This window comes from Harpia harpyja, chromosome Z, assembly GCF_026419915.1.
Source record: "Harpia harpyja isolate bHarHar1 chromosome Z, bHarHar1 primary haplotype, whole genome shotgun sequence".
Taxonomy (NCBI): domain Eukaryota; kingdom Metazoa; phylum Chordata; class Aves; order Accipitriformes; family Accipitridae; genus Harpia; species Harpia harpyja.
In genome coordinates this window covers 86928225-87216582 of record NC_068969.1, presented here as the reverse complement: position 1 = coordinate 87216582, position 288358 = coordinate 86928225, and the positions used below count along the sequence as shown (strand labels likewise).

The following is a 288358-nucleotide window of genomic DNA, read 5'->3' as shown; positions in this document are numbered from 1 at the left end:
TGAGAAACAAATTCCTCTGAAAGGTGGAGCTCATATGTCCAGTCATTAAGAGAAATTAAGTTTCAGTAATATTAGGGTGGAAAATAACTTGTCAAAGGCACTTGAAGGAAAATAGTCATTCATGACCATGTGGTCAGTTTGTTGCTCAAGAGCTCACCTGGAGAGGTCTGAGAAACCAGATTTAAGGTAAAAGAAGCAGTTTTAAAGCCTGTATTTCCTTCTACTGCTTTATTGTATACTTATGCACATGAGACTAACACCCCATTGAGGCTTATAGGTGCAGAAGTCAGTGTTAGACTCTACCTAGTGCTGTCTGTAGCCTGCTCTTTGTTAAAAATTCTCTCTTGTTGGTTTTGTTGTAACTTGAACATTAGAAGAGCTTTAGTTACCTTTTGTTGTATTTGTTTTCTGCTGAAAAAGCTGGCAAACCAGGTATTTTTAATGTGTCATTTAATTTGAAACTTTTAAAACCATTCAGTAAACTAAACTGTAAAGCCCTCACTCATTTCTTTTCATTAAATTCCATTTAATTTGAGTTTATCAAGCTCTGCTTTCCTGGCAAACGGGGTATCCTGCATATTGTATTTGAACAGCAAAATAGAAATACAGTATATGAAAACACATATGCTACTGATACATTTTAAAAACTTGTTTCAGGGTCTCTAGTCTAAAAAGGGAAGAGCATAAAAAAATTTAACAAGCTCAAACACTACAGAAAAATAAAAGTAGCTATAAATATCCATATTACTTTACCTCATACCACTTCTATCTGAATTGCATAGATGGCATACAAAAACACTATTCTGGCTTTAGTCAGTCTTCAAACAATGTTCCTATCATTTTATTAATAAAAAAATAGCTAAAACATTTCAGGATTGGGTGTTGTACTCTGGAACTAAAAGGAATACATCAGCATGTCCTCGAACACTCATTCCCATAGTACCTAACTGCACTGAGAGGGGGGTAGTTTTTATTTTTTCACCTGAACATCCTCTACCACAAATGATTCTAACTAGAAATAGACAAAACTGGGCATTTAACTTCACCCTGAAATGTAAATGGAAAAAAGCTTCCCTGTAAGTTTATAAAAATTTGGTAACGTGATTCTGTGTAACCCGATTTTTTAATTTTTTTTTTTTTAATTTTGACTAAGAACAACAGTACCACAAAGAGGGTGGCCCAGTGCACTTCTGTTCAGCCCAATATAAAATAATGATGGTAACAGTAAAAAAATATTATGGATTAAATTTTTACTGTTATCTCTAGGTAGAACACAACCAACAAAGCCTATTTCCAAACTGTGAGCTGCTGAAACTTTGTTTCACCTTTGGGTGACATTCACCTTTGTCAACAGATGGAATGACCTTGTAGCATCCACTAGTTTCAAGCACACATGAAAAGGTCTGAACAGTCTTCTTTCACGTATTAGATAGAAGAAATCTAGAAAGGAAAAACCTCTGTTAAGAGTTGAAATTGTAAGTTTATTTAGCTTTTCATTTCTCTTTAGAAGGAATCAGTTTTCATCAGATTGCCTATTAACAATGCTGAAAAAGATGCAAAACCATTGTCAGCTAGTGCCTGTACAGAGTTTAAATTCTTTACTAGGGATAAACCTTGGTGTATAGTCATGTAGCTGTATAACCATACAAACACACACACTTTTGGGAATAATTGATTATTCAATAAGTGAAAGAATATCTGTTTTCAGACATCCTTCTACAAAGGGCAGATGAAATTTAAAAAGCACACAACACAACATTTTTTTGCCAGGACACAGAGTTTAACAATAACTGATGAAATAAATATTTTTCCTGTAAGTAGGATACTTTCCATATTAAGAAACACTCACATGCTTACCCTTCTTTCTCCTTCCTTTATTTATCTTTCCTCTGGTTGTTCTTGCTGCTTGTTAAAGAAATGCATGTTTAAATGAATTTTCAAATCTCAATGCTTCCTTCAGAGTTGAATTTGTGACATCTTTCATTTCAGTGGCAAGAGAATATGATACCAAGATGAGTACACAACTGCGAATTCATTGCAACAATAAACCTATCAAAAAGCTCAGCTTAAACTGAACTGTAAGGCTGAATAACCTCGGTCAGAGGAAGAAGAAGAGAAGGAAGGCCTCAAGGTTGGTAATTTCTATATAAACCCAGAACCTGTGGCTCAAACACATCTTTGGAAAAGCAGCTGGGTGGCAAGAAAGAAATAGCAGATTTGAATAGCAGTGAGGACATATCTTTTCCCATGTTTTCTCTCTCAGAGCTATGTGTCAATGTGGAAATGCAGCTTTCAATAAAGCCTCATTTTCATCATTCTCTATTGCTGTAAATTTTCTATACTTAGATAAGGAAGAGAGCTCATGGGGTTTTTTCCCCCCTCTCTCATTTAAATAGGTCATTGTCTACAAACCTGGCTGGGACTATTCTTACTTGAGGATACAGGTGGCACCATCTGTCCCTAGGAACTATGTGCCAGACGGTTCTGGCTTTACTTTGTATGTGAATTTTTTTCCTGCATAAAATTGCCATATGCAGACCATGTGAAACTGGCTCTGCCCAAAACACAGTCGGAAATGCACAAAGTATACAAAATAACAAAGACTTCAAGGATTTCTTTTATTTCAACAGCACATAAAATGTAAATTTCTATTTGATGTTTTCCCTTGAGGTACCTCAATCAGAGTTAAAAATTACATCCTAAATCCCTAAGGCAGTATGTTGGCTGTTTTAAAGGGGGTTTGTTTTCCTGAAGAACACACACATTGCCTACCTTGTATCTCTTTCTAGGCAGCCTGAGAATAAAACCTCTCTCCTGTGGCCACAGGGCTGGTGAGACACAACAACATGGAGTTCACCTTCTGTACCTGCGCCGCCAGGTCTCAGGGATGAGCCTTCTACTCACCCCAGGCATCCAGACCAGGGCCATTCCAGAGCAGAAGGCTTATGCTCCAATAATAAACCAGCTTGGTTTGGGTGCTGAACATAGTGAACCTACTGTCCCACAGAGAGCCAATCTGACCACTGCCTCGGAGAGGTAAAATGATTTACTGTTAAAGGTGTTTACCAATAAAAAGAGCGGGTCTGATCTCAGTTACGTCCTGTGACTCTACTGAAGTCCACTGAACTTAGTCACTGGGCAACACAACAGAGCTGCACTGGGATTAAACTCTCAGTTACATGCATGCAACCCCAGTGGATTCAGTGGAGATGCAAAGACATATATGATGGCAAAACTTGGCTTGCTGCTATATATCAAGAGGCAGGTGGCACCATATGCAATGGGTTTCCAGTCACTTGGCAGATGTTCACAGCTGTCTGAGAGCAGAGAAAAAAACTCACATAGTTAGTTCACATTTGGGCAGCGGTCTGTTTGAGAAAAAATTACATTTGTTTGCTTTTTCAGTTTGCTGATGTTACTTGTCACTTTGAAGTTTGCTGCTATTGCTGGAGAGCAAAAAGGGGGGAAAAAAACCCCTACATGATTCATGTAGTTATGGATTCTAGAACAAAAATGAAGGGACAGATATTTACCCAAATTTTATACAGTATATACAAGCATCTTCAATGTACAGGTTGGCTAAATGTTACTTACTGTCTGTTTTTCCACTCAACAGCATTGTTTTTGTTCCAAGAGCCCTTTAATCTAATCTATTTATCTATGCAGGTTTAAAAGCTTGCACTCAGCATGTATTTTGGAACGTCAGAAATGTATATCATTGTTTCAGAGGAAACCTAAATAAGTTTGTTGTGATAAAGGACATGGGAGAGAGAAGTGCTTAAATGTAAACAATTGTGATTTTATCATTTGGAAAATCCGAGGGAAGCTATGTTTATTGACAGCAAAGTTTATTACATGAGCAATTTTCTGATGTCCACTCAGTTGCTCAGTTGCTTTTCTTTTTTCCCTCCCTTGCCCTGTCTTTTCCCACCAGGCATGTGTTCAGGCAGCTGTAGAAAATAAAATGGCCACCATCTCCACAACATATTCCTATTTGAAGCGTGGCTTTTTCAACTATATTGCCGCAGTTTGACATCGCAGATTTGAATGAGTTTTTCAGCAGATCATGCTCATTCTGACCAGCCTACAGACTCTTCCCAGCCATACGCATTATGTTACAGCATTTGCAGAGAGGACTGGAAAGCACAGCCCGCTCTCCGCTAAGCAGCTCCCAGACAGCCGAATCTGAGCACCTCAAGCAGAGCTTCAGGAAGAACGGGGGGCTGTTCCGCAGTTGCCCGCAGACACCACCAAGGCTCAGAGGAAATTTTGGTGTTTCCCTCCTGCAAACAGTGAAGGCTCACTGCCACCTGTGGGCAGCGACCAGCATCAGCACGTAGTGCGAGCCTGCAGAAAGTCCGAGCCAGGAGAGGGTCACTGGCTGCGTCTCCGCTGATTAAACACCCTCCGCCGCTAAAGGAGAGCCACCGATCTGCAAATACCAGTGGGCTGCAGTGCCTGACCTCCAGATCACTGTCTGCAAACCAAACCACCGGGAGCTGCTTCCCGGCTTCCTGGGGTCTGGATTGTGCTGATCTCCTGGGGGCCGGATTGTGCTAAGGCTGGGCAAGAGCTCTGATCCATGGTCTCTTTTGGTGGAGGAAGCCTTTGTGATGGCTCTGTCCATTTTGAGTCCTCTAACACCCCATAAAGGATCACCACAGTTGTCCCTTCTCTCTGCCTGGATGCTGTTTTCTCGGGACTTGGAAAAACTCGGTGATACTGGAGACTTCATCTTCTCTGGTAGACTGGATTGAAATTGTTAATGGTTGAAACATTATCAGCGGTGAACAGGATGGACAAATAGAAACAGACCACAGCTCTAGTCTCACAAGCCCTGTTTTCTTAAGAAACCTGGGCTAAAACTTGGAGTTTACAATTTAAAGATATCCCTAAAGCCACTCCTCTGGATTCTGTCCAGAACTTGATTGATAGACAACAAATTTTCTTTTGAATCATATGTTTCTGGAATGGCAATTCTGTTGATCTAGTTTCCTATGATGTTTTGTAGGGGAAAAATCAGTCCATATAATTTTCATAGAATCACAGAATATCTCAAGTTGGAAAAGACCCATAAGGATCACCAAGTCCAACCCCCTGCTCCTTGCAGGACTACCTAAAACTAAATCATATTACTGAATGCTCTAAGGAAGCAATTCAGCTGAATTACAAATTACTGGCTTGACCCTAACTAATTTTTAATGTAAAGTGCCATCAGGGAAATCCAAACAAAATTAAAACTATTTAAAAAGAAAGCATGCAGGTAAGGCATAGCCTGCATTTTTGAAATTCGTAAAATTTTTCTAACATAAGAAGTAGGTAAAGTAAACAACAGTAAACATATATACCTGAGTTTAGACTGGTTCTGTAGGTACTACTTTATAACTATATCCTGTGAGATACTTCATGCATTTCTTTGCAATCAGGAACTCACCTGTAAATTTCTCTACCCCTGAACCGCTGAAGACAGAGCAGAGTATCTGAGCGGTATCCAACCACACACAAACAGACACGCTGCAGTCTGTATGTGCACAACGGAATGTAATTCTCTCCTCTCTGCCTCCACCAAATGACAATTGGCCTAGAAGAAGACTCTTTACACTTAAGATACTCGTCAGTAGCGCACTGCATTAGGGGCTTAATCGTTTTCCTTTTGTTCAATCCTGTTTCATACCACTGCTCGGCAGCAGCCCGGCAGGATCATTGCAGTTGGGAACTGCACCTTTAGAAAGCCCTTGAGTGAGCCATGCTGTGTGGAGTGGCACATTGCGCAATGCTGATCAGTTAAGAGCTTAGGCACGGACTGCAACGGAGTTCAGCCAGACTTCTTGGCTCTGAGTGAGTTGCCAAACACCACAATAGGTATGTGATCATATCTTCTTAATAGTGTGTAAAAACCTTAGCACAATTTGGACACAGTATAAATATTGTTGAGAGTGTTCTTTAACAAAATTTTTCATAGCAGCTTAGCTCCAGCTGCACAGCTCCTGCTGTGTCTCTTTCTTAATAATACTGCTATAATAAATATTTACAATGCAGTACCTGTTTTCCCAAAAGGTACAAAGATTTGTTTATGAATTCTACTTTCAAAAAAGTAGCATTTTTTTGTGTATTTCCAAACTTATCATAATTTATTATGGTTTTGGCAATATCTGAGATGGCTGTACATAAAAGGATTTAGGACATCTGTTAATCTAGGATATGTAATTAAATATTGCTATATAAACGTAACGGCTTACCAAATATTTACATGTTGAGTAATGTGGAAATACGAAATTTCATTTTATACCTATTCTTGTGAAGACTGATATTTTCACCAGTGTTCATGAAACTGAGCCAGAGTAAAATACATTTCAGCTTTTCCAACAGCAAATACAGGATGAGCCATAAAATTAGCAGACTCCTCTAGTCTAGAGAAAAGTACACATGTGTATGCTTGTCTGCCATATGCACGCCTGTTTAAAAGGAGTTCAATAAGTTAATGGAAGAAGACTTATCAAGGATTATCTAGCATGAAGATGCTACCTCAGGCTCAGAAGCCTGTGAGCTGCAGATATCTGGAAGCTGGAAGATCATGCTGGATGTTATCACTGTATGACTGTTTTTTCCTTTTTACTCTTTCCTAGGCCTACAATGCTGATCTCCATGAGACAGAAAACATGGCTAAATTGACCTTTCTCCTGCCATACTACAACTATTCTTATCTTAAGCTTGTAGGAGAGAGTGTGATATGACCTGAGACAAATTTATTCTTCTTACGGGTCAAGAGTTTCCTCTGGCTTCCTATCTCTGCCACTTTCCAGGTTGTGAAGGGGCTTGGGCAGCAGTGACACTATGGACAGGCACAAAGTTCTGAAGCAGAAAAAAGCTCGTAGGGTGAATCCTTGGAAGTAGAGCAGATGGACCACAGCACTGTATTGTTCTGCTCATACAGTCCCAGCCTGATATCACCTAATCTTATAGCTGTTTCTTTGTTGGTGTAACTGTTATATACATATGTCTTTCAGCAACTGATGGAGAGAGCCATCTGTAGGAAAGCAAGCTGTATCCCTTCTGCCGGTCCCAACCCAGCCTCCACTTGCTGTCTGCTGCCTAGAGATCCAGCTGCCTGCTTTTCCTTGCAGCTGGAAAAAGTGTTTTTCCTCATTAGAATATGGTGCTTAATGAGAAGTCTTAAGAAGTGGGTTCTGCATTCAAAGCTTGCCGCACAGTCGTTCCCAGTACAACAGCAATATTTCTGTTCTGTCTACATGGCTTTTGCACACCACTGAATACTGAATTATGTGAAGGGAAGCTGTGTCACACCACTTATGTCATAGGAAGAGCACAGTGAGGGAAGCAAAAGAAAGAAGAGGAGTCCCTAGAGCGGACCTCTGAAGAGAAATTTCCTCTGGCCTGTTGTCAGTTCCCAAACAAATACAGAAGTTGTGCAGCTGCATTTCATACCATTTCCATTGCACGCCAATTTTCATTACTCCTCCTCCCTGAATATTTAATGAACACATATCTGCATTTATATATTTGCCTTTCCTCTAGTACTGTTGTGTATGGGGCCTGGGAATTTAACAAATGCAAATATAAGGCTCATAACAGCCACTTCCTCTTCATACACCCGCAAACAGGGACAAGCACCACCCCATTTTGAGAATGCAAGGTCCTCCCACTGCTTCTGCTGGAAGCAAAGGGATATTCCAGTATCACCATCATTTCATTTAACTTTAGACTTCAGGGCTTTTAGAGACACATCACTGTGTGGGTACAGAATAGCTCTGCTTATACGCCTGGTAAGTTTCCTTTGCCTTCTTCATTTTGGAGTAATTGTGCTCTGAAATGGCCAGAGTGGTTTTTTGCCCTCCTGGAAAGCAATGTAGAAAATACATTCAGGACCTGGAATCTAAGTTTAATAACTGGTGGATACCAAAGATCATGGGCCAAAATGAGACAATGGTATACATTTTCTACAGCCATGATGTATTATCTAATTTAGGCCTGAAGTTGAAGGTATAAAGCAGGTAATGAGAGATATAAAGAAGAGAGCTAGGGGGAAACAGGAAGTCTTTTATCTACCTTTTATGCTTTCTTTTATGATTAAAGCCATCAAAAGGAGTATTTTATCTAATGCCTGTGCTGAGAAACACAGACAAAGAAAGAGTGGCCCTGATACTAAGACAGCTGATGAGGAGCTCCGTTGCTCTGCTTTACAGTAGGTTGAGACGTGGTGATGGTGAGGGTGGACAGCTCAGGCAGTGGGAAAAAACATCTCACTACAAGTGGTTTGCACAGGAAAAATCATCTTTACTGTGCCTCTGGAGGTAGTTTCTGTAAGAGGTTAATGTAGACTGCATGTAATGTATTTCAAAATGAATGAATTTGTGTCCCAGAAATTGTCAGTCACAGGTTCCCCGGCCTTGGCTCAACTCAGTGAAAGCATGTGTACTTTTCCTACTCATGTTGCTCCTCAACAGGAAGGAAAATTCTCATGGCCATAAACACGTGCTGACTACTACCAAGTTGCCTCAGGAAAACATTCTGCCCATGACAGTTATCCATCTCTGAGAGATAAAGCAGCCTCACATAATGCACCTTCCAACTGGAACAATGAAGTCCCTGGGTTACCTATAGATCCAAACTTCTTTTGCTCTTAGTCAGCCTAGGATGCTCCTCCTGTCACCAATGTAAGCTGGTCTCCTCTGTTCTTTAGGTTTCTATTTTTCTGCCAGGAAAATGTAATAAAACATAGAAAATATAAGAAAAAGTCACATAAATACATGAGGATTCCCTTACACTTTCCATTCTATATTACTCACTTCTGCATTTTTGATTTATCTTACTCTTTCTTTTACTGAACTTTAATGTTTTCTTTCTTTTCTGTCTCCTTCTCTGTCAAAAACTGATTGCACTTTTGCATTCAAAAAAAGAATAAAATTTTGGATGTCCTGGCAGTAATTTAGCTTCAAGTGATCACATAGCAGCATTCTAAATTAACTGAGAAGTCTGTAAACTCCACAAATATTGAAATTTAAATGATCAGATTGATCAACTACTTCAGCTACCAAACAGCAAAAGTGGAAAAAAAATCAAACCAACCCATAGAAAAGTCTCCTTCACTAACTTGCATTTGGAACTTCTTTCCAAAATTGAGTTGTAGTTGCTCTCCAGTGCTCTCCAGCAATCCTCATGATCAGTCCCTGCTGTCCTGCTGCCCACATCACAGTGTGGACTTGATCTCTTTCAAACCTCCTAGCCCTGTCTTCCCTATATTGCTGCTTTGCTATAGGTAGAAGCCTATTCTGATATTCCCTTTTGCTACATTTTGGCCTCAAGGTCTAATTCTTACCTGTATTTTAATGGGAGTGTGGCAACACATGCAAGATACTCTGGTGCCAAGCAGTGCAGGGATGTCATCCAGTTCTGTGATGTTTTGAGCCTTCCAGTCTAGGGTCAGACTTGCTGTAGAAGTATCTCTACTTCTATCTTTTTTTTCTTAAAAACAAAATGCATTTTATAACATGCTAAACATTTCTACCTGGGTTCACATTCACTGTATGTGTGATTTATTCAATCATCTTTTGCCTTGTTTATTTCCACTTTTTTTTTTTTTTTTTAACTTTTGCATGAGCATGTGTGGTGGAGGAAAGACATTGCAGGAAAGTGTGTGTGGTGGGTCTTTTGCAGTGTTTACTCTGGCCATGAAATTGCAGACATGAACCTGGCCAAGATTTGTCAGACATGGTGAGTAGTTTTATTTTGCTGTTTTTTTTCAGGAGATGACAGGAATTGTGGGGGAGCCTGACCTGAAGGACCCTAAAAAGGGACTTGATTTTCAGAGAGTAACAGTAATTTTTCCCTTTGAAAATAGATGTCTTGTCTAGGTGGACATCCAGTTGTCCCCGCTACTGCTGTCCAGAGGTATATGGGCAAAGCCAGGCAAGCACCAAGAGGACAGAAGGTCACTGAGAGGGTAGCTGCTTTTTCTTGTCCTCCTGGTCCCCTTTGCTCCCACAGAATGACCCAGCATCCAGAAACATTGGTATCATCAGAGACAATAAAGTTGTTCCTCCTGGAAATGCTGGGGTCAGAGGTCTCCACTGATGGGAATAGTCTACTACCTCAGAGCTAGGGAGATACAGACATCTGGAAGGACAGAGGTATAGCTTGATCCTGAGATATGGGCTGCAGCAGTGAGACGGCAAGGTATTACAATTTCCAGTTAAAGAGGACAGACTGACCCCAGAGGTGATGAGGAGTAGGCCTCTATCATGCTAAAGATGTGAGTTACTGGGAAACTTCCCCATGTTTTCATTTAACAATGCTGTAAGTATGCACGTTTGCTGTCATTGCTCATGCTTGGTCCCTGTGCCTGGGGAAGACCTATTCCTGATTGGAATAACTACTCCTGGTGGCAGGAGAAGTACAACTCAGAGCATTCAGCTGCACCCCGGAATCAGCTCTGCTTTTTTTCTTGTGATGCGTGAGTTGGTTTTTTCCCATTTCTAGCTTTTGCAAGGGAGTTTAGAGTGAATGTCTGCTCCTGTCTTTAAGTACTTTGTTGAGGACTGGGACCTAAAAGACATCTAAAGTGTTTTGCTGCAGAAAGACAAGTACAGAAAGAGTTTGCGTGGATTGAATCCCAGTCTGTTACTGGAAGGGAAGCTTAACAGTCAGCTTATACTGTCAATTTCCCTTCAGTGCAGGTATTGCCAATGTTATCCTGAGAGTTCCTGTGGTTCCATGCAAAACCTACTGCCCATCCATCAGCATAATACAGGCCTTTTAATTTAGCCATGGTGATATATGTGTAACTGAGCCCAAAAAAAACCAGAAGGAAAAATGCAGTTCCCCACTCCCAACCTCCTCCCCAGCCCCCCGACCTCCCTCCTTCACTCTGCAGTTGGAAAGTGAAAACAGAACTTTAGCTCTGTTTTCTCTCTCCTGGTAATCCTCTGTCAAGAGGCCGTCTGTCACTCTTTCCACCTCAATGAAAACATCATCAGCTTTTTCATTTTAAGTGTTGACTTGAGAGACAAACCAGCCCTCATTTGTACCTTAATGTTCATCTAGAAAGTGTTTTAAGATTTCAGGTTACACTCAGCAAGCCAATGCCCAGTGGGTGTAAGGGCTTAGATGGAGCTGGCCTCTCAGCTAGGAATTTATTGATTTGATACAGTTTCTTTTGTTACTTCTGAAACACAATGCATGGGAAGGGGAAGGGGGGAAGACCTTGATTAATAAAACCATGAAATAAAATGCATGTGTAAAGGGAGGTAAACAACAGTCCAGGAACAGAAAACATGTAGACATTGAGTTTGCAAAGAAAACAGTGTCTCGTGTTGTTTGAAAGTAAAGATTTAAAAAAAAAAAAAAAAAAAAATTCAAGGTTTTCATTCCATGCTTGTTATGGTCCCAAGCAGGGCTGTGTGTGCCAATACTTCTCAGAAGGTCTGTCCTATGCTGCAGCTGTGGCTTGATCAGGATAGTCTACAGGTCTCACTCTTTTGGTTTACTACCCTGCACTGGAGTTTACTACACAATGAGGAGTAACGGTTTACAAATTTAAATTGAAGGGAAAATTGATGGAGTTAGTTAAACTAGTTTACCACAGGCTATATACAAGTCATCATTTACCAGCTGCTGTCCTTTAGTGGTGTCTGACACACAGTGTGTAGGAGAATGGGTGGTGTTTTTGATAATACTGGGTGGATAGCTGCTGGTTAGTGCCGACTATTTTACACAGGCTGGGTTCATGGCAATCTTTCATTTCTGTCTCAATTTTTTTACTCCTGAAACACAAACAGCAGGAACCATTTGCCCTCCATACTTAGAGACTTAGTGGCTAATAAATGGAGGAGGCCAGAGATGCTGTATATGCTGGTATGTTGTAAAAGGTACCAGGGTACACCCTTTGCGAGCCTGTAAGACCAGGCAAGGTGGCAGACAGTTTGCTTTAAACCACAGACTAAGCACATCCCCATGGGGTGATTATGGTGGTAATTATTATCTTCAGTAGAACAACTCACACCCCCATGAACAGAACCAGGCTGAAGAGGGGGCTTAAAAGGTTATTTAGAAGAAAGTCTGACCCTATAGACATTTTCTATGCTGTTGTGTCACACCACCTGTACCTTTATTGACTTATTCTGGATTTGCACCAGAGTAGACAAGGGTAGGATCACTTTCATGGTCTAATACATTGGTTACTAAATGACACTAAGCACCAAAAAATGCTTCTGAAAAAATCAGGATTTATGAAAATGATAGAAAAACAGAGGACGAGAACAAAAAGCTGAGTGCTGAATAGCTTACAAAGCTGGAGTAATCATTCTCATGGGACTACATAAAAGCTGTAAAAAGTTGGAAGTGTTTAAGTAACAGTTGTTGAATTGGAGCAGCACTGCTGAAAAAGGCTGACATTAAAAGTAATAATTGGATACAAAGGCTGCTTTTCCTACCACATTATTTATTAGTTTCATTAATGTTATATCCCTGGGGGAGTTGAATAATTTGAGGTTTAGGATTTTGTATTTTTATACCTACTTTATTTTTGCTCTGTATCAATTTTTAAGGAGAATGATATAACAAACTCACTTTAGTACTTTTGTGGGAAAAAGACTGCAAAGAGTCTAATCCACAGACATAAGGGAGTTTAGTCTTTCTCAGAGTAAGAGAAGAGGGGTTTAAAAATGTGTAATTTCCATCACATGAATTCTTTTGTATCAACAAAATGAAGCTTCTTAAAGGAAAGAGTAATGCTTCCCCTCAAATTAGTTTGTAACAGTGAAATGATAGGCTTGATTCACCGTTCCGCTTTTCCCATGAATGAAACCTCATGGAAAGTATATTCACTTTTTTTACTAAGGGTACATTTATAAATTAGTTTAACATATGATTGATATTTTAATCCATGGTTAATCTACTTCTCTAGATCCTTAAAGAGTCCAGCAACTCAATAGATAGTTTATAACCATCTAGAATACATTAATCTCTGTAACATGGCTATAACATCTGTTAATCATTTGTTACCCACTTGTACACCATTTATAAATGCAACCTTTACATAAAGTTTGAGTGAAATATTTTGTGTTTGTACAACACGTTCCTTTCAAGGAATGCAAAGCACTTTGTAAGCATCATTTAGTTGAGGCTTATTACTCCCACATGTTATAGGTAAGCTGTATCCTCACTTTACCACTAGACAGACTAAGAAATAGGGTTACATCCATACTGCAAGAAGAAAGCGGCGCTTGTGAGCTACATCAAATCAGCAGACTCCTGTATCCCACAGACTTCCTTTATGAATTCCTGCCTGTAACTAGTACCACACAGTGTCCATATTGTGTTTCTGAAGCCTCATGTCCAGGCATGGGACTTAGGCTATTGCAATCCCTTCCTAAATTGACTATGAATAGATACAAGCCTTCCAAGGAATGGTCAGCAATCCCTCAGAAAGATCTGCTTGAAACCCAAGTCTGCATAGGCTTGCGTCTCCCTGTACCTAATGCTCTCAGCCTGCAGGCAGAGGTGAAACTGGCTTTGCTCATGGACATTCTTTAAAGTATGGGTGAGCTCTGAAGCTTGATTTAAAGCCTTGTCTCAGCAGGAATTTGTATGTTTAAGCATGGATATTTACACATGTGGTGGATGGTGGGTTGTCCCTCGTCCTTGGAGTAGGCTTGGATGCATGCTCAGCTTTCATTTCTGCAGCACCCCAAGTCTCACTGGTTTCATGACACAGCGGAGGAAGGTGTGGTATGACCAAAAACAGAGGTCAGGCCTTCTTGCTCCATCTCAATCACATATCAGTCCTCTGCCCCTGAACAGCCATCAGGTTGTACAAATCGGGTTATGCCTTGTCTTCCTGCACTCCTGTTTCTTCAGAGCTAAAGCCATGCCTGTGTCATTTTCTGGGCTGAGTGAGGCAGTGCTATCTTTGTAAGTCCTCCTTGCTATTGCCATTAACAAGGACCTCCTCTCTGCAAGCCACCATTTGGTGAGTCTGTTCCATCCATCGCCCTTCATCTTCCCCCCTCCTGGACACCATGCATTTCTACACTTCTCGTTGACCCTACAGTCTTTGATAACCACAAAAACCCCCACTTGTGGACATCTGTTTGCTCCTGAGCAAGGCCAGTCAGCAAGCCAGTGGCAGTAGATGTGTTAAAGTTAAAAACACAGAACAAGAGCTGAGCTATTCAGGAGGTGAGGAATTCAAATATGAGTGATTGTACTGATTGCCAAGCTGTACTCAGCTCATTTCCAGTTCCTTGGGTGTATTCATATATCTGCTTTCTCACTTGTGACAGGATATTTTACTGGCTGTCTTACACATAAGCCTCCTATTCTTCTGAAACCAGGACATTTTTTCATACCCTTTTCTGCCTAAAAAAAATAATAACCAATGCTTTCTTTGGATCTCTTTTTTGTATTTAGAATGAGTCGAAAAGCTATACCAGAATAAATTTAGAGAGAGCAAATTTGATAAATACACCTGGCCTGAAAGGCTCCCCCAGCCATGGAAACAGTTGCAGCAACATGAAGCCTGCTCCAAAGTATCATGAGTATCTTGTGGTCGTTACTTTACCTCGGTGACCCCTTAACGAGGCAGGATTTGCAATTTGTGGAGTTGGAAGGAGAAGCTCTTCGAGCGGGACATCCAGGGAACACACAGCCTTCCTCTGTGACATCCTCCACCACAGCCTCAGAGCAAATAGCCCTGTAGGTACCTATTAGCACTTGGCCAGGCCCGCAGCAGCCCAGCTCTTTGCTCCCTGACACAAAGCTACCTGTAGCAGCTGCTGCTCGGGCAGGCTCGCCTCCAGGGAGAGTAACAAATACCTGTCTCACCCATCATAGCCCTGCACACTTATCCACAGCACAGTATTGCTCCCTGACCCAAGTCCAATGGGACTGTGTCAGGTGGCCCAAAGTTTGCTCACTGAAATGAACCTGTGATGTATCTGCCTTGCAGACTGCTGTGTGTTATGGGCAGATCTGGGTGAGCTGTAACCGAGGCTGGATGGAATCCTGAAAACAATCTAGCTGTGATAGCACAGTACTTAGCAACACTCTGAATTAGAGGCTAACTCATGCTGGTTTTTAACACAGCCTTAAGCCTTTTCCCCATTTTTTCTTACCTGTTGGGGCAAGCATTTGCTCATGGCTTCCCTCATACTCTGGTACCTGATATATCATACTGCTACTCCGTCATACAGTGATGGCCCCTCAGACTGTGATGCACCTTACCCATGACAACTCTCCCAGCTGTCTGACTCTGTGATGCCAAGTTTCCACCTTAGTTCAGCAGCATGATCTCTTTCTGCAGAAAAGAGACACAGGCCTCCACTTGACCTTATTTACTATTTCTTTTCCTATCAGACCAAAGCATTACTTTTGTTGACCTTTCATATCAACTCAGAGACTACCCACTTTATCATCAAAATCCTTTGGACACCAAGGGCTACCCAAATGGCGGTGTGAGTAAATATTATTTCCCAAGTAAGTGGTTGAACAAGCACTGATGAACATGTGCCTGACTGAAAAAAAAAAAAAAAAAAAGTATTTGTTGTCTGCCTTCTCTCCTAGCATTTCTCCTTTAATGCGAAATGTAATATTTGTTCATCTCCTCTGGTTCTTCTAATGTAACTACCATGGCTACAGCAGGATAACATGTATCTCTCCCTTGTTGTTTCTCTGTAGGAAAGCCAGAAATCTCCTAAGGCAGTAAACAGTATGACAGTTGGACCTCTTCACCACAGGTCTATACCCCATTGAGAGCTATGTTCTCTTCTGCCCAGTTATTAGGGTCCTCTTCTCCATGGAGACTCCATGAATTAACAACTTGTAAATATAATTGTGGGTACTTTGTTCCTGTACTACAACAAATGCCACAGTCTCGCAGTTGTTGTTAACAGGGATATCCAGTTCAGACACTCTGTAAATGACAAACACACCACTGTAGAGCCCAGAATTTCCTGGTTACCTTACCTGGTTACAGACACCATGTCTGTAACTTGTTTCAGAGCAACCATCAGTGTTTCTGGTGCCTATAGACTTGCCTACCAGTGCCTGAGTTTAACTTAATAAATGCCTTGTCGTATTTCAGGCTGACAGTCTATTCTTTCCCTGTGCAATGTTCCATTTCTCCAGTGAGAAAGTCCCCTGGGAGAATGGTGCTCCTACACAGTCCTAGAAGACAGCTTTGCAAGGGATCAAAAAGCCATCTACTCCACCCTTCTGCCATGGGGAGGGTTAACTGCATTAGGCCATTGCTGAGTTGTCTTCATTGATCACTGGCATTGGCAAACTCTTGCAAAGACCTGTGATCCACTGAAGTTTGTGAACCTTTCTCCTACTGCTGGTTTTGTTGGATATTGCCAGTGTGAGTGTAGCTCTAGGGATGCTTTCTGAGGACTTTGTGTTCTGCCTACCTGGATAAACCTGCAGTCCAGCCTGAGCAGCTTTCCCCATGCTTTTTCTTTGTCAGTGGCTGGTTCTGGGCCTTGCATTAATTTCTTCATGACCATACTACCCCACATCCGTGTCACCCTCTGGTTCTCTTCTCAGGAGCTCTCCAAAATGAAAGTGTTGACTTTTCAGCCCTGAATTGATCATATGTATTTCACCTTTCTGCTCCTTTCTGAACTCCTTGCCTGAAGACAGATTATCGCATTTTGCTGCGGAATGTAGCTGTCTCCAAATGTCTATACTACCATATTATATTTAACATCCTTTGTCCAGGTCACTTGAAACCATTTAAAACATGAAGTTCCTTAGGGATGGCTGTTGTCAGAAAGCAAGCTTCCATCAGGTGTTGTCTTTTTTGCTTGTAGATATATACAGGACAATCTGCTGCATAAACCTTTTCCACTTTCCCTCCACACTTCTGTCTACACTCAGGTGTGGTGATGACATTCATTGCTCCATGCTGCTACAGGGGATATTTTTTAGTCCCTTCAACTCTTGGTACTCCAGGTTGCCAGAGAGTCTGGCAGAGATGCCCTTCCAACAGTATTGGAGGCTCTGTTGGACAGCAGCACGTAACGTGGGTCCTGGAATAACATAAGCTGTTCCAAATGTGCCTCACAAGGTACATTTAAAAGTCACAGTTCCCCACATTATCCTGTTTGAGAGATGAAAATCACTTGTCCCTTTATGACTGGGTGAGAATTACTTAAATCTCTGTGCTTCAGGTATGTGGCCCTACCTGAAATCTGACCAGGCTGTAGAGAATACCAGGATAACAACGGGACAGTCAACCCCTCCCTTGCTTTGATACCCATGTTGTCACAGACTGGACATTCAGCTTTGCATTGCAGCTGACACAGCTGAGGGGAGCAAGGGGAAAGGCACCCTGTGCTTGCTGGTGCACAGAAAGGTCTCTGACTGTCTTGAAGAGACCAAGGAGTTGCATGGAGACAGTAGGTTACCAGATTCCTCACCTGAGAGAAATATTAGGTTGTTTCCCTGTTGTAACTGTCCAGCTGCCTTGTAATTCCTCCTTTCATGTGTGGCTTTCTCAACAAAGCCCACCTGGTCAGCTTGGCAAGCTCCTTGTCCACCTGGCAGAGCCCAGGATCCTAAACCTGCCCAGTGTAGAGCACTGCATGGACAGCACTCCCTCAGGGGAGGTAGGGTAGCTCAGCAGCTTGAAGGTTTTTTTGTCTCTAAAGGAGATCTGCATAACTCAAAGGGGGAAACTCGTCCCAGGGAATATGTAAAAGCATCTTATTCTGAAAGCCCTTTCTGAATGACGTGCAAAATACTGAACAGATGCAGCATGCACTTGGCCTTCTTGCAATGCCTATTATTACCAATTATTCCTGAACAAAACCAGGGAAAGACCTCTGGAGGGCAGCCATACATTTTCAGCTTGTTCTTGAAGGTCTTGCAGTATTTTGGCTCCTTTTTGGTCTTTACGGAGCCCGGAAGAGCCAAGTGTGCAGAAGTTATGTATTCAATATGAACATGAACTGTAGGCTTTATAAAGAACACCACAAATTCTTACTTTCGGAAAGAGGTCTTTGCCCTCAGTCTCCTTGACTTTTTAAAAACACCTTTTTTGTGCATTTTGTTCTGTTTTGCCCTTCTTGTGGTCCATCTCACACTGAAGTCAGTATGTAATAAATGCTGGCGGATCCCACTGTGGACAAACTGAAGACCCAGTTGCATGTACCTCCTGTAGGTTCTTAACCTCCCTTAATTTACTGCATATGCCTCTGACGGCTCCTTTCTTTCAGTTAAAATCACTTGAAAAATTGTTTAATAAAAAATATTAATAACATCAACCCTAACAGCTTCTGAAGTTATGCTGGCCACAGGGTATCTTTTTATAATGTGTGTCAGGCACATCTTTTTCTTACAATGAACTTTGTGTTGCTCATACCTGTACGTACCAGTGGTAGCAGAGTCTTGAGTTCTTGGAGCTAGCTTTCCAGCAGAGGAGAAATCAGTGCCAGAACTGAAGTAAGGGAGAGTTCAATGCTCAGAACCCATGGTGTACACCTCCGGTAGGACAAATAGTGTTTCACAAGACAAAATTGTCTTCAGTGCTAGGACAAAGTACATGGAAGACATTGCATTAGGTATGTCATTAACATGCTTGAGGAACATACAAGATAGCAAGAAGACTTCTAGTTGCTGTTCAAAGTAATGCCCAGCATCAAGCGACAGTCAGATGGCTTTAGAGAGAAAAGAGATGGCTGAAGATATGTCAGTGAAATGTAATTAAACCCTTTCTCTAAAATGATTAGTTTTCCAGTCACTGCAGGCCACATCTTCCCACACTTGCCTCACTGCGGAGATCAAACTACCTCTGTTATTTGGTACTCAAATGCATGGTAGCCTGTCCTACAGCTCTGCGCAGACAAGCTGCCAGTAGAAGGGCTTCAGGAAAGAACTCTTTGGAAAATCAAAGACTAGATTCAATTTAGGGAGCTGATTTTGTTAAATGCAAAAGTAAACTGAAGTCTCTGATTTGCATATATAATATATATATTTTGCATAATAGGAACAGCAACAGCATCTGGAAACCAGCTACAAATTAAAACGTTCTATAAAATCTTTTAGAAAAATACAAATATTAACCAAGTTATTGGCTCTTATTCAGGATTCTGTGAATGTCACATCACTAGGATCTCATGCACTATATATCTAGCTAAAGCATACAGAAAACTGTCTAGAGCATCACTGCTGATAGGATTCTCCCACCTTATACCTTCCCGATAATTACACAAACGGTGATCCGTCTTTAAAATATACTTCATGGGATACACAAATAACGAAGTCACCTGACTGGCAACTTCCTATGGTACTTTATGACATAAAGCAAACGTTAAGACCGTGGTGAAGTTTCATGCTTGCAGTTTGATTTCCAGTGGGGCACATTCCACCTTGAGTTAGTTTTCAACCACTTGCCAAAAAAGAAAAATAAGCTGCTGCATTTGGATATGAAGTGTGAAATCACCCGGATGGGAGTAATGTGAGTGCACATAATTGTACACCTGTTAGTTATTTCTGAGAAGCTAACCTGTTCATGCTACAATTAGGTACAGTGTAAATCACGAAGACAGAAAACACATTCAATCAGTTGGACATGGTGGCGGAAAAAAAAAATCAGATTTCATGGCTTGATAGAAAAATCACATTAGGGTCTAAATGAATTATTTCTACGACTCAAATAAATTATCATCCAGGCTTACACTGGTATTAACAAGACGAACATTTTGGGGAGAGAGACTTACATACTCCAGGGGAAGGTGGGTGTAAATCACTGCAGTCAAGGGTACAGGGCTTTAGCTAGGGTATGCACTGAGAGTGCTCCTAGGGGGGAGGCCAGTGAGAAATTTCCTTGATGTGAATGGTACCATATCCAGACATAAGCCCACAAAACTTCCATCTGCAGTGTCAAAAGATGATTTGCTCGCATCACATCAGCAACCCTGTGCTTTGAAGATAAATGTAAGCCAAGGCTGTGGCAGCAGCCTTCAACACCATGTCAATAACACAGAGGGAGTTTGCACTGCAGTGTTTTGGTGCAACAGAGAAATGAGTGAGCTTTATACACTGTCTTGGAGTTTAAAACTTGACCATTCATTACTGGCAACACCAAATACCAGTGGCTTGATGCCACTCTGATGCTGGCAGCTTGACATGGTGCCATTCCCTTTCTCTGTGGCTGCTGTCTCACAGAATTCACTGGTGTGCTGATGTGTGATGAATTTTGTGTCAGGGCAAAGCACCTGCGTGCATCCATTTCCAAAATATACAGTACCTCTACAAGAAGTTGTCTCACTCATTCAACACTTTTGCTCAAATAAGAATACATATAGTATGGCATAAGCAACTGTTTTTGCAGGTTTCTGCAGCCTTGAAAAAAATAATAATCACATTTTACCCACTTACTTTTAAAATTCTAACAAAAAGAAATCCCCTATGAAGCCTCAAAATTTTTGCATGAGAGTAGTAAAAAAGCGCATATGTGTGCATACATAGCTGCTAGAATGAAATACTCATTCTGTATTGTTGCGTGTCCTGAAATAATGACCTGCATCAACAACAAGTGTTACAATAAACATTGCTAAATAACATCTTTACATACAACCTTTAACTCAGCAAGCCCCGGGCTTTATTTTGACCACACAGACCTTTATTCAAAGCCCCCGGAAGGCAGCAGGAGTCCTTCATTGTCTGCAATAGGCCTTGGATGGAGCACATAACTTTCTGAGCATGCTTATGATCTCCTTTCTGTAATAGTTAGTCAAATGCAAGGCCAATGAAGTGCATGGTAGCGCAGCTATGCAGAATGAGTAGGAGATGAGTACAGGAGCAAGGACATGCAGTGGCACTCATGAAATCATCAATCATTTAATTCGTTCTAACATATTTAAATTTACTTTGATTTGGAACTGTTCCAAGCCAAAAGATGATGGAGCATAGCCAACAACTTAAATATCTCTTAAGGCCGTATGATCCTCAGTCTTTGCATATATCCTCTGTTAGTGTCAATTCCACTTAGGCATGCCTTCTGAAGAAGCAGTAGATGGTCCAGATAAATATTCCCTATTACATCTTTAAACTTATTTTGACTCCTGTGGAAAGAGTTCTTTCTTTGATACAATAGGTGTGTGTTTATGTATCAGCAAGGGTCAGCTTTAGTGCTTATAAATCTTGCATAAACACTTCCTGATCCGGGCAGTATTGGGTGGCATCTTTGTCATGATAAATAAGAATAAACTAGTGAATGCAAAAGAGATTATCAGTGCAGAACTGGTGGCTGGGTGACTTTGGAGTTTTATTATGTCATGCTTACTAAGCAGTTCTAAATATTCAAGGTATGAAGCAAGTTAGATTTAATTATGCTTCATCAGAATATTAAAAATTAACTTATTTATTAAATTAAGGCTTTTAAAATCACATCTTAATGTGCTGTAAGTAAGACAGAAGATGGTCAGCATTAATTCTACTATAGCTAAGAAGGGAAGGTAAGGGAGAGTCAGATTAGACCATCTCTGGAGCATGTGCTGCTAGTCTTCCAACAAGAGGAATTGTCTCTCTTCAGAAGGAAAAAAGGGGCATGGTGCATTAGCATGACTGAACTGGAGTTTATTATAGAGTTTATCTAGAATAAAACCTAACAAGGTAAGTGACTCCACTTAAAAAGAGAACGTGTACACCCTGTGTGCACTGGGACTACGTTTGTAGTGCCAGTCTCTCTCTATCAGTGGAGTATGTCCAAGCATTGGCCACCCTTGATCTGAGGGGCAGCAGGATGCTGGTCACCTCAGTGCATGCAGCTGGGGCTGTGCCTTTTTCTGTGTCTCTAAAGTAACTACCGTGCTTTAAGCAGTCTGCTACAATAATAAACACTGAGGTGGATGGTGGAAGTGGTGAAGCAATCAGCTGCACTTTCTGCTAAGTTCATTTTGGGACGCACTGCAGACTGAATATTTTTGATTTTGTCTTAATGCTCAAACCACAACTCCAGCAAAGTCAAGCTGGGAATTGTGAGCCAGATGAAATAAGTGTTAATTTGGTAAATTTTTGTACAAGATCCTCTTTCATGATTAGTAACTGAGGTGTGGACACCGGGCCTGCTTGAAGAGGTGCGTCTGTCACCATCAACAAGATTAGAGCACACATGCTTTGAAACAGAGGAAAGCTGATCTCCTAGTGTGGCTTGATGCCTTCAACACAATTTCCAGGGAATCAGCACATCTGTAAGCAAAATAGAGCAAGGACATGCCAGCTGAAACAGTGTGCAGAAGAGTGGGAGAACAGACAAGGCTCAAAGCATCTTTCCACCCTGCAGCAATGATCCCCTGGCTAGCAGGGAGAAGCAGAGCAGAGGGAAGGATGGGCAGATGAAGCTTTCCCACAGGGAAAAAAATCCTTATGCCCTACAGGAAGACAAGCAGCCCAGAGCCTTGAAGAGAAAAGAAGGACTTCATTACAATTTTTGCCTTTGGAACCTGCAATGGTCATTGCACAATCTGTTGGACAAAACTGCACAGCTCAGGTAATGGTGTAAGGTGCAGTGCTCACACTTTCCCCTTTGTTCCCAGCAAAGAGATAGAACAGGAAAGTGCATGCTGGAAAAAAAGGTTCCTAGTAACAGAAACTAGCAATAAATTCAGCTCCAAAATATTAAAAAAAAATCGTAGTTATTCCCCAGAAAATCTGAAGGAAACATGGTTGCATTTCACCTTCTATGGGAGAGACTGCTGTGCAGCTTAGCAAACCCAGGTGGAGACATAGGTGCAGCTCTTGTTGCCAGAGGCAGCAGAGACAGCGAAGGAGATGTTTTGGTACTGAGAGCCTGCGGAGACCGTTTTGGCTATGCCTGGTTTGGGTGTGGGCAGCCACTTCTGAACTGGGAGTTTGCAAGTTGTTCTTACATAGTTAGTGTCTATGGTAAATATAAGATGCCAAAAGCAAAAAAAAAAAAAAGAAAAAAGAAAGAAAAAAGAGAGTCTCTTAAAGCTTTTCATTTAAAATATATTTCAACTTGAGTTAAACAGTACATAGTGGAGGCAGAAAAGACGGAATGCAAGAGGATGAAAAGCGGACACCTATGAGATGTCCTGAATGATTCAGTCCTGAAAGAGCAAAGTGATTTATAATGCTTACTCCTTTTTTTTTTTTAAATGCTTTTCTCTCCAGATCTATTTATTGTCCAAGTCCAGCAGGTTCTCAGTGTCAGACTGACATAATGATAGCTTTACTCTGTCAAGAGAGAGAAAACAGTTTGCTACATGCTTGCCTGACACTCCTCATTATCATCTGTGCAAAACGAGCACTGAAAGAGAAGAAGAAATAAGAAAAACTAACTCCCTCTTCCTGGAGTCATTCATCAAGAGCTTTAGTAGCAAATGTTCCCAAACTTGCAACACAACCTCTTGAAACAAGAGCTGACTTCTTGCTAAATTCCAATATTAGTCACAGTTCTGCGGTCACAGCTCTTTGTTTTTAAATAGAAACCTTTCTCATGGCTGTGACAAGTTACTTTGTGGAGGTAAGAAAGGAAGGTAGGCGAGCTTAGGCTGCTGTTTGCTGTCCTGTCTCAGGTGACCACAGAGGGCAGGGCTGCAGGGGGAGGGACAGAGCAAGCTCTCCAGAGGCGGACAGACACAGGGCTTTCTGGAGGGTGAACAATGCGGGCAGTGTTACCCGCAAATGAGACCTTTCAACACCCTTGGAAAGAGAAATCTTTAAAAATTAAACACTCTACAGCGGGTTGCTAGTGGCTTACACTCACCGCCAGCTATAGCCAAACAAGCCTGCTTGTATAAACTTGTTAATGGGGAGAAATACATCTGATCAGTATGGCATTTGAAGATGATTAATGAGAGGGCTTCTGACAGGATAAACTTTCTTTCCTTTTATGTGTCCTTGGCTTTAGGCAGCACCTGCTCACTTGCAGCGACGCGCTATCTGGAGATCTGTCACTGGAGCTGGCCGCGTGCGTCAGCAGGACTTAAAGGGTTCCCACATCAGGCAATACAGAACGATGCATTACTGTCCATAATGGTAGCAGAAAGAGTTTGGGGTGCTGGGGCTTAGGACAAAAGTCCCACCAGAAGTGCACCCTGGCTTCCTGTGACCACGTGGAATAGTCATATAAGGTCTCACGTGAAATTCTCCATCTTAGCCCTGCTCCTGGTGGTCTGTACTCACATCCACCCACCTCCTCCGATCACAGCAGCAAGGCTGCTGACTCCTAGGGGCTGGAGATCAAGCTGCTCTGTCAGTTAATCCATACCGGCATCCCCTGGGGAGGAGGGAGATCTCTTCTGCCGCTCCTAGTGCCTCTGCCACCCCTGGTGTCAAGTACCTGCAAGCCCTCAACATTTTGACCCTGGTATCTATTGTGCCCCTGATGACCCACCCACCCACCCACGAGTGAATTTCTCTCCCTCCCCATGGGGGAGGAGGAGACAGGACTCAGTCACATACAGGGATACCGGGGTCTAAAAGGGCTCTTCTGTCTCATGACAAGCCAGGGAAACATGGGACCAGGAGAAGCGTAGCCATATAACAGGCTGCGATCTAAATCCAAACTTCCAGAAATTTTTGGTCAGAGCTCAACAAGTCTGATATCAGTTATTGAATGTTACACCCAGAGCTATGCAAAAATCTCTGTCAGCCGTGCAACATAAACATCCCTTCTGAGCAAATGTGGCCAACATTGCAGCCAGGAGAATACATGTCCTGGACTCCTTTGCTCAGAACCCAGGGGATGGTGCTTTCCCCTTTGCCTGCTCATCAACAGGAGAAACCAAAGACCTCATGTCATCCCCACCTCCCTCCTGGAGGGAATGACATCTTCTCAGACCTCCTCAGCACCAGGACTCCTCTCACAGTGCCCTTCCAGGAGCTCTGGCTGCTGCTGGATGAGTTACGCTGGCAACAACCTGCCAGCTACTAGCATGGCCTTTCACTCTAGCACGAACACTGCCACCACCTTGGACCACACCAGCACTGTTCTCTTCTTGAAGCACTTCCATAATGTAAGAGAAAATAGGAGGAAAGACAACTCAGTAAAAACTGAGTATTTCCAGGCTCAAATGTCTTGTCTTTTTTACCCCTAGTAGCTTTCCACAAGGAACTTCAGTAGGTAGCACAATCCCTGGTTTTATTGTCCTTTTCCACCTTGCCCACACTGCTAGGAGAACTGTATATGAACAGAGCTACCAGTGTGTCACAGTGCTGAAGTGAGAGCCCAGGGTCTGAGGCAACAGGGGCACCATCAACTCAGGCATTACCAGTTTCAGTCTATGGGAATCCACTGCTCCATTTTAAAAACAAGTGGTTGGTATCTCACTATGTTATTCTAATTGTTCCCAGAATGTGTAAGCATTTTAATGTACATCCCCTAAAAGCTGAGCCAAACTTGAATGAAGAATGATGAATACTGCTTGATTCAAACAGACAGGACTGAAACTTTCATGAAGGAAAACAGAGGCAAATAACCACAAACATACTTTATTAGAAGCCAAATCTTTGTTTATCTACAGTAGGACAATTAGCAGTGATATGTATACTTAACCTCAAGGCTCTACAGTTAACTACTCTGCAGTCAAGTCATGAAGAACAAAAAGTGGTTTGTAATTTAAAAACTGAAAACAAGAAGTGACTGAAAGAGACAGTCAGATCATGGCACAAGGATTTTCAAACACAATTGGTGGCTTTGCAAAAAGAAAGCTGACAGAAGTAGCACATACCTGTAAAATAACTGCACAAGTACAACAGTGTGAAGACATCTTAACCTGGGAACCATCAGTTCTGAATCTATAGCACTCTATACTTCAACCACTGGTATATCTGGACTTTGGGATATAGTCTGTGAGCTAATTAAAGACTGTGAAGAAGCCTCTGAACATTATGGATAATGCAGTTTCATGGTGCGATGAGGCAAATTCAAGAAAATTTAGAAAGATAGTTGTCTTCATGCTCCAGAAAATCTGTCAAGGGTAGCCTTTCTCTTAGAGAGGCTAGGTAGATCTGGAGAAAGCCACAGATGAGGATGGTGGGCATAATGTGATGTGAACCAGTTTTCCAATTTCACAAGTTGGCCAAAAGATTACTGCTCTAAGACTACTCACAGAGGAACTCCACCATAACTTCTCAACTTGAGGAGGATTGTCTTTGAAGCTCTGCTAGTTGACAGATCATGTGACCTTTCTTGTTGTACAGAGTCTGTGATTCATGGTGTGCTTGCCTGATGCTGCTATAAGTAGCAGAAGCAGCAGCAATTCTGTATGTGTTTTCAAGTTTTAAGCAATAGCATATTTAAGCTTGTATAAATATAATTTAGACTAACTTTCATTTGAAGTCATGCTAAATTCCTTAAAAACCTTTTTAAATTTTAAGAATATCTTTGCCTTGTACATGTAACACTTGAAATTTATGGTAGTACAGCTATTGAATATGCAACATTTGTTTACTATGTTAAAAGTGAAAGCAAAGTTTTAGGTAAAAGGAGTATTTGGAGAGCCTGCTGTACTAATTTTTGTTTTGTTTTAGACAAGTCTACCATTCGGCAGTAATGGAATTATCACTACATTTGTCTTTGAATGATGATTTTAGAACTGAAAAAATGGGGTTTTTTTGTTTATAAGCATAGGAGAAAACCAAACAGAAAAACTGAGGGAATGGATGTCAGGAATACTTTCTGTCACATGCTACTGCTTGCTTCCAAGGGGATGTGGACAAAGATAGGTGTTATGGGAATTTAAATTGGGTCTTTCCACAAGACTAAAATGACTATGTTGACTCTGTAAATTTCACTACAGTTAGGTCTTGGAGGCAAAGAATGTTTCTGTAACATATTCACAACTACTTATCAGCATATTTAATTTCTACTTAATTATGATATGCTAATAAGGATAATTAATAACATTATCCTGCCAGCAAGAACAGGCTAGACCTTGCCCTACTTTGTGTGTAATTTGTTCACGATGACATATTGGTAAAAAACCCTCAACTATGCATGCATGCAATGTCTATTTCCAGCATAAAGACAGCAGTGACCAGCCAGAGTGAACAGCTGGCTTTCTGTATGAGAGATGACAAGACACCCCAGCTAGGAGGAACAGAAACAGTGAAACAGGAATATATTCTAAATGCTGCTTCAAGCACACCACTTGGTCAAGCAACATCTGAAAGGCTGGCAACATACCTAAGAGATCACTTCCAAAAGAAAGAAGTAGCTAGGCTATCGCTTTGAGGCAGAGGGACTTCTGAAGAGAGTTTCCACGGTTTGCTGAAATGGTGCAACTCCCCCAGGCTCAGTCAGGATGAGCACACTGCCCAGAGGGTAACAGTTGGGACTGCTTTCAAAAGAACTGAGGACAATTAAAAAATAATAGAGTTCAACAGAGGGTGTATGGTGGAAATTTTTAACCTGCCATTTCAGCTTTTCATTTTTTCTCATTTGAAGAGAAGGGAGTTGATTATTATCATCCAAAAGTTAATGATCACACCCCCAGGATACAGCAGCATGAATCCTTCTTTGGAGTTTCTGGAAAGATGAGAGAGACCATGAGGGGTGCAGCACAGATTAACTTCTCTTCAGCTGGGCCATGTTAGTGGCAGTGGCCTCCCTGGCACACAGGCTGGGTACACGGCCGGCCGGCATCACACTCCCCAATGCCTGCTGGGTGGGCCTGCCAGTCTTTGTGTCCTTCCAAATGGGAAAATGGGTGGACTGGGCGCAACAAAGCTGGCAAGGAGTGTGTGTTTGAGAAAGACAGCTCTTCACACCACTCTTCTCTCCATGACTAGATTGGTGCTCTGCCTGAATTTACATATTCAAGAATAAAACTGTAAATAGCTACACATTATAGGGAAGGCAGGGAGCACAAGTGATGAGGTTTTCCTAGATGTGAGCTTGCTCTACACATGGTCAGTCTGGGCTTTTTTGTTATGCTCCAGTGATTGAACTTTGAAAAGCCAGCTGCAGTGAGGAGGCTGTGTCAAAAGACAGTTGTAGCCCTGAGACTGGGGGATAAGAAGCGAGAGCTGAAATATTGAGATTAATTTTTAAAAAATCCAAGAAACCTCTATACTCTGTAATGTATCTTCTCTGCCTCAACATCTCACTTGTGCTGGTAGTTGCTGGAGTATTATAAAATCATACTCTGATCATTGAGCTGAAGCAATGGGTTTTCCTTGTCCAGGAGGAGTTCCAATAGTTGTAGGTGCAAAGGATTAAGTATAAAGGATCAGGCTTAACATATGGCCATGCAACAACCTGGTTCAAAGAAGAAAATCTGTTACGGACAATGGAAAGTTAGAAAGAATCATTTCCAGACACAGTATTTGTACAATAGTCCTTGTTCCTCAATTAGAGTTCTGCAGCTTTCACATGGCAACACAGACACGCAGTTAATGCAAAGCTCTGGACCCCCCCCCCCCCCCCGCCCCGTCTCCCCTGAATAGTTCTTTAGAAGTTACATAGATATGTACATTACCCCAGTTATCGCTGAAACATACTTATAACAAAAAGATCTATAAGTTGTCAATGCCTGATAACAGTATTTTCTTCTAGGTGAGAGTGAGAGAGCACTTTAAGTTTCACAGGCTGTGAATGGATAACCTATGGCATTGTTACAATAGTAAAGTGCAAAGATCAGGGAAACAGTTGAGGAAATGCCTGTTTGAAAGAGGAACTGAATAACTGTTGGGTGTGAGAACCTTACAATTTTTCTGGCATAAAATGAAGTAAATAAAACCTTTGTAAAGCAGCTCTAGGAGTTCTCTATGCCCCTTCTTCATGTTAATTTCTGCCTTCTACCAAGCCAGCTTGCAGAATAAAGACCTCCACGAAATGTAGTACCTTCATTCTTATCACTGTGTAACTTTCAGTTCTAGACTTTTAAAGTTTCTAAAGCCAACTCCAAGCAAGCAAAAAGCCATTTTTTCAAGTAAACAATAAACCTAGAAAAAACTCCCTATATTTGCTTTATGTACTAAGTAACATACACAAAACAATTCCGCACCACCAAAGATAAAAGCTGTAGCAAAATGAAGTGAGCAAAATATTTAGGAAAAAAAGAGTCTATTAGACCCATTTTTAACAAACATTAGGACCTTAACTTAGGACAAACCAACCTGAAGAAATCCTACGCACTTTCAAACCCACTTGTTAATAAAGAAGTGCTGATTACATCAGTGTGGACTCTGTGATTCCTCGTGTTCTTTGAAGTGTTTAGCATTTAATAATGCAATTTTACTCATGAAAGAAACTTTACATTTTAGACCTCTGTGATGAGGTGCTAGTATGTTTCCACTCCATTTCACTGTAAAAGTTTGTGTGGCATATCATAAAGGATATAGTAGTAGTTAACTTGAAAAGCGCTAATGCTGCCAGCAAGAGGTCTTTTACGCAAAGGCAACCATGGGCTTTCTTAAACACCACCCACCTGCCTTCAAGGTACAACAGAAGGAGCAAAGTAGAAAAAAACCCAGCCCTTGAGACAGCTGGAGAATGAGCCACACAGGAGACTGGAGCTAAATGCTGTGAATGAAGCCATCTCCCTGGGTGCACATGTGAGGACATAGGATGCTGAGCCCATCACTGTTGCGTGGGCTTTCTGCAGACTCCTGACTCAGGCTGCTATGCCCATGGCAGGGACTGCTTAGCTGGGTGTGGGTCACCTGGGAAGAATTTTACAGGCAGACTGATCGAAGTAGGCAGATTTCTTGCCTAGTTTACAGCCAATGCTTTAACTGCCCACAAGAGGCATGCCAGCATATGAAATCAGCCTAAGCAGAGTACGCTAGCAAAAACTGAAAACCAAGCCATACTTTTTACCTTGATCATCCTCTTCATTCCTGGCTCCACCTTCAGCATCTGTGAAGGAGATCCAGACACAATTTCTGTTAGCACAGCATAGTCTCTGGTGTACTGATAAACATCAAAAAATGTGAGAGGATTACAAGGAGATCAGAACAGAGTGTCAAAGGTCTATTGTCCCAAGACTGCAAAGACTTTCTTTATTCTCAGATGACAGGAAACTTTTGGGGGTTTTCTATATATTTGCTTAAAATGAAGACACCAACTGTACTTTATGTGTCCACGTAACAAAAGCAAACCCACACTGTTAGTCAAGAGAATTAAGATCTTCCATACTCAAAGAATAAAACCAAACATAGCTCTTCTCAAATCTGACGAGAACTTTGCTAAAGTGTAATTCCTCTGCAGCAGCAATGACATCATGCTCTGAAAGCCTGAGATTTCTGTCAGAAAGACCCCCACCAGTCTAACAAAGAAAATGAAAGGTAGGATCTGATTTCTGTATCTAAGCCCTTTCTCCTGTAACTAGAGCTGGGACGTTGCTGTGAGCTTCCTGGAAATGATTGAAAATGTGTGAAATGGAACTAGACCAGTCTAGTTTCCTTGAGTGATCAGAAATGTCCATCTGTGTCAGCTGCACACAGGCATCACATTGCAAATGAACTAAGAAGCAGTGGCTCTGTGGTGACAGCCTAGTTTTAGTGTGGAAAGATCTAGTCATCCTATGGATTATCATGAGGGACTGCAGAAGTCCCTTGTGTTCCTTTTGGGGATAAAGCTTGAAATTTGGTGATTTATGGACTCATGACATCAGTTCAATAGGAGACATTTTACAGAAGCCTCCAAATCCATGAACCTGAAGTGTATTTGATTCTTACCTTAGAAACAAATTGCAGGCTATCAAGTTAGAGCAAAAGATCCAACCAGGTGGCAATGACAAACTGTGTCAGTTTTCTGTTGATACCCAATGCATGAAGACTCATAGCTGTCCTAACTCCTGTGCATGTGCAACTGGACAGATACACAGGAATAGCAATCTCTGATCAAATCAAAATATCCAGCTATCACAGCATCTGACAGTGACCAAATGCAGATTCTGGGAAAGGAATGAGTTACAAGAACAAGCATGTAGTGATAGTTCCCCAGAATAATTATTCAGCCTCCATTGAATTTTCCAGGTAACTTCTGAGTCAGAGGTGGTACCTTTGTATTTTCCATACTTTGATGGATTTCTCATCTGCATGTTTGTCCAGTTGTTTTTTGAACTTCTTCAAATTTTTAGCACCCATACTGTTCCATTGCAACCTGTTTCACAGAGTACTCCTAGTCTGCATGGAAACCAACTTCTTTTTTGTTTGGAACCTGCCATATGTTAGTTTGATTTGATACCCATAGCTCTGGTGTACAGACAGTATTATTTCATGCCTATCAGAAAGTTATGAAAGAAAACTGCTTTACACTTAACAGCAAATACCTCTAACTACTTGAAGGTGACATTAGAATATGTTGGGGTTTTTTTTTTTTTTGAGCTGTCAATTTAGCACTTTTCTGAGCTATTATTGCTGAATTATATTCTCCACATAACAGCAATGAAGAAGAAAGGGTAACAAAAGGAATGCATACTATGTTTTAAACACTGAAGGTGCAAGAGACCACATCTTAAAAAATAATCCATTAACAGAACTCCAGTTCTGCAGAAGCAAAGGTATTAGTTTCTTCTTGCCCTATTCCAGAAGATGGCATCCTGTGAAATTAATGGGGAGCAAGATGAAGACACAGGGAAGGCAGAAACATTACTGTACATAGCAGATTATCAGGCTGTGAACTTCACCATTCCATGAAAGCGAGAAGGTAGCTTGTTTTTATGGGGTGGATAACTTCATGAGCAAAATAGCACATACTGCAATAGTAACCATGACAGCAAAATTCTGAGAAGATTGAGACTGCTCCAAGGACCAGAAGGGAAAACTCTCTTGTACATCACAGTTATCATTATCCTGTTCTCTATTTCCCTGTATGTCTTTGAATAATCATGAGAAAATGGTAACTTCTGTGAAGTTGTTTTTGGGATCAGAATGTCCATGCTGAAACCATGAAAACCATTGCAAATCAGGAAAACAAGATTCTCACAGAAATCACTGGAAACATGCCAGAGAGAGAAGCACAAGGTGCTAGTTAAAGGGGAACATAAGTTATTCTTAAACACTCATATATTGCTCACACTTTATGAGCATCAGTGAGGCAAAAGCACTCAAACCCAACTGGACAGGTATTAAAACCTTCTGGAAGCTAATGGTAATTAAGAAATGCATACTTTCTATATTGATCAGCTAGGGCAGACTGCTTTGAATGTCACCATTACTGGCACAGTCTGAATACTGAGATCATGCTTTTTAAAGCGCCAAAACTGAACAGCAAGCTCTTGGACCAAAAGGTTTCTTCCTTACAGGTTGCCTGTGATTTACTGGCACACATACTCCCCAGACTCCTTAAAACCAGGTCTTACCTAAGCCCCCATGCAGCAGAAATCTCTCTTCCATACACTCAACATGCATCAAAGCTCTGAAATAGTTAAACAGGCCAAGTGACACATGGGTATTTGCCTCTGTTTTGAAGTTTAAAGGAAGGAAAAAAACCTCCATCACTTGCAAATCCTATGCAAGTTCCTGCAGGCACAGCATAAGGGTGAAAAAGCCTTTCCACATCTGTGTTTATTATGACAAATACCATTTAATCTCCCAGCGTGCCTTGCAACTGCTGGTTATTTTTAACAATATGACAACAAAGGGGGTAAAATGGAAGGTGTGTCCCACCCTCCACCCCTATGCCATTATCTAAAGAGCTACTTTGAGCAAATTACTATTCTGGGTTATCTGTCAGCTCTCCACTGTCAATGTCAAACTAAAAAGACAGACGGGAGACTAGCCCTGTGTTCTTTACATCTGAATAAGTAAATGCTTTCCTAGCAATGTCAGCACAGGCATGAGAGAAGTCACCTGTTAATGGACAAAGCCACTCATAGAGACAGAACAAAGTAACAAGCAGGTTAAGTTAAGACTTAATTAAGTGATTCTACCTGTTGAATTTCCTCACCTCAGAAATATAGAACAGGAGAGAAAACTCAAGTGGAAAAGGAGACTCAAAAATTCTCCACTTTTCTCTGAGTCCTCCTGCATCAGCTATAGGTACAACAAAAAGGTAGCTGTAGCCAAAAGAATCAGGTGGCATAGGCAGACACTGTATAACCTTTGCATAGTGGGAACAGCTGTATACTGGGTTGGTTTAAGTGGAAATTTGGACAAAAAGAATTGCTGTGTGAAAACCTTTTGTTTCCACGGTATATTGCACTGTATTATTTCAATAGAATCTGCTATGCATGGACCGGGTACTTTTCTCCATCCCATTCTAGAATACTGGAATAACTGTTGCTTATCACTACAAGTCTGCACTGCTGCCTATTCCATAGGTGTCTGCTCCAGTCGACCTCCAAAGACTCACTCTAAGACAAATATTGTTGTCCCTAAGACAAGGACACCAACGGGATATGCCTGCACCTCCTGATGCTTGGACTGAACAGGCTTCAGCACAGACCTGGCATACTAGATATTGGTCACTGGCTGATCCAGAAGCCTTGCAAAGCTATGTTTTTTAATATTTAAAATGTCTTTTTATTTTTCTTTTCTTCTTTTTATTTTTCTTTTTTCTTTTTCTTTTTTCTTTTTCTTTTTCTTTTTCTGTTTTCTGTTTTCTTTTTCTTCTTTTTTTTCTTTTTTCTTTTCTCCCTTTTCTTTTCCTTTTCTTTTCTCCCTTTTCCTTTTCTTTTCTCCCTTTTCCTTTTCCTTTTCTTTTCTCCCTTTTCCTTTTCCTTTTTATTTTCCTTTTAATTTTCCTTTTCCTTCTCCTTCTCCTTCTCCTGTTCCTTTTTCTTTTCCTTTTTTTCCCCCCAGTCTTATGATTCAATTGTATTTGCTGCATTAAGTAAAAAAGCAAGGCTATTCTAAGATAACACAGAGGAAATACTTCACCAAAAGTGGTAGAAACAGTCTTCAAGCATGAAGTAAGCTGGAGTTCTAAATGTTCAGACTGACACAGGTGTAGAGCAAAGCATGACCAGCAAGCAGAGTGAAGCAGTAAAAGGTCACGGGGCAGAGCAGATGGTAGAACTGAGAAGTGTTTTGAGCTCTTAGAGGGAGCTGGGCTTTTTGCTTTTTATAACACCTTCACAAAAGCCTTCTCTGAAAGTGGAATATCTTCACTTTAAGTGGTGTGGGTTCTTGTGCTAATGTGGTTTACAAAGGTAAAACTATTTGATCCATAAAATGATTAATATGACCAGCCTATATTAGCCTGAGCATGGCTGAATGGCTGTCTAGACCACTAAATCAAGTGCCTGACTGTGATAAAATTACTAGAACAAGTCTCACTGACTTCATCAAGGCTCGTACTTTATCAACAGGTTTTTGGTTTAAAGGTTTTGCCAGATCAAAAGGCAGAAAAGTGATAGTAACCTTTGGGAAATCCTGATGAATACCCTATGCCTTCTAGTGATGTACAAGTGTCACTAACAAGCAAATCTTTAAGAAAAAGAAAATGTAAGGCATTTTTTCCTGGACCTGGTTATGTGCCTCTGGCTTATGTGAATATCAATGTATAAAAGTACCTAAATACCATTACAGGCATATATGGTGGAGGGAAACACTCTGAAGGCTACTTTCTGAGTCAGTATATTGAGAGGACACTGGGATAATCCTCCTCCGGTGGAGTTCCTGCCAAACATATTTGCTTACACAGAGAAGCAAACTACTGAAGAGGAGCTTTGCTGACTAGCCACTTTAACTGTTGCATTTTTCTATTGGAGTATTTCACTGTTAAAACCCAGTTAAAGGAGTGTTGCAGACATTGTAAGCCAGTGGGACTCTCCCTAAATGCACACAGACATACCTGAAGGCCTGCTCAGTTGAGAATTAATGAACTTTCGCCAGAGTTTTTGTTTTGTTAAAGAAACACTGTTTAGACAATGTTAGCTGTTGGTATGAAGCTAATTAAAGCTCTTGCTGTGACAATATTTTCTACTGCTGTAGCTGAGTTCTAGACTTCAAAATGTGGAAAGCTACTTCCGTGTGTAATAATACTGCAACATGGGCTCTTGGGCAAGTGAATGATATCAGTGTCCTTGCTCCCATTTGGAAGAGTACTTCAACTCTTCTCTACCGCTTCTCCCTGACTTCCTCTTCTGCAGCACTATTAAACCCTCCAGAACAAGACAATGATGAGGTTTATTTTAAGCCATGTGGGCTCTGGGAGAGAAGAATTGTGCACGCTGAGTGTTTTGCTAAGCCCTTGAGAGAACAACAATGAAACAGGGATCTTGTAAAGGATTTATGATGCCTGGGATTAAGGAAATGTGTGAATGCTCTTGCTTAACTAGTCTAAGGTAAGAGAAACATGTGGAACATTTCAGTGCAGCATTACTAATGTTTCAGTGCAGGTGCTAAATAAAACAAATACTTTTATCAAAGCTCTTGTTCCAGACATCAAATAAACAAACAGAGTGAAACATGTAGTTCAGAAGTGAACTTAGGAAACTATTCCAGTGACTATAAACACAATGGCACTTCCTAGGCTGTTATGGGGATATAAGCTACATTCCCATTCATGACTGTACCTGGCTTCGCTTGCAGTCACAAGAATCCCATCCCACCAGTCTTTGGGCTGCAGTTTTCATCAAAGGATGAAGGACTGGAGGTATCTATCACTGAACAACTAACCAGACGATGGATTCCACTGTTAAACTCCTAGCTCTGAACCTGTTATGTTTAAATTCTTCCTATATCTTAAGCTTTCTGGAGGACCTTGTAAAGGTTATTTTGTGTTTATGCCCTGTCTCCCAAGCCATAAAATGACCATAATAACACTCCATGGAGTAGTATTTTTTTGAGTAGGAAGGCACCAACAGACCATTTGGCTTGATATCAGGAATGACAAGAACCACAGAAAGTTTCCCTGTGCCTCTTGCACCATCTCACCATTGAAGCAATATTTTTGGACTATACATAAAATTGTCCTCTTAATTGCAGAGATCTAGAGAATTGACAGTATGGAAATGTTTATGGCACTTGTAAAGCTATTTGCTCTATCAGAGACAACAGCAGCACCTCCTTGCTCACCCTCAGGTCTGCAGTCGTCAGCCAGAACTTGCAGGTTTGTGTTATGAGATTCTTATTACTTTGTCTTCTGCAGGTGCTGAACTGTAATAACAGCTTTGCCACTGCTGTCTCAGTCTCTGTCCATTATTAGCAATTACTTATTTCTGATGTTATTGCTTTGCACCCTTGTTTTTTAGCCAAAAGATACACCTCTCTGCTGAAGGTATGGCAGAGATAAATCAGTGCCTACAGCCAGGTCACAACTGCTGGAAACATCACTGTTCTTGAGTGTGATTAAAAAACAGCTAAGACATCTGTAAGTGGAATTTACAAATGCAAAACTCTGCTGACAAAGATGAGGGCATTTCAACAGCCTGAGGTTACACAGCTTCCTGCACCTCCACTCTTGCTCCTTCTTAGCCACCATCTCACTCTAAGCTGTCTCCCTCCCATACACAAATGCTGTGCTGCACCACTTCTAATTGATGGAGGTATGAACCTTTGTAGGCCTGAAATAAATGATGCGGCTGAGCTGATAAAAAGCTGGCCTGATGCGTCTTTATCAGGCAACAGAATTAGTGGTAGTTTCAGAAGCTGTTGTTTCTAAACTACTGGACAATACATGTGTTGCATATTATAGTATCCTTGCCACGATCAGTGTCTCTAATAGGCTGTACATGATGCAATACATGTACAGGCCTTTTCAGAATAAATCAATTTACACAGTTAATTATGAAATTGTCTTTCTAAGTAAAGTTAAAAAAAGACCCTTTTGAAGGAGGGGATGTATGGGGTAATGTAAGAGGTACCATCTGCTCAGGTTCTGTCCTGAAAAACAGACGTGATAGTCCTGATCAAAATGCTACTCATAAACCTTTCCACCATCTGGCTGTAGTAACTGTTGTCGAACACAAGTGGTCTACAGAGCCATGAACAGCTTGCTTGATAAAAGCAACAGGATGTCACAAAAGCAATAAACCTGACATTTCTGCAAATGCAGCTGCACTAAGATGGGGCACATACCTGAGAAAGAAACAGCTAAACTTCCTTCACGTTCCTAGTCCTTGAAGTTAGAAAATGTGTTATTATCTTGTGACAGAAAGAAGTGTTATAGCAGACCCCTCTTTTCAGTCCTTACAGTGATTTTATGGCATTGAAGGAACTAGATAGTATTTGATTTTTTTTTATACCATGGGAGCCCATCCCTTTGAAAGCTAATCACCTAGTTTTATTTAGTGGGTGTAGAATAATGGCTTTCTGGGCAAAACTGACAAGTTTTGTTTCTGGCTGTTCATTTGATACTCCCCCCTTTTAAACTGAAAAGTGATATGTGATTTCAACTTGCTAACAATGGCTCCTGCAATAATGATGTGATGTGTCTGACACAGTGTCTGATGCATAACATTTTGGGATTTGTTTTGTAAGGCAGTATCCTGAATCAAAAAATACCTTGTAGTCTTTCAAGATTTTTACAAGTAATTTGTACTCAATAGACAGTACTTTACTTGCCTTGCCCCCATCTTCCTTGCATGCTTATTAAATGTTATTACCAAAAAAGAGGCATGAAAAGTATCAGAGAAGCTGTGTTCCAAGTGAACTCTGAGAAAATATCAAACAGAACTATAAAATAAAGTCTCAATTTGAGATGGATACACTGTGTTGTGGCTCTGGCTGGGAGGCCTGGAAAAAGAACTATTTGCTGTGCTAGGCTCAGGGAGATTTAGAGCTGCTTCTCCCAAGGAATAAAATACCTATCGTTACAAAGCCTTCTTAGCTGTTATTGTAAATAATTCCTGGCTGCACTATGGTACCACACAGAAATGCCAGACAAAGATCTGGGCTCTGGACAGACATTGTCTGATCTCCCTCTTGCCTTGCATACAGTGTCATTTTTAGAAAGCCATTTAACCTTTTTTGTCATGGCAAATGTTTAAAGCATCAGATTTTGCTGGTTTTACTCCTTTCTGGGTACTGGAGCTTCTGATGTTGCAGTTGCAATGGGCTGGGGGAGGGGGACTGTCTCTTTCTGTTCCCCCGAAAGCAGACCCTGTTAATTAAGTGTGAAGGCTGCTTTCAACCTAGACTCCCCTCTTTCTGGTCTCCTGTTTCCTCTCTCTTATGTCCCTGTCTTTTGTCCCTCGCATTCTTTTGAATGCCTGCTACTCTCACCTGTCCTTTCTGGGCAAGCGGCCCATTTCCCAAAGCCTTTGGATCCCCAATGTTAATGTGCATCTCCTTTGTTCCTGCTGCCGAACAGGGGTTGTTTTATATATATGTATATATCTTTTTACATAAACATAAATATCTAAATATATAATAGGGCATAGTTAGACAGCTAGTCCCAAGTGATGAGGAACAAAGAGACAGAGGTGGGAAGAGAAGTTTAGATGTCTTCAATTTTTCACATGTTTTGCAGGCTCTCCCACCACTCATTTTCACTCAAGTGGCACTGAGTTTTTGAATAGACACTGTCTTTGAAATGAAGAATCTTCTACTGTTCCCTTCCCATCAAAGGAAATGGATTAAACTGTCTTCAGTCACAAACTTCAACTGCAAAATCAACAGTTAAGTCTTAGGTAGGATATTGATGCCAGTGGGTCTACTGGGACTAATGACTGCTACTGTTTGGAAGAAGGCATACAGACAGTGGTCTCTGAGAGACAATGAAGAAGAAAAATGCCATACAGAAATAAAGTACAGAGGGAACTCCTTGAGACTAGTCTGGAGATATTCTCTATGTTGAGAATGAAGACTATAGGACTGGATCTAAAACAGGACACAGTACCAGTACCACAAAATGGTAAGTTCTCTGCCATTCAGGCACGTCCAGCCAACATTTCCTCCCTCCCTAAATTCGGACATGCCAGGTTCCCTACATAGGTAATAGTCTGCTTCCAGCAGTGCCTTCAACAGTGTCAACCAGCTAAGAAGTTACTACAAACCCTGCTCCACCCCAAAATTACAAACTGACGCAAGGAGGGATTTGAAGTCAAGCTTCTTGTAGCCAGTGAGATTGCACTAACTAGTACATAAAAACGGGTGCCATCAAGTTCTCCCATCACCTCTGGAATAAAGTGTGCACTCAGGTGGGCACGACTTTGCCCACTAGAGCTGGCACATCTTTGGCTTTGGCCTCTGGATCTGCCACATCCTGCTTCTGGAAGGTGAAAATTGATGTGGTCCTGACCCAAGTGAAGGGTTTGGCATGTTTAGAACAATAATGTTGTCTTGTATTGTTTCTCCAGCATTGAAAGATTATATTCTCACTGCAGAGAAGGGGACTTATTTACTGAAAAGGTCAGGTCTAGGCCACAGTAGACTAAAAACCAGATGACTCTACCTTCACTTGTCATTCTCATAGCATCTTTGGGAAACAAATTTTCCTTGTTTGACTTTCCCAGACTGCTTTCCTGACAGGCAGTACTCTAATTGTACAATAACCTTCTAAATTAGAAGCTGTGTGAGCTGATGAAGCAACTTTGCATCTGACAGTTTCATTTGGGCTCCTAAACATTGTATTTTTTCCCATAAAGCACACATGACTACTGTACTGAAGAGCTATTTTTTTGTCTTGATCTTTTTATTAACCTGTCCGATGTATTTCCTGAGGAAGTATTTATGTCAAAAGAGATTTGAATTGTTTCTCTCCTCAAATGCTTTAAGGAGATTTCTTTTCTTAATCACTCTGCTTTAATGAAAGATAAATTGTAATCCCAATTAACTACAAGAGTGAAAGTGACCCTGACAAAACATGTTCTTAAATACTTGGCTGAACTGGGGCCAAATAATCAATAGTTTCTGCCAGGAATCTCTCAAAAATGAAGCATTCTGTTCCCAGATCATTTATGTTAATTAATTTGTATTGAAAGTTTCATAGGTAATGTCTAGATTATGGCAATACAACATACTACAGAAACGATTGTTTGTACTTATCCGTATGAATAAAAAAAAATGAAGACATATAAGCAGGCTCAATCCTCAGATTTCAATAATCACTAAAAGTAGAGAGGGGAAAAAAAACCAGCACTAAAAGAAAGCAACAAAAAACTACTCCCAGTAAACAAACTTTACTTGTGCCTACAGCTGTCATATACCGAAGAATCAGGTGAAACATACAGTTATCTGCCCACAGGAACAGGTTCAGAATACAGTATGCTTAAAATCTTTTTAGGAGCAAAAGGGATTAATCTGAATTTGATGTATGCCTCTGCTCTTTATTACCTGTGACCAATGCACATGTTTTTTTCAAAAGTAATTCCATTTTTTTTTTTGTGATAAAAGTATCGACTTTCTGTTGTGCAGCTTTTGTATGGTGTATCAGGTGGTTGCCAAAGACCAAAAACTGTTCAGTGAGCAAGCATTAGTTTTGCTTTTTGCTAAAGGAAAGTTCTCATCCTTTCCCTGTCATACATAACCCTCAAAATGTAAATGAATCATCTGAGCACTGCCAAATGATACAGGCATTTTTTCCACCCGAAGTCCAGCAAGAATGAATGTGAACTTCTCAGGCCAGCTAAGAGTGTTATTTGAGTCCCTGTGGCTCAAGGAGGACTCTAAATTCCTTTCTGAAAACATTATTGGGTTGATGATCCTGCTTGAATGGGGTTTGGCATTTCTCTGATCTTTCTCCATGTGGTATATCTGCAGTCTTACTAATTTAATTCCTTTAGTAGGCCAAAGATCTGTACTGTGAGACTTTCTCATGCATTAAGTACTTTTCTAAGACAAATCTAGAAATAATTTTACCAGATCCAATACATTTGGTAAGAGAATATTTGTCCTGCATGGGAACAGAGCTCTGGTGAGTCATCTATTAGCATAGTATGTCATAAGGCATTTCTTAGGATAATACAATTATAGATTTGTATCAATAACAATTTCATTATCATTTATTGTTTCTTCTCTGAAGGAGAACATCTTATTAGTAATTTCTGTTTGATGTGCTCTCAAAATGTATTAATAAAGAAAAGATATTACTTTTGGTGCAGACTGTATTGCCTCTAAACACTATTAATTTGGATTACTCTTTAATTTCACTAGTAGTTTGTGCTGAATTTATCCTTTTTAATCACCAGTTTGGAAAGATATCAAACAGAAGTAGCAACAGTAACAAATAAAAGTACATCAAGATCTATGCAGATCATCTTTATGCTAGGTTATGAAGGTGAAAGAAGAATGTCTTTTTCTATTAGCTTTACATATAGCAGTTGCTACCAAGTGGAGAAAAATCAGAGCTCCTACACTGGACAGATGGCTCCCAGAAGTATGCAGGGCCTGTGGAAAAGACTAGTCTTAGGAATGGCTCATGCACCAAATACTTGTACACTTGGCTTCCTTTCATTCTGTATTCCCAGAACACCTGTTGGTCTAAAAAGCCACCCCCTTTTTCCTCCTGCTGAGGTTACTTTGTAGTGGAATTCATCACCGCGAGTTAAATTCAGAGTGTGCAAAAAAGGTACTTCCTTGATTAGCTTGAGAAAGGGAGAAAAAAGGTAAGTCATTGGATCAAACCATTGGTCAGATGGACAAAGCTCCTTTTCACTTCAAGAAGCAGGAGGTTTGTCAACTTGAATGGTACCTACCCATGCACAACAGAGCAGGAGTGGGAACAGTCCTTAGCAAGAGCACTGGGCCACTGTGTCAGTGGGACTGCACGCATTGCTCCGGGCTGATTGGCTGGGACTGGCTGGAGTAAAAAGCTTCAAGACAGCTCAGTACATCTGTGTGACTGCAATTATAGCAGTGATTTCAGTAGAGGACATAACCCATAAACTGCTGCTGCATCCAGGTGCTTAGGTTCCCAAGTAGCTCTAAGGTGCTTCTGTGTGGGAACAGGTGATAAGAGTATGTCTGTGCAGGTCGAGAAAGTGATACGAACTACCTTCCTCCTCAAGTTGCTTTGCTTCTTTTTTTATAGCTGTAGGGAAAAAAGGAAAAAGTGTCGGATTTAAGACACAGATTTTACTTTGTGGCACTTTTAAGTTTGAACCACATCATCTGTAATGAAAATGGAGCAAGAATTTTCAACAATAGTGACAAAAAAAAAGTAAAAAAGTTCCCAGCTCTGCCAGAGACATGGTCTGAAGCTGTGCCAAAGATTTCAGGCTGGCAAATCAGCAAAGGAGTCAGATAAATCAGAATGAGTGTAACAGATCTCATCTACTTCAGCACAGCTTAGCCTCTTTACTATGTCGTTGTCATCAATACCCCAAAATACTTAGTGGCAGGAATAAAAGTGTCTGGCTAATGAAGCAGAACCATTAAGAAAAAAAAAAAAAAAAAGTAAGTGAGAAGTGTGGCCATAACTGTGTAATAATAATATGACTGAATTATTTAGAGGAAAGGAAAAATGTTTTGTGTATTGAAAGCAGAAAAAAGATTTGTTCCTATTGTATAAAATAATTCAGTTTCCTGGTTTTGATTTACATTTACTGGTAACAGCTGCTTACAGGTCAGGTAACATTAGCATTCAAAAAGCAGCCCTAATGAAAGCAATTGTGCAGCTAATATTGGTGTTAATTCTATTTCATGCTCTTGCACTCAGCTGCATACGGAATTGTTTAAAATGGAAATGCCTTGAAAACACATTCCGCAAAATGCACAAATACCCACAATCTGCCATCAAAACAAAACCCTGAAATATATTTCTTATCACAAAAAATGTACAGTATGTACAGTATATAAATCTCCATTAAAGGCAAGCCTAGTCCTTACTGCTGCAGAAAGTCTGGGGACAGCTGAGACCAGCATTGTGGGAAACGTGCCATACAGAGCACCCTTGTGCAGAGTCTGTGAACATCTGCCAATTCCTCTGTGCAGGGCAAGAGCCGGGTGACTCAGGGGAAATGATGCAGACTGAGACTATGGTCAAGAAGCCTGCATATCACTTGGCCCACACACTGTGCAGAGAGGGTAACAGCCTTTTATTCCTCCTCTGCAGTCTGTTGCTCAACATATGATTGTGCACCCTACAGAGCAGGGCTATGAGTCCTGCTTTTACCCTTCATCCAAATGTGTGCATGTGTCTCCTCATCCCAACCTGTGTACTCTTCAATATCAAAAGAAAAAGTTTTTAAAAAAACACCCTCTGCAAATAGACCTGTTTGGTGTAATATGTGTGGAAATCAAGAGCATATGTGATTTCAGAAAGTGATTGAACAAATTAATGGGAGACAACACTAAGGGAGGGCTGGAATAAAAAAATATGACCTGGGGTTAGGATGGCATAGGGGTCTAATGAGTACAGACTGGAAAAATATTATATTATGTTCTTGCCTTGCTCTTACACTATTCCTTGGGCATCTACTGGTGGACACTGCCAGAGACAGACTACAGTGTTAGGCTGACCTTTTGGCTGGCCCACAACAGGCAGTTCCTCCTCTTACGTTCACCCATTGATCTTCAAAGATGTGTATCAAGGCCAGAAGCACCTTTTACAGGCTATGACATAATATTTTAAGCAGCTTTCTGATAACACACCCATTTTGTTAATAAACCCCTGTGATCACAGAGTAACGTCTCACCAGTCTGTCCTATATAGCAGTTACTATATCCTTTAATCCTGTATCCAGGCTGTGGATTGCCAATGACACTATCTGCTGGAAGGTTGTTGGCTAGTTTCTCAGAAGAACAACATCATTTTGTGCATGGGTGAAAGGCACTGGGCCCAGTGGGGAGGCAAACCTCTTGAGGGGTTTGTAAGACTTGTTCTGACAGCTTGGATGTGCAAGGCTGCCCCTTAATCCCAGCACCACACTGTCCTGTAAAGAGTAGCTTGGTTCCCATGCTACATGAGCTTCCAGTGCCCTGGCTTCTCTATCACAGCTGGGCAAACTGGGCAGGCAACAGCAGGAGACAAAAATGGACAATGAAAAATCAACATCAAGGGAATGAAACTCAGTTCAGTTAAATATCCATCAGGATGTTCTTGTGTTCAAGCAAAGAGCATGCACTAGTTGCCATAGTAATGTGAACAAGCTAATGAGGGGAATGAAATTAAATTAAGATGTGGTCAACACCATCAAAAACTGAAACCCCAACTAGTTAATGTAAATTCCTCCCAAGTAAGGATTATTTTTCTATAGGTAAACACTGTCAATAAGTCAGTGCTGCACTTTTTTTAACAAGATACACTTCCCAAAACACCAGCTGTTTTGACAGATGACTGTATCACTGGACAGTGTTCAGAAAATAAATATTATTTCCCTTGCTTTTACCTAATTCAGTAGTGGCTGCCTATAGAGTGCAGAGTCTTTGCAGCTACAGTGGAGCCAGTAAACATTAAATTGGCTTAAACTATGTTTACACAGATAGTGTATACTTTAGCAGTAGTTTTCCAGTTGGTGTAGTTATATCACCTCTCTGGATTACACCAGTTAAGCTAACAGTGTCCCCCCTGCTCAGAGTAGCTAGGTCTGCCCAAGGGTGTGTGCCAGGCTAGAGTGTGAGTTTTCACATGCATCTCTTCCCCTTCATCTCCCCAAAAATGTGAACAAGCAACCAATCTACAAGCTGAAACAAGGTACCCTCCCAGAAACTTAGTTGAAAGCTTCTGAGACACTCGGAAAACAAGGTAACTGAAACCCCCAAGTAACTGAGGGCTTGTGTCCGTTGCACATTAGAGCATGATGCCAGCAGCAACTATGCAATACAGATCAGGTCCAGGAGCTGGAAGCCCAGGAGACCTGGACCAAGAAGCAATGTAGCTGCTGCAGTGTGGTGATCCAGCCACCTTTTGAACTGGTGGACTGGGCTTTGATCTTTCTGTTAAAAATTCTCCATTTGGCTTTGAAGAAGGAAGTCTAATCTGAACTGAACTCTCTGTGGCCATAAAAGGGATATTTCAGTAAGGAAGGACATTAATGGAGTTTAAGATTACTTCATTAGCAGTTTCCCAGTAAAGATGGACACAAATCATTATAGTACATAGTAAGGTATGTGTAACGAATAACACTGTCTTCCAAAACGAAGATTATTGTTCTAAGAAGACTACTGGTGATCAGGAAGCTAAATAGGTTTGGTGGGGCACTTAACAAAGAGAAAACCTTCAAATCCTGGTAGAAATTAATGCATATGTGTAATATTTGAGACCTCTATTTTCCTGCTGTGAGGTTAAACGAATTTACATTGATTTTAACTGCATTCTTACAGTTGGAAGTGGGGCCTGAGGCCCCATCTAGCTCTGACAGAGATGATAACTCAAGTGCTTCACTAGAAGGTGTGGCCTTTCAAGCATTTTTCTTTGTGTGACAGTGCTAGAGTTTAACTAATGGCTTTACATAACAGAAAAGTCATTGCAATGCAGCAAATTCAGGCCCTTTTTTGTTATTCTTGGCATCCAGTGAGACTGCACTTCCAAAGTGAGGATGCTTATTTTTTACCTGAGTTCATCAATATCTTAAAAATCCTTTCATGACTGTCTTGCAAGACAGACCATCTGGAGTTCAGTTTTGATCGAACACCAAGTTTGCACTAACACAATCACAGTGACACTGGCAGAATTAAACCTGCTTTACACCTACAGAGATGAAAGGAGAGTTAGGGCCTCACTCTCCTTTGCTAATGGAATGGGAAGATGACAGGATAATTTCTAAGTAGAAGAGCGCACTTGTTCATATGAAGTCCCTTTGCCTTTTTCTGTCTCAGTTATTTTCAGCTTATGAACTGCAACCTGTGGTAGGAGTCCATGGACTTCTTCCCGGAGGACTGCAGAGGTAGAAGAAGCAAGCCCATTGGCAGTGGACTTGTATCTGCTGACATAAGTTCACTGGATAACGTTAAAACTGATAAAAGAAAGATGGTCTATATGCTCTCCTTGTAGCAACGTCCTGTATCTTACTGGACTCGGGGAGAAAAATAGACTGAACCCCAATTTCCTGTCCTAAATCACAACAGCAGAGGTGGCGTTATGACACCCAGCTGGAGAGCACGTATATGTGCAATTAATAAAGTAGCAAATATTTGTAGCGGAAAAAAATCCCAAACAACCCCAAACCGTCTCTGGTAGCCTCAGCTGCGGCTGTTAGGAGGTACAGAAAGTATCGCAGTGCGCATTGCCATCTTGTGGCTCCGGGGGAGATCGTCCCGGGCCGCCCAGGAAAGGTCATCTATCCCTGCACAAAACCACACACCTGCCCTAGGGGACTGCGCTCTGCTGCCTCTTGTTCCCTGCTCCTACGTTATGTCGCTTTGGCAGCACAAGCTATTCTTGTTGTATGTCTCAGAAAAGGCGTCCAGCATCACCAGGCAGCGAGGAACATTTTGGACAAAATGCTCAGCAAATTTGGAATACCTGCAGGCTAAATTAAACTCTGCAGACACTTATGGAGTTTTTTGGTGGTGAAACCTTCTTCTTATGTTATTTTGTGGGTTTGCAAGTTGAACTGTTTCTGCAAAAGCTTGGTGGTGTTGCTAGTGACTACAAAAGCAAGGGCCAGAATAGGAGGTGTTGAGCATAAAGTTTTTCAAACTATCTTCCAGGTGAAACCAGATCTAGTATTTGAAAGATAATTGGTTTATGAAGGAAAACTTGCATGAGAAAATATATGCTTTTACATTCACAAATGCCCTGCTTTCTGAATCCCCATTATCATCTTGTTCATATTAAAAATAAAACATTCATGACATCTCAGTCAGAAAAGAGCATATTAGTTTGAACAGAACAATAAAAGGCTCAAACCTGCACCCACCTTTGAATTTGACATTTTCTGAGGCTTCATAAGGTTTAAATATTTTGGTGCTGGCATTTATGGTCACCTCCCTTTTCTCTGGTGTCATGCAAACCAAAAGAATTGACATGGCTAAAAAAAAAATTCTTTGATACTTCCACATAGTCCACATGAAGTAGACTAGAATCTCCTATTAAAACTCTGTGCTTTAATGCTTCTGATTTGCTGCTTCAAACAACAGCAAGCTTATTAGTTTTGCTTGGTGTACTTTGCAGTTTGTTGTACAAGTATGGACTACCATTTGCAGGAACAGAACTCACATTAACCCTTGAGCCTGAATCCAAGTGTGATTGGTACCTTCACAATGCAACTGCTAAACAAGTACCCATGTCAATAAGTCAATTTTTATAAAATGCTGGAAGTCAGGCTTCTGATTTTTTCTTTTCACTAAGTAGACTGGGAAAGAAATCTTCAAGACTGGCAAGTTGGGTGCCCAAGGATATGAAGTAGAACTCTCTAGTGGAGCTTAGAGGTTAACCTTATTCTCCTGAATTGAGTTGCATGAGAACAGGCTTGTAGATAATTAAATGTGTGAATGTATAAGTCGCACATTTCAAGGACACACTTTCTTCAAAGTACTGGAGAGGGCAGCAAGTTTCTTTACCCTGGAGCTTATCTGAAGTCACCTTGATATTCTTCTGTCTATTTTCCAGGAACACAGAAGTAGTGAAGTACTTTTGAATAAAAACAGAAAGTTATCCCTTCAGTACCAGTGAAGCATTTGGAGTAGACTTGTTTTCTATTTTTTTTAATCTTTTCAGACTGCACTCAGTTTGTTGTTTATCAGTCCAACAGCTTGTTACACATTTTTAAAAAAATTCAGAACAGCAAGCCTTGCATCAGGGATTCAAGCCAAGTACAGCTTAGAAAGTATCACTCCCAAGTACAGTCCGCTTCTCTTGTTTCAATTATCTAGAAATCAGAGCCATGCAACAAAGAACAGGAAAAGAAACCTTTTATCTGTGAGAGAGACCCAAGTGACACACAAGTCCGAATTAATAGAGAACACAGGTTCACAGACAATTTGCTAGAACCATGCAGTGAGCTGATTTGAAACATATTTTTGCTTTCTTTACATTCAAAGTATTTGTCCTGGGAATAGACATAAATATTGAGCTTGGTCTTTGCAGCAGTAACTTCATCATTCTGGTTTAATTCTTCAAAGACATTAAGAATCATTGCACTAGAAAGTGGGTGTTAAACTGTGGGTAACTTCCCCCTCTCCTTTGTCTATAAATGTTGGGATTTGTCATAACTACCAACTGATCATGCTATTAGCTTTCTTTTATTGGTTTTATCAGAGAGTAAATTTAGCAAACTTTTCTATTAGGGTGTTATGAAGACATAAAATGCCATATGAAGCCTAGACATTTCATAACCAGTGGGAGACTGGGTTGTTCATCCATGTCTCTGTATAATCTCAGTGCTTGGTGTTCATTACTAGAGACTATTTGATCTGGGAATTACAGTGTGTGTTGCCTGAACTGTGCTGCCTGGAAGGAAAAAGGCTCAGGCTGTGAAACTGTGCACATAGTACCCCTCTGTGACATGTAGGAGGTAGGTGCTGAAATATGGCTGAGGATCTGGGTCTAACTTACGACAGCTGCAACCTCAGTTACCATTGCAGGGCTGAATACTGAGACATGGATCCAGTTACTGAAGTGACTTTGTCATGTGATTTTCAGTGTATTTCAATGTGACATAAAAGATTAGTTGGAAATTCATAAAACATCATTCATAATCCTAAAGTTTTCACCTGTAATCTACCTATGTAGATGGAAAAGATTTTAAAAACCTTCTTTGAAGTGTTCAAAAGCTATTTAGATCCATTAACATCAGAAATATTCTTAAAGTAGGCAGACTTTTATAAAAGTACACGTTATGATTCAGACAGTAATTTCTTGAAAGACATTTTCCAGAACATTCTAACAGCTTAATCATGACCAGTTATAATATGATCACAAAACATATCTGTTTTTTTAAGTAATCAGATTTGCCTCTCTCGCACTGTTGCATATAGGATAGGTGGATGGAGTTGCTCTTGCTGCTCTGTAACATACTACCAAGCAGAACATTTTGCTGCTTCTTTATTTCTGTAGCATGTTATATATACAATGTTACTACTACTGCATGTAATATGCCTATATGTCTTTTTTTATATATGCACTTAAAACTAACATTGTCAATTTATGAACACACCAAATATTTCAAAATTGTGTGTGCTTGTATGTTTGTATGTATACAGATAAAAATTTTGGGTATTTAATTGTCTTATAAACTTTGTAGAGTGTATGACTTTTAGAGGGATACATCATTATTTATTTAGTTAGGATTCTTTAATTAAAACTAATTGTTGCTCCAAGGTCAAAACCTCGTTAGTGAACATTGGACACTAAGTTAGATGTGCTGCACAGTAAACATATCTCCACACCTGAGAACAAGGAAACAAGTGGGGGTGGATTCTTTTCAGAAAAAAAAAAGGAAGAATGGTATCTGAATTCCAGCATCTCTCTTCAGAAAAACTAAAACTATCATCCAACAGGAATGAGAGTTGAAAGACCCTTTGGACATTTGCCCTGTTGATACCTGCTGCCAGTTGCTGACCTTGTAGGAAGGGCTCAGGAGCCTTTTACCTCCCTTGACACAAGGAGTTCATTATTCAAGAGACAGCTGGGTAGCCCAAACTCAGTAAACTCCCAGATGTTCAGAAATGGATTCATTTCTGCATCGGTGTCTGGACCAGAACAAATACAATATGGGGGAGGCTTGGCAGTTGCCCATCATAGGCTGCTTGGGATTTTTGGCTCTATGTCCATTTGCTCAACCTACCAAAGGAGTTGGCACGGCAGGACTCACCTGTGCAAATTCTGACACCTCTACCACGTTACCTTCCAGCTCTGATACACTTTCCTCCCCTCCTCACCATCTCCAGTCTCCGTCAGTAAACACTTTCAATATGAATGTGTTTCATACTACCTTTCACTAGCAAATACTTTCTTTTTACTTGGTAAGTCTTATGAGTTGTACATAGGATCCTCCCCATGATGCTCAGGACAGGCCCACTGACTTCAGTAATTGAGGCAGTGATTCTGGGAGCTTTCCATCTAAAGTCTCCATCGACTGCCTGTTTTAGTTGAGAAGTGATGAGATGACTGCAGCCTTTCTGTTTCCATGACATGCTGAGCTGAAGAGCAGGTGGCCTGCTGCCTGAGACTGGTGATTTTCTGAAAAACAGTGCTGCACAGCACTGCCTTCTAGCAGCCAACACGTAGACAGTCTGAACCATCACTGTAGGATCAGCTCATCCCTACACCTAGTTCAGCCACAGTCTTCTATCCAGGGCATGTTCCTAGAAGGCAGCTGAAGAATCTGCTGCCTCATGTATCTGGTTTGCCAGCACCAAACACTACCCCTCCAGAAATCAAAATTTGGCCCTATACTTGGGAAGTCAGTTTTCTAGGGCAGTCAATGACCATTCTGAGTTTCTACATCACATTCACACCTATGGCAGATCTTAATGCTGCTTGAGCACCTTTGTGGCAAAATGAGCATGACAGAGCTAAATGAAGAAGCAGCTTATTCCTTCCAGTTGTGGGAATGGGATAGGATAGCTGGAGATAAGGAATCACAGTGGTGAAGTCATTGTCCTCTCCTTTTGCGGTTGCCCAGTATCTCCTTATTTGCAAAACCCCATGGCCTTCTTCACAGGGAGCTTTATAAGGAAGTTGGAAAGAAATAGTCCCTGGAAAGTATCCAGGAGGGTCTTATGGATGATGGGAAGTAGGAGGAAAAAGGTTAGTATCAGAGATATGAATATTGTCTGAAAGATGTAAGAGGAATCCACGTAACCATTCAGGTCACTACACTGCCAGGAACATTTGGCGTAGGTAGCAATGGGTGTTTCCTGGACGCTCTTCCACTCTACGAAATCTGTGCAAGTGGTCTGGAAGTCCTGTGAGAATGAGCTAATGTGAGACGCATAGTCTGTTACAGTCTGGACAGGAAATGTTCTTGCAGTGTTTTGGCTTCATTCATTGTACCCAGATGACATGCAGGAATGTGTGAAAATGAAAAATGATGGTGCAGAGGTGGGGATAAACATGTTAATGAATGACAGTATTTTTTATCTTAGAAGGTTTTTGTATCTTAAAAGGAACCTTTGCTCAGGTTCAGATGGAGAAACATGAAAAAAACATCTTGAATTGTTCCCACATTGTTGGCTTGTGTTCACCTGCCCCTGCTAGGCTGGAGCTGTGAGCAAAAGTCTCTGAGAAGAAAGAACCCTTTAAAAATGTGAAGGCCCTCTGAAAGTAGACCAACATGTGAAGGAAGGAAATGTGCTGCAAAACAAGCAATGTCCTGAAGAGTTACTCTTGTGGTCAGCCTGCACTTTCAGCTACCTTTCAACATAAATTCCTCATTGCAAACTTCATCAGTTTGATCAAATAAGCTTTCAGAAATGAGAAAGCTTGCTATTTAAGGTAGCATACTGTGCCTTTGCAGCATGGAAAAGATATGAGAAATACTGAGGGAATAAGCTTTCTCTTCCCTCTTGGACCCCTATGCAAAGATTTCAAGCTTAAGGTAATCTTCCCAGCATTAGTCACTGGGAATTAGCATGTCCTCCCCAGTTGTTCCTTCTAGATGCTGGGCCAGACTGTAAAAACTAAATAGACTTCAGTGGAATGCCTAAAATTCATTTTCTCACTCAGATGCTTTCATCTCACTCATTTCATTGTGTTTACTGGCTGGCAGGTTTCCTGAGGGCAGTCATGATTTAGATTTACAGTTCCCTGGCCAGTCTGATTCTGAAGAAAAGTTATAACACCTGTAATGTAATACTGTTTCCAAAAAAGAGTAAAAAATGTCGTGGTCTGAAAGGGAAGCCTCTAAACTCCAATAATCATAGTATATCACATATCACTGCACCCCACTGCAGCAGCCGAGGCTGCTATTACTTCAAAACAGTTTCAATTCCTTTTCCTCTGTCTCCACCCACTAGTTTTAAAGAAATCGAACCCGTGTCATCACGCTGGAGACTTGGCTTTAAAAATATTTCTGGGATTTCTCCTTTCTCCTGTCCAGGTCAGCCTGGGGAAACTTTGGGATCTTTGGGAGGGAAAGAAAACAACTGTGTGATGGTGTAGTGCCTCTTCCTGGCTACTTAAAAGAGCTGGACATCCTTGCCATGTCCTGCCAAGCACTGGACAGCCAGGTTTTCACTCCTCAACATTTACGGGCTCCCATATATGTGCTGAGGGACATCAAAGTGCGGTATAAACTTCACTGAGAATGATGCAAAATTTAAACTGCAAGCTGCGAAGAGCAGGTGGTCAGAAAAAACACCAAAGGGTCACTTTTACAGATAACATCAAGAGGACAGAAGAAGTGTCAAAGAAAGGAAGGGCAAGTCAGGAACAAGCCAAACACTCCCACTTTCCTCTCAGCAGCTTGTTATTCTTACAGTATCTTTTCTTTTATCATGATATTTAGAAACTGTTCACTGAAATGACTACTGTTATTGTCCCCCCCAAAGATTAGCCCCCTCATGATTAGTTTGAATAAGATCGCTTCAAGAACATGAGCTTTTACATTTACTGCAGCTTTTTAGCTCCCTCCTTTTCAGTTTTCCACATGCCACTGTAGGTCTTGTTACTAGATCATTTGAAAGCAGGAAGTTCTCAGTATTTCTTGGAAAATGCTTTTGTTGCAAGATTGGCCACTGAAATGGAAAGACTCTGTGTTGCATATCTCTCTTGGGTGAATTGGAGGTGTAAATAAACTTATAATGGTAAGTAAGAAAAAAGAAACAGGCCCAAGAATACTGAATAACCATCTGGAATTTCAGATGTTGATATAAATCTTTTTATTTAGGGATAATCTATCTTCATCAATGGCAAAGCGCTTTTCAGCCTTCTAAGAAGGTATTCGGTAACAATAATTCAACCCCCGGAGGATAGAAATAGTAATTAATATATTGTAGAGATACTTTGAAATTCACATATGATGTTATTCCAGATCTGGCTATTCTCACCACTTACTGTACCCTCACTGGGTGCTTAAGAATCACAGACAACTGTGTGATGTTTCTTAACAAAATGCCACTTAACTTTTATTGGACAAAAGAGGTGCTTCCAAAAAACCCAAGTCGAAATATTACTTTGATTGTCCACCCACCCTGAAACTAGCTTTCCATGCCAAGCTTTAAGCTTATTTAGATTAGCTTCAGATCTGAAACTATGCTGAGAAGTGGCCTATCATGTATCATAGCCCTTCAGACTGAGGAGAAAAGAGGACAGCCAGGTCACAAGTGACTTCACCCACTGCAGTGCACTGGGACCTTGGGCCAAGCCAAGATCTGATCTTCTTCTTCATGGGTGGTTCTTCTTGGCAGCTGCAGCTGATGCCTAGAGAATGTGTGGGCAGATCTCACCTGTAAGCTGGTAATCTCTGCCACTTGCATCTGTTTCTAACATAGGGCAAATAAGTTTAATCACTGCCTCCATCCTCTGTGGAGTATGTCAGTTGAACACCAGCTTTGGTGTCCTGCATGCTTTAAGAAAATGTAGACCTGCTTTGAGCAGGAGGTTGAACCAGATGACCTCCTGAGGTCCCTTCCAGCCTGTCACTTCTAAGTCTTGGCCATTTTGTGGTGCAGGAAGCCAAGGCCAGTCAGGAAAACACCTGGATTCATTACTTGGCTCTCTGCCTGTGTGAACGTGGATCTATGCAGGAGACACTGAAAAAATCACATTATTTGCTCTTTGTGTCTGCTGTAAAATACTGGCCAAAACTTTTGGGGAATGAGGGCTGTAACATACAAGATTCCAAGACACAAAATTGCCATGGCACTGCAGATGCTCTGTGCCTCCTCTGTCCTGTGGCACATGCAGCCGTGGTGTGACTTCGCTCCCTCTGTGCCCCCAACAGCAGTGGGATGAGCACCCCATATAAGGTAAAGATCAGGAGCTCATGAAGGCTTAGCCCTGCCAGTGTTCACCAAATATTCAACCCATACATAGTTTCTAAAGTGTCCTAACCCTGTTTCAGGAGCAGAAAGCTCAGGGAGATCTGAGAAAGAGCAGAAGTGACAGTGTAAATGAAGGTAGCACATACTTCACAAATTTAAGCTTCAAAGAGAATCACAAATATGCAAATCTGATTTGCTTCTGTATTTATGGGTTTGGGATCTACTCCAAGAAAGAATCAGCAAGATGCGACCCCAGTTCACAGAATTTACTCTCTCAGATATCAGGCCGGTCTGCCTTTGTCTTACTTCATTTAGAGCACGCTTGCACATGCAGAACATTTGTGCCTGACAATACAGTTCTCTTTTTCTCCCTTAGGAATCCACAACACCTGAAATAACCTCTCCGAGGATATAAAAGAAAGAGATGGATAAGATGTTTCAGCCTTCAGTGAAATATAATCCTTATTATTCCTACAGTAAAGAGAATAACCCTGTAACTCAAATACAGAAGGCTTGGAAGAGGCAATGATTTTTCAGCTGACCTTTTATTTCAATAACTTATTTTATTTTGTATATCAACACAACTGCAATGTTTGAAAAGTTCATGCTATTGGAAGTGATTAACAAGCACTTGTGACTTAGTATTATGTAAACATAATAAAAGTTGGAGTAAAAGCAATACCTGCTTTAATCTGTGCTGTTTAACAAGTGCCTCTAAAGAGCTCATCCCAAACAACGCTATTTTCACAATGGGACTGTTTGAGAGTGGGGAGAGCAGAGTCTGGGAGCCTGCACTGAGATGCAGCATTTGTCCCTTATGTTACTTTGTTTTCAGGTATCTTGTGCTTACATGATATCAAATGGAATTGCTAGCAAGTGCTGGTAGGCAGTCACTCTACAACCTGTATGAAGTTTTTCCCTGCAGACAGGAGACCTGCAGTAGGGTTAAAGAGAGGAGGAGACCCCTGAATACAGAAAAAGGCCAGGTATGAAGAATCTTGTTGTGGTTATATAGCTGCCAATAAAGCCAAAGCACAGCAAAGTTGGCCATGTATAATTTCACTTCCCAGGTCATAGTTCCAGCTGCCATCACCTACAGGCACCCCAGGTAGTGTGTGGAGAATAAGCAGCTATAGACATAACTGGGACATTCATAAATCCTTCTGGGCACTGGTTGCTCTTAAATATCACAGAATCACAGAATGGCTGAGGTTGGTAGGGATCTCTGGAAGTCATCTGGTCCAACCCACCTGCTCATGCAGAGCCACTTAGAGCTTGTTGCCCAGGACCATGTCCAGATGGCTTTTTAATATCTCCAAGGATGGAAACTCCACAAGCTCCCTGGGCAACCTGTGCCAGTGCTCAGTCACTGTCACAGTAAAAAAGCGTTTCCTAATGTTCAAAGGGAACCTTCCATGTTTCAGTTTGTGCCCATTGTCTCTCCTCCTGTCACTGGGCACCACTGAAAAGAGTGTGCCCTTCTCTTGTTTGCTATTGCTGAGTGCCCAAGGTAGCCTTGGCTGGGGAGAAAGATGTATGCTCCCACCAGCCTCCATCTGGGTGATGGCTGTCTTCAGGAAGTTAACCTGCTTAGGCTTTACTACCAGAAAAAAAATTTTTTAAAAATGGTGTATCTGTGCCAGTTCACTACATAGCTTGAAGAGAAGTTATCCAAACTTCTTAACAGCTCTATCCACATTTCGGATAGAATCAGGATTAGCCACAGCTATTACTTTGTTGTTCTAAGTGGGCTGTAGGAACATAGGTGATGTTTACAAGCTCTGTGTATTTTACTGGTTAAAGAGATGGATACTTTGTTTAGAGGTCGGAGGTGACAGGGACCCCCCAGTTCACTTGTTGGCTACAGAGTGGACCTGACCTGGAGCTGGAGTCCAGACGTGGGACAAGTTGTGATGGTCGTCTTAGCACCTCCTTGTGACTTGATTCTTCTCTTTCCAGGAGTCAGACAGCCAACATACCTATGCCAAAATAGCGCCCTGCTATCATCTGCTATAAGCTTTATGTGGAATCCTGCGGTGGGCTGACCTCAGCGGCCAAGCCCTCATCCAGTTGCTTGCTCATTTCCTTCCAGCAGGTGGGGGAGAGAATTAGAAGGACAAAGCAAGAAAAACTCATAATGGATTGAAATAAATACAGTTTAATAAGTGAAGAAAAAAACCAAAACAATGCCAACTAATGCAAAGGCAATCACTCACCACCTCCCACCAGCACACTGATGCTCAGCCAGTTTCCAGGCAGCAGCTATTTTGGAAAAACTCCCCACCCCAGTTTTGCTGCTGAGCACGATGTTATATGGCATGAAATATCTCTTTGGTCAATTCAGGTCAGCTGTCCTGGCTACATCCCCTCCAAACCACTTGCCCACCCCTAGCCTATTCACTGAGGGGGCAGAGAAAGACACAGAGAAAGCCTTCACACTGTGCAAGTGCTGCTCAGCAATACCTAAAACATCACTGTGTTATCATCATTATTTTGGTCACAAATCCAAAACACATCACCTTACCAGCTGCTGTGAAGAAAGTGAACTCCACCCCAGCCAGACCCAGTACAGAGCCATACAAGCTGCCTAAGGCACTGGAACCAGGGTTTGTCTCTGTGTGTCTTCAAGAGCTCAGTAGCATGGCATCAACAACACCCTAAGACAGGAATCACATGTGTGCATGTCTGCAGAGAATCAGTCTGATTTTTTATTAAATTCCTAGGCTGTGCGGAGGTAATGCCACTGCAGGTAATTTTCTGTGTATTTGAAGTGACTATCTTCAATGCAACTGTAAATAATATTCCTGAAAACAGTGTGTCCTGAAGTATAATCACAAAAAGGCACCCACTCCTACTTCCAGTTCATTGCATAATGTTCCCTTCAGGCAAACATGCTGCATTACCCTTGGTTTTGCTAGACTTCCGACATCTTCACCAGCACCGACTATTGCTGTCTGGAGTTATCAGACAGTCAGCACCACAACAGTGAAAAAAAAAATTAAAAATGAGAAGAATATTAGAGAACTTACCATTTCCTTTCAGAGAAAGTTAGCAGAAATTGTAATGTCAAATATGGCCAGTGATGTTCAGTATACTGTTTGTAAAATGCCATCTGTAAGATCCCGAGTTTTACCTTTGACAAGCTTAAGCCAATTGTTAACCCACCATGCTGCTGCAGGAATGAGCTGCGCCTCAGTGCCAAAAACAGGCAGCTTGACACTGGGAAAAATGCTGCAGAAGGCAAAATAAATATAAACTATCTGACTAAATCATAATCTTGCTGGCTAGTGAAACATAAAAAAAAAAAAAAGAAACAACAACAAAAAGCCAGACCAGAAAATGATCAGTAATCCATGCTTAAGAGATGAATAGTTGGGGAATTAAGGCATTTCTTAATTTCTTTAACTTCACAAAGTCTAAGATCAGAGAAGTTTATTTCATCTGACCACCTCCACTCCATACACTGAGGCCAGTATAAAACAGTTGTTTTACTGCAGGGTGTCTTCTAGGAAGGCATCTTGTGGGTGGAGAACCCAACGCTTCCTTTAATAGTTTTCTTCAGCAGCTAAAAATCACAAAAACCTCTGAGTCTTCTTTCTCATTTTAACATTTCTGGCTTTATCCTTTAACCAGAGACTGGTTCATTCTGTGTCCTTCTCTGCTGAATTAAAGCGCTTTTGTATACCCAGTGTTTTATGTCCATGGAGGTATTTGTACACTGTAATTAAGCTATATCTCAATTTTTGTTTTTCCCTGTAACTTAAAATGATTAAAGACTTTAAGAAGGGGTCTCTAAATCCTTGCTGTAAGACATTCCTCCACCCCATCAGATCATTTTACGGCTCTTTCCTGTGCCCTTTCCATGTCTGGTGTTTGTGTGCGTGTGTGTGTGTGCGCATGTCTGAGTGTTGAGTGTGTGAACATCAAAACAGTACAGGTGCCCAGTATCCAGCCATCAATGTCACACTCAGAAAGAAGATCATACTTTTGGCTTCTACCAACTTTTGTTCTTTATTCATCCAAGAACTGTAATAATGTACTTTGCCTCTTCATTGACAGATGAACTCCTGTTGAGCTGAGTCTCCTACTGTCATCCACATTGCAGCCCATGCATTTGTGGGCATGACTTGCAGGCCTTTCTTTTACGACCATGACCATGTACTAAATGGTCACATTAAAGCATATTTTGCATAAGTAGTTCCAATTTTCCAAGCAATCCAGGTTGCATGAACAAACATGCAGACATATTTGTGTGTGTGTTTACATATACCTCATATATATATATGTATTATGAATTTATGTATTCTACAGATACTATGTGTTATATATTTTATATATATGCATTACTATACCCACTGAATCCTCATGGATATTTGCCACCTTGTCAATCTCTGTCATCCACAACTATTATGAGCTCCTGTGCTTACAGATCTCTGACAGAGCTACAGCCTGATCATCTGTCAGAGGCAGCTCTCCAAAGTGGTTAAGGACCGACTGGAAGACCCAGGCTGTCATAACAGAGAGCAGATAGATGAAGTGGCAGGAGGTGCAAGAGTCCTTATTTTTAGTAAAAATGGAATTTTATTGTAGTGTAGCTCTCAGAATTTGTCAAACATGCAGACTTAGCTATTTTAAAGTCAAAAAGCTTAGCAGAAGTAGCACACATTGAGGCTCTTGCACATTGTCTCCTTCATCATTTGTCTAGGCTGCAGTTCTAAAGGATGTAACTGAACATATTGTAAATGTTTAATTCCCCACAGCCTGTTCAAAGCAACACTGTGAAAGCTATCTCCCTACCAATGTGCTGCTCTGCCTGACTTATTTTGCTCACTCACTTTCCAGTCTTCACATCCAGCATTAGGTTTTCATTTTCACCTTCTGGAGGTTGCAAAAATCTGCTATGGCCTTCGTTTTAACTACTGCCCCCTACCTTTTGCCAGGTGCGATTGGAACTCGTACCTGCAGCCCTGCAGATATTTTTGCTTGAACAGCTCTATTAGCTCAGATCCACGTACACACCTCTATACATGGTCCAGCCACTAGAGGGGACAGAGCCTTATGCTGGTGTAAACGCACCTCAGATGAGATTTTGTAAAATGCCTGTTTCTGAAACGGGTCTTGTTCTATGGGAGAAGAGCAGGTCAGAGAGGTGACTGGATGTCATAGTTTAACCGCAACCAGCAACTAAGCACCACGCAGCTGCTCACTCACTCCAGCCCCCACCCAGTGGGATAGGGGAGAGAATCGGAAAAAAAGTAAAAGTCTTGGGTTGAGATAAAGACAGTTCAACAGGACAGAAAGGAATAAAGTAGTAGTAGTAGTAGTAGTAATAATATGAAAATAATAAAAAATAATTGGAATATACAAAACAAGTGATGCACAATGCAATTGCTCACCACTTGCAGACCAATGCCCAGTTAGCATCCAAGCAGCAATCTGTGCCCCCTAGCCAAGTCCCCCCAGTTTATATACTGGACATGATGTCACAGGGTATGGAATAGCCCTTTGGCCAGTTTGGGTCAGCTGCCCTGGCTGTGTCCCCTCCCAACTTCTTGCGCCCCTCCAGCCTTCTCGCTGGCTGGGCATCAGAAGCTGAAAAATGCTTGACTTGGTGTATAACACTACTTGGCAACAACTGAAAACATCAGTGTGTTATCAACATTATTCTCATATTAAACCCAAACCCATAACACTATACCAGCTGTTAGAAAGAAAATTAACTCTATCCCAGCTGAAACCAGGACACTGGAAAACAAAATCTTTTGTTTTGAGACTTTCAGGTTGATGGCACAACAGCTTGTCAAGAGAGGCAGGCTTGTGTGCCAGGGTGTTATCCCCCTTTAGTCAAAGAGTGATGTCTCCCTTGATGTACTCTGCTAGGAATGGAAATAATTATGCTCACTCTGGTGAAGTAGTTTGAGATCCTGAGTGTCACACAGCAAGAGCTGGTATTAACACTCAGCACTCACTCACTGCACTCCCTGTCTTTTGAAGGTTTGCAGTTCCTCACCGTGCTGCAATAGCCAACCCCCTTCCTGGTTCTTTAGCTCAGTTTGGTTTGCTTTCTCTCTCACACAAACTCATGAGCTTTGTACACAACCAATGTATTATATAAAAAAAAAAAATTAATGAACCTAGTGAGAACTTCTCATGGATGTAAAATAATTAATGCCTCCTGGACTGTGTCTCTTACTGCTGGTTGGTTGCCCACACTCTGTGTGCTTTGGTTGTCCTACTCTATAACCTTCCTGGCTTAATTTGGCTGGAACAAAACAAGCATATTCTGTCATTTATGAACTGGCTAGAGGGCATCTGGGAGTTTTGTAACTGAGTAAAATAAATCTTAAACTGGAAAACTTGAACAGCTTAGCCTGTAGTTTGAAGGAATTAAATGGGAACTCCAGGGGATGCACCAGCTTCTGTAACGGCTGTTGAAATGTTGCTTTGGGGGAATACGTCAGGTCATGCAGACAGTTGCACTTTAGTTGAAAATGGTGAAAACTAGTAGTACAGCATTTAAACTAATTAATATATGGCAGTATTGGTGTGACTATGCTCCTGTGGGGATCTGAACTACAGGGAGGTAAAGAAGCTTTAACCAATCAGGATAATTCACTTTCCAGTTTTGTCATTCATTTAGATCAAGAGATCACGGTGACACTTTCTATGATGCTGAGAGATTGTGATTAGACTTTCTGTGGTGCTTAGAGTGAACTGATTTCCAGGTTGGTAAAACATATGATTATCATCTGGTTAATAACTTCTCGAATATATGACTTGTAAAGCTGTACCGCTGTGTCTTAGAAGACTTGGTAAGTTGAAAATACTGTTTAAGGCTGAAGCTAGCAATGCTCTAATTCAGTTATGCAATAGAAATATTAATTAAGAGACCTTAATGGAAAGAGGATAAAAAATGACCCAAGCTCCATTTTAGCACGTAACACCCCTACAGGTGGTCTTTGGAGGTAAGGGGCTGTTAAACCAGAAGATAGTGGGGGGAAAGGAGGTGGTATTTCTACATACACTTGGGGAAAAAAACCAAATTGCCCAAAGAAATTGTCAGAGGTGGCTCCTGTAGTCATCATTAGCCATAAAAGCAGAAAAGACACAGATATAGAACTCTCCAGGACATGCCAGCCTTGAAGGACACTACAGGGACTGATTAGTCAGAATCACAGGCAACTGGCAACACAGCAGTAGCCAAGGAAAATCTTCATCATTAAATATAATCTTAACAATGCATTTGCTATTTGATCTTTTAGTAAATTTCTTCCATTATTGTGAATCTACAGCTTTTAAGTGTTCTCTTATTTGCAAAACTTAAATAGTGTTAGGGCTGAAAGAACGATCAAACACAAAGGCATGCCATTCCCAGGGGGGTGGATGTCTTACAAACCCCAGTTGGAGACCATTGTCATAGTGACCAGTATATTCTAGCTATCCAAAGGCCAAAGGATGCATCTAGTTGGAGGTGAGAATAGCAGGGTGTCGTGGTTTAACCCCAGCCAGCAACTAAACACCACGCAGCCGCTCACTCACTCCCCCCCACCCAGTGGGATGGGGGAGAAAATCGAGAAAAGAAGCAAAACCCGTGGGTTGAGATAAGAACGGTTTAATAGAACAGAAAAGAAGAAACTAATAATGATAATGATAACACTAATAAAATGACAACAGCAATAATGAAAGGATTGGAATGTACAAATGATACGCAGTGCAATTGCTCACCACCCGCCGACCGACCCCCAGCCAATCCCCCGAGCGGTGAATCCCTGCCCCCCCACTTCCCTGTTTCTGTACTGGATGGGACGTCACATGGTATGGAATACACCGTTGGCCAGTTTGGGTCAGGTGCCCTGGCTGTGTCCTGTGCCAACTTCTTGTGCCCCTCCAGCTTTCTCACTGGCTGGGCATGAGAAGCTGAAAAATCATTGACATTAGTCTAAACACTACTGAGCAACAACTGAAAACATCAGTGTTATCAACATTCTTCGCTCTGAACTCAAAACATAGCACTGTACCAGCTACTAGGAAGACAGTTAACTCTATCCCAGCTGAAACCAGGACACAGGGTTTTTGCATAATGTGCTTCTTATGCCGATCACTAGAAGATGATGTGATTCAGGATCATGGATTAAATGTCAGAGCCTCAGGAACCAGACTGTGACAGCTGAAACACCAAAGGTCACAATCACATAATCCATAATCTGCTCACATGAACAATCACACTGCATTCAGCAGTACTATGCAGAGAAGGCATTGATAAGCATAGATACATATGCTGAGGAATGCCCCATGTTCTTAAGACAGAAATCACCTTTTTATTTTCTCCTTCCCTTGAGGAAGTCCTTGCAGAGGACTACAGCCTGTGCGGCAATACCGTGTTCAGTTGCTCAGGTGCTATAAGCTTCTATTAAATTTTCTGCTCTTTACCCTTCTCATAACCTCAGACTTCAGTTGAGTTGCTGGGCAGTAAATCAGTGCACAGCCTAACATAAAGCAGTTAAGAGTGTCTAATGTCTGAGGCTAAATGATTTCCAGCAAGATATGGAATAGATTGGTAAGTGTGACAGTGCCATAGAGGGCCCTGCACTCCCCTCTCTGTTACCTTTCCCCCCTCCAGGGCTTGGCTGCTCATGCTTCAAGGATTTGAGACTCAGTTCTGCTCCCACGTGGCTGTATAACCTCGGCTCAAACTGCTGGCGAAGCTGCTGACTTGTGACAAAGAACCGTGCAAATGTCTGTAGAAAATAAGAAATAAGGAAAACAAAGGTAAAATTACAGGCAGGGGATCAACGTAGCTCAAGAATTTGAGAGGAAAGATACTGACATAAGGAGGAATAAACGTCTGATGGAAAGGAACGGGGAGCTGGTTCCTGGGTTATTGGATGTCAACGGCACTGATGGAGCTGGTGGAAGATGTTGGATTTGTAATGCCAAGGGTTTGCTCTAGGAAGACACAGTGGTGGGTGCTCTCCCCCGGACGTTGCCCATTGGGCCAAAAAGTCTCCTTGGATGTCTTACGAGAGGTGTTGAACGTAGCTCTGTCTTGTAGCTCATAAAGTCATAGCTATCTTTTGTGTGTGCCGGTCAGTAAATACTTGCTGTGTACTTGTACAGCTGTGCATATCCTCTTTGCAGAGGCCCTTTGCACCTGACTACAGACACCTGAACAAATGGACCCAAAAGAGGGGTGACAGCAGGACCTTCTCCACAAAACGTCACCACTGAGCCATTTCAGCACTGGCAGTACGTATACTGTATGTGAAGCCACCAGTATACATGGAGGAGGTTCTCACACAGGCCTTGGGGTTTACCTAGCACAGAAAGCCCAGAGTCCCCACCTGGGGGACTTACCTAAGAGCTTTAACTTTTACACCAGGTATTCTGTGCCTTGCTTGTTCTGATTCATTAACAATATATAAGATCATCCAATATTTGGCCACTGCCTTTAAATCATAGGATTTTCCATTCTAAATGACAACCTTTGCATTTTATTAGTGTGGCTTAGTCTTTAATAAGCCTTTACTATGTTAATATATCTTACCAACACTCTAAGAACAAACTTTTGCACCTATTATAAATTACCTTGGCAGTGGCATGACCACATCCACCGGCATATTATGATGCTGCTGCCCTGGGTCTCAGTAAGCAGACACAGAGGAGGAAGCATTTGTGTTGCAGTCGCACCAAGAGGGGAAGGTGTGGGCTAGCAACACGGGTGCAGCAGTGACGAAGCCTCCTGAATTCAACAGCCTCTGTTGAGACTGAATCTCTGTAAGCCATGTGAAGGTGTTTAGCTCTTCTTTCTCAATTTCCTCATTCCTGGAAGGGATGTTTTAGTTCTTCCTTCCCTGGAGACACACAAGAACTGATTGATTAATGTCTGTAAAACACCAAAGAGAGAAGCACTGTGTAAATGCCACGGTTGATTATTGCTACTCAGCCTTTCAAAGGAGCATCAAACTATGTCTAGCCTTTGAGCTCAGCTGGATCTTTGGGGTGAAACAGAGAACTGTATCTTGAGACCTCGGGAGCTACTGCTTGACAGCCTCCATAAGCACAGCAGGCTAGCATTTACTGTGTGCCCTGAGCTGCATTTGCCTTACTCCCAATTCTTTTTGCTTTAGCTGGGAATACATTATTACATGTTAGTATTATTATCAAGAGTTAAAGTGGCTGGTTGGTATTACCAATTTGTTGCTAATTTCTATGGATTCCTCCTTGTTCTCCCTTAAATCAAATATCAGATGTTTGAATACTATTTTTGAAGCCACCGGGAGCAATGCATTACAAGTGCAAACTCCCGGAAGACACCCGTTTGCAGAATTCCCTGCCAGGACCGTGTCCAAACAAGACTGGCTGTTTGGCCCATCTGAGCAAGGATTGGGGAAGGAGATGTTGCTATCCAAGGAAAGGACAAGAAATCATGAATGTGTATTGAGCAAATTCCAGCAGTGATGCTGTGTCATCCAGCAGTGATGCAGAGACAAAAGGCAGCAGATATCTTCATCTACCCACACGACATTAAGACCATTTCTGGTAGCTTATTACACTAATTATTTCTTCTGCCTATGTTGTACAATGTTACATCATGAAGCAAATCTCTCATCTTCAGGCTTCAGACCCTGGATGTACAGGAGAGTGTTGTTCTGCATTTTGTGGGTCTGGACCGCCTGTGATGTGGATAATCTCACCTAAGACTTGGTCCACTGGAACAATCCTAGCTGTCAAGGTCCAGGGAGTGGGTAGCTTGAGATAAAATAAAATGTGAGTTTTTTCTCTCCCTAATAATTGTTTCCTTTTGCAATTAAATGTGCCTAGAAAGTTATTAACAGAGAATGAATTGCTCATCCTGCTAGCTGAATGGCACCACCAGGATTCTCAAATCATGAATGTTGTGACCCAAAGGGTCCCGAAGAACCTTTGTGGGAAGAACAAGTCATTACTTAACTGTGGTTGGTGCCAGTACTACTAATGGGCTCCTTCACAGAAGGAGGGAATGGAAAAGTTGAATAGGACTGCATGGTCTCAAGGTCATCTCATTTCATGCAACACTCCACAAGGTTTCTAAGTAGCAGGAGAAGCAAGTACATGTCCATGGAAACCTGCAGGAATCCAAAGCCTCCAGGAAAACCCAGAGGATGTCCATGGACAGAAATGCAAAGGCTGATGCCATCTGCAATTCTACAGCCTTCAATCCTGCAATAACTGCAATCCTGCACAGACTCTTCATGTTCCCTTGGACTGTGCTTACACAGGGGAAGGGCTAAGACTTTTTGCCTCCTTGCCAAAAGCTCAATCTAATGTCTCCGGCCATAGGAGGAACATGTGGTTCAATAAGAGCCAATGCAACAGGCTCAGCTCCTTGCATCACCACAGACGGTGCTGCCAAGGTGGAGGGACCTCTCTCAGACACACATCAGAAGAGGTTCTTGACAACTTGGAGCGTGCCTCCCTGCTCCAGCGGCAGTCCATAGCCTCAGGCTCCCCACCTTCAGCCAGCTGTGCCTCTGTCTCCTGTTCTGCTCTCTCTGACCCTAAAAGTCTGTAGGGGGGGGTGCCACTCCTGCATGCCCCAGTTCAGGATTTCATTTCCAAAGCAATTACAGCAGAGACTTGATTAGTAACAGACGCAAGTGTATACCGCACATCTTGCGGCTTTCTCTTCCTCTGCCAACCCTGACAGCAGTGTGAAGGTTCATCATTTATTTTCTTCCCTGAGCTGATTGTCTTCTCCTGCAGTGCTGTCTGCCCCAAACCTGGCAGCACAGCCAGAGTTAAACACCTCTGTGGGTTAAGTCCTTTCAGTTCTCTGGGAAAGGAAAGGATTTATGGCACTGAACAAACTGTCTCCTGGTCAGGAGCCATCCTTGTGGCACTTGACTTCATCCCAACTGCTTTAAGCACCTGCATTACAAAAAGCAGGGATGTAGCCACTCAGTACACACTGTATAAAGGAAGGCCCCTGGAAGGTTTCTAGCTCTCAGCTGAGCTGCTTGTCTGTGGAGGTACTTGTCTTATGCCTGTTACTGGAGGCTGCAAAACATACAGCAGGGGCCATAGGTGCCTGAAGTTAAGTGACAATTCCAGGTCTTTTGTGGCACAATGCTCTGCATTGCATCAAAAGATATGGCCGCAGCATGCCTACGAAAGGGACTACCTTGATTGAGGCTGGTTTTATAGAGTTCCATAGCCCATGGCTTGTCTGTAAAATTAGCAAATAGACATATTTCTTCTGGAAAATCTTATTCTAGAAGCAGGTGATTTCACAGCAAATGAAGATGTGGTGTTGCAGTGTTCTCTTCAGCTGAAACCACATGTGGAAGAAGTTTCCTAAAACTCAGTATTGAACATCAGTGAGTTTACATAAAAACCGTCAGGTAAAAACTGCATGGTTAATGCTAGCAAAACAACTAGTAGAGGAGTAGTTTGCATCATAATCTTTATGTGGGGCTAAGTGAAAATGTCTAGGCTAGTATCTGCCACCTGAATTTTTTAAACTTGGCTGTAAAAATTGCCTAATTCTGTATTTATACATATACTTGATTAAGAAGTCTGAATGCCAGAAATGATCAGAATTATATCTCTGATGTTGTTTCATAAGACAGTGTACTACCCTAGAGGTTCACCAACAAATTACTTTATTTGGACTTCAGTTTTTGGTCTTTTTCAGCATCAGTCTGGATACTTTGCTGTAAAGAGTCAAAAAAACTGGCCACTTTGTACCATTATCAGTGTAACTAACAGTAAAATCCACCATTCATGGTTCACCTTTAATTTATTAGCAAACATAGCACTAATTTTGAATTTGGCTAATTTCCAAGTCAAATAAAAATGCTTCATACACACATGTGTTCAATGTCCACTGATTTGATACCAAACTAGTGCTACTTCAAAAAATTTCTGGGTTTGTGCTGTTTTTTTTTACTTTAGACAGTCATCTACTTTTTGTCTACTTTGGAAATTTAATGGGGATCTCCTGTTTCGTTGTTAATACATTATCTGGCACTGTACTGCACCATCTGCTCTCTGAGGCAAAAAAGCCCTCTTGTTTACATTTCTAGAAGTGTTTTCAACTTTGTATGTGTTATCAGATGACCTCCCTGACCTTTTCTAGCGCTCTAAATAATTTGTCAGTATAATGAAAGAATACATTTTCTCTATGATTTATTACTTGCTGTACTGGTTTAATTGATGAAGCAGAGTAGATCTCTGCATCTAGATTGAATTTTTGCAGCCTTTACTGATTTAAAACATAATGTAGATAATGTGGGACAATGCCATGTTTTAAGTGATTTGCCAGATGGCTACATGGACTGGGATATAATTTAGACGAGTCCTCTGCTATTATGTTCCTCCATGTATGTGTTTTATGAAAGATCTTTAGTACATTATCAGTGGTTAAAACAATTAGGAAACTTTCAGTCAGATCAGTATTTAGTATTGTCACAGATTGATCCTTTTTTTTCTTTTGCTCCATCAGTTAATGATTTTATAATCCTGCCAGTTAAATACCAAATCACCGCTCAGCGACAAGCCAGCTTAGTTTGCTTATGCAAATGTATTCAAACCTCCTTAGGTCTGGAAACAAGCTCTGAGATCTCAGATGAGTGAGGTCTTTGGTTCATTTTTCCAGACGTAATCCAGAAGGTGCACAGATAAGCAAGGCTGGAAAAAAGAACATTTGAAGAGCAAGATAATTTCCATTTCAGGCAGAGGTTCGGGTCAGAGCCCATTCCACCCAAAGTGTTTCACCCTGTCTTCATCTCCACGTAGCCTGAATACAAAGAGGCAGGGTTTTGCTTTGGAGAAAGATTATTGCCCTTCTCATGGAGGATGTGTGCCGGGGGGGAAAGAAACCCAGGTATACGTCACTGATGAGACTTACAGCTTGTTTCGAGTGGTATCACTGCTTGTTCTGTGCGCGAGTAACAGGATTTTGTTATACAGCAGTACTTGCTTGTTCTCTTATTCTGAGAGAAACCCAACAGCCCCTTAGCCTGCTGGCTGCAGTGGGTTCAGCCGCTTGCAGCCATCTCAGCAGGCAAGATCTTGGCCAGGAAGGAGCAAGCTGCACCCTGCGCTGCCCAGCCTAAACTGGGAGGGAGGTGCCGCTGCACTCTTAGCCCGCCTTCTCGGCTCCTTGCCCCAGCAGCACACCACTGCCTGGTGCCACCGGCCTCGGGACCCGCGGGGTAATCCACGCTGCCCCCCCCCCCCCCCCCCAGCCTCTGCCTGGGGTGAAACCTAACACATTTCCAGCCTTTCAGCTCTGCATGCTGTTGTCCCTCTACAGTCCAGGGCTAATTTTGCACCCCTGCTAGAACCTAATACTGACCGAAACTTGATGCTGGCTCAAGAACAAGTTTATGTACATTTTTACCTCTATCTACCATATTCTAGCATCTCCTTGAGCACAGAATTAGTCCTGAAAGGATCTGTTTTATTGCTGGCAGAATTGCATATCTACTTTTTTCTGTAGGACTAGGGATACATGAAGCTGCAGCTTTGTGCCTCAGTTTCCCAAAGCATATTTATCCGTTGAGGTTTGTTCAGAGTACAAGTTCCTCATAGCAGAATAAGTCTCTTACAATATTATTGAATACAGTCACAGACAATAAAACACTAGTCTTATTTAAAGGGCTGCTATAGTAGCTCTAATACCAATAATAATACTTTCCATCTTCTGACATGGAAATATTAGCGATGAGGGCCTTAGGACAGCCTTTCCCTTATGGCCCCAAAAGGGGTAGTGACAGTAATGGATAGGAAAGGTAGGTTAGCCCACGCTGTGCAAAAGCAAGCAGATGAAAAACATCTGAGTGCTTCCCTACCCCCAGGAAGGATGCAACCTGAGACAGGACCATATGTGTGCCCATTTAGAATAACATTTCCTTCCTATGTTAGTCTCTATGAAAATGCAAACAGGTGTTAGAAAGCTAGCGTTACATTCTGACAAAATCTATTTAAACAACAGGCCGGGGGTTTACCCAGCTCAGGGATGGTGGAAGGAGCCAGGAGAGATGGAAAATAATAAGCAAGCTCCTCCTAGAGGCACTCTGCAGCTCACCCAGGTTTTCGGGATCACTTTCTTTCCTTGATTTGCTCCTCTCCCCTCCACCCCCTGGATAACACTGCATGTCAGCAGCAGTGACAGGGAAAGGAAAGAGACTTTGGGCTGTGTCAAGAGCTGGAAGCGTGCCCACTGCTGAAGCAGAGGCAGCAGGATCCTGCTGGGGCTGTCACCCTTCCCCTGCTGAAAGGGTGCCAGGGAATAATCCCCTCGGGTAGGTTTGCCTGCCCCGGGGGCTGACTCCTGGCTCGAGTGATGTGTCTGAGCAGGAGAGCTGGGGAGCGCGTTTCATACCCCTCTTGCATTAGCTGTGGGCAGGAGCCAGGAGCAGGGAGCAGAGGCGAAGCGGCTCTTTGGGCTCGCCCCTGTGTGCACACAGCAGGCAAGGAGCAAACGAGGAGAGGCAGTAGCTCAGCAGATGTTTGGGCTGGCAGCCTGTCGTTGCCTAGCATCAGTGTGGTACCTCCATGCTCATTGGGGAACAGAGGCGTGTGGCTTCAGACATGTCGGGTGTATGTGTTCGTCAGGAGCACGTGCTGGGAAAAAAACAAATAGGACGCACCTGCCTGCTTTCCTTAGCCTTATCTAGGTAATACAACAATATACAGGCCCACACATATGATAAATGGCCAAAATCTAGCCTGTAATTCTAATTTTGAATTTTTTTGCCTTCTTTTGCAAGGTAGCTCGCAGAGCCACAGCAAGGGGATAGGAATTCAGGCTGCAGGCTTCTGGTCTTGATCCACACAAAACCTATGTGGACCTAGCACCACAAGCCTTTCCACACATCACATAGAATTATTCAACCCAATAACTGCCTGCATCCCTGAGTTCCACCGGTGGGGGTTAACTGTTGGTAAAATGGGGAAAATATGTTGCCTTGTGCACAAGAGCTGCAGCCCATCGCTTAGCAATTCTACACCTAGACCTCTTGCAGCATTCAGTCTTGCTTACAAATATCAGCTTCTGAAAAGTGCCTTTTTCCCCTTGCAAATTTGTATTGAGGTATTTTGGGAAAGAAAGGAATAGCATTACTTCCCTAGATCTATGAGTGTAAAAGGACCAAAGAGAGGTTCCCAGTACTGAAACTGGTAAACATCATATCTGCTAATGGACTTAATACAGCTCCACATCTACATAATTTAACCAAGAACAGAATTTAGCCTTGTTGTTTTATTATATAAAAACTAACTGAAGTCCTGGATGAATGTCTGAACACTCAAGCCAATTTTCCTCTAATTATTGGGGGGGGGGGGGGGGGGAGTCAAAAGGATAGTGCTCTAATAATTTGATTTTTTTACTCTAATTGAAACTTTTTTCCTTGTGAGTGGAGAGATAACAGATGCCTAATTAGAGAGCATGATAATTCTCACACAGATACAATTAAGCAGGAAGATCAATGAAAATCTCTCCTTGCTGGACTGCTGCCATTTTGGGGGTAGATGTCTAAGTATACATAAATAAATCCTTTCCCTGGGGAGTACATGATAGTGTTGTTTTGGGAAAAAGATTTTACTTGATTTGTGTTTGCAGTGGCCTTGTTACTCATGAAGAGTGCTGGCCAGCATTTTAGAAGAAAAAGAGTTTTGCTGTTACTGAAAAATTGTGTGAGTGTATACAGGAGTTTTTATCTAAAAGTAAATTCTGTAGGAAATTGTTGGCCTTTCCAAGATCTCCTGGAACTTTTTTTAAAGTGTTTTACAGAAATTTTATTTTCAATATATTCATGGAGCAACTAGATTATACCTTAAATGGGTCAGAGTGTTTGTGTTTGGTCCTGTCCTGAGCAGAGGCTGGCTGTCCAGTGAATCTGACCATGCTGGATGTGCATAAGTAGTGCAAAGGAGAGGTACAGAATATCATCCTTCAGTGAAAAACTAAAAAAAAAAGAGAGAAGAGCACATTGCAGTGTGACTTACTGTGCTGGACACCTCACTTGGAGGGCACAGCTAACAGGAAAAGATGACACAGATAACCTCTCAAGGCAGCAGACTGGTTACATGTCCTTCCTTTTCAGTATACTCTGCATGGATCCTTCACTTTTGTACCCTCAGGCAATGCTGTAGTGAAAAGAAAGCTCAGTGAAGAAAGCATAGTGAAAGCAAGTGTAATGAAAGAAAATACTTGATCATGGGATTAACTTTACATTGAGCCACACCCTCAGAGGTAAAGGTACTTGTTTTGCCAGTCAAGTTTGGTGCTCTACCTACAGCAGTGTATCCCATGTGTGTCTTGGATTACATAAACCTAAGTAAAAGGTTCACCAGCTGCCAAGTCCCTCCGTTCCTAATATATCTTCTGAAAGTATCTTCTTGGGAAAGTGCTATAGTACTTCTGGTAATGGCACTATAGTGTCTGAAAATGCACTTTACCATAATGATCCAGGTAATGAAGCCTGAATTACAGTGAAAATCCTGGAGAAGTGCTATGACATCCTCTACTCATGGCAAATGTGTTCTTCCTGATTAATGCTTTTATAATAAAACGCCAGGACAATTAGGCCATTAATTTAAAAAGTCCTAAAGTAAAAACCCAGCTGACTGACTGATGCTCTGTGGCGTCATTTGTTAAAGTCTTTTCTTCACTGAAAAGACAACCACAGAAATGGCAGCAGATCTCTTAAACTGAAAAGCTACTATTTCATTAATAAAAGAGAACATAATGTTGTACATCAGATCCAATAGTACATTACTACTGAAATTACTTTCTGCTATAAATAAGCTTGGCATTGAATACAGTGCTAGTATATTAAACATTCTTAAATACCTCATCAAATAATTCTTATTAACTGCTGTCCATATCTTTTTTGCTTACTGCTGATAATCTATTAGCAAGGAATGTAGGAAGAATGAATTTGTAAAATCTGAGATTTGTATTAAAAAGGATATACACAAACACTGTGAACGACATCTCCCAATTTTGTTTCAGCTTGATTCCCTCCTGTTTTACACATATTTAAGGAGAGTAGTAAATAAGCAGTCTCAAAGGCCCGGCCACTTTGTCTACAAACTTTGTGGTAGTGGAGTATCTTTAAATATGTTATAGACACTCGTGACAAATTGGCGGAGCCAATTTGTATTAAATGACAAGATTGAATTTATTAGCAAGCGATAAGAGAGCAAAACAGTGCTGGGCGGCCGGGGAGACAGTGCTCCGCCAAAGGCTCGCGCCGAAAATGGGGAAGAGTCCCTTTATTTATACAGTTTCTAGTTTCTGTCTACGTGACGGCTGGTATCTTCTGTATCCTGTGTGCGTTTGTGCCGTCAGTTGCTAGGTGGTCGTAATCTGCCTTCAGGTGGCGGCTGGTATCTTCTGCATTGTGTGTGCGTTTGCGCCGTCATTTGTTTGTTAGGTGGAACGTCTTTCGTTAATCATCGGTACTGAACTGGATACTGTGGTTTTAGATAAGCGAGGAATGTCTCTACCCCCACATGCGATTTCATGAACAAAGTTAACCAGTTCATTACAAAATATAAAGGTATTTTGTTATTATCCTTACAGATTGCTCATGAATTTACTTTTCCAGCCTTTGCTGGAAAATCAACTTGCTTATCCTTTACAGTTTGTCTAGAAAACCCAAGGAACTAGCAGGATCTTTAAAATGTTTCTGAGGTGGTTGAAGATCTGATAGAAAAATAGAAGTCAGTACTTTTTTTCCTATATCATTTCTATCCTCTGTGGGAGAAAGGCTCCTCTCTGGCTATTGTTCCTTCTATTGTTCCTGTCTTCTCCCATTAGCACATCCACTGAGCAGAGAAGCACATGTATTAAAATGACTAAAATTCACCTCTCTAATAGTCCAGGCTAGGCACTGAGCAGTGAATAAACTCTATATTGTCCTAATGAAAAGGAGGCAAACACCTTTCACCCATGTTTGTCTTCAGCTGCATTACTGCTCAGGTGAAGGCTATGAAAATTTTACAGAGGAGGTAATTACCTTCTGCATCTTTCTCAGGCCAAGCAGGTTGAGTTACCTCTGATGCCACAAGCAACCCCATAAGGAACAGAGAAAGAAAAAGAAAGACGACTCTGTTAGTCTACGCTTAAAGACAAACGAAAGTCATGTTCTGCTGCTCCTCTTTTTAACGCTTCACCAAAATCCCTAAGGGGTATGCTGCTGGCCCTTTTGATGTTTGCTTGCAGATCACAGCAACCAGAAAATGTGTGCATAATGAGAGTGATCAAGGCTCATCTGAACATTAAGGCTGTTGTTGCTGGTGAGTAACTGTGTAATACCACCTTTTGGCTGTGACTACAAGTGTCTCATGAATACTTGAAGAACTGGGTTGCATTGTCAGCACAGGAAAAAATAGTGCCTGCATTTGGTCCTTTCTGCTTTTTTTTTTTTACTTACTGTTGGTAACTATTTGACTGAAAAATGAGGAACATGTGGAGAAGGAAATGTGAAGGAGTTAATGTGTAGGTAACAACGACTGCGAGGCAGTCCTTAGCACTGATCATACTGTAGTTTTCTCAGCCAGGCTAGAGACTGTGGAATAATATGTTTTAATGTTGTTGGGTGGTGGTTTTTTTCAAGTTGGATCAGAAGCTGTTGAAATGATTCACTTTGACAAGAGTATAAAAACTTGCTTGTTGTCTTTGCACTGATGCCAATTGTTTTGTGAGTTCAGCTGGAGTCCTGTAGAGTAAAGCAAGGGAAATATGCTTTGTTTTTTCCTGATGAATCCTATATGACCATTCGAGTCCCTATTTAAAGCGCTTGTGTGTTTTGAGAAAGGAGGTAGTTTGCTTCCTCTTTTTATTTTTTTCTACCACCACTTGTTAGAACATAATGAAAACGAGCTTCTCTTGAGGGGAAGTCTAAAAAATGAAAACACAATAGAGATTCAGGCAGAGTGTTTCAGCTGTAGGCCTGAGGAAGCAGCATTTAGAAACTGCAGAGATGAATCCTAATCAAGAAAGAGGGTTTCTGTCCATCTATTTGCAGTTTAACTTTTGAGAATTAACCTCTCAAAGTAAAGGAGAATTTGGGAATTAAAGGGCAGGACTAAAAGGACATCTTTTTGTGCCTAATGGTATCTATTTTTATCTCAGTAAAGATTTTTCAGATTTGCAGTTTTATAATCTTCCACATGCATAGAAAATGTGATGTATCTTCATGAACAAGGGCCCAGAGGGGCTGGGGTCCTGCTCTGACCAGTGGCTTGCTTGCTCTGTATAGTGCAACTTCATTGACTGTGAGCCCAAGGATGGATTACCTGGTCTCCTGAGGACAGTCAGTTCAGTCCCTCATTTCTCCCACACAGGTAACTGGATTTCCACTTATGATTCTCACTTTTCTGGACAGAGCTCCCTAGAAGTCGCGGTTACCCTCATGGTGAATGTGGTCACTCCCAGGACTGTGGCAGCTGGTATGAATCGGAAAATCCCTTTGAACCCTGCCTAAAGGACAGGGAACAGGCACAGAAAAATGACCTTCCACTGCTGCCTCCTCCTAAGAATGAAGGAGAGAAAACAAGGCCACATGGTTCAGAGCTGAAGATGTGAAGTTACTGTAACTTATATTTCTCCTCTGCTACAACCACAGTGTCCCCTTCCACAGCCCACAGCAACTGGTTTGTGTCTGCAGTCTTTCTGCAGCTGACCACCTTGATGACTACTAGTCTTCAACCCTCTCATCCAACTTTTTCTTCAGCAATGTCATCCTCAGGTAACCTTGCTGTTTCCAGGAGGAAGTATAGTGTAATGCATTTTTTAATTTGTTTGGACGGGTACAGGAGAAATGTGTAGTTAATGAACCCCGAGTGTCCAAAAGAGTAGGTGATTTGGATCAAAGTTGATCATTGGTAAGTTGATGAGCTTGTAGGGAGACTTGCAGTCAAAACACTGTGGGGGTGTTAGATAAAACAGAATTTAAGGAAGGGAAACTGGAATTTGACCTTTCAGTCATATTTTCTTAGACCTCTTCATACAGGTGGATGCATGTCAGAGCACTGTTTAATGTCATTTTGCTGGGTTGTCACCTGTGTCCACACAGAGCTCTGTCACAGTCAGGGAAGCTGACAGTGGCCTCTAGAAACGTTTGAAGAGTTAAGTTCAAATGGATGCTTCTTGAGATAAAAAAGAGATAAAAACATGCTGACAACAATGAGAACAAGGCCAGTACTTCATCGCCTTATTTCCTGCCCTGCCCACGTGAAATACAAATGGAAGAATCAGTAAGCAGAAAGCAAGACCAACACTAGAAGGTATGTTCAGCAGGGCTGTCATATTTTATTTGCAGAATGATTACTAAAACCATTTGGAAATATTCCTTCTTGGAAAACAGCAGACCAGGAAAGCATCTTATCAGATAAAAGAAACTGTGAACTCTTGGGTGCAGGCACCCGAATGCACAACTTGCACTTATACCCAGGCTTAACCATTTAGGTTGCTTCTCCTTTGCCAGAGAAGTTAACAAGCTACTAGCGTAAGCAGCCAGCCTCAGCTGATAATCTGTTTAAAAGGCTAGCCATGAATAGCATAAAAGTTAACATCATGATGTAGGGGGCTCTTTCAACCCAGTCGCCAAAATACCGTAAATTACCAGGACCATTTCACTGCAGTTGCAGAATCACTAATGGCACACTTTGGTAAGGTAATAACTGGTGTTTTACTGATAAAAAGCAGTATTTAAATCAATAAATGTACTTATATACACTGGCTACCATACATAGCTATTAAAAATATTGACTACATTCACAATATGATGCTTTGAAAACAAAACGTAAGCTGACTGAACTATTTCACTCCACAAAAATCAGATGAATGAAAATGATTAGCTCTGGCTTCTGAAGGAGCAGGAGCTTAAATGAGCACTTTTTCAGTCACCTGAACTCTGGTAACTTTGAGAATGGACTCAAGAAAATTTGACAGGGAGATTTTTCAAAAATAACTGAGTCTATTGAAGTCTTGGGGGAAATTGAAAGTTGGCTGTAGGAGACATTTTCAACTGGTTTCTCCACTAACAGCAGAGAAAAAGTGAAGTTCAGCCACTACCTGGTTCAACCACTACACTAGCTGGCCATCAGCTGTCATCATGTAAGTAACCTGGAACCATGTTGTCTCATTTTGATAGTACAGGGGGTGAAGGAGGTGTTCCAGGAATGCAGAGGGAATCTGAAAGCAGTGCTGGACAAAGGGTAGAAGGAAGGAAAGCTAATTCTTTTAGAGATGTGACTGCAGAGGTATAGGACAAAAGCCCATACAAAATAAGGCTTTTTTCCTTGTTCTATGGAACTTCTTTTAAAAGCAAAATAATAGGTATTAGAAGCAAAATAACAATGCGTCAGATGGTGCTCCTGTTTTAAGGCACTATATATATATATATATTTAACTTGGAAGCTCTGTAGTTTTTAGACTTTACTAGCACAGGTTTTTCTCGCATTGTTATGCGTGAGCAGAAGTTGCATTACTATTTCGTGATGTTATACTGCCAAGTGGTAACCTTTCTGAGACTAGGAAATGCGATTTTGGGGAAGACAAAATACTACTGAAAGCTGGTCATGTGCCTTTAAGAAAAAAAATCATACGCATTTCATTACACTTACCCAGCTGAAGAGCATAGTTAACCTTGAATATAGGTGATTAAAGGCAGGCTATCTCTTGTGGCAATGGTGTTCTGCTTTCCTCAGAGGAGTGGGAGCTGGAAATCCAGCCTCCCAGATCTTTGGAGAAAGGACCCTGCTGCAGCCAGTAGTCACTGCTGACTGCCCTGGCTCTCAGGGAAGACCGGCAGCCTGACCAGCCTTCTGAAACAGTGTGAACAGCCTGTTACATGAATAATTGAGGAGGGAATCTTGGAGACTTAAGCTCCTGATTCTCCCCAAAATTTCACATGCTCTGCCTCTTTCTTGTGAAGGGACTGATGCTTTATTGCCAAGAATTCTGCACAAAATTTGAACATCCTAGCACTCTTTTCTGTTAATTTTACAGGATTTTAAAATGGCTTGACCACTTCCAACACACAGACAAGTTTCCCTATGTGTAAGCAGGCTACTTTGCTTGTGTACCAGAGCTGTGGCTAACACTTAATACTCCTGGCAGGGGAACCTGGCAACAAAGAGCTGCTCAGATTTATATGTTTTTCATTTTTCTAAGTTTTATTATGCTCTTGTCAGGGAATATGCAATTGCTTTTACTCATGCTTGTAAGATTTTTCTTTCAGCTACATCTTGCCTGGGCTGAGATAGGTGGTCTAGCACATGGATTTGGATTTGAAGGACGCTTGGATTTGAGTTTTGAGGCTAACCCTAAGCTGTGTCCTAAGGGTGACTAGACACAAGTGGGAAGTGGTGTTCAGATATAGTGAAATTTACCAAAGCTACACAAATACATTTCCTCCTTTATCTCTGGATTAAATAACAATGGTTTTCATAATTTTTAAGGAGATGGCTTCCAGAATAGAAATGGTAATGTCAGTGCTCAGCTGAGATGTGAGGAAACTCAGGACTAAGTCTGGTGTTCAAACCAGGCCTTTGAAAATGCTGTTGTGAGCTGTAATCTGAAAGTGTGTCCATACAGTATATTCACCTGTCTTCGGTGATTATTCCAGCCTTTTATATTCACTTCCATAGTGTGATTCACAAAACTGAGCTCTCAGTCTTCAGTGTTCCTACAACAGAAAACTGAGTCTGTCCTACTGATTTTAGAAAGTGCTGTCCCATCAGGTTCTTCAGCCAGAATATCTGAAGCACTCAAATTCCCTATGTCTCTTTGTTGTAAATCCCACCCACTCACCAGCTCTGCCATGCGAAGTCAGGCACATAAAGCACTTACAAAATGAAACATATGAAATAACTTTGCCTAACTTCACTCTTTCTTTCTTTCTTTCTAGGCAGTCAACACCTGGGACTTTAAGACATTGTGTCACTAAAAAAAAAAAATGTAAGAAATGTTTTGTCCCAGAAGGCTAGCTCTGCTTGGCAGCACTTACTGATGGACAGCAAAAAACCCCTCGTTTCTCACCCTTGTTTTCTTAACCTTGTGCATGCTTTGTATTCTTAGAAAACGCAGTATCTCCTGATCCTTTAAATAACAAATGACCTTATTCCTTTTAATGAGGTCATTAAGAATGCTAACGTTCCAGGTATAAATTCCTGCTACTACTGTGCACCTTAATTTACTATTTATATGTGAATCCCTTTGGGTTCTCAATTACTCTCCAGCAACAGCAATTGGCTCTTGAAATTATTCCCACAGGACTGACTTTGTAAAGGACACTGCAGTTTACATCTTAGTTCCCTAATTAAAGACACAACGCTCAATAAACCTTGAACAACTAGTAATTGGAAGCTAAGAGTCAGTCTCACCAAATTCCTGTTGACACGAGTTTTGTTGCCCGATAACTGACCACAAGTGGGTCATGTGAGGAGTGCAGAATGAATATTGAGGTCACATGCTAGTGAAACTGAACCAGTGGGAATCAACTGAAAAACGTCCCTGGTGTAGCTGGTGCCTTAACATACACAGTTTGTTGCAACTCAGTGCCCAACATCTGAAACGCCACAGGTGCTGCAATTCCAGCTACCGGCTGGGGCATGAAATAGCAGGTGAGATTGATGGGGGAAGGAGGGATGGGTTTCAAAGAACTTGCCATCCTGCTCAGTGTGCTGTTCTCTTCTCTGCAAGTGCAACTTAGCCATAAAACAGCTCATGCCAATTTAATCAAAGTCTTGGCCTTGATGGTATTTCAAGAGCAGAAAGTTCCTGTTGCCTTTTTTTTTTTTGTCTTCAGATTCAAGACCTTTAAAGCAACTAAGAGCATAAGCGGGTTTATCATTTATTTGACTGTAGCAATATTCTTTTTCAGCAAGTGAAAAGCAAAACATTTTTATCTTGACAACCTTCACTCTGCTCTGTATTTAATACTGTTCCCCCATCAAAGTACAAGTGCAGCTCTCTGGAAAAAAAGACACATAACTTCACAGATGTCCAACTAATGATATAAATACTGTAAGATTACTAGCAAGAATGACTGCAGGTGAAAAGCACTATTGAGCAAGGGTCTGAGTTAAGGTTATTGTGCTTTGATGAAATGTGCTTTTTGTTATGCCAAGTAGGAAAAAGTTTACATGGAATTATATCAGAACTGCTATCCTACTTTTACTACTCTCTTTGAGCAGGAGCTTTCATAAGTTAATTAACATTCAAGTGTCAAGTGAAAACAATAGTAAATTTAAGTAATCCATAATTTCAGTACTCCAACTATTTTGCATCAATCCCTTTATCTCCTGCCATTAGGTTTGTCATGATAAAACGACAACATAAGAAGGGCTGTGCTGTCTCAAAAGGAGGGTGCATCGAGCCCAGCTGCCCATCTCCAGCATTTGCCATTAGCAGATGTCCAGGAAAGCATAAGAACAATACCAGCATATCCCCCTGCCATGTCCCCAGGACTCTCCCATCCTCCACCTATTTTCTGCATAGGCATTCTCCTGAGCCTGATGTGATTTGCTGAGCAACCTACTGTCTTCTAAATATTAATCTCATCTTCCTCTGATGGGATACAAACATTTTGTATCCACAGCTTCATTGGGGAAGGAGCTTCGCAGATCTACTGCATGCTGAGCAATAAAACACCTCCTTTCGTTTGCTTTAAACCTGATTCCTTTGATAGTCTGTAGTTTCCATACTGAAATAATGTTGTTCTTAGTTCTGAGGGAGTTTAGTAATGTGTTTTGCAAGGGTCTGACACGACATTTCCTGGCTCTTGTACAAGATCATGTATCCCTTTTACATAGACATTCACACCCATAGCGTATGTCCTAGCTGGTGGCCTATTACACATGCAGGGCTCTGCTACGCCTAGTACAAAATCTTACACCACTGTGGCAGAAAGTAAGGCAAACCCAAAAACTACTTGTGACACTTGCTCCATCTAGCATTCCACCAGTTCCAGCTACTGACAGGTTTCAGATGTAGGGCATGGCTTATCTGTTTGTTCCCCTGGGTCCAGGACCTTTCACAAGCGGGACTGCACTGCACTTGCATCATCCTCCCCTGACATGGAAAGCAGTGCACATCCACCAGGTAGGGGGCTGCCCTTAGGTGGATTAGCTTGCTTGGTTCAATCTTAAACACTCTCATGAGATGCCAGAGCTGACTTTTGTTTCAGCAGCTAATTGCTATGGAGAGGAGTACAGCATTACAGTAAGTAAAAACACTAAAATGCTTTTATTCCTTAAACCCCAGAACAAGGCTTTTTAATGAAATGCAAAGGTAGAATGACAAACAGAAATGAAAATACTACATCTCCAGATGGCAGTAAAGCTCATTCAATTTGAGGACCTGCGGTACAAAATGAAAAAGCAAAGATGGATGCATCAAAGGATCGCTGCAATTCTCTCTTTGCCTCAGAGAGGCTGTTCATTAAAAACAGCAAAATAGTCACAAGCATGACATGAGCCAAGCGAGGAGTAAATGGAAGAGAAGTGTGCCAAAAGATCTGCTTTACTTTGTGTCTAACTTGCAGCATGATTAATTGAAAGAAGAGTCACAGGAACGTTGCAGCAAATCCTTGGCTGTGTTAGGTGACAGCGGCCACTGACGTCGGCATATCTGCTGCCTTTTTGCCCCTTACATTTTCCCTATCTACTTGGTAGATTGAAAGCGTGTTTTACCTGTAGTGCAGGAGTGCAGAGCTGGCTTCCTCCACTGTGCCAGGGGCTGTGTACACAGGCATGTGCCGTCCCACCTCCGTGGAGCTTCAGCTACAAACACCAGAGAAGACAGTAGAAACAGGGACAGCAAACAAAGACAAGGTCAGTAGGTAGCATGTGAAATACGTAAGGACTTTTTCCCTGTTTCTCCCAGGCAGTGAGCTGTTTGACAGGAGCGCCAAGTACTGCTAACTATTCATATGAACAGAAAATTATTGTGTGGTACTGGAAAAAGGTGAGGAGAAAACTTCTTGTAGGTTGTAACCAACCTAGGTCTTGGGTCCAGGTCTAGGAAGGTCTGGAAAGCCCTGTCTTGTGTGGTGGAGTTCCATTACTGGACAACTTCGAGTCTGCTCTGACCAGCTGATAGAGGGGCAGCTTCCCAGACAGAAAACGTCAGGGAAAAACACAATTCTTCTTCTGGGCCCAGTGTGGATGCAGCTTCTCATGTGTCTGCATGGTCCAGCTGAACAAGCATGTCAGGATGCTGGTAGGGACTGAGGTTGTCCTGATGTCCTCAGAGGAACTGCTCCCCTTGCACACGCGAGCCACCTCTCTCGAGCTGGGCTCCAGGAGCGCTGAAGGCATGCCAGCAGGACATGTCATCTGGTGCTGTGTGTCGGTGAAACACCATGATTGTGCTCACAGGGCGCTACCCAGCTGCAGCCTGTCTGCTGGCAGTGCCACTGCCAGCTCGGAGAGCCTCGCTCCTCAAAGAGCTCAAATTCCGGGCTATGCTGTGCCTTGGTGCTATGGGTCCTCTACCTGACTTGGTCCAGACCCTCAGCCAGGGGGGAAAGGCTACTTTGCACAGATCTAAGTGACCACTCATGGTGCCCCATTACGGCCTGGGGTCAGCAGGACAGAGCTGCTGGCACTGCAGAGCTCCTCTTCTTCTCTTCGGCAGGAGAAGGGGAACTCCAGTCACTGCACACAGAAATAGGCTTTTATCCTTGTTGAAAAGGCCAAACACAAACATAATTTTCTGCTCCTAGGGCCCGACAAGGAGTCACCTGTCTGCTGGCCACCCAATACAGCAAATGATGCTGCTTTTTCTTTTAAAAACAGAACAAATCTATTGTCTGGGGTGTCCTGCCAAATGAGCACTTTGGATTTGACTGACTGGAGCAAAGTTGGCTGTGCACGCTACTTTGCTGAGGGGCTGTGCAGTCTGAATAGTCTGCTGTGTTATGCAGAGTCAAGGACATAGCTGCACATGGTTTGACAACTAATCAGCAGTTCATCCTATCACTGCTCTTCTGCAGCAGCTGAACACACATCCCAGACAAGAGTTTGCTAACTGCCCACCAGCAATTGTTGAGTGATAACACATGCAGTTCCCCATAGGTTTATGCAGATACTCAGATTTATCTGACAGTTTTATACCCAGAATCATGATACACAGTAATTAAAATTAAAAATGTTTTGACAGCCAAAACAAATGGCTATATAAATTAGAAAGCTGTAAAAAGCAACAGTTTCCAAAAATAAAGATCTATAGATAAATCAGAGTGTTGCAACAGAGAACATTTTAATACAAGCATGTTAATGTAAAAGAGCTCTTAAATATAGGCTCAAGTTCTGACTGGGAGAAGAGTAATTTTCAGAACTATGGCCAAGGGAAGCTGTGAGAGACTAAAGGGAGAAAAATCTTCTTGCTAAACCTGGAGTGAAGGGGAAAGAAGGGACAGACCCTTCCAGTTGCAGGTAAAACTCCCAGAGATGTGATGGGGTGGAGAGATATGCCACTGTTCAGAGTTTTCTCCCCAGTGTCTTGTCAAGAGGGGTGGGGCGAGTACTGCAGCATCAGGAGAGGGCTGGAGGGTGCCTCAGCCCTGCATCTTCTGCAGAGGGGAATAAGGACTAGTTAGGTCCCACCCTCTCCTGCTATGCTCCTGTAGCCCTGTACTGCCCTGTCTTGTGCCCCCCAAAAGCCAGGAACCATCCTGACTCTGGTTCTTACTTGTGCAGTTTTGCACCAGAGGGCAGGTGAGGGCAGTCTCCATCTACAAAAAACCCCCGCAATGACTAAGCTGCAAATCTCTGAGATAAATCCCTTCCCCCTTACTTCTCTCAAGACTTTGCAGCTACTTGCCTCACTGAGTGAGCAAGGGCCTGACCCTGAGCCCTTTAAGCAGATCCTGTGGCTCAGCAATAGCTCCAGAGCAGGTCTCCTCTGCTGCTAGTTTACAGCCGACATCTGTCATACTGCTTGGAGTCCTCTCAGTGCAATGGCCCCTCTGGCCTCTGATGTCAGCCTGGGAGCAATGATCTCTTCAAGGCAGAGAAGCGTCTTGGTAAAGAAGTTTGCAAAGCTGAAAGCAGCATTAACAGCTGTTTGAAAGAGTAGTTTCTCCAACAGTAATACCTGCACTTTTTTCTGTTTCTGCCTCAACCATGGGACTGTGAGGGCTTGGGGTGATGAGTGGGTTCTGGAGTGGCAGCCTAGCAGGTGACTTACTGTCACTCCCTGCTTTAGTGGGATTGCACACTGGGACAGTGACTTCCCACAAATGCAGATTTCTCTTCCCAAGATGCTTTCTGTGTTCTCAAAAATGCTGTCACTCAACAAGCTCATGTCACCCCTACAAGTCCTGTTTGACTTATCTGGGGCTTTGGGTGCACAGTTCTGTCCAATAGCAATGGTAAGGAGAAGGAAGATAAAATAAAAAACCTGAGCGTGCTCAGATTAGGGAGGAAGGTAGCTTTCTGTGGCAATCAAAACATTATTATCTGAGACATACCCACTATGCTTGCACCCAGCTGTATGAAACCCATCCCTGTCCCTTCCTCAAACTGGCTGAATTCACTAGGATAACCATGGTCTGTCTCTGGTTTCCCAACGTTGGCATAGCTCCAGGTAGTTTCAGCAGGATGACTGGATTTACTCTAGCCACTAGTGAAAATAACACCCACTGCAGGCTACAGAGCTCGGAGCTGTTTGTGCTGAGCAGCAATCTGACAGAATAAACAACAGAGTGCAAAATCTGACTTTCCTGGTTTAGTCTCTCTAGTCAGGTAGTTCTTGGAAAAGCGCAGCTTTTGCGAGCGAGGCAGGAGTGCTGTGTGGCTGTTCCTGGAGAGGTACACTTGTGCAATGCTTGTGAGGGCTTCTGTTTAAGGAATAACATGTATCTGCACCAGATTTACCAGGAGGGAGGGCAGGGCATGTTTGTCCCTTTTGGGAATGGCCAATACAGAATGCACTCCTTCCTTTCCAGGCCACGCAAACAAATGAGTCATGCTTTTTTAAAAAATCAGATTCAGGCTGTATGGTGCTGGTTCTTCCTCTCCTAGGAAATGAACCTTCAAGGCCACAGAATCTCTTAAAACCATACTGATGACTTGGAAGTGTAAACTGTGTTTGTCTCTGCATGCTATCAAACACCAGGGGACTGACTGACCACTGCGTTAAGTCTGTTGGCATTAAGCTCCAAGTCCATAGCATTGAAGGGAGCTTCGCAGGTGTAACTCTGCAGGACTGCAATGAATATTTGGATCCTCTGAGCCATGTTAAAGTGACTTTTTTCTTGTGCTAGTAGAAGCTATGTTTATTTTTTGCCTTGTACCCACAAAAACTTGAGGTTGCAAAACAAACATGTATCACCTTCTCTGCTTCTGAGGTGACATGACAGTAGTTGCATATGGCAAGCTTTGTTTCCTTGATAGCAACGTGACCTAGTATCTGCTCACTGTTACGCTGAGATCCATCCAGGAGCAGCATTTCATTGTTCATTCAGATGGGTTGCGGTGATTGCCTTTGGTTCACTATCCTGTCTTGTACATGAGGCTTCCCTACAGCTGCAGCATTTTGACTGTTCATGATAGGCAACAGGCGGGGGACTTTTAAAATGAAATTAGTCAACAAAACGGGTCACAGTCTGTAGCTAAATTGTCCTGGAGAGTAAATGCTAAGCGAGGTCTTCAAAAGATTCATGTGCAGGGGCATGCAGTTCTGCGGTATGTCTGTGCAGGCACAATGTGAAGGACAAGAAGCCCTTGTAGCACCTGCCATGAGGTGTCCTGGGGTCCATCCTTCCACAGGAGTGAGCTCCTGTGCTGACAAGGGAGATGGTGAGACAGCACCTCTTTGTGTCCTTAGGTAACCACTCAGAAATACAGCACTAAACCCCTCATGCCAGTCTGTTTTACCCACTTCCCACCCAGAAATGCATGTGGGAGACAAATGCCAGTCCAACAAAAACCCAGAGCAGGAAACCGAAGTGCATAGCAAAGCTTGGTGGGGAACCTGACTTGGCACCTATCATGATCAGACTGCAGGGAAAAACAGGGGGAAATGTTTTGACAACACTGGGATTGTTTTCATTCTTTCCTCCAAATGGTCCATGTCTTCTTCATGCATTTGGGCCCCCCAGTCTCTGAGGATCGTTTAGAAAGGAGCTCAGCTGAAACTTCAGGGTGTTGGCTGTAATAAAAGAGGAAATGATTCACAGTGTTGGAGGGAGCAGAATTCAATTGCAGTCAACCTTCTCAGAGGATGTTCTGATTTTTAGGGTACTGATGAACACATCCAGCATGCTTCTGCCCTCCTAATCCTTAACCCATCTCCTTGGGAATCATCTCTCTGTGTGGTTCTTCTACCAGCTAGGGTCTATACACACAGTTATGTTTGATGAGGCTTACATGGGTACATATTGGGGGAGGAAACCTGCCTTCTTGGTCTTTGACCTAGAGATGACTTGTCCCACCTGATCCTGTATCCTGTTACACAATGCCACTGATCAAATGGTAGAGACCATGCCTAAAGGCATCAGAGTGAAGAGGATGATGCCACTTAATTTTACTTTGCCTTTCTCCAAGAAAAATCAAGTAATTTCTGATAGCTTTTGTGATTCCTAAGAAGGAAAACTGCATGGCAATCCTAGATTGTGCCATGTGGTGTTTTCTTTGGTACTGCCTCATGATGATGAAGAGATGATATTCAGTGGTAATGACTACTGTGGGATACTTTTTAATTACTAAGGGTATGGACAATGCATATAGACAGACCTCACAATTCTTCCTTGCACTCTGAAGGATAAAAATATTTCTGCTTTGCTCCCCAGCAAGGCATCTCTCTAAATGCCAGATGTGCAACTGAAACATCTGCCAGGTTTACATGTGGGCTTAGAACTGCCATTGGTTTTGTATACTGAAATACTATGAAGTGGCTAAGATGAGGGGAAAATCCTAGAGGAGAATGCAAGAAAGCCTCTTAAAGACTTGATTTTGAAATGAAGACTTATGACCTATATATGCAAGCCTGTTCTTACAGGTTCTTACCTGTCTGAAGAGGATTGACCATTGCTGGTCACCATATCTGTGAAAACACACATACCACTGTGGTATTTTTAAAAAGTCCATCAAATACCTGCTGTCTTAAATTTCAAAGGAAAATCACATAAAGTGCATGTGGTACAACAACATTAAAATGCATGATCCCCACCTGCATAATGTTCTTCCAGAAATTACTCTTCCCATATACAAAGCACTTCTATTTAGCAAAAGTGAAAAAAAATAAAAGCTAGTTTTTAATTTTCTAGACAGGGATTGCTGAATGTGCACACATCCCAGAAAGTGAGAGACTGGCATTTCAGTCTGGGTAAAGTTAATAATGGGCTGCTGATTCACTTGGCATTAACAAATGTTTATTTATAAGGAACCAAAATGACTGAAAATAAAAAAGTGTTGAGTAGTAAAGTATGTGAAATAGACATATTGATAAATGAAATGAAATTAAACCTGCTACAATGGAAAAATAAATCAGGGCTTTTTGTTAATGGATGGGTGATTGCTTTTATGTTGCCATGAAGATTTTCCTTTAACCTGGCAAGATAAAAGGAAAAAGAATTCCATGAATCTGCCATCTGACTTCTTTTTTTTTTTTTTTAAATTGTATTTTGCTAAAGCATTTTAAATACATTTAAGAGTTGGACTTAAAGCATGAAGAAATTTCCAGAATAGATTCTGCAAAATCGTGTTAGAAGGAGTAACCATTTGCATGACAGTAACCAGCACAGAGGCTAAAATAACAATAACCTTGAAGACAGGTTATTGTCTGTTGAAAGACATATTTGCCAAAGAATTCACTTGCAGGTATCTGATGCCACAGTTGTCTGAGTAAGAGTAACATGATTTTCAAAAGTCGGGAGCATCTGCAAATCTCATGGGAACTGACAAAAAATGTGGGTGTTTAGTATTTCAGAAAATTGAGTCATTTCTACTTAACCATAACCACAACCACTGTGGAAGCTTTATCCTTAGCTCCTACAGGCCATGTTAAACCCTGAAACTCATGCCTATTGCAGACTGACCAACTTGTTCATGTCACATAAATTTTATTACATCTGTGTGAAACAGAATTGCATCTTGTAACTTTAGAGTTCAAAATCACTTCCTTTGAACCCATACAAACAGAGTAACTGCTTGGACCAGCCGTGGCCTACTGAGAAATGCAGGTTATGCCATTTATGCCTTTGACCTGATACTATCCTAGAGGCTGGAAGTGATCACAACTAGAGTGTTAAATTAGACCCAAGAGTTCCTTGTGGGGAACATTTTCCTCCTGGGTAACAAATGGAAAACAGAGGTTTCTGCCATAGCTAGAATCTTTTCTTTTTCCTCTCCCCTCCCCTTCCCTCCTCTCCTTTTCCTCCTTTTCCTCCTTTTCCTCCTTTTCCTTTTCCTTTTCCATTTCCATTTCCATTTTTTCTTTCTTTGCCTTCTCTGCTGCCACTGTGTTTTGGGGTTTTTTTGCAAGCATCACACGTACCACCCCTGAGTCTACTGTTAGGGTAGATAGGTGCCTGCATCTCAGATGCAGAAACCATGTGCAGCAGAAAACAGTGACTGGACTTCTGATAGCTCCGTTGACTTAGCAGGGAAGGGTAAGTGCTGATGCTGGCTCAGGAAAAGGGACCTTCAAAGGGTCAAGAGTAAGCTTCATGACCAGCGAGCTGCCAAAGAGTCTTATTTATTGTTTTTTTATTTTCTCCTTGGAAATGAAGAGGAAAGGTTTCAGGAAAAGGATTAACTACCTGTGCAACTTCCTGCACTAGTTGAGTCCCACTAAGCAACATGAGTCTCTCCCCGAGGCAGCCTGCGCAGCTGGGTCTGACAAGATGTAGCAATGTAATGCCTTTGGATGGTCCTGGTAAGAAGTGGTGTGTCTAACTGCAGCTGTCACACTAGCAGAAAAGGGTGACTGAGCAAAGGGCAGGGCAATCACCAGCAACGCACCAGCCAACAGGCACCAAAGCCTCCCTATAGACAAAGGGCTCTGAAGCCCTTTGAAGGGGGACACCACATAGCCCAAAGTTTGACTGAGGTCCATTTCAGTGTCACATTGCTCAGCCTCACCTGTGGAGCCAGGCACCTTTGCCTAACGTGAGCCAGTGTTCTTCAGCTCCTGAGCCACCTCTAGCCCTAAGTGTGCAAACATTTGGGGGGGAAAGTTTTCAAAATGCACTCTACAGTTGCCATACGCTATTGAAAGAACTGAAATTGAGGTGGCATGGGGGGGGGGGGAGTTAATTAAATTGTTAGTAAATAGCTACTAATGTTTGCATTATAGTCATTTAAACTCAGTATGTTATCTCTCTTTCCCATCTCCTGCATCTGTTCTGATTTTCTGTTTCATTGTAAATGTATACAACACTCTAAGATAAGGCAACTTGTTCATCTTTGACAGGGAGAAATTAAAAAGATGGTATTTTGAGGTGTGGTTTGCTGTATAGAGTTTTCAGGTCTTGCAGGTGCTGCAGTAAGGATTCTGCATATGCGATATTGGACCTTTTCAAGTGTGGTCCATTTCACAATCAGTAGTCAGGGACCACATTTTTGTCAGATTTGGGATGGAGGGCTGTATTGTAATGGCACCTGGAAGCTTCACTTTGCAACAATGCTGTTATGCCAGATATTGCTGAAAATAAGAGAGAAAAAAAAAGACAGTCTTTGTTGCAGAGAACTTAAAATGTATCAGGCAGGGGTGACAGGAAGACAGACAGTCAAGAGCAATGAAATATGATGAGACTGCCTGAAGGAGCAGTGTCAGGGAACCTGGCAACTTATTCCAGACTTTTAAAATGTGTTTTCTAGAACACAGTTGTTCTAGTTTTGCTCAAAAAAAAATTACTCCAAATGATGCTGCAAAGAACTTAATTCAGAACTCTGCATGCAAGTTAGTCAGGAGAAATCAGCCTTTGCCTTTTAATGAAGAATTAAAACAAAGCAAGGGAGTCTGAAGGCATTTTTCAGTCCACCATAAAATGAAGACAAGGGGAAGAGGAGACTAAGATACTACTGAATAGTTGCTCTTCAAATCATGAAACCCTTGAAATAAGCCCCTCACTTTCCACTCTGGAAACCCTCAAATAGAATTTGGCCAAAGATAATGTGTTAGGGCTAGCAAGGAGGACCCGAGCAGGTGCTTCATGACACCTGACTCAAAGGTGTGAAAGGGTAATTAGGGAGTAGCAAGGAATGAGGCCTTCACCTCTCTGCGGTGCTGAGTGGAGAGAGAAAATAGGACATAACTCACAGCATCCCATTGTCCATGCTCTGGATTATGCTGGTAGTGACCCACAGAAGGTCTTAGAGGGTGGCATGGAATCAATCGCACTCATGCATCTCCCAGGGGGCTTCCAGTGGGCTCCCTGCTACTGCAGCTTCGAGGTAGTCAGACCCATTATCTGCACTTCTACTGGTCTGGGGGTTATGGATTTGGACCAAATGACTAGTGATTACACTAATTTTGGGATATTCAGCTCAAGATATTTTATAATGACCTGAGTGCTCATCTTCAGAAATCATGCCTCTGGGGACATTTCAGACAAAGCAAGCCTGAAATACAAGCCACTTCAGAATCACTGCAAAAATCCTGGTCAGACACTTCAGAATGCTAACTGTTCATCCTCATTTGTAAATTTCCCTTGAAATCAGACTTCTTGAGGATTTTCACTTTTTGCTAGTTAAAAGCAGTGCGATAGGAAGACTTTTTGGTGCATGTTTAGAAGCCATGTGAGATTTTACACCTGCATGCAAAACAAAATAAATATATGTTGTTACTACTTTGAACCATATAGCCACTTTTATTAAAAGCTGCATGCAAATAGCTATCTTCAGTGTGCCATAGATTAGTCATATTTGTTTTCCAAGGAAGATTATAAATAGTGTTTAGAGGGAAAACAGAGTATTTTGCAAATGAGGCCAGATGGAAAAATAACAGATGGCCTAGTACTGTATTTTGTATGCTCAGCCCTACTATAAATTAAAAATTTTCATAATTAAGGTGAAGGTCTGTAACAACGCTAGCTACTTTTCCTGTGGCAGCATCATATCTCATGTATCACAGGTATGAACTGCAGACTTTTCATAAAATAGTGGTAAAATATATACAAATTTAGCTACTTAGTTAAAACAAAGGGAGGGAATAAAATGCAATTCATGGAAATTAAAGAAAGGAGAAAATAAAAACCTTTTATACAAACATACATCATATAATAAAGATGTGTATCACCATCTGGCCTTTCTCCCTTGCACATCGAATGACCCACCACATCACTTGGAAGGGGAAGGAGAAGAAGGATCACATTTGTTATGTGCTTTCAGCCAAGAACCGAAAGGCCAGTAGGATTTTCCTCTTGCATTACCTGAATGAAATGGGGTTCTTGAATTTTAATAATTAGAAGATCAGGAGAAGATGGCTGATAGACTGTGGCCGTACACACACATTATATTCTAAGAACTGAATCAAGAGCAGTGATTTACATGCTAATATTTTCCTCCCATAAAGTGGCATGTATATCCATGTAGGTGTTACTGCCAAAGACTCGGTTGCTAAAGCAAGGGCAGTACCCTGCACACAGTCTGACAGGTCAGGGGATACAGCAGGCAGGGCAGGGGTTCTTTTCTCAGCATGCAATGCCAACCTGTGCGCTCTACCACCCACAGCATTGATGTGGCATGGGAGAGATGCAACACCTGCACTCACACCCAACAGCCTCTCTACACCTCCAACATTCATTTTATGTCATCTGTGAGAGGAGGGAAGAGGTCCTCCTTTTACAGCAGTCTATAAGCAGGCTGCATTGAGAGGAAGAATAAAAATGGCTTCAAAGTGTTTCTGTCTTCCTGCTGCGCTCCCTGAGGTATTTTCCTCAGTTGTCCCAAGTCAGAAGCTAACCATCCAGGCATAAACTTGTGGCAAGAGAGACTGCCTCTGTACAAGGCACAAACGCCACCCAAATCTACCTGCCAGGCATTCTTGACTATCAGCAGTGTTCAATAAAAATGACACTACCAGGAGACCCTAGGCTGCAAGTCAGCAACTTACTGGGCTTACAAATCAGTTCACAGTGGTAGAAAACATGTGCTTTGTTATCAGATAGCTTCTTCTATTGCTCTCACAGTCATAACATTTAAGTGCCTTACCACAGCACATTAACTAGTGTGACTCAGAACTATCATCTGGCTCATTTTCCAGCTCAGCCTGTCCCCACGGAGGGCATTTGATGTACAGCAGAGTGTCTTGTTTTGCTAGGGTAAATACTATTTTTTCACATATTGCCGTGTATACATTAGCAAAGGAAAGCCTGAAGCTGTATGTCTTGCTTTGGAGCAGAGCAGGGGATGCTTGTGACACGTGTCGTCCCACATGCACAGGCCAGCTCCCACGATGGCAGAGACAAGCTTGCCCTTTTTGATAACAAAAATAGCTTGAAAAATATGGGCAAAACCACCAAATCTATAAACTTACTATTCTTGATTAACCAATCTGACAGCAGAGCATTCTTAGGCGTTCATGTTACTATTTGCAAAACCAAGAGGCTGTTTCCTTCCTAGGGAGTGCTGCTGCAATGCTGTCAGTCTCTGACTGCTCTTCCAGAATTTTCTGTGTAGGTTTGACATTTCTGGAAGTAAATGTTTAAGAGAAATGCCCAGTCATTAAATTCTCCCTCCCTGCTTCTCCTCCTGTGTGTATTGCTGATCAGGTGGCTGCAGAGACATCTGCTGGTTGTTACACATTTTGAGTATTAATTAATTATAAGGAAGACAGAAAATTCCTCAAATCACATTTAGATTCTTTCATATCTTTCTCTGTTTCCTGAAATTTGTTGAAATCAGATTTGGCTGATTGATGCAAGGGAGGAATAAAGAATTGAACTAGTCTGTTTCTGTGATGACATTTAGTAAACTTTTTGAGTTGCCAGACATCTAGTTTGAGCTATAGCTCTGATTTTAGTGATTGAGCTCTTGACATTAGCAATAGCAGAGTTGGGTTTGTTTAGAAGTTTATGATGACTTCCACATCCTACATAACATTTCCTAATATCTTATGCATATCCCAAATAGTCTTTTGTCTTTACTTCTGCATTGCAAGTGCAAATTCTTCAAAGTAAAGAATATTCTTTATCTGTTGGTGCACTATTTGGAAAAGCCACACTGCCATGAAGGTAGCCACTACCTTCTACTTCGATAGTTTAAATGGCTTGCATTTCTGTATGTTTGTGTTTGGGAAGAGGTGCTTTCAGTTCTTACAATAAGCCACTACTACCCCTACCCTGTCCTGTCTCCCCCATTAAAGTTTAAACCAGTTCCACCTTAAATGGTTGACTCCACAGTTATCAGCTAATTTATACCATTCTGCAGACCTGGTAATCCAAGGCACTGAAACACCAGTTTGATAATCCAGCAACATGCAATCTAATCTGTGTTTTTAAGGCAGGAGAATTTGACTGTAAGTCAGTTCTACACACAGGTTTGTCTTTTCTGTTCTTAATTACACCTGTGCAAATCTTCATTTGTTTATCATTGCCAAATATATTGTATGGGCTATTTGCATTCCCAGAAGGCACATTTCCATATTGAACACTTCTCTGAGAATGAAAATATCTCTAGTCATTAATTCAAATGTGACACGCAAAATAGTTAATATTCCCTTGGTTGGTATTACCTGAATTTTCAGCTCATAGCTCTAAAACAACCTGTCTGGCTATAAAAGTAGCAGACTTAAAAATTCAACTGCTTATTAAGGATGAAGGAAAATTTGAATGTTTTCACTTGAGTTTGCTTTGTAAATTTTTACTGGTTTTTGTTATTTTTTTCAGTTCCAGAAATCTTTAAGACCCTGCTATACACATTAGCCACTGATTCTATCCTCACAAGGAGGAGATGATGGGATGCTTCCTCATGAACATTTCCTCAACTGGGAAAGGACACACAACAAGCACACGTGCTCAATAGGTCTTTAAAACAAGCTTTCTTGTCTGTGTCACATTTCATGGAAAGCTTGTAAATAAAAGGACGGAGTTCAATGCTATAACTCTTCTGCATGTGGAAGAGCTCCAGAACTAGTCCGAGGGCTCCACTGGTGGTGGGGTAACACCCATGGCTGCAGGGAGGCACAAGGGAGGCATGGTAGAACAGAGTCCGGCTGCCCAAGCCATGCACAGCCCTGCTCTCCCCCTCCACAGCATGTTGCACAGTGAGGAACCCAGCTGGCATGTGGGTTTGGTGCTGCAATAATATTTCTCAGAGGTACAATCTTTGGAAAATATTCAAGGGATTGAATGTCAGGGCAAATTGCTGAAGGCCACCGACATGTCACGAAATCGTAGGTTGCGGAGAAAGAAGAAAAGAAATGTCAAAATTTCCTAGTAGTAAGGCATATAAAGGAATTCATGATGGGATTTTCACTTAGCTCACATTAAACTGAAGAAGACAGTATAAGCTCAAGATCTCCCAACAATTCTACAGAGTTAGTGTACCAGACCATTGCCCAAGTGACCTGCCCAGGAGATAAGTTATTTCTTTCAGGTAAAAGCAACAGATTTATCTTTTTCCCTGTCCCATTTTTTGTGTAAGTATATCCTCTTCATGACTGCAGGAGGGTGGCCTTTCTGTGTCTGCCATTGTGAATAAAATGACTCGACACTTTTAATAGGGCCCCAGTTAAAAGGAAGCTGAGTGGTCATCACTGCTAAGATCTGAACCTCAGGGATGTCAGTCCCCTTGGCTGACACTTCTGTAACTTGTACGGTAGTGGACTGGCTCTCCCAAAGCAGGCTGAAGCAGAGGTTAATAGCCGCAGGGGTATCCTTGCTGCGGGAATTTGTGCGCCTCAGTCTCGAGAAGACACTCCCCTCACAGAGCTTTTTCTCAAGGGCTGCTCAGACCAGGAGTTTGATTTAGACAGTCACCATGTTAGATGCAAAACAGTGTTTTGGGAAATGTGTTCTGGGGCATTGTATGGGTAGTCCCCATCACTGGTTAACAGAGAGGAGGAATTACCAGTTAGTGTCTTTTCCCCAGCTAGATTCAGAAATGGCTATTTTAGGGCAGGTGTTCAAAAACTGGCTCTCACAAAGAGTCTCCTGCTGCCAGTGGACCCATCAGGTGGAAAACTGTCAGTGTGACAAATGAATATGTGAGGGGAAGGTTGAGGACAGCTGCAGATTTTAGAGCAGTGACCCCAAGACAATTGCACAGATGGAAGCGGTCATGGAGAGGCGGAGAGACTAGCTGTTGCTGTGAGCACAAGTTTAATCATGGGAAAGACGTAAGGCTTGACAGCAGGTGAAGAGTCTCAGGGAAGGACCACTTCCTTCATTTTAACCTTGGGATGTCCTTTCTCAAAGCATTCCCCAGCTGCTTCAATTCACAAGTAATGAAATGGTCATTGTCAAGCACATCCTTTTTCCTGGAGTTCTTCACAGGAGAAAAATCTCAGTGGCAACTAAAATGGGAGTCCTGACCTTCATCTGGGAAAAGGAGGAAAATGAGGATGAAAGTTGTTTCATGACTTGAAGCAAACAGCAGAGCTCTGAAGCATCTGCCTCACTCCTTTTCCCTTAAACTCGCATGTCCTGGTCAAGCCTCGTTGTCCATTTAAGAATGTAAATCTGTGATAATGATCATTATGTTTCCTTGAGAGGAGAATTTTGTTTACACATGGCACCTGCATGCTGGTAAAACTTTCTCTTCCCTAAAGAGATTGCTTTGTTTTGTCTTGTCTTGAGCAGGTTTGGAAGCATCTTTAATTATCAGATCTTGAATGTGTGGTTCAAGACCTTATTACAAACACTTTAACTACTGACAGATACGGAGTAAAATCCATAAATGGATTGTTTCACAGTACGACATGAGAAACAAATGCTAGGGGAACCATGGAGCTACTGCTTTGTGTTAGTACATCTAAGAAAAAGAGGGTTTATTTCCAACATCTGTTCTCTGTTTACTGTGATGTCCTTCAGCTAATGCAGAAGTTTCTGCTGCTTGCAGAAAACAGAACAAGTTTTTAAATTTTTTTTTTTAAATTCCTTTCAAGTATGGCTTTATCTGATCCATTTTGCTTCAGGAACTGAACTCAACAGCCTGTCTCCAGTGGGAATGTACATGAGAATACATGACCGTGAGCATTTGTCAAGGTTAGCTAAGGTGAGGTGAAGGCTTCCTATCCTGGCCTGAGGGGAAGGTTGTACTTTTGCAGTGGGCAGGACTGCCTGCAATCTTGCAGCTGATCTAAAATTCACTAAGGCTCAACCCTGTTCTTGTGCTGCAGCCGACTCTAGTTCAATACGCTGGTAGGACTGGTGCACCGCTTGGTGTTGGAGGCACAGCCCACTGTCACAGGCAGGTCTGATAAGGATTCCCTCTCCTGGTGCATCGTTTTGGGAGCCTACAAATACGAGGTGAGATCAAGGTAGAGGGAAAGACGTGCTTGGAAACAGGAGGCTGTGTGACTGATGGGCGAGTGGGTGACTTGTACTCCTAAGGTTTGCTTGTGGTTGCAGAGCCCTGGAAAAGAGGACTGGAGTCTGTTCATAGGGCTTATGACCAGTGCAGGGATTCAAGCAGAACTTGATGCATAGGCCCATCCTCTTCAGAAAGGTGAATGTTGCTCAGTGGGAGACTTTATGCCTCAAGCTGTTCTGCTCTGTTATACAGAGCTCACACAGACACTGTGGGTATTGCTCACAAGGAAAATTCAGTGTCATATCTTGAACAAGCAAGGCACCGAGACTGAAACTGCCACAGCAGTGAGGATAAATGCTAGCTAACTGCAGCATTTCTAAATGCTCTAGAAATAATGTAGCATGCAAAATTAAGCACAGGAAGATTTATGCATCAAGCATTCCCCCCTGTTTAACAAGGATGCAGTGAAAATCAAAGACACTGCAGTTAGGATTATATGACCTGTTATGATACAAATGGAGCAAACTTCAGCAGAGGAACTGAGAGCCGTTTTGTTTCCTGAAGCTGAACAACAGATCAGTGGAAATCTAACAGGCCTACTGTGGCCAGGAAATGAGGGTTGCAGAGGAAACTTCTGTGGACGTGCTTTACAAATCTTTTTCAAACTCCTGGAGCAGAAAGAAACTTACTGTCTCCTGTTGTTATGGGCAAAAATAAATTCCTTGAGTTAGATCCTGAAGTCCTTTTTGTTTACTGTTTGGGAATCTGCCTGAGGAAAGGCTAGGTAAAAAACGGGTATTAGGACAGTAGGATTTTACCCAAGTTTCAGTAAAGCAGTGTTGAGGATTATCATAACACTGAAAAAACTCTTGCCTATCTTGGTCTGGGACAGGCAGCTAAACGAATGGCACTGGCACCAGAATTTATGTCCTTTTTTCAAGGTCCTTGGGGAACGTGTACATACGCTCTTACACATTTCCTGAAAAAGTGCATTCCTGGGCTGTTGACTAATGGCTCCAGAAAGAGCACCCAGGTCTCCACAAAACTCACCTGACATGACTCAGGCAGCCCACCTGGCTTAGGCTGCTATCGCCTCCTCTGCCTGCAGTGCTGTGCTCCCACAGCCTGACCTGCCAGTGTAGGCTCAGAGGGCATATCCATGTTGTTCTATGCTAGCCCTACCCAGCTTCTCTTATTTTATTCTGGGTTGGCTATTTGGCAAGGGCAGTTAAGCAAGGTGGTACTTCTGCGAAATAACACTGCTCTAAAGATACCATATTTTACTCTTGCTTCTAGCCACATTTTTGATATTGTCCTTGATGCACACAGTTCCACCACTATGCCTGAAGGAACCTGTGTCCTGACACCCTTTCTAGTGCAAGGCTGTGGGGAATAGACATGTAGCATGCTGCATACAGTTCCTTAAGGCTAACACATTGGTACGGTTACTGGACTTCCCAGTCTTCTGCAGTTAAAGAAACGCAAAATCTTGCAGGGGTTTTTTGTATTTTTTGGCTCCACTTCTGCAATAGATGTGTAATTGAATTGTATTCCCAGTGTGTTGGATAACTCCAGCTCTCTGCCATAAAGATGTCTTAAGGTTTTCTAAGTAACTGAGATAGACATCTTAGATGATCTTTCCATAGATAGCTCTTAAATCAGTCCTGTAGAAATAGTTTTTTAAGTCCTGTGTCATAGCAGGATACTGGAGTTTATCATAGGTACAGACTAAAGAGACAGGAGCAAGCTGTTTCCTTGTCTTTGTTAGGATATTTTCAAACAGCTGGGATGCTGGCTTTTCAAAAGCTGTCATTTTTCGTTCTTTGAATTGACCTTTCAGCCCGCAGTAAGGAAAATGAAGATGGTCCTTATTCCTGCCTTGGGCAGCACCGCCTCTCTCCGGGGCTGGTGCTGCTAGAGGGAAAGCCGGGCACCAGCTCTGCATCCCTGAATTTTCCCTTGTTCCCACACAGAGTGTTAGAGAGGAACACAGCTGCCTGCAAAGTGCTATTATTACAATGCTGCAATCAACAAGGTGCTTTGAAGCTGGGAAAAAGTAGTCCCATTGTTCCTCAGGCCTTGTGCTTTGCCCAACAGGTTACTTCATGATTTTGCACTGTTTCTTGACAAAATGTACTAAACACCTTAATAAGGAGCAGACAGACCATCTCTTTCTGAAGGGCTTCTATTCCTACTTTTTTAGCGGCAGCACAGTTATCAAAGTGAAGTTCTTGCTGCTGTCTCTGACAATGCACTGCAGCATCATTACAATGTGGTCTGTATTTTAGGGTAGGAGATACTGACAGAGCATCAGCTGCAGGGGAAACAGTGAAAGGACAATATCCTGTTCAAAATTAGGTTTGTTTTTACAATGCAGGGAAAAACCCCATTAAAAAAATAATAAGCACAGCTGTTGCTAAACCATTCTGATGTGCATTTTTCTCTCTTTCTTGTGGAAACTGCTCTTTTTAGTGAGACGCAGTGCAGTCACACTCTGCGCTGCTATGCTCTTCTCCTTGTGCAGATGCACACGTACATCAAGCCCTTACTGCTGCCGTGCAGAACAGAGGCAGCGCTGACCTCTTCTCTTCCTTCTGTCTTGCTGCAGCACTTTGGCTTCCCTTGTTTTCAAGACTTTTGCCCTCTTCCTTTTTCCTCTTTTCATGCTTCCAACACTGCACCCTGTTTCAGGATCTCCTTGGTTTGTGCTCCTCAGCTGATTGTTCCTTTCAACATTATCTTCTTTGCAGAAAGGGTTGAATTCTGTTCATCTGGTTTTCAAGACTGCCACCATTCCCTCTTGTCCCAAGGATCACATCTCCCTTCTCTGCTCATCCTTCCCCCTTTATTGTCTTTCAGCATCTTTTCATCAAAGAGGCGCGGCTCTGGCCTCCTCTCCATTTCTCAGTCCCACCACTTTTATTTTCCTCCTGGCATCGCGTTTAAAACATACCTACTAAAGCAAGTGCCTTGTTTTTTAAAATCTGCCCATCTATGCAGAGAAATCCAACAAATAAATACAATCATCCTGGTTGTTTCCTCCTCATGCTATTTTCCCTGGGGCAGGTAAAAAACTATTTATATAACTTTGTGCCACAATGGAACCTGGCTTTTTTTTCTGAAGGGGGAAAAGCCTGTGCCACAGGCTGAGCCTGGAGATATGGGAGACAATCAAGTCCCTAAGGACCTAAACCTTTGAGCCAATTGGATTGTAGCTTTTGATTTCTGGGCCTTTTCTTTTTTTTTTTTTTTTTTTAAATTGTCTGCAGGTGTTTTATCCTTATTCCTAAGTGGTAAAGAAATGTTGAAAATCTATCTATCTTTATAGGGAAACAAAAATGCTGATAGATCACATCTACCCTAGCTCTCAAAAGCAAAGTAGCAATAGTGGAAGAAGATTATTTTTGAACCCCATCTTTCTGCTACATTTATAAATCAGAGCAATATTACTGCTTCTGCAGCTAGAGAAAGGCATTACAAGATTGTTTTCCTCTCTGCTTTATCACACACTTCAGTGCTGAACAAATTGTAATGAGCAAACTACCCAGTGAAAGCAGTCTTTTATTCAGTTTGCAAATGATGTATGCACTGGCTTACATTCTGAAAGATTGTTTTGTTCATAAGAGTTTGAAATACGCTTTGTAGACATATATGAGTTCATGATTTGCCTGCAAACAGTTTTCTTCAACTGTCTGTAGTTTGATCATCCTTTACTAGTGGGTCAGCAGCAAAAAGTGCAGACAAATAATTTGTTTTCTTACTTAGAAAGCAGGAAAGAATAGCAAACCATGCACGGCACTGCTTAAATATCCAGGTATTCATGAATACTGCTATGAAAGACCACTTCCAAAAAAACATAAGCTGTGTAGGAAAGTGAATGTTGCAGAATCATTGGGTAATTCAAGAGTTAAGAAAATGCTCATGAATAATTATGCCTTATCTTCTTTTTCACCCTGCTTTAGTGTACATGACACTATCTTTCCTGTGATCTGCTGCCCACCTCTGCTGGACCTCCCTGGTTTATTATAAAGTAAACCCTGCAGGATGGTGTTCTTGGATGGAGCACAGAAAAAGCCTTCTTTGTGTAATAAAAACAATGTGAGGGAGTCATTTATTGGATTGGCATGTTGTTGTTTTGCTGCTTGAATGGCAGATTTACAGGCCTTTGCTGTGTAGGTATTTATTGCTGAGATGCGGGAGGAAACCGAATCATACACATCTTGGTGACTTTGAATAAAGGCTAAAGAAGTGCTGAGGTCATTCTAGCAGCTTGTGTTTGCAGAGTGCAACAGAAGGTGTTCAGCAGAAGACAAATACATGCCTCGGCCAGCTACACTAGAAATCTGCTCAATTCATGTTATTAGCTATTTTTTGTTTCTATGGATGAGGTACAAAAAAACAGGCTATTCACCTGCAATTTACTTTTCTTAGAAAGATCCTTGTGATTACAATATTGAAAAAATGTAGCGGCAAAAGTGTAATTGAGACCTCGTCCCGCTACCCAGCCAAAAATGTTATTTTGTATAATTAAGTCTCATTTTCAGAGGCATAAAAATCCCAACATTAAGTTTCTTACCTGCTCCAAATACTAGTGTAGGAGGTGAGATTAGGACAGGAATGAAAGGAAGCCCATCAAAGTCAGAAGCTGCTCTACACCTCAGGCTTGTCTGTGCCTTCATGGGGCACTCTCCTCACCCACCAAGATGTGTCTCCCAAGAGACCCTTGGCTGCACAAAAAGCAGAGCACAGACCTTTCTTCAGCAGGCTGAATGAGGGGGTTGGGGAAAAGGCTAAGCATTTTGATGGGGCATTAGCCCTACATAAAATAGAAACAGCTGCTTAGAAAATGTTTCAAAATCTACAAGTAGCTAATACATCTAACTGTAGGAAACTAGGTATTTTGCCAGAAAACATAAACACCTCCAAATATTCCTCTATGTTTCTACCAGGAAGATGACAAAGTTCAGGTCTACATGTTATATTTGGACTCTCAAAGCCTTCATAGCAGAACTTATTATTATCTTATGACAGCAAATATTATTACCAGATAAAAAAAAAATTATAAGAATGTTCATTTTTGCTTAATTTTTTTTAATTGTGATGTCCCCACATACATGAATCTCAACTAGTTTTAGTAAGTGCATTAAAACAAATACTCACACAAATACTGACAAATACAGCGATGTGTGCCCATCACTGAACCGTGTTTTATACACTAACAATAGCCCTCTCTACAAACATAAGTCAGAAAGATCCTTTGGGTAACTTTAGAAATTACTCAAGCTTGTATTTATCTATTCAGAAGTCAGTGTACAGTATGCTCATTTCATATTTACTGTCTGACCAATGTTCACCTTTAGCCCTTCTTCCTCCTGATGTAATCCTGATATAATCCTATGTAAGGATAATAAATTCTGTACATTCAGTAGCTTTGCTTTCCCGTAGCTCCACTACAATAGTGATAACTTATTCTATTTTGCAGAACACCAAAATCTGGTGTATAAAGTCCATTCCTTCAGAACCTAGACTTCCACTGGTTTTGTTTGAAAGTTCTGTATCCCAGCACTTCCCACACTTGTACTGATAGAGGAGAGCAAATACACCTTTCAAATACAGTATTTTTTTGTGGCTACGCTGAAACTCTATTTCTACCTTTGTCCCATTCCACTCTCATGTTGCAAAAATAACCTTTTCATGCCGACTTCACCAGACCATGGCAGCCGTGTGTCCCCATCACATCATAACAGTAAGACTCACACGCCAGAAGCCAAGATTCCACAAAGGTGGTATCTTAGGGTTCCCACACCTGATTTCAACTCACCTTAAAATCCAGTGCCTATGCAGCCTTGACTACTAGTGAACTAATTCATGACAATTGATTTGTGAAGCTCTCATCCTCTCTTGGTGGCTGAGACCTGATGTGTATGAACTGCCACCTCAGCCAACTTGTTCTATCAGATTGAAGTATCTTTGCAATAGCCCTGCTTTGAGCAGGGTTTGGACCAGATGACTTCCAAAGGCGCCTTCCAGTCTAGAATTTGCATAGCATTCCAAGTGAAATACCAAGTTCTTGTGATATGCAGGATAACAGTACCACACTACACTTCTCCCATCTGTGTGTCACCATAGTAGCCTAAACTGACACAGCTACCCTGAAACCAGTAGCAGTAGGGAGTTTAAACCGTGTAACTTAAGTACCCTCTGTTCACTCTAGGAAAGAACTAATGTATTTAATTCAGTCTTCCTTCCAAGCAGCACCCCATTCTGGGGGTGGGGAAGCCATAGCTTATTGATCAGCAATGGCATCTACGGCCTCTCTGAAACCAGTATATCGTTAAGGGACAGACTTGTCAAGATTTGCAGGAATTGCCTGTTGCGTGTGATATGTAATCTGCATTTGCCATAATGACTTTGAGGAAGCCTGTTCAGCAGCTGTTGTTTGACAATCATGTAAGACAAGAGAAAAAGAAAGCAAGGAGAGGATTTTCCCCATTGCTCCCACCTCAAATCAGCCCTCTGAAATCCCCAACTGTCTAGAACAAGAAAGTGTCAACCTGAGTTGCTTTCAGAGCCCTGGGGATCTGAGTTTGCCTGCTGGAGAGATAATTTGTTTTCCTCCAGGCAGAATGTATCACTCACACTTCCCAGTACAAGTGTTTTTATAATCTCTTTTTAAGGGAAAAATATACCAATTAGCTCAGTTTGTTGTTCGCCAGGTCTTAATCCATGAGCGGAGACAGGTAGCTCAATGCCTGTAAAAGATGATTTGTTACATAAAAAGCTGGATGCTGGACTCAGAATCATGTGTCAAGGTTCTTGGGCTCTATCCACAGGTCTGCTACCATGTCCCAGGAGAAATCTCTTGTCCCTACCTCTGACATAAAAATAATGCCAGTACTGACTCCTGAAGTGTTGTCGAGACTTGAGGAGTGAATTTCTATAAAAGTGCCTCTCTTGGCCATAAAGCTTGGTGTGCTCAAACCAAGCTCCTGAAAGCTGAAGGCTGGTGCAGCAACCACAGCGAGAAGCACAAGTGCATCATTACTACATCACATGTCCAGCAGGATTGCCCCCAGGACCAGACAGGTGCTCACACCACCATGAATGTGTGTGTCCTGAGCTAAAGCCAGCCTACCACTCCTACACCACACCAGCTGCATCCTGGCACATAGTGATGAGTCATGGTGGTGTGCTGCTGCACCAGGCTCAGGGGTTGAATCTCTCTGGATTTGTGCCCATGGGGCTTCTGCCCATGGGGCTCCCACTCCCCACTACAAGTCCAGCCAACCCAAACTGAGCATGTCTGAGGAATCGATATGCTGTTTCCCCTTTTGCTTTCATAGAGTCTGACCTGTCTTACTCAACGCTGGCTTGGTGTCCTGCCTCTCAGGTCCATGGAAAGCATTAGGTTTCCTGGCACCAACCCTGCAAGACTCCGGCCCCTCTTCAGAAGGACGCTCCTGACAATCTGAAGTTTTGCAGGGCAATTCTACCTGGAAATAACTGAGGTGACACTTGGTCATTCTCAGACTCCAAAAAAGCCTGACAACAGGCAAGTACCAACCCAGGCATTCTTGTTCTGATATTTCTTAGCCCACAGCAAGTGGAAGCTCACTCTCATCCAGCCTTTCCCTCTTCTCCAGCACATACAGAGCAGCTGCCAGCCGTACAAATGTGGAACTCCTACATGGAAACTTCTCCCATGGGGACTCATCTGCACAGAAACCCACTGTGCAAGTGCAGGTACCCCCACTGCTACTTCTGCAATGTTGGTCGTCTTTAAAAAAAGAAAAAAAAAAAAAAAGAGGAGGAAAAGAGGACCACCCAGGGGAGCTGTTCAAGCTCTACTGAAAGGATTTGTAGGGTTTGTGTCATTCTCTTTGGATGGCAGACAGTTACATGGTGGTGAAGTCCCTGCAAATATTTTGTGTTTTGAAGGCCATGGCCTTTAGCTAGAATACAGAAGACCACATTCAATTCCTCCATCTACTGAAATTGACTTGAAAGAGGTTGGTACGGAGAATGTAGGTGTATGCTCTAGCTAAAGATTGCCCTTTGCGAACAGATCTCTCCATTGAGACAGAGTAGATAGAAAAAGGTATGAAAATCATGAACTTCTGACTTAATGTCAAGGAAAACTAAATGAGGAGTCACGGGCAGCTGATTAAGACTGATGAACAAAGCTATGTCTGATATGTACATCCATAGCTATTTTGAAGGGTGCGATCAAAGTTATTCAGCGGTCTGTTTATTCAGGAGCATTGCTCCACCTCAGCTACTGCCCATTTGCAGCTGCAGATCCAGATATACCATGGGAACAACCTATGCCACGTCTGCTCCAAACCACTAACCCAGAGCACCCAGGGGCAACTGCAGAAAGGCAGAATGAGGAAGGCACTGGTATATGACCACTTGTTGCACGCTATAGCGTGGCACAGTGGGTCACACAGGCAGGGCTGGCTGGCACGCTGGCCAGCCACCTGCTGCCCATTGATCTGGTGTCCTTCAAATGCCCTCTAGTGGCTGTGGCTCTGCCCGGGGCCATGTCCCCACGGCACAGCTGGAGCAAATGAAGCACTTTGCATGAACATGCAAAGCATCACCTGAAAGCACATATGTGGAAAACGCCCAGTGCTTGATGAAAGCCCCCAGCTCCCCCACTTCTGGTGGTGCTGTACACGAGGTAGAGTCCAACAGTTCTGCTTCGCCGAGCAGAGAGCCAGCTTGGGAGGGAACTGGCATGCCAATGGTGGTGGACACTGAGCAGGCCCTCCTTGTCTTTGCACAAGATGCAGTGTTATTTTAAAGAACACTGTCTGAGGGGAAATTTTGTCTTCTGAACCTCAGCTTAAATGGAGATGTAGCACTCCAGGCAGCAGGGAAGGATATGAGACTCCATGTCAGCCCCTGAGACAGCACAGTCAGAGGCCGATGAGTGAAAGATCCTAACACAAACATCTGTGCGGTCCGCCACAGACTCAGAAGAGTCTTTGGACAGTGAGGGTCCACTGCTGAAGGTCCTAAAGGGTAACTGGGGGATCTTGTGCAAGAGGTGCAAGCTGGTGAAGGAATTCAAGGTGCATTGGGAGCTGCAGATTTATTCAAGGGAATGAAAAGGGAATAACAACCCGCCTTCCCTGTCACCATGGATCACAGTGCTGGTTTCTGAGGTCTCCAACACGGCTGTGCAGTCTCCACCTTCAGGCAGGGGCTCCGTCTGACCTGCATCTGAAGGTTTTAAAGGAGAAGAACATCTTGGCTTGGCTTCCACTGCAGAAGATCATGAGAAGTCAAATTGCTGTGACAGTGAGAGTCAAAACAATCAACAGAGAAGCCAGTTGGAAATAACTCTCACATTCTTTCTTGTTTGTTTTTTTTTTAAGGCTTTTCTCCTCTTATTATTACAGAGCTGCTATTTTTATCTTGCAGACCAGTATTCACTGCTTGCTCCTTGATTGCCTCCTGCTTAGATAACGTTTGGGAGCAGCACAGCTCTTGCTTCGGTGGGTCTGTGACTGCAAAGTGGTTTTGTAACACTGGGTTTAGTATTGCTAGCTTCTCACATCTGCTGCAGACCTTCATAAATCATTTTAGTCAAGTCATTTCAAACAGTTGCACTGCCTGTGTGTGAAGTGGCAGAGTCAAAGAAATACTGTCTTCCATCCCAGTTCTCTGCAGCTGTATTGAGAGTGTAAGATATCTGGGGCAGGGATCACCTTTTAGGGCATTTGTGCAGCACCTAGCACAATGAGGTCCAGAAGACCTAATGTTTTCCTGCCCAGAAAAGCAGAGAAGAAGAAAATAAGGCACTGCATCCTTATGTAAAGACTGGCCTGATCTATGCTGTGTGTGGATGTGTAAATTACAACAGATGATGCACTTAGCAATTATGTTCTTTGCATACACAAGCAGGAACAACAGCTCCCAAACTGCCAATATCTCTCTCGATTCTCACTGAATGGCTGTGTGTCACACGGTCACACAGCAAGGGGGCTCAAGGAAATTAGAGGAAGGAATGACAGCGGAGGAAGCTTCAAATGGGGAGATACATCCCTCTCCAACAGGAAAATGAACAACAGCATCTTTTTTTAAAGAGACTGGAATTCACCTGAATTTCAAGACTTCTCTTGTTTCAGGGAGTTTGGTTTGAGCAGGAGCCATTTTAAACTAGCTTTGAAAGCCGAAAAGTGTCTTCCGCTAACCGTGCCTCAGTGTGCGTAGCCTGAGGCTGTCTCTGTGGTGGGCTGCCTTTTTGATCAACTCTGTTTTCTGCCCTTCCCTGTGTGTCTCCTAGATCTTCACTTAGAAGAAAAGCAAAAAACAACACCCCCCCCCCCAACAACAACAACCAAAACCACCCAAACAGGAGGGAACAACTCTGCTTTTTCTTTTCTTCTAGTAGACCACTCCACTTCTGAGAATTTCTGTGCTTTATTCCCTATACTGAATTGCACCTCTCTGCTTATGCAAGAGCCATGCAAGACAGTAAGCACTAGTGCAGAAGATGTTACCCTTCCCATACATACTGGCTGTCTGTCAAGCTCTTCCTACAAGCTTCCAGAAAGTTGTAAAGTACAGGAGCTGTGTGTGGCTTAGGACTCCCAGGCTGGCTTCTCCTAGCAAAGGGTTACTCCAACCCTTGAAAAGCTTCACACTGACAAGCTGATGAAGGAAGACTGCAGTTTCTAGGAATGTGTTGATACCCAGATAATGTTTTACATCACCTGACACACAGCCTTCCCTGAATCATGGCGTCTGCTGTCTTTTCAGCTTTCCTGCAGTCTTCAGAAGAAAGAAGCTCTTAGCTTCATCTGCATGTGAAAATAGGTTGAGACCTCCAAACTCAGACATTTGGAAGATGACATAATTTGACATGAGTCTGCATGATTGGCAGGTCAAAGCATAATGCTGGTTCTTGCAGCTCAAAAATGCATGGTAAATTGGCAGAGCTGCGAAGCTCATCGTGTCTCAGTTCATGCGGTACATCTCTTGATATTCCCTCTCTACATACACCCAGAAAAGTTATTTGATAGTTTATATTATTCAGACCACATCAGAGCTCAGAAAGGGAGCAAGAAGACAGAAATGGAGGTGACCTGAGCCTCTGACAGGTAGCCAGTGAAGCAATGACCCCAGATGCCATGTCACTTAGGGCAAGCTTTTGAAATGACACAGCTTGTTGGGTGGTGCTAAGCTCTGTTTAAAAACTGGGCCAGAATTATTGCAATGGAAACAGCTGGATACTCAGTGATTTTAAAAATCTGGCTCTTGTTTAGCTGCCTCCATGGGAACTGAGCTAAATTGAAAACCTGGCCCTGACTGGGCACGCTGAGCATTTAAAAATTCTGCTCTTTGGAAATTTCAGCCGATGTTATGTTCTGCCAGTAGCTGAGATTCCTTGTTTTCAACGGGAAACTTTCTGAAGTATTACTGTTCTTTGTTCTACATTTTTGTTGCTGCTTTCTTTTTCAGCTGACACAAACATCAGTGTCTGTCAATTTCAGAGTCTGTTCCAGGCTCTGTATGCCAGTGTGGTTACAGCCTGCTAATTCCTTTGCTTACATACCAAAAGGCAGAAGTAGCTATCTGTCACCTTGCTATTTGTTGCCTTTGAATCCTAGCCTGAATGAGTGTGTGCATCTTTCAGCCTGAGTCCAGAATAACACTAAAATTCAAGCCTTATCTGCAGGAGGAACTCTCTCCACCAAAAGCCCCAGCCAAGTTTGGGGCCCTGTTGTACTCACTGTTGTGCAAATAAAGCCTGTATGTTCTCTACAGAGTAAATAGACAATACTGACATGGAGCAGTAGGAGAAACAGAAGGTATGAAGTGTTGAAATAACTTAGATAATGGTGCACAAAGCATGGACAGCCAAGATGAGAACAATACTTAGATCAAATTGATATCCTTGTGTTTCACGAACACAGCTGGACGAGTGTGTTTGCTGCATACGATCAGCTTTCAGCAAACAGTGAAGGGTTATTAACAATTAGCGACAAAAACAAGATGGGGGATTTCAAATGTAGGCAGAGGAGCATGTAGGGCTGCACCCAGTTATTTAGCACAGATGGCTGCCAGTTGACAAGTGAGCTCTTTTGACATCATTCTGTGATGCTCTTGTGGGAATGGGAGAGGTGTCAGGACAGAATACCTCTATCACCCGTGTCAGCTGCACACTGCTGGGAAATGGTGATCGGTGCTGTGTAGTACATTAGTGCATTTGGATGCCATTGCCTCCAGCACAGGGATATGAAGCTACCAGCAGTGCTGGCTAGATGATTACGATGTGACTTTGGGGCATATTATAAAATCCATGGAAACAAGCTGTGGAGTGTTTTCAGGAGTCTGAATCCAAAGGGCCAAGGCAATGCAGCAGGCAATGGGCTAAATCTGTCTTCCTATGAAGCCCTGGTCTTTGTATGGGCAAGGAGTCATTTACTGTTTCTCTGAAGCTGAGGAGTGATGGTAAATAGAGACCCAATGCCAGCTGGAGAGTACACAGATGTTTCTGCTTTCATATAAAAGGTACAAGGCTGGTCTGAACCACTTGACTGTCTGGGTAGAGGCCAAATCTCCCTGCTGCTAACTCCCTGTTGGCTTCCTGAATCTGAAAATGTCTCCTACTGGGCAGTAAAGTCAAAGCTAAGAGTTTGGCAAAAGCAGAAGTGATACTCCTCCTGCTCTCCCTTAATGAGTGAAACTCACTGCACCACTCAGGTCTGTTCAGAAGAGAGCAGCCAGCTTCTCCTCGCCCCATACCTTAACAGACTTCATTCCTGTGGTAACACTGTCTTCATATTTGCATGCAAAGTATGATTTGCACTGCACTGAACACTATTTAGAGTGGCTATTATGTGATAAAATCATTCCAGTGGGGTGGGGGGCAGGGGAGGGAAATCCCATCTTGTTGTTTCGCTTCTGCTGTCTGAGTCCTGAATGGGTTTCTGAAAAAAAATCTTGACAGAAAGAGGAGAGGGAGGACCAGCATTGATTGCTGCTAGGGAAAAGAGCCTTTTGTTGGATAAACTTCATCATGAGCTACACAATCTTCTTCCCATATTAAAGACCATACTGCCTTTTGATCTTGTGCCTGTGACCACAAACTCGGGTGCAGGAGAGGATGTCTCTTCTCCTTTGCAAGAGAGACACGACGCAGGCTCTGTTCTTTCTCCTCTCTCTGGGTGGTAGCAAGGACAGGCTGCACCCTCCACAGCGCAGACAGTGTCTGAGTGTCTTTTGGGGATCTGTACTGTGCCCACAGTCGGGAGTCAAGCCTAATACTTTAAATATGCAGCACTTCCTCTACGAGACACTAAATTCACTGTCTCCTTGATATTATAGTCTCGCTACATGTCTTGTTTGTGAGTGAATCCTGTGAGTGAAAGCCTGGCATAGATTAGAAGCTGGGCTCCTATACTGGGCGTTGCTAACAGCCCCCTTCTGATGAACGTTTTGCTGTGGGTGGCTTGGTTCCAGTTTGAAGATTTCCCCTTCTGTTTCTTCAGTATCTCCAGGGCAGGGGGGGGAATGCGCTCCCTGAGGTGCATTGTTTCCCACTGCTATTTCTGGCTGTACACAGTCCACTGCTTCACAGTGACTGAACCAGGGTGTTTAGTTAGTGCATAGTCTGTTATGGGAGATTAAACAGATTTCCCTACAGTGAAAGAACAATAATCTTGTGATCATTCAGCAGCTGGTTGTTTTGGGGCTTTTTTGTTTTGTCCTGAGCAGTTACATGCTACTAGTTACATGTATCTTAAGCAAACAGAGATCCATAAAGTTCAAAACATGCTTCTGGTTTTGTGCAACTTTCTGTTACAGCAAGAGGGCCACTTTTCAAGACAGAAATACAGAGATTTGCTGCATATACTGTGGAGAAACATGGCAATGTGACATGAAACCCAGCATCCAAGCTAGGAGAGGAAATCTCCCAGGCACAGACATTGGCCTCATGCTTCATCTTCATTTCTTCCTGTACTTAGGTGGTAGCCATTAGATATTTACATAAGGGACCTGAGAGCCCACCCTATAGATTTTGTTAGGATAGATGCAAGAATGGGCCTTGGGAGACCGAGAGGTAGCAAACCTCCACCAGAAATTATAGGAAGCCATGAAACAAAAGATGGAAAAATTAATCCCTTCATCTTGAAAAGATTTACCACTCCCACCCTTGTGGTGGCTGACAATGAAATTTTGTTTGTCCCCCTCATTTTGCTTTTCCACCTACAGTTTTGTGCATGTGAAAAAAATGGCCATCTGAAAACCCTCAGAAACACAGTTATTTCCACCGATCCACATTCAGCACTGCCTCCGCAGTGTACCCTCCCACCAATGCACTGAATAAGGTGACTTCTGCTTCCAAAGGACCACTCCTGGGACAAGAAAGTTGGCCGAGCCTGCATGCCTTTTCAGCCTGTGTTGAGCATGCTGTTGAACACCACATGAGCAGTGTGAGGTGAAGGCCTATCCAGCAGAATCCCCAGAAGCTCCTTTCATGCCCCGCTCCCTGAGCTGTGCTTGTGCACAAACACACTGCTGCTGTTCCATCTGAGATTAAACAGGCACTGGTGCTATAAAGCCAGGCTCAAACTGGACCTGGCAGTATCCAACAGTCAGTGAGGAGGATGACTCATGGGTGATGGCAGGTCTGCAACTTAAAAGCTTCATTTAAAAAGTAGTTGTTAAGACAGTTCTTAATCAGCTGCAAAAGCATGCTCAGACTGTGGCAATTAGGAATTAACCTTTGTTTGAAACAGGAAAATATTTTCCACCAATGCATCAAAACCTGAATGTAAACTAGGAGAGATTTTAATGACCCCTCTATTCCTGTTTGCTCTTCTCAGGATACTGCTAGCACCAAAGAAAATCATGAACCCATGAATCAGCCAAGTCACTGCTATTACAGAAATTAAAATCTCCCATCCCTACTGTACAAACAAATTAGGGGGTGAAGTGCACAATCTAGGGTCTTCACCCCAAATTGTATGAGGGTATTAGAAATGATATTGCCAAATCATTGGCATCTGGAGACACACAAGAGCAGTCACCACAGTAGATCTCACAGATTAATAATCTTTCTGTACCTAACTGAAATGCAGTATAACAGCAAGAACATAGCTTCATGGATAAATAAAAAGGTAACAAATATGTCCATGCGATGAAGTAACAGGGAAAATAAGGTTTGCGCATATGCAGTAAAGTAGGCGTACATTGCAAATTTATCTCTCTACGCTCTGTTACTGCCCAGAGAAATGTACTTATAGTTAATCCACCTCTGGTGCACATGACAGGAATTCTGCACCTGTCAGTGGTGTTATGCACTGCAAACTCCATACATCCATTGTAAAACTGTGCTCATTATGAGAAGTAAAATACAGTACCTGAATCTTAACTGAAGTTTTAGTAATGAAAATGGATTACATGCATCCTGTTTGCTGAGCAATTATTCTAGGGAAGGGATTGATTTTAGCTTTTGCCTCACTAACTGAATGGCAGAACAGGTATTTGCATTCAGTGTCTCTGACCTGGAGAAAATGTCAGAAACTTTATAAGCTTTAAGGAGAAATGCAAGGGTTTTTTGGTTTTTTTTTGCTTTAGCTATGTGCAAATAAAACTTTATTATCTGTGTTATTTCTTAGAAAAAAGACGCTCTGAATAATTTAATGTAATATAACTTATTTAATCAGGAGCCTGCATAATCATAAAATTCTCTACACTGGAACGTGATCCATTTTCAAATGTGTATCACTGAGGCTTTGTTGACAGGGCTGTTTGTTAATGAGCCCTGATTCTGTGTAATGGGCACACATTTAGATGATGCAGTAGTGTTTAATTTTATTGCAAGCTTCAGCTGTAGGCTGCTTCAACCACTTAAAAAAGCTCTTAGCTCCTGCTTAGCTGCACTATGTGCAGAAAACATATGAAACACTTCACTCTTACCTGTGTGCGATTCTGGGCCTCTATGTCCCAGCCATTGGCACTGTGCACAGGACAAGCTCTGTGCACATCCCAGTGCAGGCAGCCTGATTTGAGGAGCCCTCTTGCCTAGACAGGAACATTGAAATAGTGTGGTCTCCTACCTGGGAATCATGCTGAATCGGGACAAAGAGTTCTTTAGTATACATGTATCTTTAGTATACATGTATCTTTAGTATACAGTTTCAACAGGAACGTACCCTGAAGCCTTGAAAGTTACCCCTTCGAAAGAAACTAGCCTGCTTTAAAGAGCAGGAAAAATATAAAAGCCAAAAACTGTCATGACAATAGCTGATTGCAAGAATCTTCTATTGCTCCCCAAGAAAGCCAGAATCTACTCAATTTCATTGGTGACATTTCTTGTTGTGGAAGGTGTTTTGGATTTTTTCTAAAGTTACCCCCAAGTTCATTCAAATCAGAATCATTTCACCCAGGGTCAGGAAAAGCGTGAGGACATTCCTTCAGTTTTGCACTTTCACAGTCTGAAGCCACAACTGCAGAGAAGTTGCATGCTCCTTGTAAAGGACCATTCGCACCTGAAGGAGCACAACCTTTGAAAGCAGGAGGGAGAAGGGCCTTTCCAGCGCTCACTGCCTCCCGAGCAAGCAGGACGGGTCTGGCAGCGGAGGGTGGGAAGGTCCCTCCTGCGGTCAATGCCTCCGAGCAGGCTGCCGTATCCATGGCAATGGGCAGTTCAGCCACTAACTTTTCAATGCGTAAAAAAGGGAATTACATTATTTCATACTTGATGTAATGACTGTCTGGTTGGACACTTACAGCCAATAAATAATAAGCCTGGGGTCAGGTATTTCTTGGCAGCTAATGGCCACCTGTGCTAAAAGCTGTCGGCTCCTGCAGTAATTCATTAAGTGATTGGAAATGGCCTTTACGTTAGTCATTATGGCACCAACAGAAAAGTTTTGTTTCAAATGTAATCAGCTTTACGACCCTAACCCCACTTCTAAGTGAAAATGGGAGTGGCCTAATACGTGGACAAATGCAGTGGACACACAGCCAAACCTGCATTCTTGCCGGGAGGAGACCCAGCTTGCATGAAGTGTGTTAATGTGCTAGTGCCAAAAGCAGATGTTTGAAAGGGAGAATTGGTGTTATCTTTCTAGATAGAAAGCACTGCACGTCCTTTAAAACTTATACTTTTTCTGGGGAGACAGGGCAAGAGGGAAACACAGGACCCTGCTCCAACACTTACCATGTTATTCCACTTTTATGAAACTATGGATAAAGTATATTTCCTATTGGGATGTGAGAAGCTGTAAAAAAGCGAAAGTCTTTCCCACAGCCAGTGCATGATGCTGATAAGAACACATGTATGAAGTTCTAGTCAAAAACATTAAAATGACAAAGGTCATATAAGTTTTCACATTTGCCTGAACCACATTTTTCTGGGTGCACCATTTGTAGTGATAATATCCCCTAAGAGACCCAAACCTGGTACATGTTAAAAGCAATCTATTTTCAAATTTTAGTACATGCCTTATCTTTGCTCTCATATGCAAGCTATAAACAGCAATTGATTTGCAAGCAGATGAGAATTTTTAATAAAGAAGGGCAGGAAGATGGTCATCCTCTCTCTTCTTTCTTCTCCAAAACCCTTTCTTATGTCTTGATGAGGGAAACACTGCGCTTAAATGGAGCTGTAGACTAAACGTAGGCACCATGTGGTGCAACTCTCAGGCCCAGGCTAGCTAGAAGGTCAGACAAGAGGATCGTAACAGCCTCTCCAGCAACTTTAAAAATCTGTGTGTTGGCTGTTGGTGTTGAATTCAGAAGATGCTCATCCCTCAAAACCCATGCAATGTGGACCAGATACCAGGGGGCAGAGCCATTCATGCCACCTCTATAGCTGTTTGAAAGCACAGCTGACAGAAAAGCTAATGGGAGTCATCGGGTCTGGCATGTCTGGATGTTACATGAACTGAGTGCTGGAGGAGTCCCTCCCGGACTAGAGCTGCCAGTGTTTTCCAGCTGCAGCTTCCAAAGGGACACTGCTTGCCAGAAACGTCCAGGCTCCCACAGGCTTATGTGGACCTGCATCCCCAGGGACTGTCAGCAGCAAAGCAGGGCACAACTGGGCAGATGTGCTATACAAAGGAAATAGAAAGACAATTCACTCATTTCTCATTTGTCTCTTTCTGCTCCCACCCAAAAAAGCCCACGGAGGTACTTTTCCACAAATAGAAATAGCGCTGATTATTTATGTTAACAAGTAGCCAGTGTCTTCAGGAAACAACTGAAGGACATGGAGTTGAATGGGAATTTTATCCCTAATACCAGCAGCATAGGATGCTACCAGTGGGCCCCACCTGCGTAGCATAACATTTATCATTGATGTGCACATGTGAAAGGAAGAAGGAGGTCCAGCAAGGATAAGAGTCATAAATGACCAAGAAGACAATCACGTCTACACTATTACTTGACCTCAGGCTTCTTTCTCTAGTTCTATTACCATTTTTACCATTTGAATCAATGGAAAATATTTCACCTTTGTTGCCAAAGGTGAAATAGCAGGCAAAACTCTCACTCCCTGAAAGTTTTGCAGCAGCGAAGGAGAGATCTTTACTTTTACACACAGAATAGCAGGATTGAAAAATAGAAGGAAGATCATGGGAGAAAGAAAAGCAGCAGAATAATGAGGTAGTCACACTGGCAAATGGAAAAGACCAGGTAATTTGAAAAGAATTACATTACAGAGGGCAAATTAAAAGATTGAACTTGCAAATATAAGCCAATGGAATGACAGTTGTCGTGGTTTAACCCCAGCCAGCAACTAAACACCACGCAGCCGCTCACTCACTCCCCCCCCACCCAGTGGGATGGGGGAGAAAATTGGGAAAAGAAGCAAAACCCGTGGGTTGAGATAAGAACGGTTTAATAGAACAGAAAAGAAGAAACTAATAATGATAATGATAACACTAATAAAATGACAACAGCAATAATGAAAGGATTGGAATGTACAAATGATACGCAGTGCAATTGCTCACCACCCGCCGACCGACACCCAGCCAGTCCCCCGAGCGGCGAATCCCTGCCCCCCACTTCCCCGTTTCTGTACTGGATGGGACGTCACATGGTATGGAATACACCGTTGGCCAGTTTGGGTCAGGTGCCCTGGCTGTGTCCTGTGCCAACTTCTTGTGCCCCTCCAGCTTTCTCACTGGCTGGGCATGAGAAGCTGAAAAATCCTTGACATTAGTCTAAACACTACTGAGCAACAACTGAAAACATCAGTGTTATCAACATTCTTCGCTCTGAACTCAAAACATAGCACTGTACCAGCTACTAGGAAGACAGTTAACTCTATCCCAGCTGAAACCAGGACAACAGTGTAGAAAGAATTGCAGAAAAATTAAAAGACAGAGGTGGAAGGTGGTAGAATATTGCTTTCATCTCCTACTGCAAAACATGTATTAATGTGTCGATAAAGGGACAAAGGGTGGAAGCATTACATCATAACTTTAAATGAATCAGGGAGCTCTTGCAGCAAATTAATATATATTTTGTGTGTGTGTGTGTATGTAACAAATGCCTGTAAATTCACCTCCATTGCAGAAATTCCTGTCAGATTTACCCACTTCTGCAGAATTGTTTCAAAGTCTGTCTTGTCTTTACTAACAATGTCTCTAGTGCTCATGGTTTCTGAGATGAAAATGTAAAGGTGAACAGTATGAGACTCGCAACATCTTTCAAAGTTTGCTGACAGCCTGAGGAAACACTGAAAAGGTGTGAACTTCCTGAATTCTGAAATCTGAAGTTAATAGTCTGCATCTTATTAAAAATAAGGACAATATAAAATTAAATATAATACCCCATTATTATGAGATTTACTGAATGCATAATTGCTTTACTGAAGCATTTCTTTATCTTCCACAGTGTTTTGCAAACTCCAGAAGATCCTCTGTGAAGACAGAACTGCTTGCAAGTGGAGCATATTGAGACCTGGCTGTTTAGCAGACAAAGGTCAGTGATTTTTGTCATTGTGCAATGTAGTGCCTTGGTGTAGTTACACTCACTGAAAACTGTGACCTTGAGAAGATACAGTCACATATATCTGCAAACTCAGGGTCCTTGTCTCCTTCAAGATGATGCGCCAGATAGATACCTTTGCAGGGAGACTTTAAAATACAGGGAAAACCTACTCAGACTTGACATTTGGTTTTGTTTCCTTCACAAAAAAAGGGACTTAAAAGGTCATCTAATAGAGGCAGATGTCATCCTACCAACAAAGAAAATGACTGAAGCAAATTTTAATGGTTATTAAGAAAGTATGAGGTCAAGAAGCACCAATGCTGTGGAAATGACTTATGCGTGAGTCATTCAAAGGGAAATTTTGACAGAAAAAGGAACTATGGAAGGAACATAAAATGTCAGGTTTTTGAAACTCTTAAGACCTATTTATTTTTAAGCACAGATTAGGATTAATATTTTATAAATGCAAGAAGTAATACACAGTTTTCCTCTGCAATTTTTGTTCAAGGAAAACCACTGAAAAATAAGGTAGCCATTGATTTTAAAGCAAAATAATGCTCCACACAAACTCAGCATATGGAGTCATATCTTTTTCTAAGTGCTTAGTGGTAACTGGGCTTTATCCACCTTTGAAACAGACAAAGCTCAGCCCATGCAAAAGTCCTTCTCATGAGCATCCTACAAATGAACATATCCAAGGAAAGAAAATTAGTGTATCTGCAAAAAGTAATTCTTGCAGATGAGGCATTTGGGTTAATTCTGTGTGAAGACAAAGGTGGTGGGGTCATCTGTACTATACAAATAAAAATTATTCCTAAAGCCAATGAATCCTCCAACACCTTTAAAAAAGGAAGTATTTTTTCATGTTTTGGAGACCAAAACAGGGCTCAAGCTGTATTACCTAATGGGCATTACACACTACCTAATAGGCAAAAATGCGAATAAGTCTGAAATCCCACTACCTAATAGGCAAAAATGCGAATAAGTCTGAAATCCCCCAAGTCACTGTGCATTGTTTTTAGAGGCAAGAACATCCTCCCTCTCTCATATCACTGATAGCAACAATTTCACAAAGAAAAGTAAGTAACTAGTCATTTTGAACAGCAGGTAATGACAGTATTGGTCTTTATTCTCACTTGTGCCAAAACCCCTTTTACACCAACTTGGGAGACAAGAGAGCCCTAAAAGCAGCATTTTACCAGGTGTTGAGCAACCTTAATTAACATGAAAATCAAACCTGTTACTTGAGAGAGGGTATGATAAAGTGCCTGGATACCAATAACCCCCACACAGGTGCCTCACTCACTAGGAGACAGAGAAAGAAACACATCAAAGTAACTAGGAAGGGAAATTTTTCCATTAGCTGCAGAAGTCGGGGAAAACTACTTCCAAGTAAAGTGGCACTGTGTCCTTGGAAGGAGGGAGATCCTCTCTCCCACTCCACAGTTGGTTTTGCAGACAGTAAAAGGTGGTGAGAAAAAAAAAAAAAAGGAAAGAAGAGGTGTTTCAAAAGCTTGAACACTGGTCATCTGAAGGATCTACTAACTCTGCAAGATAGTGCACTGAGCAGACAGACACAGCTAAAGATGCCTGGAGAGACGGGAAAGGAGAAGAGAAAACAGGAAAAGAGAAGACAAAAGCTGAGAAAATATTACTAGAGGAAACTTAGAGGGGGGAAAGAATCAAAAGCAAAAGGGAGAAAAACAAAAAGAAAAAAAAACCCAAACTACCAAACAAATAACCCTCCAAACTCAAACCAGATGTCTCTAACAGAGACATGTCTGGGCTGCCAATACAGTACAAGACTGAGCCTAAGAGAAAACACAAAACAAGACACAAGGGGGTGATTTTCTTCCAATTTGTCCTTGTTTGTTACATGTCCTGATTTTACTTCTAAAAACGGAAACTCTCTGCCTGAGAAAAAGCCTCACCCTTTCTCTGCTGTTGCCACTTACTTTCTCATCTCCCACCCCCGTTACCGGAGTTTTTTCACTTTGACTATTGGCGTTTTCTCTATCAACAAGCAGCTGTATCCAGAGTGCATCACCTGGGTACCGTGGGATTTGGGGGATGGCACTGGGGAGAAAAGGATGGTAGTGACACTCAAAACCCACAGTGGTCTCAGAGGGATATTTCCCATGAGAAAGGGATGCCGGCATCATGTACCTGCATAGACACCACCAAAGAACAGGAGTAGAAGAGGTGCTGATTTCAATTGCACTGAAACATTTTGTGGATGTGCCTTACACCCAGGGCAGAGAGGCAGTAACTTCGGGTAACTTTAATGATGCTTTAGCATCCCGGTGCAGCACAGCACCCCTGAAGCTCTGCTGTTCTCTGCAGCCTCCGTGGCACCCAGCCTGGCCCCGGTGGTGCTTCAACACTCCGCTCCACTGCTCTGCTGTGCCTACAGAGGGCAAGGGGATTTCGGCCCTGCAGGGTCCTCTAGGTTGCGTGTCCCCAGCCACTGTCACTGGAAACCCCCCGAGTCTGACCTTGGAAAATGTGCAGCACTATTCTCCTCTGCAGGTTTCCTAGCTGTGGGGGTGGCCTGAGGCCGTGGTTTTTACTGTGTGAGTGATATTCCCCACACCTGTAAAGGACAAGCATTTAATGGACCATCTGTCTATGGTCTTCTCATGGTCTACTGTGTTCCTGGCAAAACTGTGGCTCCCATTACGTTTTTACCTCCCTTTCCCTCAGATTCATTAAAGCACTGGGTGTGTGATGTCAAAATCTTGATGCAATAGGATGGGATAGAAATGGCTGCGAACTGGAGGGGAATTACAGATATTTCTGAAATGGTAGCAGCTATCGCTTTGCATAATGCCTACCCAACCCCAAACTGATGTGGCAGATGGAGGAAGGGAAAACAGGTTACATGCCTGCAGTGTTAGTGTACTGACAGGCTTTGCCCTGCCAACTAGCTCGATGACTTGCCATGCCTCTGTTAGAGTGGTTTCTAAGAGGATGTGAAATTGCAGTTTAGATTGTAATTTGCGAGTGCTTTTCATGTCAGAAGAGTGTGTTGAAGCACAGGTTTAGCTGCAGGTATCAGCTCTTGGGTTATAGAAGAATTATTTTGTAAAAGGCAAAATATTTATCATTTTCATATGGAGAGCAAACAGTAAGCCTCGATCTGAATCTCCTAATAAGAAGTGTCTTGAAAAATCCCATTATTTGCTATAATCATGTCATTTGTCACTCTGTGACTTTAAAACAAAGAAAATTCAAATAAAAATTGCTCGCTTTTATTTGCCTCCAAATTGATATAGCTGTTTGCTATTTTATGACTTCATATGCTGTTCCATTGCGAGCTTTTGTACCAGCACGCTATCTTAATTTTGCTAACTACATACTTAAAATCAGATCTAGGAACTTAGGAAGCTAGGTGTGGAGTTCCTCCGAATACATGCCCCTTAAAGACTGTCCTGGGAGCACTGAATCATTTACTCTGAACATTCAGCAGTCAACACTGTCTTCAGTCCTACTATGAATACTGGGCTGGATTTGAAGAAACATTTAAGACCTGCACAGTTTACTACCAAAGCCAGACTTTTGTGTAACCTATGCATGATCCATGGATCTGTACCTATGTTTCACTGCAGGCTGCACATAAAAATAATTTCTACCATATTTTAAAGAGAAATCATATTTCCCTTTACACAGCAATAATTACTTCAGCAGACTTTTTCATTTCAAAGGCAGGTATGAGATAAGATGACTGAGGGCTGAAGCTGTGTGAAACAGGCTGAGGTTCAGAGTTTACAGAATATTGGCCTAATGTATGTTGGTTTATACCCAACAGAGTCTGTAGCTAAGCGTGTACAACTAACAGAATTTAAAGGTGCGAAGCTCTGACGAGCCAGGAGCCAAGCTGTTTTAAAATTGTCTTGCTGAACGCATTTTCTAAAAAAAGCCCCACCTGTATTCAAACCTAGACAAATCTATGTACAGATAATTTAGGCGAGAAGAAGAAAATGCTTTTGTCCCACCTTGAATTTCTGCTTCCCAAGAATCAGTTTCTTTCCAGTGTCCTTGACTGTAACCATACCTACCCTCTCCATCCCCGGGCGGTGAAGCCTGTCCTTGCTGATGACCGCAATGCAGTATCAGGCAGGGGGTGCCATGTCCCCATGAAAGTGGTGGGAACTCAGGCACGGGGATGCAGCTGCAGGGCCTGGGAAAGCTTTTGAGACCCTAGATGCATGTCCTGGTGAAGTGCCTATTTCTTGGGGAACATTGTCATCCCATACCACTGTGGTTTTCACAGAAGAGAAACAGAGATGAGAGGAAATAGTCTGTTCAGACCTGGACAATGAAGGATCAGGCCTTCAAGGCTCTTTGAGGTATGTATCCAGTACTGACAATCCAATGTAGCTGTGCCCAGAGATGCTGACACAAGCTCACTCCACATCATAGTGCAGAAGTGCTCACATTACCTGCAACTACTGTTGCCACACCTGCCTGTTACAGCCCATAACAAGGACTTGCAAGCTCCATGATGAACATGATGTGGCTTCTTGTCTGAGTTAATAAGATTTTTCCTGCTTCTGATGGTGAAAGCAGCATAATAGGTAAAGGGGCTCCACATCCCATCCCAGGATGTGACATCAGCATGTTCACACAGGAACTGTGGGATGGAGCAAGGACCTGAAGGTTGGTTCAACTTGCCCCAATAAGTTGCAGTGTTCTGGTGCATTTTGGATGTAGCAGAACTGCTCGTATGTCTTTGACCTGTACCTGAAGTAATCTGCAATTATTTAAATGATACAGTCCTTTTGTGAGATGATTTGAACCAGCATTACAAAGACACCTGTGCTTGCATGGGGTCTAAATCACTGGCTAGTACTGCAATGGGTTTTTGGCAGGTACCACTGCCTGCCTCATGGCTGTATGCCCACAATAGCCTCCCCACAGCAACATGACTCAAGGACTCAGTGCTTTTCTGCCTGCTTGCCCTGGTCACAAACCCACAATCACCATTTCCTTCTCCTCCAGCATTCCTAGATCTCTGCTGCTGCTCCACACAGCCTGACAGCAAAGATGACAAACTGTCTCTGCGGGACCAAGGTTCAGGCATTTCATCCAGGGTAGTAATATACTGTGGCCTCTTCCCAGTCTCCGGTATTTCCCTCTCATTACTGTTCCCTTCATTGATCATTCCATGTCTGCCCTTTCATCTGCGTCATTGTCAGCCTTCGGTGACACGGTACCAGCTGCAGCCCCTTGCAAAGCGAATGCACCAGCTGACTCTAACCTTTCTTCTCCTGATGTATTCTTTGTCCTTGTCAGGGGTTTTAAATTCAAATTAAATATACTTCACCAGCTTTCCCACCTTTGAGGAGATACTAGCAAGTGCTGTGGCACCAGCCGGGGGGGTGGGTAGGTAGGCAACTCTGGGGAACCAATTCATCCTACATCTGATCCCTTGGAAACACTGCTTCTTTTTGCACTGTGTGTCACGTTTAGTTCCTCTGTGTGTGTTTTGAAGATTTTCCCCTAAATTAAAAAAATAAACCCTCTGGGATTAAAGCATCCTGCTTTTGCAGACCTCCAGCTGCTGTACTGCCACTGCAAATCAGTAGGTCACACTTCTTTATTCCCACACATCAACTCAGCAGCAACAGTGGAGCCAAATGAAGCTTTTCTACTCATTTCATTTCTGTGGTCTAATACCTGCCAAGTGTTTGACCACAGCTCTTTGGCTTGTGTCTAGTGCCTCCAGGATCCTGAGCTGGCTTGCATCCAGCTACTAGCTGAGCCTGCAACAGCTTAGCTGCCGTGGGCAGCACAGGCAGTGTGCATTTGGTTCACCGAGGCCATAGGCACATTACGTTCAGGTTTGATGTCCAGCTCTCAACAGGTCTTGGGAGAAAAGGGAATCCATTTGGGGATTGGGGTTTTTTTGCAGAAATACATAACAGCTCTTTTTTCATTTCTATTGCCTTTCCCACATAATGATGATTTCATTTAGGGACATTTATAAAAACACTGGCATACTTGAAGCTGCTTTTGGAAACCAGGACACCTAGCAGAGACAGTTTAAAAGGCACACCAATGCACCTAATGTATTGAACTGTGAAAGAATAAAATTTTTTAAACTGATTTTAAATAGTTTCCAAGTCAGTGGAGCACGCTGCAAACAGAAATATGAAAAAGCAACAGGGCAAGAATGGACTTTTTGTGTTGCAGAGACCAGTGGGTTTTTGGCTGCATCCACATCAGCCCTTTAGTTTGGAACATAAGTGTGCAGTTCTCCATCAACCCAACTTTGGTTTGTATCACAGAGTATGGATCAGACTCCCCTTGGATGAAGCCAAACTGGAAGTTGCTCACCAAGAGTGCACCTAATGCACTACTGCCCCACATGTATGTTCAGTCTGGGGGATCATAGTAGAGCAAGTCCAAAGCAAAAAACCCCCACCACCCTGAAATGTGCATATTGTGTATGTGGGTCCTTGGCACCAGCTGTTTCACATTGTAGAATCTCTCCTAGAGCAGTAGAAGCAGTCCACACTACTTTATAATGCAAATATTGCCTATTACAACCTCTTTGGTTAAACTGGAAAGCTGAGAGTATAAACTGAGCCGTGTAGGAGTAACGCTTAGCATCTGGTATCTGTGTGGAAGATACAGCTAGCTTCCCACTGGCATTCCAATATTACTACTACCATGTATTAGAGTAGACCTAGAGGCCCTTGACAGGGATTAGGCCACTATTATAGGCACTGCTTGGATTTAATAGAGTAGTCCCTACTGCAAACAACATGAAGAGAAAAAATACACTGAGCTACAGCCTATTTGTAAAGGGAACAAGACAGAGAGGTTACAGTGTAGCTATATACTTCTCCAGACTAGGCATAAATGGGGTTACAAGTGAAAAATTACTTTGGTCTCATCCTCACCCAGATTCGAGCTCACCACTGAACTCCAAATAATCTGGCACAATTAGTCAGCCCGTCTCAGCTGAGGCCAGCCCTGAGAATGCAGAAATGCTGGAGGTCAGGAGCAAGGTAGGACGAACAAACTGGGCAGGGAAACTTGCAGCCACTCTCTGCCAGCTGCTGGCTCTGAAAGCCTCTGCTGGGAGACCTGTGCTTTCCTAAGCACTAAATCCACCCCTGACAGCAACTGAATGTCTTTGATTTGTGTGAATAAATTTCAAAATGTCCTATGATTACAGCTTCGTAATATTCTGGAAGCAGATGGCAGGCACAGATGACAGTGACAGTAGTTGTAAGTGCAAATAGGAGGTGGCAGAGAGGAGGGGAGAGATACAGAGTTGGCTTAGGAAAACACTGTAAGAAAAGGAGCTCTTATTTTGAAGACACAACCAAATGATGAAAGCAGGTAGGGAGGATTCAATTGCCACTGGGCGAAAAACATCCAGTTCTGCTTCTTAAGCATAGTACAGCATGTGCTTAAATGTCTTACTAAACAGACAAGAGAGGGACAGAGAGAGTGAGAGAAAGACATTAATACATTCAACTGCACTTGACCCTAAGGAGTGCCACTCTGCTCTCCTAGGAAATAAACAGCAGTAGGAATTTCAAAAACTAACACTCCGCGACTCGATAAACACACACGATAAATCGCAGCTCCCTCAGGACATCTCCTTACTTCTGGGCCAGGTGATAAAGTTCACTAGTCTGAGATAAAGCTCTTGCTTTTCTAAATCATGTCAGGAAACAAAGTATCTGGCATTTATCGGCTGCTCCTACCAATGCTTTAAAAATCATTACATCCTCACTGCAATCCTTGAGGTGATGCTTACTTCATTAAGATGCAAGAGAGAATGTGAAAGCATCCATGGTGCTAAATGAATTTCTTACAATGTCTCTTCAGAATACTTCCATTCTCATTCCAGGCATCAAGGAGAGATTATTTCCTTCTGTCTATCATCTAAAGAGTTAAGCAACAGAGAGGAAATCTCAAGGAAGACACTCAGTGCATCTTTCCTCCCCCCTCCCCCCCCCCCCCCCCCGGCTTTTTTTAAACATAGCACACATCAAAGTAAAAACTGACATGCGGTGCCCTGAAACTCTCTGCAGCATGCTTTTAGGTTTTGGAAATTTCATTTTCTACCTTGCGATGATTACATGAGAGAGGATGAAATGCTTGCTTTGAGGTTCATCTTAGACAGAGATGTAATGAATGTTGTGGCTTCCCACTGCAATGGAACAAATTCTTTTGTAGATGGGCAGGGGGGGAGTATGTGGCTTAGTTTATATTTGAGCACTTTGATAGGGGTGGAGACGCCATATGGGGAGTATTTAGAAAAGCAGAAAGGGGGAGAAAGAGAAGAAAAAGAGGGATTGGTGGCTTAGCCAGTGAAGTACTCACTTTTGCTCTAAATGCACTCCACCCTAGTTGAAAATTAGTTTCTCAGTCCCCACTGAACTGCAGCTGTCCATACGCATACACACACGTATACAAATAAAATCTCAACCCTATAATAAATAATTCATCATATTTTACCATTTCTTCTCAGCTAAGTTGCAAGAGTGAGACAGCATACAGACTGAATTACATCTGCCTTGTAACAAAAAGTTTGTTCCTCCAGGTACACAAGACAAGATGGAGATCATTTCAATCATGCCATGCTGTGCTGGATTACTTGTTTGCTTTTTGTCTTTGTGGGCTGCTGTTGTTCAGAAGGGACCACACTGAGGCTGATAAATTCACCTTACTTCCAGCTGCTAAGCAGGAAAAAATAGCTTTGTGTTGCCCTGATGTACCTTTCATGAAGTTTATAAAAATTTCTAAGTGCATCCATACCTAAAAAAAAGAAGGCCGTCTGGTCAAAACCTCCGACTTAGACACATTTTCACACTGATCCCTGAGTGAAAGATCCCGCTCAGGTTTATCTATCAACAACATCCAGTACTTTGGCTCTCCTTTAAACATGTCTTTTAAATGACCTTGGTGTCTTGACATGTAGGTCCACACTCAGTGCATAAATAGTCTTCTTTTGCCCCATCAGAGTGGGGAGGTATTGATCCCAGAGATGCTGGGGCAGAGCCTGCCCAAGAGCCCAGTGAGGTCTGGGATGGGGCTGGGACCAGGACACTCCTTGCCTGGGCAGTGCCACTCATTACCCTCCATCATGCTCCTCACTTGTTCTGGCTTACCCAGTTAGCTCAGTTAGCTAACAAAAATGTCCCTAGACCACTGACAGTGCAGAAAGCAGACATCTGGAGTACAGTTCCTCTGTGCCCCAAATGTGCTGAAGATCAGAGCAGATCAACCACTGAGAGCAGTGGGTAAAGTGAGGGAGAGGGTAGAGCAAGGCTAGTCAGGGCAAGCCTGCCTAGATGGGGTTGACATGGAAAAGTAAACTTGTCAAGTTCTCTTTCAAGGCCATAAGCAGTAGGATTCATGACAGGCTCGGACTGAGTACCAAGAGCTGGCATAGATGCTGAGCTCAAAAGTGAGCGCTCAGCTAGATCCACTCACTGCACCTAGGTCTGATGGGCATCTGTGTGGACATTATCTAGGTATCATGGTGACAGTTATGTGTTAGCTCCCCACCTTTTCCATTTCACATGACCCATGATCTTTGGGGGATTTAGTGATACTGCTTGAGAGTCTTTGTAGTAGACATGTGGCACTTAGAATCATGGAATGGTTTGGGTTGGAAGGCTCCTTAAAGATCACCTAGTTCCAATCCCCCAGCCATGGGCAGGGACACCTTCCACTAGGCCAGGTTGCTCAAAGCCCCATCAACCTGACCTTGAACACTTCCAGGGATGGGGCATCCACAACCTCTCTGGGCAACCTGTTCCAGTGCCTCACCACCCTCACAGTAAAGAATTTCTTCCTAATGTCTAATCTAAATCTACCCTCTTTCAGTTTAAAGCCATTACGCCTTGTCCTGTCACCACATGCTCTTGTAAAAAGTCCCTCTTTGGCTTTCTTGTAGGCCCCCTTTAGGTACTGGAAGGCTGCTATAAGGTCTCCTTGGAGCCTTCTCTTCTCCAGGCTGAACAACCCCAACTCTCTCAGCCTTTCTTCATAGGAGAAGTGCTCCAGCCCTCTGATCATCTTTGTGGTCCTCCTCTGGACTTGCTCTAACAGGTCCGTGTTCTTACATTGAGGCCCCCAGAGCTGAATGCAGTACTCCAGGTGGGGTCTCACAAGAGCAGAGTAGAGGGGGAGAATCACCTCCTTCTACCTGCTGATCACACTTCTTTTGATGCAGCCCAAGATATAGCTGGCTTTCTGGGCTGCAAATGCACATTGCTGGGTCATGCTGCGCTTCTCATCAACCAACACCTCCAAGTTCTTCTCCTCAGGGCTGCTCTCAATCCATTCTCTTCCCAGCCTGTATTTGTGCTTAGGATTGCCCCAACACATGTGCAGGACCTTGCACTTGGCCTTGTTGAACTTCATGAAGTTCACATGAATCCACCCCTCAAGTCTGTCAAGGCCCCTCTGGATGGCATCCCTTCCCTCCAGTGTGTCAACCGCACTACACAGCCTGGTGTCACTGGCAAATTTGCAGAGGGTGACCTCAATCCCACTGTCCATGTGGCCGACAAAGATGTTAAATAGCACCGGTCCCAATACCGACCCCTGAGGGACCCCACTCGTCACTGGTCTCCACTTGGACATTGAGCTGTTGACTGCAACTCTTTGAGTGTGACCATCCAGCCAATTCTTTATCCACTGAGTGATCCATCCATCAAATACACATCTCTTCAATTTAGAGACAAGGATATCGTGTGGGACAGTGTCAAATGCTTGGCACAAGTCCAAGTAGATGACGTCAGTCGTTCTTCCCTTATCCACCAACACTGTAACCCCATCATAAAAGGCCATCAAATTTGTCAGGCACAACACTTCCATTATGTAGACTGGTTGGTCTGCAAGACTGGAGCCCCTAAATGTGTTGTTTAGTTTGGCTAATGGCCACTGCAACCTATGCTCTGGTGCTATGGGCAACCTATCTTGGCATTTTGCCTGTCTCTGTGCAGGATTTGGGTTATGGTGGATTGATTCTATTTTTTGCAGTTTATACCCCAGCTTTGACCTTTGGCTGTTGGCAGATTGATCCCTTCCCAACAGCTCTGTTCATCCAGCATTTAGACCTACATCCTGGCAGTAAACCTTAGGGACCTTTTCTTTCAGCTACTCCTACAAATAAATAGCAGTATCATAAGGAAGGAAGAGCACACTGAAAAAACTTGAATGAACCCTGAATGCAGCCAAGCCTTTGACACATCGAGGCCTACTTCCACCAGAGCTGAAGACAGCCTTACCCAGTGAAAAGCCTCTTCATTTCACCTCCAATTCTCCAGCTTCTCTAGCATACTCAGTCACACCTTAGCAGTGGGGGGGATAAAGAGATAAAGCCCATTTCAAAATGGATGTATTTGTATGATTTTAGCAGCTACAGAGCTGGCAAATTTGAGGAATATTCACATGTGGCCCTGCTATAATGTTGGGAAAACATTGTCAAGCACCAGACTGTCAGAGTCAAGGGGTTATTTGAATGTGAATTGTCCCCTTTATCAGTTCTCCTGGGGACTGCAGTATCACCTTGTGAACAATTGGCAATGTCACCTACACTGATGATACCGGACAGTTGAAGCTGGCGTTTCTGCTTGAACAGTTGTACTGAAACAGAGAAAAAGGGATTGCTTCTGGATATCAGGACATCACTAGGCTTTAACCTGTGACCCAGGAGCTGTTTGACACATATTAGGGAAAGTATTGAGCGTACCATACCTTTGCCACATGGAGACTTAATCTACTTCTGAAACACCGTATGTCAGTTCAGTTTTTCTTGTAAATAAAAGATGGTGAAGTAGTTAGCATTTTAACTCAAAATAATGAGACTGTAACTGCTAGTGATTCAGGAGCTGTTTCACACACAGCCAAGCTGTCCATGAGGAAACAATGGGATGGCTAGCTGAAGAAGGTAATCTTATCTGCCCTCCCATCAATAAATTCTCCTTACAGAAGTCATCCTTAGCCCATACACATTTTGCTTTTCAATGTCCTTGTTTTCAGTTAGGACTATGATTTTCCTACAAAACCAGTTTGGTCAGTACAACTGCTATGTGAATATCTTTTCCATAGCATATGGCCTGATAACTACTTGGGCTGAAGCAGCTCAATAAACTAAGTTTTAAGTATAAGCACTGCCTTTTTGAGGCCTGACAAAGCCTTATGAATAGAAAGATTCTCCAAGGGCAAGTGTGGCCGTGGTCCAGGCAGTCCTGAGAAGTGGTGTCAGCCTAATGCTTTAGGGAATCCAGACCTCAGTCTAGTTACCATTTTAAAAATGTGTACTCCATTTCCTGCTACACTGACTTCTGCATCTCTTTACAGATGTGAAAAGGCTTTCAAGAGTTTATTAATTCAGCCAACATGAATGCTGTAATGTTCTCAACTGCCTATTTCTTTGCTTTCAATGACAACTTCATCTGTGAACTCTAAAGCTCTTTCTTTGCTTTTCAGAATTGCATGTGCTCTTTTCCTAGGATTTTATTTGAGGCATATTATGAGTAAATGTGGGGAGAAGAAGAGAAATCAACCATGGAAGTTAATCCTCTGGCTTTTCCACCCTGCCTTAATGCCTGTCTCCTCTACCTGGACACAGCAGCCTGGATTTCTCCTGGTTTATTTCAGGTATGTAGGGTGGCCTTCTATTCATGTGCAAATCAACTTAGTTTATGTAGCATTAGAACATATATGCCTGGTTTATCAGGAGAGTTTACTTCTAAAAGCTTAAATGTTACAAAAGCAGTAAATCTTTGATATTAAAATCCCACAGTATACTGCCTAGTTAGAAAGGCACAATCTTACGCAAGTTACTGTGAGTGTCCATGAATAACAGCCATATTCCCTTTACTTTGACACCTTGTTAGAGTTATAATGGGAATTGACAAAATAAACAGGCTCTTCCTCTCCATTTTCTCTGTTTGCAACAGCAGAACAGCAGTATCAATGTCTTTTTTCATGTAGTCCCTATGCATTGTATAAGGCAATGGTAGACTAACAGGAAGGAAATAATGACTAATCATTTCATGGAAGCTCTTATCTGAAATTTTATCTGTCAGGAATAAATGAATAAACAAGAAAACTTTTGCATAAGCAGAAGATGGGCACCTTCAACACCAAGAGAAATGTGAGGTGGTTCACTGTACAAATATTTTACTGCCTATCAAAAATGAATCCAGAGTCTTTATTCAAAGTTATAAAGTATTAGGGCTCTAAGATATCAGCTGATGTCTTTGCTTGTCAGCAAGGTGAGTCCTCCAAGGTATCCTTCCTACTCTCAACCACATTATATGGTCCCATATGCATATGAGTACAAACCCATGTGTACTTTGGACTGCCTGGTTTAGATTAATTTCTTAATGTTCTAATTGTTAACAGAAGAGCCAGCTTAGTCTATTTTTTCACATTTTCTAGTGACACCATGTGTCATATAATGTCCTTATGTTGAAAGGGGTTCTTACGCATAATAATGGGCTTATGAGGTTTTCTGCTGTCCTTCCTGTGTGGTAGTCCTGTGTCTAACAGTTGGAATTTAATCACAAGGTTTTACATCAAGATAAGAAAACTCGGCTAAGCCAAGTAGAGTCAAGCTCAACCAACACAGACCTTGTGAAAAAAGGCAATGTTCTCAGCTTTCTCATTGGAAAGTGAGCTGTAGCTCTGGAGAACAGAAGAAGTAGCAGTTCATTTCAGATGTCTGTCTGTGGAAAGCAATTTAGTATTAGGGCCTCAAAAACATCTGACTCAGGCCATGTATAAATTGGTCCTGAAGAAAAAGTGACAGTAATATCAAAAAAAGGTCAGGAATGTCATTTTCTTGTTCCTTTCGTGATAGGAATTTCCATGCCTTTTTATTTCAAATTCAGAAGGAAACACATCTTGGGCTGCAGGTTATTCCCTCTGCCACATTCCTCTCAAAACAGTGTGGGCTCGCAGGGACTCCACGCTCCTTTGCAGATATTTTCAAAACACCTTCACCTTTAACACCTAGGCAAGGTGGCCTGAGTGGCTTCATCCACACATTGTTCCCACACCAAGCAAATAATCACCAATGCATTCATTGCTAAAGTGCTCTTTATGAATCAAGTCCTTATCTGTCATTGTGAGTGTGCATGCTCTTTCCAGTGATGAAAGAGATACAAGCCCTTACCCCAAACATTTTTACTGTCTGACTCTCATCTACCTGCAACGTTACAAAATCTTGATAGTTCACTTGGGTAGCTGGGATAGGCAAGGGTGCTTAGCATACTCATTGCTATGCAAAGCATACTGAACAGCAATGGTCATCACCAGTTTGGTAATTATTCCTCCATTTTGTCATTTCAATATGCCTCTGATGTTGCATGGAAAGCTCTGCTTCTCAACTGTATTTATGGGTATTCTCAGCTGTTTGCAGTTATTGTGTAGCTCTGATTAATACTTCCTCCTCTCTGACACAGAAGGAGCTGCATTCTAATACCGTCTTTATTATTTTCCATCAGATTCCATACTTCTGCATTAAAAAAAAAAAAAAAATTGTAAATCAAGGAAGTAGTGTTGGAGGTCCATAAAATGTGAGACCATGAAAATGTCATCACTGTACATTTTATTTTCCTGTCTACTCTGAATCTCCCAAATGTTGTTAGCTTATTTATGGCTGCATTGTTCATTTGGGATACTTTATTCTTAAGAGGTAGTCTGGTCCAGACCTCCAGTTCCATTTTCATGGTTTAGGTTGTATTTGGAATGGTTATTTCAGCTTCACTCTTCATGTGTGTGCTGGTTTTGGCTGGGGTAGAGTTAACTCTCTTCATAGTAGCTAGTATGGGGCCAAGTTTTGGATTTGTGCTGAAAACAGTGTTGATAATTCAGGGATGGTTTATTTATTGCTGAGCAGTGCTTACCCAGAGTCAAGGCCTTTTCTGCTTCTCACCCCACCCCACCAGCGAGCAGGCTGGGGGGGGGGGCACAAGAAGTTGGGAGAGGACACAGCTGGGGCAGCTGACCCCAACTGACCAAAGGGATATTCCATACCATATGACATCACGCTCAGCATATATGGCTGGGGGAAGAAGAAGGAAGCAGGGGGACATTCAGAGTGATGACACTTTTCTTCCCAAGTTACCATTACACATGATGGAGCCCTGCTTTCCTGGAGATGGCTGAACACCTGCCTGTCGATTGGAAGTAGTGAATGAATTCCTTGTTTTCTTTGCTTGCACGCGCAGCTTTTGTTTTACCTATTAAACCATCTTTATCTCAACCCACCAGTTTTCTTACTTTTACCCTGCTGATTGTCTCGCCCATCCCACCAGGGAGGAGCAAGTGAGTGGCTGTGTGGTGCTCAGTTGCTGGCTGGGGTTAAACCAAAGCAAGATGCAAGCTTATGTTCCTCTGTCAGTCCCTGTGGTAAGCTTAGAGCATGCATTGAGTATTGTTAATTGCATTTTTCTCAAGTCTAACAAAATCATTATACCTTGGTCACACTACTTCTACATATTTTAATTTTCTTCAGTGACCTATGCTGTTTTTCCTTTGACCGGAGCAGGCAGTAACAAGGCTTCACAGAAGACCTTCGCCATGAAAATCACATTGTACAATTGAAAGACTTGTATGAATCAGCTTGCCTTGCAAAAAGATGGAGCAGCTATCACCCGAGTCTTTATTTTCCTTTATAATACAATTTGTATCAATTAATGGCCAGAGAATTTTAGTGTCCCCTTAATGTGAAGTTACAGCCTAGTTCTACATTGGCCTTCTCCTCTTGAATCACAGAGTGCAGTCAATACAAGCATAACCCTTGGTCCAGTCTGCAAAAAATAATGGCAATTATATCTGTGCATTTCAGCAATGAAATAATTGCTTTTTATTTTATTTGATGGTCCTCAGCTTAATAACAGCCTGTAAGACTTACAATTTCTGGCTGCGAGTCCTTTACAGGCTGAAGGAGATAATCCGGATCAATTTCACCAGTTCTGTAATGCCTCCATGACTAAAATGCTGCTTTCAATATTATATTAAGACAAAATTTTTTCAGATGTATGCTGTTGTGTACTTCAAGGTAGTAACTTACCTTCTTTAACAGGAGTTGCCACAGATACATCACAATTTATCTAAAGAGAGGAAACTGTTCTTTGTCCAGCAGCTGAGGAGTGCTCTGTGTGTGTGTGTATGTAAAACATGTCTTTTTCTACATTTCTGTAACAACTGTTGATGGAAGGGAGAATGAAGGGAACAATTAAATCGAACAGAAGGTAGTTCCATCAGGTTGCTCTTCAAGAGGTGGACAGAGCCATTGCCAAAGCATTCTGAGTGACTCTTCCAAACCCATTTATTGTGATAGCCAAGACAAATATCACAGCTTATATCTAACAACTGAAATGTCAGGCCAAAGAAAATGATGGATTAGTAAGGCCGTGGACACAACAGTAGAGAGAAACTGAAATATAATGATGCCAGAGCCAATCCAGGTTGCAGAAAATGAAGCTGGAATGGAAATAGCAAGAAAGCTTATCACAGATTCTCCAAATGGGGAAAAAAGATTCATCCTGCTGTTTAACATAAGTATTAGCATTTCATCAGTTCTTTGCTGGTGAATGCAGGGATACCTAGAGTGTTATTTTCAGACAATTTGAGCTTTCATTTGTTATCTGTACCGTAACTTGTATTTTGGGAATAACCCATGAAACAACAAACAATGTACTATACACCACTATAACTACTGGTAATAATATTCAGCATGCATATATTTTCCTTCCTCGTGGATATGATAAAGTTAATCCAGTACTTTCTGTATGAACAGTTGTAACACTCAAAGCAAAATTACAAAACATTCTCAAGCATAAGTGTGCTGATAGAAAATCTGGCATTACAGAGTTCATTTATCAGAGTATGTTACCTGGTGGGTGGTGCAAATACAGAAGGAATTGTGACAAAGGCACTTGTCACACTGTCAGAGTCATGTCTAATCTAACACACTACATTTTGAAATGCAAAGAGTATACAGTAACGACAAGTCACCCTGTGTAATGTGTAATAGAAAAGATATAACCAGAAAAAATTTATATTATTACCATAAAAAATAAAAAGTGTCATTTGCACTGTGTCTTCGAATCCTATCTTGACATTTTACAATGCATGATGCAATAATGACTAAGGAGGAAGAAGCAGCTATTAAAACGAAAATCACAAAGCAGCGTCCAGGTAATGTTCAGATGAGGAGGATGTGCAGAGGGAGAGAATGGGAGGGGGCATGCCCATAAGCCAGCCCCCACACTTCGCCCACCCTCGAAGCACAGGCTGGACAGCAGACATGAGCAGGCTGGCTGCCAGCACCTGTTCTCTTTCCAGGAACAATGCTGTTGGTCAGCCTGGCAAAAAACTCAGGAGTCCACGACACCCACGCTGTTGCCTGAAAGATTAAAGCTTTGTACAGCCGTATGTGGACTGCCTGTGGTATGAACATGTTCAGTCCTTCCAGATCATGTAAAAGAAACAGCTCACCTAGGCTAATGCATGGTACAGGCTCGCACTTTTTCCTTCAAGTATTGTGGTGGTTAGTCTAAATCGGCATCTTAGCACTGCCTTATAAATGAAATGCATTTGCTGAGCGTGCCTGGGCAAAAAGCACAATGAAGTCTATGCTTACTTCATAGCATGGATGTACCTTAGCTCAAAGTGCATGGTCTTACACCCTTTTCAGTGCCAGCTTTCAGTGCCTGAAGCCAGTTATTCTTCAGCTACACCTGAAGTAATGATGAGAGTGTATTTCATCTTGTTCTTTCAGTAATTCTAACCTTGCATGGAGGAGGAAGCACTTTCTTTGTGGTGGTGCAATGGTCACAAGTACACAATGTTGCTTGGAAGCCCTGGAGAAATCTGACAGACATTGATCACCTTTCCTGGTGATTCAAATTCCTCCCTTGGTCTCTGTTATACCCTTACCAGACCTGCCAACAGGCTAACCTTGTCCATAAACATCTACTGAAATACCCCCAAAACATGGAAAACATTTATATTGCGATTCTCCGCATCTCTTTCATGTACCCTAACAATAAACAAACAAATAAATAAATAGCCTGGAAAGGCAAGTTCTTTTCTGTCATGGCATTTACAAGCACAGCAAGGGGCAGAATACCTATTTTTTAAGATGACATCCTTAAAGCTATTGCGATCTCAGCTTCTATTGCATCATCAGTTTAGCAGATTTCTTCACAGTTAGAATTAGCGATAGAGGCCTCAGCTGAAATGAGCACAAGCTTTAAGTCTCACTGAGTGCTGGGGGATTTAAGAACGTACTTACAGTTAAACACATGCTTATGTCTTTTCACAGTGCCACATCCATCACTTCTGTAAGCAGGTATGTCTTCATTAGAAAAAAATAGATTTGCTTTCAAAAGAGCGGATTTGAAGCTGCTCTTCTGAGTTTTTATACCAGCATTGATTTCTAGCTCAAGCTGTTTTATCAGGAGTGACTGGTAAAAGCATCATATGTCACAACTGAGTGGGAGGGGACAGAAAAAGTAAGCAAGTAATCAGGAAAAGATGATTTTATAGATTTACAGGCCGCTGTGACAGGGAAATGAGACCAAAGTTGAAAACTCTCTGACAGCATCTCCACCTCCTACAAAGTGGAGCAGATTGAATTTAAGTTTGTCAGCCAAGCTCAGCTGACACAGGAAGGCACAGAAGGAGATGCATCTTTCCAGTGAGAGACCATGGATCATTTTTATCTTGGTAAGTCAAGACATAAAACTCTAACTTCATCCCAAGTTCATAACCAAGTTCAATTCTGAACCCCTGATTAAAACCAGCGCAGGATCTGCTGAACAACATCCAGCTTGGTCCTGGTTGCTTTTGCATATTCTGATCTTGAATGCAATCACAAAACCCATGCAGCATCACTGGTTTATGCTATAATTCATTTACCTGTCATTTAATTGTACTATTGTCCCAAGATTATGTCTAATACTGTCTGATAAGCAGCAGCCATGTCCAAGTAACCCTAATTCACCATATGAAAGTAATCACTGATATTAACAGATCTGTGTCTGCCGCTCCATTGAGGTATTTCCCATGCTTAGTATCGGTAGTCTTTGGTAAACTATTCATATCCTATCTCTTCTTGATAGTATTAAAATATTTATTCACTTACATATATATGCCAGTTTATCTGCATTCAAATGCCAGCTTGACAGAATGTTGGCTAGAGCATGTTAATTCAAGCAGAATAAGGGTAAGGTGGTATCTCAGCTTTCCCAAGTAGGAAATATTTACATTTTAGTATTTTCTGTGACAGTGCACGCAAGGTAAGCTATTAGTGGCTGTGTAACACACTAATGTAAGCAGTTACTGGGAAATGCTTCTTATACAGTGCTATACTATGGCAGTATTGCACTGTTGATATTGCTGGCTTCTCTACAGAACTGGAAAAATGCAGTTAAATTCCAGTATTTGCTCAAGTTCAGCATTTAAGTTTCCTAATAAATTATAAGGAAAATCTTTTATTTAAAGCCAAGTTAGTTTTGTCCATTGTTGTTGATACATGGTTCTCCTGTCCAGGAGGAAGAAAATATTAAAACCCATTAACAATGTAGATGTCTCGGTGCCTTTTAAGATTATCAGTCCTTTAGACATACCATTATTAAAAATGCTGTCATCATAGAGATAGTGCTCACAACTCAATAGACAAGGTTTCAAATAAGACTCTTTTCTGGGGAGAAAAGAGTGAAATCAGTACTGATGACTACATGAAAATTGGATCAGAAAGCATCTGTATAAAAGTAGTTCTATAGATATACAAACTAAGATTTGCCAGTTGTCACGAAATTGTTTTGGCTGAATATTATAGGACTCCTCCGTGCCACCTTCCCTCTCAGAAGGCTCAATGCCGCTTTTCTGTTTTGGGGCCTTACTCAACAAACACTTGCCATTAGTAACTTCATGTGTGTGAGTGAAAATCAGCTCATGTGTGAGTTCTGTCTGGCAGGTACCACAGATTACTAATACTTTAGGCAGGATATATGTTGTGGGTTAACCCTGGTCAGCAGCTCAGCTCCACACAGCCACTTGATCATTCCCCCCACCACAGTGGGACAGGGGAGAGAAGAGGAAGCACAAAAGCAAGAAAACTCAGGGGCTGAGATGAAAATAATTTAATAAGTGAAGGAAAGAGGAAGAAGAAAGAAAACAACAAAACAAACAAAACCCCAAGTGATGCAAAGGCCATCACTCACCTCCCACAAGCAGACTGATACACAGCTAGGCTCCAATCAAAGGCTGCCTTCAAAAAAACCCAACCTCCCCTCCATTTTTATTGCTGATCATGACGTTATATGGCATGGGATATGCCTTTGGTCAGTTTGGGTCACCTGTCCTGGCTACATCCTCTCCCAACTTCTCATGCTCCCTCAACCTACTTGCTGGGCAGGCAGAGTTGGGAAAAGAGAAGGCCCCGACACCATGCAAACACTACTCAGCAATAGCCACAAGGCTGGTGTGTCATCACCACTGCTTTAGTCACAAATGCAAAACACAGCACCATCTGGAAGAAAATTAACTCCATCCCAGCCAGGCCCAGTATAATATGTTTACCTTAGTATCTGTACTTCCCATATTTAATCTTTAGCTAGTATGAGACTTGGCCCTGCAGTCAGATCATGCAGAGCAGAGCTGCACTGCCTTCAAGGGAAGCGCACAAGAGCAGCTTCTTATTGCACCATCAGATCCTTGGGCTGTGAACATCATATAAATAACATTTCCTATTTCCTTAACCAGCTTTTTATGGGCGTGGCATTTCCCTATGAAAATGATTTTTTCCCCAGCTAAACAGAGTAAATATTTTGAGTATTTGATATTCAAAATGATAGTTATTAGTTTTCCCCACATTTCCAGCTTTCTCTCACAAAGGAATGTGACTCTTCCATGAAACGTGAAACCCACAGATGTGCAGTAAAACTTTTTTTTAGGTAGGAAAGAACACAGTGGGTTTGAAACAAGCAAGCAAAGTGCTATTAGCAGGCCTCCTCCCTCTTGACAGATATCTTGTCAAGGTGGTTGCAGTTTAAAGGCTGTCTTGTCAGTCACCACTGCTGACTAATGAAAGACAAGGAAGGCAAGCCAAAGACTGGAGGGATTCAGTGGTGCTGCCTCACTCCACACTGTGCTCTCCAGACAAACTGGGGAATATCTCTGCCTGTTCAATGCTCCCCACTTCCATGGGTTTTATAGCATAAAACTCTGAACCACAAAAAGCTTCGGTTCCATTAGTTCATGGGTTTTAAACATACACCTAAAGCGCTGTCCTGAAAACTGGTATTTACATGAGTTACACTAAACCACTGTTGTGGGTTAACCCCAGTAGGCATATAAGCACCACACAGCCACTTGCTCACTTCCCCACCACCACCACCAGCAGTATGGGGAAAGATAAAAGGAAAGAGTAAAAGCAAGAAGACTCATGGGTCAAGATAAAAGTAGTTTAACAGGTGAAGGAGAAGTGGAAGAAATAAAGAAAACAAAACAAAGCAAGGGATACAAAGACTATCACTACCCACCTCCCATGCTAGACTGATACCCCACCAGTTCCCAAGCAAAAGATAGCTAACATACCCACTCCCCCCTCCCCTCTGTTTTATTGCTGAACCTTAACACTGTATGGCCTGGAAAATCTCTTTGGTAATTTGGGTCATCTGCCTGGTTGTGTCCCCTCCCAAACTCTCGTGCACCCCAATCTGTTCACTGGGGGGCAGAGTGAGCAGAGAAGACTTTGACGCTGTGCGAACGCTGTTCAGCAGTACCTAAAATGTTGGTGTGTTTTCAGCACCACAGGAGCTGCTATGCAGAAAATCATCTCCACCCCAGCCAGACCCAGTACAAATACTTTAAATCAGTAACTGCCCACTAGCAGATGATCCTAACTCTGGCCTACCTGGCAAATGCACAAGCCCTTTCAGTCTGCTCTTTGGCAGTCCCATGCTTTCCACTGCTATCATATGTTAATTTTCAAAACAAAGGCAAATGCCTCTTTTCTCTCCATGCAGTGACTGTAAGACAAATCGCTTTGCAATGAACAGATGTGGATTGCTTGAAATTAATTTTTCTAATATGGCCTGGTCCTGCTTTCCTGGACAGGATCTTCTGTTTCTAATGGAAGATCTCTATAGGGATTTACCTGTAGTGGAGCCATTTCCAACTTTCACATCTTAATAAAACAGTAAAATTAGATTGATTTCCTGTCTTCAGTTCACTTATCATCGCTATGACAAATAGGTTTAACTTGTCCAGTTAAGTTCTACCTAAAAGCTTCTAAGTAATTTGCACTTGATGGGAATTATTTCACTGACACTTAAAAATAGTAACTTCAGTGAGGGTGAGAGTGGGACAAACTCCTTTGAAGTCACTGGAGTTGCAGTTGGTCACACCAGGCTTAGTGAAACCTCTAATGTTTACTGAAACCTGCAAAGCTTCAGTAGCTCTGGGCAACGGGATGGCTCAGGGTCTTGGGTTGCTATCTGTCTATTTATAAAGTGACAGTTGCCATGGTATCTGAGCACCACTGGAAAGGCAGCTTGTTGCTGCAGGCCTACAAACAGCATCTAGCCTAGCTGAGCTCTTAAAAGTACTATCATGCCAGGGCTGTTCAACAGCATGTATGCACTGGCCTGAAAATAAAATGAGTTAATTTGAACTTGGGTTCTCTGGAAGCATTGATTTTGAACTTCTGAAATTGTCAAAAACCAAGAAGCCCAGTTCCTTGTTTGCTGGGCAAGTCCTGTTGCAAAAAAAAGATGGATATTGCCTGGACTGCCAGCCATTTTTTAAGAATGAAAATGACCACAGCCACTCTCTTTTGGGATGATTCATTGACAGCAGTATACATTCAGGTGCATATGAATACAGTCACAGCACTGGATCCCTTTGGAGTTGTAGGCCCAGCATCACTTAACGAAGAACCTCTGAACAGGCTCAGGCGTGACCTGGAAGGCAGAGTGCTCAGACCTGCCAAGCCAGCTGCACCCTAGGCATGGACAGGTACCTCGAATACCTTATGACAAGAACTCTGGTGCCTATGCGCTTGGATAAATCTATGTACAAACTGGACATACACGAGTCCATCACACAGGGGGGCCACACACAAGAGGCTGAACAGCTGGAGAGCAGCTCATTAGAAAATGTGCTGGAGGTCCTGGTGGACAACGAATTAACCATGAGTCAGCAATGTGCCCTTGTGGGAAAAAAAGGCCAATGGTATCCTGGGTTGCATTACGAAGACATTGCCAACAGGTCAAGGGAGATGAACCTTCTTTTCTGCTCAGCACTGGTAACACACATGCAGATGCTGGGTCCAGGCCTAGGCCACTACGAACATCCTGGAGTGAGTCCAATGACAGGCCACAAATGTGATGAAGGGACTGGAGTACCTCTCATAGAAAGACAGGCTGAGAAAGCTAGGACCTTCTACCTTGAGAAGAGAAGGCTCAGCGGAGATTTATAAATGTGCATAAACACCCAATGGGAGAGAATAAAGATGGAGTCACACTCTTCTCAGTAATATCCAGTGAAGGGAGAAGAGGAAGTGGGTGTAAACCAAAATAAGAAGACATTCCTTGTAACCATGAGAAAAAAACAAATTTTACTGTGAGTGTGATCAAGTACTGGAACAGGTTGTCCAGAGATGATGCGTAGTCTCCATTCTTGGAGATATTAAAAACCAACCAGACACAGCCCTGAGCAATCTTCTGAATCTGCCTCTGCTAGAAGTGTCCACCAGCCTCAGCAACTGTGATTCTGTTACACTCATGGATTGCATGCTTTCGTTTAGTTTCTAGGTGCCTAAACTCTTCCACGTTAAGAAACTAAGCTATTCTGTCCTGACTGCCTACCTGCAAAACAAGGGCAATACTTGTTTATTTCATAAAAATTAAAGGGAAAGGACAAGAATGCTAGTTAATATCATATTTATCTCAATCTGTGAGTGAAATTTTATTACAGAACAAAATTAATATTATGGTTGAACATTTGCAAAAGTTAATGAAATACCTGCTGAGCATACAAAACAAGGTGTACCTGTATTGGTTTTGTGTGGCAAGGTTTTGGTAGCGGGTGGGGTTACAGGGGTGGCTTCTGTAAGAAGCTGCTGGAAGCTTCCCCTGTGTTCGACAGAGCCCATACCAGCCGGCTCTAAGACAGACCCGCCGCCGGCCAAGGCCGAGCCAATCAGCGATAGTGGTAACGCCTCTGTGATAACATTTTTAAGAAGGAAAAAAAGTTGGGACGGCGGTATTCGGCAGCCGGAGAGAGGAGTGAGAACATGTAAGAGAAACAACCCTGCGGACACCAAGGTCAGTGAAGAAGGAGGGGGAGGAGATGCTCCAGGCGCCGGAGCAGAGATTCCCCTGCAGCCCGTGGTGAAGACCATGGTGAGGCAGGCTGTCCCCCTGCAGTCCATGGAGGTCCACGGTGGAGCAGATATCCACCTGCAGCCCGTGGAGGACCCCACGCCGGAGCAGGTGGGTTCCCGAAGGAGGCTGTGACCCCGTGGGAACCCCGCGCTGGAGCAGGCTCCTGGCAGGACCTGCGGATCTGTGGAGAGAGGAGCCCACGGAGCAGGTTTTCTGGCAGGACTTGTGACCCCGTGGGGGGCTCACGCTGGAGCAGTCTGTGCCTGAAGGACTGCACACCGTGGAAAGGACCCATGCTGGAGCAGTTCGTGAAGAACTGCAGCCCGTGGGAAGGACCCACGTTGGAGAAGTTCGTGGAGGACTGTCTCCCGTGGGTGGGACCCCACGCTGGAGCAGGGGAAGAGTGTGATGAGTCCTCCCCCTGAGGAGGATGAAGCGGCAGAAAATAACGTGTGATGAACTGACTGTAAACCCCATCCCCGTCCCCCTGTGCCGCTGGGGGGGTGGTAGAGAATCCGGGAGTGAAGTTGTGCCCGGGAAGAAGGGAGGGGTGGAGGGAAGGTGTTCTGAGATTTGGTTTTATTTCTCATTACCCTACTCCGGTTGATTTGTAATAAATCAAGTTAATTTTTCCCCAAACTGAGTCTGTTTTGCCCGTGACGGTAATTGGTGAGTGATCTCTCCTATCCTTATCTCAACCCACAAGCTCTTTGTTATATTTTCTCTCCCCTGTCCAGTTGAGAAGGAGGGGGAGTGATAGAACAGCTCTGGTGGGCACCTGGCATCCAGCCAGGGTTAACCCATCACAGTACCACACAGAGTTATACTATGTCACATGATCAGAGAGACATTTTAAGTTGGATATACTTTCTATAAGCAAAGTTTGCAACAGAAAAAGTTGAACAGTACATGAAGCAAATTCTCACTTTTCAACATTACAAGAAAAAGAGCCTCTTGTAAATCTGTGGAAAAAATCATCCCAGCAGTGGTGAAGTACTTCCAGGAAGGAGAAATGGGTGGGTTTCAGCTAAGACATTTCAATTAACCCAACCTAACAAACATATTTTCCCTATTGAAAGTGCATATTAGCACATTTTATATAATTTTCACTGAGTACAGGCTAATCTGTAGAGAAAGCGTAACAAGTCCGGCACCTGTATCACTTCTTTCAAAAACATTAGACATCTTGTGTAACATCTCTGAGATGAGCATCTACAAGGATTGTTTTTTTCTGTTGAGGAAGCACTTCAGCATGATGCATGCCCAATTTTTAGCACTTGCAGACTTGCCAGTATTTTACCTTAGAGCTTGTTCATACATGCACTTTCCTCCAAGCACCACCCAATCTGTCATAAACAATGTAAATAAGATTAAAGTCTGCCTGTTTTCATCTACACAGTTTGCCAGCTCAATTTAAATCACTCTGTGGGAGGGAAACCTTAAACAATCAGTGAAAATAGGAACATCTGGGTTCTGGTCAGCTTTGAATTTGCTTCCAGAGCTTCTCAAGAAACTGTGCTTTTAAGGCCAAGTAACTCCCTGGTGGCTGAAGAAGGTGAAATGAGCCATTTGAAAGATTTGTCAGCATCTATGAATGGATCACTTATGGAAACAATACAAACAATGTAACTGGAGCTGTAAAAATCCCGGTTAGCCAAGCAGCTGCAAGTAAGCCTGAGGATTACTACCACTGGTAAGTAGTGGCATATGTACCCCATTTTCAAAAGTAGTTTTTGCCTCATTAAGTTGCTTCTTGGGAAATGAGAAATTTGCTTTAACTACATCGTTTTGAATTGCTGGGGGAAGAGTCTATCAACAACAAGGTGCCCTACTGCTGACCTCAGCCAAAAACCTGTTAATAACTCCAGCGGATGTTTCTGCTTTTTAGGCAACAGGACTCCCTTTCTCCTACTGCTCCCTTTTTCAAAAGCAGACACCAATATGACTGAACTCCAGCATCCTCCACAGCTACTGCTGAAGCAAAATCCAATGTTAGCCAGTCAGCGGTGATAAAACTTCCGTGCACAAAGTCAGTGTGAGAGCAAAATTTGGTCTCAGTACATTTACTCTCATGAGCACTGTTAGTGCAGCAAAGAAAAGTTTCCTTGTGAGAAAGACTATAAGATTAGGCCCCATACTTCCATGACTAACAGTTTGCACTTTAAAAACATCAACCTTGACTATCATTATTAAGAAGCTGGCCTTACTTATTTAGGCATTGTCTACTGTTCAGCACATGGTCACTCATTCAGCAACTTTCTCACAAAAGAGAATAGGCCCTATTAGATTCTCAGCACAATATTGCTTCCTTCCTTTTATTTCCAGATGGTTTTTCATGCTCTGACCGTCGGAGTTCTGCAGTATTGAGAATATATTTTATAAACACTACAACATCTCTGTGCTGTACTTAAGCAAGCCTTGGCACTGAAGCACTCAGACACTTCTTGTCAGCATCTTCGTATTGTTGTGAACCTGAAATCTTAAACTAAATGTCTGTTCTATGCTTTTTCTAATAAGAAGGAAAAATGATGAAGGAAAGATCTCTTTGTTTCCTTCTTCTTGGAGTACAGAGCTTAATACACCTTCCTAAAGCAAGATGTAGTGGCCAAGGAAATACAGGTGTCAACATATTAATGGAAAAAATATATTGCATACTTCATATTTATAAACAAGGAAGCAATGTCTGGATGTTTCAAGAAGGGCAAAATTAAAGACGGATTCCTGACTCAGTATGCATTCTGTTGTTATTTAATTTAAAAATAACAATAGTCTGGACTCAGTAGCACATCATCATTCACCAACTGTACTACTTGGACACAAAAGTGCTCATTTTATAATATCCTGTCAGAGGTAAGAATTGTTAGGGTTTTATGGATTCTCTTTCATAGTCATTTTCACACCTATGACTGCCAAACCAAGTAAGGTCCATGAATCTGTCAGAAAAGGTACTAACACACAGAGGAGTACTTCTGGTAGTTGAAACTGTGGGAGTAGTAGTCTCAGTCTTATAAAATGACTTTGTCGTCTTTTTTCAGAGATTTCTGCTGAGCAACTTGTATTCAGGTGGTGCTCAATGTCATTAATACTCAAAGTCTCATGCAAATCAGTGTTCTTTGCTGTAGTCATACCAGGTTACATTTCCAATCATAAAGCTTAAAAAGGAAAAAAAAAAATTGCACAGGAAAAGAAAGTTTTTATAGCTGTGCACATGGCAGGTGTATCAGAAAAAGCTAAATGACACAGTGGATCAAAACCTATTGTTTTAGGCGTATTCAGTTCTCCCCTTCATTCGCAATGCTTAGGAAAATGTAATGGGGAAAAATGCTAAGAAATGACTGAGATTAGGGAAAAATAGCATAGATCACATTCTGATTATATCTGGAGATGTAGTTATATCCAGAAGCTGAAAAATCTTTTTTTCTAAAAAGATCTTCAAACTTTGAGAAACACACAGCACAACATCTTATAATTTCTTCTACAAGAGTACAAATCCAGCTTGAAGAAAATGAAATTACAGTTTCTGGACAAAATGTGAACCTGTTACAGGCAAACAACTTACACCATGCTGTGAAGCATTACAGTTATTTACATTAAAGAACTACTTCCAAGGCATTATGGGAAAACAGCAGCAGCCTTATTTTATCAGTACACTACCTTACACCACTTCAATGATACACAGAATATCCTGGACCACTAAAACTCTAAAGCAGTCTGAAGGGAAAACTTCTGCCTGCAACTAAACCTGTCATAAGGTGAAGAAACCAGAAATACAAAAGGGTTCGTAGCTCAGGTATGAATATTTAATATATAAATCCAGTTCCTGGAGAGTTCAAAAAGCTATAGGAGCACCTGCTATATATTGGAAGCATGTTTTGACTTTCTGCTTGCATTTAAAGCATGCGTTGCTGGTTTTCTTATTTCAAACCATGGTGAAGATCAAAACAGGGATTTCAGCACTTCTTTTAAACTCCAAATATTTCCAGTATTTGCAGCACATTACCTAGGGATGTCTGAACTACAGGAAATTACAGGAATGGCTAAGTGACTGGATTGAAGAACTACCAATGAATCAAATAATGTTAACATGCCAGAAAGAATAAATTACATTTAGAATTTATTATTTTATGCTAATATTGTTAATAATATTATATCAAAACTGGCATCAGTTCCTACATCATGTTACATAAGTGCAGTTCCTCAGATTGTATAGCATCTAGGCAACTTAAAAGAATACTGTGCTTTGATTCAAGCTATATAGAGACTGCTTTTTACATCAACCTGATTTACAAAAGAATGAGAAACAAGCAGCTCTTCCATAATTTTACCAAGAAATCATGGGAATTTTCCCAAGCAATTTCCCATGCATTGTCTGACTAGTTTGTAAGCTAGCACAAAAAACGTTCTTGCTTGGGGAGAGGATCATGTCTTCCCTGTCATTTCTACGAGCTAGAAAGGTGGGTCTGAAGTATCAATTTCTTTACTGTGATTCTTAGAGAAATTGTGAGACAATAATGTACAAGCAGATGAGTGAAAGGAGAATACTATGAACAACTATACTACCCTTTTGGAGAACAGCAGGCATTGCTGGCAGAAAGATATCTGTTTGGATGGTGCTAAATTCCATTTTTTCTAACAGGTCAAACACAATTTTAGCCTCAGAGAAAAATGTTTTTGATGCATTTCTGGTATATATGCTTCACATTCATCAGGTATCATTCTTCATTGCAGAATGCAGAGCAGAAACATTTTTGTTAGGGATTTCAGGGTCTCTTCTCTTTACTACGTATGATGCAAGGAACTTATCTGCACGTATTCTGTAATGTACAATAAATCAATCCACCACAGATTACAGCAACCCCACCACTATGATGTCAGTGGTACCATGATCCCTGCTCTCATTCATGTCAAAGGTGTCATCTCATTTCCTAACAGCTCCTTATACATCCTTGTTATTCCTGGCTGCAATCTACCTATCAGGGGAATCTTCTCAAACCAGCAGCATATAAAATACATGTTAATAAGAGACTGAAGAGTATTTCTCAAAGCACTTGCCTGAAAACAGACCATTTGAGAATTATGGCCCTATGTCATTAATACACATCTTCTTAAGCATTCCTTTGTACTAACAAATGCTGGCAATTCATGGCTGAAATTGTAGACTCAACTTTGAAAGATGATTATTTTTATTTGGAATCAGCTGAAGAGGAATCTGGTTTGGGCAGCTCAGGCTTCACCTCTAAGCTAGCAGCTGTGAGGAGTGCAAGACAGGAGAGGATTAACTGCTGAAAGGGAAGCAAGGAGGTGTGCTGCATATGATCATCCCGTGACACATTCTCCCAGTAAAATGGAGAATGCTCTCTTGACAATGAAGAGACTTCTTGTTTAAGACATGATAATTAAAAGCTCATCAAAGCTTGAAGGGAAGGAACCTTTATAATCATATCCTGGGTTTCACTCCTATTACCTAGTGAGCATACAACAAGGAGCAGATCTCTCTTCCAAGGAGGATGGCTGTGGAGAGATCCTTCATCAGTGGACCATTAGAAAAGCTGTCTTGGTAAGAAGCTAACTGGCTGCATGTATGGCACACTGGAGTTTATACTAGCAGCTTAGTGCAAATTTCTGTCCCTAATTGTCCTGGTTTCAGCTGTACTTGGAGAAGTTCTTAGACAAGTTATACCAGGAAGACATGGACCGTAACTCAGCTCCAGCTGCTGTAAAGGGAAACAAAATCTATTTCTACTGAAGAAACCAAGTACAGTAGTGAAAAGCAAAGCAAAATTATATTTCTTTTTCCAAAATAATAGCATTAAGATGCTTTGTAAACTTACTACAGCAAGACATCTCACATTCTAAAATTTCTTCAACTTTGGTGAATTGCAGAACTCTACAGATATTTTTCTAAACTTATCCATAAATACTTGCTGAATAACATGATTTCACTTCCTTTACTAAGAATCATACAACCCTGTTGACTCCCTTAGTGACTTTTCTTAATAGGTATCTATCCCTACTGAAACTTCATCCAATTTAGAAGGAGAGAATGACCTCCTCCAGCAGTATTAAAAACTGGGGTCTGTACAGTATATGGTGAGTTACATACTACATATTCAAATGAGTTTTTTAAAAGCTCAGTCAGCTGAGTTAATTCTATAATCATACACCTGCTTCATTTTGGCTCCAAGCTAGAAATCTGTAAATGTGACAAGTGTTACATACTGCAAGCAATCCTACTGAAATCACAAGGACTGTCCTGCGGGAGCAGCAGTTCTACATGGGCTCAAGTCTGAGGTCATAAAACTGCTTCCACTTGCAAATTTGGGTGGTTGGTGTAGTCGAGGATAAAAGAATTCAAACTGCAACAGAAATATCTGGAAATGAGAATTTCAAGTATCTTTTAAATGTAAGCTGTTGACTTCAGAAGACAGTTTTGTTTCTCGGGGCAGGAGTAGGTCCATGATTTTAATATGCAGTACCTGTTTTAGTTATGTCCAAGACTGTCACTAACTGGAAGCAGAATTTTCTTAGCTTTTTTTTTTGTGGGAGGTTATTTTTTAATCTTCACAAGTTTGTCAGCTTCAAAACAAAGACAAGCTCCTTTACATTCACACTTGCAAAAAAATTCCAGCAAAAACTACTGCACTTTCTAATGCAATGGTCAGAAAAACAACATAGCACATCTTGTTGCTAGATCAGGCCTCCGAGTACCTGCACAACAGGAATAGGAGACAATGCCTCCTTTCCCTCAGTTCAGTAGGACTTCTCAGACACAGCACATCTGAAAATCAAACTGCCATTCAAATAATGGACAAAGAATTCCAAAGCCTTGTTTTAGAGAATGATGTCCTCTCTAGTGAAAGGCAGTAACTGAAATCACATTAGCCCTAGCTGTATCTAGACACATGAAACTAGCTGTTGGCTCTGCCTTACTTTTATGGCTACAGGTCAACCTACCCAAATAATTTTGCTCAGGTAAATGTTTGTAAAATGAAAGAAATTGGAATGGAGTCATTATAAGCAAATAATTCATTAAAAATAACTTTTTTAGCTTGAAGGATATTTGGAAGCAGATGAGGGGTCCTTTGTGCATACTTTTTGTACTACTTTCAGAACAAATGGTCCAGTGAAATAACTAAGAAAATCCTTGCACCAAAGATAACATTTATTTTCACCTATTTTGACTCACCAATAGAGTTCCAACACATGAGCATTTTCAAAACAAATTATTTCAGGAAGGTCATTTTTTGTGGGTTTGTTGGATTTTTTTTGAGGAGAATGTGTTCTAAAGTGTAGTTGAAGCTTTGAAAAATTAAAAAAAACCAACGTTGTTGGTATTCATCTAGCTTTAGAGTACCAGCAAATTAAGCAACCTTGGAAATGCGTAGAACATTACAAGAAAGTAGATCATAAGTATAAGGAAATTTGTTACTATAGGATTTAACCTGAAACATGAGGAGATTTAAACCTTTTCCTCTTCATTAGATCTGTGCATGTTGCTCTTCAGATGGATCTGCAGAATGAGTGTGCCACCAGTAAAAATCACTGCTGGACCTGCTATGACAGACAAAGCAGTCTCTTGGAAAGATTTTATTAATTTTGTGCTCTTGGCTGAGTAAGAGGCATTACAAATGTTAATGCAGAGTAGTCATTAAGATTACAGTTGAGACATGATTAATTATCCCCTCTCTGTCACCTCTGCTTGTCTGTCACCCTTCTCTCTGACCTGTTTCTTTTCTTCTTTCCCCAGCACTCTGTGGACCACATTCTCATTGGTGACATCAGTGATGCTGAGATCAGAAATTGGCTCCTTGCCTCTATTTTTCCCTTGCTTTCCCTCTAATTTGCCTTTCCCTGTGCTTCTCTTCAAAGACCCTTCACTACAGCTCCCAGTGCTTTGCAGGTATCCTTGACTACAGCTCACATTCCCCAATCTCTGGCCAGCTGGAGCAGCTCGCTGGTATGATATAAGCCAGATCAAAGGCAGGTGGCCAATCAGCAAATGAGCTACTTGTTGGCACACAACAGAAGTGACTCAGCCGCTATTTGGTCCCCTCTTTTCAGTCTTAAATTTGGCCAAAAAGTAGTTGTGGGTGGTGGATCTTGAAGACAGTGGATTGCGAGTCATTGTGAGCTGTACCAATTAAAAAGAAAAAACGACTCTTCTGGAACTGGATGTAGTCACAGACTTACCCAATCAGCAACCCAGCTGCAAGACAAAACCAGCACAGCCCAATACAGCAGCAGATTTGTAATGTGCTTTTTGGAGGTAGCACCAAAATAACTTTGTAATGCAAAAATCTATGATCAGATGGATAGCAGAATTCCTATGGGATTGGAAAGAAAATTGTAAAGTATCTTAACAAACCTTTAAAGATGTTAATTGCATAATACTGTAACTGTAGCATGAGGTTTCTACTCAATTTATATATAACCCATCTGGAGTAGGTTCTAGGCACAAAGTCGCTATGTGCACAGTGATTTGAACATGTTTACGAAGTCCTGCTTGTATTTGAAATCAAAGTACATCCTCCTACAAACATTTCCACCCCATGAAGTTACTCAGTAAATTGTTACAAGGATATGATAAGTCACTATTTATTTTCACTATCTATTCTTGGAAGGCTTGTTTTTTCAAGAATTTTTTACTAAATGGAAAGCAAATTTAAAACCACGAATTTTTAAACCTACCTGTCGTAATTCTTGTTGACAGTGGTTGTTTCACAGAATGCCTTCAAAGTATTCCTTTTCTTCCCATCAGGTAATTAATGCAATTTATTGAGCTGCAACAGGAAATTCACCATGTCAGCAAAGATTCAACATTTCTACCAGTTAGATCATTGGACAAAAAGTTGGCCTCTGTGTGCTGTCCATATCTCTGTGACTATTTTACTCTTTCTTTCAGGGAAATTGCATGCTGCCTTTGTGCTTTCAGAATGGGGATTGTCTATCTTGCAAGAATTTAGGTGCTTGGCCAATCTACATTTGGAACACGAGAATATTATTCTCCACAGTATACTTGCAGACATAAGGAAACACTGGGGGAGAAAATTCACCACCATGGCATGCTAAGCCAGAAATTCTACCATCATGTGTCAACATGGCTCCATATCCCAGGAGTACATAATAAGAAGGACAGTGTTAGGGATCTGAACAGGAGTGTTGGTGGTACACTTTACTAACTCAGTTTAGCATCCAATGCAAATTAATGCTGTTTTCTTTAACCCAAGAAATGGGTCTTTTAACAAAAGAAAAGAAGAAATGAAAGCAGTATTTCTCAGGAAGATAAAAATGTGGTAACTATGTGCAGTATAGCTCCAGAACGCTTTGGCAGCAATTCACTTGCTGTTGTTTAAATTAAAAGTGAAAGAATTCCCAAAGAGGGACAAACCCAGATCACACATGTATACTTCCAAAAACAAAGTAGGAAAGGTTCCACCCATGACATTTCAAGTCCCATCTGCACTAACATCTTTGCCAACTCTTGAAATCAGTGCTTTGCTATTCCAGAAGGTCTCTGTCAAAGCCTGGTCATTAGACACAAACCCCAATATAGCTGCAGACCTCCATTCCTGACTGTTTGATTTGTGGGTGGTACTGGTCCCTCGCAGGGCTTGTGGTAACTATCAGTCCTTTTCACAACAAATTTTCTACCCATCAGTACCTGCTAATAGCCAGGATGTTTCCCAAGTAAAATTACCCAACAATGTAAAAGAAACCACCCACCTACATGTTGAATAACCCTGCCTGGAAAATGGCACTTTCCTAATGACTGAAACTTGAGATCTTTTCTGAAGGCTGACTTTCTTACTCCTCAGTTCAGCAGTAACTTCTCCACAATAGCAGCAGTGTTAAGGTACTTGTTCCTTAAATTAGTTATCATCACTTTAAGTGTAACAGAAAATAGCAAAATGTATGTGAGCCAAGATAGCATGTTAAGAGGGTTACTTGTTTACAATCTCTACACAGCCTACTCTACCCCAATATCATCCTCTAACCAACTACAATCATAACAGCTTCCATATAAAGTTGCTTATGCAGGATGTTCCAAAAACACCTATCAGATCAAACAACGCGTAGAAATTAGTTTTGAAGTTATACAACAGCTACCAGCAAAAGCTGTAGTAGCCATGAGGCGGCAAAACAACCGGCTCAGTCAAATATGCTTCCCACTAGCTGCAAGGAACCTCTGTTCCACATTCCTTGGCCCGAATTTCTTCCCATCGATCACTTTTAACTCTGCTTGTTTCTCATTCCCATTATGGCCTTGCTCTCATTCTTACATCCTCTTGTGCTTCCTCTGATCCTCACTGTCTTTCTTCTGCTCCTCCCCCAAATAAAAGAAAGTCCTTTTTTCTTCCAGACAGACCATGCATACCAGCTAGGAAGACAGAAGTAAGCTAACAGGTTTCATGTACATCTGCACATTTACAAAAAAAAAAAAAAAAAAAAAAGGGAAGAGAATGGGTATTTAGAAGGAGCAACATTCTCCATTGAGATCCTTCATTCTTCAGAATGGCCAAAATTTTGCTTGTTTGGTAGGTGACAGGACAGGGAGAGGTGAATAGCTATGGATATATTAATGATGCTGATAATGGAGCCTGACCTCTAGATCTGGCAGAGTAATACAGTACCACACCCTGTGAATGTTATTCTCTGTGGGTGCTGACTACATAGCAGTGAGACCCACTGTCTCCAGAGTATTTGGGTTGTTCCTCAACAGTCTTACGAGTTTTTAATACCAACTTTACTGTCAAGTTGCCCATGGACTGAAATAAGACCTTGCTGCTATTGCCCTTACTCATGCATATGATCCGATCCCTTTCTTCCAGAATTCTTCATGTGGTGACCAACAGAGGTTTACAGGCCTGCTGTGCAGGCCAACTTTCCAGGCAACATGAATAGCTAGAAGTCTGTCCAACCAGCTATTTGGTTTTTCAAGTTGGCAATTTCTATTTAACTTCTGGGATGGTTTCAGAATCTAACATGCTGCTGGTACATTTAGAGTTAACCTTCCAGTTTGGATCTGTCCCATGTAAGGATTTGTGCTGCACCTTTGCTCTTAGTGGCTGTTTGGGAAAGTCCTCAGTGTAGCAGCTTCAGAGGCAGCCATGGTTGTACATTTTCTATTCTGGTTACTCTGAATTTAGCCCTTTCCTAGGTTCTAAAATGCAGCCTGTTCAGAGTCTTGCAAGCAAAAAAGGACTAGCTTTCAGCACAGGCAAAATAGGCAGCAACTAAGAACAGCAGACAACCTGCTTTGCCTGGGCTACGACAGCAATCATCAGTTGCTTCAGCAGCCTATACAACCTGAAGAGTCAGTTTTACTTCCTACTTGCATAACCTTGGCTTCTGAGGAAAAAGTTGAGGTATGCAAGGCAGCAGCAGAAACAAACACGAGCAACGAAAGTAGCAAGCCCTTTTCTTCTCTGGGCAGCACTAGGCAAGGACAAAAGTAGCAAGCTTAGTCCCTTCTCAGCAGCCTACTAGGCAGGCCAGTTGCTGGCTGTAGTGGGGGGGGTGGGAAGAAGCACTAAAAGAGGGAGGAGACACATACCTCTAATAATTACTTCAAATCAATTTTTCCTGTTGCAAGAACCTTTATCGCTCCCCCCAAAGAAAAGGTTATGATCATAAATCCCAATTTATTAACAATTATGTAACACTCTTTTCTAAGTGCAAAGAAAATAGCTGTTTGTTTTACTGTGGTGCAGGATAATGCTTTACAATAGATTTCCAGAGATTTCCATGTCTTTCGTACCTGTCTCAGGCCTTACACAACTGCATCTCCAATTACACTGTTGGTAGCTTGCTTTATTTTGTCATTACATCCCTTATAAGTAGGGCTATATTAGCATATTTTTCATAACTGATTATATTTGTTCCCTTGCTCTTGGGCCTCTTACACAACAGTCCAGTACTGGTTTCCAGTTATCTTTTAAACATGACCTGATTTCATTACTATGGGAATGGTTGTTTTATTACTCTTCTATCTCAGACAGTTTGCATCTACCCACTCACAAATTTGTTTTCTTCCTTGCTAATTATTCTTAATGCATCCAGTCTTAGCGGAGGTTCGGAAGTTCACCAGCAAACTGCAGGTTCTCTGTGCTTTTTGAAAGGCTTCTGAGCAAGTTTAATACAATCACACATCTGTGCTGTTTACCAGTCTGTATACCACACATAGTAACATACAGCATTAAATGCCGCTAACACACGTGAACTGAAACTTCAGCATACACTTATACCCAGGCATAATTTTTCATAAAATTCTTAGTGGCTTCCACATGCACCCAAACTGCAGGCTTCCTCTGCTTGATGATTTGTTCACAGCACTGGGTACAGTGAGATGGCAGTCAGGGGCAAAAGGTGTACAGCCATAGTCCTTAATGTTATCATGAGCACATATCAGAATGGATGGAGACAATACTGAGGCAGGGCATTGTAACCCTGCCATCCTGAGGAAAATCCAGTTGTCCTGCTAAATAGGCCAATAAATAATACAGAAAACAATTAACAAAATTATGGGCATTATTGACAAAATAATGATGACATACCTACCCAGTTTCATCCTCCAAGATATTAATATCAGGCTCTCTGTAACTAAGGAGTGTAAGTTTAACTAGCTCATTGCCTTCCCTGGAGTGGAATCACTCTGCTTTCAAAAGTTTCTAACCAGAGATGATCCATTTAAATTCATCACTTTATAATTACTGAAATTAGCTAGTGCACTAGAGTTAAATCCCTGCTAGACAAATACCTCTCCAGTACAAACCCACAGTCACCTGATAGTCTATTTTCCTTGATACTTTCATCTTTTATAATGAACAAATGAATTCTGAGGTTTTAAACTTACCCACTTTCTCCCAGATACTAGTATGTTAGGATTCTGTGGCATCTTTCTCCTCAATATCTTATAGTAATACTTTTCAAGTACTTTCAGGTCATTTAAGACTCTTTATGACCCCAACAACTACCTCAAATAACAAATGATAATTGACTTTTCCTCAGATTTCCCCACCCTGCCCCAGGGAATGACCTGACATCTAAGGTTCTTTGTTTTATTTTGCTATTGCCCTTAGCAGGTCATTCTACACACATTTTATAGAGGAAAAAGTCATCATTAAAGTAATTTCACTGAGAAGTCCTAGGTATTTTTAGGAAGTGTTAAATCATCAGAAATTAAGGGGGGGGTTGGTTAACTGCATATGTTTTATACAGTCTAGAGGAAGTGAAAGAAAAAATAATTTCTGTTTCTTGACAGTTGCTAAAGGAAGTATTTGAAAACCATTGATATCAGCCTGTTACACAGAACTTAACTCCTCTATCTTCTTATCAGAAATGGGTTATTTTCTTGTTGTTCAATACCAGTATCCAATTCTGCTCCTTTAGCCACAAAAAGCATAAAAATAATCAAGTTTGTAACCCTATTAACAGTTTTTTCATTATAGTTTTGATTATTCTTAGGAAAAAAAAAAAGTATGAGGCTAGATACATCCATGTTTGAGACACAGTTAGAGGCTTTCAGACTGATAAGAGCTTTTAAAAGTCCTAAAAATCAAACAGGTGGACCAGAACACAATGTTTTGAATGCAGTAATGGTCTCTCACATATATTACATTCCACCTGAGCATTAAAGAGTGCTTGGAAAGACTCATAAGCATTGCAGCTAACTGCTGCAGCAGTTAAAAGACATTACTAACACACAGACTGTTCTGCCTTCCGCCAGCCAGGACAATGGATTGCCCCAGCCACTGTGGTGTAAAGCTTCTTCAGCAGACTTTATTTTCAGTTCAACCAAAGAGCAGGGGGACTTTGTGAGGGCAGTAAGAGAATGTCTTTTCTTTGGTTCAGGCACCACTACCCTTTAGTGTTCTCTTAGAGGAATAATTTTGCCTTTGAAGCTTGCATGTTTACTAATTTGCCTTTTTAAGCTTTCAGCATATACATCCAGTTCCATCCTACCCCTTCTCAACTGGAAAGCTATTTAACTCCAAGGAAGTCAGATCCCCAACTGATCCTTAGAACAAGCTGCTCTTCCACATCTTGGCAAGGGCACTGCATCCTGTTCCACATCCCTACACATCCACAAAGCCCCATGGCAAAAATCACCGCTTTATGGTTTTGGCTCAAAAGCAGTGCCACATCCACACCTCAGCTATATCAGGTTACACTGGAATAGCACAGTCAAACCTCTGCCAGTAGTTTATATCTCCAAACATTTAAGAACTTAGTAGGCCAATTCTAGGAACATGCTCTTTTCTCCTGGCCCTACATCAAGGGTTGGTAATGTGGCTGATGGGAGAGGAAGCCTACCCATGGGGTAGTGTCCTATTAAAATGTTTTGTGTGAATCTATTATAATTTGTGTCAGAGCTGTAATAAGGGGAGCACTATTTGAGCCTAGTGGAACCTAGAAGAGCTTAGTAATTTCTCATAGGAGGCCTCCGGCAAAGCTGGGGAGAACAGTCTTCATCGCTGAGTCCCACAATTCCATCTACTGCCAGTTTTTTGCTGCATTTGTACCCAAGTTTCTGAAATTAATAAACACTAGATTTTCCAAGGTATGAAGACAGTATGTAGCAACAGCTGTTCTGAGAACTTTCTTTGCCTGAGGCTAACTGCCCTTAGCTATCTCAGCTATCTAACAATATTTCTTGCACAAGACAAACTGAACAGTAAGTATCATTATCACTATCCCACCCTGAAGCTTTCAAGCACACCATCATGACTTACACAAGTGCATGACTCAGATTAAAACATCTTGTATTAGAACAACTTCCTAAGTATTTTTATGTTTAACATGTACAGGTCACTGAACAAGATGGTAAAAGGTAAAAAGGCTCTAATTCTCAGACAGACAGCAGGCAAAGTCAGTGCAACAATGAACACAAAACCCATGCAAGCTAAGGTAGAAGAACTTGCACGATACAGGCTGTATACATGTATAAAGGCTGAACAACTCATTAGGGTTTCTGAAAGCAACACACAGATCTTTTTAACATACAAATGTCCCCAACCTAACTAGAATATGTGAATTTAAAATTATTTAACTGAATTATTAATCCCTTGTATGAATTCCTATTTATGGATGGATGTCCCTTTCTGGATTCAGCTGCTTTGTTGGATTAAATGTTGCCTTCACCCATCACCACATTTCTTCTGAGGACTGAAGTTCTCTAATATGTTGAAAACACAGCCTGTAGCAGCTTTACTTTGGCAAAATCTGATGGGTTGGCTCACAGCATTTCCCTTAACAGTCAAAATTAACCTGATTTATCTGAATTTCTCATATTAGAGAGCAGTCATATGAATTGCTGTGTTGGCAGATCACTGCAAGCAGTGACTTGTAAAGCAGTGGCAGACAGCTGATATCTACTTCTTCCATTAGCACAGCTGAGTCTAGGGGTGTCCAGTACACTGTCCCATGGTGAATGATTTGACTTCAAGATCAATTGACTAAAGCTAAACGGAAGCAAACTATTCTTATACCATAACCAGGGTGTGAACACTAAACTAGGCAAAGTCTGTATGTTGACAAGGCCAGTATATTCTAGCCGAAATCAAAATTCCACACCTTAAATAACATACCTTCCCTATCAAGCAGCCATATTTTATGTTCATACATCTGATTTTGTGAGGAACAAGTATAAGTTTAAAATAAAAGTATCTCCAGACTCCTACTTACCCATAACTGTTAAAAATGAGCCCATAAGTGAGCATTAACAGAACAACTTTAAGGCTTTATCTTGCCATTGTTCTACAAGTTGAACAGCAGCAGAGATGGCCCCAATTTATCCAGGTGTTTGATAGCCTCTGGAGAAGCGTACACATCCCAGGTCTGATATTTGCCTTTGGCCTTTCTGATCAAATTGTGTAAGTGAGCAGATAGCTGTCACTTACCTGAGGAAATTGTGTTACAGCACACGACAAAACTGCCCTTGCACGCTGACAATGTATTTAACAAAATACTGAAAGAATTTGCTCTTAATGGACCATTCCCCTCCCCGTTTGACTGTTTTGTTCTCCCTTATCATTCCGAGTTGATTTTTGATAAAATACATTTCTGAGATACGAAGGCTAATGAGAAGTTCTTGGACTTGTCTCAAAAGTTCTGCCTTTAGGTAGGAGGGAATCTCAACATATCCGGCTTCTTGATACAAAATAGGCTTCTGTTTGGTTGATTTAGAACATACTGGTAAGTTTTATAATTTTATTTGATAGCTGCTATTGTATTAGCCAAAAAAAAAAAAGATGCCATGATTGAGAAACTGCAAATACATTCCACTGCTCAAGGAAAAAAAAAATAATTATATTGATATAATCTGTGTTTTGCTTGTGCATTCACAACTTTGTAGTCTCAAACCTGAGCACACATGAAACAGGCAATAGTATCCCAAAATAATACTGTGAAAACAGGAAAAAAATCTCTACTTTTTCTCTTCAGGGAGTGAGACTCAGAGTTATGATTTTGTCTGTGGTATTTTATTTTTTTTTCCTGGTTTGCAGCACAAAGCTATCCCATCTTTCATGCTATGAAGTTAAGTATGAAAGAAAAATGCATATTTAGGAAGAATGTAAGTCATGTTAGCAGCAGTTAGAAAATTTAGGCCAAATTCAGTCTTATTTTGATCCCATTGTCTGAAACATGCTTATATCTGAGCAAAATGAACTCTGTATTTCAAGAAGTAGAGACAGTACTCGTAAGTGGTTCTCAAATTTTGTATAAATGATGAACAGTAGCTTATTTAAATGCATATTTCTTAGCTAGTATAATTCCACCTTATAGTCACTATGCATAACACTGGCATAAACAGCATTGATGAAGGAACAAATATACTGGATGTGATTGTGTCTTTGTGACCACCATGCTTGATATACAGAACAGTCGTAAGATTTCCCTGGTACATAACTATGACTTACCCAGAATTCAAGCCTAAGTCATGCTTTCTAAAGGCCTCAGTATTTATTACCTAACCAGATTTCCTTTCTAACACAACTTCATACTGCAAACTAGAACTGATCCTGTAATATATGCCATTCTTTGAGTAGTAGCCTGGCTTGAGCTGAGTGTTTTCAGAAGAAAACAACACGGTCATCTACACTTGTTTTTCCACTTTGACTAAATTGAACCACCATAGTCTTCATAATCACACAACAAAGAATTTATTTTTCCCAGTGTAGTATATTCACAACCCTTGCTGCTTATAGGACCAAAATTCTACAGCAGTAGTCTTCCTTATGTATTCCCCCACTGCCCTGCAATTAGCACAATTCTAATATCAGGAGCACTAGAATAAGCAAATCACCATAGATTTTACTTCTGCTTCTTGTACTCAGAGGAAAACTCAGAGACTGTTTAAAGATCGGTAAATTCACATTTGCAGTAGGAACACTATTAACTGCAAGAACAGCAGCAAAAGGGACTCTGCAAGAACTACTTGCACCAGTTCAGAATTCTGGGTTTGCCCCAATGAGCAAAAGTTGTTTGACCACTTCCAGCAGGCAGTTTAACAGGCCAGGAATAGCCAAAACTAGGAAACAGATTATCTTACCAAAACCATAAAAAAGATAACTAGCTGCCAGAACCAGAACAGGTTAGCACCCAGGAATGAATGCTTAATAACTGAGTGCACCTCAGAGTCCCAGAGAAATCTATTCTGGGCATGGTTCTATTCAATATTCTTTTTAATTGCTTCAGTGATGACTTTGTTTATAAAATCTGCAGCTGACACAAAGCTAGTGGGATTTGGTGAGCACCTTAGGAGAGAGGATTAAAATTGAGAAATTGCAGAGAAGCTCAAAAACCATGAAGATAAAATCCAATAGAATCAAGTATAAAGTTGCAAAACTACAAAGACAAAACTGGGACCACCAGGTTAGGAAGCGAAACAGCAGCCCGAAAGAAACAAGGAGAGAGAGAGATCAACAGTGCAGTGTGCTTCTCCTCTCCCTTAAAACATGACATCAAACCAAACTCTGGAATTTTGTGGACTACAAAATCAATAGGAACACTAACACATTATCACTGCGAGCCAACCCACCTTTCTCACACAGAGACTTCCTTTTGGAACATATTCAGAACAGCTCTTTAGACAAAGGACATAATTATTCCCCTCTACTTAGCCTTGAGAAGATCTCAGCTGAATATTGTCTTTTTGACATCACACTCACAAACACTTTGAGAGTTTAAAGCAAATGAAGCTACTTTGAAAGAGGCTCTATCTTTTAAACCTATGAAGACAGCAAGGTGATCATGTATGCCTCCAGAAAAACAAGGCTGAGGGGAAAAGTGCACAAGTACCAAGCACATTCATGAAAGTTGTATTAGAACAGAAATTATTGGTAGGTAAAGAGTACCCTTCCCTCTAGGATTCACGTACTTCAGGTAGAATACTGTTCCTAATATACAATGGGTAGGTCATGAGAAGACTTTTGTGGGGAGTACCAGCAAAACAGACACTTTGCAGGGTTTCTTATCTCTGATCTACTACTTCATCACAGGGTTTGCCTTCACTGCTTAACGAAAAAAAAAAAAAAGCCTGCTTTTTCTGTTAGTTACCCAAGACACATGAACTGTCTTGGTGTAAAAGGCAAGACACTTCCACCTTACTGCAGCAAACTCACACAGGCCAGTCTTATTCCCCCATCTGATGATGATCTCAATAAACATACCTCACTGTAAAGCTGAAGTGCCTTGCCTTCACCCCATTTTCACCTTTGAAGGCTTTGATTAAAGTTCAAACAAGTATGCTTTTTCTCTCTTTTTGGGGCAAACACTATCCACCAAAGCAGCAGACATAAGGAAAAATGTTACACATTTCCATCTTAAGTTTCACTTGTGACCTCCCTGGACACTTAAAAAAAATATTTTTGTTCTGTTTTGTTATTTATACAGAAACCTGAGCATGAAGCCATCTTCATTAAGTGTTCTAGCTTAAACCCATTTTCACTGGCCACCTAACCCAAGCAGCTGAACTTTGCTACTAAAAAAAAAAAACAAAACCAACTCCTTTCCGCCATTTCTGCTGCAGTGGCTGCAACCTCTGGCAGAGAGTTGGTAGCAAACAGTTACACAAACTGTTAACAGCAGGGGTTTCCAGGTGGTAATGGTGAGGCTGCTGTAAACATCTGCAAATCCCTGACAGTAATTACCTTCTTTTGGTGTTAAGAGTGTGCCTGCAAGGGTTCTGCTGATGTATCAGTTTCTAAACAGTTTTAATTATATTGGTATCATTCCTCACATCAACAAACTTTAGTTCCACAACAACACAGCTAGCTAGTTAAAATGGTACCTCTTTTCATCATGGTACTTAATCTAGTTTGAAAATATTATGTGCAATTTTACTGTTGTCGGCAGCATCCAAAGCATTAATTCAGTTAAGGGCCCTCATCTTTTTTTCCTTTTGCTAAGATAGACAAATCAACTGGGAGAAAATAATTGTATCCTTTAGCACGTGATTATTCACCATATCTGCATATTCACTATACATGAAGCTTCAGCCATCCAAGTCTCATAGTGAGCCCTTACTGATCCTACCAATCTCTGTAAAGATTTTCACGTCAGTTGAACACGCCTGCCTTGACAAAAAACATGTTTTCCAACCCCTCAGCATAGGTTACAATGAGATTAAATGATACTTCATCAAAATACAAAAAGAAAAAGCCTTCAGACTGACATTAGCTACATGCCCATTCAACTGGAGTTCTTCTTGCCCCAAAATGAAATTGGCTGCTCCAGCCTTCCCAAAATAAATGTAATTGTTAACTAAAGACAGGTGTATCTATCCCAAAGTCAAGTGAACATTTTTTTCTTTTGTCTGAAAGATTAATTTTACATTCCTTTTTTCTTCCCTGTATTCTTTCTACCAAAAAGAACAGCTTGACCCGGTTTAGAATGGTTTGAGTGCTCCTGAGTCCAACAAGCAGTTGAGCTGTCTTGCAAGGAAGCTTCCCCTCCATTATTTAAGGCTTGTTTTCTGGAGAGAGAAAAGGCAAAGGGCCCTCAGATTTACTCTGGGGAATGGAGGAGGGGGAAAAAAAACCCAGACTGCCTAATGAGTTACAGTAGGGTATGAAGGAAAAAAAAGGAAATAAAAAAGGAAGAATTCCTTCACCTCTTTCGTTGCCATTACCATAATTTTCCAAGAATGTTAACTACATTCTTTTATCTCAGACACCGGGTTGCAACTCATGGTTTAAGTCAAAGCTAAAACCAAAATTATAAATTACTCGTGGATCAGAAGTTTTACACAATGATATTGGCTATTTTGTATACACAGATTTGAATGTTTCAATTTCTTTGATTTTGTTCTCAAGTAAATGTTTTTCACAGACAATGCTGAACTGAAAATACAGCCCTTTATTTATCTGTTGGATATTTAGTACTGTCCAGTTAGCATTAATTCTTACACATTTATCTTTCAGCATTTCCGTAGTCACTTTACACAACAGACAAGATGAAGCTAACCCTTAAGTAACAACACCTTGGAAAACGACTGCAACAGTAGTAATATACTGTATAGCCGGCATTGTAACTTGGCACTTACTGCTCCTTTTCAAGCAATAAAAAAAAAGCCCCAAACTAAACACCACGTAAACAATAGCTGTCACTTAATGACCACAAGGTGCGTTTGGTGCTCCCAGCATTGCTTCAGGTCCTTCACTACTCCACCTGGCCACAGCAGAGGAACTTCATGTTAAATCCTGTCACCTGAGCATCTGCAGTAGCTACTGTTTTTAATACTGAATTTCCCCTGAACGTTTTTACTCCTTAGCACAAAGTGAAATCCACAGTAAGAGAGTTACACTAGCTTCAGAATTGCAAATACCTCCCACATGACAGGATAAAAAAAGATAATTACATATAACACCACGTATGGCAGTTTGGCTCTATTTTTTTTTTTAAAGTAGACTCTACAACTAGTGTTCAAAACAACCCCTCAGACTGGCTGGCCCATTACTTTAATGAAGTACTTAGTCGTTTGTTACATAAACAGGTGTAGGTAGCTTCTGCAAACAACATGAGAGCTCTGCAGCGCTTGGCTGCGGATCAGGTAAACGATCTACAGCATAAAAAAAAAATACAGCACCATCACGCGGAGTTGAAAAGCGTACTTCCAAACCAACAGTTAAAAAGCTAAAAGCACGGAAGCACGCGAGACGGAAGAAACATAATTGCGCTATTTACCCTTCCTATCCCCAAGAAACAACACAGCCTTATTGTACCCGGCCACCACTTCAACAGCCGCCTCCAGACCCGCGACAGGCAGCAGCCAGGTCTTCCGAGAGGGTACGTGGTAAATAACCGCCCGACAGCCCCGGCGATGCCTCCTCGCCGGCGGCCGTTGGGAGCGGGAGCCCGCCTGACTGACAGGCCGGCTCAGCTGGAATGTTCTCAGCAGCCTCTTCTCGCCCACGACGGCCCCCTCTCCCATCGGAAGACGGGGACGGGGTGTAAGTTTCGGGACGAACAACAACGCCCTTCCACGCCTTTCCCCCCCTCTTTTTTTTTTTTAAAAGGCAGGGAGACACCCGCCCCGCCCCACCTCGCCGACCGCCAGGTACCGGAGACCCCAACGCCCGTCAGGCCGCCTCCTCCCCGCCCCCCACCGGCGGCGGGCTCGCCCCGGCAAGCTGGGGCAGCGGCACGGCGGAGTTCCAGCACCTTCTTCACCTCTGCCAAACTACTCCCGCGAGTACCGCCACCGCCGCCGCCGCCGCCCCCCGCACGGAGGGCGCTCCCGCTCCTCTGTCCCCTGAGCACACGCGAGCCGGGGAGGGGGTGAAGGCGCGCGGAGGAACCTCGGGCGGCAGCCCAGACTGCCCCGCCGTTGCACTGCAAGCACAGCAGCGGGGCCCCGGGCGTGCTCCCGCACGCTCACACAACACTCCCCGCCCGCCACGCTCCTGCACGCCTCCTCCCACCCCCAACCTCTCGGTTGAGCGACAGTCAGCCGACGCCAATGGGAACGCCCTTTCGGCGCAGGGGGTGGGCACTCCCCCCGCAGGCGGGCCAATGGGGACGCCGCTTCCTGAGCGGTGGCGTCGGTGAGGGGAGGCGGTGGGAGGGAAGGCGGTGGGAGGGGCAGGAGTTTAGGAAGGGGAGGGAATGGCTGTCATCAATGAAGTCATGTTCATAATCTAGTCCCTCGCTCCGGTTCCGGACTCGGGTGACTCACCGAGGGGGAGAGGAGCGACATCCAGCACGGCGCTCCTCCCGGGCGGTAGGTAAATACAACTTACAACTCGGTCCGCCCCCCCGCCCCGCTCCCCGTCCCTGGCACGGCGGTGCCTGCGCCGTCCTTTATTGTTAGTGATCGCGCCGGCACGCACTGTGCCCACCTTCCCTCCCCTTCCCCCAGCACGTCCCCGCTGGCCCCGGGCGCCGTCGTGCCACCTGCTTCCTCTCCCCACCTTCTCCGGCGCCCGGCCCTCCCGAATATTTATATCCCCCAGTGGGTGGAGAGAAGAAAGTTTTGAGCCGGTATTTCTGGAATAATCACGATGCAAATCTTCGGGGGGGGGGGGGGAGGGAAAAAACCCCGCGCGGCGCCGCTGGTGGCTGACTTGTGAGTCAGCGGCACCCGCGGGAGGGACGGGGGAGCGGCGCGGCGCCGCGCCCGCGCGTCTCCAGCCGCCGTGCCGCGGTGTGCGGCGGGTCGGCTGGCGTTTCCCACCGGAGCGGCCGGCGGGCTGGCACGGCGGCGACCACCAACCGGCTCGTGGCACCCCTTGGTCTTGTCGCCAAGCGAGCGTGTCACAGGCTGCGGGCGACGCGAGCGGCAGAGAAATGGATGCGGGGGCGCGGCGGCCCGCACCCCGGCCCCCCCGGGCGGCTCGGCGGGCCGGCGGCGGCCTCGCCTGCCGCCCCACCTGGTGTGGGCCGCCTGGTGGGGCTGTGTTTCGGCGGCTGCCGAGGGTCGCGGGGTGAAGTTCACGGTGTCCGGCGGCGGGAGAGTGTGTTGCGGTCGGGCTGTTTCTCCGCTGTGGCACAGGCTCGCCAGTGGAGCCGGCCGAGGAAGGGGACGAGGGGAGGCGTGAGGAGGGAGGAAGATGGTGCGAGGGGGAGCGGTCTTGCCTGGGAGAGTAGCGGCGTTACCCGGCAGAGCCAGGGAGACCGTGATCCGGATAATCTCCCTCCCTGCCTGCCTGTCACAAGCACTACACATACCGGGGAGGGGGGAGAAGGTGGGGGCTGGGACTTCGCCCGACAGGCTGCGGCTCCTGTTGCTTTCCAGTCTCTGGTTTTAACTGTGCGGTCAGTGACTCCTGCTGTAAAGGTGTCGCGATTTACTTTCCCGAATAGCTTGTCTTCCCTCCCCCTCCCCGGTCTCCCTGCAGAAATCATGCCTCCCCTCCCCCCGCGCCTTGCAGCAGTCGGCGAAGCGGAGTAGCACAAAACATGCGCTTGCAATTTTGTAATCGCCTTCCAAGCAAAAAAGCATTTTATTTCCGGTGTGCGCGGAAATTTTTTTTTTTTTCTTCTGACTGGGTCGGGCGGGAGCGAGGATGCGTACACACGCGGATGCTCAGGTAGACGCGGCTCGTCTGCCCCGTCGGGAGAGGGGGACGGCGGTGGTCGGCCCCTGGAAAAGTTCTCTCCCCTGCCGGAGGCGGGGGCCGGCAGCGGGCCGCCGCTGCGGCTAGCTCTCGGGCGGGGCAGGAGGGCAGCGGGGCCCGTCCCCGGGCCTCCAGGCGGGAGGAGAGGGAGGCGGTGGGAAGCGGCGGTGGCGGCGGGGGGTGGCCTTTCCCGTCCCTCTGCCTGTGCGAGCGGCGGCGGCGGGCGGTCTGGAAGTCACCGCCGCCGGCGCAGACAAGCGCACGGACATGTTTGGTCGGCGTGACATGGTGGCGGAGGGAAGGAGCGGCGGGGAGACGGGCCCAGGCCGACCCTGAGGCATGCCCCGGCTGCTCGCCCGCCTGCCGCCGCCGAGGCCCCCCCCCCCCGCTCCCCTCGCCGTCGAGGTACGGGGCCCCGCGCGGCCCGCCGCCGGGAGCGGCGCAGCCATTGCTTGGTGGAGGGGAGGGTAGAAGGGGGCAGCGGGGCTGGATCTCCAGGCGAGGACGGCTCAGAGCCTGTCGGCCGGGGCGAAAACTTTCCACAAAGGCCGGAGAGGGGGAGAATAGGGCCCTGTGGGTCGTGCGCGCCCGCCCCGGCGCCTTTGCGGGGGGAGGCGGCGGGCGGTGCAGCGCCGAGGCCTACGCGCCGCCCGGCGGGGCCGGAAGACCCGCGCGGTGCGGCCGAGGAGGGGGGGCGGGTGGCCCGCGGCCGCGGCCGAGCCTCCGCCGGTGCGGCTTGGCGTGGGGCTGTCTGTGTGCCCGCGCGAACACACGGTGCCGTGTGTCCCCCACGACCACGTTTGATTATGTCCGTGGTGCTGGGAGAAACAACCCCACCCCAACTTTATGACGGCGGAACCACAAACTGCACATGGCTGGAAAAGTTGCAGCTCTTCTGAAGTCGAACTGAAGTTATGGTTAACCGATTGGTTTTTGGGTTGTTTTTTTTTTTTTTTTTTTGTTTTCCCCGAAGAGTGCATTATGGTCATGTAAAGAGTGCTTAAGTGTCAGCATGACTACATAGATCACACCGAAGTTTTTCCTTGGTATCTGCTGCTTATGTTTGATATTCAGACTTTCCAAACTTTAGGTTAACGCTGTTGCTTTTTAAGATGTCTTTTGATGAATGTTTTAGATAGGTAAGTAAATAACCAACTGAAGAATTGAATCTGTAAGTGTTGTGTGTGTTTGGGTTTTTGTTTTAACCATTTTAAGTATTTTGCATACTTCCCATAAAAAAATTTATATGGGATTTATGACACGGCACTGTTCCGCTTCCATTCTTTTCTGATTTGCTTTAGATTTCTTCGATGTTAACTTGGTTTTAACCACAGTCTCTGAGACCCGTACAATAAACATTGTACCGGAATTTAATTCCTTTAGTAGTATACCAGTTACACGTTCTGTAACACGGTGGGGTGGGGCAGTCTCTTCTGTGTAAATTAGTATTGTTGTGCAAATAAAGGCACACTTTCTCTTTGGGAACCTAATTGCCCTGTTACTGTCTTTGACTTTGTTTCTTTTATCTGTTTGTTACGCTAGGGAAAAAAAAGCAATGTACCAGAAGGATGGGATTGGAGGCAGATTTTTATGCCCATATGTATCAGTAATAGCAAAAAGATTGTATGGATAGTTGTATGGATAATAATTTAAAAATAAATCTGGAGTGTATCATACAGCATATCTGGACTTGACAGAGGTGAGGGTAAAGCTTCATTAAATGCAGGATTTCTCTCACGAGTTATGTCTCAGTTTTAGGACTGGTATTTCTGTGGTGTTTCATAGAACATGCACCAGAAGAGTGTGTTCAAAGCAGTCTTAGATCCTTCCTTTTGTTAATTTTTGAAGTGGTCTGTGAGCGTTTCTCGTAAAGTTTGAAAAATGCTTTCACTGACACCTGAGGCTTGAAAATTGACAAGAGAAAAAGTGCCCCAGCTAGCATTCTTATATTAAATATATTCTTGATGAAGATCTATATGAAATTAGTATCTACAGATAAATTTTCTCTATTTTTGTTGGACTTTTGAAGTTAAGGTCAGAATGTGCACGGTGGCAACTTTAAAAAATGTCTGCACTTTACCTCCAATTTTCATGGTCCTGATTAGTAATATTGCTGTGAACTAGTCATCCTTTTCAGGAGACTTTTCATTCTTCATATGAATTTTTTTTGTGTTTTCTGCTGCAGTTGAAGTTCTCTATGTATAAAGAGTGTTTCCTAGACCTCCACCTCTTTTGAACTTTATCCGTTTATTTTTTTATTTTTCTGATCCTCTAGCGGAGTAGTAAACACAACTTACGACATAAAGATAGCTTGTCATGAAAATAGCAACAGAGAAAAAACTTATGCCTTACTTGCAAGATAAAATAAGGAAGAATGAATAAGGGAAGGAAGTAAGGCTTACTTAAACACAGCTTTGGTAGTTTGCAAATATAGCAGAATAAGAAGACTAATACTTAAAATTGTTTTATTTGTTTTTGACACATGTAAAGTCATCACTTCTTGGGCGTAAACATTTTCCTGTTTGTGTCCACTTTATAGAGAATATTTCCTCTGTATCACTGCAGGGTTTGAGCACCCAGGTGGATCATTTAGAGCTGGGACCTTTGGGAAAAATTGAAAATAAGTTTGTTGTTACAGAAACAATACCTTTTTCATACCTTCACTGATATTTTACCATAAGTAACTTGTATTTAAAACAATCTTCTCCCTTCTTCCTCCTCTTCTTCCCCATTTAAGTAAAGACAAGGCCTGTCAGTAGTATGGCGAGTTTGTTTCCTTCTGCCTGCCTCTCATTATGGCTTTTGTTTTTCAGAGTCTAATGTGAAGATGATGTTCAATAACTGTGATTAATACCTATAGTAAAGGTCACGGTATGGAAACTTAGTCGGCAACCAGTCAGTGCTGTCATGAGTCAGTTTTCTGTGCCCAAAATATATAGTGGAATCTACATATGTAGCAAACACGGACTTCATCTTGGGCATTGTCTGCTGTGACTGTGGGGTTAAAAGGCAGTTAAACTTCTGAATGCAGCTATGTGCCCCCCTCTTTTCCTGAAGGCTATTGCCTTCTGCAGCAAAGCCATCAGAAAGGATCATATGTCTGTGCTGTAGCCTCTTCATTGAAAAATCTGGTGGCATAGCTTAGCCTAGCTTGTGTGAACTCTACTTGTGATGATGCCTTTTGACTGACTGTAGTACATTCAACCCCCAGCCGGTCATTTCTTGGTGCTGATTTTAGTTTTTCATAAGAGGGTAGGCTGTAAGTTAGAGTAGCTGAGAAGTTGCTTTATGAGAAACTGAAACAGCTACACAGTGGGAATAAGAATTTCTACAAGAATATTTGTAAGGCATTGGAGGCAGGGAGTATTAGGACTATCATCCTAAAGTAAACTAACTGTCTCTGCATGTGAAAAGGAAAGACCCTTATGCTACATGACTCCACAGTGAAGATTCTGGCGTAAGTACATCACCCATTCTAGCTCTGCTGGGGTGCATGCAGATGGTCTTTGGTAGACAGCTAGACAAGCAGCTAAAGCAGTGTCCAGAGGTTTTTGTCTCTGGCCTAAGTGTCTGCATAAGCAATAAAGGTGCAGCATTTCTGATTCTGTGGTTTGTAGTTCAGACTGCAGATTCCCTTCCAGAAGGTTTTGAAGTTACAGTGAAGTTAGATATGTGAGTATGCAAAGGTAGAATCTCTCAGCTGTTACTGGTTTTGGCTTCTCTTATGTGAACTGAATAACTCTGGTTTATGTTAGTTGAAGATTTGACTCTTTACTGATTTTTTGTTGTCTCATGTAAACCTGTTTATTGGCTGAATCATTGTTTGATGAAATGACAGTAGTTAAATTCTGATAAATGTTAATGCAGAGTGTCCTGTGGGGTTGTACAATACAAAACACTGATTTGCTTCCAAGTATTGCAAGTTATTTGTTTTAATTATGATGAGCTGGTGTCATTATTAATCAGTTCTTAAACTTTGAACATCTTCATTTGATTATGTTTAGCAGATTAAGCAAATACTATGAATCACTGACAGTATCATTCCATGTTTTCTGTGGTAGTGTAGTAAAGATAACTCCTTTAGCATGTGATATATCACAATTTCACAGTATATCTTTTCAAAGCCACCTGTGAATCATGACTTCAGTTGGAGATGTGTGGGGAGAAGTAGACTAATTATTTTTCTGTGAAGGCAAAGTTACAGTTTGCTTTGCAGTGTGTATGAGGCTGTCGCGTGGGTCCACATTTCCTTTTCATCGGATATAAGTGGTGCAGTTCCCTTACTTTCCACTACCTATTCAAGGCAGGGGATCTGGCCAAAACATCCTGGCTGAAGTTCAATTTAGGTTGACTCAGTCATGGAAAGGCAGAAGTTATATTGGATGGTGAAGGGAAACAGCTAGGAGAATTATAAATACTTAGTGTTCCATCTGTTCTTAGACTTTGTGTGCCCTGTGTCAAAGCAGTCTACGATCTCTGGATCTTTTTGGGTGTCCAGCTAGTCTTGAATTCTAAATTAATGCAAGTGGTTTGTTACCTGCTGTGTTTTAGTTTTGGATCTACTAATATTGCATACCTTCTTCATGCGAAGGAAATTTTGGTTTGACTTTAATGAGACTTTTATAAGGGCCTACAAGAATTGGGTATCTAGCTCTTCCTGAATTTTAATAAGAAATTTAATTTAATTTTAATAAGCCTGATTTCTGTGGGTTTTTATACAGCCTCAGTCTTAGTAAATATAAACTAATCTATTTTTGAAACATGTTAAATCAAAAGCTTTTTAGCAGTTGTGTTCTGTGATCCTTAGTTGGGAGGACCATTTATAATGTGTTCTTGTTTATGGCAGTGGCTGTTTTTTAAATTTTGTGGACTACTATTGCCACAGAAAATTGCTTTGTCTCTTTATGTCCATGGGTGTCTTTGGACAGGATTTATTACTTGCATTCAGTTAGTATTTTCCAGTATTTTATGTTCCCCTGATAGAGATATTATAAATTACTTGTTTCTTTTTTTTTTTTCATAGAAGTATGTTCTTTGACATACAGAAATCTCTGTATACAAATCTATTTAAGACAATCCACAATTACGTAAGATTGGGTGAGTTTATCTGCTCTTAAAGAAAGGTAATGAAAGAACTTCGTCTGATCTAAGGGGTGCAACATTCCCCTCTGGTAGTTCTTGTTTTTCACAGGATGGGCACTTGCTAGCCCATTAAAAAGAATTTTAAATTTTCCAAATTTGCGTACAGGACATGTTTAACGTATATGTAAAAGACACTGTAACTAGTGGAGCTGAGACTGGAGCCAGTTAATTTTTGAGAACTGCAGGTTGAATTTGAAATAGAGGTGAATAGAGGGGTAGATTTTGATAACCATTTTAATGCATAGGTGTAGGTAGAAGTCTTTTGTGAAATAGGATATTTTGGCATACTTTATACTGATAGTAGTTTTGTAATTTATTGTGTTGTGGTTCTGTATAAATTGTTCTGGGTTGTGGTGGTGGTGGTGCTGGGTTCTGTCTTGTTAAAGGGCTGAATTTGGCTTATAACATGCAGAGAGAGTCAGCTGTAAGAGTGTCAGTCTTATATTTTGCAATGTAATGACTCACTCATGTAAAAACTCTTTGTTGTGTGGAAACTTCTATTGTCCCTCATACAGCCAATCTGTAGGCCCCTTGTAGGAAGCTATGGCAGTGGGTGCAGTTGTGAACATTTAATAATGTGATTCCTTTTGTGGTAATGTTGTGGGGTTGTAGGGGACTAATTAGTGACTATGGGGTTTGTTTTGAGCAGAGAAGCTTCATAGGCATCTCCCTGTTTTACCCTGCAAGGAATAGGATCCCAAGGTAGCTTATTTCAGGTGAGTGTATTTTATTTTAGGTGAGTTAAGCATTGTTGTAATTTGTTGCCTTTAATCAGAAGAGAGTAGTAGCTATTAAAACATAACAAAAGGGAATTTATAAGCAAAAGCTATTAAGCTGTTTTGGATCCTGCCAGAATGATTAGGTAATTGGGGGTAAATAAGTGAAAATGGTCTTGATGTAGTAGCATTTTATCTTCTGTGTGGGTGCTGATAAGTAAAGACTCGTGCTCATAAAAGAAGAGGATCAGTTCTGTAAGCTTTGAATGCCCTGATTGCTACCAGTAAACACCAGTCTACTTTTTTCTGACATGTCTTGCAGATGGGCCTCCTTTCTGTTTTGTTGGGAAACTTGGGAGGGTACTTTTTCTTGAGTGTCTGTTTCTTAATTTGACTACAAGCCAGGGTAAAGAGTGTTACAGTGTGGCTTTATATAAGCAGTGTCATAACAGGGTTACACCACTTACTCATGTTAGAAAGTAATTACTACTAACTATGGATAGTGATAAACCTGGATGTGGAAGGTGGAACACTCTTCTGTGATAAATTCTGTAAGGAGAGAGGCTGGGACAGAGAGTTGTCTTAGACCTTGTAATGTGCTATTACATTGTAATTACCTTGTAATGTACCAAATTAGAATGCTTTTTAATAAGACTCATTTATTATTGTATTGTTTTTTTTATTATGGGACAAGCAATCAGGGGCAGTAACCTTACTATAAAACTACACCCAAAGAAAATGAAGGCAACAGGCTAAGCCCCTCTAATGGTCAGCTGCTGCTGAAAGTGGTGATCCTACTTGCTTCCTTGTGCTGGCGCTGGCACTGGCATTTATCTGTCCTTTCAGAAAGTCAGTTCAGTAACCTGAATCACTTAAATGGTTCTGTAGTTTTTTTTGTGTTTTTTTTTTTTTTTAAATATAGGCTTGCTTTGCTGGTGGCTTAACTACTCAGATAATGAGATCGCTGTGTGATCAAACACATGAAAATGGTGCTGTTGGGAGTGGGGAATACCAAGAAACATGGCTTATCTCGTTGGCAGCAACTGACCACCAGTTTTGTAAAAATACGGTAGCTGTGTCACTGCGTTACAATAGTCTGACATTGGTAAACAAAAAGTTCCCAATGTTAGACATTGATAGAAGTTCTCAGAAAACTGAAGAAGAATGATGAAAGTTCTCAGAAAACTGAAGAATGTTTCGAGCCTGTAGCCTGCATCAGTTTCTTCTACTAGGAACACAGGAATAAATAATAATTGGTTTTCCAGCCTGTAAAAGCCTATTGTTTGTTCTCAGGGCGCTTACTGTTCTATAAGCCACTTGAGCTGCACTCTTCTGGTTTGCGACATTGGCAGAACCGCTCAAGTGAATTATAACTATTCAGTCCAAAGTAATTGTCTTTTCTGTTGTCTGTTTTGTTTGATATTATGATTGCATACAGAGATAATCAAAGAGGTCCTACATTAATATCTAACTTTAAAAAAAAAAGTCAGAAAATAGCCTTAATAATCCTTTTAATGCTCGTTTTGCTGCATTACCATTTTATAAGTACGAATTTCAGTGCAGTCATGTCTGTTAAGGGAGAGATTTTTGAACACACATTACAGAGGTGCCCAGCTATCTTCCCTGCCTTTAGTAGTATTGTGCTTGACCCCATGTGATGCACCTGATGATAGCAATTCAGTGAACTACCATTGTCTCTGGTAGGTGTTTCTCCTAGCGTACCAGTTGCTTTGTTCTGTGAGTAATATAAACATCCAGGAATTGACTGAACTATCAGGATCCTTATCCTTCTAGTGGGCTTAGAAGGATGGTCAAACTAGTGTGCAACATTAAGGATAATTTAAGCGTTTTCTGCTGATGACAGCTTGCATGTGTATGTGCGTGTGTGTGTAATGATTGCCAGTAGATTTTACTACATTTTTTTCAATACCCCTAATGTCACATAGAAATTCTGTTTTTGTTTTTGTTTTGTTTTGTTTTTGTTATTAGAGCTATTCTGCTAATTGAAAAGGAGACAGAAAATAGATGTCCACGCCTACAGACCCTGGCACCATGCCTCATCCTGGTCCTTCCCCTGGACCAGGACCTTCACCTGGACCGATTCTAGGACCTAGCCCAGGACCAGGACCATCTCCTGGCTCAGTTCACAGCATGATGGGGCCAAGTCCTGGTCCGCCCAGTGTCCCGCATCCAATGCCGACAATGGGGCCTACTGATTATCCACAGGAAGGCATGCACCAAATGCATAAGGTAATAGTTTATTACAAGTGAACCTTTTTTTCCTAGAGTTCTCTCCACTGATTAAAAAAGCTACATTTAGACCTGCATAACTGTTATTACACATCATATATCACCTGCAAAACTGCAGCTACACTCCTATTCTGTCTTTATTACTAAAGATGATCCATATATCAGATTAAACACAATTTCCTGGTTCTTAGTAGACTACTTTGAACTCTGAGTTAGTAGCTTGCAAATCTTCATTTGTAAACAGTACTTTTCAGTAAGGTGGACATTACTAGGGAAAAAAAACTTGAATTATAGTGTTAAAACCTTATGGTAGACCTTTCTAACCACCTTCTTTTTTTCTTTTTTTTTTCTTCTTGTCTGTTTGGTTGTATCTTGTGTTTTTCAGGGGTGGTTTTCAGTTTTGCATGAACTTTTTTTTTTTAATTAATATTTTTAACTCTTGAAGGGCTTGTGCTTACAAATTTGTTTACTCTTCCATGTTGATGAAAAAACTGGTTTCCAAGTTATTTTATAAAGGCTCCATCTTACTAAGAAATTTAAAACTATGTAGGGCATAACATGTGAATAATTGGACTTCAGTGGTTGTTGTCATACACTTAAAATTACATGTGTGCTTAGACTATCATTAATGTCTTTTGCTTTGAGGAAATACTTGCTTGTGTGGAATATCCTTTGTGAGAACAGTCTCTTTATGTATTGTCATTTTTATTTGGTTGCGTACCAGACATTTAGAGCTTAGGATAATTTCAATTTCACTGATGTTCTGCTCTCAGAAATATGCAGTAACAGCTTACAGAGCCAAGATATTGAAAATGTTTTGGTAACTACTGTTGATTCCACTTGGAATTGTTATATGCACATAGGAAAAAATCGAATTTACAATAAAAAATTAGTCTTGAAGTAATATAAACATATTTTAATTTTTCTCCTGAATCGGCAACTTCTTGATGGATCAGTTTCATTCATTAAAATACTTAAAATAGTGTCAAGTCAGTAGGGACATGATGCTACCATCATTTGCATGAAGAACTGTATCATTAAAATTTCTAATAGCACAAAGGCAACTGAAGTGAAGGAGGCCATGATCCAGCTGCCTGTTTGTACTGAACTGTTGTAATTTCTGAGAGGTCAGTACATTCAATAACTTAAACTTCTGCATTTGAATCTTGAAGCATGTAATTTAGCTATTAGCCAGATTAGACATTTGCAATTGGCATTTCCTCATTTGTGGGGTCAGTTACAGCCTCCAGCTTCCAGTACTCTGGTGAATGCCCCAAACTTCATAGACGGCCAGGTTTTTTACATCCCTCAGTTCTCTCATTTCTGTTTTTAAGAGATTCTGTACCTGCAGAAGAGGGTGGCACCAGGAATTTTCCATTAGAACAGTTGAATGCTCCACACATTGTGTTTTTAACTGCTATATCCTGTTTGACTTTGTGTGTTCTTCAGACATTTAATGCTATGTTAGCATTAGAAGCAAACCAACAAGTGTCATCCCACAAAGTTCTTTCAGAGACTTTACAAGCATCTCAGAAGTTCTGTGAGCCAGAGTAGAAATTCTCCCATTGAGGTGTCATTGAAATGTTTTGAAAAATGCACCATCAATGTGAAGAGTCTGGATAGCTAATTCAAAGATGACCAGTCAGTATAGTTACAGTAAAATTACTCTCCCTTTTCTGTACCTTGATTCTGATAATGGAACAAAGGCTGTAATTTCACAAGTCTTTAGTAGCAACAGCTTTGCTGTCCTCTAGTTTGCCACTTCACAAGTTCCAGCATGCCTTCATGTGTGTATGGTTAAGCTAGAAAATGGGTCTGTTGAACTGATGCAGGTGAAAAAAAAAAAAAATTCTTTGTTAATTTTTCAGTCTAGATGAGTTTTCTGGTCTGTTTTCCTGTGCAATCCCAGAAATAGTGTATTGTGACAAATGAGGGAAGGGTCTGGCTAAGAAATGCTGTGGAAGGGTGGTTCTAGACTATTTTGCAAGTATTACTTGAGTGTTGTTCTATGTAATAAAAAAACCGGTCAGCCACGTGTAGTTTGACCAAGTAAATGTTTTCTTTCTGCTTAGTGTTATGGAAAGTGACTTTCAAGTCATGATGTAACATTTTTTTTCCTAATGAAAGGCAGTAAAAGTGAGAGATTGCACAGAAAGTGTCCTGGTTATGCTATTACTTGTAGTATACCCATCCCATGTATGCAATGGGATGTGGTTCGTTCTTTTAAAGTTCACAAATGTAAGTAGTGAAACACCTTCATTCTATGTTAGATGTTTGACTAGCTTACAAAGAATAATGTAATGCATAAAAAAAAATAAATCCGAAGTATCCAACAATAAACACTGATTGATACAAATTGATATTAATAATTCATAATTACTAAAGTGTGTTTACTTAACAACAGTTAATACGAAAATTAAAGGTGGTATATTCACATGGTAACCAGAAAACCCTTCCACAGGAAAATTTACTATTTATTTACATAATGCACTTTTGACAGAAACAATCAATTAGCTATCTTTCTTGCTATTTTCTTAAGTAATCTTTAGACTGTCAATCAAATTGCCAGAGAAATACTTAGAGTTCCAAATTTTACTGAAGTATATACCTTGGATGCAAGACAGCTACATGTAAGGAGAAATACTTGGAAGTTTGTTGCGGGGGACTGCTAAATGGAGAAACCATAATAGGCTCAGAGAGTCTCATGAGGTGAAAATACTTGGAAGCGTGGAAGATATTAAAGGAAAGCATTGTTACATGGTTGCCCTAAGCTTTTTTCCCCTCAGCATCCACATAGGAGCCCCTCTGGATGCAGAACATAGGGTTGGGTGGGTTTAGTCTGAACTGATGCAGCCTTTTGTATGCTCTTGTGCACCAGCTGGGCCACATGATTTTAACTGCTTAACTCTTAGTTATGACAACAGTATATCTATTTAATTTATGTAGTTCTCACTTGAGGGATGGGAAGAGTACTGTGACCTCTTAGTTTATTTTCTCTTCCATTTAATCGTAACCTGATGCATAATCACTTCTTTTGTGAATTTGTAATGGGGTGTACTGTAAATGATTACTGGCTCTGGAAAAATTATGATGATGTCATGGGCAATATTACTGGTTTTGGTGGGTGAGAGAAAAAGTGAGTGACAGAAAAGATTCTTTTCCTACAACAATGGTATTTTTTACCAAATATATTATTTATTCACTCAGATGTTCCATTAAAACAGAAGGCAAATGGTTTCCCATTTCAAATATTGTTGGCTAACAGATCTGTGCACGTTAGACATTCTGAGAATCTTAGAATTGTGTCATGGTCCTGGAAGTAACACCTTTTTATTCAGCAGGCATGTTCCCTGCATTATTTCTGTTGTATGTGTTTACATTAGTGAAAAAAGAAAGTGGTGTTGTCAACCTTAAAAAATCACCAGAGACCTCATGTAAAATGGTGGTTTAGTGATTTATAAGAGATTAACAGAATTGTTGGCCAAGTCTATACTGCAGTGACAACCACAGTCAGTCTGGTTGTCCATCAGTGATGCATTCAGTTATGCTGTGCAGTTATGTGACAACATATTGCTGTTTCATCTGTGTAATTTTTGTTGGTATAGAGGATGCATGGTCTAGAAGAAATCTAGTTTGATACTCGTTCTCAGTCTCCGATTTCAAGGCCGGTGTTTTGTTTGTTTGTTTGTTTTAAGAAGGGGGAAAGAAACAAAAAAAGACACCATAATCTGACAGTTTACCTGGAAATAGGTCAAACTGTGATGCAATGCTGTCTGTGAGAAGACCTTAGTTACTAAATTCAGAGTAAAAGCAATGTAGGCAAAATGTCCCTTATGCGTTAGGCATTATGTAAAGTCTGTAAGTCTGCCAAGTCTGTAGGTGTGGGCTTGCATACAGTTGAAGTTCATCCCTCATTATGTTTTTTGGAAGCACTGTTTATATCTGGCCTGTTCTGTGCTTGTTCTTACTTATGGGGACCAATGAAAATAGTAATGTGTACTCAAAGTTGAATATGTCTCCCTTCCTGTTTCCCTTCTGTTCTGTCATACTAAAAGAATAAAAAAAAAAGTACCCCAACGTGGTACTAGTGCTTCATTGCTAGTATAAGGTACATTTCTCATGCCAACAATGTAATTGTGGAAGATATCTTTAATAATTTATACAGGACTGAAGAATTTACAGAAATTGCATTGTGTGTAAGATCCTTTCTGTAATTTTTAACCTGTTACATAGATTAAAGTTATCATCTATGTAACTATACAGTGATTCAAAGAAGTTATGAAAAATAACTATTTTTTAGTTCTTGTAGTCCTCTGCTGAATTGTCTCCCATATTTTATAGGGTTTTTACATAGACAGTAGAGGTGCTTCTAGACAAAAAAATTTCTTGGAAACACAAGTCTCTTTGCATAAATTAGTAGTGCTGTGATCATTAAAACTAATTTTGTCTTCAAAGAAGTTTATGCCATCTTCATCTTTTGTAGCTTTGCTAGTAAAAAACTGATTAATGAGTTCTACCTTTCCTAATCTGTTTCTAATGAATTTCACTTCCATTTTTTCACAGCATAATTTCTGCAAACACACAGAAGCAAACCCTTTCTTGCTATATTTAGGCTCCCTTCCATTAGACTTGAAGCATTTCAGTTTGCTACAGGTTTTGTTGTTTTGGTTTTTTTAATACTTATCTTACAGAAACCTTTTTGGTCTTTTGACCAATTTTTTCCATAGAAACATTCCTTCAGTTGATTTTTTTCTTTTACGGTCATGTCTTTACCTTTCTGTTCCTGTTTGATTTTTTTAGAATTCTCTTTTTGAAAGGCCACATATTTGTCTTCCTCTTCACTGCTGCTCTTTGTTAATGCCAGCTCCTTTCCCCACCTTCTGTATGCTGGTACTTCTGATGCACTAGGTATGCACGCAGTGTCCTGTCTTAGCCACACAGAGCCGCCTGCATTCACAGCAGTTTCACAGTTGCCACCCATTAGTGCAGTGACATCCATCCCTGCAGTCAGACCACAGATGTGTACAGCTAGAGTCCTCTGTTCTGGAAATCGGATCCAATTTGCTGCACAGTCTCCTCCTCCTCTTGGCGGCCCTAAAGATTTAGTCCTTGATACATACCATGATAAAATAGGAATGAATCTGGCTTTCCAGGTGTTTCGGATTCTGTAGTATTCAGCTTCTGCGGGCAGAATGTGAACTGAGCATTCTCTTTCGCATTGGTTATATTTGTAAGTAGGGGCAAAGGGAGAGGGAGTGATCTTAATGTCTCAGAAAAGGGTGTTGGGATTTTCTTGGTTAGCACAGTGGAACTATTTTTAATGTGTCATTCATCTATCTCTACATTTATACTCCACATCCTAAGTTCTTGTAATCAAAAATAGCTTCTCGAGTAACGAGTATTTTTCTGATGCAAGTTCTTTTCACAAATGTTTTTATACTGTCATGGCAACTAAATGGTTTGATGAAACATAAAATATCCATTTTACTTGTCCTTTTCTATAACTTTTCTCCTTTTAACCCATAGTTTCTGGTAAGGAAAAATGATAGTGAAATTCTTCAATAATGCTGATAAACAAAAAAACCCACATGTGTTTAAAGATACTTTCAGTCAAATCTGATTATTGCAATGGAAAGTGGAAAATTTATTTGAAGGGTTTACAAAGAAAAATTTAGAATTATTTTTTCCTTTGTAGAAAGGATGACCTATGTTTAGTTCTGCTTAAATTGATCCATGTGTAACAAATTGCTCAAAAAGAAGAAATGTGACAGTGTCTTTTTTTCTGTGACTTGGTGTAGCTTCTTGCACACTCTTTTTGTTAACTGCCTGTATTTTCTACTGGAGTAAGTTTTCTTAACTCTCTTTTTAAAAAGAATTCTCAATAAATAGGTGTGCATTTAAATAAAACAGACTGCAAGGTCTCCATTCACAGCAGGGTTTGCAACAACAGTATTTAGTGTTCGTGCATGCATGTGTTACAGAGAGGGGCAGAGCTGCGTATTTCTGTAGATAGAAGATAAGTGAGTGATGCCAACCTGTTCCTTTCTAATACAAAGCTCTAATACAAGCACTTTTAAGTTAGAAGTTAATAAGCATAATCTCTTCCCTAATTAGGGACCTGATGTAATTTTTGCTTTCAGGTAAAACTTTTTGGTTTTCTTAGGACATCCTTCTTCTGATGTTACTTTTCCCCTGTTTTCACTTTCAGAGTCCCTCAGTTTCTATTACAGAGCCTTTTCCAGTGCCCTGCATGCCTTCAGCATGTTTTTCTAACTCCAGGCTGTCTTCTCTTCACTCTCTGAAGAAGGCACTTGGCCCTGTTTTGCATTTCAAGTACCATGGGAACTGTAGTTTTTGAGGAGTGAATGAGATGGCAGGAACTGTAGGGAGCACAAGTATTTGAGTAGAACTGTGTCTTCTCTTCCTTGACTGCCTGTCCCTGTTTTTACCTGTGAAGAAGAGGTTACCTCCTGCAATGTCATCTTTGTTTTTGAAGAGAAGCAGTGTTTGGGGCATTCCAGTAGAGCAGTGACTGAAAGGGCAAAGTTTGGGCTAAAAATAACTCAAGCCAAGCCACAGGCTGTACTTTCATAAGTTGGTGTGTGTTACACTGCTTTGTAATGTGAGGCCGATACCGTTCATGTGTTTGTATTTGGACAGTTTGCCTCCTTGGCATTGCCAAACAGTTCATGAGAAAAAAAAAGCAAAAAGGAAGCAGAGGGGACAAGCAGTCTAATGGTGCTCTGTGCTTTCCCAAATGTCTGATTCCAAGGGTAAAGATTACCATTATATTTATTTTGAATGACTGCTAAGAAAAGTTTGTATTCTTTACGTATTTGTTCAGATTTTAAGTCCTTTGGATTTTTATAATGGATTTATATACTATCTCTATATAAATACTTACTTTGTTTTCACAGTCCATTGATGGCTTGCACGAAAAAGGAATGGTTGAAGATGTTCATTGTGGCTCCATGAAGAGTATGCGACCTCCTCACCCTGGAATGGGCCCACCTCAGAGTCCAATGGACCAGCATAGCCAAGGTTTATACATACTGTGCATGCTGTATGATTTTGGGGCCCCTTTGTTCCACAAAGAGTCAGTAGTTCAATGTAACAGATTTCTAATTACTTCCTTTCATCTTTGTTTGGAAAGGCTGAACTAGTATCACAGGGCAAGGTGAATAACTGAATCCCCTTGCTTTCTGGAGTGTCTATCCGTCATGTATTGGAAAAAAGCTACGGTTCAGGTCTGTGGTTGGGGCAAGTAATTGGTCTAAGTCTATTACAGATTTCAGTTCACATCTCTGAAAAAACCCCACCAGCTTCTTTCCTATCTTATGTGGCTATTGTAAATGTAAATGCATTGGAATATGATTTGTTTTAATCCTGTGGTGAAGGAATGATAAAGGAGAAGAACCCAAGCAAACTTGGAGAAACCTTTAATACCTGTAATGTTTGGTCAAGGGCTGATCAAAGTTCTTCCCAAAATTTTTTATGCCAGAAGATAGAAACTCTTTTTACCACATTGCTACATGCCTTCTTCGTGTCTTTTAGTTTGCAATGTAAGATGACGTGCGTTTTGTAAGCAGCTCAGTATGTTGGAGATGTAACTGGTAACACCTGCTAGTATTAATTAGTTCAGCAGATAATGCTTTGTATATTGCATAATTAATTAGATTACAGCAACACCTGAAGAATCCCAAGTGAAATTAGGGTCCTGGTTTGACACACTCTGCAAATCTATTAAGAGATGGTCCCTGTTTGATGTATTTACATGTTTATTACATAGGATAAGAGAAATGCTGGAAGGAGAAAACAGGTACAGATCAGCAAAACGACTCAGCCTGAACTGCTTTGTGACTTTACAGTGGGCTGTGACTGAAACCTTAGTCTGTAATTGTCAGCTGAATCCCTGTCTGGGGGACGTTAGAACGTTAGAAAGGACTGTTTTTCTATTACACCTTTGACATTAGTTAAGGAAAATAGAACTGACTTTGCTGGGACAAGTTCTCCATCAGCTAAAACTTTTCTACTGATTTCAATGAGATGCAAGCATGATTATCTGAGAGCAAAATTTTACCTGACTTTGCGTTCACTCACTTTTGCTTGTAAGGAACGTGTTCCTTAAAACGAACAGAGCGTTTAGTCTGAAAATGAAGATGGGTCCAATTCAAACATAATGTGCTCAAAATACAAGAACATAAGTTGCAAATGCTTCAAATACAAGTAGCTCTGAGTTGTTTTCTTCTTTCCTGTGCTGGCTGAGATCAGACTTCCAGGTCCTGTTGCTCTGCAAAAAGATGATTGTATTAGTAGCAGCTGTGGCAGGCTAAAGGCTACAGATCCCTGCTCTCTTTTTGGTGTATGTCCACAACTGTTGCAAGCTAAACAGAAAATACTGGCATTCTAATGTAAGCAGGCTTTTTAAAGAAATGGGTAAAAAAAATCCCCACATGTTCTAATATTTTAAACACTCTTCTTGACATCGAGGAGTATTTTAGTTTTCTTTGCCTCTATGTCTCCTTTTTGTCTTCTTACACAATTATCTTTTCACAAAAAATGGTGGTGGCATTTGGGGCTATTCTGATACGTGTTGGGGAAAGTCCCATCTGCTGACATCCTTTCTCCCCATTAGTGTACAGATCCAAGATAGAACACCGGGTTTCTTAATAGCCTTTAAACCTATTGGCTACTTTCAGTCTGATTTACCGTGGGATTAGAGTCCTGTAAGACAGTTGTGTTTCCACAAGTTTTGTGGAAATAGGCAATGTGGTAAAAGAGTGTGAGCTTACCCATGCCTATACTTATGGGGAGAGGACAGTATGAGTTCTCTGACAATGCATTGAAAGATGCATGGTAAATATTCTGATCCTAACAAAATCTTCAGTTTGCATTTGGTACATTGTTAGAAACCAAGACTTACCATAAGGTTCACTTCCTTGTAGATTCTTGGATGTCTGATAGTTGAGCTTACGTTGCAGTTGTGTACGATTTTTAACAATGTGCAAGTCAAATAGAAATTGCTCCTCATTAGTTCTAGGTCTGTTTTTTTCATGGCTTATTGTTTATAGGCCTCAAATTGTAGTAGATAAATATATGCACTAATTAATGTTATTATTTTCAGACGTTTGGTGGAAAGTAGCTGAAGAAGTTGAAAACCCCAAGGAATGGATGACCCTAAGCTTCTGCCATTAGTTTGAAAGCATAAGCAGAATGGCCATGTATCAGTTAAATGTCATTTAGTCTAGCACTGGTTCTAGGTAAAATCAAAGAACATTCTCTGTCTTTTAATTCCATATGATTTTGTCTATAATTCAGGCCACTGAGAATAGTTTTACGGAAGAATCATAGAATCACAGTATGGTTTGGGTTGGAAGGGACCTTTGCAGGTCATCTAGTCCAACTACCCTGCAATGAACAGGGACATGTTCAGCTAGATCAGGTTGCTCAGAGCCCTGTGCAGCCTCACCTTGAATGTCTCCAGGGGTGGGATGTCTACAACCTCTCTGGGCAACCTGTTCCAGTGTTTCACCAACCTTATTGTAAAAAAAGTCTTCCTTATATCTAGTCTGAATATCTTTTTTTTTTTTTAAAACCATTACCCCTTGTCCTATCACTACAGGCCCTAAAAAGTCTGTCCTCATCTGTCTTATAAGCCCCCTTTAAGTATTGAAAGGCTGCGATAAGGTCTCCACGGAGCCTTCTCTTCTCCAGGCTGAACCAGCCCAACTCTCCCAGCCTTTCCTCACAGGAGAGGTGTTCCAGCCCTCTGATCATTTTTGTGGCCCTCCTCTGGACCTGCTCCAACAGGTCCTTGTCTTTCCTGTGCTGAGGACTCCAGAGCTGGATGCAGTACTGCAGGTAGTGTCTGACCAGAGTGCAGTGGAGGGGCGGAATCACTTCCCTCGACCTGCTGGCCACACTTCTTTATATGGAGCCTGTGATACGGCTGGCTTTCTGGGCTGCAAGTGCACATTGCCAGCTCATGTCCAGCTTTTCATCCGCCAGTACCCCCAAGTCCTTCTCTGCAGGGCTGCTCTCAATCCCTTCATCCCCCAGCCTGTGTTGGTACCAGGGGTTGCCCCAACCCTGGTGCAGGACCTTGCACTTGGCCTTGTTGAACCTCATGAGGTTCACATGGGCCTACTTCTTGAGCTTGTCCAGGTCCTTCTGGATGGCATAAAGTCAGCCTTGTCAAGCAAATTTACTGGTTTTTTTGTGGAGATTGTCAGCAAAATTGATTTATTAAAATATAGACAGGTGTGGTACAGTACTTAGTGCAGTACAGTATTTGTACAGTCGTCAGGAAAATGAATCCTGCCTCATGTATGGGGTTTCTCTGTGCATCACTTTACAACCTATTTACGGTTAGTTTTATAACTTGTCATTTAACTAGCTTAATATATTTAATATAGGTTATATTGATTTTACTTAGTGCTATCTTTCTCCTAAATCAGAATGTCATACACTATCAATCCAAGCACCTTTTCTAACTCTTATTAGGCAAAGTTGTGTCTATCATTACTACTGCTGGCTTTAATGATCACAGAATCTTAGAATCATTTAGGTTGGAAAAGACCTTCAAGATCATCGAGTCCAACCATCAACCGTGCCCATTAAACCATGTCCTCAAGTGCCTTGTCTACACGCTTTTTGAATACTTCCAGGGATGGTGACTCAACCAGTTCCCTGGGCAGCCTGTTCTAATACCTGACAACCCTCTCAGTAAAGAAGTTTTTCCTAATATCCAATCTAATCCCCCCCCTGCCGCAACTTGAGGCCATTTCCTCTCATCCTGTCTCCAGCCACCTGACAGAAGAGACCAGCACCCACCTCACTACAACCCCCCTTCAGGGAGTTGTAAAGAAAGAGAAGGTCTCCTCTCAGCCTCCTCTTCTCCAGACTAAACAGCCCCAGTTCCCTCAGCCGCTCCTCATAAGACTTGTGCTCCAGGCCCCTCACCAGCTTGGTTGCCCTTCTCTGGACACGCTCCAGCACCTCAATGTCTTTCCTGTAATGAAGGGCCCAAAACTGAACACAGTACTTGAGGTGCCGCCTCACCAGTGCCCAGTACAGGGGGACGATCACCTCCCTGCTCCTGCTGGCCACACTATTTCTGATACAGGCCAGGATGCCGTTGGCCTTCTTGTCCACCTGGGCACACTGCCGGCTCCTATTCAGCCGGCTGTCAACCAGCATCCCCAGGTCTTTCTCTGCCGGGCAGCTTTCCAGCACTCTTCTTTCCCAAGCCCGTAGCGCTGCATGGGGTTGCTGTGACCCAAGTGTAGGATCTGGCAGTTGGCCTTGTTGAACCTCTCCACACAACTTTGCCTGATAGAGTTAGAAAAGGTGCTTGGATTGATGCTGTATGACGTTCTGATTTAGGAGAAAGATAGCACTAAGTAAAATCAATATAAGCTATATTAAATATATTAAGCTAGTTAAATGACAAGTTATAAAACTAACTGTAAATAGAAGATGATCATCCAATTGTGGATTTTTCTAGGTAGTCTTGTAGGACTATTTTGTGCTGTTCAATGTATTTGTCAGTGATCTGGAAAAAAGTGTAAAGTCAGTGCTGATAGAATTTGCAGAGAGCACAGAGGTTTAACGGTAAATAATGAACCAATTGGTTACAAAGGCTGATCAGGATGCTCAGTAGAATGTGCTTCTTTCTCTAGCATGGATTTTAGCCCAGCCAACAGCATTGTATGTCTAGGAGCAAAGTAGTATATTGTGTAGGTGGTATGAGACCATATCATACCAAGCAGAAAGGCTGAAAAGAGTTTTGGTTATTCTGGCAGACTTAAGTGTGTGTTACCATATACAGTGTTTGCAACCATGAGATGGAATGTACTACCTGCATACAGAAGCAGGGGCATATTAATTGAGAAGTTGTATCACCTTTTCTAATGAATTAGCTGAAGGCTGTATCATAGTATTGTATTCCATTCTAGTAACTACAGTTCAGAAAGATGTTGAGAAAAGTTTACGGTGGCATCAAATGTTTGAAGCATCTTTTGTATGAGGAGAGGCTGAGTGAGCTGAAACTGCGTAGCCTGAAAAAGGAGAAGACTTGGAAATACGTTATGGGACAGAGTGATGAAGGCGGAGCCAGACTCTTTGCAGTGATTATCAGTGACAGAAGATCTGACAATTGGCACAAACTGAAACACATGAAATTCCATCAGAACTTAAGAAAACATGCTTTTAGTGTAAACGTGGCTTAACAATACAGTAGATTGCCCAGAGAGGTTTGTCTAGTTGCCATCCATGGAGACAGTCAAAACCTGACAGGACATGTTGCAGGCAGCCTGCTGTAGCTTACCCTCTTTGAGCAGGGGGTTGGGCTAGATGTTATTGAGAAATCCCTTCCAACCTTAACGATTCTGTGATTCTGTGAAATTGTGCCTTATTTAGAAGACAAATAAAGGAATGATTTGAAACTTGGAAGACTTGGTTTTTTGCCTGGAGAATGTTAAACTCCATTTTTTATTCTCTCTGAGACAATTAGAAGATGTCTTGATCAGTCTGCACATTCCCAGGTGGTAGAAAGGCTTGTAATAGATGGATCCTTCGTCTTTTTTTTTTTTTTTAAAAAGTGCACTGAATTTTGGTACCTGCAAATTGAAATTGGGTGAATTCACACTGTATTTAATATCTGCATCTTACTTAATGAAGATAATTAACCCTTAGGACAATGATTACGCAAGTATTTGTGGTAGATTTTGTGTCACATGAAATTTAAGTCAACACTGGATGTCTTTCTCATTTGTTCCACAGACCAAAGGGAGGAGATTGTTTAGAGGCAAAAAGTCTTTGCTCTGTTTTAGACAAGTTAGCTAGACTGTTGTAGCTGTAACGGTCCCTTATTGCCAGGAATCTGTGAGCCTGTAAACAGGCTCCAGGATTCTGAGAAGAACTGGTAAGCTAGAGGAGGAAACAACGGTTTTAATTCTTTGAGAATGGGAAGATGGATAGTCTTCATAAAATGCTGCTGTTCTTGGAGCTCTGAGTAGAACAGTTGTGATAAACACATAGGCAGTAGTCCTTCTGTATGCAGTTTACAGTTGGAACTGATCACAAAATGAGATTTCATTTAAATGTCAAATGTTTCAATAGCAGTCTCTTTAGTAATTTTTTTTAAAGAAGGTCTTGCAAAAGAGTGTCTCTAAGTACAAAAGCAGGAGTTTTTATAAAATACATGCCTACGAACGTGAGTGATAAATTCAGTTGTAGATATAATTTATGTAAATCAAATGTGCAGTTGTGAATGAACAGTCTTGAAATAAAGACCACTGAATTTACAAAGGACAAGTCAATACAGAATTTTGGATGTAATGATTCTTACAGTCTGTATTGAGAAATAATTAACTGACCCTTTTTGAGGTGAGATTACTTTGATGACCAAATCAGAAACATCTGTAAGCTCAATCTGCAAGAACTTTGTCATTTTGCTCATAAATGCCTATTTGAATGGCAATTACTGTTCTGAGATTTTTGCATTTTTTTAAACAATAATTACTAAAATAAGGTATGCAACTTTATTATTAAGATTCTGGATTTTTTTTTTCTTGGTGCTCAGTGAGATGCTGGTCATGCAGGAAGAATCTGTTACTAGCTCAGACAGATTGTCATATTTTTATTGCAGTCATACTGCGATAGGATGGTTTTCAGAAGTCTGATATTAATTTATGGGGAAAAATATTCTGAATTGGTATCTCTCTCCTCAACAGTACCTCCTTTCCAGTCTTGCTGCCAGATTGGGGAAAGGGTAATGTTCCTGACTTTCTGGTGACCAGTTTTCTTTTCTTGAACTTATGCACAATGATGTCCCTGTTTACTCTTAATACCTTTCTTTTAATGCTAATAGGTTAAATGAAAGGACAATCCATTGCTCCAACTTGATATTTAGCATTTTAATAGTAATCTCACTACACTTAACTGAATTTGAATTATGTTAGAAACTGCCTTCAGCCTTTGTGAATGAACTGTGCTGGAAAACCCAGTATTGATATTAGGAGTATGAAATTTACTGTAAATTGTTAAACTGCTAAACAGAGTTATCCAGAAGATGAAAATTACGTTTAGATTTGACTTTGTAAGAGGAATGGCGAGAAACTGCAAAGACAAGGCAAATATTTATTTAAAATAAAATATTTTTGTTAGAAAGAATTCATAAGAAGATATAAATGGACTGAAACAAACAATTTCTGTGTTTTTCTGGAATTCGGAACAAAATAAATGCAGTTACTGTGATACAGCAGTGAAACACAGACCAATTTGAACAGTTCGGGTGTCTTTGCTTGCTATTTGTAACTGGAAACATAAGCGCTGCAGGGATTTATGGTTCTGGAACTTGATCTGTATATATTTTTAATTACCACGCAGTATTTGTTGAACTTCTTATAAAGATACACCAGTTAAGTTTAGCTTACAGCACTAAGTTACTGCTACTTCAGAAACAACATTCATTGTCCCTACTGTTCTTAAATTAGCTGCACTTCCTTTTCTGATTTTTTTCAGCCTTTTAAAGATGAGAAAAGATCTGTCACCTTATCCATCTGCGTGCCAGCTTAAGACCTCTCAACAGTTTATTTCTACAGTCCTAGTTTTAAGTGACTTGCACACATATGGCCTCCCTTTCTCTACGTTGAGAGTTTCACACAATTGGTGTTTACCCTGGTCACACTACTGACAGGGAAATATTATATTTAGCTTACCTTAAGAAAGTTTGTAGCCTCGGTCCAACGTGAATGTATTTTCCACTGTGTATTGTGGGCATGTACTTGATGCCTTATTTTTTTTTAAAACTAACTTTAATTGATGGTTGAAGTGATAGTTACACAACTAAATTTCTTCAATCCTATCTATATCTTCCTAATGCAATTGTCTTAGAGTCACGTTTTTGAGTAAAAATATACCCTTGCTATCAATTTTAGCAGAAAGATTTGACATATGATCCTCAGACACTTTCATCATTTAAGTCGTCTTAATTTTTAGTGGTGAGTCAAGACCTCTGTTGAATATTCCAGTGTTTGGACTGGTAAAACCTTGTCTCTTTCTAATATTCATTACAAGGGTTCAGAATTCATATGTGTTCTCTATTTAATTATAGCATTAGAAGTGGAGAAAAAAGATCTCTCAACTTTTAGCTCTCTGGTTCTTCAGCTTTAAAACAGATGAGGAAGATGTTCTTTGCTTCCATTAACTGAAGTGAAATTAAAAGCAATTAGAGCAGAAACTTTATTTATAGAGTCTGCCCTCCAAAAATACTTGCGTTTGGTAAAGTGTTAGAACTAGGATTTCTTCCGGTGTCAATACTGTAAAGCATATACATTGTTTATGACATGTTGCAGTGATTTCTGTTGAACAAGTTGATAACGAAGTGGGATGAGAAGTGTGTTGCTATAATTATGCATACAGTTAAGAAAGCAGTGCTTTTTAACTGCTGAAAACTTGAGAAAGATTTGTAATGTAGCTTCTTCTAGAACCCACTGAAAGATTATGGGTGAAGACAGAACCTGACTCTCAGAGGTGCATAGCAAAAGCACAAAAAGTAATGGTCACAAGTTATGTAAGTGAAATTCTGATGGGACTTAAGAGAAAGAAGATGCACCATGAGAGTGATTAAGAATCACTATCACTGGAGATTTTCAGAACTTACCTAGATAAGACCTGGAGAAACCTGATAAAGCTTTGGAGTTACCACAGCTTTAAATGGTGGGTTGGTCTATTTGGCCTCCCTTTCCTGGTGTTCGGTGTCTTCTACTCTGTATATTTTTGAGAACTAAAGGTTATCAGTTGTCCTTTGCCAGCAATAGGACTCTTTTGTTGCAAGTGTTCTGCAACCTTATCATTCAGTGCTTTTGCCATCTTCCAGTCTGAAGGTTAAACTAAACAGAATGGTTTATACAGAATAGAAAACAAAATTTTCTGTGGAAAATCTAGAGGAAGGGGTACTTGGCAGTTCAGCAGGTAACAATTAATGAACTAGGTATTTAAAAATCTGCTGAATACTTATTGTGGAAATTCATGTGTGCTAGGGAAAAATGCATTTGAAGTGCATAATAGCAGATGAAAGTGTGTTTGCAAAGTTCAAAAAGGTTTCTGTCTTTGCCTGTATATTGAACATTCCTATGGACTGTGTCTTTAATTTTTTTTTTGTTTTATGACATATGGTGGTTAAACTCAATCTTTGTGAGTCTTCGTATGTCCTTATTCAGAGCCTGTGTGTGCATGCCCACCTGTATTAGAATATGTGTAATAAGACAGGAAATAAGATAGGAAAAAAGCAAGTGTTGTAGAGATTTTATTAAGACAAGCTTGTGACTGCATGTATTGTCACACTGCTAAATCTTCTGAAAGTTCTCAAATTTAAAAAGGAAAATTTCCGTACAGCATCACAAAATTAAGGTTCTGTAAATGCCACATGTTAGTGCCTTTACAAGAAGTTTGGAAGGCTTTTGTTCTTTCCTGAGATTTTTTTTAAAATTTTGTTTTCATTCTTACTTTTGTCAAGCCTAGTTTCCTATTGCCAAGAATCCTAATGCATAGGAGTTTGAGGGAGGGAGTAAGTGTAAGTAAAAGCTCAAAAAATGCCTGCTTCTAAAAACTCCTCTCTGTAAAACATAGTCACAGACTTGCAGCTGAAACTGTCAGGACTGAAAACAAGTGCTCAATATCTTACACCACAGTTTTAGATTTTTATAGTCCGGATGGATTTCAAGATCGTGGGTCTGAAATCTGTCAGTGATAAAGGAATATGTTACTTGGACAATATACTTGAGAGGGGGAAAGAAACCTTTCTTTGAAAGGCAGTTTTGAAAACAATGTAATTCAAAGTTGGTGCTATTTAAAGTAAGTTCTGAGATTTAGAAACGTAATAGTAAAGGATAATCATTGCAATAAATCCTATTATATAGTATAAAACAATAATGCAGTTGTATATTTTGTTTTTTGTTGTGACATAGTGGGTGTTCTTTTAAAGCAGTGTGGTCAGCAAGAGGGATTTGTAGCTTCCCCTCTTTTCTTTAAAAAGAAAAAAAAATTGAGGCAAAAATAAGTTAGTAGGAGGAGATGAATAAGTGGAGTAAACTTACGGTTATTTATCATTGTTTTTATCACCACTAATGGATGTATAAACAATTTTTATATTGACCTAGTAAATAACTTCAGTAATTTTAACGTTTTAAGGTCTTTTTCTCCCTTTTCCTTGGAAATCCTTACCTCACTTCCCTATTTTTCTTTCAAGCTGCTTAATTTTTCTTATTCTCACTAGAGTTTTCTTCCTTTCCTGTCATCATCATCTTTAGTTACAAGATTGAATTCAGCCTATTTCTGTCTTGCCTCACCTGGTCTTTTCCCATCACAAGACCATTTTTTCCCTACTCTACCTCTACCTCATTTTCCTTTTTTAGAAGAGCTGAAATCCTCTCTTCTTTGTCCTTTTTCTCAGACATTTACAACCTTTACTTTATGGTAGAATATTTTCATCCCTAGACATCAGCATTGATGGACTTTAAATTCTTTAGCACTCTCATCTATCCACTTGTATAAGTTCTAGTGACTTAACAGCTGCTGTCATCTCAGAAAAGTTGAGACTACTTTGAGATTTTGCCTACGTTGCCCTCACTGAAGGGCCAGTAAGAACAGTGAAGCTAAAGAGAGGGCAAAATTACTTGCTTCTGTGATCTGGACTATGTATGGATGAAATTGATGTAGTTAAAGTGTCAGGAAGACTGGAGGAAGAGTAGATTGGTGTCACAGAAACATCAAATGTGGCATGAACTTTGGAGTTCAGTGATCCATGGCTTGCTAAAGAATATGGAAGTGAGCTAGAAGATTTCATGATTTTTTATTTTAAAGTTTTTTCAGGCTTTTCAAATTGGTAAGAGCATTATTTGTGGTCTATAATACCAGAGTGAAGTGAGCAAATATTGTTACCTCTTTTTCACTCTTGGTGGACATCTTTAAAATGTAGCTGTCTGTTGTGCACAGCCTGAGGGATTGCTTTTCATATTTTTTCTCTGACATGCTACACTTTCGTGGAAATTTCACCAAAAATCTATGCCATCTCTTTTCATGGATGCGTTGTGAAGCTCAAAGAAATATGTATTAAATGTGATTAAAATTCAGACTTAAAACCACTGCATTCTCAAGTGCTATAATAAGATACAGGCACTGTTCACTTCAGAACTGTGCTTGCTCTCTTGGAACTTTATAGAGTAACATAGTCTTCAGCAGCTTCTTCAGAAGGTGATTTTTGTGCTTGCAGTTAATGTTCCAAGTTCTTGAACACCCAGATGGTAAAAGGTACTGAACATTCTTTGGCTCAAACCTTTAATCTGTATAAATTAAAGAGCAATTGTATAGAAATTTAATACCATCTGTTTCTATTTCTGTATTGTGGTGAGTTTTGGCAAAGAGGGCATGTATCATCGAATGGGTATTCCTTGATGTGTGTGCCTCATAATAAACTTATAATATTAAACTGTGAAATAGGCAGACTTCACTGCATGTGTTCCACAATGAAATATTTGTCCAACATTCTAGTGAAACCGCACTGCATCCTGATGCTTCTGTATTGTATTTCATGTTTTAGTTTGTCTTACTCCGAATGTGAGGGTGATTGTTATTTTTAGGAATTATTGGACTGTATAATCATAGCTCTTCTGAAAGAATAGCTCATGAGGCTATCTTGATATCCTAGGGAACTTCAGATTGCACTTTTGTTCTTGCAGAAAGTAATACAGCTATCCTGACTTGCGAGAGACACTTTTATACTCTTATGTACTGTTAAAGACATTTGAATTTAGATTTGACTCACCAGAGAGGTAAGTCTGTGATCCTCTTACCTGTTCTAGGTTATATGTCTCCACACCCATCTCCACTAGGAGCACCAGAGCATGTGTCCAGTCCAATGTCTGGAGGAGGACCAACTCCACCCCAGATGACTCCCAGCCAGCCAGGACCGATTATACCAGGAGACCCACAAGTTATGAATCAACCTAACAGAGGTCCTTCCCCTTTCAGCCCTGTACAGCTGCATCAGCTGCGGGCTCAGATTCTAGCATACAAAATGTTAGCTAGAGGTCAGCCTTTACCAGAAAATCTCCAGCTTGCTGTTCAGGGCAAGAGGACCCTGCCTGGCATTCAACAGCAGCAGCCTCCCAGTGCCTTCAACAGACAGTCTGGTAAGTGAATCTAGGCCTTGTGTCATTGTGCAGGTAATTCTTGAAGTTCTACCTGTGGAAAATTAAGAAACGGGTCATGTGCAGGGATATAATTTGGGACTGTGTTCTGGCATCTAACTGAACAGCAGCCTTTGGTTTTAAGCTTTTTAAGCTTGAGCAAGTGCATAAAACACATCTATTATTAATAGGATATTGTCAAAACTGAAAGAAAAGTTTTTTCACTGCACAATACTATGTCCATCCTGATTATGCTTGACATTTTTTGAATGTTAATCATACTTTACTGATTGCAATTTTACTGTTTTTCTTGGAGTGAATTTTCAATCTCCTGTCTCTATGCAGAAAAGTAGATAAAAACATCTGGAGCAAGCTGACTGATTAGTTTCGTTGCTGAAAGTAAAACAAACCATGTATAGTATGCTGTCAGGTGAAAAATGTAAGGAAAAGAAAATGTTCTTATTTTTTTCTCCTAATGATAATAGATGTTACAGTGCAGTAAGCAAGCACATTTTGGTCCTAAGAAAGCTGTGTTACGTTAAATGCCCTGCACCTGTTAGTTTCTGAACACTTCCATTACTGAGTTTACATTAGAAATTGAGGGTTAAGATGATACTATTTTCTTTTTAGTAATGATTTTAATAATTTCACCAGTCACTTCATTTTGGTGGATATGGCTTTGCTACCGAGTAAGGTTTTTTTACGAGGCATGATTTTATTATGCTTCATTACATACATTTTTTCACAATAAAATCTACTTAAATCTATATTTAATGAAGAAAAATACTACTTACCTGAATAGGCTAGCATGCTAGAAAGCAGAACAATTTTTGAATACTTGGAAATGCTTTGTATCGTAATAAGTTTCTTTCCTCTGTCAAATTGCAGGTATTGGGTTACATACCATGAGCGGTGCTGCAACTGGACCAGGGCCTGCTCCAGGGATGCCTGGACATACAGCTGCCATTACACCTAAAACTTGGACTGAAGGTATAGCAGAGTATAATCCTAATTTTATGTCATGTACAAAATAATGGTTAAACAGTGTGGGTAGAGTTTGTGGAAAAGATGCAGGGGAAAAAAAAAAAGGGAAGGTAAAAAGGCATGCAGAAAAAGAGCGTAACATTTACGGTGCCTAGGACTTGAATCAAGGAGGGTCTAACCATTTATTCATCCATGAGTGACTTGACCACATCAAATTACTGTAGTTGTTAGGCAGCCTGAACATGAGGCACCTTTGTACAATCAGAATGAAATATGTAAGCTGCCTGAGGGATACCCATAAAATCTACTTAATAAGTTATGTTCTGAGTATGCTTAATTGCAACAAGCTTGTCTTTCAACTGTAGTCTTTGCTACTGTAAACAAAAGTTTTCAAATCGTCGTAGAATTAGGCTGCTTTTTTTTTTTTTGAATTGGATTGCTTTGAAAGTTCAGTGTAGTCTTTGAGATCTAACGAACAGTGTAACTGTTTTTCCCCTATGTGATAATCAGGTTTTGAAGCAAATCATTCAGATTTAGGTTTGCAGGCTAATTTTATTGTTTGAAAGTAGAGTGGAAAAAGTACTGTATTGAAATGAATTAGAAATCCCTAGTAATATATATTGTTTGAAGTTTTGGGGGTTTTTTTAGAGATTTGAAAATAAATACAATATTGCAGGCTTGTGAATAGCACACACTTTTCTCATACTGTAGAAAAGTTATGCTGTGTTGTTGCTTGTGGGTAAATCTGGGGGCAGGGATGACTCTGTGATTGTTGATGTCATAAAAAATTATCTGTCATTAGTCAGCTACTTAGGGCAACATAGAAAGAAAATGAAACACTAGTATGTAATCAGATGTAGAATTGCCTTTCTTGGAATACTCCCAGCAAATACTTAAAATTTGAGTAGGATAATAAAGAGGGGGAAAAGTGTTTCTTGACAGGTTGTATGAATGAGTTTACCAGGCACAGTGCCTTCTATCTCAAATGCTGCTACTAAAAAATGCTGGCAGGTATACAGAATTGCTAGATGAATAGTTTTATCTAAATAATCCAGTATGTCATAATAATATATGTGTCCTGTTTAACTATAACCTGCTCACTGTTTGTCTTTTTTCGTTGCTGTTTTTTCTAGAAGAAAAAATTTGTCCTTGCTGTATCTGTTTGGAGGTTTTATTTGATGTATTTTTAAAGATTGTGCTTATTTCTTCAAATTTATTTTTCATTCATTATGCAGTCATTTGTGGTAGTGTTTGTTTTGCAGTTCAATTTGCATGATTCCCTGAAAACTGAGACTACACAGAGGCTTTTGGTGGGCTTGCTTTCTTTCCTTGTTTTTTATAAGCTGAAATGCAGCATTGCTAAATACAGAATCTACAGCTTGTACTCAAGTTCCTTTTCTGGACTTTGATGCAGATGTGTTAATGACAAATTCCTATGAAGGAATCTCTTTATCTAGATTTCAGGATGTTGGGTTTGAATTAAGGTTGATTACAAGATTGCAGGTGTACTTCGTAGTTGTTTTTCCTAGCATTAAATTACTATGACTCCTCAGACAATGAAGTGGCATCTTTATTGTTGCAGTGTTTGTTGTCAGTGACAATTTGTGAACATCTGAATGCATGGGTGACTTGTCATAATGGCATACTGAAATCTGTGACCCTTAGTGTCTATAAATGGCAGGTACTATTTTCATGTTAACTGAGGTGTTAATTTTCAAGACGATTAGAATGCTGTAAGATAAAAGAGTAATCGAATTCCTGGTATTTGAAATACTTAAATACAATTAGTAGGAGATTGTAACGAAACGAAGGCTGTTTATATATGACAGGTACTTCTAAGTACAGCTGTAGAAATTTTAATATTTAGTTCTGATATGGTTATCAGACTATGGCTGTTTAGTTCTGATAGAGCTCTAAAAGCAGACCTACTTATGCTTGTTGTCAGGTTGTGATCATAGATGCGTTCTTCTAAGTGGTGCAAAGATAGTGAACAAGAGGCAGAATTAGGTCCTACACTTGAACGAAAGCAGTTCTACAGCTGTTTTACTTCTTCTAATGCTAGAATTAAGTCAGCAGGAATGGGAAAAGAAATGGCATTCATCATAAAGTTTCAGGTCTTTTGTTTTTCTTTGGACCACTTCCTGCAACGTATAGTATACTTGCATTTTAGTATGTTTTTTCAAATATGGAGTGTAGTCTATCCCAGTGTGCTTTTTCTGGTGATTTTGAATCTTTACCTTAGCTTCATGTTCTGTCTTCAGAAACCATGTTGGATTTTCTTCCTGTGTTCCATATTTCATGTTATGAATAAGTGCTTTTTATGATTCAGGCCAAGCCCCAGATATGAGTGTCTCCAACGCGCAACAAAAGCTTCCCGCGCCACCTCCTAGTGGGAGGCCTTCTCCTGCCCCCCCCGCCACCCAGCCTGCTGCCGCCATGCCTGGGCCTTCTGTACCACAGCCACCACCTGGACAGCCTTCACCCATTGTTCAGCTGCAGCAGAAGCAGAATCGCATCAGCCCTATCCAGAAGCCACAAGGACTGGATCCTGTTGAAATACTCCAAGAACGTGAATATAGGTAAAAGCAAATAACAAGATTCAAATGCATATGCAGATTGTTGTTTTCCACTTTCTCAACTGAAACTCCTTGCAGTCAACTACTGTAGTGACAGTAGCATAAACCGAATTTCCAGAGAGAGACTGTGTCAAAGAGAAGTATGGAAACATCAAGCCAAACAATGATTTATTTCTACCCCAAGTATGAACTAGTAAAGCATACTGGCAGTATCATTGGAAACCAGGTAAGTTTAAAACAGGCTCAAGGACTCTGCTGGGTTAGTGTATTACTTGGATGCTGCAAACACTGAAAATTAGGAAATCAAAATCCTGCTGGTCTACAGAGAAACCAATTCAGTGCAGAAGGTTTTCAGAATTATAACAAAAGGGAAGTTAGAAGAGAACAGTGGAGGTCAAAAGGTTGATGAGTTAGTGGCCACAGCAAAACCAAATTTTATTAGTGATGACAGGGTTGGCTGGACTACCAAAGAGTAGAGGGAATATTAAGGAGGTCACAGGCAAGATCAAAAAAAAGGTTACCACGAATCAGGATCTTTAAAAGTTGCTTCCTGAGTGCCCTAATTAGATGGTGAATTATATTTATTACAAAATATAGAGGATGACATTTCTTGTGGAGTTAGAAGGAAACTTCTTCCCTCTTCCCATCAACAAGGCTCTTAAACAATTGACCTTGAGAATCTGCCATGCAGAAGGATCTTGGCCTGCACCTAAAATATGTTCCTGATCATTATCAGTCAGAGCAAAGAAGCTGCACTTAGCATATTTGCTTATTTTGGACTGAGGATGCATCTGCCAGTTACTATAACAATGAGTTTGTAGGGGAACGTGATCTCACTGAAGACAGGTTTAATGACTTTAATGACTTTCGCTTTATGAAGGTAAAACACCATGAAGTGTTTTAGGATGTGGTGCCACATCCAGAATCCAGGCCTTGATCCCAGAAAAGCTCTTTACTTTTTGCATGAGATAATGCTTAAGTAATTTATTGGCATGTTGTTGTGGTCACTCTGTTAGTCTTAACCTTTTTACCTTAGGACTGAATGGCCATAGCTGTTTCAGCATGAGCAATCACTTACTTTCTAACATCTTTTTCATAAAGCTTGTAGAACACACCATTATATGGTTTCACAGTTGCTCTGAGTGAAGAATGGTAGCACTAACCTGAGCCAAGAATCATGTGGCCAGTATAACGTAGCCTTTTCTGCATCAGTTAACCTGAAATTGTTACTCCTTCTGTCTCTCTAGCCCTGCTCCATTGCAGTCTTGGTGCCAGACTATTATGTCTTAGTATGCATAAATGGAGGAAAGTGAGGAGTGACAGAAAATAGCAGTATTGCATTTACTAATGTGGAGAACCGGTTGCAGATACAGCATATGCATTTGGTTCTAAATACCCTGATCTTCTTGGCAGAGTAAGTGTGGTGGAAGTTTGATAGGCATTCTGTAGCAGAAGGTTTTATTTTTTATGGTAGCACGTAGATAATGATCCAAGCTTTTTTAATGTTGAACACTGCTGGAATTTGGTTTTGCTTTGCATACCAGAATGCTTAGGACTTCTGGAAGTCTTTTTATTATTTAAAACTGTATGAGTAACATCAGACAAAAGCTTTGAAAAAAGCAGTTTAACAGCTTTTGTGCTTTGGACGGGGCTAGACTTAGCTTTAGAATAGGCAAGTTTAATACAGAAACATGATGTATTCACACTTTCTTCATAAAAAGGGAGTAGAAAAAAGCCAATATAAACATTTGTATCCTGGAACCAGTGAAGTTAGCGGAAGCTTTATGAAACAGTTGTCTCCTGCAATCTTCCAGTAGTTGACTTTTTTAATAAAGGGGCATTATACTTTGAAATACTTAGAAAACTGTTTGAATTACTCATATTCATGAAAAGACAGAATTATCATATAGGTATTTTAGGAATTCATATTTTAAACATATGGATAAACCCAAAAGGTATACTGCCATATTATGGGAAAGTGTAAGCTTTGAATCTGATTAAGTTAGGAATTCTTGAAAATTGCAGGTAAGGTTTCCTCAGTGACTGTACGGGTTTTGTCTGTGATAGAGTTAAATTTCTTCATAGTAGCTTGTATGGGGCTGTGTTTTGGATTTGTGCTGAAAACAGTGTTGATACCAACACTGGTGTTTTCGTTACTGCTGAGCAGTGCTTACACAGAGTCAAGGCCTTTTCTGCTTCTCACCCCACCCCACCAGCGAGCAGGCTGGGGGGGGGGCACAAGAAGTTGGGAGGAGACACAGCTGGGACAGCTGACCCAAACTGACCAAAGGGATTTTCCATACTGTAAGACATCATCACGCTCAGCAGTAAAACTGCCAGGGAGGTTGGTGAGGGCCTGCTCCTCGGGGACTGGCTGGGCATCAGTCAATTGGTGGTAAGCAATTGTTTTCATTTGCATCGCTTGTCTTTCTTGGGTTTTATATTCCTCTCTGTCTGCTATTTTTCTCTCTCTTTTCCTTACAATTTTTTAAAAAATATGATTTCTTTCTAATTATGAAACTGTTTTTATCTTGGCCCATGAGTGAGTTTCTCACTTTTACCCTTCCGATTCTCCCCCCATCCCACTGGGGACGGAGTGGGGGTGGCAGGAGTGAGCAAGCAGCTGTGCGGTGCTTAGTTGCTGGCCAGGGTTAAACCACGACAGTGACCTTGAACATGGCGGGGTTTGGACTAAAGGTACAAAGTGTGCTTCTGGAGAGACAGTAATTTAGTGCTAATTCATGAACTAAATGATAAAAAGTTAATTGCTGAGATGTTTGGCCGTTTCTTTTGTATACGTACCTCGAGTGCACAACGGCAGACTTTCGGGCATGCAGAATACATGCTATTGCATACACGTTTCCATTTCTTAATGGATCGTGTACATGATTTATGTGTTAGAGCATGTCTTAAACAGAGAACAATATTGTAAATGTGAAATAATTCAGTTTTTTGCCGTTACAAAATTACATCTAATTATTTTTTTTTCAGTGATAGCAATTCTTTTTTCCTTTCCATGTTACTAGGAAGTTATGTAGTTTGTTTCATCAAACAATTCATCAAACAGGCACTTAGAAGTACAGTATAGCATTCCTATTTGTTAACCATATGCTGAATAGACCAGTGAAGATGGAGAAGCAGTGATGCACCTATTAACATATTGCGGGATATGAAAAAGCTTTTAATCTAATGAAACAGCAGCAGACTGCTTTTTCTCCCTGAAAAGCCTTGATCTGATTATAAAAAAGGCTCCAGTGTATATTAACAACGAGAAGGAAAATGGAGAGTTAATGTTGCTGTGAAATTTACATCGTTGTGCCGAGAAGCTGTTTGCAGCTTATGTTGATTTGAGATGAGATTATACAATAATTGTGAACCTCTGTGTGACTGAAGGTGGATAAAAAGAAACTTAGATATTAAAATTCTTACCAATATAAGAAGTTTAAAATACTCATATGTGGAGACCTGTTAAACTTTTTCTGTTCCTTGAAATCTGTCCAGAATGTAAACTTCATACAGCGCTTTTCTAAAACTCTCCTTAACACTTTCTTCAAAATAAGGCACTGCTTTTTAATCTCTTAAAGCTAATAATCTGTGTAATTTAAAGTTGTTCTCTTATGCGGAAGGGCTCTTTTCCATCTTCTCATTGATAGTTAAAAAAAATACACTTGCTAGTGTCCTGTAGATTGTCTGTGGTTTCTTTCTGTTACCTGCAAAGCCTCTTATGTATCTTCATGGCTTACTGCATGGCATCCGTGCCAGACAGGTTTGAATGTGCAAGCATAACCTCTGCTATTGACCCCAGTTAATGAAGAAGAGGTGTGCATCACTTGTTTTGCAAAGAGATGTCTGTGTAGATGCACTAGCCAATTTCTACATGGATGAAGATAAATTGCTGAACTGCAAAGATTAATTAAATATATCCTTTAAATGGTGAGATTATATCCTTCAAGTGCTTAGCCTCTTGTATAGTACAAGAAGGAACACTCAATGCTAACAAAATAGAAAAATTGAAAATATGTTCAGTATTCAGTATATTCATTCTGCCTTACTAAGTTCACAGCTCAAAAGAGAAGTTTGGAAAGGTTCTGACTGCTCCCCTAAAGTTTCATTGAAGTCAGCGAAACTGGGATTTGGGTATAACTGTTTTGTAGGTGGTGGTTTCAGGAGAAGTATTGCAGCTATTTGGGGAGTGAAATAGAGTAATAAATCATAGTTGTGATGCATGATTACATCCATGTGTGAATAAGCAACAGGCAGAGCACCCATCAGTGATTTAGAACAGTATCCTCTTTGTACATCTCTGCTGCTTTTTTGTGTGGATGTACAATAGTACTGCTAATCTCCAAGAAAACCACTTAATTCTCAAGATTTTGCGTCCTTAGGTGCACTAAAATCTCTTCTTAATAACTGGAATGCTCAGTGACAGGTGAAGTTGTACAAAATGTGGACTTTTTTTAGTGTAGTACATACACTTGAAAGAACAAAATAAGCCAGTGTAATTTTCTGAGTGAATACTTTTCCTGTGGGAATCATGAACTTCTCTTGGCCTGGACAAATATCTGTAGCTTTTAATGGAACTTTCTCTTATTAGGAAGTAACCCTTCTTGATTTACGTTTCAGTCTGTATGAAAAACTTAACTAACCTAATTCTGCTTCAATTTTTTGCTCTCTTCAGGTCACTAAGTTAGTCTTCTGCAGTAATGGAGCATTACCTCCTTTTTGTTGTTCCAGGAACTTCAGAAGTCTTTTGGTAATACAAAAAATTACATAGTTTTAGGAAGCTTAGGAGTTTTAGGAAGGAGTACTGTTACCGAAGAGATGCTATCTGCAACTGTACAGGTGATTTCAGTTGCTTTTCAGATTATACATAAGTCATGATGCGTGCAGTTACTGTGAGATCCTAGTATTTTGATTTGTTCTGACTCCATGTATCAGGTGCAGCCATTTTGCCTGATGTGGGATGTACTTTCCAGCTGCGAGGCTGACATGTTCAGTGTACGAGAGTTTATGTCACAGTGCTAATACTGTGGAGCAATGAGAGGGTGAAAGGGCAGGGGAAGAATGATCACTATATGCAAAGAAGCCGTATAGAAAGTGTTTTCTTTCTCCCTTCGTGGCAGTTCCAGAGTCCTCAGCACAGGAAAAAAGCAGCAGACACCTTTTCCTAACGTGATCTGATGTTTTGTGCTTTGCAAAAGTTAAAAAGAAATCTTGTGAGTCCTGTGCAATGTAGGGAGATGAGATACCTTCCTGTTCCTGTGCCTTTAGGTTTTTGATTTCAGGAGAGAGGGGACTCTCTGGTTTTGGGGGGAGTGTGTATGTGTGGTTTTGGTTGGGGGAGGTGTGTGTTGTGTTTTGGGGGTTTCTTTTTTTGTTTTTTTTTTCCTAAAGCATGTGGGAAATGGAGGGCACTGATTCAGCTGAACTTAGATGCAATTTTTGTATAACTTAAAGTTTTGGGGTCTGTTATTTTAGTGCCTTGGCAAAATTTGCAGTTCACAGAAGTACTTGTAAATAAAACCCCCAAAACTATGCTAACTGTTAGTTCTGTGATCCTGGTTTCAGTGTAAAAAATAGAAAAAAAACAAGTTCTGTCTGGCTTGTCCATTATTCTCTCTCTCTCTCTCATCTGCAAATGAATGCAAAAAGAGCTTGTAAAGGAGAGGGAAATATAATCTGATTTACAGTGTAACAGCTATGTAAGTGTGAATACTTTACTAAAGAACTTTTCATTTGTCAATAAAATAAGTAAGTAGAATTCCAGATATTAAGGAAAGTTCTGTCTCTGTCATCACTGTATAAAACAATACCCATTGAAGAAGCTTGAAATTAGAATCCTGTATAGTATGAGTAAAATAAAATTCTCAATTTCTTTTCACACATACACTTTTAGTAAAAATTAAAAGAAGGGCCAAGGGGTATTTTCATTATTTGACAATTTATTTTCAAAGTGGAAAAGGATACCTGTCATCTCTGCAAAAGCCTGCTAGTTCAGAAACAATTAGTAAAAGCCAAATAAATGCCTGAGATAAATTGCCTATTTTTACTGTATAATTTTGATAACCACTTACAGATTTCTCCTGGTGTCTTACCCAGTTTTCTATTTACTTAGGCTTCAGGCTCGAATTGCTCACAGAATCCAGGAACTGGAGAACTTGCCTGGTTCTCTGCCCCCTGATCTGCGAACCAAAGCTACAGTGGAGTTGAAGGCACTTAGGTTATTGAATTTCCAGCGCCAGGTAATGCCTTTTGCTTCATGAAAATTCTCACAGAGGTTGCAGCCAAATGTGTTGATGTAGCAAAGAGTAAACTGGCAAGAGATTTTGCAGCAGCATTGAGCCTAAGCAGAAGAATTTGCATGAGAACAAACTGACCGATAAGCAAGTCACAGGAATTTTTAACTTAGATTTTATTTTGTTTTGTTAATAAAAATGTGCAAGTGTTCTTTTCACTTTCTGCTTTGTCTTCCAGTCTAAAGTGTAAGCATAGAAGTTTGTCTTTCAGAACGAACATGGCATTGACACAAAGGCAAAACAAGAGCTGGAGAGGCTGCAAGCTGATTTTCAACACAAATCCCAATAGACAACTCTTTCTGGACATACGTCATGTTTGTCGTGGGTCCCCTTGTTTTACAAAGAGTTGTATGTTGGTATTCTGTGTGGTATTTCTCTATGATCTGTTTTCAGGATTTCCACTGTGGCACACAGACTTTGAAAATTAAGCATAACAAGATCATACCTAAGATATAAGTTGGATGTTGAGTGCATGTATCAGCAAATTAATTTCAGAAAAAGAATCACACTGCCAGACTTTTATGGGCCTCTTGCCATTGGCTTTTCCAGCTAGTTTGGAAGAACAAACATGTGATTTGGCAGGTCAAGCAAAAATATTTCCTGACAGAAGCCTTGGCAGTAGTTTTACTGTGATGTCCAAGTCTTCTTTCCCTCTACCTTTGGCACTCCTTTGTAAAGAAGTTTTGTCAGAGGTCAGATGAAAAGCAGCAGGCTGTCCCTGCTGTACTGCTGGGACTGTGGCAATACTGTTCCAAGCCCTTAACATTTACCTCTCCCTACTGTCTTCTGTGCAGCTGGCAATGAAATGATTGTCAGCTATGTTCAGGTCCAGCTCTAGAAAGTATGTTACGTATGGTGCTCATTTGTGTTTTACTTCGATGGTGTAGCATCTTGGCTAGCACCTTTCATTGCAGCAGGACAGTCATTTGCAGCATCTTGTAAAGATGGAACAAATGATGATTAAGAGTGATTAACACTTTTGGCCATCCTGTGGAGACTTAAGATTTGTTTAGAAAGACAGGCATAGCTGCTGCAACTGTATAGATGCTGGGTCTTTTCAGAACTGTAATAGAAAGGGAAGAGGAGGCTGGGACATCTTCTGGACTGTTACTGTTTTACTCTGGCATACCAGTGTTGGAAGTTGTTCCTCCATAAATAAAAATTATTTTTTTTTTTTAAGTGTTTCTTTTTTCCTACTGGTAGCTAAGACAAGAGGTAGTAGCCTGCATGCGTCGTGATACAACACTGGAGACAGCACTGAACTCCAAAGCCTACAAACGAAGCAAGCGCCAGACTTTGAGGGAGGCCCGTATGACAGAAAAGCTTGAGAAACAGCAGAAGATAGAACAGGAGAGGAAGCGTAGGCAGAAGCATCAGGTATTTTAACTTACTAGCTGTTTGCCCCATGTCAGAAATGCACCTTGCTTTGCTGTGTGGATCTTCTCTTACAAATTTTATTTATCCTTGTAGTTTCTAAGATTAAAAAAACTTCAAATCATGTGGTAAGCAATTGGAAAACATTAGGGTTAGAACTTCTGTATTACCAATTTCAAATCCTGTTATTTGTCCAAGTGCCTGCACTAACTTGTTTCTCTTTCTAGGAATACCTGAATAGCATATTGCAGCACGCTAAAGATTTCAAGGAGTACCACCGGTCAGTCGCTGGGAAAATTCAGAAACTTTCTAAAGCTGTAGCAACTTGGCACGCCAATACTGAGCGTGAGCAGAAAAAAGAAACTGAGAGAATTGAGAAAGAAAGAATGAGGAGACTGATGGTAAGGAGTAGAGGAAGGAATGTGGTTGTTTTAGCTAAAATTACATACTCTATCCTTTTAATATTTCATATGCAGTCTCAGCCACACCCATGTATTTCCTTTGCAGAATAAAGCCTCTCTAACACAAAAAGTATAGATCTAAAACTTCTGCAGTTTGATTATGTGTATTTCTGATGATGGTAGTGAATGTGACACTGTTCATTTTAATCTATAGCTACTTCTTTTTTTAAGTTTTTTGATAAGAATAGTTTTTTCTACCAGCATGAAAACTTAGCACAGAAACATCACTGAAAACATCACTTTATCTTATTAATTTCAAATACTAACACTGTTATATAATTGCAGGGGTATCGGTGCATTATATAAACACTGGACTATGTTTTATTTCTAGGTTTATTGTTTTGAAGATTCCGTATGATTAACTTGTTTATGGCATTACTCCACAACTTTTACATAAAGCTGATTTCACATGTGAAAATACATAACAAATAGCAGTAATGCATGTATCTTGAGAATTAATAGCAGTCAGTTCTACCCATTAACGCTCCAGGGCCATACTCCTTCTTGCTATTTCATAGTTTTGCCTTCCTTGCACTTGCATAATATCAGTCGTATCATTCTTAGGACAGAGTAGAATGGGTTTGTGTATAACGTCTTTTCAGAACGCTGTGGAACCAATCAGTGGGCTGCCTACGTTTCAGCAGTTAAAATAATTCTGGAATTTAAAGTGTAGACAGATTAATGTGTATGTAGAAGTACGTTAGCAACTGGGGCTGGAAAAATTTCTTCAAGACATTGGTTAGCTCTTGTTTAATACTTTACCAACATAGAATTGAATGGGAATTGACATGCTTACTTTGAAACATGCTGGTAAAAACCAATACATATCTAATACAGATGTAACGCAAAACTCTAGTCCCTGTCCAGAATCTATTGCCACCAGGAATAAGGACTGAACAGTTTGGTTTTAAAAACTCACAAAGTGAAATGTAGAAAAATATAAAAATGATAAAAAACTTAGAAGTAAAGTGTGTGTAAAATATAAATTAAGAATTTGCATATGAGAATAACAAATGTTTAGGCCATAGACCATTTCTTAAAATTACATAATAATCGGCATTATAGAGCTTTTTTATAATTAGAGTTAATTGCCAGAAGTCTATCCAGCGAAGCTCATAAAAATGTTAATTATTAGTGAAAAAAGAGCTGATTAAAAAAAAGATAATCTTGATATTTTAGAAATATTTTTGTACATCGTTAGGTTGAGCTTATGTCAGTCTAACATGTAGTATGATAAATAATAAAGATGTCCACTTGTCGTGGTTTAACCCCAGCCAGCAACTAAGCACCATGCAGCTGCTCACTCACTTCCACCCCTACCCAGTGGGATGGGGGAGAGAACCGGGAAAGGAAGTAAAACTTGTGGGTTGAGATAAGAATGGTTTAATAGAACAGAAAAGAAGAACTAATAGTGCTAATGATAACACTAATAAAATGACAACAGTAATAACAAAAGGATTGGAATATACAAGTGATGCACAATGCAATTGTTCACCACCTGGTGACTGATGCTCAGTTAGTTCCCAAGCAGTGATCCACGCCAGGCCAATTCCCCCCAGTTTATATACTGGATGTGATGTCACATGGTAGAGGATACCCCGTTGGCCAGTTTGGGTCAGCTGCCCTGGCTGTGTCCCCTCCCAACTTCTTGTGCCCCTCCAGCCTTCTTGCTGGCTGGGCATGAGAAGCTGAAAAATCCTTGACTTCCTCGAAGCGTTACTTAGCAACAACTGAAAACATCGGTGTTATCAACATTCTTCTCATACTGAACTCAAAACATATCACTGTACCAGCTACTAGGAAGACAATTAACTCTATCCCAGCTGAAACCAGGACACCACTACTGAAAAATATGAAGTAGAATTGAATGTCCAGAAGTGGCACAGGATACCAGTGCTTCCAGAATATCAGTGCTTTCTCGTAAGACTCCTTCACCAAGGCTGTGATTAAGCTCTTGCCACAGATACAGCACTTCATAGGCATTTTCAGTTTTGGGCTTTACACTCAGAAGTATTTGCCCCTACTGCTCAGTTAAACCCTTCTGCAAAAGCAAACTGTGTGTTATGTTAGTGGGGTTATTTTGCCTGTTTAGTTTTAGTCCAGTTGTGATCACTTTTGAATTTGCATATATGTGCTAGGTGTTTCTACAAACATGTTCTCTTCTCAGACGCTTGGTGTGGTCTAGGAAAATGTGCTGTGTCTAAAACTCTTCACATACCTTTTCAGGAATGTTGAATTCATTCCTTAGATTGTCCTTCATTGACTACGATTAGAAATGGTGATTGTGTCACAGCTCATTAATACTAGTTTATATCACATGCAGGAATGGGCATTGGTATGATTTAAAAAGATACTGTCAAGACAAGCTTGAATGTATAAAGAAAGTACCATGGCTAGATTACAATGTCTATTCAGTAATAGTAATAATAATGATAATAATAATGATTGATGATGATGATGATAATAATAATAATAATAAATCTAAAAGCTTAGGTTTTGAGTGTTGTGGTTCTCATGGCTTAAGCATTACAACTGAATTTTACAAGCAATTTTACAAGCTCAGTTTGAATATCACAGCTGTTCTTGCCAACCTTCTGCAGTTCTGGTGTCTCTCCAGAAAGGCAGGAGATTTTTTTTTATCTCCCAGAGTGCTGTGTTTTAAAGTGGTCATCTTTAAAATATTTCTTACTTGTATTTGGTTTCTATAAGGCATTGTATACTTCCTTCATTTGTTGTTTTAGCCAAAATTGACAAAGGCATCTCTGCTGCTTTCTGTGTATTTTTCTGACATGCTCAAATGCTGCACTACATCTTCACAGCATATGAAAATAATATTTCCTGGTATGTCTTACCCCTAATAACACACTTAAGCAGTGCTATAAGGGTGCAGAAGTTGCCAGAATGACTCAGAGATACGGCTTATCTGGTGAATCCTGTCTCTGATAGTGACCTGTATGAAAGATGAAATAACACCAGAGTAGAAAGGTGATAGATAATCTGCCCAGAAGAAAATTTTCTTCTAACACGTAAAAGAAAAAGATTTGCATTCATACTGGAAAAAAGGACTAAACGCAAGTTCAGATCCAGCTCCCATGTTCTTCCTCTGGGTATGGGCTACCTGCACTTCATGTCTTTGAAAAATCATCTCTGTAGGAGACTTAGCAAGCATCTCTGTTGCAGGACATTGTAATCTGTTTGATGTGGTGTTAATTGATTCCTCCCACCCCTGTCATAACTGCTGTAGATTTTCCAGTCATTAGTCTGTGAGAGTAGGAGATACTTAGAATCATAGAATCCCAGAGTCACTCAGGCTGACAGGGAGCTCTCTAGTCCAACCACCTCCACAAATGACAACATTGAGTTCAAAGCAGCTTGCTCAAGGCTTTTTTCAGTCCTGTCTTGAAAACCTCTAGGGTCAGAAATGGCACAACTTCTCTGCCTGTTCAGGTCCTTCTTAAGTGTAGCCCAGCCCTCAAGCATATTGACTGGTATCCCCCATTTTCATGTAATCTGCAAACTTGACTAGAGTGCCCTCCATCCCTTCCTCTGGGTCACTGATAGAGATGTTAAACACAACATGCCCCAGGATAACACAACATGTCCCAGGATAGATCCCTGTGGTATCCCTCTTCTTACTGTCTCCAGATAGAGTGTGACCCTCTGCAGCCCTGCGGAGAAGGACTTGGGGGTACTGGTGGATGAAAAGCTGGACACGAGCAGGCAGTGTGTGCTCGCAGCCCAGAAAGCCAGTTGCTTCCTGTGCTGCATCAAAACAAGCGTGGCCAGCAGGCTGGGGGAGGTGATTGTCCCCCTCTGCTCTGCTCTTGTGAGACCCTACCCAGGGTACTGTGTTCAGCTCTGGGGCCTCCAGCATAAGAAAGACATGGACGTGTTGGAGCAGGTCCCCAGGAGGGCCATGCAGATGATCGGAGGGCTGGAGCACCTCCCCTATGAGGACAGGCTGCGAGAGTTGAGGTTGTTCAGTCTGGAGAACAGAAGGCTCCAGGGAGACCTTATTGAGGCCTTTCAGTACTTAAAGGGGGCCTACGGGAAAGATGGGAAGGGACTCTTTAATAGGGAATGTAGTGATAGGACGAGGGGTAACAGCTTTGAACTGGAACGGGATAGATTTAGATTAGATATTAAGAACAAATTCTTTGCTGTGAGGATGGTAAGAAATTCTTTACTGTGAGGGTGGTGAGGCACAGAAACAGGTTGCCAAGTGAAGTTGTGGATGCTCCATCCCTGGAAGTGTTCAAGGCCAGGTTGGATGAGGCTTTGAGCGACCTGATCTACTGGAAGGTGTCCCTGCCTATGGCAGAGGGGTTGGAACTAGATGATGTTTAAGGCCTCTTACAGCCTGAACCATTCTGTGATTCTGTGACCCATTAACACAAATGTATGACTCTCTGGGCCTGATCGTCCAATGAGTTCTTTACCCATCTAGTTGTCCCCCCTATGCAGATCATAATGACCTGACTAAGATAACACATGCTTATTGACATAGGAATTGGTTGGTTTTTCTTTGGAAGCATTTCTTTCAGGGCTGATGTCTATTTTCTGTTGCTAGGCTGAAGATGAAGAAGGCTACCGTAAGCTGATTGACCAAAAGAAAGATAGACGCCTGGCCTACCTGTTGCAGCAGACAGATGAGTATGTGGCTAACTTGACTAACCTGGTATGGGAGCATAAACAAGCACAAGCAGCCAAAGAGAAGAAGAAGAGAAGGAGAAGAAAGAAGGCAAGTAGTTACAGCTGGTATTTTTAGGCCATCTTTTCTTCAAATCCAATTTTAATATTGATAAATATAGTGATACCCAATTGTCATACACATACCAGAGTATCTAAAATCATCTACACTGCCAGATTCTTAACACTGAGGGAACTCATCTCTCCACTGAAATGTGTAAGAAATTTGCTATCATTAGTACCAAAGAAGGTGAGAAGGAAGCAGGATTAGAAAATTGTGGGCTGTTAACATTGATTTGCTGATAAACTTGTCTACAGACAAAATTGGGCCAGACATGTAAGTTAGGATTAAAGTACCGCAAAAGGATCCAATAGATCCAAAATACATTGTATGAAGAAGATGGAAAAAGTCTGGTTTGTAGCTGTTTCATACAGGGTAACTTTTTAGACCTCTGCATTCTACAGTTGGCTCAGTCCTTTTTGTAGGACCATTGGAAATGACTAGAGAGAAAGAACTTGCGTAGGTTTAGAGTAAATGGGTATTCTGCTCATAGTATTGTTCATTGTGCATTCTTAACATTTAATTGAAGCTTTTAAAAATTACCTTTCTTTGTATGAAGTACTTTACCCTGTGAGAGAGACTTGTTGTGGAAACTGAAGAGTGCTATTTTTGAAAAAATAATTCTGTGCGTGAAGTAATCATTAAGTAATGATTTGTTGGTTTTGTGACCTCTGAGTAACTTTCATCTCTTGCAGGATGGATAAGAAGATTTTTATAATCCGTTTCCACGCCTGGTTTGCTACTAATTACTGATACAAATATAAACATTATATTTACATGGTTTACAAGCAGCTCTCTAAATATGCTAATAAATACCAGCATATAAAAAATCCTAATTTTGGAGATTAATGGCCTAAAAAATGCTCCATGTTTTCTCCTGTCCATCTCCAAAACCTCTGTACTTTTTGTTGAGGGTGTGTTCTTAACATAGGAATGATCCCCCACCTACAGTGTTAAGGTGTAACTAAACAGGGCACTTGACCTCTATTACCAGTGAGAACAGACCTGATCTAATGTACGGAATTCACAGAGATAATCCTTAATGAGATAGTGTGTGGAGTAAATGCACTGCTCTAATGAAAATATTAATTCCTTCAACAATTCACATCTGTGATACGGTTCTATTTCTGTGTCAGTGTAGCTGATGTATGAGGAACAGAGTGTCTTCTGGCCATGTCAATAAATACATAATTTTCTGTCACTGAAGTGAAAAGGAAATATGCCCCATAAATAATCAGTGCTTATAAGTATCCCAGCCTAAAACCTAAAGAAAGATTAGCAGAAAAAAATCTAAACTCTGTCTTGATCATCTGCAGCTTTTTGTTTGTAATTAAGTTCTTTCCACCAAGCTTTTGCTCATCTGTCAAGGGTACAGGAGTGCACACAAATATTACCCTTTGTTTTAATTTATAAAGCAATGAATTCGTTGTTGTATGGCTGTAGCACTCACTGAAGTTAGTGGGCACTGTGTCATTTTCCAAGTCATACACTTTTAATACTTACTCTCTTATGTTTTGTAATCCATGTAAAACAGTTCATTCTACTAACACCTGTAGTTAAATGTTTTGTACTTACAGAGATATGAGAGAAGAGAGTTCTTAGGATTTTCTCCTAGAAATGGCAGTGAGGAAATAGATGGTGAAGAAGTACTTCTCTTTGCCAGGCTCACATTATATAATAGCGAAGTAAACCCTATATTCTTACAAGAATAAAATTTCAGATTAGTCCATTTTTTCTCTGGGATACAGTTTGGGCAATCTTAATGGTAGATTTTCCCTCTTTGCGTTTTTCACATTCCTTTATTTGCATCTTCTGTCTCCAGCCTCCTGTTCAGCTAGTGTCCCACATCCTCACTGCAATCATGGATTAAAAACCAAAAAAATTCCAGATACAGTTTTCATCTGATAGGCCAGTTTAACTTGCTATGCAACCTTTCACCTTTATGCATATGAGTTTTTCCTGTCATTGTATGGAGAATGAAGAAAATGTAGCTTCCTACTTTTATAAAATTGGTATTACCTTGTCAAGGATTAAATTGTCAAGATTAAAGACACCTTTGCATAGCCCAAGATACAAGTGTGAGATAGCTGTCATTATTTACATTTCTTTCCTTTGTAACATACATTTCGGCTTTCCAAAATAATTTTTAACTATAGGTGGTAAATGTTTCTGTTCTCACAGCAGGATCTGATCTTTGCACAGTGAACATCACTGATGTTTACTACTTATTTGTGGTGGTATGTTTGAGTTGTAAGGTTTCTTTCCATTGACTGTAGCTAAGCTATAATAATCTTCATATATTAGAGAGTAGTCTCACACGCAAAAGAATGGACCCCTCCCCTTGTTGTTCATCCAAGTAAAAAAATACCCTCAGTCAATGTAGCTTGTTCAACTGAGGCCAGATATGTGCTACTGTAACTTACCATGCCCTTCCGTTTGTTTAAACTCTTCAATTCTGGTGCAGTTCCTTTCTTTGTCAGCAGACATACTGGCTGCCGAGAAATGCTGTGGCAAGCAGCCTTCAAGCTCATATTGATGTTGTCCTTACTGACCATCAGCTATTGTTGCATTGAGCAGGACCAATGACATTTGTTGAAGTATTTATAAGCCTCTCCTTCAGGTTATTTTTTGTATATTAAAGAATATTATACTTCATAAATATTTTAAATATTCTAAATTTACAATTAACCTTAGCCAGATTTCCATTTTTGTTAATACTAGTGAAAGGGTAGTTGACAAAAGTAACTAGGCATGTGTCCTGAATATGAAGGCTATGTAAAAGAAATAAGAACAAACTTTTTTAAAATTTAGAATTGACATGTCTGCTGCTGCATTTTCATTTAAAGTTCATGCCTTGGAAAATGGACTTTAATGGCAAAGACAAAGGCTCAAGGCTTGATCTGAAGTAGGTATTGGGGATCATCTCAATATCGGGAAGTGCAACTATTCCTTAAGTATACTTCTTAAAAAAAAGAAACTACTGGATTATCTAAATTTAGCACACACATCAGTGATACTTGGAAGTTGTTTATCTATAAAACAAAATTTAAGAGATCTGTTCTTGTTGTTAGTCTAATCTGTTTACATTGGTAACCAAATTAAAACTGTGCTGTAGTACTACAAACCCAGCACTGTAACAGAAGCAGAAGCTGTGTTCTATCCTTTCTTGCTTATTGTCAGAATTTAGGAAAAGTTCCAATTCAGAAGCAAACTATGTCTTCCATTTTCTCACACTATACTGACATTTTTAAATGAGGTAAATGAGGACAGGCTTTGAGAAAGATACTGCTTATTTCTCAGAGTGGTGTCTGGGGAGAAAAAATATCTAGCTTACTCCAGCTAAGAACTCCAGGGTTCTTTTTGTTTGTAATTTGAGTAATTGTGGTCTAGACTAAATTGAGATATAGTGCAAAGAAGTCCTAAAATACCCCCTCTAGTTAGTTATCAGACCAAAAAAAGTTGTGTACTGTCGTGGTTTAACCCCAGCCAGCAGCTAAGCACCACGCAGCTGCTCACTCAGTCCCCCTCTGCCCAGTGGGATGGGGGAGAAAATCGGGAAAAGAAGTAAAACTCGTGGGTTGAGGTAAGAACAGTTTAATAGAACAGAAAAGAAGAAACTAATAATGATAATGATGACACTCATGAAATGACAACAGCAATAATAGAAAGATTGGAATGTACAAATGATGCGCAGTGCAATTGTTCACCACCCACTGATCGACTCCCAGTTAGTCCCCGAGCGGCGATCCCCCTGCCCCCACTCCCCCCAGTTTATATACTAGATGTGATGTCACATGGTATGGAATACCCCTTTGGCCAGATTGGGTCAGCTGCCCTGGTTGTGTGCCCTCCCAACTTCTTGTGTCCCTCCGTCTTTCTTGCTGGCTGGGCATGAGAAGCTGAAAAATCCTTGACTTTAGTCTAAACACTACTGAGCAACAACTGAAAACATCAGTGTTATCAACATTCTTCTCATACTGAACTCAAAACATATCACTGTACCAGCTACTAGGAAGACAATTAACTCTATCCCAGCTGAAATCAAGACAGTATCCACCGCTTGTTCTATACCATTGACGCCATGCTCAGTTCCCATACCTTCAGTTACATCCCAGTCAATCATCATCACCTTTTCTGTCCCTTTGAGACACATAAACAATGATACATATATATATGTATACACACACAGATATCATTCCTTTAGTTTATGGGTCGTGTTCATAAAATGTTTGTTGAGTTCATTTAGTTCCCGACTCTGGGCTTCATCTGTCATACCGATCTTTCTGGGCAGGAGGGACGGTGCAAAGTCCTCTCAGTCGGTAGAGCGGGATTGGACTTCAGTGCAGTGTGACAAGCAGGTGACATTGGGCACAGCAGGAGGATGGATTGTGCAGTTCTGGTTCCATCACTACTGTGCTTCGCTCAATTTTATTACAGTTCATTCTTGCTTGATCTAAGCGATTTTTACTGTAGTACTATGGATGTAGCATATAACAATTATAGTAATGATAATATACATTAGTAGGGTTATATAGCAACTAATATCATACAGTTTAATTCTGGCTATTCTCACCTAAAATCAAATCCCCTTGAGGCACACATCGGACTTCCCCATCTTTTCGCATCACCCACCAAGTGCACCCAGGTCCTTGAGCAAAAGCAATCCCATGAATGGGTTTAGCTTTGCCTGAGGCAGGAGTAACCCAGACTGTCTTCCCTAACATATTTTTTATGTGCTCTACAGGGACTTTATCCCCTTCTACAGTATGTAAAAGTTCTCACTGGGCAGGGCCACTCCGATTGGCAGGTCCTGTCATGTTGACTAACGCAGTGGCTTTTGCTAAATGTGTATCCCTATGTTTGAAGCTTGCACCCTACATTGCTCTCAATGTAGTCTTTAACAGTCCATTGTGCCGTTCGATCTTCCCGGAGGCTGGTGCATGATAGGGGATACGATACACCCACTCAATGCCATGCTCTTTGGCCCAGGTGTCTATGAGGTTGTTTTGGAAATGAGTCCCGTTGCCTGACTCAGTTCTTTCTGGGGTGCCATGTTGCCTCAAGACCTGCTTTTCAAGGCCCAGGATAGTGTTCTGGGCGGTGGCATGGGGCACGGGATATGTTTCCAGCCACCCGGTGGTTGCTTCCACCATTGTAAGCACATAGCGCTTGCCTTGGCGAGTTTGTGGGAATGTAATATAGTCAATCTGCCAGGCTTCCCCATATTTGTATTTCAGCCATCGCCCTCCATACCACAGGGGCTTTAGCCACTTGGCTTGCTTAATTGCAGCACGTTTCACATTCATGAATAACCTGTGCGATAGTGTCCATGGTCAAGTCCACCCCTCGATCACGAGCCCATCTATATGTTGCATCTCTTCCCTGATGGCCTGAGGTGTCATGGGCCCACTGAGCCATAAATAGCTCACGCTTATGTTGCCAGTCCAGGTCCACCTGAGACACTTCAATCTTGGCAGCCTGATCCACCTGCCGATTATTTTGATGTTCTTCAGTGGCCTGACCCTTGGGTACACAAGCATCTACATGACGTACTTTTACAACCAGATTCTCTAGCCGGGATGCAATATCTTGCCACAGTGCAGCAGCCCAAATGGGTTTACCTCTGCGCTGCCAGTTGCTCTGCTTCCATTGCTGTAACCAACCATACAGGGCATTTGCCACCACCCATGAGTCAGTATAGAGATAGAGCACTGGCCACTTCTCTCTTTCAGCAATGTCTAACACTAGCTGGATGGCTTTCACCTCTGCAAACTGACTCGATTCACTTTCTCCTTCAGCAGTTTCTGTGACTTGTAATATAGGACTCCATACAGCAGCCTTCCACCTCCGATGCTTTCCCACAATGCAACAGGATCCATCAGTGAACAGGGAATATTGCCTCTCATTTTCTGGCAGTTTATTGTACGGTGGGGCTTCTTCAGCACGTGTCACCTCCGCTGGCAACATTCCAAAATCTTTGCCTTCTGGCCAGTCTGTGATCAATTCTAAAATTCCTGGGCGACTGGGGTTTCCTATGTGAGCCCATTGCGTGATCAGAGTGACCCACTTACTCCATGTGGCATCAGTTGCATGATGTGTACAGGACACCCTCCCTTTGAACATCCAGCCCAGCACTGGCAGTCGGGGTGCTAAGAGGAGCTGTGCTTCAGTACCAATCAATTCTGAGGCAGCTCAAACTCCTTCGTATGCTGCCAATATCTCTTTTTCAGTTGGAGTATAGCGGGCCTCGGATCCTTGATATCCTCGACTCCAAAACCCCAGGGGTCGGCCTTGGGTCTCCCCAGGTGCTTTCTGCCAGAGGCTCCAGGTCGGGCCATTCTCCCCAGCTGCAGTATAGAGCACATTTTTAACATCTTGTCCTGCTTGGACTGGTCCAAGGGCTACTGCATGAACAGTCTCCCGTTATTTGTTCAAAGGCTTGTTGTTGCTCAGGACCCCATTTAAAATCATTCTTCTTCCGGGTCACTTGATAGAGAGGGCTTACAATCAGACTGTAATTTGGAATATGAGTTCTCCAAAAACCCACGACACCTAAGAAGGCCTGTGTTTCCTTTTTATTAGTCGGTGGAGACATAGCTGCTATTTTGTTGGTCACATCCATGGGAATCAGACAACGCCCATCTTGCCATTTTATTCCTAAGAACTGGATCTCCTGTGCAGGTCCCTTGACCTTACTTTCTTTTATGGCAAAACTGGCTTTCAGAAGGATTTTGATTATTTTCTTCTCCTTCTCAAAGACTTCTTCTGCCGTGTTACCCCATATGATGATGTCATCGATTATTGCAGGTGTTCCAGAGCTTCACCTTTTTCCAGTGCAGTCTGGATTAGTCCATGGCAAATGGTGGGGCTGTGTTTCCACCCCTGGGGCAATCGATTCCAAGTGTACTGGACGCCCCTCCAAGTAAAAGGAAATTGTGGACAGCACTCTGCTGCCAAAGGGATTGAGAAAAATGCGTTAGCAATGTCAGTTGTGGCATACCACTTGGCTGCTTTTGACTCTAGTTCGTATTGAAGTTCTAGCATATCTGGAACGGCAGCACTGAGCAGTGGTGTAACTTCATTCAGGCCACGATAGTCAACTGTTAGTCTCCACTCCCCGTTAGACTTTTGCACTGGCCATATGGGACTGTTAAAAGGTGAGCGAGTTTTGCTGATCATTCCTTGGCTCTCCAGTTGATGAATCAACTTATGGATGGGAATCAGAGAGTCTCGGTTGGTGCGATATTGCCGCTGGTACACCGTTGTGGTAGCAATTGGCACTCGTTGTTCTTCAACCCTCAGCAACCCCACAATCGAAGGGTCTTGAGAGAGACCAGGCAGGGTAGACAGCTGTTCAATTTTCTCCATCTCCAAGGCAGCTATACCGAAAGCCCATTGATACCCCTTTGGGTCCTTAAAATACCCTCTCCTGAGATAGTCTATGCCAAGGATACACAAAGACTCTGGACCAGTCACATTGGGGTGTTTCTGCCATTCATTCCCAGTTAGACTTACTTCAACTTCCAATACAGTTAACTCTTGGGATCCCCCTGTCACACCAGAAATACAGATGGGTTCTTCCCCTTTATAACTTGATGGTATTAGAGTACACTGTGCGCTGGTGTCTACTAAAACCTTATACTCCTGTGGGTCTAACGTGCCAGGCCATCAAATCCCCACAGTCCAATAGACCCGGTTATCCCTTTCCTCCACCTGGCTGGAGGCAGGGCCCTTCTAATTCTGGTCAGAGTATCCAGTACTCACTTCTCGTAAAATTGGCTCAGAAATCCCTTCAAGAGGATCAGAAATAAGATCAGCTCTTCTACTCTGGAAACTGGAGGAGCATTTTTCCTGGTGGAATCCCCTTTTGTGGTGGTTTTTCCTCGCAACTCATGTACCTGTGCATTTAGCACCGAGGTAGGTTTTCCATCCCATTTTCTCATGTCCTCTCCGTGATCACATAGGTAAAACCACAGGGCATCTCGTGGTGTGTACCTCCTATATTCTGTCTCTTGGGCAGAAGAACGCTTACTCCTAATAGCTGAGACATTGGTCCTTACAAGTGGGGAGTAGGACATACCCTCTTCGATTTGCTGGACATCCTGGGACAGCTTCTCCACAGCTGAAATGCAGGCTTGTAGGGAGGAGGAGACATTTTCTTCGTATTGCTGGAGTTGGCGAGCCACTTCATCCACTGTCAGCGCCTCTTCGTCTTTCCAGGTCATTATCGCCAGCGAGTTGGCATAGGACGATGGTGCGCTCCATACAAACTTCTGCCACATGGGTCGTGTGCATGGGAATTCATCTGGATCTTTGGGTAATTGTGGGTTGTCTGGGTCATAATGAATTGTCTCTAGCACGACTAATTCTCTCAGATATTGGATACCTCTCTCCATGGTGGTCCACTTGCTTGACTGACATATAACATCTTCTTTAAAGGGGTACCTTTCCTTCATGCTTGACAGGAGTCCCCTCCAGAGGCTGATGGCTTGTGTCCCTTTTCCAATTGCCTTGTCAATGCCACTTTCCCTGGCAAGCAATCCCAACTGCTTGGCTTCCCTACCTTCTAATTCCAAGCTATTAGCCCCATCGTCTGAGCATCAGAGGAGCAAGGTGATAATATGCTTACCTATATGGCAGCCGAAATCTTTTCACATATCCCGCAGCTCACTCAAGGCTTCGGATCGGGTGGTTACTTCTAGTTCTGCCTCTTCCTCCTGTTCCTGTAATGACCCTGGTTCATCTTCATCCTTTGCTAAATGAACTGATTTTATTGTGTATTTCTTCTTCTGTGCAAGGGCAACTGATAGTGGTGTGGGTTGGTCCACTGGTTCAGTTGCAGTACCGCTTGCTGAGGTTTGGGTAGCCGCAGTGCTCATCGCTGGGGCTGGAGGAACCGCAGTGCCTGTCGCCAAGGTTTGGGTAGCTGCAGTGCTCATCGCTGGGGATGGAGGAACTGCAGTGCCCGTTGCCAAGGTTTGGGTAGCTGCAGTGCTCATCGCTGGGGCTGGAGGAACCACAGTGCCCGTTGCTGAGGTTTGTGTAGCTGCAGTGCTTGTCTCCGGGGCTGGTGGGACTGCAGTGCCCATCGCTGAGGTTTGGGTAGCCGCAGTGCCTGTCGTCTTGTTGTTAGATCCAGAGACCTTCTCTTCCCCTTGAGGGTACTGAGTAGTGTTGAACAGGGCTCGATAGGCATAGGCCAGGCCCCAGCACATTGCAGTAATTTGTATCTCTCTGGAGTTGCCAGGGCAACAGCATACCTTTTCCAAATATTTTACTAGTTCTTCTGGATTCTGCACTTGTTCAGCGGTGAATTTCCAAAACATTGGAGGTGTCCACTATTCTAGGTACTTGCTCATACTACCCCACACACCCTGCCACTCATAATTATCCAGCCTCGGGGCAGATCTCTGGGTGATCTTCCTAATAGTTGTTTAACCTTAAACAAGAGCTGAACCACAGTCAGGAGCCTGCTAGTTCATAGCAGTAGGGCTAGGACCATGCTGGTCTCAACATCCCAAGGTTATTCAAATTTTTCAAAGTTCCCAAATGCCATTGTAACTGGACTGAAGGAGAAGGGAAAGGGGAAGAAAGGGACCCAAACCCATAGACTGGCTCTCCGAGGAGGAAAGGTAAATGGTGTAATTAGTAACAGTTTCCCAGAGATGGCTCCCGAAGTATAGAGGTGACAATGCTGAGTGCAAGTACTGGATTAATCCCACAACCGATAACTTTATCATACCATAAACCAATGTTACACAATACATCAAAGCGAAAACCTTAATCCACCTCCCACGGATGATAAGCAGCAGAACAGGGACTACATACAGCAAGCGAGGTGATACATAACAGAACTTTAAAAACGAGAGCCACAACTCTAAGAACACATAAAACAACATAGTGACCAGCAACTATTAGACCAATATAATGAATACTTGTAACAGATTTGTTTTAACAAGCTCTGGTCAGGTTTGTGTTCTCTGAACCCTTTGTGCTCCACATTGGGCGCCAAAAAAGGACTGTCGTGGTTTAACCCCAGCCAGCAACTAAGCACCACGCAGCCACTCACTCACTCCCCCCCCCACCCAGTGGGACTGGGGAGAAAATCGGGAAAAGAAGTAAAACTCATGGGTTGAGATAAGAACAGTTTAATAGAACAGAAAAGAAGAACCTAATAATGATAATGATAACACTAATAAAATGACAACAGTAATAATAGAAAGATTGGAATGTACAAATGATGCGCAGTGCAATTGCTTACCACCTGCTGATCGACACCCAGTTAGTCCCTGAGCGGCGATTCCCTCCGCCCCCACTCCCCCCAGTTTATATACTAGATGTGATGTCACATGGTATGGAATACCCCTTTGGCCAGATTGGGTCAGCTGCCCTGGTTGTGTGCCCTCCCAACTTCTTGTGTCCCTCCGTCTTTCTTGCTGGCTGGGCATGAGAAGCTGAAAAATCCTTGACTTTAGTCTAAACACTACTGAGCAACAACTGAAAACATCAGTGTTATCAACATTCTTCTCATACTGAACTCAAAACATATCACTGTACCAGCTACTAGGAAGACAATTAACTCTATCCCAGCTGAAATCAAGACATGTACATACCCAAAATAAAAGTGCCTGCACAAATACACAATCTATGATGCCTGGTGACACCTCTGAAACTTGAAACTAAAGTACTTTAGAGGAAATTAGTAGTAAATCACATGAAACTTAATTAGTATTTAATTTGTATTAGCACAGTCTGTAAGCAACTGAGCTCTAGGTCTGTACCAGAAATTCAGTAGGCCAACCACTTCTTAGATGCAGATTTATTACAGTCACTAGAGGTGTTGTAGGAACCCTATTCATACTAGTAAATGGTTTGTGTGTGTGGTAGTAACTCTGTGCCTATCTATGCCTATATCCACCCACACTTTAAATTACGTGTATCCCAGGTTATTCAGAAATAGAGTGAAATGTATTCATGGTCCAAAATGCTGACATCATATAAAGCATTCTGTCTATACTTGTAATCTGACTGTGATATTTTTCACTTCTTCATTTCTTGTAGAAGGCTGAAGAAAGTGCAGAAGGAATGGCATCTGTTCTTGGTCCTGATGGAGAGGTATGGATTTTACAAGGTGGATTTTTTTTTTTTAAAACTTTCCAGTGATTGTTCTGTGTGCCATTGCTATACCTTTAAAAAATTCATGACCACAAGTGTTCTAAGAAGAGCTGTTGTTTATAACCAGGAATAAAAATTACCTAGATTAACATTTATGCTAGCCTGTTTCTCTTCAGAAAGTTGTAGACTAAAAGAAAAATTTATTGCATCTTATCACTGAGTATGCTGAACAATCCCGCTCAGCTTTGTTATATGCTTAAAAGTAAATGGTTTTCTTACAGTCCATGTGTAGACATAATTTACTTTCTAAAATGAGGTTGTAAACACAATATATTCTAGCTTCTCCTTTTTATAAAATCCACTGTTGACATTGTATGTAATTACCTTTCAGACACAGGACAGGTGATAGTATTGTGATGGCTTAAGACATCTGAAAGTTCTTTCTTCCTCATAATCAAATGGAAATGAGTAATTTTTCTGTGTCATTCTTTGAATAGTATTTTTCATTCAGTAGCAGAGCATATGCTGCCTCATTAAGAGCCATTCTGGTAATGCCATTTTTCTGTTCATTGTATTTTTAGGCTAAGACTTCTGAATTGTATTTATTGTTTTATTTTTCATCTTTTTTATATTTGCAAGTGATATTTTTGCTGATGCAGTTAAAGAGTTATAGTAAAATCCTTTAATATAGTTACAATTGCACAAGGAAAATGCAGGTAACATTCCTGTAACTTCAATATTTATGGAAATGGGGTAAGTTTTATACTCTGTCAGTTGCTGTATTTGTAACTGTTCAGAATTATTTTTTCTTGTTTACATATATATGTATATATATATAAAAGGAAAAGATTCTTCAGTAGAAGCAGTAGTAGAACGCAAAAGGTTTCTAAACTTAGAAAGTCTGTGATTAAACAGGGCAAAGAAATAACAGAAAAAGTAATTATGGTATTCTGGTTTTGTTAGAGCACCAGGATAAGTAAAAGGTTTTTTTATTGCAGGTTTTTTATCACCTTAACTGAAGAAGTCAGGACAGTGAATCTTTAAAATAGGCCTTCTTTACTTAAAAAGTTAACTGAATTGTTGCGTCTTTGTTTCTCTGTATAAGAGAAAAGGTCATAAGGTCAATGTATGATTTTTTGTTATGGATGTCCATTGCTGTAAATAACAGGATTAAATGCCTATAAGCATACATACCTTGTGTCCTATTTCACAGAAGCCAACAGTGTATTCTTTTCCATGCTACTTTTGTTAATTTATTTGGAATACTGTTATATATTTGTGGATGTCACACAGAATATCTTGCACATAGAAATACTGTGTCTTAGTGTTCACTTGATAGCCATGTGGGAAGGTGTGGCTTCTAATAACAAAACTTCACTGCTTGTTCAGATCTGGAATTTTGAAGGTGCTGCTATTTCTTTTATTATGTATGACAAGCACGAAATTCAGTTGCCTTATGGTACAAAATTTCATTTGAATTTTTAGCCCATAGATGAGAGCAGTCAGATGAGTGACCTTCCAGTCAAAGTGACTCACACTGAAACTGGCAAAGTTCTTCTTGGACCAGAAGCACCAAAAGCAAGTCAGCTGGATGCTTGGCTGGAAATGAACCCCGGGTAAGTAGTTAGCATACAAGTGGGCTGCTTTTGCTATTTGCATTGATATTTTTCATGGGCTTTTCTTAGTTATTCTTTTTTCCTTTTTATCTATTCTATTCTATTCTACTCCATTTATTATGTGTAGGCTGAGTAGGAGATGTACTGAACCTAATCCCTCCTCTTGTTATCTGTAATTGATAATCTTTCTGTTGTCTTTGTACAGCTATGAAGTTGCTCCCAGGTCAGACAGTGAAGATGAAAGTGGCTCTGAATATGAGGAGGAGGTATGTGTCTTCAAAAAAAATACTTTGACAAGTAATACAGTAAAAAACAAGTACTTATTCCATGTGGTATTTTCCTCTTTTTCATAAGGAAGGAAAGGAAGCAATACTGGGTGTATAGGTGTTTTAAGAATAATACAAACAGGAAAAGTAGCTGGTTTGTAATTCTTTTCAGTTCATAGCAGTTGCCCTTTATATATGCTGAAAATGTCTAACTGGTAATCGGAGCTAGGAAAAGTAAATATTTTATTCTGACTATTAATAATCATGAACCAGAGAATATAAGCAAGTTCATATTTTAAAATATATGTCAGAAAAGGCTGTATTGTGGCTTTGTGCTGAATGAAGTTAACATCTTTAATGTTTATGCATTGGAGGTTTTATTGGCAGTTCTGAATAACACAGTTATTTTTTATATATTATGTTTACTAAAATGTTAGGGATTACATCAGGGATTTAGGTTCAGACTGTTCAGGGTAGCCTTATTTGATTCAGTACTGTAATGGTGATTTAAATACTATTATTACAAAAATTCTAAAAAGAATCTTAAAATTAACACACATGAAGATCCCAACCCTGCAGGGTCATAATATTAGATACTGTGAATAATCAGTACTGATACTTGCATAACATTTTTCAGACAAGTACTTTCTAAAGGAGAGGAAAACAGAGGAGTAGAGAAGGACCATGTTCAATCAACAGGCTAGCAGCAGAACTAGGTATAGAACTCAGATCACCTAAGGCTAGCAGTCTTTACAATGGTAGACCAAATTACCACTGAAATTGACTGGACTGTATGATGTTAAGGTATGTGCCTGTGTAGGACTAATTACTGCTAATGTAATTCTACAAATCTGTCAGTATTAAGATAGGAGGGGAGGGCCTGATACCTGTCAGATTCTGGGAGGAATGTTAAAAGAGATGTGCCCACATTTTTAGCACAGACTCTTTAGCAGCAATGTTGTTTAGAGCTGGGGAAATGATTTGTAGGAGAATACACTTGCAGAACTCGGAGCAGCGTTTTGTTCGGCTTCATTAGGGAGATTTTAAGTAGTTGGTTATCTGTTGCAATGTAGCCAGAAGACAAATTAAGTTATTTTAAAAAGAGTGAAAATGTGGTCTGATTTTAACAAGTTAAGAAACTAGAAGCCTAAAACAGCAGGTTTTTAAGCTTTATTAACTTACCATATGTCTGGAATATGATATAAACATATACATGGTATTGGAATCCTCTCCATGAACACAGTAGACAGACTAAGGATTTTAAAAGTAAGATCATTAAAGGGGAGAATACTTTTTATTTCAAAGTATCATGACTTACTGTTGGTTAATGTATGTCAAAAATTACCTTCTTGTTATGCTGCAGCGCAATTCTGTTGCAGAATATGTGTAAGTTGAACTTTGTGATTCAGGTTTCTGTCATAAAGCATTGACTAATGAAAGCTACCAATATGTGAATGCCAGTTGAAAGTATGACGTAGGAGGATGTTGCACTTCCCAGCACCTCTGTTCTTTTTCTGTATTCTGTAGGATGATGAGGAAGAATCAAGCAGGTTAGAAGCAGATGAGAAGATACTCCTGGATCCTAACAGTGAAGAAGTTTCTGAGAAAGATGCAAAGCAAATCATTGAGTAAGTCTTCTTTAGGTGCTGTTCTTTGTTAGGAATTGTGATTTCTTACAGTGATGTTTCCCAAGAGTATCTTGCTCTAGATTGCAGTGAGTTGTGGTAGCTTCTCTGGCGTGAACATCTGCAGGAGAAGGAACATGATCATTTGGTATTAACTATGTACTGTTTATAAACTAGCTTGCACCCTTCGGTGTACTCGCCACAGTTGGGGATTTGCACTGTTTCTTTAGACATACATATGCGACCTGTGGTCAAAAAAACCTGTTTGTGGGAATTCACTTTAGTTCTTTTTCTGCTTTCCAGGACAGCCAAACAAGACGTGGATGATGAATATAGCATGCAATATAGTGCTAGAGGGTCTCAGTCCTACTATACTGTTGCTCATGCGATTACAGAAAGGGTGGAAAAGCAGTCTTCTCTTCTTATTAATGGCACACTAAAACATTATCAGGTGAGAAATGATTAAAACATTAAAATACTTACAACTTGGAATTATGCTCGACATTTCAATGTGGTATTTCAAGTGGCAAACTGAAATTTTATTAAGAAATACAAGATCTTTAGTAGGTTAGAATTTGGGAATTACATGGGCCAAGCCATGACAGTTAACCTATAACAGATAACATTTCATACATACTGCTTGAATAATAATACCAACTTTCTGCATAGACAGTAACTATTTTTTTCATTGCAGACCAGTAATATTTTGGTTTTGCTATCCTTCTCATTGACCTGGAATTTCAGTTCTGCTTATTGTTTTCATTTGTTGTGGGTTAACAATATTTTTCTTCTTCCAATATTTAAAAGTTTAGTTTACAGACATTCAGTGGATTTAGTAACTAGGAACTTCTCTATTCTGACACAAGCTAGATTCATGTATGATTGAAAATGTCCTTGGTACATGTTTTCAACACTTCTGCTGTTGTACAGCTTTCTAGGAAACCCCAAGAACATGCATATTTACTGCAGTCAGAACATTATTTCTGCTTCCACATAAATGAAAGAATAATACTCACCAAGATGTCATAAAGATGTGTATCTATTTCTGCCTGCAGATAACTAGGAGGAAGACTGCTTCCTAAGTGTGCAAAGCATTATGATTACAGACCCTGCTTCCTATGCTCCTGAGCACTGCCATCTATTACTGTAGCTTATTTAAACAATTTGAAATTCACGCGTTAAGCTGATTTCTCTTTTCAAAGCATTTTAGTATTTTTATATTGGGCTCCTCACTGTGGGACATGGTGGGAAAATGAGACAATAAACAAAAGCTGAAACAAGAGTATTCAGGCTGGGTGTACAGAAGAGGACGGTGCAGCTGTGGAGCAGGGACTCAGAGAGGTTTTACCTAGGAGGTTTTAAATTGCTGACCATAGAAAGCCTTGAGCAACCTGGTCCCAAGACTGGACCTGCTTTGGGCAGGGAATTGGCCTAGAGACTGCCTGAGGTCTGGTCCAGACTGAACAATCCCATGATCCTACTTGTTCATAGCAAAACTCCATCTGAATTTGAATTCTGGTGTGAATCCTCAGCACTTCTACGTGTCTCACTGTGAGCCCTCAACGAAAAGAGGAATGTGTCATTCAGGGACTGAACACAATAGGTTAAATAAGTTTTCTGGCACCATTGAGGAATACTGTGACCAAGACAAGATAGAATCCAACCATACAGAGAAATACGCCACTTTTTCCCAGCTGTCATGCCCTCTTTATTTTTGCTGCCTCATTGCCAATATGTTGTCCAGCTTGAGCACCCAATGAAGCAGGGAGCCAAGAGATGCAGTGAGCAGCCTTCTTTACTGCATAATCCTGATTCATTGCCTGGGAAGGTTTTCCTGATGTACTAAGTGAATAGTGTATAACAATACTAATTTGATGGCCGTATTGGCTTAAAGTGCTCATGGATGGGAAATTAAGATTGTGATAAATGCCTTTGCTTCCTGAACTGTAATTACTTACGGAACATAGAAATATTCTTACATTATGCAGATCTGTGTTTTGCAATGCAATTTCCCTGTGTGCCACAAAACAAAATAATTCAGTCTGTGGAGTGTGGAGTTATGCAGACACTCACAGGGATTACCAATTAGAGCAGGTCCTTTAGCTGCTCAATGTGATATCTAGCAATTGAGAAGTAGATTCATTCTTTATGGTGTCTGTTCTATATAGCAATTGCACCACAGGCAAGAGGTACGGTTGTCTAAGGAGCTTTATGTCAGGACCGTTGAGGCTTGGCTTTGGTTCTAGCAAGAATGTTCTGCAGGGGACTGTTCTGCGACTCTCCACTCCCTGTATTTCTCTGTCCTGTAGATTTTACATGCTTTTTCCTTCTCACATTTTTTTCTGCTTTTCCATGTTTCTTACTGTCAAGTTTGGTCAGATTGTGTCTTCCTTCATATCGGTGTATGTTGGTGGAGAAAGTTCAATGATGTAGAAAAGACCATTTTCCTATTCTTAATTCTGAAGCTACTTTGTAAGTGGGACATAACGGTTGCAGAACAGATTCTGATCAGCTCTTGGTGGCCTGAGTGTTTAATACCTAGATATAAATCCATCAGCATGTACATAAAGCCAGTAAATTGGCAACATTATTTGGGATACTCTCTCTCAGGGACGACAGAAGACTACTTTAAGCATGTAGTGTTTTCTCTCTGAACCTTCTCAGGCCTCTTAATTTGCTTCTATCGCCATGCATGAGTCACACCAAAAGTCTGGATCTTAGAAGCAAAAACTTACTTTGCACTTGAATGAGTAATGTGATACACAGATATGTGGAAGTCTGTGTGACAAGGGAATCATCTGAGTCAGTGCTTTCTAGCAGTACTCCTTGGAGTGTGAAACTCTATTATGTAGACATTTTGTAGCTACAGTACCCTGGCTTCCTTCCAGTTCTGGGATTTTATACACAAGGCTTAATTGGACAGAGGGGGTCTACTCTGACATGTGGAGGTATGGACAGCAGACGTTAAATGGACATGTGCTACAAGAGCTTTAGCATACTGGTGACGCAGTTGGCAAGTGTGAGGCATACGTGTTTTGCACAGACTTGATAGGTTTGGCTTTGAAAGATTTTAATTGACACAGGCAAATGGCATGAAATATACACAGAAAGTTTATCATTTGTCAGTGTTGAAATTGGAGAACAAACTCCTGTAATGTTAATTACAATGTTAATTTAACATTTTTTTGTTAAATGTTAATTTATCAACCTTACGTGGGAATGCCTTTGTTGCTTTGTGTGCAGTACAAAAAAACCTCTGTGTATGAAATCTGACTTCATATTACGGGCTCTGCTAAGCAGGAGTGATGATTTCCATACAGCTGTTACCAGAAATTTATCTTGGTTTGGTTTTGGGTTTTGTTTTGTTTTGGGTTTTTTGTGGGGGAAGGTGTTAAGATAGCCAGGGATCCCCATGCATATAGTATTATTAAAGGAAATCCAACGTCTAAGTAGGCAGGGACATCAGAACCTTCGTTCTGTTTCTGTAGTACTGGTGTTAATTATTTGTGTGGGTGTTAAATAACTGGAACTATTATTCTTCATTTCAGCTCCAGGGACTGGAATGGATGGTTTCACTCTACAATAACAATCTGAATGGAATTTTAGCTGATGAAATGGGACTAGGAAAGACAATACAGACTATTGCACTCATCACTTACCTGATGGAGCACAAAAGACTCAATGGACCCTATCTCATCATTGTTCCCCTTTCGTAAGTAAAGGCTCTCTTTCTGCTATTATCTTTCTAAGCTTTGCCGATTGGTTTATTCAGAACACACACTTGTTTTTCATGTAATGCCGAGATGAGGTGCACAGTGGGTTTACACTGAGCATGTATTCAGTGTTTTCTTTGATCATTTCTTCCCAGGTAATTGTCTCGCATTGGAAGGATGACCAGAAGGCTGATAAAGCACTTGACTCCAATTAGTTTCACTGCCCACTCTTGGCAAACCGAGTAGTGGATTTACTGTAATTCACTCTTAAGCCACAAGAGGGGGGTGGTATTTCTTTCACATTACATGCCTGCCGGTCCCCATTCAACTTTTACTGTGATATTAAAAATCTGTTGCTTAATTCTTTGAACAACTGGCACCCCATCTGATACCAAGTAATCGTGCTTCAGTAAGGTTGGGTGATGTTTTAAGTACTGTATAACTAGCCCTAGGTGTAGCCTTGATGAGCGATATTCACATTTAGGTCAGGTGTCCAGATTATGATTGTTCATTGTACTGTCTGCTTCTGCTTTTCCTTAGCTTTCCAAGATGCTGCTTGTTTTATACATTTCTTTTAATGCATTTTGCTTTCTCCAAAGGTGCGGTGTGGGGTTTAGTGATTTGAAGTTCTGTGTTTTAAATAAAAACTGTGAGGCAGTGTAAAACTGATGTAGGCTATTGAGGGGTTGTTTGCTTATTTTTGTGTGTAAGTGACTTAATTGATTCCCTGGCCTTTTCGTTAGATAATTCGTCCACCAATTGTGCTGAGTGTGCAAATGCATTGTAGGATCGGGATAAATTTTATTTGTGGTCATCTCTCTTGATTTATTTTGAGGTATCCTGTCTTCTGGCTGTGCTGCAGTAGTAACTGATGGACTGACATAAATACCACAGCTGTGCTAATTGTATGAATACAAATGATGAGTTCTAGTGTGAAAAGAAATGGTTGGGAGAAGATCTATAAAGTAAAACAAAGTTAAAAATTAAGGGAGAGTGTTATTAATGTCAGATTTCACATGGGCACAGTAAAAATCAGATTTCTTCTAAGTATTTGGTAATGTTTTTTCTTCTGTTTGTAAAGGAGAGGACCTGAAATTTCTTTCTCGTATACATTTTAAAAGCTGCCTTTTCCTGCCTTTTCTTAGTGGCTAGTACTGCTGCCATCACAGGTCCAGTAAGAAAAAAAAAGAGCAAGCAACCAAAAAACCTCAAGGTTTTTATTTGCTGCTGTATCATGACAGCAACTTAGCCATAAAAACCTATTTGTTGTGATCAAACAGCAGAAACACAGTGCAAAACAGGACCTGCATAGTGGCACTGGGTGGCACTATGAGTAGTTCTACTCGATTAGTACACAGGTAAATTCCATTATCAACTCCATGAGACTATACTTGAAAAGTTGTAACATCAGGTTCTGGATTATAAGTAGTATAAAAGAACTTAGAAATCTAGTTTTTGTTCAGGGTTATTTTTCTTATCCTTAATATGCGCCAAAATACAAAGATGCATGTAAAATACTACTCTGAATTGGTTTCAGAGAGGCCCCTGAATATGAGCTGAAAAAGGGTTTCACACTTTTTTCTGTTTACTCCCATCACAGAGATGCTTGTATTTTATTACAGTATATAAAGCGCATTTTTTAAAAATATGCTGTTAATTAGGGGAGTTGATTACATGAAATGTGTTGAAAAGTTGGCAACCACTTGGAAACATTTATAAAGTTTGACCTGCAAATGATGAAATATATTACTTTTTCTTTATCATCTCTATGATAGGACATTATCCAATTGGACATACGAATTTGACAAGTGGGCTCCTTCTGTGGTGAAGATATCTTACAAGGTTTGATTTGCTTTTTATATGATTATAGAGTTGAAGGAACGAGAATAGAGCCAGTTTTTCCTCTGCCTCTGTATGCGTTTCTAAACTGTTTGCTCCTGAAGTTTTGTCATGTATATCAGGTACTAAGCAGTGAGAGTTAATCATACTAAGAAGACTGTAATAAACAGTAATTACTTTCACGTAGTAAAATGCAGAATAAAGTTGTTAATTGTCACATTGCAGGGCTTCTGATGAGAGTAATACAATTGATAACTACTTCACCTTTTATACATAGCTGAATACTTTGCTGTTTGGCTACTGTAGTAGTGGTGGTATGGCCAAGCAATTTGTAAGGAGCCTAGACTGCTAGCTACATGTTTCGAGTGCCCTGTAAACAGAGCTTTACACTCTAGCAAGTCTTTAGGAAAGCACTCTGAAGAGGTCTGGAATGCATCAATGTACTGTTTGCAGTACTGTAGGATTACAAGTTCATGTGGTTGCTCTGTGTCTGCAAATTCATAAAAACGATATATTTTATTCATCAGAAGAAAGAGTGACTACTCACTTCTCTCTTTCTTTTAGGGTACACCTGCAATGCGCCGCTCACTCGTTCCTCAGCTTCGAAGTGGAAAATTTAATGTTCTTTTAACTACTTATGAGTACATAATAAAGGACAAACATATCCTTGCTAAGGTAATAATGACTGTCATCTCTTAACAGCAAGACCTTCAAGACACCTTCCAGTGGTGCATAGCACAAAACACATTGTTGTTTTCTAGGGAAGTCCTGCGTTGTTGTTCTGTCCTTCAATAAAAGTTAAACCTTTCATTTAGTTTTGATTCCTCTGTTTATGATTGGACTTCTCAGTCACAGCTCTTCTCCCTGTAAACAGCAGGATTTCCCTGAATGTGGCCAGGAGACTAATTCTGTTGTGCAATTCTGTCAGTACTGTATACCTGGTGTCCTTGGAAATATGTGACTTCTAGTCCCTCTGCTTAATGGCATTTAACCTAATCTACAGCCCTGACTTTAAGTTTTTTCCATTGTTTCTGACCTGAAGCTCACTCTTATTAGAGCCTTGCCAGCTATGTGGTCACTTTCCCCCAGGTGACTAAATAGGTACCTGTGTCATGAATTTGGTATCCAGACTCTTTACTACATGGACCAGTTCTTAAAGGCTCACTAACTGTCAATAGGTGTGTCTCAAATGTAATGAATTAATTTGAAAGCTACTGTACTGTAAGACTGTTTCATTTGTCATTTTTGTGGTGAATGGGGTGAAATCCAGTTGGCGGCGGGTCACAAGTGGTGTTCCTCAGGGCTTGGTGTTGGGCCCTTGTTCTGTTTAATAACTTTATCGATGATTTGGATGAGGGGATCGAGTGCACCCTCAGCAAGTTCGCAGACGACACCAAGTTGGGAAGGAGGGTTGATCTGCTCGAGGGTAGCGAGGCTCTACAGAGGGATCTGGACAGGCTGGATCGGTGGGCCGAGGCCAGTTGTGTGAGGTTCAACAAGGCCAAGTGCCAGGTCCTGCACTTGGGTCACAGCAACCCCATGCAGCGCTACGGGCTTGGGGAAGAGTGTCTGGAAAGCTGCCCGGCAGAGAAAGACCTGGGGATGCTGGTCGACAGCCGGCTGAATAGGAGCCGGCAGTGTGCCCAGGTGGCCAAGAAGGCCAATAGCATCCTGGCCTGTATCAGAAATAGTGTGGCCAGCAGGAGCAGGGAGGTGATCATCCCCTTGTACTGGGCACTGGTGAGGCCGCACCTCGAGTACCGTGTTCAGTTTTGGGCCCCTCACTACAGGAAAGACATTGAGGTGCTGGAGCGTGTTCAGAGGAGGGCAACAAAGCTGGTGAGGGGCCTGGAGCACAAGTCTTATGAGGAGCGGCTGAGGGAACTGGGGCTGTTTAGTCTGGAGAAGAGGAGGCTGAGAGGAGACCTTCTCTTTCTTTACAACTCCCTGAAGGGGGGTTGTAGTGAGGTGGGTGTTGGTCTCTTCTGTCAGGTGGCTGGAGATAGGACGAGAGGAAATGGCCTCAAGTTGCGGCAAGGGAGATTTAGGTTAGATATTAGGAAAAATTCCTTTACTGAAAGGTTGTCAGACATTGGAGTAGGCTGCCCAGGGAACTGGTTGAGTCACCATCCCTGGAGGTATTCAAAAAGCGAATAGACGGGGTACTTCAGGACATGGTTTAGTGGGCATGGTTGATGGTTGGACTCGATGATCTTGAAGGTCTTTTCCAACCTAAATGATTCTAAGATTGTATATACACGCAACGCAGACTAAGGAGGTATTTTGCCGTGTGGAGAAACCATGTGGTCTTACTGTCCCTTTGTTATTAGTTTTCACTTTATTTCATTCTATTACATACATGCATATTTAGATTATTCATTTTTCCTCTCTCATACAAAGGCAGTGCATTTTCTTAGCGTAATTCTGAACACCTGAGAACAGTTTGGGACTGCAGAGTTTTCCTTCCGCTCTAGGTTTTTGCTCACCCTTGCTAGAAGATAGGAAGGACAGCACTATGCCGTTCAACCTGTCCTGGGAAATGGAACTAGTTAGCACCACTGAAAGTACAAACCAAGGCCTTCCTAGTCATATGGTAGGTGTGGCACATGTGTTGATGGCCCGTGTTGGGAGTACAGGTGGTATCAGAGAGCTTGAGCAACTTTCAACGTCTGCTGTAACTGCATTTAAGCTTTCACATTCAGAAATAGAAACTTTATTTGAAGATGCAGTAACTGAGATGAGTTGACAGTAATTACGCTGCTTCGTTCTTGACTAAAAACATAGAATTAGCTGAAACAAATCCAGGATTGCTGTTGTTCGTGAACATAGTTATTTTGTCTGAAAATGCTTTTGTCGCCTGTCAAGGTTCTTGTTGCAGATAGGTTTATTTGGAGTTTGTGGTCTCTTTCTTCCCCTGTGAACCATGTTGTGGCCTTGAAAAGCCAGTCACGCTAACGTCTTTACTAGAAATGCGAGGAATTCACTGTTTGCTGTTGCAATTGAAGTCAGAGTTCAGCACCATATTCAGCATACCTAGTGTTTGTTTCTGTTTTTGCTGCTTGCAGGGCCACTGGTACTTGCAAAATACTTGATTTGGCTTTTCTCATAAATAAGAATGACTGATGTCTCAGGCTTGAAATATTTTTGTTCTACACCTGTTGGGAGGAGTTTGACTAAGTCTGACCTGCTCTAACTTTGCCAACTTTTTTTCTTCTTGCAGATTCGATGGAAATACATGATAGTAGATGAAGGCCATCGGATGAAGAACCATCACTGCAAGCTGACTCAGGTCTTGAATACTCACTATGTGGCCCCTAGGCGAATACTGCTGACTGGGACTCCATTGCAGAACAAATTGCCTGAACTTTGGGCTCTTCTCAACTTCCTTCTTCCAACCATTTTCAAGAGCTGTAGCACCTTTGAACAATGGTTCAACGCTCCATTTGCCATGACTGGAGAAAGGGTACTGTGGCAGTTTTTTTATAATATCAGAAACAAAGCACTTTGATGAAAACAGAAAGGAGCTTATGTAGAAGGATTAGTGTTTGTGTACTTAGGGAATTAACATAACTGAAACCCACCTTTTTTATAATGCCAGAAAATTTTAATATCAGTGTCTTTTTTGACTCAGAGTCAGTTTGGTTGTAACATGCAAATAATTCTTGCACATACTTAACCTTTCATGTGAGAGGAGACATTACCTAATATACTGAGTTGCCTTGTACTGACTTTTGTAATAAAACTTCTGTAGGTGGACTTAAATGAGGAAGAAACTATTCTGATCATCCGTCGTCTCCATAAAGTGCTCCGACCCTTCTTGCTGAGAAGACTGAAGAAAGAGGTTGAGTCTCAACTTCCAGAAAAGGTTTGCAATGAGAGGAGTTGTGGAAGGGGTTTAATACTTTTTTTAGCATTATGTAATATTCCTTTTTCAGATTTATTTTACAGAAGAGGACTTCTTTAGCATCTGTTATTGCTGTGGTGTGTTTGTTTATAACTCTGCAAAGGGTTGGCCACTGAGGAAGCCTCCATACCTGAAGTTTCTGCGATCTTGGGACTCCTCACCAGTATTACAGCTTTAATTCTGTGTGTAGTCATCCATATAAGACATGCAACTTATTTCCGTAATACCTGGTTTCAAATTGCAAGTGAGGCAGCCATGCACTGAGGATTAGATTCTGTCCTGTCCCATTCTCCCTGCATTGGGTAGAACCTTTGCTCCCTTAGCTCGTTCATTGAAATTCCTAAAGGACTACCGGACTTTATAAAGCAGGCAGAATTTGGTCCTGCATTAATATTCCAGGAGTTGTGTGAAGTGTCTTGTTGAAATTGCACACATTTTTTTTAACTAGTGGCTTTTTAATTCAGAACATAAAATTCTCTTCTGATTTGAAAGGTCATTGGTTTTGTAACTGGGCAGCTCATCCTGGCCCACCCTGTCCTCCTCTGCAATTCTGCATTACTTTTCCCATTCACCTTTCCCAGAATACTAACAGCAATTAAATAAAAAAGTAAATTTGAAGGTGTGCTAGGGAAAATTTGGTGCTAAGGTCAATTGGGTTAAAATCATACCAAAATTAAATTTTTGTAGGTTGTGTTACGTGCTGAATAACACTGGCTGAATGAACAAAGAGCTCTCTACAGATGCTTCGTGACAGTACTCAAGGAATGGCTTCTTTAAAATTTCTTTCTCATCTTCACAATGTTGTGAACACTATTACTGTTGTGACTTGCTGTTCCTTCAAATGTCAGATTCTCAGTATCCTCAGAAGCATTTATTTGAGAATGAAACATAGTTGCATTTAAAAACATTACTGAAATCTTTATTCAAATTTCTGCCAGTTAGAGCCACTGTATTTGATAAATCCATTAATAGGCATTGGAGGAGGAGGATTTAGAAGTTGCGTGCACACTGGTACTTGGAGGACCATGTTTCTTTTTGTTTCCATTATCTTGTTTACGAGAAAAGCAATTAGTCCAACCGTGAGGACTGAACTTGTTGACCAGAGCCTGTTAATCTTTCATTTGATCTTGTAAATCTTGGTAAAGGAGCTGTTGAAGAAATACGTCACTTCTCTTTAATGAGTTCATCCTCCTGTCTTTCGGAGAAGAAAATAACCTGATAATTTTTATTCCATTTATTCATTAAACGTTAGGAAGCTTATGCTTTTTCTTTTAGTGACCACTTGAAAGACTCCTAGCCACTACTGTGGCTTTATTATGTGATTTCTTGTTTTACCCAACTTATTAAAAACATTGTGAATGTAATCTGGAAATTGGGTAATAGAAAAAAATGGGTTAAATTGGGGTATGAAGTCTTTGTATTACTGGATTTAAAGATAGTGTGCAGTCAAAAACTGCTTTAATAAATATAGTCTTACAAAGCTGAACAAGAAGTCAAACTGAATGTGGGGATCATAGACTATTTGATTCATTCCCTGTGTTTTTAGCTGATGTTGAGAAAACAGCATATTTCTGTGCCAACCTAGGTAAGCATAATGCTAATTAGACACTATGAGGGATAATCATTTGGTAGGTGTACAATGATATTTTTATAATGCTTTGCTTGATATTTTTATAATGCTTTACAGACAATAAAATCCACAGGTTATTAAACATATTTTTTTAAATTACATGTTAAACATAAAATTAATTTTTAATTATTTTTTAATTGTTAAAATTACAGAATGAGAAAAAAATGTTTGGCAATTCTGCAGTTACATTCTTAGGATCCAACTGTCTTGTAGTTGTGACACACAGATAATCTTTTGAGATACTCATTGCTGTGCTTGCAGTTGGGTTGCTGCTCACTGAAGTCCTATGTGGTGTTAGGGTACGGATAAAAGATCAGTAGTTCTTTGGTTTGTGTTTTAGGATGACAAGAACCTGTAGTTAGGTCCTACTAACATTATTATGTCTGTGTGTTTATGGTTGGTTTCTTTTTTTGCACTAGGTGGAATATGTGATCAAATGTGATATGTCAGCTCTTCAGAAGATACTGTACCGTCACATGCAAGCCAAGGGAATCCTTCTCACAGATGGTTCTGAAAAAGACAAGAAGGTACAAAAGAAAGACTAAAACATATAGGAAACAATGTATTATGATTAAACATGTTAACAATATGGTTTCTGTTTTATAAAATTAGTATGTAGGCTCTTACTGCAAGTGTCTGTCATGGGAAAAGAAATCTCTGTCAGACATGCTTTTATTTTGCAAGACTGCAGCTCGTGCTATCTATTCACAAGGAAAAGATACTGCTTGTGTTCACTGTAGTTACAATGCCATTCTGCAAACAGGCAATGTTTGAAAAAACTCAGCATTTCCCTTGGCCAAGTTTAATCCAATAACATACCTGAATAATCATGATTGCAGCAGCGCTTGCAGCAGCGCATCTTGTCTTTCAGAGCTATTAGTTAAGTCTTGTTTTAGCCAGCTAGGGCTGTATGGTTGCATTCATACTTACAAGATCTATTAATGACCAAGTTCTGTCAGAGAACAGTAGGATTCAAACTCATATAGTCAGATTAGGATTATGTTTTAGTAAATGTTGATTATGCCATCGTGGGACTTGATTCAGTTAATATAGAGTAAACCAGGTGCCATTCATCAGCTTATTTGTGTATACACTTTTCACCTTATAAACGTGAAATACCTTGAATAGACACTGCAGAACAGCTGGTGTGTAACAGTTTGTGATTGCACCCTGTTATGTGTATACTACTGATGTAATGCAATCATATACTGTCTTTCCACCATCCTTTTGCAGGTTGCATTGGTACAATGGGTGACTTTTTTTATTCAGTATCTTATTTTGCCCTCCTTGTTTTGTGCAGTCAGATTGTTTTCTTTGCTGGTGCTTATTCAAACTACAGACAAAGCTGGCTCTTATCCCTGGATACTGATAATCATCTTCATAGTTTGAGCACTTTGTAAACATTAATTTATGTTACTGTGTTGTATTTTTAATGTAATGTTGTAGTTTGATGTCTATACTTTTGTCCTACAGATTTAATTTTGTATCACAGTTATCTCTAGCTTTTCAGCTGCCTGTGGCCCTGTGTTTTACTAGTCCTGAAAGGAGAAACCCATATATCCAGTTAAAAGCAGGAGGAGATACTGTAGAATTGAAAAGCATCTGGCTCGAATAATTTCCTGTTAGAGGGTTCAGACCCGATGGAATTAGTATGGTTTCATAATAAACAGCATAAATAAGCAGTATACAGGACAGTAGATGCTCTGTTTCCCGCTGTGAATTCTGCAGGTAGATACATAATGCACTTAGTGTATTACTTCCAGGTCTTCCTTTTTTGTTATGGACCATCCTTATGATAGATGGATATATATAGCAAGACAGCTGCAGAGTAACTTCTGATTTTTGTTGTGTTGTTTTTTGGCTTGGTTTTTTTTTTTATTAGTGATGTGTTCAGGTTTGGGGTAGAAGTATTTTTATCCCTGCATTTAAAAATATCTTTCAAAAGCTTCATTAATAAGCTGAGAAATTGGATTCATCATTTTATTTGCATTGTTTGTACCCATAGGGAAAAGGTGGGGCAAAAACTCTTATGAACACTATCATGCAATTGAGAAAGATATGCAATCACCCATACATGTTTCAACACATTGAGGTAAGACTGACAGGTTTGATTTTGAGAGTTTTTTTTATTCAGATGGCTAACTTAATAGAAAACTGCTGTTGAAGCTTATGCGTGTGGGAGAGGACACCTCTGTCCACATTTGTGCTGAAAAGGCCACATTTGAAAAACATGATCATTACGGTCCCTTATTTTTAGAAACAAATGGACCAACCGCCAGCTTTTTATTGGTAATCTGAAGTCTAGTTTTAAAGCATTTAATCTTGTGGAGACACTTTTTTAAAAATGAAGTGGTTTTTTTAACTCTACTTAGACCTAATTTATGATGTAGAGACACTAGCTCAAAATACCATCCATGTGTAGTGTCTTTGTAACTAGCAGGCTGCTAGTCTTCTACAATATCAACGAAAATTGTCCTATTCTATCCACCTTGTTTTTTCAGCAAAAAAGTACTATCTGTATGGCATCTCTCATTAGGACCCAAAGTACATAAATATAATAATATATCTGGAAAGACAGAAAGTGTCATAAATATCTGGAATGTATCTACATTTATGAATGAATAATTAAGTACCTACTGTGATGTATTATCATTGTAGTTTTCACTGTTTGTTCTCTTGTATGCTTATTAATCAAATTGAATAATTTGCAAATGGATCTTCCAGTAATTAGTATAAATTAATTAGGTTCTACTGTATTTGTAATCTGGTAAAACGTATGCTGACAGAAGTTACTTTTGCAAACTATGAATTTCAAATAATAGTAGTACAGGAAAACATTAAGCAGAGCACTATTGCTACAAGGTGGAATCCAAGAGTATGAACATAATGAAACTCAAACCCCAATGCTCATATATTTAATTTAATTGATAGAAGAATGCCTTATTTTGGGCTACTGTGTAGTTTGTAATAATCTGTTTATTGCTTATAACTCTGCAGGAGTCCTTTGCTGAACATTTAGGCTACTCAAATGGTGTCATCAATGGGTAACTCTTTCAGTTTTTCCTCTTGTTCATAATGTTGTATTGGAACTAATGTATCACGTTCTTTTTCAAGAAGGTATGTGCTAACAAACTTGAGCAGTTTATAGAGAGGCAGCAGATGCATAGGGCACATACGTAAAGCAAAAGATAACAGTACTAGAAGTGTTATATGAGCTTTTTATGACCTTCCATCTCTTTTGGGACGACAGGCAGCGAAGATTGTAAACTGATGTCTTCCTTTCCACTTATTTTGAAATAGCTTAGATACCATCTGAAATTCATTGGAATGATTCTTCAGAGATATCAGTTGGGATTTTCTTCTCTTTCTTAATATTTTTGCCTTCTGCTTTTCTGTCTTTACCATCTTTATTCCAAATTAAAGTAGCATTTCTTCCATTATTTGAAATGAAATAGATTTAAAATTTGTTCTTGGCACTTCTTTGTGCAACTGTCTAGAAATGGATACTTGCTAAAGGAAAGGTGTGTATCTTCCACCTGACCCCCTTCTTGTTCAGGTGTTAATGACATTTCTTTTTTTTTTCCTTAACTAGTGTAGCAGACTACTTGTCTCCTAAACAGCTTAGTCTTTTGCTGATTACATATGTTTGCATATCCTAAGGCCAAGTATCTTGTGGACTTAAGTGTACTGTTGCTAAATGATAAATTGTATTTTGAGAGTGCAGACTCAAGGATAGAAAGAAGTTACGTGAAATTTATTTTTGTAAAGCATATCACTGTGATGGTGATTTAGGCATTCGGTTTAGTTTTATTAATTTTCTCAGTTACGACTTGAATTTCAGTGCTAAGAGTCTGTTTTGCAATTTATAGCATAGAAGACAGAAGAGCAGCTAATCAAAGCAGCTAACATTGTTCAGGAGGACTACTAAAGTTATATGGCTAAAGAGTGTATCCTCTGTCAGACTCCTCCCATTATCTCTGTGTATTAGTTCAGTTTGGAATATTTCACTTTCATGTGCGTAGTAGTTGAGTGGAAAGGGAATTGTTTCTAACGTGTGCCCGATAAATACAACTTACAGCTGCAGTAAATGCCAGCTGAAAGCAAAACTAGCAGGTGAATGTCTTAACTGATGAAATGCTTATCTAGCTGAGAAATAATGTTTGTTTTGATACATCATGAAACAGAATTGAGTTTCATAAAGGAAGGTGTTCTGTGTGGTTGAAAGTCCACACAGTTTTTGTAACTGAAGAAAAATCCTTTCCAAACAGGAATTCACATGGGTGTTAATTTTTTTGTTTTAATCAACATAAACAATTTTAAAGAGAGAAAAGTGCTATTAGTCTTGTTTATCTTAAGTAACTTAATCTCTCTGTTGTACATAATAATAACTAAAAACTTTTCTAAATGTGAGCTCATTCTGGCATTTACTGTGCTTTTTCTCTTTAACAGAGCCGAACTTTATCGGGCCTCAGGGAAGTTTGAGCTACTCGATCGTATTCTGCCAAAGTTACGAGCTACTAACCATCGTGTGCTGCTTTTCTGTCAAATGACGTCACTCATGACCATTATGGAAGACTATTTTGCCTTTCGAAATTTCCTTTACCTTCGTCTTGATGGTAAGCTAAATGAAAAAAACCCGAAAAATACTAAGTTAGGAGGTAGCATGCTTCATTAGTTTGGGCATGGGAGACCTGGGTTCTCTTCCAAGTGTCTTCCTAGCACACCAGTGCTGTGAAGTGACTATACAAAAGCATAAACAGGTTCAAAAAATGGTTTGACAAATCCGTGAAGAAAGAGTCTGCAAGGGTATTTATCATGAAGTTATAGCAGTAGACCCTTAAGCTGCAGCTTACTAGAATTTTCCCTGTTCTTACAGACAAGATACCAAGCAAGTTGTACTTTTCCCTCTCTTGGTAGAGTTGATCCTAAGTAATTCTCCATCTGCCTAGCTCTTTGACAGTTTTCTTTCATCTGTTTAACCTGCAAAGCATTTGGTCAAGGGATTGTTTTGATGAACACTCAGGTCTGTTCCTGGAGCGCAGATTATGTAGAGATTTGATGTTTAGGGCCTGATCTCTCTTTCAAACAAAGTTTAAAATCCAAGGTCACAATCAGTTGTCACAATCTAAGTTGCCTGAAGGTATTCTTATGATGAGAGATGATAATGCCAGTGTTTTGCCTAGATTCCAGTGGAATTAATTAATTTGTACCTGTTTAAAGTTTGAATGCTGTTCTCCACAGCATTTCAGTGTCATTTCAGTGACAGGTAAAGTAGCACCTGTAGTTTTCTTCCTGAATTTCACAGGAAGGTCAGTAGCCTCAATTACTTTATGTGTAGATATGTTTTATTAAATTTGAATGAAAACACGGTTCAGAAACATAGTGGAGTAAGATTGAAAGGAAAATAATTAAAAATAGCATATCCCATCTGAGGCTGAAACCTGTTTGAAAGAAGTTTCCATTTTGGCCTTCTTCCATGTTGATGATCTCTGCCTCATACTGTCCTTAAATATTGATTATTTTTACTTAATGTATTTATCTCACAGATTATAGGATTACATAGGGCCAGCAGCATTTATCAGAATACCTTTTTAATAGAAAAACAATGATTTAGAGAAAAATAGAAAGAATAAAGAACAGCATGAAAAATACAAACAACAGCATTTTAAGTTGACTCTGCTTCATGCTTTATTTGGAAGAAAAAGTAATGCTGAGAAGTATTCTCATCCTTTACAAATATTAATGAACATAAACTTGAAATGCTGTTATCTTCAAATGTAAAATGGGGTAATGAAACTGAGACACAAATGAGCTGTCTCACTGTGCCACAGGATGTCTTTGTCAAAACGGGCTGAAGAACATAGTACCGTGCTAACAAAACCCTCCTTGCACCTCTGGCCTGCAGATGTTTTAATGCTTCCTTTCAAGAAAGATGAATTATATTACATTTAAAATGTTTTAAATTACCTTACACCATGAATTTTAGATGAATTCTTTTTCCTGCTAGAATGTCTATGGCGATATGCAGTATGGTAAATACAGCTCCTTGTTTTCTTTAAGGTTTTGCAGGTAATTCATTAAATTGGTGAGATGAACCCTGTTTGTTTCTTTTCCAATTTTGTGATGACAGATACCTTCCATGCTGGAATGTAATATATATTACTGCATCTGGCTGGGGTGAAGTTAACTTTCCTCCTGGCAGCCCATGTAGTGCTGTGCTTTGAATTTATGGCTAGGCAGGGTTGATAACTCACCAATGATAACACTCCAGTGTGTTGGCTGTTGCAGAGCAGTGCTTGCACAGTGTCAAGGCTTGCTCTCCAAATCACTCTTCCACCCTCAAGGCCAGTAGGCTGAGGGTGAGCTGGACCCCAGCCGGGACAGCTGACCCAAACTGACCAAAGGGACATGCTCAGCAATAAAAGCTGAGGGAAAGGAAGAGGATGCAGGGACATTCCTCATTACAGCATTTGTCTTCCCAAGTGATCATTATGGGTGCTGAGTCCCTGCTCTCCAGGAAGTGGCTGGACATCTGCCTGCTGATGGGAAGTAGTAAATAAATTCCTCTTTTTGCTTTGCTCGCATGCACAGCTTTTGCTTTTATTAAACTGCCTTTATCTCAGCCCAGGAACTTTTGCATCTTTTCTCCCCCTGTACTGTTGAGGAGGGGGAGTGAGGGGGACATGAGGGAGGGCAGCCAGCTGGGATCAACCACCACAGCAATAGAAGAACTTCATCTTCTGTACATATATCGATACCTGAATAAAAATAGCAGACTTTCTTGGGCTTTCAGTTGCAGACAGAAGTGTAAAAAAGATAATGTAAACAGTGGACCAGGCTAAGGTGATCCATATAGACTGTTGTCAAAGTACATGAAATTCATGCAGTTGCCAGAGTGCACAGGGGTTAGATTTTACTTAGAATTTTGTCTACGTTTTCACCATGATTGAATTCCTTGCCTGCTCTCCCTCAGCCATTGTACATCGTCACCCTCAAGACAGGACATTTTAAGAATTTTCAGTCCTTTTGTATTAATTATGACTCTGAAGGCCAACAACAACATTTTGATAAATCTCTATATAAGTAACTTTTAAAAAAATTTAGATGCTGTTGTGGCCAGAAGGCATTAATCAAAACTGGAGCTCTCTTTTGTTTGTGTATAGGAGCTTCAGTTGAAATTTATGTGAGTCATAAAAAGGTATAACAGTGTTAGCCAGTATTTTAAAGCCCACTTTTGAAATGTCAAATACTTAAAAGAGGTATTTAGAAGTCCCCTTCTTAGATGTGATAGGCAGTTGACCAAAACATTCGTGGCCAGTGTTTATTCTGTATTATGGAACATGTGGCAGAGATGGCAAACAGCAAGTGAGCTAAAATTTCATTTCCACAGGTACCTTTAGCAACTGACACTGTATTTATACTGTTTCAGTTCACATGTTTGTTACAGGGTTTGTTGGTTTTGTTTTTTTTTCTTTTCAGGCACAACAAAATCAGAGGATCGAGCTGCTCTGTTGAAGAAGTTCAATGAACCTGGGTCACAATACTTTATTTTCCTGCTGAGTACAAGGGCTGGAGGGCTAGGCTTAAATCTCCAGGCTGCTGACACTGTTATAATCTTTGATAGTGACTGGAATCCTCACCAGGTTATTTTTAATTACTTATCTTCATGAAATGTGCAAAGAATTCAGGATGCTTTTTTGGGTTGCTTCTTTATATCGGGGATACAGCCTGGGGTGAAAGGAGTAGATTCAGGTAAGTCATAAAATGCTGCTTTGAGAGGAATTAGTGCTGCAAACTGCTGCAATCAGGAAATGTTCTGGTTTGAATCAGTGAAGTAGTTCTGTGTCTATGCATGTATTTTATCTGAGTCTCAGGGAGTCCTCAGAAGTAGGGGCCTTATAGACCTGCTTCATTTGTATAACTGTACTCATTCTTTAACCCTTAGGACATTAATAAGTAACTCCACATTTGAGTCTTCGGTAGGTAGGTTGCAATATTTCAGTAAAGGCTGTGCAGAGCGCTGCCTGTCTCAGGAAATTAGTGGCTGTGTGAGTGCAGCAGTGTTGGCCTGAGACACTGAACTTACATTGTTGGTGTGGGTGGCTAGTAGTGAGTACAGATCACCAGGAAGAGAGGGTATCAAGCCACTTTGGCTTATTTAAAAAGCCAGATGAGGTAACTAAGGCCTGTCTTTGTCACTTAGTGCCTTTTTCTTGTTTAGAAATGTAAGTTAGATATCTCTGGAAGTACATAGCTGTGTGTGTTTTCAGCTATTGTGCAAATATATGCAAGTCACATCATAGCCAATGGCCACATGTAAAACTATGGGAAGTGAGACTAAAAAGAGTTTTATGTAGAACTTTCAAGGCAGCACTCCTGTAGATGCCATGGTGACCAATTTAAAGCAAGGCTTAAGAAATTCAGAGCAATTGTATTTAGAGGTTTTAAAAGCAGCTCAGAAAGCACTTCATTCTTTATAATTTTGGTTGTCTTTAGGACACCTTCACAGGCGAGTTTAATGCAGACTGCTGTATATTTCAACAGTAGGAGAGCAATAAATCTTTGCAGTATAGTAAAAATTACAGAATATTTTCTGGAGTATTCAATGGGAAGATTGCTAAATTACAAAATCATAGAATCATTTAGGTTGGAAAAGACCTTTAAGATCATCGAGTCCAACTGTAAACCTAACATTGCCGAGTCCACCACCAAACCATGTCCCTAAGCGCGACATCTACATGTCTTTTAAATACCTCCAGGGATGGTGAGTTCCCTGGGCAGCCTGTTCCAATGCTTGAAAACCCTTTTCGGTGAAGAAATTTTTCCTAATATCCAGTCTAAACCTCCCCTGTCGCTTGTTACTTGGGAGAAGAGACTGACACCCACCTCACTACAGCCTCCTTTCAGGTAGTTGTAGAGAGCAGTAAGGTGTCCCCTGAGCCTCCTTTTCAATGCATGCAGTTTCTCTTCTCCTGCGGATGGGAGTGATTTGTTCATTTTAACGAGCAGCGTGCTAAAAGGGGATAGCTGGGGCGGGGAGAGGTTAGCACTTAAACATCATATTTCCAGAAATAAAAACTATTTCCTTGCTTTACCATTTTCCTGTGCTTCTGAGAATGATTATATAAACAAATTCATATTGTAGCTTCATCTTCACTGTTAATGCAAACTTCAGATACACCTTTAAGTTGCAGCAGCTGCATCGTATGTAGTGCTTGGAAAGGGAATTGTAAGACAGAAGAGCTAACAACGGTAGCAAAAGCAAGGTGCTGGACTGAAATAGGCAAACTCATTACCTGTTTTCTTCTTTTTTTCTACGTTAAGAAATCACTGTGTTGTGAGGTGGCACAAAACTGTGATAGCATTTTGAGGTTAGGTACCCTTCATTATCTGACTATGCTGAAGCAGAAACACATCATTTATAGGAGTTAATGGATTTCTCTTTTCCCCAAAGAAAATAGGTAAGATTTTGCATTAATAAAAGAAATTCTTTGCCTATGACCTGCAGTGTACTTTTTATGTCCACCACTTCTAAGTGCAATCACCTGACCAAAAAATAGTTACATTGATTCGCAGACTTGTATATGTGAACTTTCAACCAGGAAGGTTACATTTAAGCTGTTTTAACACAAATATTCCAAGGTAGCAACAGCCTTTAGTAGATAAGTTTATGTATCGTTTTTTTTCCTAGTAATTTTGTTGCTTTCTTTTTGTGCACTCAAGAGATATTTTACTTTAGGGTTCATTCTGGCTTGGAGGGCCATGAGCTTTGAATAGGAGGGAAAAAGTAAATACATCAGCCCTTCTCAGTTACTGCACATGCTTTGAAGAAGTTTTTGGCTTACTGCATTTACACTATACAGAGCATGTCCATGTTTTTTCCTTTCAGTTTTCCTCCTTCCTGGGTCTGATTAAGTTTTGTGAAAGAAAACAATGAGGAATTAACCTTGTTAACTGTGGTGGACTGTCATTTGAGTACCTCCTTTTTATACCAAAAAGAATTCAGCATTATAACATCCTTTAAGCAGAGAACGATTTCTGTCACACAGTTACAATATAACTCACTCTCTATGTTCTTTGCTTAATAGGACTTGCAGGCCCAAGATAGAGCTCACCGAATTGGTCAGCAGAATGAAGTTCGAGTCCTGCGACTATGCACTGTGAACAGTGTGGAAGAGAAGATACTTGCTGCTGCAAAGTATAAGCTGAATGTAGATCAAAAAGTTATTCAGGCTGGAATGTTTGATCAGAAATCTTCAAGCCACGAAAGGAGGGCCTTTCTACAGGCTATATTGGAGCATGAAGAGGAAAATGAGGTAAGGTAGAAATAATCAGTAAGAGGATGTTTCAGGAAGTACTGAGTCATTTTTTTCATCAGTTACAAGGATTGTCATCTCCTTTGAAATGAAGAATGTCATCATATTCTTTTTCTCTCTTTTTTTTGGTCACAGTAATTATGATGTTATGGTTATGATTATATCTTAGTGTGGAGTTAGGCATTGTAACTTAAACCCATTGTGCCCTTCCATATTTTTGGCAAAAAATCGTATTCAAACAAAGATTTTTTCAACAACAGATTATAAAACAGTTCCTAAATCCAGTTTATACGTTAATCTAGGTAATCTGATTTTCAGACATGCTGAGCAACTAGCACTACCTAGGTTCAGTGTTGAAAGACCCTGCTTACTGTGCTTCTTTTGATCCTGGGTAAGAGTTAAGATCTGCTTTGATGTGCTTTGGGCTTAGGGCAAGCCAGCAACTGTTTCTTTCTGATGCTGTGTCCAACCTGAACTTCTGGTTACTTCTTCCTCTTCAAGAAACAATTAGTTGTTTAAAAACAGCTGTCAAGTCTTCCCTTTTAATAGTGAGAAGTGAGGTTATAGAATCACTGACTGTATATCCCTGTCTTTTCATTGTGTTCTTTTCTGGAATTGTGATTGTGGAATGATGAGCCCCTTCTTTTGCCTGTCACTGCAGACTCTTGTCTTAATGTGAACAAAATTCAGCGTTGGATGAAAGCTGCATTTGGGAGAGAGTGCATAAATGCATCAGTTATAACGAAGACACATGCAAAAAAAATCCCATTCTGCAGTCACTTTTTCCCACCTCGAAAATATCCTGTACTGGTTAAAGACGCATAGATTTCAAGCCTAATTTTGCCTCTTGTACATCTGAATATGGTGTACACTGAAAGAAGAGAAGATTCCGTAGCCTGTGTTTCACAGGCATCCTTCATGTGGTGTAAAGTTTCAAAGACCAAGGAGTTTACTTCTTCAATAATTAAACCTTTTGTGTAAACTCTCCATGGTGTTATGGATTTAGAAAAAGCTAGTACATCATTAAGATAGAATTTACTATTGTTTTAGTATTTTTCATAAGAAATGAAAGAATAGTGACAAACAGTCAGTTGTATCAGTAATTCTCTTTACTTAGGGTGTGAATGCAGAATTGGGGTGATGTGTATGTACCATTTTTGATTAAGTAAAACTGTAGTTATTAAGCAGCCAACACCATCTATATGAGTAGATGGATGAATTTGAAACCAAGAGAAATTTTCAGTAAGCCTGTGGATTTGTTTTTAAAATTGGCATAATTTTGTTATGTTTTTAAAACCCTAGCAAATATTTATCTGAAAGTGTTTCAGAAGTCAGGACTGTAGTTCAGGCCTACTTGACGTGCTTTATTTCATAGATTACTTCAGACCAATCCGCTTCTTGTGTGTTGTTCAAATACACTTGGTCTGCCATCCTGAAGCAAGCACAGATTTAACCAAGGTTTGCTTGCCATAACCCAGCATCAGCCTTTAAAGCAAGCATTGATATTGCAGTCTGACTTCTAACAGTCAGACTGAAGCTGAACCTTTCAAGTAAAATTTCTTGTGAACAGAGACTATGCAAAACTTTGCCCAAACACTGAAACTGCTGAGAGAATAAGAGGGATTGAATTTCCACCATGCTGCACTGATCAGCCATTGCTTCCTCATTGCAACAGCACTGGAAACAAAATCTGAGTATCAGATGAAAGATTGACAAGAAAAAGTAAATCTCTCAGTTAAAAGTTATTAATACCAAAACAACTTTGACTTGCAAATACAGACTAGCACAGCTAATAAAGAGATTGCTTAGTGACCACCTAGTTAAATATTCCTATGCTTAGTATGCTTTAAACTGGCATATCAAAGCTTTTCGCACTTGTGTGTAGAGCACTGTATTCTATTTGTACTTTCTTAGTAGTTTTCATAAATTCAGCATCAAAAGTCCCCTTATTTTTCTCTCTTCTTCCCTTTTTGCTCTGTTTTTTCTTTTAGCAGTACTAGATAAAGCAAAGAGGTTAATTCTGTGTGTTTAGGAGGATATATTAGAATAATAGGAAAGTATGACAGGTGATTAGAAGTAACTTGTTCATGGAGGCATTTTTTGTTGGCACAGGTGTTTATAAATTTTTCTTCTGCCAAGCCTAGCTCGTTGGCAACAGGGTTATTCAGACTAACCACAGATGATGCAGACGCTGTTGTTAACAGCTTCTGCTGTGGGATCCCTTAATTTTTTCAGGTCACAAGTTGCTCTGTTTGAGATGATAGGAAGCATGTGAAATTTTCATGAGGGTCACAATCTTCGTAAAAGGGATCTGTACTCTTTCTTTGTCTGTATGTTTAACTATGTAACTTCCTTTTCTTGAACATTGAAGGAGCACTGACTAGAAGTGAGAATAACTAGCTCTCTATCATTTTTCCCGTTGCTTTTTTCATGTTAAAATTTAAATTATATGTAGATTAGGGTACAGAGGTGTTTGCTGGGAATTGCATTAATAAGAACTGTATTTTTTCCTGAGGTGTAGAAATCTTGCCAGTGGAGGGAAAATAAGATACATGGATATAGATAAAGGCCTTTTCTGTTTATTTCTGGAAAAAACAAAAGCTACAGAATGTTAGGTTTTTGGGTGCTATATGCAGCATTCTATACTGCCATTTCACTGAGTACAAAACAAGAGTTTTCATGAAAAATTCTAGGTTTGCAGCATACTGTAACATAGGTTGAGTAAGCCCTATGTAGGAACCAGTCTGTAGTTTTATTGTTTCAATTGACCAGTTGTCAGATATGAAATGCCATGTGCTTTCAGAATAATTGAGGGAGGGAAAGTGAACATTGTGGACTCTGATTGTGTTAAAATGGATATCATATCTGATCAGCTTTAACATTTTTTGTTGAGTTCTACAGTTCTAAATTGTTTTTCCAAGGACTGCTTCTGTTTTTATGAAATAATTCATTTTGTCTGAAGTCACAGGTTCACATCTCAATTTCTAAGCAGATAATGATCAAGAGAAAGAGGGATTTAGCAGGGTTTTTTTCTAGTATAATGACATGTTTCATTTTTTTTTTAATTTAACCAGGGCTTTTTTATTCTCCTTGCATTGACAGCAAAGACCTCATAATGCAGAATGGTATTTCTGAGGGAGTACTGTAGAACAACAGAACGGAAATGCATATATTTTAACTGAAGCACTAACTGTGCTTCTGACCCAGGAAAACCACAACCCAAAATTTCCTGGTTGCATATTTGCTCATTTCCTCATTCTCAATTTATGAAGTTGGTAATAAGTCCCAATCATCTCCCTTAATTATGTCTGGTTTGTGTTACTTCTGAATTGCTGAACACACTTAAAAGTTTTAGTTTCATTTTGAGTGTTTCACACGTGTCGTGACAGAAGGAGGGTCAGTGCAACACTGACCTGATGGAGACTTGTTACTTCAAGTTGCATGTAGCTTCTTTCTAATACATTTATCCATCTGTGTAACCAGGAGGAAGATGAAGTTCCTGATGATGAGACTCTGAATCAGATGATTGCTCGACGTGAGGAGGAATTTGATCTCTTTATGGTAAGGATGATACAGTCATAAGTAGAATACCTTCTCTAGTGTTTTTAACAAAGGCCCTCACCTTTTGTCATTCAAATTTTGGAAAACTTCATTGGAGAGATAGGCTTTATTTACTTGCATTGTTTATTTGAGGAAAGAAGAGTAGTCTACGTAAATAAAGAGTTCCTCACATGACAGAAAAACTTCAGAGATCCTTGTGGACAGTATAGTGGAACAGTGCCAATCTGGAGGAAGAGTCTGGTACAACCTGAGAAACTTACAGTGCAAAACTGATAGTCACAGTTTGGCTCGCTAATTCTACAACATACATTTATTTTTCAACATTTCTTCCGACTTTTGGGCTATGATATTGGCAAGGACAATTAAAGGATCTTAACAGGATAGTAAATTAGTAGACTGAGAGTGCTGTTTGCCTTGTGAGTTAACTGGGGTTTGCTGATGGTTTTGTCAAGGGCCCAATTAGCTGCATCTGTGCCGCTACAACTGTTGAACAGTTACCAAAGTAGAGCTAGTGACTGTAGTTCAAATGCGAGCAACCCATTTGTATTGGTACTTCTGTTTTTGTTTTTGCTGCTACAACACTGATAGAATAATTACTAAAATGTCAGTGTAGGCATGGATCTTGCCTGTTAGTGTGTGTACAATGTGAGGGTTGCTGGAGGACTTTTGAGAGTCATTGACGCAGCAACAGAATACTTAAGTACTGAAGGTAAAGCACCATCCCCTTTAATTGTACAGAGGCTGTTTTGTTCTGCAAGGTGGAACGAGACAGACGCTCGTATGTGCATGAATGAAAGCGTGTCAGGTGGTATCCACAGAAACAAACATTGACAGGACCACAGGTTTTTAATCCCTCACCATCTTCTGCTCAAGCATTTGTCTCTACAACTTCACTATTACACAAGTGTGCAGGGGCCCTTTTTTTACCGAAGTGACAGTTGTTCAGGTGCACAGTTGGCAAAGGCACTACTCCCCCACATGGCCATGCCTTTTGTCTTTGCTGACTTGACAGTTTAGTCCTTTTGTGATAAGTTTCATTTAATGTTATCTCAGAAGATCTGAAATCCCTAAAGCTAGGCTACACACAAGATGAGTGCTTACAGACACCTATCTTTCTAAACTTTACTTCAGTAGTTCAGGTGTAAGGAGATTTACATGACAGAAACGGAGAGGTGGCTGTTCGATCAAAACTCAAAAGGAATAATTTCAGCCATATTACTGGCCGAAAGTACCTTGAGTTCTGGGAAAGCAGATTTGCTGCTGGAAAAAGTTTCTCAGTACTTCTCCTTCAGACCCAGAAGGAAAGAACTAATCCATGGATTGAAAGTAGCTGATGAATTTATGTCTGTTTGCAGGAAATTTCTACAACTTCATCTTTTTGAATGAAGTTTGAAGGCTATTAACAGCCGTTCAGTAAAACAGTTGAGGGGGCCTAGAGTGAAGACCGTTTTAGCACTGTGTGGGCTGAATTTATGTTTTTCACATTAATTTACATGAAAGTTTTTAAGGGAGAGTAAAGAGTTGGTAGTAGGTGATAAAAATGTGAAGATGCAAAGCTAACATGCTTTGGAAGCCAGGGGCTTGAAAATACTTAAGATAGAAACAGTGAAGTTAAATATTAATGGCTAAGAAATAATTTTAATAGTTAATAAAGAATTTGTTTTTCATTTTAGTAAACTGTTTAATTATAAAAGTCTGAAAAATAAGTTTGGCAGTCAGGGTTGTTTGTCTTCTTTTTATCAATAGTCTTGCATAGTCAGATGAAAAGCACAAAGATAGGTTTGTGTTTTCCTTACTTCAGTGTCCTGGTTTCAGCTGGGATAGAGTTAATTGTCTTCCTAGTAGCTGGTACAGTGCTATGTTTTGAGTTCAGTATGAGAAGAATGTTGATAACACTGATGTTTTCAGTTGTTGCTAAGTAATGTTTAGTCTAAAGTCAAGGATTTTTCAGCTTCTCATGCCCAGCCAGCAAGAAAGCTGGAGGGGCACAAGAAGTTGGGAGGGGACACAGCCAGGGCAGCTGACCCAATCTGGCCCAAGGGGTATTCCATACCATGTGACGTCACGTCTAGTATATAAACTGGTGGGAGTGGGGGCAGGGGGATCGCCGCTCGGGGACTAACTAGGCGTTGATCGGCGGGTGGTAAGCAATTGCACTGTGCATCATTTGTATATTCCAATCCTTTTATCATTACTGCTGTCACTTTATTAGTGTTATCATTATCATTATTAGTCTCTTTTTATATTCTATTAAACCATTCTTATCTCAACCCATGAGTTTTACTTCTATTCCTGATTTTCACCCCCATCCCACTGGGGGGGCGGGCAGTGAGTGAGCAGCTGCGTGGTGTTTAGTTGCTGGCTGGGGTTAAACCACGACACTCAGTGATACCTGTGCTGCCTCATTCCCTCTGTTAAGGTTGTGCAGATGTTACCAGAATACAGCGAACTGCAGTATCCAAGAAAAATGTGTTTTGGTTTGTTCATTTAACCAGGCTTGGAGGTGTAAAAGCATGTATTTTGCTTATTTAAAGTAAGCAGTTCCAAAACAATAGGCAAGAGAGCAAAGCAGTTCCCTGAGAAGCTGTTCTGTGGTCACTTTTCAGGTTGGAAGTATTCTTTGGCATAGATCCTGAGATGTATCTGTAGAGCTAAATACACTGTTAGAAAGAGGATATGTACAAGTGGACTTTGTTCCCCTGACTTTTAGGGGCTCCACATATGTAACATAGGTAAAAACTCTAGGTAGCCTCAAACCTCATACTGTCCTACTTTTGCATTCATTGCAAATGATGGCACTTCATCACATAGTAAATATTCAGAGAAAAGTCAGTGTTTCAGCGTGATCTGTACAACTCATCCTTTCATAATAGTGTGCTTCAACAAGTGTTACTCTTCCTGGAAAAATTTTTAAGTTATTTTTAATGTTATATTTACTTAAATAAAGCAGCTTATCGATATCCAACCCGTGTTGGACTAGGAATCCCTTTTCTTAGGCAAAAAGCGGCTACTTATCTCTGTAGCTCCTTGCCTCCTTTTAAATATCTTGTATTGGCGTTGCACCCATTGGGTTGCCTGTCGTCTGTCCACAGAGAGGAATCGGAGGACTCCCCAGTCAAAAGGTGGGTGTGCACTGGAGTCCTTCCTGGTCCTATCTCCCATCTGGAGCAGCACAACAATCCGGGCAAGGCTTAAAATGGTCATCCCATCTGGTTCACCAGAAACTGTTGTCCCACAAGTGGGATTCGATACCTGGTGTGCAATAAGCCAATCTTACATACAGAGCTGAGATATTTATGTATTTCATGTTTGTGCAAAGATGGGTGCTAGGTGGTAATTCTACAAAGCTAGCACACCACACCAAAGACCTACAGCGTATTTATTCTGTTACATGATTAGTACCCACCTAAATTTACGTTCATTGGTTGGTAGTCACCATCTCATCTACCATTGGTCAGTTATATTTAAATTTGCCTCGCTTTTTATGTAAATTAGCAAGCATGCTCCTTGCAGGTGTGGGGGGGCAAGTCTTTCCAGTCTTGAATTGAGTTGGAGGTCGTGATCTCCCCCTGCCACGTTTACCTTTCCCTCAGTTCATGCTTCTTTGGCAATCATCCGGCTTTTGGCGCTTTCTGGGGCAGGATGTTTCCTTTTTATCAGTTTTTAGTTCCTTCTTCAAGGGTGTAGTCATTAGCAAAGCATGCATTGTTTATACAAAGTAACCAGGCCTGCACAATGAAGCGACTGATTAATGGTTATCCTAAATCAAGCAGTGTCACTATGACCTAGGCATTGGCCAACATATGGCTTTACTTAGTCTACATTTTAGCTAAAATCAGATTGCAAAATTATCAGACAACTATTCAGCAGCATTTCTGCATAAAGTACTCTTAATGCTAAACTGTATAAATTACCTGGACTGCAGTTTGAGTTAGTATCCTAAGAAAAAACAAATGGCTGTTTGTATCTCTTACATCTCAGATTAACTGAGAATGTCTTTAATCTTCCTTCCCAAGTGCTTTCATTTCAGAAAACAGCTGTTAAAATATACTACCTTAGTGTTCAGTCTTTGTCTTAGAGCTAAAAACATGGTCATCGGGGAAAAAAAAAAGAAGTTTCAGCATTTGCTTCATACACTTAATGTCATTATAATATGATGTCCCTGACTTCACTGAAGTTTGCTGCTAAATAATAGAGAAATCTATCCTGTTTGGGCCTTCTCTCAGTGCAGCATGCTGGTTGCCAAGGTAGCAATAAACCAAGCCACGTGTCTGGCTTGAATGAGGCATTTTTTAAAATTAATTCAGATTGAATTAGATGTTCTTTAAAAGGTGAAATATGGAAGTCTGCTATAAAAAACTAAAGGCTATACAGCCCATTCATCATTGTCTGAGGTAATGAAGAATGGGGAAAACCCACATGTTTTTATAGTTGCTTCTTGAGTGTGGTTGGACCTGCAGACTGAAGATACACATCTTACCTTCCGCTTTTCAATGAGTTTAGAAATCAGATAGGGCACCAGACAAGATGATGAAGACTACTTGTAAGATGCTGTGCCTGAGGTAGTATTTTGGGAATGCTTGTATTTGAGAAGTGCCAAGATGAGAGAAGATTCAGCATATTCAACAGTGCCACCATTAAGCCTCAGTTAGTAAATTTGGCTGGTTTTGAGCTGCCCCTATAGATAAATAATATCCCTGAATTTATGCATGTCTGTGTCTTGGCTAGGGGTGTAAAAGGATGATATGTCTAGTTGGCATACTGCCTAAGTGCAGCATCATGGACACAAGGGAGGGGTTTGTGCATAATTGAGAATGCTTTTTACAAATGTTTACTGGCCAAAGCAGTAACCTGTTTGATGCTACAGCTGATTCTGGTGCCAGTCTATTTGTGTCAGTTTTTCAAATATGAAAATAAAATTCTTGGTAGCCACCTGTTTGTTTTCTCTGTTTAGCAACTGATTACTGAGTGTTTAAGTACTGTATGACTCTTCAAAAGAAGTCTATTCATATTATTTGATTTGGGCTACAAAAAATGCAAATGAGATTCACAGGACCATAGGAGCCTAGATCAGCATAAAGCCAATAGAGAGAGGTGGATGCTTCCCCAGGAGGATTATAAAGCACCTCACTGATAAGAATACAGCAGGTCATGGGAATGTATCCAGAGTATCCATACCTGTTTTCTGAGATAATTACTCACCACACTTGAAATTAAGTTATGTGATTATTTCAATTTCGTCTTAAAGTCTTAACATTACCTTCTAATATTCTTAACACTTTGCCTAATCTTACCTCATATTTTAGTATGTGTTTTGATTTTTGCCTAGTACAGCAGTAAGATCAGGAAAAATTCAGTGGTTTAAGCGTGTTGGCTTTGTGGCACTGTGTAGACAAGCTGTTCTCTGAATTTCTTAATTCTCTCTCTTGAGCTTTTAAATTTTCTTCTGGTATTCAGGCTCACAAAACTAGTGTGTTTTCAGTTATTGTTTTTAGTTCCATAACAATAGCACCTTATGGGGATGTTGTCAAGGAATGATTAGTATTGGCAGATCACATCTATGAACACAAAGAAACCATAAAACCTGTGCAAAAAAGGAAGAGAGTTACTTAACACTAACACAGCACAACAGCGTTCTTGTGATCTGCTTTGTATCAGTTAGCTGCTGTGTTGTCTCAGTTACTTCAGTAAAAGCTGGTTATGGAGTAGTGAATTTGACTGAAAATCAACCATCAAGTGTAGCTTCTTTTTATAGTTGCATTTTAGAAGTATTTAGAAGTATCGTGGAAGGGAAATACCTGTGAAGGACTTAGTCTGAAGTTTCAAGTATCATTAGATAGCCAGGTATTTTCATGGTTCACTTAATATTTGCCCTTAAAACTGTTTTATCATTTCCTAACTGCCATTGCAGCGCATGGACATGGACCGTCGCAGGGAGGATGCCAGAAACCCCAAGCGTAAGCCCCGCTTGATGGAGGAGGATGAATTACCATCCTGGATTATTAAGGATGATGCTGAAGTTGAAAGGCTTACATGTGAAGAAGAAGAGGAGAAAATATTCGGAAGAGGATCCCGTCAACGCAGGGATGTGGACTACAGTGATGCTCTCACAGAGAAACAGTGGCTGCGGGTAGGTTGTCCCCTTTTTTTGTTTGTTTTTTACAGTTGAAATTTATTCATTTGTGGTGGGTTTTTTTTTCTTTTTGAAGACTGCACAGTTGCACCAGGGAGAGTACAATGTAGTAGTTAAGGCCTAAATATCCTTATTATCCAGCTTTTGCTGCTGTCTTGAAGGCAAAAGTAAGTTTTAAGCTGCATTGCTGAAACTTAAATCAGTGTTACTAAATGCTGAATCAGGACTATGATAGCTTTCTATTGCAGCTATTCTATTGCCATGGATCTTGACATATTTCTTACATCTTTAGAGACTTTCATAAGTGTCATCTTTTAAGATATATGAAGAACTCTTTTATGGTGGAGAAGACCAGTGATCAGTGTATATTACAGCTTTCTGTGCTGCAGAATCTTAATTTTATTATTTTTTTTAAATACCAGAATTTAACCCTTTTAAGAATTTGGAAACTTTCACGTAAGTCTAATTTCTTTCATGCTGTTTCGTTTCCAAGTCCTGAGCATTTCTTGGCTCCACTGAGATCAAAACCCTTACAAATGATAAAAAAATTTAAGACCTGAAAGTAAAGATTTTAAACTTAACTCACACCAAATCTGTGATTTTGTTGTACTTGAGGATTCTTGCCATTCTTCTGTGAAATACGCATCTAATGAATTCTAATACGTGTGCCTTTTCAGAATGGTAGTAGCAGGGGTGGTAAGGAGGTGAGGACTGTTTGTTGGAAAGCCTTTTCAAAACCAGGAAATTTGATAATGTTATGATTTCCAAAACATATAGATAAAGTATTGTATGTGCAAAACTAGTCTACATGGTTTGACAGAGTAAGTTTTGTCATAGAATAGCTACAGACTTAATGCCAACATGAATATACAGTGTATTTTTGCTAAAGACAGGTAGAAATCTTACCTACTTCAGTTACAAAATTGATGTTTGTGAGAGTGCTTTGTGCAATTCTATGCTAAGAGCTAATCCACATTCTGCTGCTGGGTGTAAAGCTTAGGGGAGCAAAGGTTTGAATTATACATCAGCTGTAAATCTAGGCAAGTTTGTGAAACTACAGGAGTTTGATACTTGACATTTTCAAGTAGTCAGTGGAGAAGAAAGACCTAGAAACATAAAATACTGTCTGGATTCTCAAACCATTTACCCTTTCCTACAGTGGAAGTGCTTACAGTATAGTGTAGATCTACTCAAGGTTATTTTAAGCTAATTATTTTTAATGATAGAACACTGGCTATGGCAACAGAGAGGTTAGCTTCGGCTTGCATGTTCTGTGTCTTGAGTTGGGTCTAATACTTGGGTTAAGTGCTTAACTGGCAGCCCTAAAAAAATAATTTAATCCATCTTCCTACTTGGGGTGGAATCAGCCAGACCTGTGTCATTTATAGTAGGTGTTCATCGATCGGTTCTTCAAGACCTTCCCTAGCAGTGAATTTAGAAGTCAGCAGGGGAGCCTTTCCGTTATATTTTATCTGAATTTTCTTGTTGGATTTTAACCCAGTTACTTCTTGTTCTAATCACTCTGATCATGCAGAACAGGCTGCTACCTTTCTTTTTTTAATGTTTCTTTGTCATGGAAGAGTTGTTTCCCTGTTCAGTCAATTCTTAAGGTTAACAACCAGTGCTCATTCAGTCTTTTCCCATAGTTCCTGTTTTCTAGATCTCTCGATTATTTTCACTGATTTCCTGTAGCTGTTCTGTGTGTGACTGACAGCTTTCTGCAAGTTTGTTCAAAAGCTAGGCATCAAAATTCCAGATGCAGCCTCATTTGAATAAAGAGGAGGAGTTCTTTTGCATAACTTCTAGGATACTTACACCTCACAATCCAGTATTTAATTTTCTTAACAGTAAAGGTATTGACTCATGTTAAATATTTGATCTAGTATAAGCCCTTAATCCTTTTCTGTGGATCTACTTCCTGGCCATTTTTTCAGGAACATGTTTTGTATAGTCAATCTTTCCTTCCTAGTAAGAGGATTTAGCATATGCTCTTGTTGAATGATACCCAAGTTTTCTTCACCAAAATTATTCTGAATTTTAAGCCTGTCCTCAGGTGCACTTCTGGTCAGTTTGGTGTTCTTTGGAGATTTAGTAGGCATACTTTCTATTCTGTCTTCCTAAAGACACTAAAAACACTGAAAAGCACTGGACCATTTGATAAAGAGCCATTATAAGGAGTATTCTGAAAACAATTTCTTACCAATTCTACATTTACTTGATAGTAATTGTTTTCATTGTTTGCTTCTGAGACTGTTGTGTAAGGCCAGGTCAGAAACCTCGCTAGTAAAGATGGTACATATACTACCCCTTTTTCAACACAGCTTGTTACTCTTTTGAGAATAATTGGTCTCCCTCGTCCTCCCTATTGAGTTGTTAAGCATGTTCTCAAATTAGCTAAGTTAAACCTAAGTCAGATTGCTTCACAGTGCATTGCAGTCCCTACTGTGACTCTATTGTATACAGATGTTAACTTATACTTTCAGGTGGACTTGAGAGTGTGTTGAAACAAATGCAAGTGCAGGAACTACTAATACTTTTTAGACTCTTTACTCAGAGGAATTCTATTTATAGTGTAACACTGCTTATGAAGGTTCAGAATAAAAACTCCTCTCCATTGGTTGGATACTGAAATCTATAAGTCAAGTTTTCTGAGTTTTTTCATGATCTTATTTTCCGTGTGTGTGTAAAACAGAGTTCTTTGTCACACCTATTGGCCTCCTACCACCATCACTTTTACGTCTTCTTTGAGAATTTAAGTGTTTGTCTTTCTCTGTAGTGACATCTCTGGAAGATTGTAGAAAAAGCAGTAATAATCTTGTAGAACAATTTCAAGGGAATCTTTAACTATATAAACATATAAAATTGTAGATGGCTTATAAGCATTTGTATCTTGTGGCTTTGTCACTGTAACTTGTAAGGTAATAGCAACATGCATATTACATGAAAACTTCCAATTAATCATTTCCTGTTAACTTGGGATGCAGTGAACTACTTATATCAGTAAAACTGGAAACAATAGAAAAGCCAGGAAGTTCTGAATTAAGAATGGTACTTTAATTCATAAGATAACCCTTTTACTCGTGTTCTGCATCATGCCACTCTCCAGAGGCAACTATAGATACTTCTGGTTTTGTTGCAGTGTTACAGACGAATGAGATTTATTTACCAGCAGCAAGGGATGCCCCTCATTTTTTCTCTTGCTGTGGCTGCTGCTACACCTTTATAGCTATCTTTTCATGGGGTTTTCTGGAGTAAAACTTCACATTTCTGACTAATAAGTTGTTTTCATAATAATATCCAATATCCAGTCCTCATCCGTCTCTTTTTCTTTATGTGTCTTGGGGAAGTTGACTAGATCTCTCTTCTGACGAGTTTTGCCTCAATCAGCAGCCCCAGCTTGGACTGTGGGGATCAGCTACCTGCTCCTTTACAGTTATACCCTGACCCTTCTGCTGATACACCCAACACTGAAGAATCTAGTTAAGGTCATGGCAGATCCCCATAGGATCTGCCATACACCTCAAGGTCTGTATGCATGCATGTATACTGACCAAGTATGTCAGCTCCCTCCTTGCTAGGAGGTCAAGTAGCTGAGTTTGGAAGCAGGAGACAAAATAATTACAGAAGCCAAACCTATGGACATACACAGTGTTTGGTGAGATTGTGCTGCTGCCCTCAACAACCTGTAAATTCAGTGACACCCTCCCAGGGAAGCTAAGCTGTTAAGACACAGACGAGCTTCATCACTAGCTGTCGCTGCAGCCTGCGGTTCTGTAACTGTTGGCATGACAACCGTATTTCCTAGAAAAAAAAACAGGAAGGAGGAGTTTGCTTCCTGACCCTAGAAGCATTTATGTTCTGGAAGTATTTCATGCTCTAGCAGATTGTATCTGTGCACCACTTCTAACAGGACTGCAAAATACTTTGCTGGATCCCATGGCAGATAATTTTCTAGAGGAGTCATCTACTAAGGACTCCATTGCTAGGGCAGGCTTCAAGAATCAGAGGATTTGTTTGAGTAGTTACAAGACTTAAGAAAGTTGCACCTGGATTCAGCTTCTCATTCAATTTAATTGCTGGCTAGGTGACGTGACTGAAGTTTTATTGCCTAGTCATGCAGTTCATTCGAAATAGCTTTGCATGTTGGCCAGGGAAACATACTTGAGTCCAAAATGCTCAGTGTCTCATTTACCTCATGCAGACCTGCAAAAGTCAACTATTGTGGACTACTTATTTTGCTGATGTAAAAATTTCAAGCATTTGGTCTGTAATTAGTCAATCTTACTGATATTTAAAAACAGAATACATACAGAATATCTGGTGAATACTGTTTAACATAATCATGACAAAAGTTTTATTTGCTTTTTTGTTTATGTTTACTAACTAAGGTAAATATGTTGTATAATAAATCGAAATACCTAGCAGGAAAATGTTGGGCATGTTTTCAACTGTTTTCTCATCAGCTGGAACTTTACATAACTTTTTGATTTTACACACTGTCTAATGGTCTGTTTAAAGTTAGGTCTGGCATCAGAGGTAGTAAAGGTGGGCCGGCTTGTTACTACAACTTGACATAAATTACTAAATGTTTCTTAGTTAGGTTTGTGTTTTCTGAGAGAGCTTCACTTTTACATATACAACTTTAGAATCAATACTAAGAAGATATTTTAAGACATGGTTTTGTAAACTGTTATGGTGGAATTTGGTCTTAGAGTAGTCTTTGTTAGATACTGAAGTAGCTGTGTGGAAAATCAGCATTACATTTGATAACTGTTTTAGCTTCACTTTTCATCTACTGGTTGTTATTTTCAATTGTAATGCAGGTTTTTTATATAGTCTATATTGGAGGCTGAGATTCTGTGAAGGAGGAGAATATGAATAACCTTTTACCCAGTGCATAGTTTATCTGCATAGTTCATGTACATGATACCCCTCCACCCCTGGTTTTCTCTCTTCCCTCCCTACTCTATACCATTTCTGGTTACAATTGCGAAGTTTCCTGACTTGCTGCTAAACCTGTTTAACAGTCAAGTAAGTGAGTATTTGCCCAGGGCATTTGAAGAAAATTGCATTCTGATCTAAACTCTGCTCTGTAGTATTGAATTGCAGATCCAATTGAATTTTTTAAGCTGTAGGGGAAAACAAGGCACATTTAAAAGAGTTTGTCTCTGGAGGCTTAAAAAGTCCACCATCCCAGGGTGTTGTCCATTTTGTGACCAGCAATCATCAGGATGCCCCAGGTACTATTTTTTAATGTACAAGGTGAGGCTGATAAGTTTTATGCATGCGGAAGCTGATTTCTTGAAGGACTAGGAAGTTGGACATGACTTTAAGGCCTCACAAAGCCAAGCCATTTTTATGTTCTGAGTATTACTATCTATTTAAGAAAAGGAAAAAAATGACTACTTTTAAGTTGCATTGAAATTAAAACCAAGGAAGCAGTTTAGATGAAAGGGGATTTTCTTGGCTTTTGATATATGAAAGGGAATTTAAATGCATCTACCTGATAGCTTTTGTTCTCTGTTTGGCAAGATGGGTTTGTTAGTTTATAAAGAAAAGAACCTGAGTTACACCCTGGATATCTTTCTCAGAAGCTGGAGGTAGGATTGAGAGTATTAATTTTGGAAACTAACAAAGTACTTTGAAATGCCTCTTCAGTGTTTGAGAGATAGTCTCAGTAAGGCAATTTTTAGTGTTCCAGAATTAGTTTTTGTGTGAGAAGGACCTCTAGTCAGGAAATCTGAACAGCTGTTTCAGAGGAATACCTATCAGTAAAACATCTTGCCATATTTTCATAAGGTTCTTTTTTTTCAGTCTGTGATTTTATCCATATGATGTTACATGTAAAGTACCATAACAAATATTAACACAGTTTCAATTGCAATTGTACATATATTCTCCCCTAGAAAACATTAGAATAACACTGTCATATAAACACCTGTCTGTATTTTTTAAAAATGTGAGTAGTATTGTTAACATTAGACTAAAATAAATTGCATTTTCTTTGAAATAGCTGTACTTTTCTGACACACCAAGTTTATATAGCCTGGCAACCATGAGTTAAAACTCTGGGTTTCAGGCTTTGTTATATTATTATTGTTTCAAGTGCAATATTTTGCATGAAAAAATTAGGCCCTGTAGTTAAGATGCGTGAAATACTCTTCATGTGGAAGGTCAAAATTCAAATCAACTCCCAAAACTGAAACACAAACAACTATTACATACTTCACAAAATCCACAAAAAAAGGTCTGCATTAAAAGTTTAAAACATTACTGTTGCTAGGGTCATTTGGCAATGAGAAGCAGCAAACATTTTAATACTTAGGTCCACTGCATTGTTACGTTCTCTGACATGCCTTGACAGTAATGATGATAGGTCATATGTAGTAGGTGACCTTTTGTCACCTATCAAACTTTTGAATAGAGGCAATAAATTTTCCTATGTTGATTTGGATTTACAAAACGGTTAAGAAGTTACCCATACCTTCCCAAGTGTATATTGTGGCCAAAGTATTTATTCACTCTGCAAAAAGGGAAGCATTTAATATTTTGCCTTGTCATCAGGAGCAAACTGAGAGACTGTTACTGTAAAGTGCCATCTTTTGAAGGCAGACCTGAGCTGGTGATGGGAAGCTTCACACTGAAGTTTTCCATGCAGCAAGCATGACAGGCAAAAGTAATCCTTTTGGTGCATCCGTGTGCGTATGCAGAGCTCTGCTGCTTCTCTAGAAACCCACAACTTAAATGAAAGCAATTCGTCTCTTCTTGTATGTAAACAAGTATGGAAGTACTAACTTAGCAAATATGGAAGAACAGGAAAGTCTCAGACTGAACTTCTCAAAAATTACTCAGCTTATCCTTAGGCCAGTCATGAGTGGAAGGCCTTAGGCAGTTAGCTTCTTGGGCCATCCTGAAGTACTCTGCTTGATGAGTGGAATGGTGTATTTCCTTACTGTAGCAGTGGAATTTTAACTTTAAAGAAGGAAAATCCTACAAAAGTTTTCCAGTAATCATAACCCTGTAATTTCATCCTGTACTCTGAAATTGTCAAGTTTAGAGTAATGCAGTTTACGGTTTAATGGATATCCATTACGTATTCTTTTCAGTTGCATCTGACAATGTAATAAAATATTTTTAGCTGGATTTCAAACTCAGAACCATAAGATTTTGTTGCTGCTTACAGCCTTGCTTTAGTTTTTTTTAGTTTTTAGTGCTTTTTTTTAACACTATACATTATTCTGTTGGGAAACTTCACTTCTTAAGCCTCATTGCCTTTCCAGGAATCTTCTTTGTATTCTTCAGTTAGCCTTTGCTTCAATAATAGTTTTTGCTTGTCAGCCTGTGATTTGCATTGCAATTTATCCCAGAAGACCAAAAAGGCCTTGTAGACACATATTGTTCATGTTAGATTTTTACTTTTAGGCTGTGATATGCATATTGAAGGGTCAAGCTGTACTCTGAGTCCTGCCACAGTCTGATAACTGCAGCTTCAGAAGCATCCTGAAAACATGGAACTACTGCATCACTGCTAGAAGTTAGCCTCACAAAATACTGTTTTAGTATAAAGTACATGAAGGATACATATAACTCAGCTTTTCTCAGCAGGTTGTCCAAAGTTTGACTTAGTTTCATTTCATGCTATCTTTTTCCAAATTCTGCAAAGTTATTAAAAAACTATATTGGAATTGTCTTAAAGGGCTACCTCCTACTGTTTATTCTTTAAACAGTCTATTTCTATGAGTAAAATTTTTTCCTCTGTCAGCATGGGAAGTGAGTAGTCTCATCTCTTGCCATACATTTTTTTATATCATACTCTCTCAACATTGCACACTTCCCATTCTTAGTTGCCTCAGAGTACCTTCATTAATAGTGATAGATGTCTGTAACCAATTTCCCGCGCTATTGGAAAAATCCTTCAGCTGTTTTCTGTGAATAAGTAGGTACAAGACATCCTATGAACATCAGCTGAAAAATAATGAAACTATAATGGTTTCTGAAAACTGTTTTTTTTCCATTATATTTGTTTTATGCAAGATATTTTATCTGTTTTGTTTTGCATTTATTTTCTCCATTTTGTTCCCATTTGATTATCTTCCACATTTTAAATTTGGAATAAAAAATGTCTGTTTGAGAATGTGTGAACATTCTTAAATATAAGGGAAAAGGAGAACATATAAAAGAAACTACGTAATGTTATGACTATTGGCAGAAGCTGAGTTTACTTTTACATGCATAAAAGCACCAGTTTGAGGTTTGTATTATAACCTTCTCATTTTGCATCATTAAGAATGGTAGTGTTTCAGGGCACACGTAAAATTTATGCTCACCTGTGGAATAGAAGCCTTTTGTTAGTCTCTTAGTGTGTTGATCAAAAAGAGAGAAAACATTTTAGTGTTTTTCTGAGCAGTTGGAGGTCATCGCTGGATATCTGTTCTTGACAGCCAAATAATTCACGTATTCTAAGGCTAGAGATGTGGCTCAAAATGAGTGATTTCACACTGGAAATCTGCTAATCATCCCTTTGTGTTTTATTCCTCAGCTGTGTTGTTTGCATAGTAGAAGAAAAGGTGGCTTGTTCTTTCTAAGAAACTTTCTACCAGGATATGGTATCCTGCTGTTGACTGTGTTGCAGAATGAGAGTTGGTCCTGTCTACTTACCTTTATCCAGTGCTTAGAATTGTCAAATTTATTTTTGCTATAGAAAAGATATCTGTCACTGCAAATGTTAGCAACTTTCACTGGAAGCAAATGTGGTCCTGGAGAGAGCCAAGGCTGCAGTTTCTTTCCAAAGGACTGATCTGGTGAGGGTATAAACCCTGTCTTTATACCAGGTATCTTTCTGATTTCATTAGTAGAGTCTCAGAAGAAAAGGGAGGCAATGCTCTTTGAATGAAGAAAGGCTAAGCCCTGGAAAATTTTTTAAAATAAATTAAAAAATAATCCATTAATTCCCATTAACTGAATTTTGAGAATTTTTTTCATAAGGAACAAAATGAAATGTGAGAGTTCTGTCTTTAGCTCTCAGCATTAAGAGCTGCAAAACGTTAGCCACACTGCCAGCCTGCCAGGACATGCAACATTACGAAGTACAGATTTCCTACCTTTTTCCACAGTAGAAGAATATAACATCCCTAAAAAAAAGGTAAATATCCATAAAACCAGCCCTATTATTCAAGGAAAAAAGGATAAATGAAGATTGTATAAAAAGATAAATTAAGTTTGTATGGTACTAAGAAACCAAAGGCCTTTGGCAACTGCAACAGTATTTTGTGAAAGACTAGGTAAACAGCAACAGGAAATACTTGTCTCAAGACTGAGAAGAGAAGCCATCCTGTGTAACTGTTTATTAGTGGTCAGATATAAATGTGTTTCTGATTGGTTTTTTGTATTCATATACAGTGATCATATATAAATGTGTTTCTGATTGGTTTTTGTATTTATGATCTCCCTTGTAAACTAAACAATCTCTTATCTGACTGAGAGACAATAAATCCTTCGAATGTTGTAGAATTCCTGTTTTTCCTTGATTTGGGATCTGGTTTTTATTGTTGAGTATGTTCATGACTTTATTGCAGCTTGTTTCTTCCTGCTCTGCAACATTTGTCTGTGAGCCTGAACAGAAGGTAGTTGTTACCAGAAATACTACTAAATTGTCTTAAACTTTGTTCATAAGTGCTAAACTAATTAATCAACTGTTTTAGCAAATCGTTAAAATTGGAAGAAAAAGTTAATCTCAGAAGAATGGTAGAATGATATATCCCTCCAGTAAAAGATTTATTTTAGACCAAAGAAGAAAGATCTGGAAGCGAAACCCACAGTACAAACTAAGCCATACCAACCTTTATTTTATTTTCGTTCTAAACAGAGAGATGCCAAGGAAGATAGAATATCTCCTGTTGTAGGACACACAAGTGTTATGTTGTTGACTAAATTCCATGCTTATTATTTTAAAGGAATGTAGGAAAAAGTAAAGTAATCTCCCCCACCTCGCCCTGGCACCCCTCAGAAAAGGTAATTTTCTCATGCAATTAATTTTCCTTGCCGCCTCTCCTAAGGAAGATAATGTATTTGGTAAAGAAAAAAAGCGCAACTGGACTCCCAATTATCTTACAGTACCTTTGTCAGTATATTGTCCTCTACACTGCTGAAATAGGTGAGTCAGAATTCTGGATAAGTCAGGGAGAAAATGCCAATAAAAATAAAAAAGGGGGAAAACCTTCCACTTCCATTCTTCCTCACTGAAAAAAACTCACTAAATGCTCCAGGATCCTGTGTATGCCACAAACATAAGCATCTACATCATACTGAACAAGATAAAGGGGAAAAAATGAGGCATCTCTGTCATGTTAGATTTTACTTCAAGATGGATTGCTTGTGAATCTGAAGCCAGGAAACATGTATCTTCCATCAGCTGTTCTCCTGCGCTGGTGAAATTTGCATGTGATAGATCATTCACAAATGGAAAGACTGCAGCAGGTACCAAGGAAGACTTGTTGGCAGTCAATGCCCTCTTTCCTAAACAGGACCTTTCTGTGATTAGGGTGAAATAAAATGCTTCCTGCTTGAGTTCCTGTCAGAGGTTTTCTTGGATTTCCTGCTCATCCATTTTACTTCAGCAAGCCATTGGCACCTGCAGTCATCAAAAAAACCCAGACTTTTTCTGTCCTTATCAAGCTTGTTGAGAGATTCTTACAGTTCTTCATCTTTGGTGTTTGATCTGATTCACTTTTGGCAAGGGAGACTTGAAGAAATCAGGACCTTCTGCGCAGAAGAAAAAATGTAGCAACTCATGACTTAATAGTGTTATTTATAAACGTTGTAGACAAAAGTGAATGTACAAAAGTAAATTGCTATTTTTATGCATCTCAATTATATCAACTGAGTATTATCTTCATGTATGCACATTAAATAAGTGAGCATTTTCTCCAGACATTTTAAAAAGCAAGTATGTATAGAAAAATTTATTTCATACTAACTTTAAAAAACACGTGCCATGGCTTACTTATAGATGTTTCCTGTTTTGTTGTCATTTAGTTATTTGAAGTTACAATTGCAAACTAAAATTAATACCAGTCTTGAAAGATAGCTTTGGTTACATTAATTGTACTCCTCTACAACTGTGAGTCTGTAAAGATTATTATTTCCACCCCCCCCATAAATTTGCCTGCAGTATTTTCTAAGTGATAGTCTTGCAGTGTCTTTCTTGAGTTAGTTACATCTCATTCAGTCTGTAAATTTTACGTCTAATTATACTGCTGAAGATACCTGCAACTATTTCCAATGCCAATGTGTTAACAGTGTTCACTCTTGGAGTCACCAGTATGCTGTAAGGTTCTGAGCAATCTGAAGGCAAACTGAAAAATACACAGGATACCATCTGGTTCAGAACTGCTATTATAAAATCCCTTTCAGAATATGTTTGTTTATCATCTGGCAATTTTCATGCGCAATATTTCACAAGTCCATTGTCCTTCAGTCTTGAATGGGAGAGTTTTTTAGAAAACAGGCTTTTTAGAAACAGGCCATTACTCCAAGTGACAGGAGCTGTTCAGCAGGTGATCTAGCTTTCGAAAAAGAAGGGCAGAAAATTTGGGAAAAAAACCAACCAACCAAACAAAAAACCACCACCACAACAAAACAGTTCTGTTTTGAGGAAGTTGATATTAATAGTTGCTGGTATAGAATTTGTTTGAATTTTTTTTTTCCCCTTCTTTGTGTTGCTTCTAGGTTAGGTTGGCTTGGTCAAGAGGCTGTTCAAATTAAATCTTCTTAACAAGATAAAAAGTACAATTGTATGTCAAATGGGAGGGGTAAATCACACTTACTTTTGAAAACTGCAGAAGACAACTAGAGATAGTTTTGTAGATCTTTTAAGAGTGTGGCTGAGTAGCTGTGGACTGCAGAATAGTGATGATTTTTGGTCGTTCTACACTCAGTGTCTTAATACAGTGAGTATATGTTTTCTCAATGCTCTGATTTGTTAAGCAAAGCATCTTTGTAGTCAGCATGACACAGTTTTTCACCTTTTTATCACCCAGTTCCTTCCCCCTAATGGAGCACTTTCCTTGTGCTCTGTGAGCAGGCTGTGGGTCCTGGTATCATCAGTAAATATTGTGCTCTTCAGTCTTTCTGTCCCCAAAATTTATGAAAAGCTCATTACTTCCAAAATCAGTTTGAGTTGTTCCATTTGAAATCATAGTTTGCCTTTTGGGGGAGGGAGGAATGAGTCTAATTATTGATTTTTTTTTTTTTTTAACCAGATTTCACTTTTGAACAGAAGAAAATTTATGTCCTTGCCAATGTAGTTTGCCATAACTTGGAGCAAGTTCATCAGTGCTGGCTCTGCGTGATGCTTTATTTAGTAGTTGTCACATTAAAGATTAAGCTTAAGCATGAAGATATTTTACATTAAGGTTAAATATTGGGATATTTTATGTGAAATATTTTTCTCAGACCAGAAAGAAAACACCGAAGATAAAAGCTTTGATCATATAAATATTTTAAGTAGATACTTTTTTTTTTTTTTTTTTTTTAATGTGATACTCTGTTGCTTTGGTTGAGAGCATTTCTCTTTAAAGGTAAGTATGTTGTTGCATGGTTCCATTGAGCCTTTTTGGCATCAGTCTTTAAATAAAAATGCAAGGAAAAACTATTTATAATTTGCATTATTGTTTTCCTTAATGTCTAATTAAAAATAGGCACCTGGAATTTCTGTGCAAATAATTAAGCAACTATTAATAGTTTTAAAATGCAAACCAAAAGGCAATCTATCTTCTCCCACTTCTCAAAAAGAAGCAAGTTTCAGTGATGTGAAGATGCAGGTCCTGACTGATGAACATACGGCTGAAGGACTCGGTTTCCTTATTTTGCGGAAGTTCAGTATATCTAAGAAGACCATTTATTACAAGTTTATGTGTTTTTGCAATAATTGCATTCTGTTTGTGTTTTTAAAAACAACAGTACTTCCGTTTCTACCTAAGTGCTGGATGGAGACTTTCTGGAATATTCCTTATGTGGAGGAGAATAAGTCAGCAGTGAAAGAAAGGAAAAACTGGATATATTCACTAATTCTTTGCCTTTGGCAGATTTTAATCTATACTCTGTTTTAGTTTAGTCCCAACAAAACTGGTCTGGTGAATCTCTTGTGCGATACTATCCAGCAAGGAGAGGAAATTTAATTAAATAACTCTTCATCAATCCTTATACTTATCTTCAGGTATTTAGTCATTGCACTGTTGATATCAAGTATCTTACGCACTTTCATCATCAAGGGCGTTCTTCTTCTTCACAGTCTTTATCTGTAGTATTCTGACCTCTATGCTGTAGCATAGCAAGAGATAATTAGCTACAATGTAACAGAACTTGCTGTAGAGAATCAAGAAATAATTCCAATGTGTGGAAATTAGAAACAGTCCCAGACATCGGGAATGTCACTGTTGAGAAACTAAGCAGAACTGGATTTTGAAGAGAACTTTTGGAGCAGATGAACTTCAGGTTGGAAAGTTGAAGTCCTCATCAGTTGTCAGATATAATCTGAGAACAAAAATGTAAAATAAAGAGGGGTAGGGTTTCAAATAGAGCAAGATGGGGGAAAAAAGTGGAATTTCTCTTGGAATATCAGTATAGGACTTGAAGAATTATGCTGAGGAAGGAAATTGGTGTGGGCAGGTAAATGACATTTTAGTGCTTTTGATGTTTGTTAGTAGCCTTCTGTAGCGTTCTTCTACTTCTTTCTTCTCTTCCAAATTGGTAAATGGGAACTTCATTTTGCAAAGCAGTCATCTGTTGTTCGTTACTACATTACTGACACGTTTTATGGTTTTAAGTGCTTAACAGCCCTTAAGCTTAGTGCCTCTTGGCCGGTAGTCAGTACAATGCCCAGGTAAATTATTTGTTTTTCCCGGAAAAGTTCGTTCTTTGGAAATTTTTTATGACTGGGTTAGTATTTATGTTCAGGGACTTGGGAAGCTGACTTTTTTTTCTGTTCACCTATGTTTTATATGCTTTGTATGGAAACATGAAGTTTAATTATCATGCTAGCAAATCTGTTCATGTGGTAATGTTAGTCACAAGAGCTCTCTTCTAACTTTGCAAGTTGGAGAGACAAAGGGTGTTGATGTCTGAAGGGAAGGGGGCAAGCTATCTTATTGTTCATTTTCATTAAGATAAAATCAGAAAGGGACGCAGGAAGAGATCTCATGTTCTTTCCCATTTCTCATTTAATCTGAACATATTTTCAGCATTATAAGTCTAACACGATTGTTGACTTGCAGAAGGCAGTCGTGAAACAAAACTCAGAGCTGTAGCTCTTCGTGCTTATTTGGGTCCATAATTCTCAATTGAAAAGGTGTTCAGTTGTGGTGCTGTGTCATGCTCTCATGAAGAAGTTAAGAATACATCCATAATGTCCTGCTCTTCAAATGGAGAAATAAAACAGATTCCATTTGATCTTTCCTTTGTTTCTGTGGTGCTCATTTGGTTGTATCCATGTTCACTAAGAGTACTTCCACCTCAAAACAGCTGTTTTCCTTTATGAAGAGGAAAATGTAATTGCAAGCAGCATTAGGAAGACCAACTGTCTCAGAAGTAACTTCTACTTGCCTTCTGAAAAATCCACTCTTGTGGGTTTCTTTTTTGGGGGGGGGAAGCTTCCTTTTGGAGGAAGGCAGTTTGGTTTCTTTAATCCATGGTCAGTATGCTCTTCCTTAAAATTCTGGTGCCCTGTGTAGCCTACGTGCTCTTAGCTCTTCAGCAAGGAAATTGTTCTGTGTACGTGGATCAGGACAGAGCACTAAGATACAGAAGAGCGGGAAGATATTGTCAGTACTGGACTTAACATTGGGTTCTCACACTTCCACTGGCATCTCGGGCTTTAATGAGGTTCCCAGCCTTTTGCAAAATTTGACATTAAATTTTCACAGCTTTCTTTCAAAAATGAAGTCTCCAAACTTTTTTGTACTCCTTTGTCCTGTTTCCTTAAGGGAAGGAAGGTGTTAAATTTTTATTTGTGTACTATTTTCCTTGACTCCCTTGCTGTTCACTTCACTAATCCAGAGGCATTTGAGCATGGGAGATGACTGTGCTATCTTGCACTCTTGCACAGCCCATCATCTGTCAGGAACTGGAGATTTGTGCGTGGAATTTGTATTGTTATCGTACTGGTAAAGGTTTGGAAGGGCATTCTCTTTGGTGTGGCACTTCAGCCCTAAAAGAGTAAGCTTTTCTAACAAAGAGCTCAGTCAGATGAATTAGTTTAATAAATATTTTGTTGCTCATACACACATGTGTGGATCCTATGTGTAGACATATGCAAAGAGCACTAGTATCTCTGCTGATAATTGATTTATGTGATATAGTTTTAAGCCACCTTTTGAGGCAGCATAAATCATATAGGTTTAGTTTTAAATATTACTGTTTCTATACAAAATATAAGTTTGCCACTTGAGAACTAATGTTAGGAGTCACAATAACAACATTTTTGGACTGCTGGTATTGTCACACTGATTTTCAAGTGGTGTCACTGAAGTCTTAAATTAAGGAAAACTGTCCGAGTTTACATTCATGTGTATAAATTTTGAAAGCTGAGTATAGTAATAGATTGATCTGTTAGCTAAGTAGACAGTTTAATGTTTGTTTGCAGATCTGTAGTATGCTAAGAATTAATTTGCTATCTGCTAGTCACTAATTTTAAGAGTGCAAGCGTAAAAAAAATCTTTTTACTTTTATCTTTTCTCTTTGTCCTGATACTTTTTTTCCAAAATATTACCTACTCCAAGGAAGAATTTTATGCAGAATTCTAAAATGAGTTGTTAGTAAACTCTGTGAAGGCAGTACCACTGTTATTTTTTTGGCAGTAGAAAATTTGTCAAGCAAACAAAAAATAAAAATATATTTTAGTTAAGTGAATACCAGTTTTCTGAAGGACAACAAAATGTTACCAAAGTTAACAAAATGATAACTTGATGTGGTTTGTTTTTTTGATTTCTTGTAAAGCAGAATAGATTTTTTTATCAGTTTCAATAACCAAAACCTAATCTGTTCACTGTGGAGCAATAGGAATACATTTTCTATAATATATGCATCTTTAAAGTGCATGCACCCTATTTCAGTTTTAAAATCATACATGAAATTGTCTAATTGTGCTATTACAATTAAAATGCTAACAGGAATCAGTAACTGCACAGCTAAAAATCTAATTTGGATGCCTAGAATAATAAGGGGAGAAATATGATAAGTAGTTGTCAATATTAAAGCAGGCTGAAGGAGGAAGGCTTCGGGCCTTGTAGTAGGTAGAATGAAACAGCAGATTTGAGTATCCACAATCCTTTCAGTATTAAATTTTCAGTAAAATAAAATTACTTGTATATGAAAACATAGCCTTTCCCCAGCTCTCTTTTTTTTCCTGATCAGCTGATGAAGAGACTAGCAGCTCGCTGCTTTGCTGGCTTGTTAATTTTATCCCCACTAACTGTGATTTCCGATAGCCGGCCTGCTGATAGTGGTAAGGTAAATATCCTTTTTCATTGCCGTCTTGAAGATTCAGTAGAACTACCATCACAGGCATGTGTAGGTGTGTAACACATCAAAAGTCGGTGTTCTCCGTGTTTCAATGTACAACTGAGTGCTTAAGGAGAGTAATGACATTAACTGTTGACAGCCTTGCATGCTGTATTTATTATTAGCTTTTCTAGCTTCCAAGATATGCAGAGAAATTTCCTTTTCTTAATCTTTGTTAGCTGCAGTGGTTTATAGTAGGTATCCTGCTTTAGCCAAATGAGTATTAATGAATTTGTGTGCAGATTATTTTTTTCTTCTTCTTCTTTTTCTTCCTAACTCATCAGATCTCAAGCCTCCTTCATAGTGGTTATCTGAACGCTGTGGAAGCATGATATAAATTGTCTTTTGATTATTAAGGCCTAGTTTCAGGCTGTCCCTCAGGATTCTGCGTTCGTGTTTGTTCTGTGGATTTGCACATCGGAGGATGCGTAGGAAACAGATTTCAAAATCCCACTGGTGTTTTTAACATGCCAGGCTGTTTTGTGTTGTGCATCAGGTTTTGTTCACAAAATGTTTTTCAAGAGACATTGTACACAATTGAGAAAAATTATGTCTGGGCTGTAATCACTCTTTTTATATTGATTGTTATGCTCACATGATCATAAATATTAGCCATGTTTGGTGCTGTGAAGAAATGAAGGTAATTGCCTTATGATTAGAGCTCTTTCAGCTACGAGAAAGGACTGATTAGCATTTGCATGTACTCAAGGCAATATTGAGAGGCAAAAGGAACAAATACCAACATCAGTTATGTTCTGAGAAAGCATTAATCAGAAAGCCTAGTTTGAAGATTGTTTTATTTTTAATTTCATTTTTCTTATGACTCGGTATTTTTATTTCTTTTGTTGGCTTTCCCAAATCAAGAAAAGTTCAGCTTCTTGCTTTATCACATGGATCTGATAGTCAGTGTGTGAACAGGTTCCCTTTATTCCTAGTTTGGTTTTTTGTAGCAATTTTTTTATCCCTCTACATAGTGCTGCTGGGTCTGGTTAAAAGCATACATCCAGGTAACTGAAACTAGTGTTCATTGTTTGTGACTGGGGGGAGGAGGGTGGGGGTTTTTGGTTTGGTGGGGTTTTTTTTCATCCCATGTTATGAGTGCTTTTTGCAGTAAAACACTGTACTGTCAGTGTTTCTGCCTATCTGTTGGTTACTATTCTAGGGGAAAATGATAGATTTTAGAGATGCTTCTAATGCTTAGGCGATTTGGAAGTTGCTTAAACTATTTGGAAGAGAAGTTGAGTCGTTACTGCATAAAGCGTCTGTGTGTTGTTTGTGCGCACAAAGAACTGTGTGTGATCTGGCTTTGGGAGCCGAGCGCAGTTTAGACTGTCCTGTTTGAAAACATGCAATATCAAAGTCTGTTTTGCATGGAACTACATAAGCCAGAACTGCCACTGACATGAACAAATGAATGTTTGTTGTACACTTACTGACACAGTACCACAGGCCATTATTGTGTGTGACACTGTGAGTTGGTGTGGAATTCAAGGTTCAGATAAACATGCATCTATTTAGATGATAGTGGGATTCTTAGAACAAATTAATGTTTAGTGCCTCTTTGATTGCCAGTAACTCAGTTTCTTGTTGTACTCTTTTTTATAAATAAGCTGAACATTTTGAGTTGAATTATCTGCATCCTGTGGGGTTGCGTTTTTGTTTTTAAATACAGTTTGTTTTTCCCCTTTGCAATATCTCTTTTGTTTAAAAATCATACTTTTTGAATCCATGGTTGTCAGGCAATTGAAGACGGCAATTTGGAAGAAATGGAAGAGGAAGTCCGGCTTAAAAAACGGAAGAGACGAAGAAATGTGGATAAAGATTCAGGGAAGGAGGATGGAGAGAAAGCAAAGAAAAGAAGAGGCAGGCCTCCTGCAGAGAAGTTGTCACCGAACCCACCCAAACTGACAAAACAAATGAGTGCTATCATTGATACTGTGATAAACTACAAGGATAGGTGAGCTTGGAGTTGGTCTCTCTCTGGTCTCTCCCTCTCTATTGATCTCTCTCTCTACATTTTTTAACGGTTTCATTTTTGTTTTCAGTCTTTAGAAGGATTTGCTGACACAGCGTTTCTGAAAAGTAATTCCATTTAGGGCCTGATCCTGTCTCAGTCTTTGTAGAGGGTTTTTTAAAGACCCATCTGATCTGAAGTTGTTGAAACACAAATACAAAAAGTAGGCATAGAGCTCCTGCTTAGAAATGAAGTCATTCTGCTCAGGAGGTGTACTTAAGAACATTTAGCTTGAGTGAAACTTTTCTTCAGTTTAGTGGTGCAGCATGTGTCAAGATTAATCTTTTCAAATACATGGCTACAGATTTATTAATGCAAATTAGCATGGGTCTCACCATAACCTGAAAGACTGCCCCAAAAATGTAGGGTTCACATCATGAGCCTCTGAGGTGCCAAAGGAAAAACTGTAAAAATACTGAGCATAATATGTTGTCTGCAGCTGAGATGGAAGCCTGTTTGTCAAGAAATCCATATTGTCAGCATAACAAAATGCTAAATAGCTTGACCTTAGGAAAAAATGTTGCTTCTAATCTGAAATGTCATTTGAAGACTTCTGTTTTACAGGTTTTCAAACTGAAAACTATATGTGCTTCATGAGGAAGAAATTGAGAATTGGTTAATAGCATCTTTGAATCAGACTTGTTTGGGAAAGTTGTATTTTTTAATTCAACTTCTATTTGCCAAAAATCAGTAAAGCCTTCTTGTGTACTTATCCCTTCTTTGCTGTACATTGAATTACTTAAATCATATAAGGAGCAACGATAAGCTAAATGAATATTAAATGCATTCAGAGAAAATAAAAAAGTATTTACATTACATGAGCTGCACAAGTGTAACAATGTAATTTTTGCATGTAAACAACTTTCAGTCTGTGACTTCAAATGACAGGTTCCACTTCTTCCTTTTTTGCAGCTACTGCTCTGGGTCTGCCTGTACAAGGTTAACTTGGGCGGTATCTGGTGAAGCACACAGAGCTGTGATACCTGACTTTTGGCACATAACTGTTGAAGTGAAGCATTCTGTGATCTGTGGGCTCCATAGAGTACTTTGAAAAGTTTATTGCATCAGAACAGGATTCACAGCAATGAACATTATGAGCAGGAAGCAGACTACAAACTCAGTGTATTCAGCTTGCTGTGACCCTCAACTAACAGAATAGCTGAGAAAGGAGAAGTGTTTAAAGTTCAGGTATTCCAGGCAGGGCTGCAAGGAAGCATCTATTTATTTTGAATCCCTGGCCTTGAGCCTTCTCCTGAAGCCAAGCCCTTCTGATCAGGGCACCTACGTCTCATTTTTAAAATAGCAAGCAAAGTTACTTCCGCTAATGTCCAGTAGGGGATAGCTACTGATAGTAACTGATAGTTACTGCAGAAGTTAAATATTTTTGCCTGTTGCCTGTGCCCCAGGAAGTTCATATCTGATCTCTGTCAAACAAGTTAATCACTGTGCTGTTATGTATTGACAAGGCATACTATTCCCTCTCCCAGGAGCCCACATTTATTCATGACAGAATTGGTTCCCACTTTAAATAAAGTGTATGGAGCTCTATTCTGTTAGGAATTAAAAATGCCTGTTAAACTGAGCTCTTCAGTGTGATGAGCTATGCAAAAGAATTCCAAGTTCCTGTATTCTGATTTTTTTGTGAGCTAGCATCAAACCACTCAATCCTGTGAAAGTTGAGACCGAACAGAATTGCACATTTAGGCATCAGGAAACTTTAGTATCTTGAAATCTTTGGTGTTAACGTTGTACTAGAGTTCAATGAATATTTTCAGGATCTGCAGCTTTAGAATTAAGTGGGTTTTAGGCATTGGAACCTTCAGCTTTGTTGGGGGTTCATGTTTGTTCAGCTCTGGGCTTTTGTGTGTGTGAAGGCAATTGGGGCAAGTATGGAGGGACAGGTTAATTGGAAGAAAAGTAGGCCATGAGCTTCATCTGGGGAAAAAAAGGGTTTTCATGTATGTAGTATTTAAATGCTTGAAATCATCTTTGTCTTTAGCTTAAATTTTCAGTGCTAATAGTTGTTTCATATCTACTTTATGAAAGTCCAGAGGGCTGATCCGGACCATGGAGAGCTGATTGTGTCCCAAAAGGTGGTCAGGTGGTACCCATCCAAAATCTTACTGACTTTGGCCTGAGTTACTTTGTCAAAGTTTTGTTGCAGTTAGTAAGGCAGCAGGCAAAAAAATCAAGAGAATGTGTTGCTAAACTAATGAATCTGTGTTTTATCTCATGTTTCCCCTTGATTTTGAGAAGAGTTCCTTGTAAATACAAAACCACTTCTCTGTTCTTGTTAAAATCTTTCTTTTTAAAAAAACATTTTTCCATGGTGCCCACAAAAATCTGGAGTTGGCTGCTTTTCTGTGGTGATTCTTTATAAAGCTGATGCAGGGAAGGAGTCTCCAAATACTTTCCTGACTGTCTTATATTTGACTTGTGCTGTAAAAAGCATCCAAGGTGGGTTGCCTCTGTCTGGGAAAGCTAGAGGCTACAATAATACAAGCAATAAGCTCTAGTAAACTGAATTCTGAGCTACACAATTATTATATAAAAGTCAAAATAAGATTAAACAGACAAATTAGCAACATTTGAGGTAAATGTCCAGTGTAGAGAAATGCAACATACAATACTTTGAAAAGGAAATTCAGAGGTAGATATCCAGCTATTTGTGAACCCCAGTTAAAGAACTCCATGCAAGACAGTGGAAGTTAGCATTGAGGTCAAATTACTGTTTATCTCTGTCATGTTCTCAGTGCAAATTCTAGCTTTTTCATTAGATTTTCGTCTTTTATGCACTACTGTATAGCAACTCGGGTACTTCTTTTTATTCCCATCCCACATCCCAACATGATACTGATTTTAATGAAACATTCCATTAACAATAAGTTTAATAGTTCTTAGAGAGCAATTTATAGCTACATGCTGAGTTTCTTTGGATCTTTCTGGAGAACTAGGAACACACTGAAGGAGAGAAAACTTCAGTGTTTATGCTGAGATTTGACTTGACTGGCAGCCTAACTGCATTAGTTTCCTGGAATTCTGGTAACTGAGGTGTGTCCCATGTAATAAAAAAAATAGTGGAAAAGGAGAAAAAGGAGAGAGATGAGAGGCACTGTGAAAATGTTCAACTCAGACTGTTTGGACTCCTTTGGTGTGAGAGCTGTTGAGGTTCTTGTCAAGTTGACAGTCCTTGCTTTTTGCAGGCTGCTGTGCTTTGGATTCCAGTATTGGGTGATGTGCTTTAAGCTTTTCTTTGTGTTGGTAGGCATTTCTTTATCATATCTTTGTACTTATCTTTGTTAATCTTGAAACAAAGAATCATACCTCAATTTGAAGAACTGTGGGGTAAGTGCTCCAAATTATTAAGAAGTAAATACGCTTGTTGAATTCACTGCTACCTTTTTAAACTGCACCGGTCCTCTATTACTCAGCTTTAAGTATCAAACCATAAAACACGTTGCCAACTGTAGATACAGAGCAGTACCCTACATACAGAACAGTACTACAGATGCAGAACCTTTTTTTCTCTTCTACACTGCTTTGCCGTCATAGGTGAAGCTGAGTTAATCTAGGTTTCGTCTATAATGTCTTAGAATGGAGGATAAATCTGTAATGAAGCAAAAGTAAGATAGAAAAGATGGTCAGAATCCCCTGACTTCTAGTCACCTGATGTAGTGGAAGAAGTCCCTGCCCACCCATGGCAGGGAAGTTGGACTAGGTTATCTTCAAAGGTCCCTTCCGACCCAAACCATTCTATGATTTTGGTAAAGCATTTATTAGAGTACCACAGGAAAATTACATGGTAATATGAAAGAAGGAGGAGATCTAATGAGTAAGCTCTCTAATCTGAGTGAAAACAAGGAAAAAGACGTAACTGAAGACACTATTAAAAAAGGAGCTATTAAACTGGAAAGAAGATACCACGAAAGTTCTTGAAGAATTGGTGTTGGCATAGATCATAATATATTAAGGATACATATTAAAAAATGTGGAGTGTGCTAGCCAAAAGGCAGAGTTTTAAAATACCAATATTGGGATGGTATTTATGGAGGACTGAACACAGTGAAGTCTGGAGTAAGAGAACTGGAATGAAATACAGTACCTCAGAGTGCAATATAAGGTACTTACAAACTAATAAAAGGAGACTTTTCTTTGAGTTGGAAGCTCATCATGTGGAACTGGCAGAAAAAAAATGACCCGGGCAAAGAAATTATTGATCAAAGCTAACTATGAGCCATCAGTATTCTCCAGCCATAAGAAAATAGGAGCCTGGCCCTAACACTATTGTCAGTGTGGATGAGGAAATACTCATTATATGTGTATGCCATTATATGTGACACCATTAATGCTTCTGAATTGCTGTATATAATACTTGAATACTTTTCCATTTAAGAAAGATTAGTTTACCCTGAGACAAGTGTAAATAATTATTTAAATGATAAATAGCATGGGAGAGTCTTGCAAGAGGAAATACATTGGCTTGTTTATCCAAACACAGCACAGTCTGAGAGGGGAAGATGACTGCTGTCAGTAAATTCACCTGGGAAAGAAGGGAAGCATAAACACGGACAGTGTAGAAATATGTAAAATGCAGGATGGTGATCACAAGGTTATATGAGTGTAAACATTCATGAATACAGTCAAGTTGTTAACTAAGAGTTCTGGACCTTTCCATATGGAATAGTGGAGCAGAAATACCTAGATAGATTTGGACTTTGTTCCCTGGTTAAAAAATTTTTATATGATTATTTACAATACCAAGACCCTAGATTCAAGGACCTGGAAACACCTTTCCAGTTACACAATTGATCCTGATTCTTCAATGTAAAGTATATGTTTCATCTTTGCAGACTTCATTTGCAATAATACATTTTAATCTGGGATTTGATTGCAATTATTTCTTAAAGATTTAGGTGCCTTTGCAGCCTTGTACCTTGTTCTAATCTTGCAGTGTAAAACACCAGTTTAGAAGAGAGCAAGTTGAAATGCATCAGTCCAGTATTGTTGTCACACTTTTTTCTAGTTCCAATGCTTTTAACCTGTCTTTCCTTCCCTCTAAAATTATGAATGCCCATAGAAATGAATAATCATAGGATCATGCATGTAATACATGTTATGTTTTCAGAAAGGAAAATGAGTTTGTATGTCCAGTTTAAATGCTTTAGCCTTTTGAAAGCAGGGACAATTTTACTGGAGATAGGTGTTCTTTTCAGAATAAGGAATTTGTATGCCAAGTTTGAGCCCCAGCTGCTGGTTTTGCATCATGCACATGCAGGCTTAGTCCCCCAAACTATCTTTTTCCTCTTTTGAAGGTTTTCCTTCATTTTTTACTTCAGAGGAAGACAAGCTGTAAGTGTAGCTTCCCTTTCCTGATTGATAAAATTAAGTGGAGAAAAAGAATGATACTTCATACCTTGTAATCCTTCAGCTTCCCTACAAATCCACTGTCCTCTTCTGCCTTGCATCAGAGTTTGGTGTTTCCTGTCTAGGTGCCAGTTTGGTGGTACTGCTAGTTTCATTAGCTTTGTTTAGATAGCAACAGCTGACTTCAAGAGTCCTAGGATGCTGATGGCTCTATTACATACAGTGATTTTCATTTGCGATCTACCTGCTCTCTGCTCTGTTCGTGAGATGTAAAGTAAGGACTTGCATGGTGTACGGGTTAACTTCATAAAGCCTCTTCCCCATAGCAGGTCACTGTTGACCAAATCTTAATAAAGCTGATAAAAAAAATTGAAGGGTGGGGTTGTTCTGCCCCGTGCATGTTTCCTGCTTGGCAAGAGACTTCCCCTGTCTGTGGTGCTTAGCATTTTGATCACTGCATTGTTAAAGCCAAAATGCGCATAGTATTCTAATTTTGGCAGGACATAGCTCAGGGAGAGAGCATTTTTCTCTGTATGTGAAATGGATTTTATTCAGACTATTTCCAGCTGTTTTCTCAAGTTGCCACTTTTTAACTGTTGTAAAATGGTGAGTAATGTAATTAGCCATTACTAATCTAACTAGTAATTAATTATGCCAACTGGTACTCTTGAGTATTCAAACACACAAAGCAAATAATTCTTGTTTATAGCCAAGCCAAAGTTATGGAGAACATAGCCATGTGTCAAAACCAGGAATTATATTTTTAAGTATTTTTACCCACTTCTATTTCAATGATGGGGACAGGTCCACCATGTGTTACTGCAGTCAGTTCCAAAAAGGAAGAATCATTAAGTACATTTAATGAAGATGAATCATCTCCCTACATAGCTGGGTTACTGTTGGAAGTTGTTAAATACAGAGGAACCACCTGGCTATGTAAGCTCTTTTAATTCTCCTCCCACACATGCGCTGTTTTTTTAAAGAGCATCCTTGTGAGTTGCATTTGATTAGGAGTTGTAATTTGCGTGCCGTGGTTCTGGTTGTGAGTGCTCTGACTAGGGCAAGCATGTAGGACTCTTCATTCTATCCATGCTAAATTGAATTTCAGTGTTTATTAAAAGTGTGAAATTTGCCAGAAATACAAGAACGTTTTGCAGTTTCAGCTTCATAGTTTTCTCTCCTTTTGATTCCAAAGGAGAAAGGGTGTTGATAGGAGTAATACTTTTGACAGGTCAGTAGCAGCTTGCTTCTGGCCACATACTGCCAGGGAAAACATACAAAAAGGAGCCTTGTACAAATGAGGCCTAATTGTTCTTGCGTTTAATTCCACTGAAGATAATACTGGCTAAATGGGTGGAAATACATGTTTGTATGCACCTTGTAAGCAGTTTGACAAAAATGAGAGAGAATCAGAAACATTGAGCACAAATATTTTTCTAAGCAAAAATATTTTTAAAATCAGCAGTATTTCTTAATGATTTTTAACTCACACAGCGTGCAAGTATTTTTTATGTGAGCACACAGGACTAGCATGCTGAGCTGATGCAGTAGCAGTGCGTTGTCACTCACAGTTCTTTCACAGTCGGGTCTTTTAATTTATTCTGGTCCTTCTTCCCTTCAGCACGTATCCTGCTAGTTGCTAGGCAACCGTAAGTGATTTTTACTGCACATGATTTTTATGTGGTAGTTGTTGTGGTTATTATTTTCTAATTACAAAAGTGGGGACAGAGATTAAAATCAGAGTTGCATTAATAATTACTAATTTTCTCATGGTTTATCCACATCACAGCCATTTGAGATTATGTAAGAAAAGATCACAGTAATTTACAGTATAGATGCATGTATACAAAGGGAGCAGAAGATAATATTTCTTTGTGAGAGGATGTTCTATAAAAATGATAGAACAGAAGAAGCTGTTATTGATCTGAGTAGACAAAATCAGGCACTAGTCTTCTGTCTGTTGCATATTTCATGCCCTTAATGCTTTTTCTTTCACAGCCTTAAATGATTCTCAGTATTTAATTATATCAAGCAAAAGCTTGAATGTTTGCTATGGCATTCTTAGTTTAATAGAGTGTGTGGAAAAAATCACAGTTGGCTAGATTTATATCTTGAAAACAGGATATTGCTGTTTAATAATTTACTACTGTTATATTTTTAATATAAAATACAATATGGGGTGGGTGTGTGTATGTAAAAAGAGAAAAAAAATCGATCAAAATTAGATTATTAGTAGCTGTTCCCTTTATACTTAAATCATTCTGTTTGTTGTTAGACTCTGAAGTGTAGTTGAAGCAACACCAGCATCAGTGCTTTAGTAATTTTTCTGAAATAGATATTTCTGTTAAAACAAAGCTGCTGAAGTTTAAAACACAGCAATGATAACTCAGTCCTTCTGCATAGCAAATCCAGATTCACACTGCACAAAGTTTTGAAAGCAACTTTTCACACTTCTTAAAGGATTAGCTTACATCTATAGCATATGTCAGTATATTGTACAGATTCATTAACATAACTTTATTAAGTTTGTGAAGTCAAGCATACAGAAAAATAGGTTATAACAGAAAAAAGGTGGAAACCTAATGTGATTCCCTCAGGAAGATACCTTACAGTATGCTGTCTAATGGTGTGACAGTGTACAGCTTTGCTTTGCTTTTCCATAGGACCAGTGCCTTGCATATACAAGGTGGGCACCGATCACTTAATGAATGGCTGAACCCCCCCTGGGCTTCTTTATAATGCTCATAAGGAGTCTGAATGTTTTGCAGATACAGAACTTTTTTCACAACATTTTATTCTCATTTTACAAATAAGGAATAGAAATCTAAATTTTAAAGACACCATTTGGGCACCAGACATCTGATTTCTCAGGGTACTTAGTGTTCTATAGGTCCAGAAAAAATTTCGTTGATCTCAGTTGTAACTGTGAGCGCTCAACACTTCTCTATTAACGAAAAAAAAATACAGTCCTCATTTGCAAAGAAGTAGGAACACCTGTTAATTTAGTCAGTTGTGTAGTGGTACTTAATGCATTGCTTTTCATTGTATTGTTTCCAGTTTCTCTTTGAGAGGGCAGTCTGAGATGAAGACAGGTTCTGTCGTACGGCATGACATAGTCACTCACATAGATCATTAACAAGATTGGTGCCTTTAAATCCATAGTATAAAGACCTCCCACTCTGACAGGGGAAGTATGAAAGTAATTAATTTGTCTCTATGGTGTGAATCAGTGCCAAAGGAGGTGGGAGGTGCAGTTTCACAATTATTTGCTGGCAGGAGAGAAATAGTAAGACTTGGGATGACAATTATCTGGTTATTTTCTGATTTCCTCTATTTCAGTAACAGAGTGCTTCCCAAATAAATTAGATCTGTTGGGTGAAATTGCTAGTAACTGCCTGGAGTATGAGGTGCAGGTGGTCTGTCGGGGTATCTACCCCAACAGCTGGATGGGGTAGATAGACTTCACTGTCACCTTTCTCTGACAGAGACGCACAGGATGCCGCCTTGTCTCACCGTGCAGCAGCAGCAGCACCCAGAAGTGCATTTATGCATGTGCCATAATCTTGCTGTAATCCAGGAGGCAGCCTGGCAGTTTCTGCTAAGCAGTCAAGGGGAACGGCTTCTACTGCTGCAAGTCAGACAAAAGTCAGGATGAGACAGAGGCTTTTGGTTTGCATTGGATGGAAAAATACTCTAGCTGCCAGTTGGCACCCAGGATATTGGTTGAACAACACTGATTAGCAAGCTGTGATTAGAATGTTTACATTATTGTCCTCTCTGATGCAAGGTATATAAGGAGCAGCAGTGTCCCAGGACTAAACCGAGAATGGTAAGAAATGTTGGATCAGGTAAGCAGCAGCTGCTTAGGAAATGAGGAAATTCTGTTTATATCTACTTGTTCATTGGTCTATCAGGTCCATAACAAAACTAGTATCTCCTCAAATTCTCTTGCTATTTCAGGCATTTAGAAATGCCTAAGATATAGTAGGCATTCATGACTTTCATAAAGGGCAGAGCTGTTCTGTGCTTTTTATCATCCTTATCCTCCATGGCAGAATTGCCTCAGTTAACCTTCGATCCAGTATTAGTTTAATGTGTCTGATAAGATCCCACACCACTGTGGAGGGTGACCGCAAGAGAGAAGCTCAGGTGGAGACCAGGACTTTGCAGCCTTCTTGCCCAGTTCCTGTGAAGGTTTGGTATCCCTGAGTTGCCATCTGAAGATGCAGATGAGAAAACAGGACCTTTTTGGAGTACCTGTGAGAGACGGAAGCATGTGAATGTGGGCTGGGAAATGCTTGTGAATGCCATGTGCAGTGAATTGCAGTTCCTCTCAGCAGAGCTTTTTTCTGCTATTTTGACTGTGAGAAAAATGACACGCACACAGGAAGAAAAAAAAAAGACTAAACCCCTAAGTGCCATCAACACATTTCCTCTCCAGGTGACTTATAGCCATGTATTATTTGGGAAGCCACAAATAAGAAGGTTAAAAAAATCCTGCAATTTGGAAGTGTTAAAATAGCTATTAATAAAGGATGAACAATGGGAAATCTGGAAATCTTAGAAATTCTGAACACCTGTAAGTGATAGCCAACGTTCCTAGAGGATAAAAGGTTTTTAGATAACCTATGACTTCAATTCAGATGACTAAAGAAGTACAAATGGCAGCAGTGACTTTCAATACAGTTACAATGATCTTCCCAGAAACCTAACAGTCATTTATGGAAGTTAATAATTTTTTGTTGTTGTAACATCTAGTTAGTCTGATAGCAGTCAGCATCTGATGTAATGGAAATCAGTATGAACAAATGGTTTGCTGTGACGAGGAGTTAGAAAACAGCTATAAAATGACCAAGAAGAAGATAAACTTCTAGTGACAGGAGGGACACTTCCTAAAAATTATAAAACAAAACTGAGAAAAAGGTAAGGCTGTACTTGGGAAACAACTACGGAATTCAGATTCAAATCCTGATCCTGCTTCCATAAAGCCTTCTACACATATGATCCTATAATGATGGTGATATGCACAGCACAAAGGGTATGTTTTAAATTGTAAATTAATTATCTGTACCAAATTAAAAAATCAGAGCAGGTTTCAATTTCTAATTCTTTGAAGAAAAAATTGTGATTTTTCTTTTCCTTATGATTAGATTGTATATGCATGTTTATGTTTTTTGTGAGAAAGTTGTAGTAATCCTTTGCATTATGGGTTTGTTTTTCTCAACAGTTCAGGACGGCAGCTAAGTGAAGTCTTCATTCAGCTCCCATCTAGGAAAGAATTACCAGAGTATTATGAATTGATTAGGAAGCCAGTGGACTTCAAAAAGATAAAGGTAAGAACGTTTTCTGGAAGTGGAGATTCCTCCATTTCTTTTTGTTACACAGAAGGTGAGCATAAACTCGTCAGTAAAATTACAACATGAATATTGCATGTACCTGCATTTGCAGCTTACATTGCAAACATTGTTACACACCTTGTTAGGAATTTTGTTTAGTATATATTGCAGTATATCACTGTAATTTCAAAGTCAAATCAAAATGTAGCAGTGTGACATGAATGACGCTTTCAGAGATGATATCTCAGTGTCTTTTTTGCAAATTGCACCTAACTGTGAATCTGTAAGCACATCTTTGGTAAAAACACGGTGTTTGCAAAGGTTTAATGGTTATAGGGGAATATAGTCATCCCTAAACTAGCATCACATCTTGGAACAGCCAGGTCAGATCCAAACGCAGTTTGGCAATTTGTGTTTATGCAGCTTGTTGCACGCTAGGTTATGTCATAACTGTATGACTTTCATTCATGCCATATCTTACTTTGTTTCTGTGCTAGAAAGAAGAAACTGGAACTCCTTTTACCAAAAGAGCTCCATTTCTGTTGCTTTTGTCCCTTCCAGTTGACACAGCAATTGCTTATTTTTTGCTCTATTACCCTGGTGTATTTTTTTGAGTAATATGTTAACAGTAAGTTTTAAGACTTTGTTTTAAACAGATACTTGTCTTGATGCTTAGGTAGAATTTTTAAAGAGAAAGTTTTTAATGTGTTGAAATCAAATATTAATTCAGTGTCCTGTCTGCTGTTTTTCTTTCTGCACCACCGGCCATCCATACTTCTCTTCATTTCCTCAACAAATGCAACAGGAAAGAATTCGCAACCATAAATATCGGAGTCTTGGAGACTTGGAGAAAGATGTCATGCTACTGTGTCACAATGCTCAGACATTCAATTTGGAGGGCTCACAGGTCTGAATGAATCACTTTGTGTTAAACATACAGGTTTCCCCTCCTAATGTTTTCAGTGCTTGTGGATTATTACCTGATGTATATAAACCCTGTGTTTTAATTCTTACTCTGAATAGAAAAAAATGCCCAGATTCTTAGAATCATCCAGAATTCACTGGACACAGCTGCAGTGTGTGCATGCAGAGAAATTGGTTTTGACTCTAATTCTGAGATCAGTTTTTTCTGATCTGTGTGTAGTTTAGAGCTGCTGTAAGCCTACTTGAATCTATGGTAAAAGGCAGTATGTGTAGAGTGATACATCAGCTTGGGTTTACCACAGTGGATGATAGAAGGAGCAGATTAACAGGACAGCTTAGGACAGGACTTTGGAAATACTTTGTAGCAAACTCTTCATTTCTGCTGAAGGAGGATAGAAATTCAAGGTTTGTCCAGCTGTAAAGCTTTGTGTATGAAGCTTTACACTCTCTGAATGCTCTGGTAATTTTTTTTTTTTTTTTAATGTTGAAAGATCAGTATCTATTTTAAGAGACAGAATAATAAATCCCAGATGAGTCTCAGAGGTTTAGAAGGCAAAATCTATTCATCTCAAACAGATGTTTCACACACATGAATATGCTCAGTGCTGTGAATTCAGAACAGGACACTGACACAAAAGGAGAGACTACAAAATCTCGATGACAGATAAGAAAGTTGTTTCACAATACAGGGAAACATACTCTTGGATAATTATTTTTGTAGATGAGGTCCAAGTAGTGTGATGCAAACACAATATTAAATTGAAACAGAGAACATGAAGACAACTCCTGTGATGTGGAAAAGGAAAAAAATGATGTTTAAAGAAACCTAAGTAAAAGTAAGCTGAAGGCTGATGCTGCCAATACTAATGCATCCTTCAAATCCCTAAACATTACTGATGACCCTTAGCTAAACTGAGGAGTTTATATTAAAATTTGAGAACTAAAAATTAAAATGAGCATGCAGTTAATTATGAAGGGTTGTTGAATACAGCTCATCATTTTGTGATTATTTGCTATCTAGAGACAGAAAATGTTTTCTGTAATATGTACATGTGGTATTTTTACTGTCTTCAGTTATATGGAAACAAACTATACATAAAGCAGCTAAAAAAATAATAAGAAAATTAATGATGATAGGAAGTGTTGGACAAAATTTTGCTACATGTCTGAATGTAAATTGCCAGTTTACTGCTTAGTCACACAGCAGTAAAACAGCTATAAATATCTAATGATAACAAATGCAAAAAAAACCCCCAAAAGTGAAGGAAAGCTAATACCAAAAAGTATCACTAAGACTTCAGCAAATGGTAAAAGTTGATAGAGGAGATAAAAAGATGCAAAGGAAAATCAGTAGCTAAATGGGAAAAATAATGAAATTATTCTCATCAGAATGACTCAAGTTGCCAATGGGAAACTGGTCTCTTGTTAGGCAGAGATGGTAGAACTGACAGGAATAATCCTGAGTGGGTAGAAATGTCCAGTTGATATTGCTGCTTCTGTTTGGAAATAACCTAACCTGTATCAGAGTGTTGTAGTATTATTTTCCATTCCAATGTACCAACATTAACTCCTAGAGGTAGTATTACTTTTTGTAGCATGAAGCCCAAAAAATTCATACGTAAGGTTTTTTTAGGTTTCTTTCTGGTAAGTTCTCGTACTATTCATTTTGATTTCCAGTGAATGGGAGGACACTTCTGCAGTCCTCCAGTTTTTAAGGCTACCTCATGTTATTTGCAGTAGTTCAGGTCCACCTTTGCTCTGACATACAAGTTCACTTCAGTAAACTAGATTATTTGCATATGCACCCAAACCCAAGAGGCTAATTCAGGCAGTTTTTTAAGTACACAGTGACTTCAAGTGAAATTCTACATGGTTGTTCAGTTAGTATGATGCATGCTGCTTTTCCTTGGAGCAAAGCAGTTTCATCTGAGCTGGAACCTTATGAGGGGTTTTCAGGGAGAGACAGACTTCATGTTTTGAGGCTTTTGTCCCCAGTGCAACCTCAGCAATTTGAAAAGTTTTTCATGTTGTAATGGTCAAATGAAGCACAGACATGTAAGGGGTTAAAAATAGTATGTGTCTATTGAAACAGAAGATTTGTCATGAATGTTGTTATTTGTCATGAAGTTCTGTTGTCTAATGAAAATACCCTATAGTTCCTGTGGTAATAAAAATAAGAAAAATGCTCTAACTGGACATTTTAGATGTAATACATTTTAAGAGTTGTATTTTTATGGCTCACTATTGGCAAATTTCTTCATTTAGAGCGTGAAAAAGTAATGTTGGCATTTCTTGTAAAATTCATGCAACAAGCGTTGTTACTCAGTGTTTGAAAAGGCAATATATTCTATGGGTTTGCATTGGAAATTGAGGTCTATGCTGTGAATTCTTGATACTGCTTGACTTTACAGTTGTGACATAGGTTCATATTCATACTGTAGATCTATGAGGATTCCATTGTTCTTCAATCTGTGTTCAAAAGTGCACGACAGAAGATTGCCAAAGAAGAAGAAAGTGAAGATGAAAGCAATGATGATGAAGATGATGATGAAGAAGAAGAATCAGAATCAGAATGTGAGTCCCCTGCTAAATACTGAAAAGAAAGTACATCTGGGGGTAGAAGGGGAGGTTTTACAGTTTCTGCATGGCGACTGATTGTAAGGTTCTATTTTCTGTCGGTGAAAGTAACTTCTTACTAAGTTTGCTGCTTTGGCTGTTAACATTCAGCTTAAGTCTTTTGGCTGTATGTTCTGGCTATACCTCTTAAGAGTATAGAAAACTATTTTTAAGCGAGAAACAAATCACAGAGGTACTTCATGGAAGCAGATCTGGCTGGTCATGAGTGTTTATAAACCCTTCTGGTCCTGTTCATGTTATTTGTAAATAGAAGTGCCTGGAAAGGCTAGAGACAGTCTTTATCCACGGGTGGTCAACCTTCAGGAATGGTGTGACATACAAAACTCATCATGTGGTTAAGAACCAGAAGATGTTGCAAATATTCTTCAGTGCCCCTAAGTGAAACTCTGCTTGTTTCAGAAGCGGGAGGTGACACTCTTTCAGTCCTTGCAGACTTGGAAACATGATACAGTGGAAAAGAGGGATCCCTTCATTCCACACTCTGCAACCCAGTACATCTACACATACTCTCCAGCTACCCCATCTGTCTGGTTACAGAAACTGTAGCATTCTGCCCTGGGCTACTCTTTCAAGTACTTCAGGCGGATGTGCAAAGCATGCAACTGTAGCAGTTCATTTGGAAATGAGTGGATATTCTGGAATCAGGAATTCAACATGTTCTTCAGAAGGATGTCAACTCAAAATTTGCCAGTCACCTCCACATAGCATTTCTGTAGTTTAAAGTACAAAAATTGTATAAAGGAAGAAAATATTTTTAGATGTGTATCTTCTCACAGGACTGTATACTACCTGTAGACACCATGCATTCTGAGAATGAAAAGAAGATGCACATGGTGAACTTAAAGTTATTCTTTATAGTTTAATACAAATTATTGTTAAAACTATCAAGAATTACAGAAATAAAAGCAAATACCTCTGCTTCATTGTTCCACAGTCCAGATAAAGAACAGAGGGGGGTATCTTTTCAGGCTGCTACCAGAGGTGAATTTCTGTGAACAGAGACAGCATTTAAAAGTTGATAAATGAAAGTTACATTCATTTATGCTGTTCAACTTTTTGCAGCAAAATCAGTGAAAGTCAAAATCAAGCTAAATAAGAAGGATGAAAAAAGTCGGGAGAAAGGAAAAGGCAAGAAGAGGCAAAGCCGAGCAAAAGCCAAGCCTGTCGTGAGTGATGATGATAGTGATGAGGATCAAGATGAAAATGTAAGTTTTGTTCACTAAGACTGTGGAAGTGGTTGCAGTGATTGCGTCTCTACCCTGTCCTGCTTGCTGTCAGAATTCTCAACTATTCATGCTTAAGCACATTTTTAATCTGTATTGATCATCTTGAGAGAACTGGGCAGGGGTGTTAACTGTATATGGGTGTGCTTATGAGATCTGGTTCCAGTGCTGAAAGACAAGAAGTCTAAGAAGTTTGGAGCTTATTTCTTGGAGCTGTCCCTACTTTCATTGAACCTTTAAACTTCATGGTCTGTTTGCTTTTGTCCACAGATACAAAACTCTTAGCTTGATTTTTTTTTTTTTTTTTTTTGGTGGGTGCTTCTACTATTGCAACAAATGAAAACAGACCTCTTCCCAGTTGTTTTTAAATGTCTGGGTGGAATGAAAGATCTGGTGTTTCCTGACTCTGTGTCTTTCCTTCTCTCAAGAAGTCTACAGAGATTAAATGAAATGTCATGAAAGAGAAATGTTAGATAATATAGTACCTTTCTTAAGGCTATCTTGATTTGTCAGTTTGTCAACTTTCTTCCTTTTACTTTCTTTTTTTTTTCCTTCTTTAACAAATTCCATAGAACAGCTGGCAAAGAATTTCTGACTTGTCTTGTGTCTCTTACCTCTAGGACCAGTCGGAAGCAAGCGGAAGTGATGATGAGTGATCCATAGGGTTTATTTTCTTGGCAGAACTGACCCCTTCCCCTTCTCTTCTCCCTTCTCCTATTTTACACCCAGTGAATTCATTTTGTCAAATAGACATTGGGTTGTTTCTGTATTCTCATTCTCTATAAATTAGCTTTAGGATAGTGCCAGACAAACATATGATATCATGGTGTAAAAAAGGAAAAAAATGTAACATATTGTGACCAAATGGGCCTCAAAAGATTTAAAAACAACAAAAAAAAAGCTTTTGATGGAAAATGTGGGTTGATAGTATATTTCTATGGGCTGGTTTTAACTTGGTAATGGTTTGATTGTGCCTGGTTTTATCATTTGATAGGATGTTTTTCAGTGGCATCAGAAAGACAAAAAAAAAAAAGTCTTTTGTAGCATTGATAACCAGGAGAAGCCATTAAAAGCCACTGGTTATTTTATTTTTCATCAGGCAGTTTTCAAAGTTTTTATTTGTTCTGTATTGATTTTTTACACTGTGGTACATATATGCAACTTTGTTTAATAGCTTATAAATGTACAGTAGTTAGCTTTCATCCACCTTGTCCCATATACGTTTTTCCACTTTACGCTTGATGATCTTCAGAAAAATGCTTTTTGAATTGTATCAAATTTATGTCTACTGTAACTTTGCTTAACTTTTTTTTCTCCTTGATTAAAAAAGTTGGGTTAAAAAAATGCTATTGAATATTGCAATCTATATAGTGTAATGGATGGCTTCTTTCATCAGACTGATCTTCTATGTTACCAATGTGGATTATCACCTTTTCCCTAAAGTGTACTTAATCTTTGCTTTCTTTGCACAATGTCTTTGGTTGCAAGTCATAAGCCTGAGGCAAATAAAATTCCAGTAATTTTGAAGAATGTGGTGTTGGTGCTTTCCTAATAAAGAGATAATTTAGCTCAATAGATGCGGCGGTGTGTTATGAGTTCCACTATAAAGGGATGAGAGGGCAGGAATGTCTCCTGTAGAGGGGTCCACTGTGGTCTGTCCTGAATGTAAAATAAGAACTCATTCAAATACCACAGAAGTATCATCAGAGACGGAGAGAATAATAAAATTGAAGTAATAAAATAATACCTTGAAGTAAAAGTGAAGTTCATTACCTAATTACAATTGAATTGATTAAGCAATAAAATAAACATTTCTTTTTCTTTCTATGTCTATAGGCCTCAGTGGGCATGAATACAATTAGTTACGCAG

The 288358-nt window shown here is 40.5% G+C and overlaps 2 protein-coding genes and 2 long non-coding RNA genes across 9 annotated transcripts; 2 read left to right on the top strand and 2 right to left on the bottom strand.

Moving 5' to 3' along the window:
• Nucleotides 1–137857: 137857 nt before the first annotated feature.
• On the bottom strand, nt 137858–142576 carry LOC128137767 (uncharacterized). The gene is made up of 2 exons (XR_008233828.1): nt 140228–142576; nt 137858–139080 (listed from the first exon to the last, which is right to left on the bottom strand). It is a non-coding gene; the product is annotated as an uncharacterized LOC128137767 (long non-coding RNA).
• A 2103-nt stretch (nt 142577–144679) lies between these two features.
• LOC128137664 (uncharacterized) lies at nt 144680–149125 on the bottom strand. Its single transcript, XR_008233785.1, has 3 exons — nt 148104–149125; nt 146858–147739; nt 144680–145129 (listed from the first exon to the last, which is right to left on the bottom strand). It is a non-coding gene; the product is annotated as an uncharacterized LOC128137664 (long non-coding RNA).
• Nucleotides 149126–160434: 11309 nt separating this feature from the next.
• Nucleotides 160435–161465, top strand: LOC128136676 (proline-rich protein 2-like). The gene is made up of 3 exons (XM_052776613.1): nt 160435–160467; nt 160618–160703; nt 160934–161465. The coding sequence occupies exons 1-3, from the start codon at nt 160435–160437 to the stop codon at nt 161463–161465; spliced, it is 651 nt and encodes a 216-aa protein (XP_052632573.1).
• A 28-nt stretch (nt 161466–161493) lies between these two features.
• SMARCA2 (SWI/SNF related, matrix associated, actin dependent regulator of chromatin, subfamily a, member 2) lies at nt 161494–288061 on the top strand. Of its 6 annotated transcripts, none has more exons than XM_052778984.1 (34): nt 161494–161641; nt 170821–171081; nt 177999–178122; nt 189948–190277; nt 191163–191264; nt 193588–193837; nt 199950–200076; nt 201334–201507; nt 201732–201905; nt 206536–206706; nt 217777–217830; nt 219316–219446; nt 219652–219712; nt 221240–221340; nt 221641–221788; nt 224886–225049; nt 226826–226892; nt 227454–227564; nt 230110–230352; nt 230641–230754; nt 232843–232950; nt 234429–234515; nt 235421–235467; nt 236873–237039; nt 239903–240066; nt 242512–242739; nt 246223–246300; nt 252212–252430; nt 270730–270947; nt 281596–281701; nt 282510–282611; nt 285070–285202; nt 286328–286470; nt 287109–288061. In XM_052778984.1, exons 2-34 carry the CDS (start codon nt 170857–170859, stop codon nt 287142–287144), a joined length of 4707 nt encoding a protein of 1568 aa, XP_052634944.1. In that variant the 5' UTR covers nt 161494–161641; nt 170821–170856; the 3' UTR covers nt 287145–288061. The 6 variants fall into 6 exon arrangements, with proteins under 6 accessions (XP_052634944.1, XP_052634943.1, XP_052634945.1 ...); XM_052778983.1 differs by having other exon boundaries at nt 161496–161637; XM_052778985.1 differs by lacking the exon at nt 161494–161641 and adding an exon at nt 162822–162946.
• The last annotated feature ends 297 nt before the right edge of the window (nt 288062–288358 follow it).

Excerpts from the sequence above, each read along its gene's own strand:
- LOC128136676 (XM_052776613.1), top strand. The coding sequence starts at position 160,435 with ATGAGAGCTCTGCAGCGCTTGGCTGCGGATCAG. Across the intron at positions 160,468-160,617 it reads AGCGCTTGGCTGCGGATCAG|AAACAACACAGCCTTATTGT; the intron begins GTAAACGATCTA and ends CCTATCCCCAAG. Across the intron at positions 160,704-160,933 it reads CAGCCAGGTCTTCCGAGAGG|GCAGGGAGACACCCGCCCCG; the intron begins GTACGTGGTAAA and ends TTTTTTTAAAAG.
- SMARCA2 (XM_052778984.1), top strand. The coding sequence starts at position 170,857 with ATGTCCACGCCTACAGACCCTGGCACCATGCCTCATCCTGGTCCTTCC. Across the intron at positions 190,278-191,162 it reads TGCCTTCAACAGACAGTCTG|GTATTGGGTTACATACCATG; the intron begins GTAAGTGAATCT and ends GTCAAATTGCAG. Across the intron at positions 270,948-281,595 it reads GTGATAAACTACAAGGATAG|TTCAGGACGGCAGCTAAGTG; the intron begins GTGAGCTTGGAG and ends TTTTCTCAACAG.